Genomic DNA, 262,424 nt, shown 5'->3' on the forward strand with positions numbered 1-262,424 from the left:
CCGGAGGCGATTAGGGAGCTTAAGCTAAAAGAACCCTTAGGAACCAGTGATTCCAATATGATTGTGTTCAACTTGAAATTTGAAAGTGAAGTCTGATATTGCAGTATTTCAGTGGAATAAGGGAAATTACAGTGCGATGAGAAAGGAGTTGGCTAAAGTAAATTGGATGGAGATGCTGGCAGGGATGTCAGCAGAGCAGCAATGGTGTGCATTTCTGGGAAAATGAGGAAGGTGCAGGACATGTGTATTCCAATGAAGAAATACTCTGTTGTGTATGTGACCTGGTTACACAACAATGCTATTAATAAAAACACGCTGGAGACGGCAGCTAAGTTTCATGGTTCTTTACTGGCAGAAACCGAACTCGGCACACACACACAGATCAATACGCACCTAATAGCGCATTCAATGACATGTTACTAAAACATAATCTCTTATACTGTAGGCTATACAGTACATACTCAAATGGTAAAATAGTACAACCATGGCTGACAAGGGAAGTCAGAGCTATTGCAAAAGCAAAAGAAAGGGCATGCAACAAAGCAAAAATTAGTGGGAAGACAGAGGATTGGGAAGTTTTTAAAAACCTACAGAGAGCAACTAAAAAAAATCATTAGAAGAGAAAAGATGAAATATGAAAGCAAGCTAGCAAATAATATCAAAGTGGATAGTAAAAGTTTTTTCAAGTATGTTAATAATAAAAGAGAAATGAGAGTGGACATAGTACCACTAGAAAATGAGGCAGGAAAAATAATAAAAGGGGACATGGAGATGGGTAATGAACTAAATCAGTATTTTGCATCAGTCTTCACTGGGAGGAAGACACCAGCAGTTTGCTTAATGTTGTAGTGTGTGAAGGAAGAGAAGTGGGTACAGTTCCTATTACAAGAGAGAAGGTGCTCAAAAAGCTGGAAGACCTAAAGGTACATGAATCACCCAGACCAGATGAACTGCACCCTAGGATTCTGAAGGAGGTAGTGTTAGATATTGTGGTGGCATTAGAAATAATCTTTCAAAAATCATTGGACTCTGGCATAGTGCCAGAGGACTGGAAAATTGCAAATGTCACTCCACTCTTTAACAAAGGAAATAGAAAAGAAATTATAGACCAGTTGGCCTGCCCTCAGTGGTTGGGAAGATGGTGCAGTCAATTGTTAAGGATGAGGTTATGGAGTACTTGATGACACAGAACAAGATAGTACAAAGTCAGCATGGTTTCCTTCAGGGAAAACCCTGCTTGACAAACCTGTTCCAATTCTTTGAGGAGATTACAAGCAGGATCGATAAAGGGGATGAGGGGATGCAGTGGATGTTGTATATCTGGACTTTCAGAAGGCCTTTGACAAGGTGCCACACATGAGGCTGCTTACCAAGTTAAGAGCCCATGGTATTTTGGAAAGTTACTAACATGCTTAGAGCATTGGCTGATTGGTAGGAGGCAGCGAGTGGGAATAAAAGGATCCTTTTCTGGTTGGCTATTAGCGATTAGTGATGTTCCGCAAGGGTCGGTGTTGGGGCCACTTCTTTTTATGCTGTATATAAATAATTTAGCTGATGGAATAGATGGCTTTGTTGCCAAGTTTGCAGATGATACAAAGATTGGTGGAGGGGCCGGTAGTGTTGAGGAAACAGGTAGGATGCAGAAAGGCTTAGAAAGATTAGGAGAATGGACAAGAAAATGGCAAATTAAATACAATGTTGGAAAATGCATGGTCGTGCACTTTGGTAGTAGAAGCAAATGTGCGGACTGTTTTCTAAATGGGCAGAAAATCCAAAAATTTGAGATGCAAAGGGACTTGGGAGTCATTATGCAGAACACCCTAAAGATTAACTTGCAGGTCGAGTTAATGGCGAAGAAGGCAAATGCCAAGTTAGCATTCATTTCAAGAGAGCTAGAATACAAGAGCAAGGATGTGATGCTGAGGCTTCACCTTGAGTACTGTGAACAGGTTTGGTTCCTCATCTTAGAAAAGATGTGCTGACATTGGAGAGGATCCAGGGGAGGTTCACTAGGTTGGTTCCAGGAATGAAAGGGTTATCATACAAGGAATATTTGATGGCCCTGGGTCTGTACTCGCTGGAATTCAGAAGGATAAGGGGGATCTAATTGAAGCCCTTTGAATGTCGAAAGCCCTAGACAAAGTAGATGTGGAAAGGTATGTTTCCCATGGTGGGGGAGTCTAGAACAAGAGGGCACAGCCTCAGGATAGAGGAGCGCCCTTTCCAAACAGAGATGCAGAGAAATTTCTTTAGCCAAAGGATGGTGAATTTGTGGAATTTATTGTCACGTGCAGCTGTGGAGGCCGGGTTGCTGGGTGTATTTAAAGCAGAGATTGATAGGTTCTTGATTGGACATGGCATCAAAGGTTACGGGGAGAAGGCCAGGAACTGGGGTTGAGGAGGCGGAAGAAAAGGATCACCCATGATTGAATGGTTGAGCAGATTCGATAGCCAGATGGACTAATTCTGTTTTTATGCCTTATGGTCTAAAGTGAACTATGAAATGTCTTTGGTGAATAAGATTAAGGAGAATCCCAAAACATGATACTTGTACAACAGGAGTAAGCAGATAGTGAGGGAAATGGTAGGTTCATTATAAGGACAAATGAGAGAAATTATGCATGGAGTCAGAGGTATCATGTCGGTGAAAACAGGGAGGGTCATAAACACGAGAAAAACTGCAGATGCTGGAAATCCAAATCAACACAAACAAAATGCTGAAGGAGCTCAGCAGGCCGGGCAGCATCTGTGCAGTCCTGATGAAGGGTTTCAGCCCAAAACATCGACTGCTTAATCTTTTCCATAGATGTTGCCTGGTCGGCTGAGTTCCTCCAGCATTTTGTGAGGGGTATGTTGATATTCTGAAGCATGTCAATATTAAGAAAGAGATGATGTAGGTGTCTTGATATGATAAGGTGGATGTCCCAAGAATACTGATGGAATCCATCCTAGAATATCGAGGAAGGTTATTTCTGGACTCTTAAGGGAGATCTTTGCATCTCTTTAACCAAAGGCAAGGTCCTAGAAGATTGGAAGTAGCCAATGTTATAACTTATCTTCTTGGAAAGAAGGGCATCAGGGTATTCCAGGAAATTATAGAACCAGTGAGCTTCATACTCGCGCTGAGGAAATTATTGAAGATTCCAAGGTACAGGATTTACTGACAGTTGGAAAAGCACGGACTTATTAGGGATCATCAGTATGGGTTTGTGCAAGGGAAATCCTGTCTCAAAACTTGATTCTTTTTGAGTTAATGAAGATAATTCACGAGGGTAGGACAGTGCATATTGTCTACATGGACTTTAATAAAGAAGTTAACAATTGACAATATTTATAGTTGGTTATCAACAATTGGGCCCAGTGTTTTAAGGATGTATACTAAAATTTACTGATACATTCTTCGAGTTGTACTGAGACTTGTCTATGATGATTGTGCATGCGAGAGGGAATCCCATTAAGAAGGATATCAACCAAGGGACCCCACACTCTATCTTATCTAATTGCTTGATGGATATTGTATTTTGTATTTTAAAGAAGGAAGAAAGTGGTTTTCATCTCAATCAATATAACATCTGATGCTATACCCTTGCTTTTGATGACAAGGCTGCAGTTAGAGATTCTCATAAAGGCATGGGTAACAACCTCAATACTCTGAAAAGAATTTGTCCAAAGAAAAAAAAACCATCAAACACATTAAGACAACAGCTTTTTTATATATTACTTCAAAATACAAGATCTTTATTTATAGCAATGTTCCAAGATGGTGTATGAGTAAGACAGATGTAGAGATTAGTGATCCTTGCTAACTCAAGTGGTCATCTAGTTTGGGAAAGGCCTGATTGAAACCTCCACAAAAGGTAAAAATTGTTAATATTTGTTTTGATACCTTGATTAAATTATACATAGATCTTGAATAAAATACCTTAATAGTTACCAGTAAGGTCTTCAGGGGATCAGTTAAGATGTTGCTACATTTACCTTCAATGTGAATAACAGTCTCCCGTATACAAGATACACAATCGGTGTTTGAGTTTTCCTATACAAATGACCCAGATCCTCACTTCGATCATGAGGAAGTTGGAGCATTTTAGCAGGGTGAGATATTCTCTTGTTTTTGGGTTATTTGTATTTGTTAGAATTGATCTTAATGCAAAGATTCAAATATATTAAGACCTTACGTTTTTTTTAAATTTTAGTGTTGGAAATACTTTAGTTGGATTTGTATACAACTTTGGTATTGGCAATAGTAACATAGGAACAAGTTAATCCCAGAGATTAAAGCTCATGGGATCCACAGTGAGTTAGTAAAATGGGTCCAAAATTGGCTTAGTCATAGATATGGCATTGGTGGATATGTTTTTCTGACTGCAGGTCTGTGACCGGTGATGTTCTGTAAGGATCCATGCTGAGACCTGTTAGTTCTAATATACGCAGTGTACTGCTGCATTATGGCAGTCGTGCTAAACAGCAACTCCTTTGCTTGCATCTTCGGAAGCAGCTCTATTTCCATCTTTAATATCTCTACTTTTCCCTTTCAGGGGTTCTTTTGAAGACCCTGACCTGGAGCTACACGCTGACTTTGGTTCTTTGCAGGAATGGGACCCATTTTCAGGGTTTCAGGACCGACCAATGTTCGGCAAACCTAGGGGTCGGCCTGAGAGATAGCCTAGTGTTTGGAAGTCTGAGATCTTGGGGCTCTAGAGATGAGCGGATCGAGGATCAGTATCACAGTAGGAGACTTGTGTGTCCTTGGGGAGGCCTGAAAATCTTTCGCTGTGGGCCCGAAGACCCGAGATCTTTACGATTTTCAGGCACTGAGCTCGTAAAAGGCAACAAAACAGACTTTTTAACATCGTAAACAAGTGGGTTGTTGTTATGTCTCCTGCTCGCTGTGAAAATGGGGAACACCTCCTTCTCCCTTATTAGGGAGAGAGAGAACCTGTGGTTTGTCGAATACTGTATAAAATGCGATAGTCTATGGGATAACTGCAAGTCTGTGTCTTTGCTATCGCTTAGCTCACGCTTGTCCCCGGTAGCAAGTGCACTTTTTGTTTTGCAGTGTACGCGCAAGGGAAGCGGGGGGGGGTCTTTGGGGTTCTCACATTTAACTGTCATTCATTCCTTGGGGCACCTCTCTGTTTTTGTGGGTGTTTTGCAAAGAAAAAGCATTTCAGGATGTATATTGTATACATTTAACATAACATTACATTGAATCTTTGAACAGTTGAAATTCATCCTTATGGAATTCACACATCACAACAAAAATTTGTCTAACACACAAACATACAGAGTTGTACTAGTTTACCAAGAACAATGAGGCAAGGCTGTTGATTCACAGTGGGAAGCCACTTATGAGATTTACTCTGTAAACTAATAAAGCAATTTCTTCTATCAATACTTATATAATAATTTATCAAACCATGTAATATACATTTTAGGTAATTAAAACAACAGTCCTCAAAAAAATCAGCAAATCCTGTACGTGTATGCAGCACGCCTACAGGGGTGGATGGGATTACTCAGTGAATGCATCTCTGCATCTTTGCTGAGAAGACAGGATTCAACGGGAGAGACAGAATTATGGAAAACCATGATACAGCCAGTCTTCTAAGAAAACAAACTCTCCAATTGCAGGGGTATGCTGATATGATGAAAGAATAGGAAGTCCAATGAACAAGTTTGCAGATGACATGAAAACGGATCAGAGTTGAGGATAGTGAAGAAGGTTGTTAAAGGATACCACAGATACAGATGAGATGTTGCCCAGCACATATCAGATCAACAGGATTCTCAACACCCTTTCTGAAGGGTACAGTGGGGCTCCAATGTAGCAGACTAATCAGTCTGCCCCGTTAGCTTGTGTTGCCAGCTGGTACAATGGCTCGATACAAGTGCAGGCAATAGCAGCCTGCATCAGGGGAAGCCAACTGTCCTTGTAAGCATGACTCTTTACTTGGTAAGAGAATGAGATGCAACAACTATCTTTGAATTGGCTGGCCTAGGGATGACCTCATGCAATGGTGGATATCAATAACTATTGTTGCATTAAGAAGGAGCCTACCATTTTCACTCTGACATTGTTGGTTGAGGCAGGATGTCCCTCTTGTAACACAGACAATGTCTTCATGCCCATTGGAGAATCCCTCTTTGCAAGCGCATGGTAAGGAGGAGAGCCTGGTTTCTGCAATGTCCTGAAATCTAGATAGCCTGTCAGTAGTTTGGCAATCTACAAGAACGCTTAAAAGTAGCAAATGCTGAATCATGTTGCAGCAGAGGCCAGAGTAATAAACCAGCAACCAAGCAAAGGTCTGGGGTTAGCTGAAGCACTGTCAACTCTGTAGTCAGATCAATGCTGTGTGCTGGGTGAGATCATAATCTACCTGCAGTGTGAACCATTAGCAGATAGTAGTCTCTTTCATCAATAATGTCTATTTTGGAATCCACTCAGCACCTGCGTCTCCCAAATCACACCACAGAACTGAATGAATTTTCACCTTAGTTCTGCACAACCCTAAGATTAGAAATTGTTTGTATCTCAGGAATCACAAGAAACAGAAGGACTTTAATTATTTCCCTTTTAAAAACTAATTAAAGACAGTAAAATTCAATTTATTTTCTAAAAGGCCACATTGACAGAAGTTTTGAAAGCTGTAATATCGGTTTATTTCCTCTCAGGCCATATTACACCAATTATACCTCACACAAGATTGGGTATATCTGAGCAATAAACAAAATGCTGAAGGAACTGGATGTGTCAAGCAGCAGCTGTAGACAGCTGACTGTTCACTTTCCTCCACAGATGGTATCTGATCAGCTGAGTTCCTCCAACATTTCGCTTGTTGCATCTGTCCTCTCGTGTCTCAATTTATACTGACTCCAAATAAACTTGTACCTGGCTCTCAGAATAAGACCTAGATTCAAGAATGGCCTCTCTCAGTCTGCAATTTTCACTTAGCATAAGCTTGGAGACATCTAGGCCACAAGCTATTTACACAGGTTTCATCATTGAACAAGTTTATAATGGAAACTGAGAAACTGAATAAAAGTATATAATTTGTACAGCTTATAAGAGACACAATAGTTGATTACTATACAATTTCTCCTCAGAATTCCCTAACGTTTTGGCTTGTGAAAGCCCCAGACGGAAACCACTGTTACCGGCATTCGTAGTCCTGATCTTTCTTGCAAATGGAGTTTCTTCCCGAGTTTCAGCTCTTCAGATGGCAACGTGAACAACCCAAGTTCAATAACCAGCCAAGCACCTATGGGTGACGGGGGAGCCCATCCAATCCATCTACAGACTTACCACACTGATTCCAAAGATGAAGATTTTCCTCTCTGAACTCAGGAAAGCCAGCTGCAAAATCAATGCTACTCAGTCAGACTTCTGGCCGGGTGATGCAGGCACTTACTAACCACTGCACAAGATAGTTATTGATTGGCAACTCCAGGATTTTGAGGGTAAACGGGGTTAAGAGGGAGGCTTTTGCTGAGCAACAGCATCTTGCTTCTGTGTGTGATCTCCAGAAGCATTGTCATGGAAGAGCCTTGCCTTAGATCGAAACAAGGATAGACCTTGTCCATTCTATTATTTCAAGACTGCCATCTGTACCTTAATTCCATTTACCTGCTCTGGCCCTTTAATTCAACCTCCTCGTCCAAGAAGAGCCTAGGAGTCAGATGATTTGACAATGGTAATGACACTGGTGGGGGGTAGGGTAGGGGTCTTGGCCATAGTGCGAGCGTACTTCTGAAGGGCCTCATACTTGGTGCGCAAGCCATCAAGTTCCACTCTCATGTTGGCGTTCTCCTGGGCCAGCTTGGCCACCTCCTGCTGGAGATCGGTTCTCTGTCGCTGCAGCTCTTCCTTCTGTGTCACGCGCTTGACCCGACAGCTGGCTGCATAACCCCGGTTCTTCAGTGTCCGTCGCCGCTGCTTCAGCTGGACAATCTCCTCCTTACTCAGGCCCCGCAGGTGCTGGTTCAGTTCTCTCACCGTCATGGAGACCAACTCCTGGTCGCTGAGGGTCGGGACATTCTCTCCGGCCTCCTTCTTCACCTATCACCAGAAAACACTTTCAAAGTTCTCATCTTTCTTGGCCTTGATCCCTTTACTTGCTTCCTCACCAGAACCATTCCCCATCCCACTCCCCTCTCACAATAAGCACCAACCTCCCACCATTTACTTCTCAAAGATGTCACTTCATAACCTTTATCATTTTCCACTCCATCCAATAGCACCTCCTGAACACATTACCTCTATCTGAAAGTACATGAGAATAGAATCACTTACATACCATCAACACACACAAAATGCTGGAATGCAGCAGGCCAGGTAGCATCTGTAGGAAGAAGTACAGTCGACGTTTCCGGCCGAGACCCTTCGTTGGGACCATCCACACTTGAATATCTATCATTGGTCCTCCTTTGAAGTTAGGTCTAAATGTTAAGACTGCTCTCCTAGCCACACTGAGGAGTATGCTCACCACACGGACCACAAGGCCACAAGAAGTCACAAGAAACTGCTGATGCTGAGATCTGGAGAAACACACAACGTGCTGGAGGAACTCAGGGGGTCAGGGGACATCTTTAGGAGGAAATGGATAGTCGATGTTTTGTGTCGAACTACTTAGATGATGAAGGACCTTGATGTAAAACTTCAGCTGTCCATTTCACTCCATAGATGCTGTTTGACCTGCAGAGTTCCCCCAGTACTTTGGGTATTTGACTGTAAAGTCAATTTTGGATTAGCCTAGGTGGTGATGCATCACCTTCTTGAAACATTATCATGCATGTGCATGTGAATGCAATAGAGATCTGTCCTAGTCACAGCAAAAGAATGAATATGTTTCCAAGTCAAGGTCTGCATAATTGAAAGTAACTGGTGATGCTTTGCACCTGCAGCTCATCCTTCTAAGTGCCAGAATTTGTGGATTGGTGTAGATGAGAACAAACGAAACAAGGTGAAAGACGCTGTCCTGTGGGGGTGTGGATTACTCTACTTGTCAAAAGTCGCATTGTCATGATTGGTCAGTTTAAACTACAGTTGCTTTTCCCATTGGTTAACCACCTGGTGTCCTGTTTTAAACATCCCGGGTATAATATAGTGCATGGAAGGGGCTTGCTCTCTCTTCTTTTGTTTAAGGCAAATAGCGCACATAACCTTTAGGAGGTATGCTGTGCGCACACTTTTAACCAAATGTTCTTGGTTGAATCTGTCCTGCCGACACGTCGACTGTACTTTTTACCCACGGATGCTGCCTGGCCTGCTGTCGCTCGGATTTCCAGCACCTGCCGATTTTCTCTTGTTTGTGATTAGCTGAATGTGTGCCTGTTGAGTATTCAGCTCTGTAGTTTCTGTCATAGTGAGGGCTTTGCAAGTCTTGCCAACCTGCCGGTGGGTTATGAAGTGCCAGGAGACTGGTCAGACTAATTAGATTTTGCTAGGGTTGAAATGGGACGCCACATTATTTCCATACATAATTCATTGTATCTTCCCAGGAGAAAGGATGGCCGGTGGGATGCTTTCTGGCTCTTTGCAGTGATTGTAAGACATCATTATAAAATGACAATGACTCTTAACATGAATTGGAAAATCTCAGCCAGCGCTGTATTGTTCTGAGAGAATCATTTAGGAAGACCCCGACTCGAGCTGTAAAGCTAGGGGATAAGAATACAGAGACAGCTTGTAAGCACATAGGTGCTGTGTACCAAGCTGGTTGGCAGCCCGACCCTGTTAAGTCAATGGTCCTGCAGTGGGACTGGGAAATGGAGATGTCTGGCTGGATGTTGAAAATGAGGGAGAGGCAGTAGTGCGAACCCCTCACTATATCCCTCAAAATGATTGTCCTCTCCCCTGTGTACCCAAAACAGTATGGGCCAGGCCGGTGATCACACGATCTCACACCCACCATGGGCGCAGCATCAGCCCACGGCTTCTTCCTCTCAGGACGGGATCAGGAATGTATGGGGGTGGTGTAATGGGCCTCTTCGAGATAACAGAGGTCAGAGAGTTCTCTGCTAAGGAATTAGCAAGTTCAGGGGATAGGTACAGACAAAATGCCGAGGTGTCTTTGGACACGTGGTTATTGAGGATATGGGATGAGGGGGCTACCAGAGTAAGCTTATCTAACAGAAAGGTGAGTGCCTTAGGGAGCCTATCATCCCAAACGTGATCAATAATGCCCTGCGGATGCTCCTTGCTTCCCCTGAGCATAATGCATCACCGTGGGTTCAAGTAAAGGCAGCAGTTAAACTTGGGCATCCCACTCTTACTGATGGAATTTAAAACCCCAAGCAGAATGGAGCACAGTAGCAGGGGGCACTAAAGTTCCACACCAGTGGACTCTTATCACAAAATTATACCGTGATAGCGCTAATCCGCCAGAAGTCATTGGATTGACTTCTGGAATGATAGGACATGTTGCTACGGTGGTGGCTTCCAGAACAAATGGGGTGGTGCAGTCTTTAATAGCGCCAGCTGTTGGTCACCCTATAAGTACAGGACGGTAGCGTAGTAATTACCACAACGCTTTACAGTACCAGTGACCTGGGTTCAATTCCCGCTGCTGCTCATAAGGAGTTTGTACATTCTCCCCGTGACCTCGTGGGTTTCCGCCCACATTCCAAAGACATGCTGGTTGGTAGGTTAATTGGTCATTCTAGATTGTCCCGTGATGAGGCTCAGGTTAAACTGGGTGATATTGGGCACTTGTACTTTATTAGTCAAGAATACTGCCCCTACATTCCTGACAGGTTGGGTAGCACCTGCTTGGTCTTATCTGACAGTCAGTGGAGGCACCAGCTCATTTGCAATTACACTCCGGGGTGGGGTTGGTGGTGTTTTGGAGCACAAGGAGGGCAGTGGATTACTGTAGTACACTGGGAGGTGACTATTGGGCTTACAGTACTGGGTACTGTGCTTTGTTTTATATATAACTAAGGGAGTTTGTGGGAGTCATACTAGTTTGAGGTTTGGATCATCAAGTTCGAAGGGTGGAGCGTCCTATGGGGGCAGGGGGTAGTTGTTGGTGGTGGCTTATTCTGCCTGTCGAAAGTTGCTTTGTCATGATTGGTTAGTTTAGGAACTGCAGCTACTTTTCCTATTGGTTAGTCACTTGGTATCCAGTTCCAACTATCCCAGGTATAAAACAGCACATGGAAGGGACTTGCTCTCTTTTCCTTAGTTTAAGGCAAGCAGAGCACGTTACCATTGGGAAGGTATGCTCTGCCAATGCTTTTAATAAGTATGTTTGGTGAATGTATGTCTGTTGAATATTCAGCTTTGTAGTTTCTGTAACTTGAGGAACACAAGACTTGGTTGAATTTTTACTGTTTGTAAATAAGTGATTAATATATTTATTCAAAGTTAGTGTTCACCGTCTAACTTGCCAGACCCGCGAACCTGATTCAGTGTTACATGCTCAGACCTGATCTTCCAGCTAATAAGATCACTTTAACTTCTTCTGTCACTTTGATTTTTTCCTTAGTTTGGGAAAACAGAGCTGGACACATTTAATAAAGCCCTTTTTAATTAGAACAAGGCATTACTACACTTGTAATTAAATCCTCTTGCAATAAAGCCCAGTGTACTACATGCCTTCCTAATTGATTGCTATATCTATATGTTAATTTGCACATACAGTAGATTCTCAAGTCCCTCTGACTAGCAGCAACTTTTAATCTCCCATCGCTTAATCTCTTATTGTTTAAAAAAAAATTCCCTCCTTTTCTATTTCCTCAACTGAAGTGATTCATCTCATATTTTTCCACATTTCATTTGCTGTGTCCTTGTCCATTCACTTAAGCCATCTATTGGTAACTGAAGCCTTTTAGCTACACCACTACCTGGAAGATGGCATGCAATGCAGCCACAATGTGCCTGTGTTGGTGGAGACAAATACTGTTCTGCGCTAAATAATGAAGCACACATTGCTGGATTGAAAAGTTTAAAAGGTGTTTTATACACACACACACACACACACACACACACAAACTTCACTACCATTTACTAGAAGAAACTGAAAACTGGTACTATAAAATAGTGTAAACCAATACACACAAAAATAAAATTTCTGCTTACCTTTAATGCTTTATGTCCTTTAAAGTTAGCCGTCATTACACTGTCAACACCCAAAACAGTTTGAAAATGCACTGTAGGAGTAAAGCAAGCACAAATTTGCAAACTGTTATTCTTATAATTCATCGGTAAAAGAAAAATCTTACATTCACCACAATTTAAGAATTAGAGCAACACTGAGATAGTCTGTGTTGTAGAAATCATGCTGAACCAAGCCCAACGACGGCTCTATTGTTTAGATTGTTTAGAACAACTCACCCAAAATGCTGGAGCAACTCAGCAGGCCAGGCAGCACCCATGGAAAAGAGTAAACAGTGACGTCTCAGGTCAAAACCCTTCGGCATTCCTGATAAAGGGTCTCAGCCCAAAATGTCAACTGTACTTTTCCATAGATGTTGCCTGGCCTGCTGAGTTCCTTCAGCATTTTGAGTTTTGCTCAAATTTCCAGCATCTGCAGATTTTCTCTTGTTTGTCTATTGCTTGGAAACTGTTTTCAGAAACAACCTACTCACAGCATTCTCCATTATGAGGCTGCATCACATGTAGCCACTGTAAGGAGGCTCCAGGTTTGAGGAACTGAACACAGTTGGGTCAGCGGTGTTTTTTATTGGCTTCGGTGGCAACATTATCTCCAGAGAAGCATTCTGTTTAATCAGCACCTTGTCCATTTGAAGGATGATAGGTGAGAAAGTTGAAAGTAGCAAGGATGTATCCCGGCCACTGTGGACACTGCTGTGTGACTAAAGCCCAGCTGAGTCAACTTGAGTAGAAGGGAGTGAAAGGAGAGTGGGAAATGCTAATATATCAAGCATCACCCCCTTGCAATACAGATGGCAAACCACCCCTCAACCCAAACTATTATCAGCATAGCTAAAAGACTCAGTTCTAAATTGCACCTTTCACAGAGTCTAACTGTAAAGCACTTAGAATATCTCAGATTATTTCTGAAGTAGTCAATTGTAAAGTAGGAAACAGGAATTAGTTTGCACACAGAAAGCACCTACCCTGAAAGAGCAACAGACAACCAGACAACCTCTTCTGCTGATTTTCACTCCTAGGTAAATATTAGCTCAGATCACAGGATACAGAGGCCCACAACTGCCTTTTGGAAACTGGCTGTTGAGTTGCACAATAGCAGGGGTTGTGCTCAGCCTTCCAGGCCATTGCCTCGCTGCCTACAACTCTCAACAAGAAAAGATTTGCACTCGATCCACAGAACCCTAATGCGGAGCACTAACCAGCAGATTTTACCCATTAAAAGGAATGACTAAGACTTCGTCAAAGTTACCTATGTGGCTGGGGAGGGGAGGGCTGAAATGGGGATTAGATTTTTCTTTGTTTTCCTGTGACACACCTTCTAAAAGCCAAATTGTGAAATACATACCTAGAACCATAGAACATTACAGCACAGAAACAGGCCTTTTGGCCCTTCTTGGCTGTGCCAAACCATTTTCCTGCCTAGTCCCACTGACCTGCACCTGGGCCATATCCTCCATACACCTCTCATCCATGTGCCGGTCCGAGTTTTTCTTAAATGTTAAAAGTGAGCCCGCATTTACCACTTCATCTGGCAGCTCACTCCACCCTCCCACCACTCTCTGCGTGAAGAAGCCCCCCATAATGTTCCCTTTAAACTTTTCCCCTTTCACCCTTTACCCATGTCCTCTGGTTTTTTTCTCCCCTAGCCTCAGTGGAAAAAGCCTGCTTGCATTCACTCTATCAACGCCCATCATAATTTTATATATCTCTATCAAGTCTCCCCTCATTCTTCTACGCTCCAGGGAATAAAGTCCTAACCTATTCAACCTTTCTCTGTAACTCAGTTTCTCAAGTCCCGGCAACATCCTTGTAAATCTTCTCTGCACTCTTTCAACCTTATTAATATCCTTCCTGTAATTCGGTGACCTGTGGATTAAAGAGTCAAAGCAAGGAAAGACAGAGATTTAAAAACCCTTACCTTCTTGACAAAGAGTAGAAAAGAAGTGACAAAATAATTGAGGAAACCATTTACAATGAAATCGGGGATGAGTAAGAGCAGGCACTGAGTGATGTATGAAATGACACGTGTCACCACTAAGCTCACGCTGCTACTCCTACATGAAAACTTTGCAGTAAATGACCACATCCTATGTGTGCATACACTCTGTCTGTACACCTTTTCATGCAGACTGCTACAGCACATTACTGAACATATAGGACTGTTTCTAGGTCTTCGTGTCTGTTCCTATATCAATCAGGCAGGTTTTTGAGTTCCAGTCACTCACCTCCCTGCACATACTGAACTAACCACATTGAGATGCACAGGAAACGCTGTCCCCCCCCCCCCACCCCCAGCCCCTGTGACCTGGGGTGTTGGAGCAGTATCAGTACTTTCTGTGCTGATGCAAAACTCACCACAGAATCAACTGCTTCCTATCTATTTCGGCCCCATTGGGTCAAGTGTTGTGTTCACAATTTCTGGTATAGTTAAAGAGAAAGTGAAGATAAAGATGAACTTTATTTGTCACGGGCACAGCAAAACATGCAGTGAAGTGCATCGTTTTGCTTCAATGCCCAGCGCACTCTGAAGATGTGCAGGAGGCAGCCAGCAAGTGTGGCCATGCTACCAGCATTAACATAGCCTGCCCACAACTCCCTAACACTAACCATACATCTCTGGAACATAGGAGGAAATGACAGCACCTGGAGGAACCCCATGCAGGGTCACAGGGAGAATGAACAAGCTCCTTACAGACAGCAGCAGCAATTAAACGCTGATCAGTGGTGGCTGGTGTTATAAAGCAATTGTGCTAACTGCTTCTCTACCATGAACAGCAAAACAGTAAGAGAGCAACAGAATAGGAAGAATAAATTAGACAATAGGTGCAGGAGTAGGCCATTCGGCCCTTCGAGCCAGCACCGCCATTCAATGTGATCATGGCTGATCATCCATAATCAGTACCCCGTTCCTGCCCTCTCCCCATATCCCCTGACTCCGCTATCTTTAAGAGCTCTAGCTGACTCTTTCTTGAAAGCATCCAGAGAATTGGCCTCCACTGCCTTCTGGGGCAGAGCATTCCACATATCTACCACTCTCTGGGTGAAAAAGTTTTTCCTCAACTCCGTTCTAAATGGCCTACCCCTTATTCTTAAATTCTGCCATGCTCCAAAACCACCAAAAATCTAGGAAAAAATGTCAATATCCTGCAGGTAACAAAATTAAGAATGTCAATATCCTGCAGTTATGGGCAGTAAAAGATGTCATTATCCTGCAGGTAATGATATGGAAATTCTAGATAGGTGACAAAGAATGGTTAAAGAAACCCTTTTTCTGAGTCTCGCCATGTCCAAATCAAAAAACAACATAATCTTATTTCACTGAGTAGCAAGCTCAGTTCAAAAGTTAGAACATCTACATTTAAGATCTACTCCAGAGATTCTACTGCCAAAATCTAGTACAGTACTGATGATTTAGGAACAGGGCAAAGGAGATCTACCAAATATTGTTGACAATTCTTCTTCCTCAACTATCACTAAAACAGGTCTTCTGGTCATTATAACATTTCCGTTTGTGAAGGAAATCTGGTTCTGTTTTCGACATTGCATGCAACTTCAAATCAGTCGTACCTCATTTGCAATGCAGTGTCAGACACATGCCAAGTTTATGAAAAACACTACATAAATGCAAAATCTGTCTTTCAATAACAAACCTAATTTACCACAGCAATTACCTGCCACACACTACTGTAGGAACTAACTTATTGAACAGCCCTTCACAAAAGACCCACAAGTTTGACTCTAATTAATAAAAAAAATTAAATGCAGCAAATGCTTATCTTTACCAAATCTGAGCTAGCCTTTGGATTGTTTTTTATCCCTCCAAAGGTTAACCAGATCTTGGAGGAGTAAGAGAATGTTATCATTCAGAGGATCTGTCCTGGATCCAGCACATAAACGTCATTACAAAGAAAGCACAGCAGCATCTTTACACTCTTGGAAGGTTCCAAGATTTGGCATGTCATCTAAAATTTTGACAAACTTCTACAGATGTGTGGTGGAGAGTATATTGACTGGTCAAATCACGCCCTTTATGGTAATACCAATGCCCTTAAACAGAAATGCCTACCAAAAGTACTGGCTGCATCCCAGACCATCTCTCCACCATTGAGCACATCTACACGGTGCATTGTCACGGGAAAGCAGCCTCCATCATCAGGGATCCCCACCATCTGGGCTTGTTCTGTTCTTGCTGCTGCCATCAGGAAGAAGGTTCAGCAGTCTCAGTACCCACACCCCAGGTTTAAGAACAGCTATTACCGTTCAACCTTCAAGCTCTTGAACCAGAGGGGATAACATCACTAGCCAATCACTGAACTGTTCCCACAACCTATGGACTCACTTCCAAAGACACTTCATCTCATGTTCTCGATATTTATTGCTTATTTGTTTATTATTATTAATTTACATTCTTTCTTTTTGTATTTGCACAATTTGTTGTCTATTGCACACTGGTTGTTTGTCCATCCTGTTGGATGTGGCCTTTCATTGATTCTATTGTGTTTCTTGTATTTACTGTGAATGCCCACAAGAAAATGAATCTCAGGGTTTTATGTGGTGACAGAAATGTACTTTGAAATTTAAACTTGCTAACCAAGGTTTTCTTTCTCATTAATAAATTTCCAGATATAAATGTCACTGGCAAGGCCACCTTCATTAGCATCCTAGCTGCCTTTCAGAGACAAAAGTTGAGCCAAGTACATGCAGAATTGCTTACTCATGGATGATGGCTCCCACCAATGTGTACAGTATAGAACAGTATAATAAACAGAAGTAGGAACAGATCACTCAGCTTCTCTGCCTGCTCCATCAGTCAGTGATATAGAAGGTAAAAGATAAGCTAACTCCACACCCCTCGATTCCCTTAAATCACAAATATCCATCAGTTTCTATCTTGAAACTCAAGAGACCTGTTGGGTAGAGAATTCCAAAGATTAAAACCCACAGTTAAAGAACTCAGTGGTCCCAAATGGCCTTTATTTTGAGACCATAACCCCTGGCTCTAGATAACCCAGAAAGGGAAACATCAACCGTTTCTACCCTGTCAAGCCCTCAAATATTCTTTTTTTATCTTTCGAATCATCTCTGATTCGAGCACTCAGCGTTCCCACCCTTCACTCCAATCACCTCAGCAATGCGTAGGACAGTCCTCGCTAGAGAGACGGTCAACATAGAAACAGGCAGGGAATTGAATACAACCTGGGCGCGGTCGCCAAGGGAACCGGAGACCTGTTTCTTTGCTGTACAACTCCACACCATCACCACTTCATGTTCTTTGTACATTTGATCTGTCATTCTCATCTTGAATATACTCTTGATATACTTGAATATACAGCACTTGAGCATCTCTGTCGGGCTGACAATTCAAATGAGCCATGACCTTCTGAGAAGAAATTCCTCTCCTAAATATGGTATCCTGATTGGGAGATATTCTCTCCACACCCAACCCGTCAAACGCTCTCTGGTATGCTTCAATAAAATCACCTCTTGTTCTCAAATACTTAAAATAGTAAGGTGCTACCTACCTCCTCAATCTCTCATCGTATATCAACCACTTCACTCTAAAATTCCACCAAGTGAGCATTATCTGCACTACCTCCAGTGCAATTATATATTTTTTAAAATATTGAAACCAAAACTGTATACAATGCTCAAGAGTCACACTGGCATTCTGTAAAGTTGCATCACAATCTATACACTCCATCAATGAAGGTTAACATCGCTTTAGCCTGCCCACATTACTTGCTGTACTTGCAGTTTAACCCTTCGTTTGTGCACTTGGCCTACCATCTACCCCATCCCCGAGGCGTAGTGGTTAGAGTGACGCTATTACAGCTCTATATGTTGGAGTTTCGTGTTCAAACCCAGCATTCTCTGTAAGGAGTTTGTACATCCTCCCCATCAAATGCGTGGGTTTCCTCCGGGTGCTCGCTTCTTCCCACAAAGATGTACCAGTTAGTAGGGAATTGGTCATTATAAATTGTCACAGAATTAAGCTAGGGTTAACTCGGGGACTGCAGGCGGTGCAGCTCCGAGAGCCAGAAGGGCTTATTTCACGCAAATAAAAACAAAAACAAATCCCAGATTTTTTGGTACTAACATTTAACTAATAATAAAAACCAATATTACACAACTAAAAAAGCAATAAGGAGAGAAAAGATTAAATATGAAGGTAATTTAACCAATAATATAAAAGAGGACTTTCAGATATAAAGAGTAAAAGAGAGACAAGAGTGGACATCGGACAGCTGGAAAATGACGCAGGAGGGGTAACAATGGAGAAAGAAGGAAATGGTGGATGTACTTTGCATCAGTCTTCACTCTGGAAGACACCAGCAGCATGCCAGAAATTTCAGAGTATCAGGTGCCAGAAGTGAATATAGTCACTATTAGAAAGGAGAAGATGCTGGGGAAACTGAGAAGTCTGGAGTCACCTGGACTACACCCCAGGGTTCTAAAAGAGGTGGCTGAAGAGATTGTGCAGGCATTGATCGTGATCTTTCAAGAATCACTAGAATCTGGAGTGGCTCCATAAGACTGGAATATTGCATATTCCACTCTTTAGAAAGTGGGGGGCGGGGGGGAGGGAGGCAAATGACAGGAAATTATAGACCTGTCAACCTGACTTCAGTGGTTAGGAAGATGTTACAGTTCATTAACAAGGATAAGGTTTCAGGGAGGCACGCAATAAAATAGGCCAAAGCCAGCAAGGGGAACTCTTTCCTGACAAATCTGTTGGAATTCTTTGAGGAAGTAATAGGTAAGATAGACAAAGGAGAGTCAGTAGATGTTGTTTACTTGGAATTTCAGAAGGCCATTGACAAGGTGCCACACATGAGGCTGTTAACAAGATAAGAGCCCATGGTATTACATGAAAGGTAGCAGCATGGATAGAGGATTGGCTGACTGGCAGAGGCAAAGAGTGAGAATAAAGGGGCTGCTGGTGACTAGTGATGTTTCACAGGATGTGGTGTTAAGTCTGTTACTTTTCACATTATATGTCAATGATTTGGATGATGGAATTGATGGCTTAGTGGACAAGTTTGTGGAAGATAAGAAGATAGGTGGAGGAACAGGTAGTGTAAAGGAAGCAGAGAGTTTGCAGAAGGACTTAGACAGATTAGGAGAATGGGCAAAGAAGTGGCTGATTGAGGACAGTGTAGAGAAGTGTATGGTCATGGTAAAAGGAAAAAAAAGCACAGACTATTTTCTAAACGGGGAGAAAGTTCAGAAATTCAGAAGTGCAAGGTACTTGGGAGTCCTAGTGCAGGATTCCCTAAGGCTAGCTTGTTGGTTGAGTCTGTGGTGAGGAAGGAAAATGCAATGTTAGCATTCATTTCAAGAGGACTTAAATATAAGAGCAAGGGTGTAACATTGAGGCTTTATAACGCACTAGTCAGATATATTTGCAGTATTGACAGCAGTTTTGGGTCCCTTATCTAAAAAGGGATGGGCTGGCATTGGAGAGTGTCTGGAGGAGGTTTATGAGAATGATCCTGTGAAGGAAAGGTTTAACATAAAGAGCATTTGATTGCACTCACTGGAGTTTAGAATAATGAGCAGGGGTCTCATTGAAACTTACAGAATATTGAAAGGCCTACATAGAGCAGACGGGGAGAGGTTGTTTCCAATAGTGGGAGAGCCTAGGACCAGAGGACAGCCTCAGAATAGAAGGATGTCCTTTTAGAACAGAGATGAGGTAGAATTTCTTTAGCCAGAGGGTGGTGAATCTGTGGAATTCATTGCCAAAGATGTCGGTGGAGGCCAAGCCATTGAATATATTCAAAGTAGTGATTGATAGGTTCTTGATTAATAAGGGTGTTAAAGGTTACAGGGAGAATTCAGGATACTGGGGTCGAGGGGGAAATGAATCAGCCATGATGAAACAGCGGAACAGACTTGATGGGCCAAATGGCCTAATTCTGCTCCTATGTCTTATGGTTATGCTACTTACTAACCCATCTATTTTGTGCCATCACCAAATATGGCTACTGTACACTCAGCTCCTTCCTCCGTAATTACATTATTATAAATACTCAAGGGCCCAACACTGACTCCTGCCGCATCCTACTGGTTATCAGTCCAAAAATGACTCATTTATCACAACTGTGTTTTGAATTAGTTAGCCAATCCACAGTACACTTCTCCAAATTCAGGGCTCTTACATGTGTTGTAACCTTGTATGTGGCACTTGTTAGATTGTACCAACAGTTTTTCTGTTGGATTCACAACCTTCATCTCCAACCCATCATAGTTGCTGACAGGTGAAGCCAAGTGGGTGGGAAAGAGGAGACCCAGCGGGAGGAGACAGGCGGTCCTGAAGGGTCTCGGCCTGAAATTAATAAACGTTTTGGGCCAAGGCTCTTCTTCAGGGCTGCCTGTCACCTCCCCCTGCGTCCCCTTCTCCTTCCATTTCTCCTATGGTCCACTCTCCCCTTCTTCTCCAGCCCTTTATCTTTCCTACTCATCTGGCTTCACCTATCATGTTCCAGCTAGTCTCCTTCCCCTCCCCCCACCTTTTTATTCTTGCACCTTCCCCCTTCCATCTCAGTCCTGAAGAGGGGGTTTGGACAGAAATGTCAACTGTTTTTTTGTTTATATAGATACTGCCTGGCCTGCTGAATTTCCCTGGCATTTTGTGTGTGTTGCTCTGGATTTCCAGCATCTGCAGACTTCCTCCTGTTTATCATCAGTTTTCCATAGCATCTAGTGAAACACTGACCCTTGTCCCTAGCTCATTTGCTCAGTCCTCACGAGTAACAATATCCAGCCGCAGCCACTAATACAAATTTCCATTTTTCACATTTTTTACTTTCATGTCTCTTCATACCCACAGTAAAGATTCGTTCTTACTTTCCATCCTACAGCCTCCATATTCAATGCATCATCCTCTCTAACATTACCAGCTTCAACAAGATGCCACAACCCAGCCTATCTTTGACCCTTCTGCTGTTCCAACAGCGCCCAGTGTAGGCTTCAGAAGAACATAGTTTCCATCTACGTGAGGTACAACCCTCAGACTCAACATGAAGTCGAATTTGACAATCCTAGGTAACCAGCTTGTGTCAGAACTTTAGTCCAATATCAGGAGATTGGAGTGCAACTTGTGTGATCTTTGGGGAAAATGTAAGCGGTAAGAGTTAAAGTTAAAGTTAAAACGGGCAGAATAAAATGGCATTAGTGTAGACAATGCGACGGTCGGCAGGCCGAAGGGCCTGCTTCCACATAGTATGTCTCTGTTTCATGATATGTTTGTTTCCTAGGAGTGCCTAGTTCCAATACAGGCTTGATATTTAATTACTTAATTGCCTATTATTGTTAACAATGAAATGTTAGCTGTCTTTCTCCCGTAACAAAAGCTGCCTGGTCTGCTGGAGTAGTTTCAGTGTTGTTTTGATTTCAGATTATCTCTATCACTGGAGCCGTTTCTGGCTCAGCCATCCTCAGATCCAAATGCTTCTCCAAATATGTCCTTAGAAACACAGAAAACCTACAACACAGTACAGGCTCTTCTGCCCACTATATCCTTGTGGATATTTGACCACCTTTGTCTCACATGTGCTTGCTATCCTGAATATGCTCCGTGTGCTTTGTGCTGTGTGTGACTATTGGTATCGTGTTTTGCACCTTGGCCCTGGAGGAACACTTTCACATTTCACTGTATTCATGAGTATTCATGTATGATTGAATAACAGTTAAAATTGAATAGAATTCAATACTTTCAAACTCTGGAATTCTATCTAAATTGTTGGTCATTTGCCCTGAATCCCCAAGTAGAGATAAGGAAGGGAAATTGATCTCTTCAAAGAAATACAAGTGCCCATCCCCATCCACAGAACAATGTTCATGTTGTGTGAAAGATTTACTTTTCAATAAATCTTTTCATACCCTCTTAACACATCTAAGCCCCTAGAATGTGTAGTCTTCATGGCTTGATTTATTTGTCTTTCTGAAATGAAAAAGCAATGAAACTGGAGTTGCTGGAGATCTGAAATGAATGTAAAATGCTGGAGACACTGATCAGGTCAGATGGTATCTGTGGAGGAAGAAACAGAGTTAATATTGCAATGATCTTCAGTCAAAACTGGAAAAGTGAGAACTGTGGTCCAAGCTGTAGAGAAGGAGCAGAGCCCGGAGAAAACAAGTCAGCAACTATGATGGGTCGGAGATGAAGGTTGTCAATATGACAGAAAACCTGTTGGTGCAATCTAACAAGTGCCACAAACAAGGTCACAGCACATGTTGAGAGCCCTGAATTTGGGGAAATGCGTTGTATGTACTGTGGATTGGCTAACTAACTCAAAACACGGTTGAGTATTTATAATAATGTAATTACGGAGGAAGGAGCTGAGTGTACAGTAGCCATATTTGGTGATGGCACAAAATAGATGGGTTAGTAAGTAGCATAACCATAAGACATAGGAGCAGAATTAGGCCATTTGGCCCATCAAGTCTGTTCCGCTGTTTCATCATGGCTGATTCATTTCCCCCTCAACCCCAGTATCCTGAATTCTCCCTGTAACCTTTGACACCCTTATTAATCAAGAACATCAATCACTACTTTGAATAAATCCAATGGCTTGGCCTCCACCGACATCTTTGGCAATGAATTCCACGGATTCACCACCCTCTGGCTAAAGAAATTCTACCTCATCTCTGTTCTAAAAGGACATCCTTCTACTCTGAGGCTGTCCTCTGGTCCTAGGCTCTCCCACTATTGGAAACAACCTCTCCCCATCCACTCTATGTAGGCCTTTCAATACTCTGTAAATTTCAATGAGACCCCTGCTCATTATTCTAAACTCCAGTGAGTACAATCAAACGCTCTTTATGTTAAACCTTTCCTTCTCAGTACCATTCTCACGGCCAGCATCCTTTTTTAGACAAGAGGCCCAAAACTGCTAACAATACTGCAAATGTGATCTAAATAATACCTTGTAAAGCCTCAACTTTACGTCCTTGTTTTTATCATCTACTCCTCTTGAAATGAATGCTAACACTGCATTTTCCTTCCTCACCAGACTCAACCAGTAAGCTAGCCTTAGGGAATCCTGCACTAGGACTCCCGAGTCACCTTGAACTTCTGAATTTCTGAATTGACTCTCCATTTACAAACTAGTTTGTGCTTTTATTCCTTTTACTGAAGTGCATGACCATATACTTCTCTACACTGTACTCAATCAGCCACTTCTTTGCCCGTTCTCCTAAGACCATAAGACATAGGAGCAGAATTAAGCCATTCAGCTCATTGAGTCTGCTCCGCCATTCCATCATGGCTGATCCCAGATCCCACTCAACCCCATAAACCAGCCTTCTCGCCATATCTGTTGATGCCCTGACCGATCAGGAAACAATCAACTTCCACCTTAAATATACCCTTGGACTTAGCCTCCACCTCAGTCTTTGGCAGAGCATTCCACAGATTTACTATTCTCTAGCTAAAAAAATTCCTCCTTACCTCTGTCTAAAAGGTTGCCCTCAATTTTGAAGGTACCCTCTGGTTCTGGATACCCCCACCATAGGAAACACCTTCACCACATCCACCTTATCCAGTACATTCAACATTTGGTAGGTTTCAATGAGATCCCCACACATTCTTCTAAATTCCAATGAGTACAGGCCCAAAGCTGCCAAACGCTCCTCAGATGTTAACCCCTTCATTCCTGAAATCATCCTCATGAACCTTCTCTGGACTCTCTCCAATGACAACACATGGTTTCTGAGATATGGGGCTCAGAACTGATTAGTGTCTTATAAAGGGTCAGCATTATCTCCTAGCTTTTATATTCTATTCCCCTTGAAATAAATGCGAATATCGCGTTTGCCTTCTTTACCACAGACTCAACCTGTAAATTAACTGACTATGAGTTTTGCACGAGAACTCCAAAGACCCTCTGCACTCCTGATGTTTGAACCTTCTCCCCATTTAGATAATAGTCCATATTATTGTTCCTTTTACCAAAATGCATGATCATGCATTTCACTGGAATTTTCCATCTACCACTTTTTTGCCCATTCCTCCAATTTGTCTGAGTCCTGCAGCAATTGCATTGTTTGCTCAGCACTGCCTACTCCTCCACCTACCTTTGTATGATTCGCAAACTTTCCACAAAGTCATCAATTCCATTATCCAAATCATTAACAATATGAAAAGTAACTGTCCCAATACTGACCCCTGAGGAACACCACTAGTCACTGGCAGCCAATCAGAAAAGGCCCCCTTTATTCCCACTCGCTGCCTCCTGTCTGTTATCTTGTTAAGCAGCCTCATGTGTGGCACCTTATCAAGTGCCTTCTGAAAATCCACAGTAAATGACATCCACTACCTCTCCTTTTGCCACCATAGTTGTTACTTCCTCAAAGAACTCTAACAGATGTGACAGGCAAGATTTCCCTTTACAGAAACCATGCTGACTTTGACATATTTTATCATTTGTCTCCAAGTACCTCAAATCCTCATCCTTAATAATAGACTCCAACACTTTCCCAACCACTGAAGTTAGGCAAACTGGCCTGAAACTTCCTTTCTTTTGCCTTCCTGCCTTCTTAAAGAGTGGAGTGACATTTGCAATTTCCTAATCCCCTGGGACCACGCCAGAGTCAAGTGACTTGATTCACCAGGTGACTTGTCCACATTGAGACCTTTGAGCTTCCCTGACACGCTTTCTTTTGTAACAGGAATGGCACTCACTCCTGCTCCCTGACACTCACGAACCTCTGGCACACTGTTAGTGTCTTCCACAATGAAGACTGATGCAAAGTACCCATTAAGTTCATCTGCCATTTCTTTGTCCCCTATTACTACCTCACCAGCAACATTTTCCAGTGGTCCAACATCAACTCTCACCTCCCTTTTACACTTTATATAACTGAAAAAACTTATAGTATCCTGCTTTATATCATGGGCTAGTTTGCCCTCATATTTCAATTTTTCCCTTCTTAAAGCTTTTTTTAAGCTGCTTTTTGTTAAATTTTAAAGGCTTCCCTATCATCAAAATTCCCACACATTTTCCTACCTTAAACTCCATTACATTCAGATGATTAATAAGATCTGGGTTATTACACAACACCCAGTGTAAGGTAGCTTTTCCCTGAGCAGGCTCAAGCACAAGCTGCTCTGAAAGCCATCTTGTAGGCATCCAACAAATTCCCTCTCTTGCGATTCTACACCAACCTGATTTTCCCAATCCCCTTGTTTATTGAAGTTCCCATTACAATTGTCTCATTACCTTTATTCCAGCTCCCTTTGCAATTTCAATTCCACATCTTGGCTACTATTAGGAGGCCTATATATGATGCCCATAATGGGTGTTTATACCCTTGCAATTTCTGAACTCAACCCATGAAGCTTCAACATTCTCTGACCCTATGTCACCTCTTTCTAAAGATGTAATTCCATCTCTTACCAACAGAGCCACACCACCACCTATGCCCTCCTGCCTGTCCTGTCGATACAAGGTATATCCTTTGATGTTAAGCTCCCAACTATGGCCCTCTTTCAGCCACGACTCAGTGACACCCGCAACAACATACCAACCAATCTCTAATTACGCCGCTTTATTCTGAATGCTACATGCATTTATATACAGCAACTTCAGTCCTTTTTTTTCTTTTACAGTATTTTTATTCAGAAGAAAAAACAAGATTTACAGAATGCAACACATAGATACATCTCAACATAAATTGTGTACATTCATATATTGTAATAAAATTGATCAAAATGTTATTGCATATCACATAAAGGTATACCACTCTGTAGTCAAAAATTTAAAGATAGGTCATACATCATAAAAGAAATTTTTTATATAAAACAAGTCAACCCCCAACTACCAATGAAAAAAGCTGATGGATGATAATGGATAATTAGGGAAAAAAACATATTCGCTTAAGAAGAGAAGATAGAAATATACATAAAAGTCTGTGCACTGTTAAACTTTATAAATTGGAAAAGTAATTTAGGAAAGGTCCCCATATATCATAAAAAGATTGTTTCAAATTTAAGACTGAGCAGCAGATCTTTTCTAAATTTAAATAAGACATAATATCACATAGCCATTGAAGATGTGTAGGAGGGGTAGACTCCTTCCATTTAAGCAAGATTGCTCTTCTTGCTAAAAGAGGGGTAAAATCTAAAACCTGTAGGTTAGGAATATTTAAAGTTATATCTTCATTTGCAATAATACCAAACAAGGCAGTAAGGGGATTTGGGTCAAATTGGACCCTAAAAAGTTGTGAGAAGGTATGGAATACTTCCCGCCAAAACTTTTCAATTTTAGGGCAAAACCAAAACATATGAATTAAAGAGGCATCAGCAGAGTTGCATTTATTACAAAGTGGAGAAACATTCGGATAAAAACTGGACAGCTTCTGTTTAGAAATGTAAGCTCTATGAACCACTTTAAATTGTAGAAGAGAATGACGAGCACAGAAAGATGATTTATTAACCTGTTTAAGAATTTTATTCCATCTTTCATCAGAAATCTGACAACTTCAGTCCTACATTCTTTGTCCTTTTGAAATTTGCCACTGTAGTACAACTTAACTCTTTGCTCTCTCTGTATTTGTACCCAATCATTTGCTTGTCCTTCCTTACAATCATGTTACAATCAAGTACTTGTAAACCTGCTGGCTGACCCTGAGCTCCCATCCCCCCACCATATTATTTAAACCGCTCCAACAGCTCTAGTAAACCTTCCTGCGAGAATATTGGTCCGCTCGGATTCAAGTGCAACCTGTCCGTTTTGTACAGGCCTCATCTGCCTCAAAGAGGCCCCTTCTGCTTCCTTTACACTACCTGCCCACTCATCTATCTTCATATTGTCCAGAAACTCAGCCACAAAACCACCAGTTCCATCATCCACATTATTAACATATAACGTGAAAAGTAGCAGACTTAACACCACTAGTCACCAGCAGCCAACCAGAAAAGGTCCCCTTTATTCTCCTCTGCCTCCTCCCAGTCAGACAATCTTCTATCCATGCTGCTATCTTAAATGTCTAACCGTGGGCTCTCATCCTGTTCAGCAGCCCCAGGTGTGGCACCTCGTCAACAGCGTAAATAAGATCCACTGACTCTCCTTCATCTATCCTGCCTGTTATTTCCTCAAGGAATTCCAGCAGATTTGTCAGGCAAGAATTTCCCTTCAGAAAACCATGCTAGCTTAGGCCTATTTTCTCACGTGCCTCCAAGTACACGAACACCTTATGCTGACGTAGAGTAAGGTGATATCACCTGCTGGACTTTGCCTCTCCAAATTCCAATACTCAGATTTGGCATCTGACTTCTATGATTTCCTGGTATCTGTTCCCTTTCTACCCAGCCCAGCATATTGGCAATTCATGTGGGCATGTTGGAGGAACAGTGCGGAACTTCAGACAATTTCTGGTGGTAACAAGCTGGACAAAATAAATTAAGGGTCACTCACAGTTTTGAACTGTTACTGAAGTAATATCTTGTAAAGTACACTGATATCAATAATTTAAATAAACAATTCCACTTGTCTATAAAATGAAAGCACTCAGGTCCAGCAGTAACAGTGGAAAGAAAACCAAAATCAACATTTCAGGTTGATCACTTCTGTCAGAGCTGAAGGAGTGATGAACAGACATTGATCTGAGGTACTATGGTTTCTCATACCACACAGCAACCCAATTTCTCCTGGAATCTACTCTCCCCAGATTCCCACCGATCCAACCATCAACCTTAGCGAGAAGCAGCTCACAGTGGCTAATTAGTCTAACAACCCACACACCTTTCGGATGTAGGAGAAAACTGGACTAACCAATGGAAACCCACGGTGACAGGGACAGTGTACAAACTCTATCCATATAGACAGCATCAAGAGTCAGCATTAAATCCGGGTCACTGAAGTTGCGAGACCACGGTTGCTGCAGATCAGGTGTTACCGCAGGTACCTCTGTGAATTTGTGCTGTCTTCAGCGCAATGTAGAAATTTATTGGGAATCGTGGAACACATAATACACTGCCCAAGTAACTAGTATGTATGTACAACACAGATGATGGAAATGCACACTGGCCCATCAGTGCCAGGAACTGAAAATTCTGTGTATATTTAAGGATTTATTTCTGAAGGATTCCCATTTTCCATAATGCAAAAAGACCCATTTTGTCCCCCAAGCATTTTCTGCTTCTCCATCCCATTCCTAGCATCAACAACGTTTAATTGTCACTTCACCTCTTTCCCATCCCCATGTACACTCTACTCCCGATCCAGTTCAACCCACGCTGCATCCCCCCGCAACGTCCAGCCCATAATCCCATCACCTTCCGCCTCATCCCACCGCACAACCCACTTTCCCTCCACATCCTACGCCCCACCTCTACAGTCCCTCCCACCCACCTTACCCTTCCTCTCAGACCCTCTCCTATCCCTCACCTCCTCCCTGCCATTCCCCTACCTCGCTGTAACACGCATCCAGCGGTGCGCGCTTGACCAGCCGACAGGGTCACCAGTTCCGGGAACCAGCTCTGACGTCAGTCGCTGTTTATCCACGTGATTTCATTCATGAAAATTCCGGTGACGTCACTGTTTTCCTACAAGCGGCGGGAAAGGCAGGATAGTGCAAGCAACGGAATATTATCAGAACTGTGCTAAATGTTATATGCTATATAAATCGTTAATCCTTAATCCGAAGTAGATAGTAGTGTTCAATATGCAAATCCATAATGTGTAACATGCAATACTATAGATGAACTGTGCATAATGTTTTACAATTTAATTATACATAATGCTGAAATTTTACTAAATACTGCAACAGCTGAGAACACTACGAAAGTTGTACATTTATTGCTATTATATATTTATATAATTGTGTTTAATGTAAAATTAAGATAATTACAAGAGGGAATAAAATAGTAGAATTGTCTGCAAGAAGTCATTATACACTGTAGTATAACTTACCTCACCTCAGGATGTGTGCTTTGCCTACTGCTCTACTCTCTCTATACCCAATGACTGCGTCTAGGCACAGCCCAAATACCATCTATAAATTTGCTGATGACACAACTATTGTTGCCAGAATTTCAGATGGTGAGGAGAGGGCATACGGGAACGAGATATATCAGCAAGATGAGTGGTGTCGCAGCAACAACCTTACACTCAGTATCAGTATGACCAAAGAACTGATTGTGGACTTCAGAAAGGCTAAGATTAATAATGATCTTTCAAGAATCACTAGATTCTGGAATGGTTTCTGGAAGACTGGAAGAATCTGGAAGAATGGTTTCTGGTAGATGTCACTTCACTCTTCAAGAAGGAAGAGAAGCAGAAGAAAGGAAACTGTGGGCCAGTTAGTCCGACCTCGGTGGTTGGGAAGACGTTGGAGCCGATTGTTAAGGATGTAGTTTCAGGGGACTTGGAGGCACATGATAAAATAGGAAAGAGTCAGCACAGTTTCCTTAAATGAAAATCTTGCCTGACAAATCTTTGGAATTCTTCGAAGAAATAACAAGCAGGATAGACAAAGGACAAAGTGGATGTTGTGAACTTGGATTTTCCAAAGGTCTTTGACAAGGTGCCGCACATAAGGCAGCTTTACAAGTTAGGAGCCCCTGGCATTAATGGAAAGATACCAGCATGGATAAAGCAGTGGCTGATTTCAGGAGTCTAAGAGTGGGAATAAATGGAGCATTTTCTGGTTGGCTACTGGTGACTAGTGGTGTTTCATAGTGATCTGTGTTGAGACCAATTCTTTTTACTTTATATGTCAATGATTTGAATGATGGAATTGATGGTTTTGTTGCAAAGATTGCAGGCGATATGAAGATAGGTGGAGGGGCAGGTCGTTTTGAGGAAGTAGGGAGGCTACAGAGGGACTTGGATTAAGAGATTTGGCAAAGAAATGGTAGATGGAATGCCGTGTTGGGAAGTGTATGGTCATGCACTTTGGAAAAGAAATAAAAGTGTGGACTATTTTCTAAATGGAGAGAAAATTCAAAACGCTGAGGTGCAAAGGAACTTGGGAGTCCTCGTGTAGGATTCCCTAAAGGTTAATTTGCAGACTGAGTCGATGATGATGAAGGCAAATGTGATGTTAGCATTCATTTCAAGAGGACTAGAAAATAAAGGCAAGGATGTAACGTTGAGGCTTTATAAAGCACTAATGAGGCCTCACATAGACTACTGTGAGAAGTTTTTGCCCCTTATCTTAGAAAGGATGTGTTGACACTGGAGAGGGTTAAAAGGGTTTGAAAATGATCCTAGAATTGAACGGCTTGTCATATGAAGAGCATTTAATGGCTCTGGGCCTGTATTCACTGGAGTTCAGAAGAATGAGGGCTGACCCTTTGAAACCTATCAAATGTTGAAAGGCATTGATAGAGTGGATGTGGAGAGTATGTTTCCTAGGGTGAGAGAGTCTAGGACTACAGAACACTGCCTCAGAATAGAAGGCCATCCTTTTTAGAACAGAGATGAGGAGGAATTTATTTAGCTAGAGAGTGGTGAATCTTTTGAATTTATTGGCACAGGCAGCTTTGGAGGCCAAGTCTTTATGTATACTTAAGGCAATGTTGATCGACTTTTGATTGGTTAGGGTATGAAGGGGTGCGGGAGAAGGCGGGAGATTGGGGCTAAGAGGAAAATTGGATCAGGTATGATAAAATGGGTGGAGCAGACTTAAGACTATAAGACATAGGAGAAGAATTAGGCCATTCACCTCACTGAGTCTGCTCTGCCTTTTCATCATGGCTGGTCCCAGATCCCATTCAACCCCATATACTTGCCCTCTCACCGTATCCCTTGCTGCCCGGCTAATCAGGAATTTATCAGCTTGTGCTTTAAATATACGCACGGACTTGGCCTCCACCACAATCTGTGGCACAGTATTCCACAGATTCACTACTCTCTGGCTAAAAAAATCCTCCTTACTTCTGGTCTAAAAGGTCATCTCTCAATTTTGAGGCTGTGCCCTCTAGTTCTGGGTACCCCACCATAGGAAATATCCTGTCCACATCCACCCTATCTAGTCCTTTCAACATTTGGTAGGTTTCGATGAGATCCCCACGCATTCTTCTAAATTCCAGTGAGTACAGGCCCTAAACTGCCAAATGTTCCTCATATGTTAACCCCTTCATTCCCAGAATCATCCTCCTTAACCTCCTCTGGACTCTCCAATAACAGTGCATCCTTTATGAGATAAGGGGCCCAAAACTGTTTACAATACTCCAAGTGCAGGTTGACCAGTGTCTCATAAAGCCTCAGCATTATCTATTTGCTTTTATATTCTATTCCCCTTAAAATAAATGCCAACATTGCAATTGCCTTCTTTACCACAGACTCAAGCTGTGAATTAACCTTCTGGGAGTCTTGCACAAGAACTTCCAAGTCCCTCTGCACCTCTGATTTTGAATTTCCTCCCCATTTAGATAATAGTCTGCACTATTGTTCCTTTTACCAAAATGCATTATCATACATTTCCCAACACTTTATTCCATCTGCCAATTTTTTGCCCATTCTTCCAATTTGTCTAAGTCTTGCTGCAATCACATTGCTTCCTCAGCACTACCTACCCCTCCACCTATCTTCATATCATCTGCAAACTTTACCACAAAACCATCAATTCCACTGTCTAAATCACTGACAAACAATGTGAAAAATAGTGATCCCAATACAAACCAGTGAGGAACACCATGAGTTACCGGCAGCTAACCAGAAAACGTCCCCATTAATCCCACTTGCTGTCTCATGTCTTTCAGCCATTCCTCTATCCAGTATATATCCCGCAACACCATAGGATTTTATCTTGTTAAGCAGCCTCATGTTAGACGCTTTATCAAATGCCTTCTGAAAATCTAAGTAAATCCACTACCTCTCCTTTGTCCACCCTGCTTGCTACTAGTCGACAAGATTTCCCTTTACAGAAACCATGCTAACTTAGGCTTATTTTATCATTAGTCTCCAAGTACCTCAAACCCTCATCCTTAATGATAGACTCCAACACTTTCCCAACCACTGAGGTTTGGCTAACTGGCCTATAATTTCCTTTCTTGTGCCTTCCTTCCTTCTTAAAGAGTGGAGTGATAATTGCAACCTTCCAGTCTTGAAAGATCATGAGGTTATCTCTTCAGCAACCTCATTCAAGACTCTGGAATATAGTCAGTCTGGTCCAGGTGACTTATCCATCTCAAGACCTTTTAGATTGCCTAGCAATTTTTCCTTTGTAATAGCAATGGCACTCACTCCTGTTCCTTGACTCTTGTGGACCTCCAGCATATAGCTAATGTCTTCCACAGTAAAGACTGAAGAAAAGTACTTATTAAGTTCATTTGCCATTTCTTTGTCCCCCATTACTACCTCACCAGCATCATTTTCCAGTAGTCCAATATCAACTTTCACCTCCCTTTTACTCTTGATATAACTGAAAAGTCTTTTTGTATCCTGCTTCATATTATTGGCTAGTTTGACCTCATATTTCATCTTTTCCCTTCTTATAGCTTATTTATTTGCCTTTTGTTGGATTTTTAAAGCTTCCTAATCATCCAGCTTCCCACTTATTTTTGCTACCTTATCACATTGCTTTCTTTGCTACCTTTCCTTGGCTTTTATGCAGTCCTTAACTTCCCTTGTCAACCACAGTTGCCTAGCCCTGCCATTTGAGAACTTCTTCTGTGGGACATACCTACCCTGCACCTTATGAATTATTGCCAGAAACGTCAGTCACCTCTGTTCTGCCATCATCCCTGCCAGTATCCCCCTCCAATCCACCTGGGCAAGCTCCTCTCTCATGCCTCTGGAATTCCCTTTATTTCAATGTGATTTGTGCTTCTCCCTCTCAAATTGCATTATGAATTCAATCATATTATGATCACTGCCTCCTAAGAGTTCCTTTACATTAAGCTGACTAATAAGATCTGGGTTATTACACAACACCCAATCTAAGATAGACTTTCTACTTGTAGGCTCAAGCACTAGCTGCTCTAAAAAGCCATCTTGTAGGCTTTCAACAAATTCCCTCTCTTGCACTCCAACACCAACTTGATTTTCCCAATCCGCTTGCATATTGAAGTACCCTATTATAATTGTGATGTTACCCTTTTTACATGCCCTTTTCAGCTCCCTTTGCAATCTCAACCCCACACCTTGGCTAATACTTGGAGGCCTATACATGATTCCTATTACAGTTTTTTTTAACCCTTGCAGTTTCTTAACTCCATCCACAAAAATTCAACATCCTTTGACTCTACGTCACCTCTTTGTAAAGATGTAATTCCATCTCTTACCAGAAGGTGTGCCTTCCTGCCTGCCCTGTCGATAGAAAGTATATCATTTGATGTTAAGCTCCCAACTATGACCTTCTTTCAGCCACGACTCAGTGATGATCCCAATGTCATACTGGCCAATCTCTAATTGCACCATGAATTTGTCCCCTTTATTCCAAATGCTACTTGCATTTAAATAAGGCACCTTCAGTCCTGCAGACTTTGACCTTATGAATTTTGCCTCTGTGGTACTCTTTCTTCTGTTTGCAGTTGTACCCAATCATTGGCTGTCCTTCCTTACATTTATATTACATCATCTACTTGTAAACAGGCTGGCTCATCATCAGCTCTGTCATACTGGTTCCCATTCCTCTGTCATATTTGTTTAAACCACTCCCAACGGCTCTACAGTTGATGGGCCAAATGGCCTAATTCTGCTCCTATATGGTGTTAAGACAAGTGAAAACACCCAATCCTGATAGAGGGATCAGAAGTGGAAAGAGAGAGCAATTTCAAGTTTCTGGATGTCAACTGAGGTCTGTCCTGGGCCTATCATATTGATGCAACTACAAAGAAAGAATGACAGCAGCTGTATTTCATTTGGAGTTTGAGGAGATTTGGTATGTCACCAAAGACTCTCACAAATTTCTTCAGATGTATCATGGAGAGCATTCTGGTGTTGTGTGGTGGGGGGGGGGGGGGGGCAGCTACAGCATGTAGAGAGCTGTAAACTGCCTCTGTAATATCCAGAACATCTTCAAGGAGTGATGCTTCAAAAAGACAGCATCCATCATTAACAGCCCTCGTCACCCAGGTACCTCTTCTCAGGTACAGGAGCCTGGCGGCACACACTCAACGATTCAGGAACAGCTTCTTCCCCTCTGCCATCAGGGAGGAGGTACAGGAGCCTGAAGACCCACACTCAACGATTCAGGAACAGCTTCTTCCCCTCTGCCATCAGGGAGGAGGTACAGGAGCCTGAAGACACACACTCAATGATTCAGGAACAGCTTCTTCCCCTCTGCCATCAGGGAGGAGGTACAGGAGCCTGAAGACACACACTCAATGATTCAGGAACAGCTTCTTCCCCTCTGCCATCAGGGAGGAGGTACAGGAGCCTGAAGACACACACTCAATGATTCAGGAACAGCTTCTTCCCCTCTGCCATCAGGGAGGAGGTACAGGAGCCTGGCGGCACACACTCAGCGATTCAGGAACAGCTTCTTCCCCTCCGCCATCAGGGAGGAGGTACAGGAGCCTGAAGACACACACTCAACGATTCAGGAACAGCTTCTTCCCCTCCACCATCAGGGAGGAGGTACAGGAGCCTGAAGACACACACTCAGTGATTCAGGAACAGCTTCTTCCCCTCTGCCATCAGGGAGGAGGTACAGGAGCCTGGCGGCACACACTCAACGATTCAGGAACAGCTTCTTCCCCTCCGCCATCAGGGAGGAGGTACAGGAGCCTGAAGACACACACTCAATGATTCAGGAACAGTTTCTTCCCCTCCACCATCAGGGAGGAGGTACAGGAGCCTGGCGGCACACACTCAACGATTCAGGAACAGCTTCTTCCCCTCCGCCATCAGGGAGGAGGTACAGGAGCCTGAAGACACACACTCAACGATTCAGGAACAGCTTCTTCCCCTCCACCATCAGGGAGGAGGTACAGGAGCCTGAAGACACACACTCAACGATTCAGGAACAGCTTCTTCCCCTCCGCCATCAGGGAGGAGGTACAGGAGCCTGAAGACACACACTCAACGATTCAGGAACAGCTTCTTCCCCTCCACAATCAGGGAGGAGGTACAGGAGCCTGGCGGCACACACTCAACGATTCAGGAACAGCTTCTTCCCCTCCGCCATCAGGGAGGAGGTACAGGAGCCTGAAGACACACACTCAATGATTCAGGAACAGCTTCTTCCCCTCTGCCATCAGGGAGGAGGTACAGGAGCCTGAAGACACACACTCAATGATTCAGGAACAGCTTCTTCCCCTCTGCCATCAGGGAGGAGGTACAGGAGCCTGAAGACACACACTCAATGATTCAGGAACAGCTTCTTCCCCTCTGCCATCAGGGAGGAGGTACAGGAGCCTGGCGGCACACACTCAACGATTCAGGAACAGCTTCTTCCCCTCCGCAATCAGGGAGGAGATACAGGAGCCTGAAGACACACACTCAACGATTCAGGAACAGCTTCTTCCCCTCCGCAATCAGGGAGGAGGTACAGGAGCCTGAAGACACACACTCAGCGATTCAGGAACAGCTTCTACCCCTCCGCCATCAGGGAGGAGGTACAGGAGCCTGGCGGCACACACTCAACGATTCAGGATCAGCTTCTTCCCCTCTGCCATCTGACTTCTGAATGAACATTGAATCCACGAACACTACCTTACTTAGTTTAAATATATATATTTACTGTAATTCACAGTTTTATTTCCATTATTATGTATTGCATAATAGAGAAAATACAACAATTTTGTGACATATGCCACTGATATCAAACCTGATTCTGATTCTGAAAGGAATAAGAAAATAACAAAGAGCAATAATTATTTTGTACGCCTTCAACGGCATTGCAGTTCCTCTGGGGAAGGAAAGGTTACCAACTGACAACTACTGCTTGCTGGGTTGTGCCTATAGCAGTAATTTGGTGATGCATGCCTAATAAAATCTTTTGCCTACTCATCCAAAAACACCCCCCATTCCCCCCCACCAATCCCTAATGAAACTGGTTTCAGAGATTCAGTGGCAAGTTTCAATGTGACTCAATCCCATGTCAACATTTTATAACCTGGCTCCTCAGAAATCCAGCAGAATGAAGTCTGAAGGATTGGAAGAACCAGCTTTAGAGAAATGGTGGAAAGAACATGTTTATAGGATAGTCGCTGTCGTTGAAAAGCCAGCCTACACTGAATAAATAAGGACTGGTATTTATATATTATGGTCCCCAAGACGTTAGCCGGTGAAATATATCTGCAAACTTGTATGCTTGCTTGCTTTACGTCTAATCTGAAAGTTGGCTTCTCTGTCAGCACCATGTTCTCGGTGTCGTTTGATTTGTGTCATCTTGAATTTTGTGCTTAGCTCTCAGGTCTGTGACAGCCCCCTGAGTCCTGAGATGAGAACGGTGCACATTGCCTTCTGCATGCTTTCGGATAACCCTGCCATTTGATTTGGGTAGTCAGTCAGTCACACTTGCCTTTGCTTTCAGCCAGAACTCCACCACGGGCCATCATCAAGCGCTAAGGGAAGACAGCTCACTGTCTTTGGGGGCGGTTACCTCAGTAGCGGTGGGTCCTACGGTGTACTTTACAATATTACTGCAAGGCGGCAGGAGGCTAGGTAAGAAATGAGAAACAGATAGAACACCAGTTCCCAGTGTGAAATAGACAGATATGGACAAGGGAAGGCGGTGGAAATAATAGGACTACAATGGGAACAGGAAGTCAGTCTTAATATTCTTTAAATTGGCTAAATATTATTGGTGTTGAGCTGCAGATCAGCGCAATGCAACTTCCTCTTCGATGTAATTTCCTGTCATGTGTTGCTGTGCCTGTCGCTCCCCGGGTCCAAGTGAGTAAGTACTTGTCCCAGTCAGGCTTTGTGACGGATTAGTTTCTCAGCAGAGAGCCAAACGGAGGAGCTTTGACCGACAGTAGTGAAGTGAGTGTCGCTTTTTAAACCACATTTCGGAAAGAGTTCGAGTTCATCAGCGGGAGGCGGCGTTTCGTTCCTTCGATTAAAATTAAACCAATGCACCTGGCAGTTTGGACAAATGCTGAAACCTATAGGAATGAATTTAGGAACAGGGGGAGACTAGTTCAGAGTTTCATGCCTCCATTCCACCCGTTAGTTTTGGTTCTAGAACCCCAAAGCCTTCACTACTGACTTGCTTTGGAGTTTTGCTAGGTTGTCTGTTGACGCCATCACTACCGTGTTCGAAAATGAGTTCAAAGCCCAATGCAGAGTTGAGTGGTAACACTGGCGATTTTCAGCTGACCCTCCAAGGTGGCGTTATTGTATTAAATTTTTCGTCTTTCTTTATAAAGGGGAATTCTCCCGAGCTGACCTTCGTATCCCTCCTCCATAAAGTGATCTGGTGATATTCACAAAGTATATGCTTTGCCGGCTATAAATTCATTCCCTTATATAAGATTTCTCACTTAGGAGAGTCTCTTCAAAAATAACTACAATTAGATACAATTTATTTTAAACTTAACATTTATTGCAACATTAAAAAAAACCAAAATCTCAAATATATTCAAAAAATTATTTTTACTTTCAAACTCAATCAAGGTAGATTTGAAATTGTAGTTCTTTCAGTGGTGAAGTAAAATGTCGGAGGAATCTGACAGCTTTCTGGCGTCAGTACAAATCTAAAGTATAACATACAAATGCGTTTTAGACATTTGAACTGGAGCAGGTTTATTGAGGATGCAAGGATTGCCTGGGGGCTGATCCTGCTTCCAGGTATTAGGATGGCACACAGGAAACTTGTACGTGACACTGGCCATTATCAGTTAATTAAATCATGTTATTTCCCCCTAAAAATATAAACACGAGCTGACATAATTCCAGTCTCGAAAACTGCAATCAACTCATTGCCAGGGCCGACAAATGCATAGCGTTTTATTTGACGTTACGGAATTAAACGAAGCATATGGTTTTAACATGTGGAAGCACAAAACGAGCTCTGATGCTCCATCATCTGCATTGTTCCTTCACCAGATGTCAGGAGGGTAGTCTGCCTCAGTGAGATTCCAAAACTGACCAGCAGGGAATGAAATAGTCTCACAGGGAGAACATCTATGATTTAGTTAAAGTTCATCTATTAGATCTAGTTTTCCCATAAATAAAATAATATCTACAGAACAAGAAACCGAAGTGGGAGTAAACCACTGAACTCCATTCCATAAGATTGTGGCAGCCTTCCTGATTAACTACTTCATTTCATTACTATCTAAAAATCTATTGCCCTGTCTTGAATAAACGTAGAGGTTTGTAGACTTGGCCAACTCCATCACGAGCACAACCCTCTTCACTATTGAGGACATTTTCAAGAGGCAGAGCCTCAAGGTGTGGCATCCATCACTAAGGAACCTCACCATACAGCATGGATTCTCTAATGAGAGAATCTGCAGATGCTGGAAATCCAAGCAACACACACAAAATGCTGGAGGAACTCAGCAGGCCAGGGTCCTGCTGAAGGGTCTTGGCCTGAAACATCGACGGTACTTTATTCCATAGATGCTGCCTGGCCTGCTGAGTTCCTCCAGCATTTTGAGCTTACATCCTCTTGTCATTTCCGGCAGAAACAGGTTCTTTTCCTCTGTCATCAAATTTCTGAATGGTTCACGCAGAGCACCTTGTTACTTCTTTCTCTTTGCACTATGTATTCTGTAAAATACATCCATTTATATCTTTGCATTGTACTGCTATCACAAAACAAATTTCGCGACTTGCTAAGTCAGTGAAAATAATTCTGATTTTGTATAAAGATTGACAAAGATTCATCATAACTTTCTTCACAGCAGTATTCTGAACCAACCCCTCAATTCGAGACTGTAACCCAGTGGTTCCCAACCTTTTTTTGGCCATGCCCCACCTAATCACCTCTAAAATCCTGATGCCCCCTGTGGTGATATATAATTCTTATTATTCAAAAAGTGAACTCCTATTCACCTGGAGGAAGCCTAAAAGACCATTAACTTGGTTTAAACAAGCTTCCAAAGAACATGGCATTCATGAAAGAGAAAAATAAAAGAACCAGTTAAAGTTCTGAGGAAGAAATTACAAAGAAATTGTAAAAAAAAAACATTAAGTGATATTAAAATAATAATAATAAATAAATAAAACAATGCCGATTCGTTTCTACAGCATACAAAGACAGATACACCGTTTAAAAGAGATGACGCAATGTACACACCTTCACACCACCAAGAACCGAAAGCTACTGCAAAAAGCAGCATTGGCGCGACCTCGTACGAGTTTCTTACGCGTTTGGACTTGTTCATTCATTCCTTCCTACATCAGTCAATTCATTAATTTAATTATGAAAGCCATTTGATGGTTGTAATGATGGTGATACACTATATATACAGTACATACGCAATTACACATGTACATACACACAAGTATTTTTATGTATGCATACTGTATATACACATATGTATTAACTCGCACACACACTCATACTCACACAGACTTACTAGAAAAAATTCACTGTTAATAACTCATTCTCGAATTGCCCCCCTTAAAAATCAAATTACCCCACGTTGGGAACCACTGCTGTAACCCCTCAACCCCAGCAAGCCTGGAGGGAACAGGAACATTATCTCTGCATCTAAAAGACACTTTTCATGTCACCCTTTCCTGATGTTGTAATTATTAGAATTTGAACAGGATTTATCCACAAGATTCCCTGAGCTGGTGGCTGAATTGTTTCCTCATGAGGAATGAGTCTTGATGAAGGGTGTCAGCCTGAAATATTAGCTGCTTGTTCCTTTCCACATATGCTGCCTGACCTGCCAAGTTCCCCCAGTGCTTTGTGTGTGTGTTTCTCACCCATCCCAACTTTCCATATGACCTCAGTTTTAAACATATTCTTGATAGGAGGATTTTCAAAGGATTCACAATCCTCAATGCCATTATGATTTTGTAAATTGTGACATTGACAATTCAAAAGTGTGCAAAGAGCTTGCATTTCTATACACTTTTCAGAACCTCATGATATTCCAAATAAGATTACAGTCATTGAAGTATTGTAGAATGTGTGGCAGCCAATTTGCAGAGTTTGCCAGTCAGAAATGGTTGTTGGATCTGCTCTTCCTTTATAATGGTACAGCATAAAGAAGAAATATCAGGCAAGACACAAGGAACATCTCTGCTTTTCCTGCATATGATGGAGAGATTTTTTTTGTACAGACACAAGGGTTTGAAAGGTGCTAGCTGTGATATTGTGGCCCTTTCACTGGGTCATAGTACACAACCACTGGAGATCGACTTGACAAGGAGCTGAGGCATGAGCAGCATGGTTTTATTGAAGAGTAAAGATTTCTGTGGAGGAAAGGTGCTGGGTCTAGGTGCAACACAAACAAAATGCTGGAGGAACTTTGTGGGTCATGCCTTCATAGTGTCTTGGCCCATAAATACAATTGTTTATTTACCTCCATAGATGCTGCCTGACCTGTTGAGATGCTCCAGCACTTTGTGTGTTTTGCTCAAGATTTCCATCATTTCTGTTGTGTCTATGCTTTAGGTGTTCCATATAGTCACAGAATGCTATATAATCTCAAAGGCTAGGTGTTATGCTTAAATGGGAACTGAGAAGCCATCCTCTATAGAGTGTTGCAGCTCCAACCATCTATGCATTGAAAAATACAATTTCTATTCTAACGTTATAATTCTATTGAATGTATATTGAATCAGACAGTTGGACTTGAGCTGATGATCCACCTTATACCTGACTGTCTGCCTAGACTGCCCTTTCTCTGTAACTTTGGACTCTGTTATTGCTTTTCCCTTGCACTACCTTAATACACTGAAATCATCTGTACAGATGGCATACAAAGTCATACAGTACATATGACAATAATAAACCAATTTAGTTTATACTTAAAAGATAGTTATTATTGCTTAATGTTTTCTTTTGGTTTCAATCCACAGATTGCTCCTTTCTGAAGATACGGGTCTGCAGCTATTGAGGTGCTAACAGCTGCAATCTGCTGAGAGCTTTCTCAGCGGATGCACTTCTGAGTTGAAGGGACAACCTCGGTGTGAGGGCAAGTGGAGGTTACCAGGAAGGCATTCAATTAAAGAAATGGGTGAAGTGTAAAGGGACATTTTATTTCAGGAGGGAAGTGAGGACATTAGCTGGGGGCAGACTGTCAAGTTCAGCACACTTGCCAATATCAGGAAATGTCTGTGGTGAGGAGTGAGCCAGTGGGCTGGCTTGTGGATCATCAGGCTTACATCAACCAGTTGTACAGATGTTGTCACCACTCTCCTCCCGATGGACACTGCCACAGGTACGTCTTCAGGGCAGAATACTTCAAAGTGGAGAAGCCTTACATTGTTAACACCAGGACTGCAGGCCAGGGGTCAGCTGTCAATGACAAAAGTGTGAAAGGCAGCAAGCGCAAGAGGAAGGGTCAGGAACTGAACCAGGGAGAGCTGGAGGCTCTGGAGTACCACGACAAGGTCAGTCTGGCAATCCAGAATGGCACCCAAAAGCTGGTGGAACATCTAGAAGTGGAGGAGACAGGCAGCAGAGAGCAAGGGACAGCTTTGGTCCCTGCAGACTCCATGCTGGTTGAGCTCTGCTTCATGGCCAAGCAGCTACTGGAAGAACCCCAGAGGCAGGTGCAGGTTTTAACCAGTGAGTCAGGGCCAGATCTGGAACCCCTCGGCTGTCTGACAGAGAATAGTTCAAGCTGTGCCCGGCTCGTGAAGCTGATGGGACACCAGTATCTGCTCCCACCGCGATGTACCTTCCTGCTGTCGGACGTCTCCCGCATGGAGCCACTCTTAGGCTATAAGAAGTATGACGTGATCACTTTGGACCCCCCCTGGGAGAACAAGTCCCTCAAGAGATGCAAGGGCTATAGCCACCTTTTTCCCTGGCAGATCCGCCAGCTCCCTGTGCCACTCCTCTCTGCCCCTGGCTGCCTGGTAGTGTGCTGGGTCACTAACCGACAGAAGCACCTCCACTTCGTCAAGGAGGAGCTGTACCCCGGCTGGTCGGTGGAAGTGGTCGCCGAGTGGCACTGGGTGAAGGTGACCCAGAATGGAGAGTTCGTGGTGCCGCTGGACTCTGTTCACAAGAAGCCCTATGAGATCCTAGTCCTTGGACGTTACATGGGAAGCCCAGCACAGCAGGGCGGAGGACCTGGCACCAGGAGCATCACAGTACCTGACCACAAGCTTATTGTCAGTGTGCCTTGCACACTTCATTCTCACAAGCCTCCACTGGGGGAAGTGCTGAAAGGATTTATCCCATCTAATGCTGAGTGCCTGGAACTGTTTGCTCGCAACCTGCAGCCCGGGTGGACCAGCTGGGGGAATGAGGTGCTACGGTTCCAGCACCTCGGCTATTTCCAGGAGCTGGACCCAGAGAAAGGAGGTGAAAACTGCTGCTGCTCACACGCACCTTCACCGCCTGATCCATTGCTTCCTCGGTGACCATTCACGTCATTTCATTGATACCATTTCCTCCTGGAGCTGAAAACTCTGAACTGAGGGCCAAAGACTATTGGTGTTATGATATAGATCACTTTTTAAAAACTGTTGTGTTTCACCTTTGTTTTAAGTTTTATATGGAAGGAGACTGATGATCCAATTTCAGATGTATTGCCAAAAATGACTTTTACAGGAGCTCAGAATGTTCCGCCACCCAAATACTTTTGTAGTTACGGTTACAAACATTGGCATCCTGTGTGTGCAGAGTATGATCCTGCGGTCAGCACCATCAGGAAGGTTAGTGCTGTGAACCAGTGTATGGAGACAACACCCCTGCTCTTCAAAATAATGCCCATGAGATTGTTACAACCATCCTTGATATAATATCTCAATTAGAAGACTGCACCTCTTCATTACCAGTTCAAGTTTCAGGAGCAGGAGTTGGTGTTAATCCACTATGCCTCAATATACTCCAGCAGGTTGTAATATATTTTATAAATGGAGGAGGGCAGCCTATTTGCATTCCTGACTTGAAAAATCCTAAAGCCCCTTCTATTCTTTGCACAAACCAGTGATTAAGCAAAATTTCCTTATACATCTAACATTTGTTCCTGGTAAACTACGATTTTTCAAATAGCTATTCCCTGAAAAACAATTACATGATAAAATCAGTGCATTATCGACTGACATTCATTCTGACTATGTTCTGATTTTGCAGTAAACAAAGCTGTTGCTCTGGAGACATGTTGAACACAACAGCAGCAAGAATCAAGTAGAAGAATCCAGAATCCAACTGCCTCATAACTAATAATGCATTGACTGCCTAACTCATGCAAGGTTCAATATACACTTTGGTCTTCCTCTTTATTCCCTGGAACATTTGCGGTCACCTAAGTTTTAATTACTTATGCTACTTGGAGCTTGGATGTTGTTTCCTCATTCCAAGGAACAAGCTCTAACCCACACCTGCAATATCCACACTTCATCCTGGAAGTAACTGTTGGCACATTCAGCTATTTTAGTGCATGAGAAAGGGTACAGTTCCAGTTTCTGAACTTGATTTATCTTCTATGCTGCTGGAGGGAGCAAATATATAAGCTCCCTCATCCTTCTCTAGCTTTGGTCACTGTTGACACAGGACAATCCACAATGTGCACAAATAAAGCCAATTTGATGCTGTCTCTCCAGATCTACTGTGAAACAAATGTACCTTACCACTGACCCAGTTGGCAATTCCCAAACCTTCACCCCTTAATGCTATTCTGCTTAGAAAGGAATTTATCCTCTTGCCTTTCCATACACCTTTTCATGCAGCAAAAGGAAGGAATCATAGGTGTGGAAGGGCTAAAGAGAGCACCCGTCTGTGGATATACAAAGATGTAAACACCATTCCTGTCTCACCCAACACAGAGGGGAGGGAGTCACAGCTGTAATAATCGACACTGCTGTAACAAAGTTGACAAACATTAAGTAACTCCAACTTCAAACACACAGATCTTTAGTTGTGAGACAGCTCTGGGAAATGGAAATTTCACTCAGTGGAATTTCCAGATGTTGCCCCATTTGCCTCCACATTCAGATCTACTCTCAGAATTAGGAATCTAGTGTCAAAGCTGTGAGAAACTGAAGATCATAGTTAAGTTCACTGCAAAGGAAAATGTGTAATTCCTGATCCCTGAACTGATGCACAAGAGAAGCTGGCCACCATCTCTTGCCATCTCAGTATTTTAAAAAATAATGCAAAACAAAATGGAAACTACATTGTCTACAGCTCATCGTCCGAGTTGATGAGAATGGTCTTCTCGCCTTTCTTTCGTCGGTTCATAAAATGGCTAGATGCTTGAGTCAAGACATGCCCATTGTGCCTGGGCGTCACCTCGTCTTTGGTCGACTGCTGTGTGTACTGCTGGTACGCTGGCGAGAAATTGTGGATGGCGTCCTGCACAATGTCATTGGGATTCATGGTCTCTTTCAGCCCACTGGATATGCTCTGCATGGGAGCCGTGCTACCTGTAGGCACAGAGGTGAGAGGCAGTCAGGATAGGTTTGACAATAAGCAAAGCTTGATACATTAGTGAGAGCCTTGGGCCTTCAGTGTGTTCTTCCATCATCAGGTGGTCAATCCCCACACTTCCCTCACTGACTCGCTCATCACCGGCTAAGTACCAATGTATGATACCAAAGTGACCCAAGGCCCCTGGATAGCAACAAGTTGTATAGAATTGGATGAATTCACGTTGCAGAATTAAGCCATTTGGCTCACGTAGTCCGTGCTCCACACCAGCCTCATTTCATTACTTCAACCCAGCTGCATTGTCTTCTGTCAATATATATGGAAAATAGTGAGAAGAAATACCTTTGAAAAAAACTTGCATTTATTTACTGTCTTTTGCACTGCTAGACAGTTATAACCATTGAAACACCTTTGAACTGTATTCAGTTTATTTTAAAATAAACAAAAATATTTTCTGGTATCTGGGTGTCACTGGCAAGGTCAGCATTTATTGCCTTGTTAGGCCATTTCAGAAAGCGTTTATTTGGTCATCCACATTGTTTGATCTGGAGTTATGGAGACTGGATTGGGTTTGGACAGCAAATAATTTTTATTTAGAGATACAGCATGGAACAGGCCCTTCCAGCCTAACGAACCGCACCGTCCAGCAACCCGCCTGTTTAACACTAGCCAAATCACAGGACAGCTTCCAATGACCAATTAACCTATTAACTAGTGTGTCTTTGGACTGTGGGAAGAAACCAGAGCACCTGGAGGAAAGTCAAGGGAGGAATGTCCAAACTCCTTACAGATAGTGCTGGAATTGAACTCCCTAACACCCTGGGCTGTATTCGTGTCTCAGTGACTGCAATGCTACTATGGGGCCCTCCACCAAAGAAGGTTAAGTCAACAGGATTTTCTGAACGACAGTTTGCTAGTTCTGTGATCATCACTACCGTTGAGTACTCTTTGGTTCTGTATTATTAACTGAAATCTGAGTTATAAATCTCTAACCTATTAATCCATATCAGGATTACCACACCAGTAATTTAAGCCACGTGGTTGAGGTACATAGCTGATTTTAAAGGGAAGCCAGATATGTGGATGAGAGAAGGATATCCTAACACCTGAGGCAGGGTGGGACATGAGAAACAGTACAGAGTCGTCTACTGCTGAAACTCAATGGTGAAAGGCATATGAAGTCCCAAAAGAATACTTCCGCACAGGATTTAGGAAGTGGATAGGCAGGGCACAGAACACATTCCCCTCTTCACATTCACAGCTCACATGCAAGACTGGTTTCCACGTGGTGTATAATACCTCTGGAAGTACAAAGTCTTTCTGGTTTCTGCAGCCTGTCCTACCTTCCTGTGTATAATGGAATGACTGACAGATTAAAGTGATTCAGCCTGAGGTTGTCACAGGCATTCACTCGATGCAAATTCCCCACTCAGCAATGATTTGAGCTGTTTTCCTGGGAACCTCTCTGATTTATAGGATCTTACAGCAAGAGGAACAGGCACTTCAACCCCACCATGGATGTGCCACCAATCAAGTACCTATCAATCCCAGTCCAGTTTTCCTGCCCTTGATCTACCCCATGGCACTTCAGTTCAAGTTTGATGGAGTCAGAACCCTAACTGTTGGCATGCTATTTAACCATAATGGACACAAACCCAAACTCATCACCAATTTCATTTGATATTTTTTCTTTCTTTCTCTCAAGCCAGCAGTCATGAGAGTTGTTCTTTATTCTGGAGGAACATAGCAGGTCAGTCGATGTTGCAGGACCAATGAAGAATCTCGGCCTGAAATGTCAGTCCTGATGAAGGGTCTCGGCCTGAAATAGCAACTTTATTCCTCTCCATAGATGCTGCCTGACCTGCTGAGTTCCTCCAGCATTTTGTGTGTGTTGCTCTGCAGATTTCAGCATCTGCAGAATTGCTTGTGTTTAATTCTGTAAAGAAAGGTGAACATCTGTCTGCCTCTAATTCTCCCTTGAATGAAGTGTTTTGCTTCATTGGCTTTCATTAAAGATGGGTTTGAGCAGAACGGCAATAATGTTTAATGAATGCTCATCTGAAATATTATGTCCAGGACTGGTATTGGAATTGGAATGGGTTCATTATTGTCACATGTACACAGATTGAGTGAAAAGTTTGTCTTGCATGCTGTTCATACAGATCGAATTATTGCATAGTGCACTGACGTAAAACAAGAACAATGCAGAATAAAGTGCAACAGCTACAGAGAAAGTGTAGTGCAGGCAGGCAATAGGTGCAAGCTCATAATGAGGTAGATCATGAGGTCAAGATTCCATCTTATTGTACTAGGGTAACACTTAATGGTCTTATAACAGTGGGGTAGAAGTTGTCCTTGAGACTGGAGCTACTTGCTTTCAGGTTGTACTATCTAGTGATTGTGCATGGTGCAAGTTCATAATGAGGTAGATTGTGAGGTCAAAAGTTGTACTGTATTAGGGAACCATTCAGTAGTCTTGTAGCAGCAGGATAAAACCTGTCGTTGATCCTGGTGGTAACGTGCTTTCAGGCTTTTATATTTTTTCTACCCAGTAGAAGAGAGAATGTCTGGAATGGCCGGGGTCTTTCATTGTGGCTGGCTGTTTTAGTGATGCAGTGAGAAGTATAGACGGAGATCATAGAGGAGAGGCTGGTTTGTTATGTGCTGTGTTTCTATACAGCTTCTTGCAGTCACGTGAAGAGCAGCTACCATTATGTAACCAGATAAGATGCTTTCTGTGGTGCATTGATAAAATTTGAAAAGGGGTTAACAGGGACATGGCAGTTTTCTTTAGCTTCCTGAGGAAGTTAAAGGCATTGGTGAGCTTCCTTGACTACAGCATCTATGTGGTTTGCCCAGGACAGGCTGCTGATGATAGTCACTTCTAGGGACTTGAAGCTCTCAACCCTCTTAACCTCATCATCATCGACCTAGGCAGATGCATGTGCACCGTCTGTCTTTCTGCAGTCTGACTAATCAGCTGTTTTGCTGACATTGAGAGAAATGTTGTCATGACAATGTGCTACTAAGCCCTCTGTCTCCTTCCCGTACAACAATTCATCGGTCTCTAGGTCTCTCTACCTAAAGAAGAACGTACTTGGGACAGAGGGGTTGTAATGAAGGCTCACCAAATTAATTCCTGGGACAACATAAGGAATTTTCATATGGGGACAGTGTTTGTAATCACTAGACTCCAGAAAAAATCATTAGTGGCTTTAGTGAAACATAGAAAATTCTGATAGAGCTTAACAGAGTAAATGAAGGATTAACATTTACCTTAGCGAAGGTGTCTAGAACCAGGAGTCACTATCTCAAAATAAGCAGTCAGTCGTTAAGGACAAACTAACGAATGTTTAGAATTCCATACCCACAAGGGATGTGGTGGCTCAGCTGCTGATTAATAAACTTTAGCATACTACAGGACATGGGAAAGTAGTATTTGTGTAATGACATCAGCTACAATGATAGGGTAGACACAAGAGGCAAAATAGCTTATTCTTGCTTCCATTTCTCATATTCTAAACATCAGGCACACCTGGCAGACACCAGAATTTTAAACACAAAGTACACTGCAGATGCTGTGGTCAAATCAACAAGTACATAAACTGGATGAACTCAGCAGGTCAGGCAGCCGTTGAAACGAGCAGTCAACGTTTCTGGCCGAGACCCTTCGTCAGGACTGAAGAAGGAGGGAACAGGGTGCAAGGTGCTAGGTGAAAAACCAATCAAAGGAAAGATCAAGGGGTGGGGGAGGGGATAGGCAGGAGAGGTGAAGAAGGAACGTAAAGGGAAAACACTGGGTAGTAGAAGAAGGCAGAATCATGAGAGAGGTGATAGGCAGCTAGAAGAGGAGGCAGAGTGGAAGTGAGATGTGGGAAGGGAGAGGGAGGGAATTACTGGAATTTGGAGAATTCAATGTTCATACCAAGGGGCTGGAGACTACCTCCTCCAATCTGAGTTTGGCCTCATCATGGCAGTAGAGGAGGCCATGTATGGACATATCCAAATGGGAATGTGAAGCAGAGTTGAAGTGGGTGGCAACCGGGAGATCCTGTCTGTCGTGGCAGACGGAGTGGAGGTGCTCGACGAAGCGGTCCCCCAATCTGCGTCAGGTCTCACCAATTTAGAGGAGGCCGTACCGGGAGCACCGGATGCAATTGATTACCCCAACAGACTCACAAGTGAAGTGTTGCCTCACCTGGAAGGACTGTTTGGGGCCCTGAATTGTAGTAAGAGAGGAGGTGTAGGGGCAGGTAAGTTACCACCCATAGTGCTTTCCCTTTACATTCCTTCTTCACCTCTCCTGCCTATCCCCTCCCTGCTTCCCCTTCCCCACCCCTTGATCTTTCCTCTGATTGGTTTTTCACCTGGCACCTACTAGCCTTCTCCTTCCCATCCTCCCCCCACTTTCTTTACAGGGCCCCTGCCCCCTCCTTCTTCAGTCCTGACGAAGGGTCTCAGCCCGAAACATTGACTGCTGGTTTCAACGGATGCTGCCCGACCTGCTGAGTTCATCCAGCTTATGTACGTGTTGATGAGACACCAGAATTTGTTCCTCAGAGACATAAATGGACCAAATGGGCTGTTGGAGCAATCCAGAATCACCTTGTTCTAGATCATTTAATTCACTGAACTTAAATATTCCTGTGGCCATAGTAACTCATCTTCCTGTTACTCTAGCTAGTGAGTGACTATCAAATATTAAGTTTAACTCTGGCTCAGAAGAGAAGAAGCCAGTACTTACTTGCTAATTGTGACCTGTTATTACATAAGTTGATTATATCAGATGTTTTGATCCAGCCAAGGTATTTTCCACCTTGCATTCCAACTCCCTAATTTAGTTGCTTTAAGTTTATTTTGTGCCACACATTTGCAGCAGTATTGTGGAGTTGGCAGCAGCAGATGTTCCTACCTTGTGTCGTCCCAGTCTGCTCGGCGTACACTTGGGAAGGATAGGCAAAGCGAAGGGCAATAGCAGCAAACAGCATCTCAATGCAGATGATAAAATTTTGGTAGCCCGCGGCCACTGTTCCTGCCCTGACTTCGTGACCATCAATAATCTGCACTTCTGGGATTATTCCGCATCTCTCCAATATTGCCAGCAACATTCCTGGGGGAGCATTAAAACAATCCACTTTAGCAGATACAACAACTTGCATGTAATGGTAACAGAAAAAAAACATTTCTGAATTTCCAAATTTAGATAAAACATGGTAAAATGAGCTCGAGCCTTCAACATGCTTCCAAACATATAGCCCCTCAAACACAAGTTGCCTTGAAGTCTGCCAATTTTTATACCAACAAAAGCAGTTATTTAATGTACAGGAATCCTCTGCAAAACATTACCTCACTTAGAGAAAAAAGAAATGACTAATGAATCTGTATTTAGCCGAGACAATGTTTGGCTATGACTTGCGAGGAATATCATCTTCTCCAAATAATGGCAATTGATCTTTAATATCCTTTTAATAAAATTTATGTGCAGAATTATATTGTAAATGCAAGATAACAATCCATCCACCATATTAACAACTTGCTCAAATGACTCAACCATTTGAATGACCTGACCCATTGACACTTGCTCAGGTTATCAATTACTATGCCTCAAATAAAAGATTTAAGTGACTTCCCTCCAACTAATATTGAACTCAGTTTTCATGTCTCTTACCCTTACCCGACATGAATATATTTTGAAATTTCTAACCCAAAGAGCACATTTCTCCAATCTTTACAATTCTAGAAAATCATGTCATTTAACTTTTTCCTAACATTTTTTTAAAAGTTATGTCCAGATGTTTATTTTTACATCAATTTTTGAGTAAAAAGTTAAAATTGTCATCTCTCTCCTATTGACTTACTTTAATTTTCATTGTTATCTTTCTTTTCTCAATTAAGTCATTCAGATAAAATCTTTGTGGGTTATATTGATACTTACCCTGCCAAAATGAGAGAAAAATTACTGACTTCACTGTCAGGAATTTCAAGACAGGATCAAATGGGCTGAGCAGCTCACTGGTAGTGAAGTAAAAGAGGAACAGTGCATAAAGTGCCAAGCTGACAGAGACGTTATAAATAATGGTGATATATAGGTATCCACTCCTCACACTGTGGAAATGAAAAGCCACAATTAGCTGGGAAGACAATTCAATCAACCTTTAAGCATTTATTTAAAAATTAATTAGCAGCCTAGTGTAGTTTGTATTCTATATCGCATATTTTAATGTCAATTCTTTGCCACATCTCTTACAAGTGTGTCCACTCTGATAGGTGCACAGGAAGTCCTGAACAGGAACATTTGACACAAAATGTTAATACTAGTCAGAAGGGCAACTGAAATAATGAACTGTAGAGTCTGTTGGGATATTAGAGGCATGAGACTTCAGATGCTGAAACATGCTGCAAAATAAAACAAAAGCAACTGCTGGAAAAACTCTGCAAGTCTAGAATTATCTGTTGGGTTAAAAGGACCGTCAATGTTTTGGATTGAACCCTGCATCAGGACTGAGAGTGTAGAGCAGGGGATTTCCTACTTTTTTATGCCATTGACCCCTAACATTAACCTAGGGGTCTGTGGACCCTAGGTTGGGAACTCCTGGTGTAGAGAAAAGATAGCTAATGGATGAAAGTCAGGTGTGGATGGGGGTGAGGCAGAGGCAGGTAGGTAGGTAGATATTTGGTAATGGGCAGATGGGGAAGGGTAATATGTTCTGGTAACAAAGGGAGGGATGGAGAAAGGTGAACAAAGGGAATAGGAACCTGGTGGAAGTAGGAAAGGAACACGGGAAAAACTCAATGCTCATATCATTGGGCTGTCAGCTATACAAGTGAAATAGAGGTGCCATTCCAGTTTTCATTTGGCCCCACTGTAGCACTACAGAAGACCGAGAACAGATGTGGGAATGGGAAGGGGAGCTGAAATGGCATGTAACAAGCAGCAGCTCATGTTGGGTGCTACGCACATTGTCTACAGACTATCCTCTTCCTTGGTACATCTTTCTTATACCTTTCCCCTCCTGGTTCCACCTGCTTATCACTTCTCTTTCATCTAGTGGTAGTGGAGGATTGCTTCTCTGAGTGTGACAAGTGGTGTGCCACAGGGATCAGTGCTGGTTCCATTGTTATTTGTCATCTATATCAATGATCTGGATGATAATGTGGTAAATTGGATCAGCAAATTTGCTGATGATACAAAGATTGGAGGTGTAGTGGACACTGAGAAAAGTTTTCAAAGCTTGCAGAGGGATCTGGACAAGTTGGAAAAATGGGCTGAAAAATGGCAGATGGAGTTTAATACAGACAAGTGTGAGGTATTGCACTTTGTGAGGAAAAACCAAGGTAGAACATACAAGGTAAATGGTAAGGCACTGAGGAGTGCAGTAGAACAGAGGGATTTGGGAATACAGATACAAAATTCCCTAAAAGTGGCGTCACAGGTAGCTAGGGTTATAAAGAGAGCTTTATAAATCAAAGTATTGAGTATAAGAGTTGGAATGTTATGGTGAGGTTGTATAAAACATTGGTGAGGCCGAATTTGGAGCATTGTGTGCAGTTTTGGTCACCGAATTATAGGAAGGATATTAATAAGGTTGAAAGAGTGCAGAGAAGGTTTACAATGATGTTGCCGGGACTTGAGAAACTGAGTTACTGAGAAAGGTTGAATAGGTTAGGACTTTATTCCCTGGAGTGTAGAAGAATGAGGGGAGACTTGATAGAGGTATATAAAATTATGATGGGTATAGATAGAGTGAATGCAAACAGGCTTTTTCCATTGAGGCTAAGGGAGAAAAAAACCAGAGGACATGGGTTAAGGGTGAAGGGGGAAAAGTTTAAAGGGAACATTATGGGGGGCTTCTTCACACAGAGAGTGGGGAGAGTGTGGAATGAGCTGCCAGATGAAGTGGTAAATCCGGGCACTCTTTTAACATCTTAAGAAAAACTTGGACAGGTAAATGGATGAGAGGTGTATGGAGGGATATGGGCAGGTCAGTGGGACTAGGCAGAAAAATGGTTTGGCACAGCCAAGAAGGGCCAAAAGGCCTGTTTCTGTGCTGTAATGTTCTATGGTTCTATCTAGTTCCACCTATCACCTCCCAGCATTTTTCTCTCTCCACCCTCCCAACACACCCAAGCTGCACCGAATACCCAACATTTTCATTGAGATACAGTGATGCTGGTATTCTTATATCCTCCAGACAGGTCATTCCATACCTAAATCTGTTTCTGCCTGTCCCTATCAGCATCTGTGTCATTACTACCCCCATTTCTACCTCCATCTTCAACTGCTCATCACCCCCTTCACCCTTACCTGGTCCCATCTATTATCTGTCTCACCCTCCCTCTCACTTCAATACATTGGCTATTGTCTCTTGATACCATCGGTCCTTTTGCAGGGACTTGAGCTGAAATGTTGAGGGATAACCCTTTGCTTCCACTAATTTTGCTTGACCCAGAGTTTGTCCAGCAGTTTGTTTTTCTTTTGCAATACTAACAAGCTTGAAAGCTATTTCTCACTGTATGAAGGTTTACTGAGGTGATAGAAATTAAAAGTAAGATTAAAACTTTAGGTAAACCTTGGAAAAGAAATATAAAAATCAGAAGCTGCTGCAAGAACATAAAAACATAAGTTGTCAACTTTTGAGTAGATAGACCAGAGCAGAGGCGAAGGTTGTCACAGGAGTTTTCACTTCATTATCCATTATTCTTGCAATAAAGGCCATCACATTTACTTCCTGATTGCTTGCTGTTCCTCAGCATCCCCTGCTAGATTAACATCCAGATTCTCCCCTACAGCATTGTCTCCCTCTCTGGTTAAACAATAATAGTTTTCTATTCTTGCTAAGGGGGAACCAGAATGAGCCACACATTTCTTCACATTATATTCCATCTTCCATATTTCAGCCACTCACATCACCACCCTCTATTCTTTTGCAGACTCAATGCACCCCATACTCCTCCCTCCTCCACAATTGCTTTTCCACCCAGCTTCAAATTGTCAGCAAGACCCCGAGAACATAGGAAACACAGGAATAAGATTTGAGCCCATGGTATTAGAGCAAGGGTTCCCAAACTTTTTCATGCCATAGACCAATACCATTAAACAAGGGGTCTGTAGACCACAGGTTGGGGACCCCTGTATTAAGAGAGAAAATGCTTGAATAGATTGGCTGACTGGCAGAAATTAGTGGAGTAAAGGAGTACTTTTCAAGATGACTGCTTTTGGCTAGTTAATTCTACAGGGATCAATGTTGGAACGGCAACTTTTCATTTTATACATTAATAATCTGGATTAAGGAACTGATGGTTTTGTGGCCATATTTGCAGACTATACAAAGACAGATGATGGGAAAGATAGTGTTACTGAGACAGCAAGTCTGCAGAAAGACTTGCAGAGGTTAGAAGAGTGGGCAACGAAGTGGCAGGTTGAATACTGCTTAAGGAGTGTGGGTTGTGCAATTTGGTAGAAATAAAGTGCGGACCTTTTTCTAAATATGGAAGTAATGCAGAAATCAGAGGTGCAAAGGGCATTTGGAGTTCCCTTAAGGTTAACCTGCAGGTTGAGTAAGGAAGGTAAATTTAACATTAGCACTTTTTTCAAGTAGACTAGAATATAAAAAACAAGGATGATACTTTATAAAGAATTGGTCGGGCTGCATGTGGAAAATTGTGAGCAACTTTGAGTCCTGTATCTAAGGAAGGATGAAGTGGCCCTGGAGAATGTCCGGAAGATTCACAAAAATGATCGAAAGACTTAACATGAGGAGTGTTTAATGGCTCTGGGCCTGTACTTGATGGAGTTTAAAAAGGATGTGCGGAAGATCTTGTTGAAACCTACCAGATACTGAAAGGCCTGGATAGAATGGACTTGGACTGGATGTTTCTATTAGTAAGTTGAGGATTTGAAGGTACAGCTGCAGAACAAAGGATCATCCCTTTAAAACTGAGACAAGGAAGAATTTCTTGTGGCAGAGGACAGTGAATCTCTTGAATTTATTGTGGCAGAGAGATATAGATGGCAAACCATTGTATGTATTTAAGGCAGAGATTGATACGTGGGTTAAGAATTACAAGGAGAACACGGAAAAATGGGGTTGAAAAAAAATCAGCCATGATTGAATGGCAGATTAGAGGAGAAAGTTGAATGAGACCCTCAATACAAATAACTGTGTCAGGATGTTGTTATTGATTACAGCTCAGCGTTTAGTACAATTGTTCCTAAAGTTCTGGTTGAAAAGCTGCAGAACCTGGGCTCTGTACCTCCCTCTGCAACTGGATCATTGACTTCCTTACCAGAAGACATCAACCTGTGTGAATTGGAAATAACATCTCCACCTCATTGACGATCAACTCTGGCACACTCCAGGAATGTGTGCTTAGCCCACTGCGCTATCTCCACACCTATGACTGTGTGATTGTGTGGCTAGGCATAGATCAAACGCCATCTATAAATTTGCTGCTGATACAACTACTGCTGGCAGAATTTCAGAAGGTGATGAGAAGGCATATAGGAGTGAGATACATCAGCTAGTTAAGTGTGTCACAAGAATAACCTTGCCCTCAATATCAGTAAGACCAAAGAACTGATGTGGACTTCAGAAATGGTAAGACAAGGGAACACACACCAGTCAGTACTCATGAGGAAGTCAGAAGTGGAAAGAGTGAGCAATGTCAAGTTACCAGGTGTCAGTATCTTTGAGCATCTATCCTGGATCCAACATATTGATGCAGTTAAAAATAAGGCACGGCAGTGGCTATATTTAATTAAGAGAACACACACAAAACATTGGGGGATCTCAGCAGGTTGGGCAGTATCTATGGAAAAAAATAAACAGCCGACATTTTGGGCTGAGACTCTTTTCAGGACTGGAAAGGGAGAAGTCAGAGTAAGGTGGAGGGGGGAGAAGAAGAAGTACATGGTGATGGGTGAAACTGCAAAATGGGGGAGGGAGTGAAGTAAAGAGCTGGGAAGTTGATTGGTGAAAGAGATAAAGAACTGGAGGAAGGGAAATCTGATAGGAGAGGATAGAAGACGATGAAAAAAAGGAAGAAGAAAGAGCACCAGAGGGAGGGGATGAACAGGCAAGGAGATAAGTTAAGAGAAGGAAACCAGAATGGGGAATGGTGGGGGGTGGGGTGCAATTACCGGAAGTTTGAGAAATCGGTGTTCAAGCCACCAGTCTGTAGGCTACCCAGTCAGAATACTGGGTGTTGTTCCTCCAACCTGAGTGTGCCCTCATCGCGGCAGTAGAGGAGGCCATGGACTGACATGTTGGAATGGAAATGGGAAGTAGAATTGAAATGGGTAGCTACCAGGAGATCTCACTTTTTCTAGTGGAGAGTAGGTGCTCAGCGAAGCGGTCTCCCAATCTACGTCGGTTCTCACCAATATACAGGAGGCCACCAGATACAGTAGATAACCCCAACAGACTCACAGGAGAAGTGTTGTCTCACCTTGAAGGACTGTTAGGGGCCCTGAATAATAGTGAGGGAGGAGGTGTAGGGCAGGTGTGGCACTTGTTCCACTTGCAAGGATAAGTACCAGAGGTGAGGGATGAGTGGACAAGGGAGTTGAATAGGGAGCTATCCCTGCGGGAAGTGGAAAATGGAGGTGGGGGGGAGGAAGAGGAAAAGATGTACTTGGTGGTGGGATCCCATTGGAGATGGTGGAAATTATGGAAAATTATGTGCCTCACACAGAGGCTAGTGTGGTGGTAGGTGAGGACAAGAGGAACTCTATCTCTGTTGTGGCGGGGAGGATGAGGTGAGGGCAGATGTGCTGAAATAGAAGAGATGCCAGGTCAAGTCAAGTCACTTTTTATTGTCATTTCGACCATAATTGCTGGTACAGTACACAGTAAAAACAAGACAATGTTTTTTAGGACCATGGTGCTACGTGAAACAGTACACAAACTACACTGAACTACGTAAAAACAACACAGAAAAAAAAAACTACACTAGACTACAGACCTACCCAGGACTGCATGAAGTGCACAAAACAGTACAGGCATTACAATAAATAATAAATAAGACAACAGACACAGTAAAGGGCAGAAAGTTGGTGTCAGTCCAGGCTCTGGGTATTGAGGAGTCTGATGGCTTGAGGGAAGAAACTGTTACATAGTCTGGTCGTGAGAGCCCGAATGCTTAGGTGCCTTTTCCCAGATGGCAGGAGGGAGAAGAGATTGTATGAGGGGTGCGTGGGGTCCTTCATAATACTGTTTGCTTTGCGGATGCAGTGTGTAGTGTAAATGTCCGTGATGGCGGGAAGAGAGACCCCAGTGATCTTCTCAGCTGACCTCACTATCTGCTGCAGGGTCTTGCGATGTGAGATGGTGCAATTTTCGAACCAGGCAGTGATGCAGCTGCTCAGGATGCTCTCAATACAACCCCTGTAGAATGTGGTGAGGATGGGGGGGGGGGGGGGGGTGGGAGATGGACTTTACTCAGCCTTCGCAGAAAGTAGAGACGTTGCTGGGCTTTCTTTGCTATGGAGCTGGTGTTGAGGTTCTCCGCCAGGTGAACACCAAGAAATTTGATGCTCTTAACGATCTCTACCGAGGAGCCATCGATGTTCAATGGGGAGTGGTTGCTCCGTGCCCTCCTGAAGTCAACAACCATCTCTTTAGCTTTGTTCACATTCAGAGACAGGTTGTTGGCTCTGCACCAGTCCATTAACTGCTGCACCTCCCCTCTGTAAGCTGACTCGTCGTTCTTGCTGATGAGACCCACCACGGTCATGTCATCGGCAAACTTGATGATGTGGTTCGAGCTGTGTGTTGCAGCACAGTCATGGGTCAGCAGAGTGAACAGCAGTGGACTGAGCACACAGCCAGCATCAATGGTGGAGGGTGAGAAACCCCTTTCTTTGAAGGAGGACAATATCTCATTAGTTCTGGAGTGTAAAGCCTCATCCCAAGAGCAGATACAGCAGAGATGGCGGAACAGAGAAGAGGATGGCATTTTTACAAGTGACAGAGTGGGAAGAGGTATTGTTCAGGTAACTGTGAGAGTCAGTGGGTTTATAAAAGATATGGTAGTTAGACTGTCTTCAAAGATTGAGAGATCGAGAAAGGGGAGGGAGGTGTCAGAAATGGACCAAGTAAATTTGAGGGCAGGGTTGATCTTTTGCCAATCAACTTTCCAGCTCTTTACTTCACTCCTACCCCATTTCTTTACTTCACCCCTACCCCATTCCTTTACTTCACCCCTACCCCATTCCTTTACTTCACCCCTACCCCATTTCTTTACTTCACCCCTACCCCATCACCTACCACCTTGTGCTTTTTTCCTTCCCTCCCACTACCTTCTTACTTCCCTCCTCCCACCTTCTTACTCTGATTTCCCATCTTTCTTTCCAGTCCCGATGAAGGGTCTCAGCCCAAGATGTTGACTGGTTATTCTTTTCCACAAATGCTGCCTGACCAGCATTTTGTGTGTATTGCTCTGGATTTCCAGCATCTGCAGATTTTCTTGTGTTTAGGATTTCATTAAGAGTTTGAGGAGATTTAGTATGTCACTTAAGACATTAGCAAATTTCTCAGCTGTACCATGGAGAGCATTCTAACTGGCTGCATCATCATTTGCTATGAGAAGGTTGCTATGGGGGGGGGGAGATCAAAATAAACCGCAGAGACTTGTAAACTCAGTCAGCTCCATCATGGGCACTAGGCCTCTGTAGTATCCAGGATACCTTCAAGGAGTGATGTCTCAAAACGGCAGCATCCATCATTAAGGACCCCCATCACCCAAGAAATGCCCTCTGCTCATTCCTACCTTCAGGGGGGAGGTACAGAAGCCCAAAGACACACTCAATGATTCAGGAACAGCTTCCCCCCCCTCTGCCATTCAATTTCTGAATGGATATGGAACCCATGAACCTACCTCACTAATAAACTCATTTCGAGCTTTCAGCCAGGTACAGATATTGATTTTAACTGACATTTTGATGACAATCATCAGGGTTGATACTTAGGCATATCTAGTTTGGTAGAATGTTACCCCCATTGTCCATCCCTCCTGATTGGTTAGTCCTCATTCAATCAGGTATCCACTGTTCCACCTTGTATACAATTGAATTCCAGTTCTTACTTAGAGCTTCATCTTTGTTAAAATTCTTTTTCTCTCGTTTTATTTTAATGGCTTCCTTCACCAGGCAGTCCCAAAAGCCATTGGTGCAGCACAGTAGTTTTGTGTTGTCAAAGTCAATCCTATGGCAATTGTGAATGCAATGCTCTGCTACCACTGATTTCTCCAGATGGGGCACACACTGAAAACATGCATCAAGGAGGACAGAAGGTGTATCTGTTTGGGTTACCTGGAGAAATCAACAGAAGCTGAGGAACCCTTTTCCATGGCTTCTATACAATAGAGAACCAAGCCATTTGGTAACTAGACTATGAGACCACAACAGAATATCCAAGCCCATTCCTTTACTGTGCACCAGGGAAATCCAGTTAAAGGAAAGTTGCAACAAAACAATATGAAGGTTCTGAAGTTTATAATGATAAAGGCTGCACCTAAAATTTAGAATGAAAAAAAAAACTGTACCGACTTACTCAAAGTCTCCATCATGATATTTGCCATAGATTTGTAGGATAATGGTGATGGCAGCCATTAGTGGTTTAATCACACAGAACTGCAGAGTGGCCTGTTTGGGAGAGACCAGACCCATGTCATTAGCAGCTCCACGAACATGAGTTATCCACCAACAGCAAAGTGTGAGCTTGATTGGTGAACTAAAGCACCACATTTTCACCCCGATCTGACTGTATGATGTGGTTGTGCATCATGTATTAATTCAGGTGGCTAACTCATCTGAAAGTTTAAGTCAGCTTTTTAGCTCTGCACTATTTATTTGTATACATCTTACTGTAACTTATATTAATCTTTTTATGTATTATACTGTTCTGCTGCCATGAAACAACAAACTTCACAACATATGTCCATGACAATAAACCTGATTCTGAGTCTCACTGCCAACTAGAAGAGGTTACAAAAATCTTCCCAAGCAGAAGTGGTGCTGTACACTGAAATGCATGATGGGCATTGCTAGCATGTTGGAGCCAAACTTTTATCCCAGAATTAAATAATTTAAATTGAGGAAAGATTGCTTCAAAAGGTGTTGCATCAGATCTGGGACATTTTTCACTATTTATATTGAAGACCTGAGTGAAACTATTTTCTTTTTGGGAGGTCCTGTGGGACTAATGACGACGGTTCTGAGGGGGCCCATGAGATCAATGTGGGAATAACAAACCTTGTGATCAGAAGTTGCTGATAGGGTGATGAGCAAGTTGGGAGGTAGTGAACTCCTTCTGTCATTTCCATTGGGATTCTATGAGCTTCACACACACAGACACAAACACTTCCTGATTCATCCGGACTGGAACCTGTTTATTTAATCAAGACACACACTCACTCCAACCCCAGATCTGGTCTTATTACAAGTTTACACCAGACTTTGGTTGGGTTGCAGAGATCGTAGGAGGAACACAATACTCAAGGGTTTCCAGTGGGTCAGACTCCAGTGGCCTCTCAGATACTCACCTGTTTACAAAATCGCAAAAATCCAATGGAGTACGTCATACCCACCAGACAGCATGTTCCATACAAGCAACTAGTCCTAATAATGAGACAGAAATCACATAAGTACAGAAGGTACCACATCCAAAAAAAACTAACAATGCACAGTAGTCAGACAACATCTGAGAGGCAGAAACAGAGTTAATGCTATAGGTCAGTAATTAGAACTTACTCTGCTTATAAATCTATAATTTATTAGGATTACAATAAACTTTTTTATGAGTAAATAACACTACTTCACAGTATTGAAGTATAAACGTGTGGGATTGAATAAAGACTGCATGGAAATAGATCACTGTTTAAGAAAAAGAGGTCACCCGTTTAGTACAGTGATGGGGCAAAATTTTCTCTCTCAAAGTGTTGTGAGTCTTTGTAACTCTTCCTGACGGTGGCGGAAGAAGACTTGGAGGATTTTTAGTGCAGAGGTATACAGATTCTGGATAGCATAGGGGTGGAAGGTTGTCATGTGTAGATAAGTATAATCAAATCAGCCATGATTTTATTAAACAGAAAAACTGAGTGGCTCCTGATTCACAAATTCCTGTCTAAGCCAATCACCAAGTAGTTCTACAGCAGAATCCCCTTGTAATGATCATTCACTATTAAAATGATTGTTTTACTTACGTATGGTATGTGGATATCACCGACAAAGTCATAACCTAATTCCCCAAATAATATTTAGCTACAAAACATGGGTAGCACAGTTAGTGGCACTGACTGTGTGTGGTTTAGACGTTCTCCCTGTGACACTGTGAGTTTCCTCAGTTTCCTTCCACATCGCAAAGACACATGGGTTAGTGGGTTAATTGTTTACGGTTTACTGCTCTTGTGTATGTGGTTGTTGGAATCTGGGGGAGCTGATAAGAATGTGGAGGGGAGGATTTATATAGGATTAGTGCAGATGGGTGGTTGAAGGTCAGCACTGACTTAAAGGGCCTGTTCCTGTGCTGAGACTCACAAAACGTTTATTAATTACTTGTATTTGCCTCCAGTCGTCCTGCAAACCCTATCTTCAGATGTAGTTCTGATCCCATTAACCAGCTGGGTGGATTTCAATGGTAAACCATGTAAAAATCACCCAGTAAATTCCTCTCATCCTGGCTCAGGTGTTTCAGCAAAAAAGTTAAAGCAATTTTGCTTTATCTCTGGATTCATTTTGTTCTGTGTAAAATGCATGATCATTTCCGATCAGATGCAAACACACTCAGCAGTATCTGTGATTCTAATAGCACAATGTAAATGTAGAAGTACATAAAAACTCACTTAACAGGTTTCCCTCTGATTTCTGACATAATAGCACTCTCTCCTCCCAGATATTCATAGCACAGGCTGAGGAAGTTGTAAATCACAAAGGCTGTAGGAAAGAACACACAAATCAGTGCAAGAGCTCAACAACTGTCTCACTTAACCAATTCTACTTGACCAATTCCTTAACTAATTCACTTGACCAATTCTACTTGCTTCCTTTGGTGGGTGCTAGACATGACTGTCACCTGAGGTGGTCTGCCCCCCTACCTCTACAGCCCTCCAGGGGCCATAAACACCCAAATTGTGACTTCAAAGGTTCATTTTATTGTCAAGATATTTATTTACAATACACCTCTGACATCTGTCTTCGCCAGATAGCCATGAAATACGGAAAAGCCATGAGAGTTATTGAAAAAGAGATCAGCCTTCCCCCCCCCCCCAACAGTGCACATAGAAGAAAGAAACAAAACTTGCAAACCCCAAACACCCTCCCTTGCAAAAAAAAGCATCAAAATCATCACCCGCACCCCCCCCCACCCCACCACCACTCTCACAGATCGTCCTTGGCATAGGAAGGAACATTTGGGAGATCGGTGATTGAGTTGCAAACTACTGCAGAATGGCAAGCATTACCTGCCAGATGAGAAGCAGCATTCCCACCCTCTCCTCCCCCAAGTGGCTGAGTCACTCAGTCACTGACCACTCTTCGCATGCCTGCTCGCTCTCCCATCATAGCTGTTTCTATGATCCTCTCCAACACACTACTTTTGTTCATTTTCAACTTACAAATTGTTTGGTTTACAAACAGTTCTCAGGAATGGAGAACAGTTATAACTTGGGTGCAGCCTGTATGTACAGTTTATGAGCATTTAGTGAATTTACATTACAGCAACTGTCCATCATCCCTGTAATAAGGCAGTCACTATAATTCAAACACACGAGGGAACTTCATCATTATGTGCCATCATATAATTGTTCTTGGCAAATATTTCTACAGAAGTGGTTTGCCATTGCCGACTTCTGAGCAATGTATTTACAAGATTATCAATACTCTTCGGAGATTGTCTGCCTGACATCAGTGGTCACATAACCAGGACTCGTGACATGCAGCACTTCTTCTCATGGCTTCATGTGACCCTGATTGGGTGAGGGTTAAGCAGGTGCTACACTTTGTCCAAGGGTGACCTGCAGACTTGCAGATGGAAAGAGCACCTTACACCTTCTTTGGCAGAAATGTATCTCCACTCTGCCATCCAAAGGAAGTCTTTCAATTTCCTCTTTTAACTCAACATATTTCTCGTGTTTTTCACTTACCGATTTCTATAAGTTACGTATGTTTGGAATAGCTATATCTACAAAATAAGTTGTTCTTGCTTGTTTATCCTGTATTATTATATCTAGACCGTTATTATGGATTGTTCGATCTGTAATAAATGAGTGGTCATAATATAATTTGTGGGTTTCTGACTCTAAACCTGGATCAGGCTAGTATTTATAGTAAAGTATGTTTTCTTTTATGAGTCTGTATTTTAAAGCAAGATTTTGATGAATGATGTTTGCCACTTGATTGTGCCTGTGTAAATAATCAGATTGTGTGCAGTGTGTGGCCAAGTGGTTAGGGTGTTGGACTAGCGATCTGAGGGTCGTGAGTTCGAGCCCAGCCAAGGCAGCGTGTTGTGTCCTTGAGCAAGGCACTTAACCACACATTGCTCCAGTCCACCCAGCTGAAAATGGGTACCGGCAAAATGCTGGGGGTTAACCTCGCAATAGACTGGCGTCCTATCCAGGAGTCTCGTACTCTGTTGATTCATGCCACGGAAACCAGCATAAGCACTGGCCTAATGAGCCTATAAGGCTTGGGACAGACTTTAATTTTAAAATAATCAGATTGAGTTTAACTGTACAGGATCCTGTAACGTGTTGGATTGTTTCTGGATTTTTTGGCATTTTCTGCATTTATCATCTTGAATTTATTGGTCTTTTATTATGTATTTTTGTTTTTTTGTGTGTTAAACTCCCGGTCCTGTTTTGCCACAAGGAAACCTTCTATTTCTGGGAAAAGGTTTCCAACTCTGAGCTGGGCGTTTGATGCTTCCTTGTCGGCATCTATTCTGCTCAGATTGTGGGGATGTCTTCCATGGAGGGTCGTGCCCTTCCATTGGTTCACCTTTTCTTCAATAGTGATAATTTCTTCATTTTTCTTCTTCTTCTTCTTATTAGTTCTTTTTGTATTTGCACAGTTTTGACTTTTGCACACTGGTTGTTTGTCTGTCCTGTTGGGTGAGGTCTCTCATTGATTCTATTGTGCTTCTTGTATTTACTGTGAATGCCCACAAGAAAATGAATCTCAGGGTTTTCATACAGTGACGTTTTTGTGTTTTGATAATAATTTTACTTTGACCCTTGAACCAGCCACCATGTGACACATTTGCACCATTCTGATCTTCATCACTTCACCAATTCTTGGACTGCAAGAATTTAAATTCTCCTTCTAAAACTCTCAATTCTCTCTCCTACTTAAAACCTACCTCCTTGAGCAAGCTTTGGTCATCAGCCCTGTTACCCTGATGACAATGCTTCTCTGAAGTGTTTTGATGCTACAGTAATGGACAAATTGTAAAATTTGTTGTTGTTTCATCTACCTAGACTTTATATCACACTCAGCCCCAGCTGTAACCCTGTCCAAATTGACAACAGTACACATTCTGGAGATTTACAGATAGTTTGTGCTCTAGCCTCAATATCATAACGACTGGGCCAAACACAGCCCCCAGTGCTGTGTGCTGAGCTGATCGCTGTACACTCTACTCACACATGATTGCATGGCCAAACACCTACATTCATCGAGGACACAACAGTGGTGGGGCTCAACACCAATGATGATGAGATGGCCTACAGAGAGGAAATGGAACAGCTCAGGAGTTCATATGTCGCATGACCTCTCATGGTCCCAGAACACATTGAGGAAAGCTCAACAACACCTGAGGAGGCTGAAGAGAGCTGGACTATGCACACCTACGCTCATGTCATTCTACAGATGCACAGTAAAGAGCATCCTAACAAGCTGCATCATTGCAAGGTGTGGAAACTGCACTGCTGCAGACAGAGAGACTACAACAGTGAGTCAAAACTGCCCAATGCATCACCAGCATCAGCCGACCCACCATCAAGGACACTTACACAGAAAGGTGCCGGAAATGGGCCAGTAACAGCATGAAGGATCCCACCACCCTGCTCATGGACTGTTTGTCCCACTTTCATCAGGAAGGAGGCTACATAGCTTCCATGCCAGGACCACCAGATTGAACAACAGTTACTCTCCCCAAGCAGCAACACCTCCACACCTATCATTTCCTGTCAGTCATCTTATGTACAGACACTCCTGTGCCTAGAGTCACTTTATGGACATCCAATCAATGTATATAAGCTCTCTTACATATTTATAGTGTTTTTTAAAATTATTGTGTTTTATTTTATGTTGTATTGGATCTGTATCAACACTTATTTTGTTCTCCTTTACACTTGTGTGCTGGAAATGACACTAAACAATCTTGAATCTTAAATGCCATCACCTTCAGTAATAGTGAAGTTGACTGGTTCGCCACAGTTCGAGATTTGGTTTTAGTTTCGGGGAAAAATAAAAGTGCATTTACAATCCCAACACACTTTCTCAAAATTAATAATCGAAAATTGCTGGAAGCACGCAGCAGTTCCACATTTGTGCAAGAACATAAATAATGTTTAGGCCAGGAGCTCTTAAACAGAAATGGGAAAGAGATGACAGGTTGTGGATGGCTGGATGGGTTAAAGGGAATCTCTCTGATAGGGTGAAGTCAGAGTGGATGTGGAAAGAAACAGTAACTGAAGTGAGGAGGATCATGATCATGAGAGAAATAATCTAAACAGAACAATGTAATGGCTATGAAATGTGAGCATTTAGAGAGTAAAACCACAAAGGAATGTGAAGGTTGTGAATGCAGAGCTGGGGACATGCTCAGCAGATCAGGCTGTGTAAATCAGGAGAGTAACAGATGGACTAACCTCATCTAAGATAAACAGAGTGAGTTACCTGAAGTTGTAGAAATCAATATTGAGGTTGAGAAATTACAACATTTCTGAATGGAAGATGAGGTGCTGCTCCTTAAGGCCTCATAATAACAGGATGTACAAAAAAGCTGGATGAACTCAGCAGGTGGGGCAGCATCCATTGAAAGGAGTAGTCAACGTTTCGGGTCGAGACCCTTCATCAGGACTTCCAGTCAGGAGTTCATCCAGCTTTTTTGTATGTCTTGATTTGACCACAGCACCTGCAGTGTACTTTGTGCTCATTATAACAGTGCAGGAAGCCACAGATTGGGGTGGGGTGGGATGGGGAATTAACGTGGCAGGCAAAAGTCAGCCTTATGGACTAAATTCAGGTGCTCCATGAAGCCAGTTAGCCTTAATTTAGTTTCTCTAATGCAGTACAGACCACAATGTGACCATCAAATGAAGTGAAGATAAGAACAGTACATGGATTATTGGTTTGTAGGTTAGTTGTACAACAACCTTGCACTCAACGTCAGTAAGATCAAAGAGCTGACTGTGCACTTCAGGAAGGGTAAGATGAGGGAACACAAACCAATCCTCATAGAGGGATCAGAAGTAGAAAGAGTGAGCAGTTTCAAGTTTCTGGGTGTCAAGATCTCTGAGGATCTAACCTGGTCCCAACATATCGATGCAGCTATAAAGAAGGCAAGACAGTGGCTGTATTACATTAGGAGTTTGAGATTTGGTTTGTCACCTAAAACACTCAAAAACTTCTACAGATATACCATGGAGAGCATTCTGACGGGCTGCATCACCATCTCGTATGGGGGGGCGGGGGGGGGGGGGGGGTTGGAGGTGTACTGACCAGATGGAAGTAAGCTGCAGAGGCTTAAAAAAATTAGTCAGCTCCATCATAGGTACTAGCCTCTATAGTATCCAAGACATCTTCAAGGAGCAGTGCCTCAGAAAGGTGGCTTCCATCATCAGAACCCCACTACCCAGGACCCACAAGCGAATCGCTGCTGCATCTGAAAATACACTTGCATCTCTGGATGGTGGGAAAGGAAGAGGTAGAAGGATTGGTGTTGCACCCACTGTGGTCTTTGATCTGAAACACTGATTCTGTTTCTCGTTCCATGAACATGTTGAATGTTTCCAGAGTTTTCAATTGCATTTCATATGTTTCATATCTGCCGTATGCCGAGTAACATTCTGACAAAGTTGTCTTCCACATAAAGGCCACACCTCAAACACAATTGTTGAGAGGATAAAGCTTCCAATGGTACTAGTCCATAACATCAAAAAAGAAGCACTGCAGAACATTTCCTAATCCTGTAAATCATTAAAGTAAAGCAATTTCTAAACCCACCAAGTGCTGACAGGGTTGTCTATATTAAATGTTCAAACCAGTGTTCTCAAGAGATAAAATGCACGGTAGAGATAGGAAGGTAAAGCTTGTTATTCTACTTGATCTGCATCTGACTATCCTTCCCCCCATCTCCCTCGAGTACTTAAAACGAAATCAAAACATTTGTCGTACAAGCAGGAAGAGTTCAACTTGGAGTTTAAGTAAACAACATTGTGGATTAGCAACCAAGAGTTGGGTTAAGACATTCTGTATTAGTTAATAACTCTCTATTAGCAGACTGGATAGCACAGTACCATAGATAACAGAGTTACCGCCTCGCACTGCAAGAATAAGGGGTCAACTCTGATCCTCTTGCACTGTCTGTATGGGGCTTGAACACCATCCCTACATTTGTCTGGGTTTCCTCTGTCTGATCCAGTTTCCTTCCACATCCAGAAATGAGGGGATTGGTGAATTATTCAGTTCAGGATAATGTGGGGAGAACAAAATAGAATCAGTGTAGGATTTGGAGTTTGAATGGTTGGCACAGGCTCAGAGGGATGAAGGGCTCTGCTATGATTACCTGAATTATTTAAAAATTGATTCTTTACCCAGTTTTACTTTCTATAAACAGGGTAGCAGGAACTCAGAGAGGTAGCAGTACTAAACATCAGGATTCAGTTGTAAACTTCTACATCATCCAGGAATGGTGAATTTATTTGAACAAAGACATGAACGTAGGATGGTTGGTCAATTAGCATGGACTCAATGGGCCTGTATCCATGCTGTATCACTCTGTGACTCGAAAGCTAAACAGGAAAGCCAGTTTGCTTCAAGGACAACTCACAGATTCTCCATTTTGTATTTTCAAATGTACTTCTAATTTTGCAACAAATCATCTCATCTCATCTTATTCTTATAGGAACAGTGGAAGCAAGGGAATTGAAGAGATGGGTACCATGCTTTGATTTTCTATTTATAGATAATATAGTCACTAGTTATCACATCACTTGCAGAGTCCCAGGATGACAGTCACCCTGTACGGGTGATTTTTTTTAAGCATTGAGGGAACAAGGAATCTGGTGCCAGTAACCAACGGTGACAGCTTGCAGACAGCTTACAAAACTGCTGGATACTCAACTAAATATACTTCTTCTTCTTCTGGGTTCAATTGCAGACCACTCGACTGCCTGTGTACTTCCAGCATTTGTTTTTGCACCAAATGGAACATGAAACCGCTTTACCTTTTGAGCTCCTCCAGCACCTCGTTTTTTTATTGCTCCAGAGACCACCATCTTCTTTCTCCATTAGCAAACACTCCCACTTGTGAAAGAACAGTCATTTTTGAGGCAGTTGGAATTAGCTAAGCCTAATTGTCTTGATGATGTGAGGCTGTGGTCATTGCTTGCCAACAACCACACTATCCTTTCTTTGTGACAGGTAGGATTGCATCTAATAAAACAACTTCCTTTAAGGATACCAAAACCACACAAATTCATGAAATAAAATAGGAAATCCAATTGCTTTCCCCTTCACTACCCAAGACAGTAAATAAACAGATCACTTCTCAGTTATCTATAATCTGTTCCTGCTGTGAAATGGAGTCTTCACTTTAATCTCTGCTGTTGATAACCATCTAGACTACCAAACTGGCTGAACTGCATCTGCCCACAACTTCAAATTTAGCCTCATGATATACACAACTAACTTACAAGTCTACCCAAATGTTGTTGGTAAGCAGGAACAAGAGAGGGAGGAAAGATGAAACATTATGAAGATGTTCTGCTACTCTGTACAGAATGCATAACATTGTATAAATGGTACATCACAAACATAAGCATTCTGATGCTAATTATCAAATGTCTATAAACAAGATCTTGAATAATCAAGCCATCTCTACATCATAGGGAGGGAAGGATGGACATGTCCTGCAAAATAATTATTTTAAAATGCAGAAGATATTTTGCATCACCTCAGGATTGATCAAATTAAATAAATCCATTAATTAATGATTGTCAAGTCACTGAGGAAATTGATTAATTGTACCAAGGTGTAGACTGCAGAATGGGGGGTGGGGGTCAGATTACAGGACAGTAATAAGACTTAACATGGAGATAATACATTTACTTTACAATATTCGGGCTGTATCTCAGCCTCTCCATTTCCAACTGTGAGCAATACAATGTACAATGTGTGAATGAACCCTAACAGACTGGAAAATATAACATGTAAGAATTCATGCATAATTCAGAGAAAAACCAAGCTAAAGAAATGTAATATCCTATGAAAGCAAACCCAGTTATATGGGTTCCAGTGATTTCCTTTGGAAACCCATTCAGGTGCTACAATGAGCTTCAATGCCATGTTCTCAATAACAAAGTTCTGGAACATAATCCTAACAAGAGTATCTAGCTCTTCCTCTCTACTGTCGCATAGAAATGAATTTGTAACACCCAATAGCTGTAGAAGAAATGGTACTCCTTTTATCAGAAACTGGTGAACCACGAAAAGTTTTGCAATTATATAACGTTCTGCTTTCCTTCGTGGAGAGTGCCAGCCACTTACAGATAATAAAGTGCTTATGATCTGTAGGCGCCACAGCTACAAAGTTCATGCACAGCAATATACCAACAATGAAATAAAGACCAGAAAATCTGATTCAGGGAGAAAAATTACCTATGACACTGGGGATGGGGTTCATTGAAATAGATTTTGGGAGAGATGGGGCCCTAGTTTAGTTTCTCACCTGAAAGGTGACACCTCTGCTAATGCAGCAAAATCTTACTCTTATCAGCTCAGGAGTAGGAAACTTTGGATGGATCATGGCTCAAACCACATTGTCCAAAATATCAAGATATAAATTGGGTGGTAACACAATGAATTTGAATGGAGAATATCTTTATTATAAAGCCAGTTTAATTTTGGCAAAAGAAAGACTGCAAAACAATAATCTGGGACAAAATTCACAGTCACGTAGAAATATGAGATCAATTTACAGTAGTCAACAAGGGTCTTTAAATGAGAATCACATTTAACTTAAACTGATGGAAAATTGAACGAAAAAGTGTAAACTTGAATTTGCTTTAAAAAAGATAACAAAGGAGGTTTACGGTGGTAATGTGCTTGATGTACTGTATACTGACTTCTGAACAAATTTTGAAGTGCCAATGCCAAATGGACTTTGGCAGCATGTATAAGTAACTGCCCAAGCCAGTTGTTCCCAAGGTGGATGCAGTCTCCCCTGGGAGTTTCTAAAGGGGTAATAAAGATAAAGGGGGTAGTGGGGGGGGGTACTCGGTAACAAGGGACAGCTGAGGGATTACAGGTTTATTTAAGAAATGAATTACTTATTATAAGCATTTGATCCTCATAATTGATCACAATGATCACTTAATCACCTCACCTCTTGCTAACCCATCATTCTCTTACTTTGCTTGGTGTGTTATAGTTGCTGAAAAGCAATATGATATTTCTGTATTTAGCATATCACAAGAAACCTGGATTGAAGAAATTGTGATATTTCTGGGCCAGGTCTGCACATTATTCCCATTCACTACTGTAATACAGTGTTAGCTAGTACGATTCCCATACTCTGATCACACAGTGAAGCAATTCCTCTGAATTGGGGTATGGCATTCAATGCAGTAAAGTTCAGAATCTACCCTTTCAGATTTCTCTAGCCCACAGCTCAACTGAGATATCACTGCCCCACTTAATCAGGCAGTCAGGTTTTGCCTGAGCTATTATAACATCATAACTTTCCCCTTTATTGATCACAGTGCTTGAGGTTGAAATTAAACAATAGGGGATTGACCGTGATCGTTAATCTACAATGAAACTGGCAGAAGCATACAAATGAAAAAAAAGTGTAGATAGTGTCATGTGGAGTAGTGTCTGAAATATGGGTTTATACCAGCACCAGGCAACCAACAGCAGCCAATGTTGTGTGAAATTTTGTTTTAACTGAGGCAATAAAACCAGTCAGGTTCCTAGAACATTTGAAGAGAATACATTCTGATAAAGCAAACTAGAACTTTGTGAAATCTTTCAGAAATGGAAAACACTTTTAAAAATGTTTGCCAGCACTTTACAACAAAACAGTGATGGTTTGTGTGCTTCATTGCTCATTGCTAAATCTGGAAAGCCCCATACAATTGGCGATGAACTGATTCTGCCAGTAGTAAGCGAAGTTCTGAGATTTGCATAACTCACCAGACCAAATAATTGAAGCGATTCTGCTCAGCGACAATTCTGTTCAAAGACGAATAAATGATATGTCTGAGAATGTGGAAGACATATTGTACATCATGCTTAGGACAACAGAATTTGCTCTGTTGTTGGACAAGTCAACTTTGCCAGGCATTGAATGTTTGCTTATTGGTTATGTTCACTTAATAAAAGATGAAAGAGTGGTTCAAGAGTTCTAATTTACAAGGGGGCCAGAAACCAATATGAAGGGGGGAGTCAGTATTTTGGGTTGTTAAGAAATTTTTCAAAGAGAAGGACATTCTGTTCACCAACATTCTTGCCTGTGCAACAGATGGGGCACCATCAGTGACAGGACACCACCATGGGGTTATTCATTTCTTGAAAAAAGTTGTAACATACAGTGTATTTCACAAACAACATCACATCATAAAAAAACCTAAGCGCTCAGCTGCACAAAATATTAAATAGTTATCAGAGCAGTAAATAAAATGAAGTCCCATGCTCTCAGTTCTCGACTATTTTGAGAGCTTTGTATTTAGTATGATGAATAGTTTGATGCTTGCTGTTCGACACTGAAGTCTGATGGCTTTCAAAAGGAAACTGCCTGGCAGTTTTTGTAATTTTTGAAACTGATAAGATTTGTTGACGCCTCAAATGCTTCATTCAGTAATAACTCACAAATATTAGGCATGTCATTGTTTATTTATCAGAATTATTCACAAAATTTAATGAAATCAATCTTCAATTTCAAGGAATTGATGTGAACCTTGTCAATCAGTCTCCTCCAGATTTCTGTCTAAGTTTACCCTAGTTAAGTGTAACATTGGATCACATGACCTTTTCCAATTTCTGAGCCTCTCTGAGTAGGAAGAGAAAGAAAGAATACCAGAGATGATCTTTAAGAATACTGTGCCCCCCTGAGTGAGCTGCATAAAAACATGTCAGAGAGATTTCAGGATCTTCTCTCAATCCAAATTCCAGACTGGGTAATACATCCATTCCTGAACACTTATAATGAGGAATTAACAGAAAGAATGGAGGAGGAACTGATCTCAATACAAAATGACTGAGCTGAAGCTCAAAGAATCATAACAAAACTTTTGGTTGCAGAAAGAAATCTTTGAATGCTATCCTGAACATTGGAAAAAGGTCAAGATGCTCTTTATTTCCTTTCCAACATCATATTTAGTGGAGTGTAGTTTCAGTGCAGTCACCCAACTTCTTTCAAAGCAACAAAATAGACCACAAATTACTGAATGTGGGGACCCGAGAACTCCTCTGAGTGACATTCAGACTGATGTTGAGGTGATATAATTGCACAAAATCCAACCATCTCATTGAAAGGTGAAAAAGCAATGAAGTGGTGAATAGTTGGATTACTAATGTACACTCTAAAATTGTTGATAAAAATCATTTTTATTGTAATTAAATAAATAATTTTATTTGTAGCTTTAAGTAGATTTAATTTTTTTGCAATTATTTGTCACTGTTTTGAATTGGAGTTCCTATTTTCTTTCACTGTGCATCATTAATGAAAAATTCTTATAGTTTTTATGTAATGGCACGAAAGGGAGATGTGGTCTGGTAGCCAAAGGAGCGGTAACCCAGAAACAGTTTGGGGACCACTTGTCTGAGTGATGAACGGCTGATGGATGGTAATCAGTATCATTTCACCTGATGTTTACAAAAGGCCTGCTGTAGTGGGCACAGGAAACAATTACAAAGTCAACGCATGAAAGCACAGAGGGAAAATAAAGAGGGTGCATGTAAGTTGGTGGAACAGGCTGATATTTGGCAGGTTAAACTTAATACAGTAAAGCATACATTATTAAAGTACAAAGACAATATAACTCTTGAATGGTACCTAGCTGGTTGAGAAGGAGGTTAACTACATACGAATACTGGGTTTCATTAACAGAGACAGCAGATGCAGAAGTGGAAACACCGTGAAGAACCTCCATACGAGGTTGATTCAACCAGAAAGATTTGGTTAACAAATTCTGGTCAGAACACTTTCTTCAATAGCTTCATATATTCTGGCACGTGTATTTACTGGAATGGTTTCAGGAATAAGGGAGTGACTTTTCAAGAGCCAAGGACCTGAGAATGGTTTTCTTTCAGTCAGGTCTGCACGAACAGGCAGTCCCAGTCTCCACCCAGCTAACAGGAGTCACCTGCCACTTGTTGCCAACTCATTGGCCAATTTACACCCAGCTTTCATCCAGTTACTGTTCACTCATCGAACCAACCAGTTGCTCCAAACCTTCGGTTTCCTCATTGCCTGTGGTGTTTAGTATCTGTTCTCTCTCTCACATTATGTGACCCTTGTGGCTCGTTATTTTCGCAGTCTATTATTAAAATAATCGTTCATTGCTGAATTGTCTCCATTGCTCTGTTTTTGGGCCAAGCGTCCTCTACAGTTCCTGCAATAATTAACACTGCACAAGATAAAACTTACTAAATATCCCATGAGGAATACCTTCTCCATGGTAACCAAGGCCTTAATTAAAAAAGAATGCTCTAGGGAAGAGACATAGACAACAACCAACAGAAAGGGGATTTAAGGCACTTGATTGTGCAGGGAAGATGATGTCACTGCGACTGATTTTGAGCATTCCTGATTTGGATTGATCATGAAATTATAGCCGAGTGACTCTACAGTGGTGCCGTATCCTTATCTCTAAGGTGTGTAAAATTCTATGCTTTATACAATTGGAGACAGAGCATGGATCATACCAGTAAGGTGAAAGATCAATCAAATAAATATGCATTTGTTCGATCTGTAAAGAGACATTTGTGAGTGGTTCTTGTGAAATACAACATCACAATTTCTTCTTCCCTCTCTTTTTCTTTCCCCAGGTGCCTTCCTTCCTTTCTTTTTTGCTGATGATCACCCAGCTGTTCCCTAATGCAGCACGGTTTGACTGCACAAAATACAGCAAGATTATCTAACGGGCCTTGGGTACAAAGACATTTCAATAAACTTCTGCTGTTTTATTTTGCAGGACCCCATAGTTATGGAGATTTTCAGCTTCCAAGTTGTGTTTGTTTCTCCTTCTCTGAATTGTTTCACCTTCAAGATTCAATATCCAAAACTGTTTAAAGTCATTTTACAGTACACAAGTGTAAAGGAGAACAAAATTACTGTTACTGCAGATGCTGCAACCTCCTGTCCCAGTGTGTCTTACACTTCAAGCTCCAACCATCTCTGTATCCTATGGACAGAGCCAAGATTGCCTTCATCATCTCTATCAACCGGGTGAGCTCTGATCTGGTCTGCTACTAGCTGGGACAATAAAACTACCATTGGCAATAAATATGAGAGATTCACCGCTGAGATGTGCCGGATTTTCGACCATACAGGAAGTAAGGGGCGGCAGTGGATCGGATACTTCACCAGCCCCAAGGGTCAAGTTCAGTGCTGGGTTAGACAGTGGAATTCAGGACCCTCATGCTCTGTATTGGATTACACTGTGGAATTCAGGACCCTCACACTCCATGCTGGATTACACTCTGGGGTTCAGGATCCTCACGCTCCGTGCTGGGTTACCTGGAGTCAGGATCCTCACGCTCCGTGCTGGGTTACCCAGAGTCAGGATCCTCACGCTCCGTGCTGGGTTACCTGGAGTCAGGATCCTCACGCTCCGTGCTGGGTTACCTGGAGTCAGGATCCTCACGCTCCGTGCTGGGTTACCTGGAGTCAGGATCCTCCCAGACCACCCAGATCACCAGTCAGAACCCCAGTTCTGTTTCCAGGACCATTTCATCCTGCAGGACACTCATCATTAACACCTCCCAAGCCCATGCAGTTAGGGAGAGCTCCATTACACCCACCCAACAGTGTGAGTGTCAGTGGGAAAAGCAACTTGTACGCTTACTGAGGAGGCATTAAATGCCCACTGCATCCAGAAAAATGGCATCAATAGGTGGCAACAAGGGGCCTTCTATCTGGTAAGCTCCACCCAGCTACTCGCCTTTAAATGGGCCTTGGAGGAATGGAGATATTGACTGATGGGAAACACCAAACCCCTCCTCATCTGAACTGAACACCAGAACCACAGCAGACCCACCAACTCAACCCACGTCAGGCTTGCTGGGCAATTCATCTTCACCATCCCCTATGAACCTGACTCCAAGAACACCAAGGTGGACGCCCTGTCATGACAATTCAACCCAGTGGAAACAGAGATCAAACCTCTGTCACTTTATTCCTTCCTTCTAGATCCTTGTCCAGATTGTCTGGGATCTTGAGAGCTGAATCTGCCAGGCCCCTCAGCACAACCCTGCTCCAGCCAGATCTCACACTAATGTGCCAGTGGCCATGCACTCTGGCACTCCAGTGAGTCCACTCCTCATCCCTCTCTGGCCATCCAATGGACTCTGTATTTTCTGCGATACCAGAAATCATGATGCAGATGATTGCAGATGTATGTCAGTTCATTGCTGCCTGCTCTCAATGCGCCCCAGTCCAATTACTCCAAAAGATAGTGAAGCTGAGTTGCTCCTGCAGCCCCTACCTGTCTCCCGACTTCCATGGTCCCACATTGCAATGGATTTCATCACAGATCTATCTGCTTCTGATGGGGTCACAGTGATCATGATAGTGGTGGATGGTTCTCTAAGGTGGCCCAATTCATCGCCCTCACCGAATTCCACTGATTAACCACTGAGGTGGCAGACCTGGTTCTCCAACATGCATCCCTCACTGCATCCCTGCATCCTCAGGGCAGGGGTCCCCAACTTTTTTTGCACCATGGACCAGTTTAATATTGACAATATTCTTGTGGACCGGCCAACCGGGGCGGGGGGGGAGGGGGGGTTTGTTAATCACGACCGGAATATAAGTGAAATTATAAGTTACTTATAAGTGGCTAATTAAAATACTCAATTTCATTTCTAAAAGGGTTTATCTAACAAATTTAATATTAAACACACAGCACATATCTTCCTCGCATGAATATAGTGATAAAGTCAATTATAGGTCACTTATAAGTCAACAGCATCTTAACATTTTAAGTAACATTTGGATATTAAACTCACAGCACATATTTTCCTCGTATGAACATATAAAATCATTGCAACACACCAATATCGCTGAATTAGTGGGAGCCCTGGGCTTGTTTCCCTGCAACAAGACGGTCCTGTCGAGGGGTGATGGGAGACAGTGATACTCGAAGAGGGTTCCCTATGTCCAGTCTATTCTGCAATTTAGTTTTCACTGCATTCATTGCAGAAAACCCTGCTTGCAGAGAGATGATGTTGGAAATGGAAGCAACGTTTTCAGTGCTTTCGTGGCTATCTCAGGATATTCAGACTTGACTTTGATCCAGAATGCCAGCAGAGATGTTATGTCAAACAGACTTTTCAGCCCACCGTCATTTACAAGCTCAAGGAGTTGATCTTCTTCCCACGCTGACATGGATGATTCACCGGGGACATTCACAAATGGGTCACGGACCCGTCCCTTTGCACGTCTTGGGTCATTTGTGGTTGGGAAGTAACGCTCGAATTCTGTTGACAGCGAAGATAGGTGATCATGCACCAGCTGTGAGAAGGACGGTGCAGCCTCAGTCTCTCCCAAAATCCCAGCTGATGTTGGGAACATGTCAAATATGCCCCTGTCCACTCGCCGTCCCCACAGTTCCAGTTTGGCCTTGAAAGCAGACACTTTATCAGCCAACTTGAAGACAGTTGTCATTTTCCCCTGAAGTGATAAATTGAGTTCATTGAGCAGGTTGAAGATGTCACACAGATAAGCGAGTTTTGCTATCCACTCCTTGTCACTGAAGTGTGCTGCCAGTGGTGACTTTTTCCCTGAAAGAAATCTCTGTAGCGGCTCTCTTAACTCAAAAACCCTGGCCAGGGCTCTCCCCCTTGATAGCCACCTGACTTCAGTGTGAAAGAGAAGATGTTTGTACTCTGCATCCACTTCCTCGCAAAGCTGCTCAAACAGACATAAGTTAAGAGCTTTTACCTTGATGTGATTGATAACTTCAACAATGTCCCTCAATATGCTGTTAAGATCAGGTGACATTTTTCGGCTAGCCAGCATTTCCCTGTGTAGACTGGCATTCAGGAGCAACCTCTTTGACTTGGGTAATGAAACCAGACAGCCGTCCAGTCATAGCTGCAGCCCCATCTCTTCATATTCCAACACAGAATGACCAGTCCAGTTTGCCTGACATGTAGTCATTCAAAGACTTGAATAGTTCTGCCCCAGTTGTGTTAGTTGGCAGCGGCAGTGCACACAACATATCCTCGTGCACATCGTCTTGAAATATATATCGCACATAAACCAGCAGTATTGCCTTGTTGTCGACATCGGTAGACTTGTCGATCTGGATAGCATACCATGGTGCCTCGTTAAGCTGTTCTAATAGCTGTGCTTCGATGTTCTTTGCTATGTCATTGATTCTCCTTGAAACTGTGGTAGCTGAAAGAGAAACCTGTGCCATCTTGTTAGCTGCAGCTTCTCCCAACAGTTCACGGCACATGTCCTTGGCAGCAGGCAGAATCAATTCTTCACCAACAGTGAAAGGCTTCTTAGCCTTAGCAATACGGCTAGCCACTAAGTACGACGCTCTCAGAGCAGCAGCAATTGTGGAGGTGGTGGCTCTCAGCACTTGCTTCTGTCTCGCTTGCTCATGTTTTCTCCACTCAAAAAACTCAACGGGTTTGTCTTTAAGTGCAGGGTGCTTGGACTCAAGGTGCCAAAGCAATTTTGAGGGCTTCATTGCCTCATTAGACAGCTTGTCTCCACATAGCACACACAGGGGGCTCGGAGCATGCGAGTCACCAGTTGCAATAAAGCCATATTTTATGTACAACTCGTCGTATTTTCTGTTGAAGGAAGTTTTCTTTTTTTCTGCAGTCTTGGCCTCAGCTGTCTCTGTGTTATCATCACCATTAGGCCTTTTATGTCCCCTACCACCTCTTCCAAAGAAACTCTCAAGCGATGTTTGTTTTTTACTCATACTGACTGATGACCTTGCGTGCATTCAAGTTCAACAGTGGGCGTGACAGGGAATGAGGAAAGGTGCAGCTGACTCATATTGTTTTATATTGACAAATCATGTAATTTCTTCGCAGCCCAGTACTGGTCCATGGCCCAGTGTTTAGGGACCACTGCCTCAAGGCATTGTGGCGGAACAAGGCCCAAATTCATCTCCTACTTTTGCAATCCTTTTGTTCCCTCCTCTGCACCTCAGTGAGTTTGTCCTCTAGCACCTGCAGTCCAACAGGCAGTCAGAAAGAGCCAAACAGAAGTTTCTGTGATGCTTTGCCACCTTTAACCCTTCCACATGGAAGTTGTATCTGCCCAGTTCATTGGTCCCTTCAAGATTTCTTATTGCATCAATCTCCAACTGCTACCAACTCACACCTACCTTCCATGTAATCCAAGGACCATCGCTCAAACCATCTCAGCCTGCACCTCCAGAAACTAGGATGGTGGAAGATGGTCCAGTGTACACGGTCCATGGATTCACGTCATCGTGGATGAGGTGTGCAGTACCTAGTCTACTGGGCAGAGTGTGGCCTGGAGGAGATGTCTTGGTGCCACCCAGTTTCATCTTGATCCATCACTCATCAAGCAGTTTCACTGGACACATCCAGATTACCCCAGGTAATTGAGTACTGACCTTGGAGTGATGGGTTCCCGTCTGGCAGGCACCTTTCAGTCTCCTCCCAGCTAACAGGAGTCACCTTTCACCCATTTCCAAATCATCATAAACCCAGTTCTTGTCCACAGTCCTCGTTTACTCATCGAACCAGCCAGCCTCAACCAATTGCTCCTAGCCTTCAGTTATCTTGTTGCCTGTGGTGTTTAGTGGCCCTTGTCATTTGTTATTTTCACAGTCTGTTATTAAAATTATCACTTATCCCTGAATCGCCTCCACTGCTCTGCTTTTGGGTCAAGCCTCCTCTACAACTTCTGACACCTTTAGAGTAAGTGTACAACAAATATCAGATGACATGAAGGTTGGAGGTGTTGCAAACAGTGTAGAAGGAAGTCATAGGTTATAACAGGATGTACTGTGGACCGGATGAAGAGTTGGGCAAAGAAAGGGCTGATTAGAGTTCAATCCTGAAAAGTGCGAAGTGATACTTGAAGGCAGTATACAAGATTAATGGCAGGATTCTTAGGAATGTGGGGGAATGGAAGGATTTTGGGATCCAAGACCCTAGATTGCTCAAAGTTGCTATGCAAATTGATGAAGTAGTTAAGAAAGGGTATTATGTGCCAGCCTTCATTAGCTTTGGGATTGAGTTTAAGAGCCAGGAGTTAATGTTACAGCTCTACTAATCTCTGGTTAGACTACACATGAAGCATTGTCTTCAGTTCTCGTCATTTCATTAAGTGGATTCTGGCTAACTGGGGCATCAGGTTAACCAGGCAGCCACTTATTTGGGATAGTTCTGAAAGAACAGAAATTAAGAAAATAGCCAGGATTCCCTTTGTTTATTTGGGACACGATACTGCTTATTTGGGACAGGTGACCATTATTGAACTGCTTCTGACTAGCGGCTATCGCATGCACTTGTGCAGCCGATTAACACTACACTGCTTAGAGCACATCATTTTTAAAAATCGCGCCAGCTGCATGCGTTTGTGTTCAAAAAGCGATGATTGTTGTCACTGACAGTCGGTGAGAAATAAGCAGTAAGACAATTCAGAACTGATTTTGCTCACTGAGGTTTCAAGCATTCAGGCTTAGCAATCCAGAAAAGGCCATGAGTGAAAATGAACTACTTCAACAAGTTAGTAACGAAGAATTTGAAGGTATCGACAATCACCTTGAATGTTACAATTGAAATGAAGAATTGGAAGATGCAATTGTCAAAAGCATTCTCTGAAAGCAGTCCCTTATCTGGACTAGATGTCTGCACTGGTTTTGTTCATTTGTAGTTAATCAAAAGAACATGGCAGCATACTCTGGATGAATACAAAGTTTCATATTACTCTAATAGCATTGGTAGTGTTTTAATTTGTCCTTTATTTCATTTAAATACATAATTCATTCCTCTTTTAAATGGTAGAATTTTAAATAATTTTGGAACAATTTCCATGAAACTTTAGCTAATTGGACAGCTGTTTAATTGAGCCAAAATGTACTGGTCCCAACGTGTCCCAATTAACGAGAATCCACTGTATATGGAAGCTTTAGAGAGCGTGCAGAGGAGATTTACCAGGATGTTGCCTGGATTGGAGAATATTTCTTATGAGGATAAGTTGTGTGAGCTAGAGCTTTTCCCTTTGGAGAGATGGAGGAAGAGAAGCGACTTAATGGAGATGTGCAAGATTATGAGAGGATAGATGGAGTGGACAGCCAGCACCTTCTTCCCAGGGTGGCAGTAACCAATACCAGAGAAGATCCATTTAAGGTGAGTGGAGTAAGATTTAGAGGGAATGTCAGAGGTAGGTTTTTATTTATATACTCAGAGAGAGAGTGTTGGGTGCCTGAAATGGACTGTCATGGATGGTGGTAGAGGCTGATAAATGAGATATTTAAAAGACTCTTAGGTAGGCATAAGGATGTAAGAAAAGTGGAGAGTTATGTGCTTTGAGGAGGAAGGGATAGTGGAGTAGATTTATATTGGTTAGCACAACATTGTGGGCTGGAGGCCTGCTCTCTGCTGTACTGTGCATGTCCTATTTCAGGTATTCTATGTTCAGAACAGTGCACATTTCTATAGAGAAAAGCTGCTGCCATTTGGTGGAATGTTCAAGAACCACAATACACAGTGTGCAGCAATGATCGGTCTGGATTTCCACAGGGTCTCTCAGTTCCAGATCTTATTACAACCTTGACATGAACGAAGAGCTAAATTCAGTGAAGGACGAGAGTCATCTATAAGGTAAATTGCACTTGGTAATCAAGGCTGACAGCACAACACACTAAATTGTGGAGGAACTCGGCAGGTCAAGCAGCATCAATGGAGGGGTATAGACGGCCGATATTTCTACCTGAGAACAGATTAGTTGCTCTGAATTTCCAGCATTTGCAGAATTTCTTGTGTTTATGACAGCACCATACACCCAAGCAAACTTTACCGCAAAGCAGAACAAGGGCAACAAGCTACTGAAAACATCACCATCTCCACCCTTATTGGGAAATGCAATCATCATTTGTCTGTCACTAGTGGCTTGTGAAAGATACTGTAGACATGAGAATTTGCTAGATATTGACCACTTCCTCCATTTAGGGAAACAGAGATATTGATGAATTCTCCACAACCAACTGATCAAAACCTCAATTGCAGCCAAAGAGAATATTGTCCATCAGGTATCAATGAACACTGCCCTCTAGTATTTTTCAGCAGTATAGATTTCCAATTGCAGGCACTGCAAAGCCTGGAGAGATATCACCAACACTCTCCCCCTCCCTCATCTGTCTATCATCCACCTCACCTGGATCCACCTATTGTCTGCCAGCTCTCGCTCCCACTCTATCCCTTCACCTTTTCACACTGGTCATTTCCCCTCCATCTTTCAGTCCAGATGAAGGGTATCCAACTGAAATGTTTACTCACAAAATGCTGGAGGAACTCAACAAGTCAGGCAGCTCTATAGAGAGGATTAAATGGTTTATGGTCACCCCTCTGTCTTGGAGTATAGGATGGAGTATTGGAGTCAAGGCTGTTTATAGATGCTGCCTGTCCTGCTGATTCCTCCAGCAATTGGTATGAGCGTTTTCTCTGGATTTCCAGCATCTACAGAACCTCTTGTGTTCTGAAATGTCTACTGTCCATTTTCCTTTGCCGGCTTATCTGTTGAGATCCCCCAGTGTTTGTATGCTGCTCCATTGTGTGTCTTACAAACACTGGGGAAACTCAGCAGGTCAGGCAGCAGATAGACATTTTTAGCATCTGCAGTTTCTTCTGTCGGCAATGTCAGTGCCCTCTCCCTGTCCAACATCCCTAGCATCAAGGTGCTAACTACACTTAGCCAACTCCAAGGCCACGCAGCTCACTGGCCAACACCAAACTCCCAAAAATGGGTCCTCTGAGCTCCATCTTGGCAGGAGATTTTCAGGACAAAGGACACATTTCAAAAACATTCTCAAAACCTCCTTAAAGAAAAATGAAACATTTTCACTGACATGTGGAAATCCTCGGATCATGATTGTTCTAAAAGGAGGCGCATCACTTGGGAAGGCAATAGAAACCCTGAGCCCAGAAAATGGGGAAAAGAGGCCCAAGCACCCAGCTCATGCCTGGCTATGACAGAGTCCCTGATCCATTAGCCACCTCCGAGCAAATGGATATGAGGTTTGCAAGTCCTCCTCAGTCCCTAGTATGCTGAATAATTTAAGGCTGAATCACTGCAGAACACACATTTTCTATACTTGTACAGGTTACGCCCAACACAAACCAGCTCTTCCAGCCTAGCATGCCAGTGAAATAACGCCAATAGATGCACAATTGGAGTCTGTGGTTCCTGACTAAGTAACAGCCAGTTCATTCTTTGTTTACCATTCAGCAAACGCTGCCTGTACAAAGATGACGTAAACCAGCAGCATTGCCCATATCTTTGTGTTGATCAAAATTAAAGCCAAAGGACTATTTGCATCAAAAGTAATTTGGAATGCAAATTGTAAATCCTAGACAAGAGAAAATCTGCAGATGCTGGAAATCTGAGCAACACACACAAAATGCTGGAGGAACTCAGCAGGCCAGGCAGCATCTGTGGAAAAAACTACAGTTGACATTTCGGGCCGAGGCCCTTTGGCAGAACTGGAGAAAAAAAGCTGAGGAGTAGATTTAAAAGGTGGGGGGAGGGGAGACAGAAATACCAGGTGATAGGTGAAACTTGGAAGGGGAGGGATGAAGCAAAAAGCGAGCAAGTTGGTGAGATGAGTGAGATAGGGACAAGGGGATGGGTAATGAAGGGGGTTTGGGGGTATTATCGGAAGTTTGAGAAATCGATGTTCATGCCATCAGGTTGGAGGCTGCCCAAAATGGAACACTTAGGTGTTGTTCCTCCAACCTAAGTGTGGCCTCATCATGGCAGTGGAGGAGGCCGTGGATGGACATATCAGAATAGGAACGGGAAGTGGAACTGAAATGGGTGGCCACTGGAAGATCCCATTTGTTCTGGCAAACGGAGTGTAGATGCTCGGCGAAGTGGTCTCCCAATCTACATTGGGCCTCACCAATGTACAGGAGGCCACACCAGCAGCACCGAACACAGTAAATGACCCCAGCGGATTCACAGGTGAAGTCTCACCTGGAAGGACTGTTTAGGGCCCTGGATGGTAGTGAGGGATGAGGTGTAGGGGCAGGAGTAGCACTTGCTCCACCTGGAACTTAGAACTCATAAAAGCAAAGATGTAGAGAGAAAGTTATAAGAACACATCAGGAATGAGTTTCTCACCTGGGGGAGGGGAATAATTGCACATCTCTACCACTTTCTCTGTCACCTTGTTCCACATGCCCACTACCTTCTGCATTAAGAAATTACCCCTCAGGTCCCTTTTAAATCTTGTGCCTCTCAGCTTAAACATGTTTTTTTTTTCAATTCCCCTTTCCCCAGAAAAAGACTGTGTGCATTCACCTCCATGATTTTAGAGAGCTCCACATTGTCACCCCCTTTTGTCTCCTATACTCCAGGAATAAAGACTTAGCTACCCAAACTCTCCCTATAACTCAGGCCCTCGAGACCTGGCAACATTCTAAAGGATGACAGAGTTTGGATTAATTTATCCAAAATGCACTGGAAACACAAATATCAAACACAACGTGTAGCTGCCTATAAGGGAATGATAAACAAGTTTCAAGGATGCAGATCAATAAGGGAAAAGAACACTACAAAGTTGGTATAAGGTATTTTATTAGGGTGTAATAAGTGATAAGGAAAAAGAAACTGAAAGATATTTAAAACATTATGTAAAATAATTGGTAAAGTAACAAGTCCCAAACCCTTCTACTCAAAGATGCAAAGGATTAACAAAACAAGAAGTCTAAAATTTTCCTTCTGACCTGTATTCTGCTAAAGTTATGATTCTAGTCTGAGGACAGAAATCCAATGATTTAGCTGACTGTTCACACTTATATAATCAAGAAAGTCCATGCATTTTTTCTAATCTATGCGTACCAGTCAGCTGCAATTCTAAATTTTTTTTTGTATTTATTGATGTATAGGGAGGATTTTATGTTGCCACTGAACTAGTCTCGCTTGCTTATGAAAATCCTATCAGTTAAGAGATTACTATGCCAGCCAAAATGATTTTTCTCAGCCTTGAGAAAGAAAGCAAGATATCACATTCTCTTAATGACTTACATCTGTGTACATAAGGTCTCATGGACCTCATGAATCAAGTGTTACTTATCTTTCTAACAGGCTTGCTCATAATGAAGACTGTGAATGGACAACTCCAAGTAACAGAAAACACAAAATGCTGGCAGAACTCAGCAGGCCAGACAGCATCTATGGGAGGAGGTAGTGACGACATTTCGGGCCGAAACCCTTCATCAGGAGTGAAGTAACATGGGATGGTCGAGGGGGGAATAAGAAGTGGGGGGTGGGATGAAGTAGAGAGCTGGGAAGTGATAGGCTGGAGGGAAATGGGCTGGGGGGGGAAGGTGGAGAATTATGGGAAATAAAAGAGAAAGAAAGGTAGGGCTGGGGGGAGATTATAGTGAGGGGGGAAAAGAGAGAGAAAGAGAACCAGACTAAAATTATAGATAGGGATGGGGTAAGGGGGGCAGGGGTATCAACGGAGGTCTGTGAGTTGGAAAGTTGGAGAGGAACTTCACTGGGTTAATGCCTCAATAACCAGCATATAGTAGCATTTATACCCAGTGTGATGAAGTGCTTTGACAAGCTGGTGATGAAACATATCAACAGTAGATGCCATTTCATTGGCCTTCACTCAGCCCTGGAACACCTGAACAGTAAAGATTCATGCATTAGGATGCTCTTCATTGACTAAAGCTCTGCATTCAACACCATCATCCCCTCAAAGCTCATCAGTAAGCTCCAAGACTGAGGCTCGAATACCTCCTTGTGCAACGAGATCCACAAATTCCTCACTTGCAGACCCTAGTCAGTTCAGATTGGCAACATCTCAACAATGACCGATGGTGCAGATGCACCACAATTCTGTATGCATGTCATCTCAAACTACTGCTGATGCACAGTGGAATATACTGACTGGTTGCTTCATGACCTGGAATAGAAACATCAAAGCCCTTCAACAGACAATTCTACAAAAGGTGAAGGACACAGCCCAGTACATCACATGCAAAGCCCACCCCACCATCTACAAATACAGGAAAGCAGGATCCATCAAGGACCCTCACCATCCAGGCCATGTTGTCTTCTTGCTGTTGCCATCGGGAAGTACAGGAGCCTTAGGTCCCACACCATCAGGTTCAGGAACAGTTAGTACCCTTCAACCATCAGGCTCTTGAAGCAGAGTGGATAACTTCACTCACCCTGTCACTGACGTCCCAACTGATTCCATAGCCTATGTACTCAATTTCAAGAATTATATGACTCCTCATCATTATTTATTGCTTACTTATATATAACATAGAAACAGAAATGTAGAAAGCCTATTGCACAATACAGACCCTTTGGCCCACAATGCTGTGCCAAACATGTATTTACTTTAGAAATTACCTAGGGTTACTCATAGTCCTCTATTTTACTAGGCTCCATGTACCTATCCATGAGCCTCTTAAAAGACCCTATTGTTATCATTTCCACCTCCACCACCATCGCCAGCAGCCCATTCCATGCACTTACCACTTGCTGTGTAAAAAACTTACCCATATTATTATTATTATTTTGTTTTTCTGTTAATATTTGCACAATTTGCTGTCTGCTGTAGTTTATATTGTAGTTTTTCTATCTAAGTGTATGGTATTTCATTGATTCTATTGTTTCAAAGTATCTATTGTGAATGCCTACAAGAAAATGAATCTCAGGGTAATGTATCAAAGTTGAAAGCAAATTTATTATCAAAGTATATATATGTCACCATATACAACCCTGAGATTCATTTTCCTGTGGGTGTTCACAGTAGATGCAAAGAAACACAATCGAATCAATGAAAAACTGCACACAAGACAAAATCTGTGTGCAAAAGACAAGCTGTGCAAATAAAAATAGAAATTAATTAAATAAATAAATAGATCAATAAAGCAATAAGTATCAAGAACATGAGATGAAGTGTCCTTGAAAGTGATTCCACAGGTTGTGGGAACAGATCAGAGTTGGGTGAGGGAAGTTATTCCTACTGGTTCAAAAGCCTGATGGTTGAGGGGTACTAACTGTTCCTGAACCTGATGGTGTGGGTCCTGAGGCTCCTGTACCTCCTTCCTGATGGCAACAGTGAGAAGAGAGCATGGCCTGGACGGTGGGGGTACTTGATAATGGACACTGCTTTCCTGCAACAATAGTCCTTATAGATGCATTCAATTGTGGGGAGGGCTTTACCTGTGATGGACTGGGCTGTATCCACTACTTTTTGTAGGATTTTCCAATGGTGTTTCCGTACCAGGTTATGATGTAACTAGTCATTATACTTTACCCTGCACATCAATAGAAGTTTGTTAAAGTTTTAAATGTCATAGCGAACTTTGCAAGCTTCTAAGGAATTATAGGCACTGACATGCTTTCTTTGTAATGGCACATACACGGAGACGTATATGTATTTTGAGCTTTGATCATTTTCTAGGCCTTCATCTTACGTGTGCAACCTACACCTCTGAGTACAAGCAAAATTCTGCAGATGCTGGAACTTTGAAATAAAAATAGAAAATGCAATGTCCTGTAAATGATTGTGCAGAGAGAAAATGAGAATAGGCAGATCCTATCTGATCCAGTCTGCCCTAACATGTGGCCCTTGTCCTATCCCCACGGCTGCACCACTCCCAGCAAATAGTGTGACATCATTGTTGGTACCAGAATAGGAATGGAAACCAAGTCTGAAATATCTTACTACCAGTCACATCGTAATCTTACTGACTTGAAATTATATTTAATAATTTCAGATAATTAGTCTTTCCAGGAGTTTAATTTCAGATTTTTAGCATTCAAAGCACTAGGCTTTGGTAATTTCAAATAAAGATTCTGCTTCCCATTTACACCTCCTTCAGCCTGACATCTCGCATTTTTATTTCGCTCAGAACCACTTGGTTTCACCTTAATTATCACGCTATTTGTTGTTTACTCACTCCTGGTCCCTACATTCTCATAGGCATTAACTTTTGTTCCCTCCTCCATCCCCAATTTTCTACATCTTAAACACAAGGAAATCTGCAGATGCTGGAAATTCAAGCAACACACACAAAATGCTGGTGGAACACAGCAGGCCAGGCAGCATCTATAGGAAGAAGCACTGTCGACGTTTTGGGCCGAGACCCTTCAAAATCTGTTTTATATGAGGAGTGATTGATATGTTTGTGGCCTAAGGTAGAAGGAGTCAATTTCAGAAAACCTAGCACATTTATTTTTCCTACATTTACACAGTTAGTCTAGCATACGGATCCCTTCTTTGTAGAACTTGGCGTCTTGGACCTCCAGAAGAGGTCCACAGCATGGGGTGACTGATAAGTTTGTGGCCTAAGGTAGAAGGAGATGAGTTATTAGCTTCAAACTTTCTGCATTTTCACTGAGTTGAACTGCACGTGCATGTAATGAGAGCATCTTGGACATCCAGGTGGTCCACAGCAGGGCTGATTGATAAGCTTGTAGTCTAAGGTTGAAGGAGATGAGTTATACAGCTCTCATTACATGCAAGTGCACTTCAATTCTTTGAGTGAAAATGCAGAAAGTTTGAAGTTAATAACTCATCTCCTTCTACCATAGGCCAAGAACTTATCAATCACCCCTCATATTTAATAACTTTACTTTTATCGTCACCAAACAATTGATACTAGAGCGTACAATCATCACAACGATATTTGATTCTGCGCTTCACGCTCCCTGAAGTACAAATCAAAGTAAATATAATAAAAATTTAAATTATAACTCATAATTAGAAAATAGAAAAGGGAAAGAAAGGTAGTGCAAGTCAGGTCCAGATATTTGGAAGGTACGGCCCAGATCCAGGTCAGGATCCATTCAGCAGTCTTATCACAGTTGGAAAGAAGCTGTTCCCAAATCTGGCCGTACGAATCTTCAAGCTCCTGAACCTTCTCCCGGAGCGAAGAGGGACAAAAAGTGTGTTGGCTGGGTGGGCTGTGTCCTTGATTATCCTGGCAGCACTGCTCCGACAGCGTGCAGTGTAGAGTGAGTCCAAGGATGGAAGATTGGTTTGTAATTTTCCCCATTTCTGATGAAATGGCAGTCAATGTTTCAAGTTGATAGTTCTCTTTCATTGACCCTGAATACTGTCCTGTATTAGATTAGCCAGATTTACTTCATTAACTCCATATCACATACATACAAGAGGAAAACATGAAAAGGCACATGACAGGAAATAGTCTTCACAATTCAGAGCATCCTAAACACTTCACAGTACATCGAAGTACATGTATTTGGTAATGTGATGCAAAGTTTACATACTATTGGTGGAAATATAGGAGGGCCAACAAGAAGTCCATCTAATAGGAGTGTGTTGCATATAAACATTCTTTGATGATATGTTTTCAATTTCAACATACTTCAACAAGAAAAAGTAGCTCACTTGCTTGGCACCCTTGCCATTCCCTAAACATATCCTTCTTTCACTATTAATACACTGTGGTTGTAGTGTATGGCATCCAAAGAAAGCACCATTACAACTTGCAAAGGCTTATCCAACAAACTCATGACCACCATCATCTAAGGTGGGAGAGGGTATAAAAACACCCTATCATGACTTGGATGTGCCCTATACACTTCTATCTCCCATCAGGAAGGCCTTAAAGCTCTACACTTCTTTCTCAACAAAGACTTAACCAGTTCCCTCCACCACCTGGTAGCACTGGTCCTCACCCTCAACAATTCCTCCTTCAGCTCCTCCCACTTTCTCTAAACTCAAGGTGTAGTCATGGGTGCCTGCCAGGACCCTAGCACATCTGTCTGTTTGTTAGCCATGTGGACCAGTCCATATTCTGAGCCTTCCCCAGCTCTCTCTGCACTACATTCAAAGCTGCAGTGGTGCTGCTTCTTGCACCAATGCTGAGCTTGTCAATTTCATCAACTTTGCCTCCAACTTCCATCCTGCCCTTAAGTGTACTTGGTCCATTTATGACACCTCTCTCCACTTACTCGATCTCTGTCTGCATCACCGGAAAGAAACGGGCTACTGACATCTTTTATAAACCCACCAATTCCCATAACTATCTTGATTATACCTCTTCCCACTGGGTCTCCTGTGAAAATGCTATTTCCTTTTCTCAGTTCCTTCATTTCCACTGCACCCATTCCTAAAATGAGGCTTTCCTTTCCAGGACATTGGAGATGTCCTGTTTTTCCAAAGACCAGGGTTTCCTTTCCTTCCTCATTGATGCTGCCCTCACTCACATTTCCTCCATATCCCGGACATCTGCACTCACCCCACCTTCTCGCCAACTAACAGGGAGTTCCTCTTGCCCTGACCTACCATCCCACAAGCCTTCGCATCCAACCATATCTTTGTCTGCAACTTCCACCGTCTTCAATGGGACTCTACCACTAAACACATCTGTACCTCCTTCCACCACTCTCCGTGGTTCCCTTCCAATTCATCCCTCCCCACTAATCTCCCTCCTGGCACTTATCCCCGGAATGGCAAAAGTGCTACACCTGGCTATTCACCATCTTCCTCACCTCCATTCAGGACCCCAAAAAGCCCTTACAGGAGAGGCAACATTTCAGCCATGAATGTGTTAAGAGTCACCCACTATATCCAATGCTCCCGATTATGTGGTCTCCTCTACATTGGTGAGACCTGATGTAGATTGGGGGACTGCTTTGTCGAGCACCTCAGGACCACCCACAAAAAGCAGAATTTCCCAGTGGCCAACAATTTCAATTCCTATCCTCATTCCCGTCTCAACACATCAGTCCATGGTCTCCTCTTCAGCCACAATGAGTCCACTCTCATTGCTTAAGGAGCAACAACTCCTTTCCCATCTATGTAGCCTCCAAGGTGATAGCATAAACACCAGTCATTTTCCCCCTCCCCCACCGTCTTCCTTATTTCCCCATTCTAGCCTCTTATATCTTCTCCTCACCTGCTTATCACTTCCCCCGGTGCCCTTCTCCTTCCCTTTTTCCCCATGGTCCACTCTCCTCTCAATCAGATTTCTTCTTCTCCAGCCCTTTGCTTTTTCCACTTATCACCTCCTAGTTTCTTTCTTCATTTGCCCTCTGGCTTCACCTATACGTGTCTTCACCCCTCCCCCAATCTTCTTATTTTGACTTCTAACCCTCTCCATCTAGCGGGTAGAAATTATATACATGGAATTTTGAAGGATTTCTAATTATCTTAATAAACACACACAAAATGCTGGAGGAATTGAGCAGCTCAGGCACCGCCTATGGAAATGAACAGTCAACATTTCAGGATGTGACCCTTCTTCAGAACTGGAAAGGGGGAAGAAGCTAGAACAATTGTAAATTGTAATAAAAGTTCAAATGGTCAAAGAGATAAGAAACAAAAAGCACAGATTCCTGGAACAATGATATTTGCTCACCTTCATAACAATCTCGTATGGAGTCAAAGTAAACGTAGTATTGATCATTGCTGATTAATAGCAGACTAAGCCAGGAGTCGAAGGAGTAGATAGGAACAATGAAAAGGATTCGGAGAATATATCGCTGCTCATTGGGCCTGTTGTAGTGTCGGAGATGCAGGTAAATCTGTCAAGAGGTAGTAATTAAAGAAGCAATATAAGCCAAAAGATTATACGACACACCTTAAATTAAAATTATTCTACCAAAACAGTGTTGTTAACTCATCAAAGCACTAAAGCTTTATGGTGCTTCTGTCTGCTAATTTTGACGAGCTGAAATATCACATTCTTCAGTCACCAACAGCTTACAACTCCTTTTTGCAGACCACCCAGTGTCTTGGATGGATATTTTCACCGCCAGCTTGGGACAGGGAAATAGACTAACCCTTTACCCGTGATAGACACCCATAGATGATCCTGTGTTCCTGCAAAGATTGAAAGCTAATTTGCATTTAAACTGAAAGGCAAACTCATTGCCAAGCAGTTATTTTGGGAAGTAGTTTTTACATAAGCAATTAAAACAATGTTATTTGAGATGCTAGCTTTGTGTGGATCATTGCAGACGGCGAAGATCAGAAGGCAGGTCAGGAATTTTTATCCAGAGAGTTTATAGGGATCAGTAAACTCATTACCTAAATGTGTGGTAGATGTAAAAACACTCATTCCCATAAAACATACTTGGATGAGGCACAATTAGCCATAACTGCAACTATAAGGGGCCTTGGTATATCTGCACCAGGACCTTTACAGCTTTGGGCTAATTACCTACAAACAGATATATTTACCAGAAAAGGAGTTTAATGACAATACACCAGACATAGAAACATAGAAAATAGGTGCAGGAGTAGGCCATTGGGCCCTTCGAGCCTGCACCGCCATTCAGTATGATCATGGCTGATTATCCAACTCAGAACCCTGTACCTGCTTTCTCTCCATACCCCCTGATCCCTTTAGCCACAAGGGCCATATCTAACTTCCTCTTAAATATAGCCAATGAACCGGCCTCAACTGTTTCCTGTGGCAGAGGATTCCACAAATTCACCACTCTCTGTGTGAAGAAGTTTTTCCTCATCTCGGTCCTAAAAGGCTTCCCCTTTATCCTTAAACTGTGACCCCTCGTTCTGGACTTGCCCAACATCGGAAACAATCTTCCTGCATCTAGCCTGTCCAATCCCTTTAGAATTGTATACATTTCAATAAGATCCCCCCTCAATCTTCTAAATCAGACTATGAATCATCCTTTCTAGGATGATGTGTTGGTTGTATTGATGAGAAATCGTGTTGATTAGGAATGGATTCTCTAGAGTGAGAGGAAATCTCATTGAAACTTACAAATGTCTTAAAGGAAAAGCAAACACAAACTGTTTGAGGAACTCAGTGGAGGCAGAAGGATTGTCAACATTTTGGGTCAAGACTCTGCACCAGGTCTGAGAGCATAGAGGGGAGGCAAGTGATGGTTAGGGGTGAAGCAGGAGATGGCAGGTGATGGGTGGAATCAGGTGAAAATGGGCAGATAGAACCAGGAGAGGTGGAAGACAAGTCATGATCTTGATGAGTGATTGAGCAAGTGTGAAGGTCACATGGCCTAATTCCCAACCTATTTGTTATGAGTACATTGGCACAGGCCAAGAACTGAAATGGGATTATGTTGGACATCTACTTCAAGCAGCTATGGACATGATTGTTCAATGGATAAAATTTATTTATTCTGTTCTCTCATTAATAGTACTTTCTGCACCTCTTCAGAATACAAAACATTAAACACTTAGTGAACCAGAGGGAGGTTTAGGAGTATTTGTTTTATGCAGAGATGTAGAATTAGGTCATCGAAATGTAATGGAATTAGATTCAGTAGAAATTCTAAAAAAGCAACTTGTTAGGAACATGTACTGGTAAATTTTTTAAAAATCATGTGGACAGGTTTGTATATTGTAGGACATGCAAAACAAGGTTTTCCATTGTATTGCAGTATATGTAACAATATTAATTAATTACCAGCTTCTGCATCAGACTGATCATGAAAATTCTTATTAAGCGAAGTGCATGATTGCAACGTGGTTTAAATCAGAGTGGCATAGTTACATTGGAGCTAATGCAGCTATCTTACTATTCTGGGATTATGCGTTCAATCTTAACCTTGGGTGTTGTCTGTTTGGAGAGTACACCTTCTCTTTTTGACCACATAGGATCCCCCTGGGAACTCTTTCAAGATGTGAACTGTTTGATACACCACCACTGCAAGTGTCTACATGATATGCTGTCTCTGGGAAACAGCATCTGTCACAAAGATCCCCACCATGTACAGGATCCTGAAATCCTGTACCATGTTCAAGAACAGCTATTTCCCTTCAACCATTCACATCTTGAACCAACCTGCACAACCCCTAATTACCATTTCAGTAGAGATATATTCTGACTACATTATACTACAACAGACATATTCTATTGTTTTCTTTCTTGCATAATTTACATTAAATTTATGTTTTTCTTGTGAATGTTGCAGTTCTAATGCCATGTTCCTGTGATGTTGTTGCAATTAAGTTTTTCCATTGCACCTGTGCATATGACAATACGTTTGACTTTGAGGTTAATTGGCCAACACGGGTCGTTGGTAGGAACATCATGAGTTCTTGCTGTGGGTATGTGTCAGGGAATAGGTTGCAGGAAAATCGGTGAGAGAATGAAAAATAAAATATTTTGTGACATATACCAGTGATATTAAACATAATTCTGATTCTGTTTCTGAGAGCGATGAGTTGTTTTGATAGCCAGCATTGATTCAGTGGGCTGAATAGCTTCTTTCTATTAACTCATTTTCTTACACATCTAAGTTAATGATGTTATAAAATTATGTGCCACAGAAACATGTTTAGAAGCAGCAGTTCAATTAATAAAGCTGATGTTTCTAATGGTTCCCAAGCTGAAATCAATTTGGTACCCGGGACAAGGAGCAACCACATTCTCCTCACACCAGGCACAGCTGCCTCCAGGTGACAGATGACACAATCTGACCTGAAGTGCAAACCTCATCAGAAGCACGGCAATCGATGCAAAGCACAAATCCCCAGTGAGCACAGTCCCATAAGTTACTGATTTTAAAAAATAAATCAAAGGCAACTATGAAGCCCCAGGAACACCTCATTATCGCCATCTTGAAGATTCAGCTAGAAATTACAACTTCATTAATATAAATAGGTGCACTGTTCTGTTCCAAATGATTACAGAATAAGTACAAAGGAGCAGGTAATTAAGTGAAAATTAGTCAACTTATCTCAGTTTTAAATCCTTCCTATAATCAACCTTTTCAGATGGTGGTGCTGTCCCAAACCTGTTCATTCCCTATCATCAGAGATTGTGCTTTCATTTATCTGTCTCTCCCCTCCTCCCCCCCCCCCCCCCCCCCGCACTTCAGCAGAGAAATAGGCCGCTTGGCCCACCATGATCGTGCTTATCATCAAACACTCATCCTAATCCCATTTCAGGCATACCCACTAATTTGACCAATTTTTGATCGATTACCAAACACTGTTTAATAAATATTCCATGAAATGCCAAAATATAAGTACCATATTTGGAGTGATATGTAAAAAAGAAAATTTTACATAAAACAGTAGAGCACAAGAAGGCCCCTTGTTCTGCAGAAATTAATACTTTTTACTTACATAATGCCCATATCCCTCCATTCTCAAAAATTTATGTTATATCTAAGATCTCAAAAACACTTCTATCATATTTGCTATATCACCACACCAGCAGAGCAGTCCAGACAGTCACCACTGCGTAAAAAACTTCTCCCGTACACTTCCTTTGAAAGTGTCCCTTCTTACCTTAAATGCACAACCTCTAGTACTAGATATTTCAATCCCAGGGACAAAAAATGACTATCTTGCCTCTCATAATCTTATAAACATCTGTCAGATCTCTCCTCAGCCTCTGCTGCTTCAAAAATAAATCCAAATTTGGCTAACCTTTACTCATAGCACATGCCCTTTAGTCCAGACAGCATGCAAGTAAACCAATTCTGTACACTCACCAAAGCCTCCACATCTTACCTATAATGGGGCAACCAGAACTGAATGCAATATTTTAGATGTGGCCTAGCCTGAGTTCTATAAACCTGCAACATAACTTCCCAACTCTTGAACTCGAGCTCTGCCTTCAAACACACCCACCAACCTAACCTCTGGTAATGAATCCCACAAATTCACCACCTCTGGCAAAATAAATTTCTCCACATCTGTTTTAAATGGATGCCCCTCTATCCTGAGGCAGTGCTCCTTTGTCCGAGACTCCCCCACCATGGTAAACATCCTTTCCACATCTACTTTGTACAGGCCTTTCAACATTCGAAAGGTTTCAATAAGATCCCCCCTCATCCATCTAAATTCCAGTGAATACAGACACAGAGCTATCAAACATTCTTCATATGTTAACCCTTTCATTCTCAGAATCTTTGTGAACATCCTCTGAGCCCTCTCCAATGCCAGCTCACCCTCTGTTAGATGAGGAGCTCAAAACTGTTCACAATACTTGAAGTGAGGCCTCACCAGTGCCTTAAAAAGCCTCACCATTGCATTCCTGGACGTGTATTCTAGATCTCTTGGAATGAATGCTAACATTGCATTTGACTTTGTCACCACTGACTCTACCTGCAAGTTAACCTTTAAGGTGTTCTGCACAAGGATTCCCAACTCCCTTTGCAGCTCAGATCTTTGGATTTTTCTGCCTGTTTAGAAAACAGTCTGCACATTTATTTCTACCTCCAAAGTGCATGACCATGCATTTTCCAATATTGTATTTCATTTGCCACTCTCTCGCCCATTCTCTGAATCTGTCTAAGTCCTTCTGCAGCCTGCCTGTTTCCTCAACACCACCTGCCGCTCCACAAATCTTCATATCATCTGCAAACTTGGCAATAAAGCCATCTATTCAATCATCTATATCAATTGATATACAACATAAAAGAAACACCCCAATACCGACCTCTGCGGAATACCACTAATCACTGACAGCCAACCAGAAAAGCATCCTTTTATTCCCACTCGCTGTCTCCTACCAATCAGCCAATGCTCTAACCATGTTAGTAACTTTCCTGTAATACCATGGGCTCTTAACTTGGTTTGCAGCCTCATGTGCGACACCTTGTCAAAGGCCTTCTGAAAATGCAATTATATAACACCTACTGCATCCCCTTTATCTATCCTATATGTAATTTCCTCAAAGAATTCCAATAGATTCGCCAGGCAGGATGTTCCATGAAGGAAGCCATGCTGACTTTGTCCAATCTTGTCCTGTGTCACCAAATACTCCATAACCTCATCCTTTTAACAATTGACTCTAACATCTTCCCAGCTACTGAGATCAGGCTAACTGGTCTATAATTTCCTTTCTGCTGCCTTCCTTCTTTCTCAAAGAGTGGAGTGACATTTGCAATTTTCCAGTCCTCCGGCACCATGCCAGAGTCCAATGATTTTTGAAAGATCATTATTACTGCCTCCACAATCTTTACCTCTACCTCCTTCAGAACCCTAGGGTGCAGTTCATGTGGTCCGAATGACTTGTATGCCCTTGGGGGTCTCAGCTTTTTGAGCACCTTCTCCCTTGTAAGAGTACTGTAACTGCACCCATTTCTCTTCTCTCACACCCTTCAACATCAGACACACTGTTAGTGTCTTCCACAGTGAAGACTGATGCAAAATACTCATTTAGTTCATCTGCCATCTCCTTGGCACCCATTATTATTTTTCTGGCCCCATTTTCTAGTGGTTCTATATCCACCATCATCTCTTTTTTTTTTACGTACTTGTAAAAAGCTTTTAAAATCCACTTTGATATTGTTTGCTAGCTTAATGGTGAGACACTTGGCAGTATGGAGGATCAGAGAGATCTTGGGGTCCATGTCTATAGGATACTCAAAGCTGCTGTGCAGGTTGACAGTGTTGTTAAGAAAGCAAATGGTGTGTTGGCCTTCATCAACCATGAGATTGAGTTCAAGGGCCATGAGGTAATGTTAAAGCTGAACAAGACCTCAATTAAACCCCACTTGGAGTTCTGTGTTCAGTTCTGGTTACCTCACTACAGGAAGAATATGGATACTATAGAGACTACAGAGAAGATTTACAAGGATGTTGACTGCATTGGAGAGCATGCCCTATGAAAACAGGTTGAGTGAACTTGGCCTTTTTTCCTATAAGTGATGGAGGATGAGAGGTGGCCTGATAGAGGCATTAATCGTGTGGATAGCCAGAGGCTTTTTCCCAGGGCTGAAATGGCTAACGTGAGGGGAATAGTTTTAAGGTGCTTGGAAGAAGGTACAAGGGGGATGTCAGAGGTATGTTTTTCACACAGAGAGTGGTGGGTGCATGGAGTGAACTGCCAGTGATGATGGTAGAGGCAGATACAATAAGGTCTTTTAAGAGGCACTTAGATAGGTACATGGAGCTTAGAAAAAATAGAGGGAGATGCAGTAGTGAAATTCTAGGCAGTTTCTAAACTAGATTACAAGGCTGGCACAACATTGTGGGCTGAAGGGCTTGTAATGTGCTGTAAATTTCTGTTCTCTCTTCCCACTAATTTTTGCTTTGTTGGATGTCCTCTCTTTTGCTTTCACATTAGCTTTGACTTCCCTTGTCAACCATGGTTGTACTATTTTGCCATTTGAGTATTTCCAGTACAGCTGATCCCAAGTAGGCTCAACAACAAACTGTTCTAAAAAAACCATCTTGTGGGCATTTGATAAACTTACTCTCTTGAGATCCATTTCCAACCTGATTTTCCCAATCGATCTGCATGTTAAAATCTCCCATGACTATCATAACATTGCCTTTTGACACACCTTTTCTATTTTCTGTTGTAATCTGTGGTCCACATCTCAGTAACTGTTGGGAGGCCTGTATACAACTGCCATAAGGGTCCTTTTACACTTACAGTTTCTTAACTCACCCCACAAGGATCCAACATCTTCTGATCCTATGTCACATCTTTCTACTGATTTGATGCCATTCTTTACCAGCAGAGCCATGCTACCCCCTCTGCCTAGCTTCCTATCCCTCCAACTTTCTGTCTGGAACTGGGAGTTGAGAGATAAATATTGCATAGAAATCCAATGGAAGACTACTCTGCTCATTTTTTAAAATGCCCATGGGCACTAACACCTCCATCCGAGAAGAGAGATGAGCCTTTGGTCAAAAAGGCTCCACAGTAACAGTGGTTAGCACAATGCTGTTACAGCTCAGGGCATTCCAGAGTTGGAGATTCTCCAGATCCTCCGGTTCCCCCCACCAACAGTCCAAAGACATACCGGTTATGTTAAGTAGTGATTGTAAACTGTCTCGTGCTTAGGTGAGGGTTAATCAGGCTTGTCGGGGTCTCTGGAGTGGGTGAGTCAGCTCAAAGAACTGACTCTGTCCTGTATTGCTAAATAAAAATAAATAAACAAACATCATTTTGCAACACTTCCTCAGTATTGCTCAGTAAAGATCAGCTAAGATTTTCCATCCAGATAGCTAGAAGTAACAACCTGCTAACATGGAGGTGACATGCCGACCCCTGCTGACATGGAACATAGTCCCTGGTTGCAACATTCTAGGAAGCAATACAGCTTCCTGTAATTACTCATCCTCCTCACAGACTTCGGCTATTTAAGACTCAAGAACAACATCATTCAGTTCACTCTAAAGCCTCATGGCTCCCCCAAGAACAGCTTCTTCCTCTCTGCCAGATTTCTGAGTAGTTCCAGAACACCACTCATTATTCCCTTTTTTTTTGCGCTACTTATTTGTTTGTGTTTGTGTTGCAGTAATTTTATGCTTTTGCAATGCACCGTTGCTACAAACTTCAATTTTTATGTAATCTAAGTCAATGATAATAAATCCGATTCTGATTCTGTGGGCTTTGAAACTTTATCACAACTGTGTACATTTTAAAACTAATGGGAGGGGAGAATTGCAGGTCAGATTTACAGCAAGAAGTAACAAGCTGCCCTTCTGCTTTAGTTTAGCTTAGCACTTTGCTTCCAAAGGCGAATCTGGTCAGGGTGTGCTAATGGACAGATGGTCGTTGGTGCTGAGCTAATGATTAACATCCCTGCTGGAGATAACCAGGAATTCAAATGCACTTTGGACTCATTCGATTTATTTTTATTGATGTAATAATGAGATTGCTCAATGAAACCTGTAATAATTACAAATATTGGAAATTAGAAAAACAGGAACATACTGGAAACACTCAGATTAAGCAGCATCTGTGAAAAGAAAAATAGAGTTAACAGTTCAATTTGAAGACTTGACGAAGGGTCCTTAACATGAAATGTTAACTCTGTAAACCCTTCCGCAGATGCTGCCTGATTTACTGAATAGCATTCCAATATTTTATGCCCAACAGTAATGCTTAGTTTCTACACCCTTTTGTTAAAAATAAAAATCAGCCCTCCAGCCATTCCCTCTAATGTCTGATTGCTACGGGACCCAGTTCCACTAGCATCACTCACAACCTGCACAGCAGTTTTTGTTTGACTTGAAGTTGCAGGTAACTAAACTGGAGCAGGCTGAAAAGCCAAGTCAATGCTGGCCACATGTCAATGCTGTATTGCCAAAACGCTAAAAGGGTGAGCAATTAATGGCCTTGCAAACACAATCAGGAAATCTAACAGAATCCAAAATTGGTCTCCTTTGGTCAGAAAACTATTACTGCATTGTAAACAGTTAGAGGAAGTTTATTAATCTGATATCTGAAATGGGTGGGTTGTCTTATGAACAAAGGTTGAAAAGGCTTGACTTGTACCCATGTGTCACTAAGAACTGAAGTTCTTTATTATGTACACACACAGTGACAGAGATAAGCCCTACTGCATCCCTGGACAGAGAATTCCACAGATTCACTACTCTCTGGGAAAAGCAGTTTCAGCTCATTTCAGTCCTAACTTTATTCACCGGAATCTTGAGGCCATTTCCCTAGTTCTAGTCTCACTGATCAGTGAAGATCATGTCCTTGCCTCTATCTTATTCGTTCCTTTCATGAAACCATGAACACTATTTTGTTCTTTTTTGAACTATTTATTTTAATATATTTCTCATTGTAACTTATAGAATGGTGGGTGCGGGGAATGCATTTTCACACAGAGGGTGGTGGGTGGGTGGAATGCACTGCCGGTGCCGGTGATGGAAGTGGATACAATAGGGTCTTTTAAGAGACTCTTAGATAGGTACATGGAGCTTAGAAAAATAGAGGGTTATGAACTAGGGAAATTCTAGGCAGTTTCTAGAGTAGGTCAGCACAACATTGTGGGCCGAAAGGCCAGTAATGTGCTGTAGATTTCTATGTTCTATGTTTAGATAATCGAGGAGTGATTTGATGGTAACTGAGGTTCTGCTGAAGATTTCTGACCTAAACCATTGTTTTATTTCACAGATGCTGCCCAATTTGCTTAGTGATTTTCCATCAATTTCTGCTTTTGTTTTAGATCCTGAGAACTCTCGAGTGCATGAACGTTGAATGTCTTGTGGTAAGCCTGGTATTAGATGGGTAACCTTAAAAATAAGAGGCCATGAGTTTAAGAGAGATGAGGGAAACATTTTTCTCTCAGAGGGTCTTGAGTCTTTGGAACTCTCTTCCTTAAAGAAGTACAGTCTTTAAAAAAGTTAAGGAAGAGGAAATAGATTCCAGATGAGCACAGAAAAATTGTTGAAGGAACTCTGCAGCTCAGGCAGCATCGATGGAGGGGAATAAAGAGCTTCAGAACAAGATTCATCATCAGGACTGGAAAAGGAGGGGGAAGAAACTAGAATGGGAAGGTGGGGGTAGGTGAAGGAGGTGATAGGTAATGTCAGGTGAGTGGGAAGGTGGATGGGTGAGGGGAGAATGAACAGAGAAGATGGGAGGTGGTGGGCTGAAGATCAAATCTGATAGGAGTGTAGAGTGGACCATGGGAGAAAGGGAATGAGTGGGGGGGGGGGGGGGGCACCAGGAGGTGGTGCTGGACAGGTGAGGAGAATGGAAGGGTTAAGAAGAGAGCTAGAATGGAGAAATGAAAGAGAGAGAAGGGAGAAAGGGGAGAAATTAGAGAAATCAATGTTCCTGCTGCCAGGTTGAAGGCCACCTAAGTGTATGAGGTGTTGCTCCTCCAACCTCAGAGTGGCCTCATCATGGCAGTAGAGGAGGTCATGGTCCAACATATTGGAATGGGAATGGGAAATCCCACCTGTTGTGGTGGATGGAATGAAGGTGTTCGACAAAGTGGTTCCCCAATCTATGTCAATACAGAGGAGGCTGCTATAGGTGCACGGTTACAATAGATGACCCTGACAGACTTGCAGCTGAAGAGTTACCTCACCTGAAAGGACTGTTTGGGACCATGAATGGTGGTGAGGCAGGTGATGTAGGGGCAAGTGTAGCACTTATTCTGCTTGTGGGGAGGGACAAGTGGACAAGAGAATCACTTGGAGAGTGAAAGGCAAAGAGTGAGGGGTGGGGCAGGGAAAGATGTGATCAATGGTAGGGCCCTGTTGAAGATGGCAGAAAGTGGGGAGAATGATGTGCTGGATGTAGAGGATCATGGGGTTGTAAGGAAGCACAATGGGAACTCTATCCCATTTATGGCAATGAGAAAATGGGATGATGACGGATATTTGGGAAACGGAGGAGATGCGATGAGGGTAGCATCTCGAGGAAGGGAAATGTCATTCTTTAAAGGAGCAGGATATCCCAGATATTTTGGAATGGAAAGCTTCATCCTGAGAACAGATATGACAGAAACTGAGGAAATGAGAAAAGGGAACAGCATTTTTACAAGTGACTGGGTGGGAGAGCTATAGTCAAGATGGCTATGAGAGTCAGTAGGTTTATAATACATGTTAGTAAACAGCCTATCTCCAGAATTGGAGACGGAGATTGAGAAAGAGGAGAGAGGTGTTAAATGTGGACAAAGTAAATTTAAGGACAGGGTAGAAGTTGGAGGCAAAGGTAATGAAACTGATGAGCTCAGTATGGGTGCAGGAAGCAGCACCAGTACAGTCTTCAGTGCAGAGAGAGTCTGGGAGCATTACCGGTGTAGAATCCACATAACTGGTGAAAAGCAGGCAAAGCTAGGCCATGTAGATCCTGGTGCCGCCTGTTCTAGGTAAATAAGGTGAATGGCTTGAGCTGGCAAGCAGGAATGCACAGTTGAGATTACAATCAGATCAGCCGTCATTGTACTGAGTGACTGAGCAAACACAAGGGCTGAGTGGCCTACTCCTGATTTGTATGTTTATAGAAGAATATACTGAATAGATGAAATTAAACAATGCAGAATGGGAGGTCCTCAAGGATACATTCAGCACTAACTTTTGGGAGAATTTCACTGCATAGTGTGTATAATTAATCTTTCCATTCACTCATCCATCCCACATGCTTCAAATCAGCCACCATCATCCCTGTACCCAAGAACTCTACACCTTCAGAACTAAATGACTACTGCCCAATGGCACAGGCACCAACCACCATGAAATCCTTTGAATGGCTCGCAATGACACACATTCATCCCTGCCACAATGGACACTCACCAATGTGTTCACTGACAGACCCATTTTACAAAAGATGCCATAGCATCTGTAATGCAGCTGGCCCCGACACTCATAGAAAACAAGGACACTTATGTCAGAATCCTGTTTCTGGATTTCAGCATTCAGTGAACAAACCTCTACTCCTTGATCCAAATACCCTACTGTGTAACTGGCTGTTAGACTTCCTAACCAACAGAAGTCAGTTAGTCAGAATGCAGAACCTCTCCTCCCTCTCCATGATCCTTGCTGCCCTCCAGGGGTGTGCTGTACACTCTGCTCAAACAAGGCACACTGGGGAACTTCCGGGAGTGATGTGCCCCCCCCCCCCCACCCCTGGGTTATTGATTGTCTAATAGACGCTAGTAACTATATTTTGATTTGAGTCTACTCACTGTCTTGTAAATACCGATTGTTTGTACCTTGTGTATTTGTGATGTAAATAAACATTTATAGTTCTGTGAAAAAACCATGACTATCCTCCAGGCCTGTGTGCTGAGCTGACTGCTGTACACCCTGGTCACACACGACTACCCTCCAGGCCTGTGTGCTGAGCCGACTGTGTACACCCTGGTCACACACGACTACCCTCCAGGGCTGTGTGCTGAGCCGACTGTGTACACCCTGGTCACACACGACTACCCTCCAGGCCTGTGTGCTGAGCCGACTGTGTACACCCTGGTCACACACGACTACCCTCCAGGCCTGTGTGCTGAGCCGACTGTGTACACCCTAGTCACACATGACTACCCTCCAGGCCTGCGTGCTGAGCCGACTGCTATACACTCTGCTCACACACGACTATCCTCCAGGCCTGTGTGCTGAGCCGACTGTGTACACCCTGGTCACACACGACTACCCTCCAGGGCTGTGTGCTGAGCCGACTGTGTACACCCTGGTCACACACGACTACCCTCCAGGGCTGTGTGCTGAGCCGACTGTGTACACCCTGGTCACACACGACTACCCTCCAGGCCTGTGTGCTGAGCCGACTGCTGTACAGCCTGGTCAGAAACAACTGCAAGAACAAACACCTGACTAATCATATTGTCTTCTGGACAAACTTTATCAATCGTCACAAAACAGAGCAACGTTTCTTTGCATAGAAAAGCAGAAAATGCTGGAAATACTCAGCAGGTCAGGAAGCATACATGGGAAGGGAAACAGAGCTAGGATTTCAAGTCAGGACCTTTCATTTCGCCTCTTTTTCCAAGTTGATTAGTCATTTTATTTCTGCAAGGTACATAATTCTTATAGCTTGCACTACCTTGCTATGCACAAATTGAGCAACAAGTTTGTCTACACACTACTGACAGCACTTAAGAGAATTTTAATTGATTCTGAAGTGGCTTGGAATGTCCAGAGAGCATACAAATGAGTTCTTTCTATTTATCACAGTTTGCATAAATAAAATGGCTAAATTTACATTCCCCAGACATTCCATTGTCATGATTGGAAACCAAGTGACCTGGATTGCAAAGAAAGAGAAAGGTATATTAACTTGGTCACTGTGGCTCTTTTCATTCGGAGTGACACTTTCATCCAGTGAATTTAACAGATACTGCAATGGAGGATGACAGTTCAGAAGGGAAATACAGTAGTGGATTTTTGTCAACACTTACAACTGACACCATAAAAATGATGTATCATAAGTCACAAATATGAAACAAGATCTTCAGATAAGAGTTAAGTGTTCAGGTAGCTATATAAAAATAACATAAAGCTCAAAAGAAGCAAGTTTATGCTTGTACCAAAAGCAGTTTATCTTGTGTAAAATGTAGATACAATGGTCCTTTAACAAGTCAAAGGAAAAATGGAAGAAAGCCCAAGTCCTTCTAAGGCAGAGTGTGGTGATATCACGTGTCACGTGTAAGAACGTGATTGGACAGAGTTACGAGCATGCACAGAAATGATAGAATGATCTAGAAACATCAAGAAGCATGGTGCTGTAAGACACATGTGTAGTTGTTGCTGTTGTAAATAAAAGTTCTAGTTCTTACTCTTCCAGAATATGGTTTGTTCTTAGAAGCCCATGGTACGTATAAAGAACACAACACGGTGTTAGAAGTCGGTCTGGAAGAATAATATGGAAACAGGAGAATTGAAGATAATCGGGAAAAAAAAGAGCACGAACGTTTTTAATGTTTGCTGACAGCTTTAAAAATTGAAGTTTTGCAAACCCCCATCGACGCTTCAGCTGACTGGAAACATTGCTAAAAACTGGAAAAAATTTAAACAGCATTTTGAAATTTATTTATTGGTGATCGGAACAGAAAACAAAAATCGGAAAAAACGAGAGCTGCCATTCTGTTCCACGTGATTGGGGATGATGCAATTGAGGTATATAAGCATTTTACTTTTGAAAATGGAGATGATTTGAATCTAAAAGCGATAATCAACAAGTTTAAAGCATTTTGTAAACCCAAGTGCAATGTGACGTATGAGAGATATAAATTCTTCACATGCAAACAGAAAGCTGGTCAAATGATTGATCAATTTGTTACGGAGTTGAGACACCATAGTAAAACTTGCGAGTTTGCAGAGCTGACGGACTCTATCATTAAAGACAGAATTGTTTGCAGCATTCTGGATAATGGTCTGAGAGAAAGACTCTTAAGAGAACCAGACGTAAATTTGGAAAAAGTTTTGATTCTTTGCAAAGCTTCTGAAACTGTGATGTCGCAGGCTAAAGAGCTTTTTATTGAGAGCTATGTAGACGCTGTGGAAAGGCACAAACATGTTATAAACATATTCTGTTTAAACTGGATACTGGAGCACAAGTAAATGTTCTTGTAGAATCTGAGTTTAATGCATTAAAGCCAAGACCAAAGTTACATCAGACAAATATAAAAGTGACTAGGTATTCAGGTGCAGACATTCCAGTTAAAGGAACATGTGTGGCAAAAGTATCACACAAAAATATTGTGTGCATGCTTTCATTTGTGGTCGTGCCAAAAAATGTACAGTCAATACTGGGTTTATCTGCCTGTGACAGACTGAATTTGGTGAAAAGAGACTTAGTCCTGGACAGTGACACAGAGTCAGAATAAAGTGACGATGAAAGAGAGAGAGAGAGAGAGAACAGAATTTGATTCCAATGCAGCAAAAGTAAAAGAAGTCATAAAGAAAGATCCCAGACCCATCCCTTTGTTTTCCAGCATCTGACAAAGCATTGCCACCAAAACCAAACTTGCCGGTACAGTACAATACGGATCTGAAGCCAAAGAGTGACAAGAATCAGGATCCAATTGAAAAAGTGAAAGCACAAGTGAAGGAATTGAGAAGTTTTATTGAAATGATGAAGTCTCAACATAAAAAAGAGATTACAGTTAATGAATGAATGGCGATTTCTTCGCAAAGACCTCAAGAAAGAGCCAACTTCAAAGTTTCCGTTAACTGATGCAGACCAGACAAAACATGAAAATAACAATGGAACAGAAGAACTGTGTGAACCATTTAGAAGGTCTACTCATATTCGTAAACCCCCAGAGAGACGGAAAGAGATTATGCATTTGTTTTGATTAATGTTGCTAATTGTTTTACTTTTTAAGGAAAGGAAGATGTGATGAGATCACTTGTCACGTGTAAGAACATGATTGAACAGAGTTATGAGCATGCGCAGAAATGATAGAATGATCTAGAAACATCGAGAAGCATAGCGCTGTAAGATATACGGGTAGTTGTTGCTGTTGTAAATAAAAGTTCTAGGTCTTATTCTTCCAGAATATGTTTTGTTCTTAGAAACCCACGGTATATATAAAGAACACAACACAGAGTGCAGCACAACACTGGTTTTTTTGTCAAATCTTGCAAGAGGATTGACACCAATTGTCAAAGTTCAAACTGCATGTATTATCAGAGTATATGTCACCATATACTATACAACCCTGAGATTCATTTTCTTGTGGGCATTCTCAATAAATCCAATAACCATAATAGAATCAATGAAAAACTGCACCAACAGGGCAGTAACTAGTGTGCAAAAGACAGCAAACTGTAAGTACAAAAGAAATAAAATAATAACATACATACATAAATAAATAAATAGATAGATAGATAGATAGATAGATAGATAGATAGATAGATAGATAAGCAAGCAAGCAAGAAAGAACCAAATATTGAGACCATGAGATGAAAAGTCCTTGAAAGTGAGTCCAGAAGTTGAGGGAACATATCAATGCTGAGGCAAGTGAAGTTATTCCTTTTGGTTGAGGGGTAATAACTGTTCCTGAACCAAATGTTGTGAGTCCTGAGGCTCTGGTACCTACTTCCTGATGACAGCAGTGAGAAGAGAACATGTCTTGGGTGGTTGAGGCTCCCTGGTGATGGATGCTGCTTTCCTGTGATAGCGCTCTGTGCAGACGTGCTCAATGGTGGGGAGGGCTTTACCCATGATGGATTGAGCCATATCCATGAACTTTTGTAGGATTATCCATTCAAGGGCATTGATGGTTCTACACCACGCTGTGATGCAACCATTCAATATACTCTTCAAACCACATCTATAGAAGTTAGCCAAAGTTTTGGATGTCATGCCGAATCTTCGCAAACTCCTATGGAAATAGAGATGCTGCTGTGCGTTCTTCATAATTGTACTTACCTGCCCAAGACAGGTCCTCTGAAATGATAACACTGAGGAATTTAAAGTTGCTAACTCTCTCCACTGGCTCATAGATATCCAGATTCCTCCTCCTAAAGTCAATAATCAGCTCCTTGGTCTTACTCGTCATCACCTACAATATCACCAACAAACTTAAACTTGGCATTGGAGCTGTGCTTAGCCACACAGTCATAAGTGTAAAACTAAACACCCAGCCTTGTGGTGCACCTGTGCTGATGGAGATCATGGAGGAGATGCTGTTGCTAATCAATTGTCATCAATTACTGAAGAAAAATGAGAAATGCCCAGATAAAGACATGACTGCACAATGAGTAGTCATCAATAGAACAAGATTGTGTTAAACGAGACACATACCATACCAACAGTATTGAGAAGGTAACACTTTAGAGGACTCCGTGAAGACAGCTGACAAATAGATTTCTATGCAGAAGACAAGTTTACTGTTTGTCAAGACTGCTGAGCTAAATCACCAAAGACAGAGTTGGAAATGGGCAACAATGGTACCCATTGATTCTGGTGAGGAGGGCTATAGACTTCTCAGTACTAGTAAATAGTTGGACAGGTGAAATATGTTGAATTCTGTACTACAGCAGAGCGTATTAGCAATGAATTAAGATCAATTTTCTTTTGCCATGATTCAGCAGTATAACTTGACTCAGATACCAGTGCTCAGTTATGTTCATTTCTATCTGAACATTTCACAAAACAAATTGTTTGAAGCATTCACTTGCTTCCCCACGTCTTCCAGCATCAAATGACACGCCGGTGAAGTCAGCGAACACTGAAGAAACAGGTATTGTAATGCTGCTGGAATTAAACAATGATTAGCAAACTGTTGATAAACTATGGGACAATGCCACATTCCACAGGTTATTAAGATGGATTAATAATGGTGCAGAAACTCAGTTCAACCAACTGTTAAAAGAGATTTGAAGAGAGGCAGTCAAAACAACAATGAAAGTAAAATAGTCACAGAGGTAATTTAAGTAACTTTTTGGAGATTGTGTATGAATTTCAAACAAGTATGACTTTTGGAATTGGGATACTAGAGTAGTGCTGTATTTTAAAAATAAGAAACAGTACTAGAAGAAAGTATGTGCAACAGCACATCCAAGTGATGTGTGATTCTATGTTCCAGAAGCTGATCTACTGAAAACTCTGAAAGAAATGGCACACAACTATTGCTTTGGCTCAAGAAATGATACCTTCAAGTCAAAAACAGGATATACCACCAATAACATAGGTTCCTTTGAGAAGATCAAAGAGACTTCAAAGTCTGTTGTAAATAAATCTGTAAACAATGCAAACATGTGAATAATTCTTTTCAAAGCAGTGTAGTGCATGCAAATATATGTACCTGTACAGTGGTGCTGGAGTTTGTGAAAAAAAACAAAATGCCTAATTTTAGCATTTCTGAAGGTCTCTTATTGATTCATTATATTCAAGACTCTGCAGTTAGAATAAAAGCCACAAATATACAAAAACAATGATCTGAAGCATTAAAAGTGCCCATAATTCCCAGCAAAAGAGATCATTTGATGGAAGTGTTCAAAGTAGCTTTGATCAATTAAGTACAAAAGAACTGCTTCCAATTGCCAATGGGCATTATGCAGCGGACAGAGAATTAAACCAAAAGAATATGGGAGGAAACAAATGGGGTCATTTTGTATTTTCGATGAGCTTTCATAATTTGAAAGAAACTTCTTTGAGAGGGTTTAGAAGACTTCACAACAACTTCAAAACTAAAATTAAACACATTTGATGGGCAAATGATTTAGAGTACTCTGGGATGGGGGTGGGGCTTAAATAATGGAAAGGGATTAACAAAATAGAGCTGCCTCTAAGATAATACAGCCATAATTTACTGGACAACCACTTTCTTAACCACATCATTCTATAATTCTTCCACCATTACTCACAAACCATTCAGGTCTCCAGATTATAAAAAAGTTAATGTGTTTCTGGTGAGGATAAAATAGGATTAGGACAAGATAATGGAACTGGCCTGTGAAGAAGGAAGAGTCAAAATTTCTCCAGCTATGGAAAAATACAGAGTGATCTTACGACAATCTCTAAGATCACAGAAGAGTTTAAAAAGGTAGATATGAAGTTTGCATCTGATGGAAGGACCAAGATCATGGCCCACAAATATACTGTATAATGATCACTAATAGATCAGACAAAGAGCCAGAAGAAACCCTTTTCACCTGGAAGTGGAATGTAATAGTTATTCTCATGGGGAGCACTTGAAGCAGATAACAACTGTATTTAAGAGTCAATAAACCCACTAAATAAGGATTAGAAGGACACATAGATTGAGTGAGATAAGGTCGTGAATGATGAAAAAGGGTGAACATTTAAACACCAACATGGACCAGTTGTGCTGATGATGGAAGTGCTGTAATCCAGTGTAATTCTATGCAAAGGCAACCCAAACTCACCTGATGAAATGTTACAATTAATGCTGCCCAAACACAAATCCCAGAAATCGCTTGTGCATTTGGAGTCTGCAGGAAAATTCTTTGCAGGTGTGCAGTGGAATTGCTGGGAGCTACTTTCTGCAATGTGCTTACAGATCCAGATTTGTTTGCATGTGTTGTTGCATTGGGAGCAACAAAGGTGAGTAACTCGGCTGTTGGCACTCCTGTAGGGGATGGGCTTCCACTGCTGTTCATCTGTGCACACAGAAGAAAGCAAAGTCAGCTTTTCACCAAACAAACTAAACATCCTTTTAAACAGATAATACAGATGGTGTATAGATGTACGTTAATGTACTAAAGGTGCTAATTCTCCAGAATTTCTGTGCACGTTTATTTTCAGGTGACTGCTTCTGTAAGCCTTTTAGAAATGTGTCACTCACTCTGTTATTTGTTCTTTCTAAGAAAGTGCATCTCTTCATGCCATTTTCAAACTAAGTTTGACTCTAACTACACAAAAAGACATGAGGGAATTGATCAAGGAGACAGGCAAGGTTTCTCTGAAGTAAGCGAGACTGGTGAGATTATAATTGAGGGAATTGAAGAATTTAAGGCTTGGAGTAGAGCTACTCAAATTGTGAGGTTGCAATACCAACTAAGGAGCTGATGTGGGTAGAGCCAGCCAGTACCTCACTGTACCAGAGATCTGGGTTCAGGCTTCATCTTGCTGCTGTCTCCACGTGGGTTATGTATGAACTTCCCCAGGGCATGAATTTTGCAGAATTTCTGCACACATTTTTCCAGAGTCCTTTCACTCTGCACACTGCGTTATTTATTCTGTCTCAAACAAGAGAAAATCTGCAGGTGCTGGAAATCCAAGCAACACACACAAAATGCTGGAGGAACTCAGCAGGCCAGGCAGCATCTATGGAAAAGAGGACAGTTGATGTTTTGGGCTGTCCTGCTGAAGGGTCTCAGCCCAAAGCTTTGACTGTACTCTTCCATAAATGCTGTCTGGCCTGCTGAGATCCTCCAGCATCTTGTGTGTGTCATTTATTCTGTACCCATTTACCAAAGCCTATCATGTCACTTGGTTCTGCTTTAAATTTCTATAATGATTCATGTCTGTCCTGTCACACTAAACTTTCCCTATAACTTTCCTTACTGCTTACCATATTGTCAAGCTTTGAACATGCAAATTTGAAAACATTACTCTACATCCTCATGATTAAGTCATTACTACCGTATTTATTAAAGTGAGCAGTAACCCTAACATTGCCCCATGAGGAACATCTTCGTATACTGTTCTTTCAAATGAAAAATAACCAGTTACTGGATTCTGGTCTCTGCTTTCTGCCTTTTTATTTTAAATAAATGCTGCTGACCTCTTAATGCCATCGGCTTCATTTTTTACCTAACCAGGCTTTTGCATTCTCTTTTTATCCCCAAACATTTCTGCAAATTCACATAGACAACATCTACTACATTCCTTTATTCAGTCAGGTCTAACTGAATACATCCATGCTGGTGTTCATCTCATTGCTGAAACCTGAACAAGTGCCTACATTATAATTTCTGTAAGTTTCTGTTAAACTAGGATTAAACTGCCTGGCCCACAGCTGTACGTCTAGCCCCAGCATTCCTTGTTCAAAGGAGTTAAATGAACTATTCTACATTTTTTTTGCGCTTTGGAACATTAAGACAAGGCCTTCTGCAAATCCGACTACCAGCTCATTCAGTTACACCCGTCCAGACCTGATGATAAGTAGAACTAGCTAAAGTGGTTTATCAATCTTTATATCAATCTCTATATCAATCTTTACCCTAGCCATTGTTCCAAATAGATCACCCAGAGCTGAAATTCTGGGAGCCTTCTCGTCCTTGGTAAAACACCAGTGCAACACTGACAGTGGCACGAATTTCAAGACACCATCAGTAGGTTATGTCAGTTTTTAATAGCTAATATTCCCATACTAATGTGCATTGTTTTGTTTTTAATCATCTGTTGTCACAGCAACACTACTTGTTTGCTGATTGTTATTCTGCTTACCACATTTTTACTTTGGTTGGATTTTGGATTTGTGTGAATTTTCCAGCAATCAAATTGGCTAGCATTGGTAAATAATCTGGGAAGCCATGGGAGCTAAAGGAGAGATTTAAAAAAATGTTCAAACCAGTTGGGGGAGCACAATTGAAATTGCTTATGAACTCATTTCATTTGTTACTACTGACATACGCTGTGAAATTTGTTGCTTCACACCAACAGTACAATGAAATACAGCCGAATTACTACAAGGTAAAATGAATAAATGAACAGTGCAAAAGAGATCCTGGGTGTTACTACTTTCAAATCTACACAGCCAACGTGTGTTCATTAGTTCAGAGCAATTTTCAATCTAATGAGAGGAAGCAAAATAGAGGGCAAAATCCAAAATGGGAACTGGCATGGACAGATTGAGTAGTTGTTCATGGAAAGTGGCAGGGAAGGTGTTAAAAAGACATTCATGATACAAGGTTGTATAAACAAAGCTGTAGGGGGACAAAGTAAGGGAGTCACGATGAACTTTTATAGAATATTGGCTCAGCCATTGCCGGAGTACTGTATCTGTTTCTGGATGTCACCCTTCAGGAAAGATGTGAAAGCTTCTTTTTGAGGCGCAAAAGTGATTTAAAAATTCATTCCAGAGATGAGAGACTTAAAAGTATGGATAAACTGGATAAGTTAGTATTGGCAAACACGAGGAAATCTGCAGATGCTGAAAATTCAAGCAACACACACAAAATGCTGGTGGAACGCAGTAGACCAGGCAGCATCTATAGGGAGAAGCGTTGTCGACGTTTTGGGCCGAGACCCTTCGTCAGGACTAACTGAAAGGAAAGATAGTAAGAGATTTGAAAGTAGGAGGGGGAGGGGGAAATGCGAAATGATAGGAGAAGACCGGAGGTGGTGGGGTGAAGCTGACAGCCAGAAAGGTGATTGGCAAAAGGGATACAGAGCTAGAGAAGGGAAAGGATCATGGGATGGGAGGCCTAGGGAGATAGAAAGGGGGAGGGGGGAGCACCAGAGAGAGATGGAGAACAGGCAGAGTGATGGGCAGAGAGAGAGAAAAAACACAAACAACTAAATATGTCAGGGATGGGGTAAGAAGGGGAGGAGGGGCATTAACGGAAGTTAGAGAAGTCGATGTTCATGCCATCAGGTTGGAGGCTACCCAGCTGGTATACAAGGTGTTGTTCCTCCAACCTGAGTGTGGCTTCATCTTGACAGTAGAGGAGGCCATGGATAGACATATCAGAATGGGAATGGGACGTGGAATTAAAATATGTGACCACTGGGAGATCCTGCTTTCTCTGGTGGACAGTGCGTAGGTGTTCAGCGAAACAGTCTCCCAGTCTGCGTGGGGTCTCACCAATATATAAAAGGCCACACCAGTAGCACCGGACACAGTATACCACACCAGCCGACTCACAGGTGAAGTGTCGCCTCACCTGGAAGGACTGTCAGGGGCCCGCTTGCAAGGATAAGTGCCAGGAGGGAGATCGGTGGGAAGGGACGGAGGGGATGAATGGACAAGGGAGTCGCGTAGGGAGCGATCCCTGCGGAAAGCAGAAAGAGATGGGGAGGGAAAGATGTGCTTGGTAGTGGGATCCCGTTGGAGGTGGCAGAAGTTACAGGAAATTATACATTGGATCCGGAGGCTGGTGGTAGGTGAGAACAAGGGGAACCCTATCCCGAGTTGGGTAGTGGGCGGATGGGGTGAGGGCAGATGTGCGGGAAATGGGAGAGATATTAGTATTGTCCTTCTAAGGATAAATAACATTGCAAGGAGATCTAATAGATATACTTGAAGTCATAAAGGATAATGGCGAGGATTGGTGGAAAGAAGCTGCTCCCATTAACATAGTAGTCATGAACCAGGGGACACAGAAAGACTTGTAATACACACAAAATGCTGGAAGAACTTAGCAGGCCAGGCAGCATCTATGGAAATGAGTAAACAATCGATGTATTGGGCTGAGACCATTCAGCAGGACAGGAGAAGGTGTTCTGATCTCCAGCGTCTGCAGATCTCCACTTGTTTGCGACAGAACGGCTTGAGTGGATAAAGCACAAAAGTGACACAAGGAAAACCTTTGTCAAAAGGCAAGTGATTAGCACCTAGAAAGCACTGCCAGTGTAGTAGTGGAGGCAGATTCAGTTGTAGCATTCAAAAGGGAGGTGAACGGAAAGGACTATGGGGAGGAGGAGGACCAAGCCAGTACAGACTTAGTTGCCTGAATTCTGTACCCATTCTGTGATTCTATGTGAAATACTTGGTGCTGCCTGCTTCTTATCAATCGACCTACTTGATCTGAAACCAGACATTCACTAAAAACCGAGCAAAGCATGCATAAATTCAAAATTATAAGCTGTTAAAAACATTCCATGAATTAAAAATGAGATTGCAACATACAGTGTGTACTGCTGCTGCTATATTTTCCATTAACCAAGCATGTTTGCCCGGTTCAGCTGACATACAAAAGGCAATTGTGCCGCACGATGAATCATTGATGTAATCACTACATATTAATTGAGCAATCTGGAGCTTCCACAGTTGGAATGTGTGCATAGATGACTGTAGCATACTGGTTCTGTGTTAGAGAGAACCACAAAACATTCACTAATTCTGTGGGGAAACACGCTGAGATATCAAATTCACCCACTCTGGATGGTGGAAGCTCACTTCACGAAGCCAACATTTTCCAGTTGCCTCTCCAGAAGGCGGCCTACCTTTTGCCCTTTAAACTAATTATCTTCTGCCTGTCTCAATCAGTACAAAATCGATAACAAAGTACCCATATTTCTAAACTATGAGATTAGAGCTGCTCTCAAGTCTGATCGTTTTAGAAATGCCCATGACCCTTATTATGGAAAGGAAGCTATCTGTCTGGTGTTTCTTCTAATGGGCAACACTTGGCTCCACTTGTGTGGGTGTTAATGCTTTTTCGTTGGTGGGTACAGATCTGGTTGGAATATGGAGAAATTCCACAGTAAAAGACAAATACCAGAAATCCACAATTCTTTGTGGATTTTATGGGCCATGTTTAAAAACCAAATGGGACCTGTCGGGAAGTGTTTGCTAAGTAGACGATCTCGGAGAGAGTTGAAGACAGTTCTTTGTGGAGTTTACATACTCCATTTAAAAAGTGAGCAGGGACTGTCAGGAATTGTCTGCCAAGCAGGAGATTGCTTGGGTTATTAGTATCTTAGTAAGGGCCAATAAAAACAAGAGAAGTGGTCATTGTGAGAGCGAGCCACTGAGCGGATGGTCAGGCTTCAGAGGCTAAGGGTGTTGAGTTGTTTGGAACAACTCAAGCTTAATAAGTTAGAATCAAAGTTAGAACAAGCATAAGCAGGACAGTAGTTAAGGCAGTGGAATGTTCCTCCTGTAAAATGTGGGATTGCAGGGTACCCTGATGACTACATCTATAAGAAGTGCATCCAACTTTGGCTCCTGACCAGCAAGGTCAAGAAACTGGAGCTGGACATACTCAGGGCCAGCTGGGAGTCTAAAATCCTCTTTGATGAGACTTTTACTCAGGTGGTCACACCCAGATAGTGCATGGGTGACCACCAGGGGAAGCAAGGGGAGTAAGGAGTTAGTGCAGTGTTCCCCGTGGCCATTACCTTCAGCAACAGTTCCCTTTGGATAATATGGGGAGAGGGATGTTACCTATCAGGGCACAGCAGCAGCAGCCAGACCAGTGGCACTGTGGCTGACTCTGAGATTCAACTGGGAAGGGTAAAGTCAGGTAGAGTGATAGTGATAGAAGACTTAATACTTGAGGGGAAGGATAGGAGATGCCAGAATGGTGTGTTGCCTCTCAGGTGAGCAGCCAGAGGTCGTGGTGTGAGTTGGCAGAAGGGAGGAAGAGGCTGAGGAGCAGGGCCTCCAAGGTAGTAATCTCTGGACTACTTAGATGCCAGTCATGGCAGGAAAAGGATAATAGTACATGAGTGAGTGGCTGAGGAACTGGCGCAGGAGGCAAGGTTTCAGATTTCTGGGTCATTGAGATCTTTCCTGGGGAAGGTATGACCTGCAGAAAAAGGATGGGTTACACTGAACCCAAGGGGAGCACATATCCTTGTGGGCAGGTTTGCTAGAGTTATTAGAGAGGATTTAAAATAATTTGGCAGGGTGATGGGAACTGGAGTGATAGGATTTAGGATGGACCAGATGGTATACAATTCCAGAAATCTCTTTGTCCCCCTACCATCAGGCAGGAGGTACCACTGCATCAGGACAAAACTATTATCATGGGAGACAGCTTCTTCCCCCAGGCCTTAAGACTACTGAACTTCCTTCCACCACCCAACTCTCATCATGTAGTGTTACACTGTTTACTTTTGAAACTTGAGTTGTAAATGCACTTTTATTATTTGTTTCTTTATTTGTAGTAAAAAGGTATAGAAGGTAGATGGACTTGTAGCACAGTTAGTGATCGGCAGGTATGACGTTATGGGTATCACTGAGTCGCGGCTGAAAGAAGATCATAGTTCGGAGTTCAACATCCAAGGATACACAAAAGAACAGGCTGGTATGCAGAGGGGGTGGGATGGCTCTGTTGGTAAAAAATTAAATCAAATCCTTAGGAAGAGGTGACAGAAGACAGGAAGGTGTAGAAACCTTGTGGGTTGAGTTAAGGAACTGCAGGGCATAGAGGGCCTGAAAGGAGTTAAATACAATCTTTGAACAGTAGCCAGAATGTGGGATATAAATTACAATGGGAGATAGAAAAGGTATGTCAAAAGGGCAACGCTTCAGTAGTCATGGTGGATTTCAATATGCTGGTAGGTGGGAAAATCAGGTTGGTGCTGGATCCCAAGAGATGGAATTTGTAGAATGCCAATGGGATGGCTTTTTAGAGCAGCCTGTGGTTGAGTCCGCTAAGTAAAAAGGCAATTCTGGACTGAGTGTTGTGTGATGAATCAGATTTGATTAGGGAGCTTAAGATAAATGAACCCTTGGAAGCAGTGATCATAATTTGATAGAATTCACCCTACAGCTTGAAAGTGAGAAGATAAGTGAGGTGTATCAATATTACTGTAAAGTAAAGAGAACTACCGAGATACAAGGGAGGAACTGGATTGGAAGAGACACTAGCAGAGGTGATGGCAGACAGCAATCGCTAGAATTTCTCGGGGAAATTTGGAAGGAGCTGGATAGATACATCCCAAAGAAGTATTTGAAAGGAAGGATGAGGTAAACATGGCTGACAACAATAGTCAAAGACAGCACAAAAGAAAAAGAGAGGACACAAAATATAGCAAAAGATTAGTGGACAGTGGGCAGTTAGAGGATTGGGAAGCTTTTAAAAACCAACAGAAGGCAACTAATATGAAAGTAAACCAGCTAATAATAATAAAAAGAATACCAAAAGATTTTTAGACATATAAAGCAAGCAAACAAGTTTATTTGTATAAAGAATAAAAGAGAGACAAGAGTGGGTATCAGAATGCTGGAAAATGACACTGGAAAGGTAGTAATAGTGGACAAGGAAATGGCAAACGAACTGAATAAATATTTTGTATCAGTCTTCACTGTGGAAAACACTAGCAGTATGCTGGAAGTCTGAGAATGTCAGAGGGCAGAAGAGAGTGTAGTTGCTATTGCTAGGGAGAAGGTGCTTGGGAAACTGAAAGGTCTGAAGATAGGTAAGTCACTGCAAAGAGAATAGGGATAGACTGCAGCAAGATATAAAGAAACTGATAGATTGACCCCCACCCCCAAACACATGACAGATGAAATTTATTGAACAGAAATATGAAATGATGGATTAGAGAACAAGCAATACTGCTATCAAAGGGCTATAGAAAAATGTTGCTGGTGGTATGTGGCAGGCAATCCGTGGGAAGAGTAAATAAGGCATAAACAATTCTGTGATTTATCAGTTGAATCATTGAGCATAAATAAAGGAAAGTTATACAAATTACAAGTCTGGCTCCAACTGGAATAGTGCTTTGTTCTGAGTGCCGTATAAAAGGATATCAGAGGCATTAGAGAATGTCCAAAAAAAATCAGTGACACTGATGAGAAACTGCACATACAAGAATAAATTAGAAAAGGCGAGTACTGTTTACTTTAAAGAGAGAGCAAAAAAAATTAATTAATGAAAATATACAAAATCCTGAGGGGTCTGGGCAGGGTGGACAGTGGGAGGCTCACTCTTCTGATCAGTGGTCATGGATACAAAATAAAGGTGAATGGAATCACAAGTATCATGAGAAAACATTTTTCTTTGCACAAGCTTAGATACAAAGGGACTGGTGGTGTATATGTATAGGGGAGGGGTCCCAGTTCAGAATTCCCCAAAGATTAAGCTGCAGGTTGAGTTAGCTGTCAAGAAAGTAAGTACAAAGTCAGCATTCATTTTGAGGAAACTAGAAAATAAAAGCAAAACAGCACTGCTGATGCTATGTAAAGCATTGGTGAGACTGCGTTTGGAATATTGTGAGCAATTTTAGGTGTAAGGAGGGACTTGCTGGCACTGGAAAGGTTCTAGAGGAGGTCAGAGGAATGGTGCCAGGAATGAAAGGCTTGAGAAGAGTTTGATGTCTCTAGGCTTGTACTTGATGGGGTTCAGAAGGGTGGTGGGGGGGGGGGGGGGATCTCGTTAAAACCTATCGGATACTTTAAGGCCTGGTGAGAGTGTACTTGGACATTAGTCTAAAAGTCTAGAAGCCAAAGGCACAGTCTCAGAATAAAGGGCTAATCTCAGACAAAGAGGAATTCTTTCTGCCAGAGAATGTGGAGGCTAAGTCATTGGCTGTATTTAGGCAGAGTTTGATAAGTTCTTGACGGGCAAAGGAATTAAGAGGTACAGGGAGAAGGCAGGAGAATGGAGTTTTAAATGGACACAATTCTATAGTTAGCATCAGTATCTTTTATTATGCCTGGTCTCAGCTTCAATTCATAACTTTGTGATTCACCAGCAACTGTGGCACCATTGAGCCAAATCAATTACCAAGCTGAAGAGCAATTCTTTTCCCTGCTCAACCAAAAGTGGACTACTTCATTATTGATGTAAAATGTAACTTGCAGGATACATTTACAGTTTTCCCATCAAAATAAGAATACCAATTGTTCAGTGGTATCTAGTCAATCTTTAAAAGGAAATACAACAAAACACAAATTAAAGCAACAGTGTATTCAACAAAATACAATTATATTATTTGTAATGCTCGCATAAGTGAGGCCTCGCTAGATAATTCTGCCATTGTTTCGCTTCCTATCCAGTAAGAATGACCTTACCTAATCAATACCATGTCCCTGAAGGTGCTGCTGATCTTTCACAGTGTCGGAACACCACAAAGCACTCTGTTGTCAAGCACACTGCCTGTTAATGTAACGTGGCAGTGCAAGTACGGTGACAGTCACAGCAACACACTCATAAACAATGATGAATGGATCCATTTTAATTAACTTCATGTCTAATTTTCTGCAGATATTACAGAACTATCTAGATCTCACAGTATTGTCCTAATCGTTATGCTTTGACAGAAGCAGATAAGTGGAAAAGTCGTGGGTTTATATATTGCCGATAAACAAGAGGCACAAGTCACTCAATTTTCCGTCCATTGTATGGAAGAACAATCTTTAATTCATCCAAACATTGAAAATCTTAAAAGGACAGAACTGCATCAGTTCCGTCAGCTCTGATTTTGTGTTATGGTAGCTTTCATTAAAAGGAAACGGTAGGTGTTTATCCCTGCGACAAGCCTGGGGATTGTGTCACATTGAATCTATGTAACAGTGCTTCTTTGTTGGTGTCCTACACCGGGATAAAAGTTACAGGAAATCAACTAAATTCACATAAAGTTATAAATACTTATATCTAAAAAAGCGGGGAGAGTAACAAACCTTTAAATCGGCTCAGTCAGAGGTTCAGTGCAAAGCGCGAAAGGTGCTGCTGTCAACTGCTGCCCGTTTTAAGCCGAGTTTCCGCAACATCGCAGTGACAAACAACGGCAAGCAGTGGCTTCCTGGTCCCCTTTCCCGGTCGGGCGGGTGATCACAGACACACACTAAGTACTTTAATTAAGCGCTTCAGGATTCTTTCACATGTTAAGTGTAATTGTGAGGAAGAGTCGGCCTGCGGGTGGCCCTCTCCAGCGACAGCTCCTCCTCACCTGTGTCGCCAGCGCTCTGCGCATGTGCGTCCGCTGGTTCAGGTGTGGCGTTGCTTGAGGTCATCGAGACTCCGTGCGCATGCGTTTCTCTCAAACCAGGTAGCGGCAATTTTACATCCTTTGGGAAAAGTGGGGTGAAACAAATGCAAGGCATTGAATTCTGGGAGACAAGAGTGGGAACTTGGAGTGTGCATCCACCGATCTATATAAGTAGTGGACAGATCAACATTTTGTTGAAGATGAAACCTGGGATGTTTGAGACATAGAATATAAGAACGGATAAGCCACTCTGAACTCGGGGTCTTTGGTCTCAGCAGAGCCTTAAGTAAGATCAAGGAAAAGCATTTCGTCTGCAACCTGTCACAGCTCCTGCGATGTAATAATCAACAATTCCAAATAATCAACGTTTCCTATTTACATCAGAACTGGCCAGTTCTAATGAAAGGTCACCAACCTGTGACACTAACTAATCATTTTCCTCGCTCCACAAATGCTAACTGTTCTGCAGAATATTTTCACTTTTTCCTGGTTTTTAGATATGGTTATCCTAGAACTGGACAGAAGAAGAGATAAACCACTGTTTGAATGCCATGGGCAGTTTTGGTTATCAGGTCCGATACAGAATCACTGACTATCATCGTATTACAGGAAAGATGTGATTGCATTGGAAAGGGTATTGCATAGATTTACAGAGAAGTTACCGAGACCAGACAGCTGCAGCTGGATTTGTTAGGAATAGAGAAAGATGACCAGAGACATCAATGAGATGCATAAACTTATTAAAGATACAGACAGAATAAATAGGAAGGACCTGCATCCCCTAATGTAGGTTTGGTGTTGAGAAGTGCTTGATAATCATCATGGATTTGGTTAGATCAAATGGACTGTTTCTCTGGTTTGACTCTGTGTTCATATTTGAAGTTAATTGATGGATCAACAATCTGGAGGAATAAAGTTAAAACATCAGGTAGAAGGATTAGATCGATGAAGAAAAGCATTTTCACCCAGACACTGTTGGGCACTGGAACTCATCGATTGAAAGTCTGCTAAAGGCACCACATGTAAACAGTTGCTTGGTGTTCCTGCATGGCTTGGAATTTGAATTTGAATTTATTTAAATCTTTCACCCGTCCCACAATGTGAGGGAGCAAAAATCTTTGTGTAATGACTCCATTGCAATGTACAGACATTTGAATTTAAGTCTAATGGTTTGTAGAAAGCTGCTGTCCTGTAGCCTGTTGGTCCTGGCTTTAATGCTGTGGTACCGTTTGCCAGACAGAAGCAGCTGAAACAGGTTATGTTTGGGGTGACTGGTGTCCCCAGTGATCTTCCAGGACTTCTTTATACATCTGCTGCTGTAAATGTCCTCAAGGGAGGAGAGTTTGCATCCACAGGTGCGCTGGGCTGTCCATACCACTCTCTGCAGTGCTCAGCAATCAACGTTGGTGCAGTTCCTGTACCGGGGCAGTGAGACAGCCAGTCAGGATGCTCTCGGTGGTACCCCTATAGAAGGTCTTGAGGATTTGGGGGCTCATCCCAAACTTCTTCGGTTGCCTGAGGTGGAAGAGTCGTTGCTGTGCTTTTTTTTTTGCCATATAGCTGTTGTAATGATATGGTGTATGGAACTGGTACTGAAAAGTGAAATGAGGGTGGGTAGGTTTGTGATAGGCACAAAGGCAATAGGCCAAATGACCTGCTTTTGTGTTGTTTGTTGATAACACCGCTGTTGTGAGATACAGGTGGTGGTGAGTTATCTTAGCAGAGCAAGAGAGGACACCTATTTGAGTGGTGGTGCAGCAACAATCTCTCACTCAGAGCCATTAAAACTGAAGAGTAGATTGTTGTCCAGGAAGGGGAAGGAGGGCAAGCATGGGGGAAATAGCAGACGAGAGTCAGCAGCTTTAAATTCCTTTGTGTTAACATATCAGGTGACCTTTCCTTGGTCCTGCACACAGATGCTATCACAAGGAAAGATGGCAGGCATCTTTACTCTCTTAGGAAGTTAAAGAGGTTCCATTTGTTGCTGAACACTAACAAACTTCCCCAGATGTATTGTTGAAAGTATCCTGACTGGTTGCATCATGGTCTGATACAGCAATTTGAATATTGCAGGGAGTAATAGACTGGGATCAATGCATCATTTGCACATCCCTCCCCCGTCACTGGCACTTATAGAAGGCTTTGCCTCAAGAAGGCAACATCATCATCAAAGATCTCCACCATCTGGGTTGCACTATCTTTTCGCAACTAGTATCAGGTAGGAGATACAGGAGCCTTAAGTCCTACACCAGCAGATTCAGGAACAGGCACTTCACTTCAACCATTCAGTTCCAAAAGCAACTGGCATGAGGTCACTAGGGTTCAGCAATACTATGACCATTTTAATCACTTTGAGCTAAAATGGACTTTTTTTTTGTGTGTTTTGTATTTAAAATCGTGTTTAATTTATACTTGTTTTATAAGTGCTGCTTATATGATATTTTATGCCTGTGAAGGTCCTGCAGTTAAGATTTTCGTTAAACCTGTGCAGACAATAAACTCAACTTGGACTTTGTAAATTTCCTATCATTCTTGGACTTTGTGATTTGGCAATGGCTATTAGCTTCCCGTCCACCATCCTGAATGTTTATTCCTGTACAAAATGCATTTGAATACTTGAATTATTCAATCAGGATACTCAGAATCAACCTCCCAAATCCACAAACTCTTAACCCAAAAAGGTCAAGGGCATTATGTTGAGGAGAGCATCGTCTGCAGCTTCCCCAAGTTGCATAAAATATGCAACTTACCTCTTACCTCCCCCCCCCCCCAATCTTTAACCCATTACTTCAAACCCATTTCCCTTCTTCCTTCCCTTCCACTGAGATTTTGGGGGCATCCTCTTTCTTGGCAAAGATTGATACAGTTCCAGATTATCACAAATATTGCAGTCACAAAATGGAAACAGAATTAATAAAAATTGACTGCGTCAGCACGACTAATCAGTCTGTAGAATGTAACAAAGCTGCTGGATGAATTTCATGGATCAGGCAGCATCTGTGGAGGGCTTTATTTTTGTGCTTTTCTAAAGGCCCATTGAAGCCTGTACTGTATCTACTTCCATTACCACCCCAGCAGTGTTTTCCAAGCACCCACCACTTACTGTGTAGAAACTTGTCCCACACAACCACTTTATACATTCCTCCCTCACCCTTAAAGCTATGCCCTCTAGCATTCAACATTTCTACTCTGAGAAAAAGATTCTGTCTGTCCATTCTATCTATGCATCTCATAATTGTATAGACCTTTATCAGATTTCACCTCAGCCTCCGCTGTTCCAGAGTGAACAAATTATACTCATCCAATCTCTTCTTATATTAATATTCCCTAATCCAGGTAGAAATCATTCAGGTTTCACTAACTATACTCACTTTCAAGGTATATTGACAGGCTGTGTCATGTCCTGGTATGGAAACACCAATGCCCATGAGTGGAAATTCCTACAAAAAGTAGTGGTTACAGCTCAGTCCATCACAGGTTAAGTTCTCCTCACCATTGAGCACATCTACACAAAGCGTCATCACAGGAAAGCAGCATCCATCATCAGGGACCCCCACCACCAGAACATGCTCTCTTCTTGCTGCTGCCATCAGAAGAGGGTACATAGGCCTCAGGACTCATACCACCGGTTCAGGAACAGTCATTACCCTCCAACCACAGAGGGGATAACTTCACTCAATTTCACTCGTCCCATCACTGAACTGTTCCGTCAACCTTTGAACTCACTTTCGTGGACTCTTCATCTCATATTCTCAATATTTATTTATTCCTTATTTATTTATTTATTATTATTATTTTTTAAAGTTTTTGTCAGCTCATGCTGTTAAAACCTGAGGTATGGGCTTAGACAAGCACAGTCATTTCTCAATTGCTGGCAACTTTTGAACTATTTAGGAGCTGTTTGTATTGCGATTATTTTCTTCTTTTATTTTTGTATTTGCACAGTTTGTTGTCTTCTGCACACTGGTTGAACACCCTGTTGATGTGATCTTTCATTGACTCATGGTTATTGGATTTATTGAGTATGCCTGCAAGAAACTGAATCTCAGGATTATATATGGTACCATATATGTACTTTGATTATAAATTTACCTTGAACTTTGAATTATTTTGTTCCTGAATGGCCTGGACTGAAATAGATGAGCTCTTCATCAGGGGAAATAGGTTTACTCTATAGATTCATCAGTCAAAACACTTCAGGTTGACTGTCCCTTTATCTTTGAAAATTATTGATAGAATATATTTATTATACAGTTATGTACATCTTTAACGTGGTAAAATGTCCCAAAGTGCCAAAAGAAAGTTCAAAGTTCAATGTGCATTTATATCGAAGTACATACTGTATATGTCACCAAATACAAGCCTTAAATTCATTTTCTTGCAGATCTTCACAGTAGAACAAAAGAAAGTGTATTATAACTGACGGAAAACTACACACAAGCAACCAATGTACAAAAGACAAATTGTGTAAATGCAAAACGTAACAAACAATAATAATAATATTCTACCTTACTCACCCTATTACTTGCTTACAAACTATATATAAAATTGTAACATCATGCATCTCACAACTAATCATTACTCACTTAGATAACTGTAATATGCTCACAGAAGAGCAGAAGAAGAATGAAAGGATGTAAAGAACAAACTGATACTAGATTCTGTAATTCTATATCGAGCCTGGTGGTCTATGTTGGGACTGCTTCTTTTTATGTTATACAGTATGTCGATTTGGGTGACAGAATTGATGGCTTTGTTGTAAATTTGTGGAGGATATGAAGGTAGGTGGAGGGGCAGGAAGTTTTCAGGAAGTAGAGAGGCTACAGAAGGACTTAGACAAATTAGGAAAAATGACAAAAACGTGGCAGATAGAATACAGTGTCAGGAAGTGTATGGCCGTGCACTTTGGTAGAAGAAATAAAAGTCGAGACTATTTTCTAAATGGAGATAAAATTCAAAAATCTAAGGTGCAAAGGGACTTGGGAGTCCTCGTGCAGGGTTCCCTAAAGGTTCATTTGCATGTTGAGTCAGTAGTGAGGAAGGTAAATGTGATGTTAGCATTCATTTCAAGAGGACTAGAATATAAAAGCAAGGATGTAATGTTGAGGCTTTATAAAACACTAATGAGGCCTCACGGAGTACTGTGAGCAGTTTTGGGCCCCTTAACTATGAAAGGATGTGCTGACATTGGAGAGGGTTCCAAGGAGGATCATAAAAATGATTCCCGGATTGAAAGACTTGTCATATGAAGAGTGTTTGATGGCTCTAGGCCTGTACTCACTGATATTTAGAAGAATGAGGGGTGACCTCATTGAAACCTATTGAATGTTGAAAGGTCTCAGTAGAGTGGATGTGGAGAGGATGTTTCCACTGTGGAGAGTCTTAAGACCAGAGGATATAGCTTCAGAATAGAAGGGCATCCTTTTAGAATGTTGAGGAGGAATTGCTTGAGCCAGAGAGTGGAGATTCTGTGGAACTCATTGCCACAGGCAGCTGTAAGTTGCTTCAAACCATGGTGATAGAAGTTTTGAGGTAGTTACCAAGAATGTTGATGAAGGCAAGGCAGTGGATGTTTTCTACATGGACCTTAGCAATGCCTTTCACTAGGTCCCGCATGGGAGGTTGGTTAAGGAGGTTCAGTCGCTTGGCATTCAAGATGATGTAGACATTGGCTTATGGAAGAAGCCAGGGAGTGGTATAAATGGTTGCCTCTCTAACTGCAAGCCTGTGACGAGTGGTGTGCCACAGGGATCAGTGCTGGGTCAATTGTTTTTTGTCACCTGTATCAATAACCTGGATGATAATGTGCTAAACTGGATCAGAAAATTTGCGGATTACACCAAAATTGTTTTATTGATATTTATTAACAGTTGCATTTGCACAGTTTGTTGACTTCTGCACTCTACTTGATCTTTCTTTGACCCTATTGCAGTTACTATTCCATAGATTTGCTGAGTATGCCTGCAGGAAAATGAATCTCAGGGTTGTGTGTGGTGACATATATGTAATTTGATAAAAAGTTTTACTTGAAATTTGAACCTTGAATTTTAGAGGTGTAGTGGAAAGCAATGAAGACTAGCATCTGGAGCTGCTGGAAGCAATAGACTGAGAAATGGCAGGTGGAATTTGATGTAGACAAGTGTGAGATGTTGCACTTTGGGTGGACCAACCAGGGTAGGTCTTACACAGTGAGCAGTGTGGCACTGAGAAATGCAGTGGAACAGAGGGATCAGGAAATACAGGTCCACAATTCCTTCAAAGTGGTGTCACAGGCTGATAGGTTCATAAAGAAAGCTTGTGGTACATTGGCCTTCATAAATCAATGTATTGAGTACAGGAGTTGGGATGTGATGTTGACATTGTATACGACAGTGGTGAGGCCTAATTCAGAGTATTATGTGCAGTCTTGGTCATCTACATGCAGGAAAGATGTAAATAACATTGAAGAGTGCAGAGAAAATTTACAAGGCTGTGTGGGACTTGAGGACCTGAATTCTAACGAAAGGTTGAATAGGTTACGACTTTATTCCTTGTAACATGGAAATTTGATAGAGGTATACAAAATTATCAGGGGTATTAAGAGGGTAAAGCAGTCTTTCTCCACTGAGGTCTGGTGAGATAACTGGAGGTCATGGGTTAAGTGTGAGAGGTGAAATTTTAAAGGAGAACATGAGGTGGAGCTTGTTTATTCAGATTGTGGTGAAATTGTAGAATGAGCTGCCAATGAAAGTAATAGATGTTGGTTTAATTGAATAGATAGTTGGCTGAGAGGCATTTGGAATGATATTGTCCAGCTGCAGGTAGATGAGATTTTGGAGAAGTTCAGGTGAGCATGGACTAGATTGGCTGATGGGCCTATTGTTGTGCTGTGGTGCTCTATGACTCACAGAGTGTTCTTGGGTACACCTGATCAGGCCTGGAAATGTCTTTTCCTTTATACCTTAAGGACATCCAGCACCTCTTCTACTGTAACGTAGACATTCCCCAAGACATCTTCATGAACTCTCCCTACTTCTATGGTCTTCATGCCTTTCTCCACCTAAACACAGTTGTGAAATATTTTTTAAGGATATGGCCCATTTCCTGCTGCTCCACACAAAGATGTCCCTTTGGTGTTTGAGAAGCCTATTCTGTCTCTAGTTACAATATTTTCCTCTGAACATATATAATATCTCTTTGGGTTTTTCTCTGCCTAAGACATCCCATGCCCCTTTGAGCCTTCGTTATTCCCATCTTGAGTACACTTCCTCATCTCTCAGTGATTTATCCCAGGGATTCACTTGGCCCTAGCTGCCTGTAGCTGACCCATACCTCCTCCTTTTCCCTGACCAGAGCCACATGACTACCTATGCTAACCTCACTTACTCATGCAGGATTCCCTAAAGGTTAACTTGCAGGTTCAGAAAGGCAAATGGGCCATGCTAGCATTCATTTTGAGAGGACAAGAATATGAAAGCAAGGATGTGATGCTGAGGCTTTATAAAGCACTGGTCAGACTGCACTTGGAGTATTGTGAGCAGTGTTGGGGCCCTTACCAAAGAAAAAATATGTTGGTAATGGAAAGTGTCTACTGGAATCATTCTGGGAATGAAGGGATTAACATTTGATGGTTCTGGTGCTGTATTCACTGGAATTTAGTATAATGGGGAAGAGAGAGATCTCCATGAAACATACGGAATATTGAAAGGCCGAGACAGAGTGTAGGTGGAGATGATGTTTCCTATCATGGGAGAGTGTAGAACCAAAGGGCACAGCTTAAGAATAAAGGGATGTTCCTTTAGAATAGAGATGAGGAAAAATTTTTTTGCTAAAAGGTGGTGAATCTGTGGAATTTATCACTACAGACGGCTGTAGTGGTCAAGTCATTGGGTATATTTAAAATGGAGGTTGATAGGTTCTTGATTAGTCAGGGCATCAAAGATTACAGGGAGAAGGCAGGAGAATGGGGATGAGAGGGAATAATATGTTACTCATGATGCAATGCTGAAGCAGACTTGATGGTCTGAATGGCCTAATTCTGCTCCTATGGCTTATGGTCATATTTGATTGTATGCGTCTTAGATGCCTCAGACAGTCCCCATTCAGTGGCCTTTGTGCGATTAGGCACCAGTGCAGATGCCTCAGATGAAGTCTGTCAAAGGTTTGTTGAGGTAGATTAGTTCCATTGCTCAAAGTTCACTGATAGACACCAAGAGATTTCCTTCGTGTCAGCTCACGATAAGATGTCAGAAACCAGGTAAATGTTGCTCTGAATCTTTGTTCAGTAATATTGCAGGAATATTCTCCTTGACATGACCATGAAGTGTGAGTGAAACAGAGAGCTTAGTGCAGAGTTTAACCACATATCCACAGCCCACGGATTAATAAAGGAGAGACAGACGGTGAGTGATCCAGGCACTCTCAGCTCTGACATCATCTCCAGATCCATTGCCTGTGGTTTATTGACTAGACCAAGTGGACTGGGAGATCATCTCCCACCATCTGAGTGAAAATGGGTCACAGAACCTGCTCCTCTTCATTAACTTCCATTTCAGAAAGACTGTGGAGAAATGAAGATATTTTTGAGCAATATCCAGAACCAGCGTGCGGATGGTATGAGGTACCATGGGCAGCGTGGAGCTCAGCACTCCGTAGTGAGAGCACCAGACGGTGTCTCACCAGCCCTTGGTCCAAATGCCTTCCCCGGGAGTACATGGAGCCCAGCCCCCATTCCTGTTTCACACCCGCCTACCCTATAGCACCACAGCTAGTTGCCAGCCCAACAGTGGGAGGGGTGCTTGATGCAAAACCCCAGGCTGGGGTGTGATCCCATCCCTAGGCATGGAATGTTTTATCGGAGAGGGGTGGCGTCCAATCCCTCTCCCACGGCCTTTACAAATACACAGCCTCAGCCTGGCTAGCTCCCGTGTTGGGCAAGTCTCTTTAGTGTGAAAACACTGGGAATTCCCGGGTGCTCAGGACAAATGCAACAACCAGGATGTCCTCCAACTGTCCGGTGGTCTCTCCAAAATATAGTTACACAATGGCAAGGCTAAAGAACATTACCCCTCCCTCACTGCTGGAGATGGTGGGGGGGGGGGTGAGCTGCCTCCATGGTCGATTGCAGTCCTTGGGGTGAAGATGTTTTGGTTGAGCTGTTGTGTAGGATGTTCCAGCATGCAGACCCAGTGACGAGGAATGATGATATAGTCCCAGTTCGAGGTGGACTGTGAGTGTCTCCATCAGTGCCAGCAAAGCTAGGTGACTGATCCTGGGTATCAGGCAGGGTGGGGAGCATAGGAGCCCGTGTGCATGGATGAAGCTGAGCTGGAGAAGGTGGGAAAGGGAGAAGAAGGGAGGGGGGAAAGGGGTGGCAGAGGTGAGGAAGGAGGAAAGGAGAAGGTGAAAAGGACCAACAGACCCAAAAACAAATACTTTCCCCAAACAGTAAATCTGATCAACTACTCCAACCATTAACCCAGCACCTCCACATTCCCAACCACAACAAATTCATCATTTCCTGTCAATCACCCTATCTACAGACTCTCCTGTGCCTAGCATCACTTTATGGACATACAATCAATCTAGGTATAGAAGCTATTAATTTCTTGCATTTTTTATTTTGTGTTATTTATCTTATTGTGTAACATTTTGCGCTGCATCAGATCCAGAGTAACAATTATGATGTTTGCAAATCTTGATGTTTGCACAGATCTGTGTGGGCGGCAGGCAAACCAAACTTTCTCAATGTATCCTGGAACACAATAATTAACCAATCACAAGCTCCCAGCATCTTACAGCTGGAGGAATGGACTCAAACCCACAGCACTAATGGGATCTCAATAATAGTTTCAGCAACTCTGTTCAGGAAGTAAAGCCATACCCTCCCCTCCACTGGGCAGCTTGTCTTCTGGGGAACCAGGTTACCCAGGTTTCAGTTTCAGCTCGCCTCATTATAGGTTGGATGTGGAAGCTTTAGAGAGGCTGCAGAGGAGATTCACCAGGATCTCCCTGGATAACAGAGCATGTCTTATAAGGAAAGCCTGACTGAGCTAGGGCTTTTCTCTCTGGAGTGAAGGAGGATCCAGAGGCACAGATTGTGTGGACAGACAGAGACTTTTCTACTCTCAGATTAGCTAAAACAAGCAGGTATAATTTTTCTGGTACGGGGGAATGATTCACTCTGAGACTGGTGGGTACAGGAAGTGTTTTGCCAGGTGTGGTGGGAGAGTCAGATACATCAGGGACATTTTAGAGACTCTTACTTAGGCACATGGATGATAGAAAAATGGAGGGTTATGTGGGAAGGATGAGTTATATTGATTTTAGAGTACGTCAGTCAAAGAGTCGGCACTGCAACTTGTGTCTAACAGCCTGTACTGTGCTGTACTCCTCTGTCCCTCGTAGTGAGTGATCGAGCTGAGCGCTGAGGTTGTTGAGGCTGTGGCGCGAGGAGGTTAACTGCCAAGTGTCCTCACTGAGTAAGAGTTCCTCACAGTCAGGACAGCAACCCGATCCTCCCCATCCCAACTCCTCATAAGTTGCTGGATCAGCAAATTTGCTGATGATACAAAGATTGGAGGTGCAGTGGACAGTGAGGAAAGTTTTCAAAGCTTGCAGAGGGATCTAGACCAGCTGGAAAAATGGGCTGAAAAATGGCAGATGGAGTTTAATACAGACAAGTGTGAGGTAGTGCACTTTGGAAGGACAAACCAAGGTAGAACATACAAGGTAAATGGTAGGACACTGAGGAGTGCAGTAGAACAGAGGGATCTAGGAATACAGATACAAAATTCCCTAAAAGTGGCGTCACAGGTAGATAGGGTCGTAAAGAGAGCTTTTGGTACATTGGCCTTTATAAATCAAAGTATTGAGTATAAGAGTTGCAATGTTATGGTGAGGTTGTATAAGGCCGAGACCGAATTTGGAGTATTGTGTGCAGTTTTGGTCACCAAATTACAGGAAGGATATTAATAAGGTTGAAAGAGTGTAGAGAAGGTTTACAAGGATGTTGCCGGGACTTGAGAAACTGAGTTACAGAGAAAGGTTGAATAGGTGAGGACTTTATTCCCTGGAGCATAGAAGAATGAGGGGTGATTTGATAGAGGTGTATAAAATTATGATGGGTATAGATAGAGTGAATGCAAGCAGGCTTTTTCCATTGAGGCTAGAGGAGAAAAAAACCAGAGGACATGGGTTAAGGGTGAAGGGGGAAAAGTTTAAAGGGAACATTATGGGGGGCTTCTTCACACAGAGAGTGGTGGGAGTGTGGAATGAGCTGCCAGATGAAGTGGTAAATCCAGGCTCTCTTTTAATATTTAAGAAAAACTCGGACAGGTACATGGATGAGAGGTGTATGGAGGATATGGTCCAGGTGCAGATCAGTGGGACTAGGCAGAAAAATGGTTTGGCACAGCCAAAAAGGGCCAAAAGGCCTGTTTCTGTGCTGTAATGTTCTATGGTTCTATGGTTCCTATTCCTCCCCCTCACCCCAACATCATCTTTCCTCCACCACCCCATTCCAATCCTCCACCCCTCGGCCAACAAAAAACCACCCTGTGGCTCTCCATTCTTTGTCTATCATCCACCCCCACTCCTCTTAGTCTGCTCCCCCTCGCACACCTCTTTCCCTCTCCTTCTCCTGGACACGCCGAGTGACTTCAGGAATCCTCTGCCAGCAATGCGTGACCGAATCTTCCTGATGTCACTGGCGAAGAACCCATCGACATGCAGGTAGAACAGGGAACATGGAACACCCTTAGTGTGCCAACGCACAGTGTGACCCACCCTCAGTACCCCCTCCCAGGATGAACCACAGAAATTTTTGTCTCCAAATCCCGCCAGTTGACCAGACAGACATCCAGAGTGGAACTCAGGTAGGCCCCCAGGTTGAGGAGGTGTGTGGTGCTCCATGCAAAGGGTCTCAACCCCTCCGGCAGCAAGTCCATCGGCCACGAACCCACCAAAAGGCCAGCACACTTTTCCCAGTTGAGGACACAGCTGAGAGGATCTGCTGGCAGTCTCACATCCTCTGCAAGGCAACAGGGTCTGTAACCATGGGGAGAAGTAGTCGGCACAGACTGAAGTGTTCATTCATTTCCTGTAAAACCAACACTGTCAATGGACAAGGCACAGGAAAGGCTCCACTCAAACAGAGTATAACTACCCCCACATGGGGCATTCCTGACGCACCTCCCTCCTAAAGCACAAGGGCTCTGTCAAGGATGCTGTGACTTTAACAAGGCATTCCGCAGCAGTGGACAACAAACAGCCTTCAGGCGGACTACAAAACTGTTCCTTTAGTATCCTGCCGCAAAATTGTCAACTTTAGGAGAGGGAGCTCAACCAGTGTGAACCTTTCTTAGTACAACTTGTGTTTTTTTACAAAACTACAGAAGTTTATTTACTCTAAAATACACAAAATATGAACATCAAACAGTGAATAAATTGAAATTAAAATATGATTATTACTGTCTATAAAGCAATCAATTCCCAGGGAGCCCCACCATTCCCCAAAATCCCTCACTATACCCATTGTGCCTGCGTGTTCCCTCTCCAGGTATAGCCAGGCACGAACATATCCTTGCAAGAAGGGCAAGCAGTTGGCCCTGGCAAGGCCCTCGACTGTGCACACCCTAAAGCTATGAGTGGCTCTCTTGGCCAGGCCCAGCAGTGAGCCAACAGGAAGTTTCCCGAGCCAACAGCCCCATTCTGTACTGGGTGCCCTAAATAAGGAGTGTGGTGTGGAAATGTCATCAAAACCTGGGTTACAGCCGTTTAACTATTGAAACAGGGGCTCCAGCTCTCATATTCTGTATAAATGTGGGACACAGGCTCTTTCCAGCCACAGAATGCACAAGAGGTCGTGTTAGAAACATAGAAAACCTACGGCACAATACAGGCCCTTCGGCCCACAATGCTGTGCCATACATGTTCTTCCCTTTGAAATTACCTAGGGTTACCCATAGTCCTCTATTTTTCTGAGCTCCATGTACCTGTCCTGGAGTCTCTTAAAAGACCCAATCGTTTCCACCACCACCACCGTCACCGGCAGCCTGTTCCACGCACTCACCACTCTCTGTATAAAAAACTTACCCCAAACAACTCCTCTGTACTTACTTCCAAGCATCTTAAAACTGTACCCTCTCGTGCTAGTCATTTCAGCCCTGGGAAAAAGCCTCTGTTATCCACACGATCAATGCCTCTCATCATCTTGTACGCCCCTATTAGGTCACCTCTCATCCTCCATCGCTCCAAGGAGAAAAGGCCAAGTTCACTCAATCTATTCTCATAAGGCATTCTCCCCAATCCAGGCAACATCCCAGAGATCCCAATGACTCACAAATCTGAACCCCTGTACCCTGAAGCAATTCCTCAGCCACATGGTCATCTGCCAAATCATTCTGCTCTTACCCTCGAAAGCACCTGGTACAGGCAGCAATCCACAGTTTACTATCCTTGAGGTCCTGCTTTTCAGCTTCCTACCTGGCTCCCTATATTTGCTCTTCAGGACCTCATCCCTTTTTCTACCTATGTTGTATGAATATGTGCCATAATTTCTGGTTGATCACCCTCCCCCTCAGAATGCTGTGGACCTGACCTGGGTACCTGAGAGGCAGCGTACCATCCAGGAGTATCTCCTGTCTATTCCCCTAGCTACTGAATCTCCTATGCACCCCTCTTCTATCCTGCTCCCTTCTAAGCCATAGAACCAGACTCACTCCAAGAGATCTGGTCTCTACAGCTTCTCTCTGCTAGGTTGTTCCCACCCACTCCTCCACCTCCCTACAGTATCCAAAGTGGTATACTTTTTATTCAGGGGAACAACCACAGTGCTACTTACTCTTCCTATCCTGACAGTCACCCAGCTACCTCCCTCCTAGAAGAGGGGACCACAACCCCATAGCTCTTATCTACAGCCTCCTCAATCTCCCTTATGAGCCGCTGATCGTCCATCTGCAGCTCCAGATCCCTAACACAGTCTGTAAGGAACTGTGGCTGGATGGACTGGAGGTCTCCCAGACCTCCAGCATCAAACATGAAGAACACACCACTGAACCTAGACCCATTGCCACTACTCCAAGTAGGCACTAATAGGCAAAGGAAGTTAGAAACTTATCAGAAACTTAGCTTAGCTTGGCTCCTCCCGAGCACCAGTATGACTGATGCCCTTTTGAAGTAGCTGGGAGCCTCCAACTGCAGCAGTGAGAGACTGAAGATGTCCTTGAACAGTCTAGCCAGTTGATTGGCACAGGTTTTCAGTCCCCTACCACGTACACCATGGGTCCTGATACTCTGCCAAGGTTTGTTCTCTCAAAATACATTCTGACATTGGACTCTGCAGCAGATATCACAGGGTCACCAAATGCTGGAGGGATTTGCACATGTATAGTTTTATTCTCCCTTTCAAAGTGTGCGTAATAGGCATTCGGCTCATCACGGAGTGAAGCATCACAACCGTTTATGATGCTAGATCTTGGTTTGTAGGAAGTAACGGTCTGTAAACTGCCATGTATCCAATTTCAGCTCCAACTTCACTCAATTGATTTTTCACTCGGAGGATATCCTTATGTCGTTGTTCCTAGACCTATTGTAGAGTTCTTGATCACTGGGCCTATATGCCACAGATCTAGCCCTCATCACTTTGTGAATTTCCTGGTTCATCCATAGCTTCTGGTTGGGGTATGTCCAGTATGTTCTCAGAGGCACACATTCATCCACACAGGTTTTGATGAAGTCAGTGACAACTGTGGCATATTCATTCAGGTCTGAAGATGACATGGTCCAGTCTACCAAATCAGGCAGTCTTGTGAACACTCATCCACCTCCACTGACCATACCTTTGTGGTCCTCATCACTAGCACTGTGGTCCTCAGTCATTGCCTATATGGTGGGAATAGAAGTACAGCTAGCTGGACAGACTTGCCAAAGTGCAGGCATAGGATTGGGTAAAAGTGGACAATGTGTTGGCTCCTCTAGTTGTTGATGGTGGTTGGTCAGTGACTTACTCAAGCTGACGTGAAGTTTCCTGCAGTGACTGGGAAGACATCAGGTTGCCATGGCTTGTGACTGTTAATCACAATGCTCATCTCCTCCAATACCAGCCTGACATTGGCCAGAGGTGCAATGTACACTACAATCAGGATGAGGGCCACGTTGGGTTATGAAAACAGGTTGACAAAATGAGGCATGTATTCTCTGGAATTTGGATGACTGAGAGGTGGCAAGAATGGATGTAGAGTGAAGGAGGGTGAGATGTGTCTTGATAGAGGTGTACAAGATGATACGAGGCATTGATTGAGTGGATAGCCAGAGACTTTTTCCTGGGGCAGAATGGATAATAAAAGGGAGCATCATTTTAAGGTGATTGGAGGAAAGTATGAGGGGAGGGGATGCCAGAGGTAGGTTTTCTATAGAGAGTAATGAGTGTGTGGAATGTCCTGTGAGTGGCAGGCACATGAAGGAGAATTAGGAAACTCTTAGATGTGCACCTGGATGACATAAAAATGGAGGGCTATATAAGAGGGATGGGCTGCCAGTGGTGTGGTGGCATCAGCACTGGACTTCGCGGTAGATGGTCCTGAGTTCGAATCCAGCCGGGTCCCAACCTGGGTAGCCACAGTATCCATGCGGAAGAAAGGCCTGGCAATCTACTTCTGTATCTTGCCACGAACATCCTATGGACAACTACTCTATCCATAGGGTCGCCATGAGTCAACAACATATAAGAGAGAAGTGTTAGATTGATCTTACGGCAGGTTAAGAGGTCAGCTCAACATTGAGGGCCAAAAGGGCTGTACTGTGCTGTAATGTTCTTTTTCAATCTTTTTATTAAGTTTCAAATTTACAAACATAACAATAATGATAATGATACAAAGAGATCGGGATTACATTAAGAACAGTTAACATATACAAACACAGATTCCAAGTAACAAACATGAGGAAATCTGCAGATGCTGGAAATTCAAGCAACACACACAAAATGCTGACGAAGGGTCTCGGCCTGAAACGTCGACAGTGCTTCTCCCTATAGATGCTGCCTGGCCTGCTGTGTTCCACCAGCATTTTGTGTGTGTTGTTCCAAGTAACAAATGTAGTTTAGCCTCCCAGTTACTTAGTAACTAACCGTGAAAAAGATATTTTATAAAAAAGAGAAAAAAAAGAACCCCTAAACTAAAAAAGAACCAAACTAAAAAAAAACAAAGATTGGGCTGCCATATTTCATCGGCTAAGATTATAATTTGTCGTTAACTCTGCTCCTCTATACTTGAGCAAAAAATTGCTAAAAACAGGATTCAGAAAGGATCAACTTACATCATATGAAAATATTGAATAAATGGCCTCCAAGTTTCTTTAAATTTAACCAAAGGGTCCATAGTACTGCTCCTAATGTTTTCCAAGTTTAAACATGCTGTCGTCTGGGAAAACCATTGAAATGTGGTAGGGGGATTGGAATCTTTTCATTGAAGTAAAATGGATCTTCTGGCTATTAATGTAACAAATGCAATTAAACAACAAGCTGATGAGGATAAATGACTGGAGTCTATCACTGGTAGTCCAAAAATTGCAGTAATAGGATGAGGTTGTCCAAAACATTAAATATTACATATTAATTAAGGTTTACAAGGATGTTGCCGGGACTTGAGAAACTGAGTTACCGAGAAAGGTTGTCTAGGTTAGGACTTTACTCCCTGAAGCGTAGAAGATTAGGGGAGACTTGATAGAGGTATATACAATTATGGTGGGTATAGATAGAGTGAATGTAAGCAGGCTTTTTCCACTGAGGCTAGGGGAGAAAAAAAACCAGAGGACATGGGTTAAGGGTGAAGGGGGAAAAGTTGAAAGGGAACATGGGGGGGGGGGCTTCTTCACACAGAGAGTGGTGGGAGTGTGGAATGAGCTGCCAGATGAAGTGGTAAATGACGGCTCACTTTTAACATTTAAGAAGAACTTGGACAGGTAAATGGATGAGAGGTGTATGGAGGGATATGGTCCAGGTACAGGTCAGTGGGACTAGGCAGGAAAATGATTCGGCACAGCCAAGAAGGGCCAAAAGGCCTGTTTCTGTGCTGTAATGTTCTATGGTTCTAATTACCCAATAATAAAATTTAAGGTTCAGCAAAGCCAAACCACCTTCCTTTGTTGATTTCTGTAGATATATCTTACTTAACCTAGGATTTCTATTCTGCCATATATATACGAAGAAATTTTAGAATCAATAATATCAAAAGAAGATTTAGGTATGAAAATTGATACCGCCTGAAATAGATACAGAAATTTAGGTAAAATAATCATCTTAATAGCATTAATTCGACCAATCAAAGATAAGGACATTGGGGACCATTTAGTAAACAGTTGTTTAACATGATCAATTAAGGGTAAAAAAATAATTTTAAATAGATCCTTATGCTTATTAGTAATTTTAACCCCCAAATAAATAAAGTAATCAGTAACCAATCTAAATGGTGATTGTCTATAAATTGGAACTTGCATATTTAACAGGAAAAGCACCCTCTTATTAAGATTCAATTTATAACCAGAAAAACTACTAATCTGAGCAAGTAGTGTTATTACTGTAGAAATGGATTTCTCTGGGTTAGAAATATATAGTAACAGGTCATCTGCATATAGTGATACTTTATGAGTCCCATCCCCATGAGTATGCCAAATGTATTGGGTGAATCACAAAGAGTGACTGTCAAAGGCTCCAGGGCAATATCAAATAGTAAAGGGCTTTAAGGACAGCCCTGTCTAGTACCTCGAAAAGAGGTATATGATATTGTGGCGACCCACTTCCCAGCGCACTCGAACCGGCTCACAAAGTGGCGTGTGCAGGCAGAGAGGCCGGTTCCAAAGAGGGCACCAAGTCTGCTTCACCAGCAAGGGGAAAAGCCCGCGCGCGGGACGGGACTGTGAATATGCAATACTGTATACTACAGTATTCCCGCCCGGGGAGGGTGGGATCAGGAAGGCTTTAAAACGAGGCCGCGAAGTTCGAATAAATCTTTTTTGCAACTGCAGCTCATCGACTACGTGTCGTTATTTCAGCGCTGTGTGTAGCACACCGCCACAATTGGTGACCCCGACAGCCCAAACGATATTTGGGCCAAAGATGAACGATGCCGCATCTGTTCGTGCAGTTTCGTTAAAACTGCCAAGCTTCTGGACGCTGCGACCTCACCTATGGTTCCAGCAAGCAGAAGCCCAATTCCACATTCGGCAGATAACCTTGGAGGACACACATTACTACTACATGGTGAGCTCCCTCGACCAGGAAACAGCGGCCCAGGTTGAGGAGTTCATACAATCTCCCCCAGCGGACGGCAAATACACGGAATTCAAAGCCCTGCTCATAAGGACTTTCGGACTCTCACGGCACGAGCGAGCTGCCCGTTTACTGCACCTGGATGGTTTGGGAGACAGACCGCCGTCGGCATTGATGAACGAGATGCTGTCCCTGGCCAAAGGACACAAGCCCTGCCTCATGTTTGAGCAGGCATTCCTAGAGCAGCTGCCCGAGGACATACGCCTGCTGCTGTCCGACGCGGATTTCAGCGACCCCCGGAAGGTGGCGGCCCGGGCGGACGTGCTGTGGAAAGCCAAGAAGGAGAGTGGGGCGTCCGTCGCACAGATCACCAGGCCACGCTCCCAGCAGCAAACTAGACCGGGCTTGGCAGCAGAGCCCACTAACCCCAGAGGGAGGGGTGAGGAGACCAACGAACAATGGTGCTTCTACCACCAGCGGTGGGGCGCAGAAGCCCGCCGTTGTCGCCCGCCCTGCAAGTTCCCGGGAAACGCCAGGGCCAGCCGCCGCTGATGGCTACGGCAGCTGGCCATCGGGATAGCCTCCTGTATGGGACAAGCGGTCGGGACGCCGCTTTTTGGTCAACACCAGAGCTGAAATCAACGTCTTACCTCCGACGAGTTACAACACCCACAACAGTGCACAGGGTCCCATCCTGAGGGCCGCGAACAGCAGCACAGTAAGGACCTACGGCACCCGCACGATGCGGCTACAGTTCACGTGGGACTTCACACTGGCCGCCGTAGCCCAACCGCTCCTGGGCGCAGATTTTTTGCGGGCTCACAGCCTACTGGTCGACCTGCAAGGGAAGAGACTGGTCCACGTCGAGACCTTTCAAACGTTCTCCCTGGGTGAAGCCCAGTTGCCGGCCTCACACTTAGACTCCATCACGCTGTCTGACAAAGACTTCACCAGAGTCCTGGCGGATTTCCCATCGGTTCTGGCACCGCAATTCACGGCAGCCATGCCCAGACATGGTGTACAGCACCACATCCCGACACAGGGACCACCCCTCCACACCCGTGCTCGAAGTCTTCCCCCGGACAAGCTCCGACTGGCGAAGGAGGAGTTCAAGAGGATGGAGGAATTGGGGATCATACGGCGGTCCGACAGCCCATGGGCCTCCCCCCTGCAAATGGTGCCCAAAGCAACAGGGGGCTGGAGACCATGCGGCGACTGCCGCAGGCTGAACGAGGCGACAACACTGGACCACTACCCCGTGCCGCACATATAGGACTTTGCAGCAAACCTGCACGGCGCACGGATCTTCTCCAAGTTGGACCTCGTCTAGGGATACCATCAGATCCCGATGCATCTGGACAACGTCCCCAAAATGGCACTCATCACCCCTTTTGGCCTTTTCGAGTTCCTCCGCATGCCGTTCGGCCTAAAGAATGCCGCACAGACGTTTCAGCGGTTAATGGACGCGGAGGGACGCGACCTGGACTTCGCTTTCATCTATTTGGACGACATCCTCATAGCCAGCAGCAGTCGTCATGAGCATCTGTCCCACCTCCGTCAACTCTACGCCCGACTGAGTGAATATGGCCTGACAATCAACCCGGCCAAATGCCAGTTCGGGCTCGACACCATCGACTTCCTGGGCCACAGGATTACTAGAGACGGGGCAACCCCTCTGCCTGCCAAGGTAGACACGGTCCGCCATTTCCCCGAACCCAACACAATCAAAGGCCTTCAGGAATTCGTGGGTATGGTGAATTCCTACCACCCACAGTCGAACAGACTGGTGGAGCGTTTCCACCGTCACCTGAAGTCGGCTCTCATGGCCCGCCTGAGAGAACCTAACTGGGTGGACGAGCTTCCCTGGGTCCTGCTCGGAATCCGCACGGCGCCCAAAGAAGATCTGCACACCTCGTCGGCCGAGTTGGTGTACGGCGCACCCCTGGTCGTCCCAGGGGAGTTCATACCAGCCCCAAGGGGGCAAGAGGAAGAACTTGCAGCAGTCCTGGGCAGTACGCGAGAGGCTCGGTAACCTGGCCCCCATACCCACTTCGCAGCATGGGCAGAACCCGACCTCCGTACCCAAAGACCTGCGAAACTGTAAGTTTGTTTTTGTACGACGGGGCGGACATCGGGCACCGCTACAGCGGCCCTACGAGGGGCTGTTTACGGTGATCAGAAACAACGGGTCCACATTCGTGCTGGACTTTGGGGGGAAGAGGAGGTTTTCACGGTGGACCGACTCAAACCAGACAATGTGGACGTGGCGCAGCCGGTCGAGATTCCGGCACCGCGGCGCAGAGGCAGACCTCCCAAACAGAGTCCGACCCAGACTGTGGACATTGGGGGGTGTATCGCCGGTTCTGGCGGGGGGGGGGGGTTATGTGGCGACCCACTTCCCAGCGCACTCGAACCGGCTCACAAAGTGGCGCGCGCTAGCATAGAGGCCGGTTCCAAAGAGGGCGCCAAATCTGCTTCACCAGCAAGGAGAAAAGCCCGCGCACGGGACGGGACTGTGAATATGCGCCCCCTACAGTATTCCCGCCTGGGGAGGGCGGGATCAGGAAGGCTTTAAAGCGAGGCCACGAAGTTTGAATAAACTGCTTTTGCAACCGCAGCTCACCGACTACGTGTCGTTATTTCAGCGCTGCGTGTAGCACACTGCCACAATATATCAATTGAATCCAAGATATAAATTTTGGGCGAAAATTAAATTTCTCAAGTATATGAAATAAATATTCCCATTCAAGTCTGTCAAACGCCTTCTTGGCATCAAGCGAAGTAACACATTCTGGAGTATTAGAAGAAGTAGTATATACAAGTAGTATTAACCTCCTAATATTAAAACGTGAATAATGATTTTTAATAAATTCTGTCTGATCCTCGGAGACAACTTGTGGCAATACCTTCTCTAATCTAATTGCTAACATTTTGGAAAAGATCTTACAATCCACATTCAACAAATATATAGGTCTGTATGATACACATTCAGTGGGATCTTTGTCTGTTTTAGGAATTAAAGAAATAGATGCTTCATAAAAGGATTGTGGTAATTTATCTACAAATAAAACATTTTTAAAAATTCTACATAACCAGGGAGAATGTAAATCTGAAAAAGATGTAAAAAATTCAGCTGTATACCCATCTGGGCCAGGGGCTTTACCAGACTTCATCGAAAAAATTGCTTTCTTTATTTCCTCTTCAGTAATGGGTGCATCTAATGCTAAACGCTCATCAGCTGGTAATTGTGGTATATTCAGTTTCCTTAAAAATTCATGCATCAGGAAATTCTGATTGATATAAATTGATGTATCAATTTAGGATCATCAGGAAATTCTGATTGATATAAATTGATGTATCAATTTAGGATCATCAGGAAATTCTGATTGATATAAATTGATGTATCAATTTAGGATCATCAGGAAATTCCGATTGATATAAATTGATATAAAATTTTTGAAAAGATTTCTTAATTTCATCACGGTCAACTATCAAAATACCATCCGATCTACGAACTTTATTAATCTGACATTTCGCCAGAACAGTTTTCAATTGGTTAGCCAATAATTTACCTGATTTATCAACATGTATATAAAGTTGATTCTTAGTTTTAAGTAATTGATTTTCAATCGGGGATGTTAATAACAAACTATGTTGAAGTATAACTCTCTATTTACAAAGCTCCAAATTGGGAGCAATAAAATATTTTTAAATCAATTTCTTTAATCTTATCAACCAATGTATGTATTTCACTGTTAATTCATTTTTTCAATCCAGCAGAGTATGAAATAATTTGCCCATGGATATATCCTTTAAAGGTATCCCATAATATCCCACTGGAAATTTCTTCTGTTGAGTTAGATGAAAAGAAAAATGCAATATGTTCTTTAATGAAATGGGCTGAGTGCAGGTCAGTGGGACTAGGTGAGAGTAAGCGTTCGGTATGGACTAGAAAGGCCAAGATGGCCTGTTTCCATGCTGTAAATGTTATATGGTATTATGGAAATGAACAAAATTTAAATCCTGAAGCAAAATAGGATTGAACCGCCATTGTCTAGTACTAAAAGTTACATCACTTAATTTAATTGATAATTTCAAAGGCACATGATCAGAAATGGCAATTGCATCATACTCACAGGCAGTGACAGACAAAACTAGTCGAGAAACAATAAAGGAGCAATCGATTCTAGAGTAATTATGATATACATGAAAAAAGAAAGAGAACTCTTTATCATTAGGATGTAAAAACTTCCAAATTTCTAAAATTCCTGAGTCAAATAAAAAGGAATTAATAAAAGTAGCAGATTTGTTTGGAAGCGCCTGATTGGGTGCAGACCTATCCACCATAGGATTCAAACACCAATTAAAATCTCTGCCCATTATTAACATATCTTCATTTAAATTGGAAAGAGATACAAATAAATGCTTAAAGAATTCAGGATAGTCAGTATTTGGTGCATAAACATTAACCAAAACTAATGTTCTTAATATTATCTCTTGTAAGAGCCTAGAACTAAGGAATTGACCATTGCAGACATTTTTTTTTTCATTCAGAATATCATGGAAGTAGTTTTTGGGTATTTTAAAGGCAAGGGAGTGAAACATTATCAAGTGTAGACAGGAATGCAGGGTTAAAGTTACACTGAGAGCAGCTACAATTTTATTGAATGACAGAGCAGGATTGAGGGAGACACAGATACCGAGGATGCAAGAATTGGGACAACACACAAGATGCTGGAGAAACTTAGCTGATCAGGCAGCATCTATGGTGGGAAGTGGACAGTTGACATTTTGCCTTGTGACTCTTCATTTGGACTGAAAGACAGAGGGCTGAAAGCCAGTATAGGCAGATGGAGGAGGACAGAGTGGGAATAGCACCAGAGGCTGGGAGGTGATATGTGGGGATGACAAAGAGCTGAAGATGATGCAATCTGATTGGAGAAAAAGATGGGGCAAGGAGTGAGCTAAGAGAGGTGAGAAGGGCAGATGGGAGTAGAGGGGATGGCTACCAGAGCAAGGAGTACATTCAGCGGCCACTTTATTAGGCCTGGCTCATCATTAATACAAATATCTAATCAGCCAATCATGCAGTAGCAACTAAACGCCGGCATGGTCAAGAGGTTTAGTTGCTGTTTCTTAGATTTACTGAGAATGCATGCAAGCAAACGAATCTTGAGGTTCTATATGGTAACAGATATGGGCTTTGGTAATATACATACTTTGAACTTAGAATGGTTGTTGGTGCCGGACAGGGTGGTTTGATTGTTTTATGAAACTGCTGATCTCACGCACAACAGTCTCTAGAGTTTACAGAGAATGGTCAAAAAAACAACAATAAAAACCACCTTTCGTGTGTTCTGTGGGTTGTACGCCTTGTTAATGAGAGAGGTCAGAGAAGAATGACCAGACTGGTTCAAGTAGACAGGAAGGTGGCAGTAACCCTAATAAATGTGTGTTACAACAGTGGTGTGCAGAAGAGCATCTCTGAACACACAACACTTCGAACCTTGAAGGGGATGGGAAACAGCAGCAGAAGATCACAAACATACCCTCAGTGGACTATTTGGAACAGGAGGCACCTACTAGAGAGGCCAATGAGTATGTGGTGATGAGTAGATGGAGGAAAGAATGAGGGTGACGGGGGTGGGGTAAGTGTAGGAAAAACTAAATATGTAGGTCAGGAAGAGACAAGAAGGATGGGGGGAAGCAGGCGTTGGAGAATTCATTGTTCAGACTTCAGGGACTGGGGTGACCTATCCCAGCTCCTAATTCATGTGTTTCTACTGACTATTCCAAGGACACCATGTTTGAAATTTTGCTTCTGTACTTCCCAAGATGTAGTGCAAATGTTCTGCTTTTAAAAGTTTTGAAGCTTCCACCCACCTAAATTAATGTCATACTAGGATTAGAATGTTACAGGCAGAATTTCTTTTGAAGTTCCAGATGCATGTGTTTCCAGGGCAGTTTTTCCTTGCACACATTACAGAATATAAAACAGAACGGTACAGCAAAGGACAGGCTCTTCAGCCCACAATCTCAGAATCAGGTTTATTATCACCGGCGTGTGATGTGAAATTTGTTAACAGCAGCAGCAGTTCAATGCAATACATGATCTAGCAGAGAGAGAGAAAAAAATAGTAAATAAAATAGAACATAATAATAAATAAACAAGTAAATCAATTATGTATATTGAATAGATTTTTAAAATGTGCAAAAACAGAAATACTGTATATTAAAAAGGTGAGTTTGTGTCCAATGTTGTGCCGAACCATTTAAATCAGTAATCAAATGGCCAACCAAACCAGTCTCCTCTGCTGACACAATGTCCATATCCTTCCATTTTTCTCAAATTCATGTACCTATCTAAACTTCTCTTAAAAATGTCTTGTGGCGACCCACTTTCTGCGCAGGCGAACCGGCTCACAAATAGCCAGCGCGCGGGGGGAGACTTTGGTAATGCACCTCTGACGTCATTTCCGCCCGGAGAGGGCGGGCGCTAGGGATTAAATGCCAGCGCCGCGAAGTTTGAATAAACTAGTCTCGAAACGACTTACCGACTGCGTGTCGTTATTTCAGTGCTGTGTGTAGCACATCGCTACATTGGTGACCCCGACGGTCCAAACGGGATTTGGACCAAAGATGACCAACTCTTCATCTGTTCATGCAGTTTCACTAAAACTGCCAACTTTCTGGACGCTGCGACCACGCGTGTGGTTTAGCCAAGCAGAAGCCCAGTTCCAGATTCGGCAGATATCCTCTGATTCCACGCGTTACTACCACGTGGTGAGCACCCTTGACCAGGAGACGGCCGCCCAGGTTGCGGATTTCATACAGTCGCCCCCGGAAGAAGGCAAATATGAAGCATTCAAAGCGCTGCTCATTGGGACCTTTGGCCTCTCACGGCATGAGTGGGGTGCCCGCCTGCTTCACCTGGACGGTTTGGGAGACAGACTGCCGTCAGCATTGATGAACGAGATGCTGGCCCTGGCTGACGGACACAAGCCCTGCCTCATGTTCAAGCAAGCGTTCCTAGAGCAACTGCCCGAGGACATACATCTGCTGCTGGCCGACGCAGATTTCAGCGACCCCCGGAAGGTGGCAGCCCGGGCTGTGGAAAGCCAAGAGGGAGAGCGTGGCATCCGTCGGTCAGATTACCAGACCAGGCCCGGCAGGGGGGCATACACAACACAGAGGCAGGAGTGAGGAGGACAGTGAACAGTGGTGTTTCTATCACCAGCCGTGGGGCACAAAAGCCTGCCGTTGTCTCCCGCCCTGCATGGGCCAGGTCCAGGGCCAGCAGCCACTAATGACTATGGCAGCTGGCCACCAGGACAGCCTCTTGTACGTCTGGGACAAACAGTTGGGACACCGCTTCTTGGTCGAGACCGGAGCGGAAATCAGCGTCTTGCCCCCGACGGGGTACGACACCCGCAACAGGACGCCAGGACCCACCCTGAGGGCCGCAAACGGCAGCACGATGCGGACCTATGGCACCCGCACAGTGCAGCTGCAGTTCGGTGCCAGCCGGTTCACGTGGGACTTCACACTGGCCGTGGTGGCCCAACCACTCCTAGGGGCGGACTTCTTGCGAGCTCACAGCCTGCTGGTCGACTTGCAAGGGAAAAGACTGGTACATGCCAAGACTTTCCAGACATTCTCCCTGGGTGAAGCCAAGTTGCCGGCCCCACATCTGGACTCCATCACACTGTCGGACAACAAATTCACCAGAATCCTGGTGGACTTTCCATCGATTCTGGCACCGCAGTTCACGGCACCCATGCCCAGACACGGGGTTCAACACCACATCCCGACCAAGGGACCACCCCTCCACGCCCGCGCATGAAGGCTCCCCCCGGAAAAGCTCCGCCTGGCGAAGGAGGAGTTCAAGAGGATGGAGGAATTGGGGATCGTACAGAGGTCCGACAGCCCATGGGCCTTCTCCCTGCACATGGTGCCCAAAGCAGCTGGGGGTTGGAGACCATGCGGCGACTACCGCAGACTGAACGAGGCTACAACTCCAGACCGCTACCCCGTGCCGCACATACAGGACTTTGCAGCAAACCTGCACGGGGCAAGAATATTTTCCAAAGTAGACCTCGTCCGGCGATACCATCAAATCCTGGTGCATCCTGAAGACATCCCCAAAACAGCACTTATCACCCTGTTCGGCCTGTTCGAGTTCCTCCGAATACCGTTCGGCCTGAAGAATGCTGCACAGACGTTCCAGTGGCTAATGGATGCGGTGGGACGCGACCTGGACTTTGCGTTCATCTATTTGGACGACATCTTTATAGCCAGCAGTAGTCGCCAGGAGCATCTGTCCCACCTCCGCCAGTTCTACTCCCGCCTGAGTGATTTCGGCCTCACGATCAACCCGGCCAAATGCCAGTTCAGTCTCGATACCATCGACTTCCTGGGCCACAGGATTACCAAAGATGGGGCAACACCTCTGCCCGCCAAGGTAGACGCGATCTGCCACTTTGCACGGCCCAACACGGTCAAAGGCCTGCAGGAGTTCGTTGGTATGGTGAACTTCTACCACCGTTTCCTCCCCGCAGCAGCCCGTATCATGCGCCCTTTGTACACCCTGATGTCGGGTAAAGGCAAGGACATTACTTGGGATGAGGAGGCCGCGGCCGCTTTCATTAAAACCAAGGAAGCCTTGGCAGATGTCGCGATGCTGGTGCACCCCAGAACGGACGTTCCAACTGCACTCACGGTGGACGCATCCGACACAGCAGTCGGTGGGGTGCTGGAGCAGCTCATCGAGGGGCGCTGGCAACCCCTGGCATTCTTCAGCAAACACCTATGACCACCCGAACTCAAGTACAGTGCTTTCGATCGGGAGCTGTTGGCACTGTATCTGGCAATCCAGCATTTCAGGTACTTCTTAGAAGGCAGGCCCTTCACCGCGTTCACGGACCACAAACCGTTGACCTTCGCGTTCACGAAGGTGTCTGATCCTTGGTCGGCTCGCCAGCAGCGACATCTGTCCTACATCTCCGAGTACACGACGGACATCCAGCATGTCTCAGGAAAGGACAACGTCGTGGCGGACGCACTCTCCAGACCAGCTGTCCAGGCCCTGTCCCTGGGGGTGGACTATGCAGCACTGGCGGAGGCGCAGCAGGCAGACGACGAGATGCCCAGCTCCAGGACCGCAGTCTCGGGTTTGCAGCTGCAGGACTTTCTCGTAGGCCCAGGTGAGAGGACTCTCCTGTGCGACGTGGCTACCGGCCAACCTCGCCCCATCGTCCCGGCAGCCTGGAGGCAGCGAGTTTTCAACTCCATACATGGTTTGGTGCACCCATCTATCAGGACAACCGTCTGGCTGGTCTCCAGCAAGTTCGCATGGCTCGGACTTCGCAAGCAGGTCAGTGAATGGGCCAGAACGTGCGCGCAGTGCCAAACAGCCAAGGTGCAGCGGCACACTAAACCCCCGCCACAGCAGTTCAAACCCACCCACCAGAGGTTCGACCACATTCATGTGGATATCGTGGGCCCCCTACCAGTGTCCCGAGGAGCGCGGTACCTCCTAACTATGGTAGACCAGTTCACGAGGTAGCCAGAGGCGGTCCCGCTCACCGACACATCTGCCGATTCCTGCGCCCGAGCACTGATCGCAACCTGGGTAGCACGCTTCGGGGTACCGGCCCACATTACCTCCAACAGAGGCACCCAGTTCACCTCCAGCCTGTGGTCGGCTGTGGCCAGCCTGTTGGGAACACAGCTACGCCACACAACTGCCTACCACCCACAATCAAACGGACTAGTGGAACGCTTCCACCATCACTTGTAGTCGGCTCTCATGGCCCGCCTGAGAGGACCTAACTGGGTGGACGAGCTTCCCTGGGTCCTGCTTGGAATTCGCACAGCGCCCAAAGAGGATCTGCACGCCTCGTCGGCCGAGTTGGTGTACGGCGCACCCCTGGCCGTCCCAGGAGAGTTCATACCAGCCCCAAGGGGGCAAGAGGAAGAACCCGCAGCAGTCCTGGACAGACTACACGAGAGGCTCGGCAACCTGGCCCCCATACCGACTTCACAGCATGGACGGACCCCGACCCATGTACCCAAAGACCTGCAGAACTGTAAGTTTGTGTTTGTATGAAGGGGCGGACACCGGGCACCGCTACAGCGGCTGTATGAGGGGCCGTTCAAGGTGATCAACAACAATGGGTCCACGTATGTTCTGGACATAGGGGGGAGAGAGGAGGTTTTCACGGTGGACCGACTCAAACCAGCCCATGTGGACTTGGTGCAGCCGGTCGAGGTTCAGGCACCACGGCGCAGAGGCAGTCCTCCCAAACAGAGGCTGATCCAGACTGAGGACATCGGGGGGTGTATCGCCGGTTCTGGGGGGGGGGGGGGGGGGGGGATTATGTGGCGACCCACTTTCTGCGCAGGCGAACCGGCTCACAAATAGCCAGTGTGCGGGGGAAGACTTTGGTAATGCACCTCTGACGTCATTTCCGCCCGGAGAGGGCGGGCGCTAGGGATTAAATGCCAGCGCCGCGAAGTTTGAATAAACTCGTCTCGAAACGACTTACCGACTGCGTGTCGTTATTTCAGCGCTGTGTGTAGCAGATCGCTACAGTATAATGTTTTTGCCTATAGGCCACCTCAGGCAGTGTATTCTAGGCATCCACCACTCTCGGTGTAAAACAAACTTGCCCCTCACATCTCCTTTGAAATTACCCACTCTCACCTTAAATGCATGCCCTCCAATATTAGATATTTCAATCCTGGAAAACATATTCCTTGTCTACTCTTATCTATGTCTCTCATAAACTTGTATCTGATATCCTCTCAACCTCTACTGCTTCAGAGAAAACAAAACGTTTAAATTTATCTAACCTCTCATTGTCGCACCTGCCCTCTAATCCAGGCAACATTCTCGTAAACTTCTTCAGCACTCTCTCCAAAGCCTCAACATTCTTCCTATAATGGGGTGACCAGAAATGGATGCAATACTCCAGATGTGGCTTAACTCGAGTTTTATAAAGCTGCAACATAATTTCCTGACATTTGAACATCAACGCCTCAATTAATAAAGGCAACCATGCCATTTCCTTCTTAATCATCCTATCAGCCTGTAACCAGTGTAACCACTTTCACTGAACTTAGACCCAAGATCTCTCTGCTCATCAACACTGTTAAGGCTCTAGCCTCTTTACATTTGACCTACCAATATACAGCACATCATATCTGTTATTTCTCCGCCCATATCAGCAACTAATCTATATCTCATTATCCTTTTCCAGAATCTGCACTATCATCAGCACACCAATCTTAATATTATCTGCAAATTTACTAATCCACCCATCTACATTTCCATCCAGGTTACTTATATACATCACCTGGAGTATTTTGTGCAGTTTTGGTCCCCTAATCTGAGGAAAGATATTCTTGCCATAGAGGGAGTACAGAGAAGGTTCACCAGATTGAGTCCTGGGATGGCAGGTCTTTCATATGAAGAAAGACTGGATCGACTAGGCTTATACTCACTGGAATTTAGAAGATTGACGGGGGATCTTATTGAAACGTATAAAATTCTAAAGGGATTGGACAGGCTAGATGCAGGAAGATTGTTTCTGATGTTGGGAAGTCCAGAACGAGGGGTCACAGTTTAAGGATAAAGGGGAAGCCTTTTAGGACCGAGATGAGGAAAAACTTCTTCACACAGAGATTGGTGAATCTGTGGAATTCTCTGCCACAGGAAACAGTTGAGGCCAGTTCATTGGCTATATTTAAGAGGGAGTTAGATACTGCCCTTGTGGCTAAAGGGATCGGGGGGGGGGGATGGAGAGAAAGCAGGTACAGGGTTCTGAGTTAGATGATCAGCCATGATCATACTGAATGGCGGTGCAGGCTCGAAGGGATGAATGGCCTACTCCTGCACCTATTTTCTATGTTTCTATCACAAATAGCAGAAGACCCAGTACAGATCCTTGTGGAACTCCGCTAACCCCAGACCTCCAGCTCCAGTAAGCCCCTTCATCCACCAGCCTCTGTCTTCTATGGGCACACCAGTTCTGAATCCAAACAGCCAATTCACCATGGATCCCGTGCATCTTAATCTTCTGTATGAGCCTTCTATGAGGGATATTGTCAAACACCTTATTAAAATCCATGTAGACAACATCCACAGGTCCACCTTCATCAGTCACCTTGTCACCTTGACAGAGAAGCAGTTTCAGCGACAGGTTACTGTCGATGCAATGCTCCTCAGACAGGATGAAGAGGTCAATACTCCCCAATGCCATTAGGCTTTACAATTCAACTGCCAGGACTTAAGAACTTTTTTTTAAAGCTATTATTAATGCTTTTTGAGTTAGTGATTTAGATGCATATCATATTATTACTGAGTTAAGTATTGTATGTAATGAGTTTTTGCTACAACAAGTGTATGGGACATTGGAAAAAATGTTGAATTTCCCCATGGGGATGAATAAAGTATCTATCTATCTATCTAAAAAACTTATTCAAGTTAGTAAGACATGACTTGACATGCACAAAGCCATGCTGGCTTTCCCTAATTGGGTCATGGTTCTCCAGATATTCATAAATACTATCCCTATGAATTTTCTTCAATAACCTCCCTACCACTGGCTTGAGACTCACAAGTTGATAGCTTCCAGGAATATCCCTGGTTCCTTTCTTGAATAATGGAACAACAGCAGCTACTTGCCAGTCCTCTAGATCCTTACCTGTGGCTAGAGAGGACATGAAGATATTGGTCAAGGCCCCGGCAATCTCTTATCTTGCCTCAATCAATAACCTGGGATATCTTCCATCAGGATCTGGGGTCTTATCCACCTTAATGACCTTTAAAATTTGTTTGATATAGAGAGAGAGAGAAAGAGAAGCAATATCTTGCACGGTGGGAGTTATTTGAAAACTGCAAGCCTCATCGGGAGAAAGTCAGTCTTTGAAGTAGTGAATGAGACAGCAACATCTTGCAGGGCAGGAGTCATTTGAAAACTGCAAGGCTCATTGGCTGTGAGTTTTACTTGGGCCAATAAAAAGAAGTTTGGTGTAAGCAGAGTGGCGATTGTTGGAGTGAGCCAGGCTTTGGCTCAACAGGCTTGGGCGAGACTAGGTTTGGGCAAGCACAGGCAGAGGTACTAAGTAAATTTCTAGTAAGTTTTTTCTTCTTTTTCTTTGTCTAATAATACATATAGTAGCTAGTAGTTAGAGAATGGATCCAGAGTTAGTGGTATGTTTTTGGTGTGAGAGATGGGAACTCCAGTCTGCATGATAACTATAACTGCACAAAGTACATTGAGCTGCAGCTCCTTGAAGACCATATTAAGGAACTGGAGCTGGAGCTCAATGACCTTCAGGTCATACAGGAGAATGAGCAGGTGATAGAGTGAGGTAGTCACCCCTAAGTTGCAAGAGGCAGGTACTTGGGTGACTGTCAGGAGAGGGAAAGGGAATAGGCAGCCTGTGTAGGATACCCCTGTGGCTGTTCTCCTCAATAATAAGTATACCCCTTGGACACTGTTGGGGGGATGACATCAGAGGATCAGAGGTGGAGAGGGTAGGCAACTTTAAATACTTTGGTGTTACTATTTTGGAGGACTTGTCCTGGGCCCAGCACATAAGTGCAATTGCTAAGAAAGCATGGCAGCACCTCTACTTAGAAGTTTGCGAAAATTTGGCCTGACATCTAAAACTTTGACAAACTTCTATGTGTGGTGGAGAGTATATTGACTGACTGCATCACAGCCTGGTATGGAAACACCAATGCCCTTGAACAGAAAATTCTTCAAAAGGTGGTGGATATGGCCCAGTCAATCAAGATAAAATCCTCCTCACCTTTGAGCACATCTACACAGAGCGCTGTTGCAGGAAAGCAGCATCCATCATCAGGGAACTCCCAGGCCATGCACTTTTCTCATGACTGCCATCAGGAGGAAGTTACAGGAGCCTCAGGAATCACATCACCAGGCTCAGGAATAGTTATTATTCCTCAACTAGCAGCCTCTTGAACCAAAGGGAATAACTTACTAACTCATTTTCACTTGCCACAACATTGAAATGATCCCACAGCCTATGGATTCACTTTGAAGGACTCTTTATCTCATGTACTCGATATTTATTGCTTATTTATTTTTTATTATTTCTTTTTACTTCATTTGTATTAACACAGTTTGTTGTCTTGCACGCTGGTTGAACACCCAAATTGGTGCTGTGTTTCATTGATTCTGTTATGGTTATTATTCTATTATGTATTATTGAGTACACCCACAAGAAAAATAATCTCAGGGATGTATATGGTGACATATATGTTCTTTGATAATAAATTTACTTTGAACTTTGATTGAGAATTCCATAGTTAGAGGAGCAGCCAGGGGATTCTGTGGATGTGAAAGAGATACCAGGATAGTATTTCATCTTCCAGGTTTCAGGGTCAGGGATGTCTTGGATCAGGTCCATGCAATCTAAAGAAGGAAGGGAAGCAGCCAGAAGATGTAGTACCAATGACATAGGTAGGAAATGGGAGGAGGTCCTGAAGACAGACAGACAGACAGACTTTGTTGATCCCAAGGGAAATTGGGTTTCGTTGCAGTTGCACCAACCAAGAAGAGAATTGAGTAGAAATATAGCAAAATAAAACCAGAAATAATTAAATAATGATAAGTAAATTATGCCAAGTGGAAATAAGTCTGGGACCAGCCTATTGGCTCAGGGTGTCAGACACTCCGAGGGAGGAGTTGTAAAGTTTGATGGCCACAGGTAGGAATGACTTCCTATGATGCTCAGTGTTGCATCTCAGTGGAATGAGTCTCTGGCTGAATGTACTCCTGTGCTTAACCAGTACATTATGGAGTGGATGGGAGACATTGTCCAAGATGGCATGCAACTTGGACAGCATCCTCTTTTCAGACACCACCGTCAGAGAGTCCAGTTCCACCCCCACAACATCACTGGCCTTGCAAATGAGTTTGTTAATTCCGTTGGGTCTGCTACCCTCAACCTGCTGCCCCAGCACACAACAGCAAACATGACAGCAATGGCCACCACAGCCTCGTAGAACATCCTCAGCATCGTCCGGCAGATGTTAAAGGACCTCAGTCTCCTCAGGAAATAGACACAGCTCTGACCCTTCTTGTAGACAGCCTCAGTGTTCTTTGACCAGTCCAGTTTATTGTCAATTCATATCCCCAGGTATTTGTAATCCTCCACCATGTCCACACTAACCCTTTGGATGGAAACAGGGGTCACCGGTGCCTTAGCTCTCCTCAGGTCCACCACCAGCTCCTTAGTCTTTTTCACATTAAGCTGCAGATGATTCTGCTCACATCATGTGAAAATAGGGAGTAAGATAGAAAGCAGAAAAGAAGGACCACTAGTGTAGTAATCTCTGGATTGCTGTCTGTGCCATGCACCAGTGAGGGTGAGAATAGAGTGATTTGGCAGATGAATGTGTGGCTGAGGAATTGGTGCAGGAGGCAGGGTTTCAGAATTCTAGATCATTGGGATCTTTTCTGGGGAAGATATGATCTGTACAAAAAGGATGGATTACACCTGAACTCTAAGGGAACCAATATCCTTGCAGGCAGGTTTGATAGAACTGTTGGGGAGGGTTTAATCTAATTTGGCATGGGGATGGGAACTACAATAATGGATCTGAGGACATGGCAGTTGATATCCAAGTAGAGTCCGTGTATAGGGAGACTGTGAGGAAGGACAGGAAGATGATAGGGAGAAATTGCAGTCAGTAGGATGAATTGAAGTGTAACAGAGGGCAAAATTGAAAAGTGTGATGAATACAGGACTGAAGGTATTATATTTGAATACATGCAGTATACAGAATAAGCCCAGTTAGAGATTGGCAGGTATGACATTGTGGATATCACAGAGTTGTGGCTGCAAGATGATCATAGTTGGGAGCTTAATATCCAAGGATGCAACTTGTATCGAAAAGACAGGCAGGCAGAGGGGGTGGCATACCTCTGTTAGTGAAAAATTAAATCAAATCCTTAGAAAGAGGATCATATGATTGGAAGATGTAGAATAATTGTGCAAGAAACTGCAAGGGTTAAAAAAAGGCCCTGATGAAGGTTAAATACAGTCATGAGGGACTTCAGCATACATGTACCATAGAACCATAGAACACCATAGTACAGTACAGGCCCTTCAGCCCTCCATGTTGTGCCGACCCATATAATCCTTACAAAAAAGTACTAAACCCACACTACCCCATAACCCTCCATTTTTCTTTCATCCATGTGCCTGTCCAAGAGGCTCTTAAATACCCCTAATGTTTTAGCCTCCACCACCATCCCTGGCAAGTCATTCCAGGCACTCACAACCCTCTGTGTAAAAAACTTACCCCTGATGTCTCCCCTAAACTTCCCTCCCTTAATTTTGTACATATGCCCTCTGGTGTTTGCTATTGGTGCCCTGGGAAACAGGTACTGACTATCCACCCTCTCATGATCTTGTAGACCTCTATCAAGTCCCCTCTCATTCTTCTAGGCTCCAAAGGGAAAAGTCCCAGCTCTGCTAATTTTGCTTCATGTGACTTGTTCTCCAAACCAGGCAACATCCTGGTAAATCTCCTCTGTACCCTCTCCATAGCTTCCACATCCTTCCTATAATGAGGTGACCAGAATTGAACACAATAGAAGATTGGGAAAATCAGGTTGGTGCTGGATCCCTGGAGACAAAATTTGTAGAATGCCTACAAGATGGCTTTTTAGAGCAGCTTGCGGTTGAGCTGACTAGGGAAAAGGGAATTCTGATTGGGTGTTATGTAATGAACCTGTTTTGATGAAGGAGCTTAAGGTAAAGGGACCCTTAGGAGGCAGTGATCATAATATGATAGAATTCACCCTGCAGCTTGAGAGGGAAAAGATAAAGTCAGATTTACCAGTATTATGGAGTGAATAGAACTCCAGAGACATGTGATACGAGCTGGTCAAAGTTGATTGGAAGAGGACATTAGCAGGGATGATGGCAGAACAGCAATGGCTGGAGTTTCTGGGGGCAGTTCGGAAGGCACAGGATAGATACATCCCAAACATGAAAAAGTATTCTAAATGGAGATGAGGCAATTATGGATGTCAAGGAAAGTTAAAGATAGTAAAATGGAAAAGAAAGAGCATATAATATAGCAAAAATTAGTGGCAAGTTGGAGGATTTGGAAACTTTTATAAATCAACAGAAGACAACTATAAAGTCGTAAGGAGAGAAAAGATGAAATATGAAGGTAAGCTAGCAAATATATTGTATAAGAGTAAGGTTTTTAAAAAAATACGTAAAAGAATAAAAGAAAGGTGAGAGTGCATATCAGACCACTGGAAAATGATGCAGGAGAGGTTATAATGGAGACAAAGAAATGGCAGACAAACTTAATAAATATTTTGTGTCAGTCTTCATTATGGTGTTGGGGCTGCCTCTTTTCACATTATATGTCAATGATTTTGGTGATGAAATTGATGGATTTGTAGCCAAGTGCGCAGGCAATACAGATATAAGTGGAGAAGGAGGTAGTGTTGAGGAAGCAGGGAGTCTGCAGAAGGGCTTTGTCAGATTGAGAGAATGGGCAAATAAATGGCAGATGAAATATAGTATAGGGAAGTGTATAGTCATACCCTTTAAAGGCATAGACTATTTTCTAAATGGAGAAAATTCAAAAATCAGAGGTGCAACAGGATTTTGGAGTCCTTGCACAGGATATCCTAAAGATTAACTTGCAGGTTGAGCCAGTGGTAATGAAGGAAAATGCAATTTTAGCATTCATTTTGAGAGTGTCTGTAAGGAATTTGTATGTTCTCCCTGTGATCACATGGGTTTCCTCTGAGTTTTCCAGTTTCCTCTCACATTCTAAAGAGGATGTTAACCTAGAGTATAAGAACAAGAACACACACAAAATGCTGGAGACCCTTTGGGTCTCGGCCCGAAACGTCGACAGCGCTTCTCCCTATAGATGCTGCCTAGCCTGCTGTGTTCTACCAACATTTTGTGTGTGTTGTTTGAATTTCCAGCATCTGCAGATTTCCTCGTGTTTGCTCATATAAGAACAAGGATAGATTACTGAGGCTTTATAAGGCATTTGGCAGACCACATGGAAATTCTGAGTAGTTTTGTGTCCCTTATTTAAATAAAGATGTGCTGGCATTGGAGAGGTTCATTGGAATGATTCCAGAATGAAAGGGTTAACACATGAAAAAGCATGTACTTGCTGGAATTTAGAAAGATGGGTTGGGGGTGGGGGATCTCACTGAAATCTATCATAAAGTTTAGATTGAGTGGATGTGGGGAGAATGTTTCCTATAGTGGCTGAGTCTAGGACTAGAGCGCAAACCTCAGAATAGAGAAACATTCGCAGAGAACAGAGATGAGAAGGATTTTTTTTATCCAGAGGGTGGTGAATCTGTGCAATTCATTGCCATTGGTGGATGTGAAGGCCAAGTCATTGAGTATATTTGAAACTGAGGTTGATATGATCTTGCAATACACACAAAATGCTGGAAGAACTCAGCAGGCCAGGCTGCATCTATGGAAAAAAAAGTACGTCAACGTTTTGGCCCAAGACTCTTCAGCAGGTTCTTGATTAATCAGGGCATCAAAGGTTATGGGGAGAAGGTAGGAGACTGGGGTTGAGAGGAATAATAAATCAGCCGTGATTGGAATGGAGAAGGAGACTCAATAGGCTGAATGGTCTAATTCTGCTCCTATGTCTTATGGTATTAAGAGATGCAAAACTACTTCCTCTTTACCTCAAAATGCCCTAGCACATCAATACGCTTAGCCCTGATCTCCCTACCCTCTACGTCCTTGTCCTTGGTAAATACTGATGTAAATTATTCATTTTGGACCTCACCCACATTCTCTGCATCCAAGCAAATGTTTCCCAATTTGTCCTTGAATGGTCCTAACTTCTCTCAGTAAACCTCCCACTCTTGATGTATGTATCATATGCCTTCGAATTCTATTTAATCCTACTTGCTAAGGATTTTTCTTGTACTCTGTGCAGTTGGTCTTTAAACACCATTACATGTTGGAAGTGGACTTGCCAAAAAACACTGTCCCCAATTAACTCTCCCTAGTTCCTACTTAATCCTCTCATAACTTGTCCTGCTCTAATTAAAACTCACCCACAAGGTCCATACATATCCTTATCTATAACCATCTTAAAATGTAAGGAGTTGTAATTACTGGTCTCTAACTGCTCACTCACTGAAAGTTAGTCATTTGGCCAGGCTCGTTATCCAACACCAGGTCCAGTACAGTCACTCCTCTTATTTGGATTATCCAGCTATTGTTTTCAGAAGCCCTCCTGGATGCACCAAATAAATTCTGCCCCATCTAAACCTGTTGTACTAAGAATATTACAGTTTATGTTAGGGAAGTTGAAGATCCCCACGACAACAAGCCTATTGTTTATTTTACACCTTTCCTTAATCTGCTTGCATATCTGTTCTTTAATGTCCTCATGACTATCGGGAGATCTGTAGTACTATCCCATCCGAGTAATTGCACCCATCCTATTTTTGAGTTCTACCATATAAAGTCAATTGGTGAGCCATCTATTATGTTCCCTCTGAGGGCAGCTGTGATATTGTCTCCATCTGGTAGAGCATCTTCACACTCCCTGGCCACTTTTACCTCCTTTGCTATCTTTTGTAAAACATCGAAACCCTGGGACATTAACACCCATTCCCATCCCTCTCTCAACCAAGTGTTTGTAATGGCCACCACATCATAGTTCCACGTACTGATTCATGCTCTAAGTTTATCACCTTCACCCATAATACTCCTGGTTGTTCATCCATCGTCGTCGGTGAAGACCTCAACACCATTATGATGATGATGATGGTGTCAAGACTAGCGCTTGATTTGGATTTAAGTGCGGGGGAATTACTCCTCGCATTAAAAACAAACACTTCAAACTATCTGTTCAGTGAACTTGGCCTTTTCTCCTTGGAACGACGGAGAATGAGAGGTGACCTGATTGAGGTGTACAAGATGATGAGAGGCATTGATCGTGTGGATAGTTAGAGGCTTTTTCCCAGGGCTGAAATGGCTAGCACGAGAGGGTATAGTTTTAAGGTGCTAGGAAGTAGGTACAGAGGAGTTGTCAGGGGTAAGTTTTTTATGCAGAGAGTGGTGAGAGTGTGGAATGGACTGCCGGCGACATTGGTGGAGGCAAAAACAATAGGAACTTTTAAGAGACTCCTGGATAGGTTCATGGAGCTTAGAAAAAAAGAGGGCTATGGGTAAGCCTAGGTAATTTCTAAGGTAATAACGTGTTCGGCACAGCTTTGTGGGCTGAGGGGCCCATATTGTGCTGTAGGTTTTCTATGTTTCTATCTGTCTCATCATATTTATTACTTTGCACATGCCTGTTTTTACTGACCTTGATATCTACGTTCCTCTCCATCCCTCCACTTTCTGACCTAGTGCTCTGGTTCCAATCCCCATGCCAAACTAATTTAAACCTTGCTGAGTCACATAGCCAAACGTCCCAGCTAGGATATTGGTTCCCCTCCAGTGTAGTTGCAACCAGTCTCTTTTGTACAGGTCATCCCTGCCCCAAATTCCAATGATCCAGGAACATGAAACTCTGTTTCCTGCATCAGTTCCTCAGCCACGCATTCATCTGTACTATCATCCTATTCCTGCCTCGACTAACATGTGATTTTGGGAGGAATCCAGAAATTATTCCTTGGAGTTCCTGCTCTTCAATTTCATTCCTAACTCCCCATACTTACTGTGCAGGACCTCCTCCTTTCTACCCATGTCGTTAGTGCCAATGTGCATCACAACCTCTAGCTGCACATCTTCCCTCTTGAGAAAATTTTGCAGCTGCTCTAAAACATCCTGGACTGTAGCACCTAGCATCTCTTTTGCAACCACATAACCTCCTGTCCATTGCTCTAACTACTGGGTCTCCTATCACTATCAGTCTGTCTGACTTTGCCCTTCCCTGCTCAGCCTTAGAACTGGTGCAGTGACACTGCTGCCGTGCCCTGACAAGTCACCCCGAGCAGGATGCAAAAGGGTATACTTGTTGCTGAGGGGAATGGCCACAGGGCAACCCTGTACTAACAGCTTACTCCTATGACTTCTGGTGGTCATTCATCTAGTATCTGAAGCCTGCACTTTGGATGTGACCACCTCAGTAGAATTTTCATCTATGAGGTCTTCAGTCTCCCGGACTGTCCTGAGTGCATCCAGCTCCTGTTCCTTGACCTTCTCAGTCAGGAGCTGAAGTTGGGTGCCCTTCTCACAGTTGTAGTCATCAGGGAGACTGTTAGATACCGTGAAATCCCATATCCTACATTCAACCGCTTTAACCATCATTAAATGAACAATATTTTCTCTGGAAATGAGTCGCAGTCTGAGCATTAAATGTCTATGATTTAGAAAAAAATATTACATCTCCATTTTTTAAAGTATCATGCTTTCTTTGCCAGCACATTTTCACATTTCTAATTCCATTTCCAAACAAGAGAAAATCTGCAGATGCTGGAAATCCCAGGCAGCATCTATGGAAAAGAGTACAGTCAGCATTTCAGGCTGAGATCATTTTGTGTGTGTTGTGTTACGTACCTGTGACACGTGACAGTGGTACCCTTGTCATGTGACTGGGGTTGAAGCTATACTGGACTTGAGGTAATGGTCTTGTGATGGTGGAGTGACGTCATTTTCTCGCCAGTAGAGATCATGTGACAGTTTTTTTTTACAGGGTATAAAAGGAGGACCCCTCCCTGTGAGGAGGGGCAGTTCGTGGCTGGATTTGCCATGTTGACTTCATGCCACTGCGTGATTTAATGTGATGACGCAGTTTAGTTGAAGGATGAAGTTTTAGCTAATGCCTAAAGTTTAAAAGGTCATTGCCAGCAGTTTCTTTACAATACTGCTAGTTGAGAATCAGCGGAGAGTGAAGATCAGAGTTCGGGAGTTAAAGATCGAGGAGAATCGAGTTCGACGGTGAAACGGGTTCGACCTTATTTGATCCTTATTCGGAAGGAATTCGTTGACTGTTCTCGTATTAATCTCTGGGAAATACCAGAAAAGATTGAGGACAGTGTGATAAAGGAAAGGTCAGTGCCTTTAAGCCGTTTCGTTTCGTAAAATTCTTCATGGGAAGAGTTCGACTTCGGGGACCGAAGCAAAATGACGTGAAAGAGAATTTAAATCATCTTAAAAAGTCTCTCCCTTAAATGGACTGTGAGCATTTTGAACTTTTGGCAATACTACTTTAAAGAACTGTTCTTGCAACATCGCTTTAAGGACTGTAAGCTCCATTGCTTTAAGAACTGTTCAAGCTGCCGCACAGCAGCTGATTTCCGGTTACGTTAGTGATTTGTTTACTTTTGGGGGGGTTTGTTTTCAGTGTTTAATAAACGTGTTATTTGTTATAAAAACCCTTGCCTAACTCATATTCATTGTTGCCTGAATCCGTAACAGTTGCTTTAATTCCATTTCACTCAGCACCCTCAGAGCTGAAAGAACTTTAATTGTCAAACACAAGGAAATCTGCAGATGCTTGAAATTCAAGCAACACACACAAAATGCTGGTGGAACATTAATTGTACTGTAATAGACTGAAATGTAATTTTGACTCCATTGACATAAGAATATTGTATGAAGTAACCATACTATCAAAAATGTATGTTTTTTTTAATTGACTACTGTGAGAATTAATTAACTAAAGTGATGCCTGAGAGAGGAAGAGTGAATGGGATCCAGTTAGATTTTAATTACTGTATATCAACTGTCTGATGAAAAATCTGTCAGCTGTTGTTTATATAGTTGTGAAAAATGCAAATTTTCAATAGAAATACTTAACTTTAATCAGTTAACTGTCAACAGAGCAGATTATTCTAAATCAGGCACTATGTAGAAGCGATCCCTGGTGTATCCATCATCCTAATCAGAGATGCCAGGTGCATTAGCACAAGCAAGCTGCGAGCTTTCTCAAATTAGTTGTGATCAGGTTTATTTATAAGGTAGCTGTTTCAGACTTTCACATTTACCCTTTAAGTATAATTTTTGAGCTGGAGGAGTTACTGGCAAATGTGTCATTTATTGAACAATTAAGGGTTTGAACAAATTGCACTGAAGAACACAAAATAAGAACAGCAGTAGGCCCCTCAAACCTATCATGCTATTCAGTACTGTTCTTGGCTGATCTATGCTGGCCTCATTTCTATGTCAGTTCCCCAGAACCCTCAATTTCTTGCTCTTTCGGATACTCATCTACTTCCATCTTAATACTACCTCAGGGCCGAGAATTCCAGAGATTCACTATCCTCTGAAAGAAGACTATGCACTTCAATTTTAAACCACAAACCCTTAAATAGGTAGTTATGTCTCCTCGTTCATAACTCTCCTAAATAATGAAATCATCCCAACATCTACCCTGTCAATTTCACTGAGGATTTTGTATTTTTCAATGAGGTCATCCTTCATTCTTCAAGGAATCCAGTTCTAAACTATCTAGCTTCTCTTGACTGGACAGCCCTTTATCCTGGGAATTAGTTCAGTGAATCTCCTTTGGATTAACTCTAAAACTACAGTATCCTATTTTGGGTAAGGGAATCTAAATTGTGACAGTATTCCAGATGTGATTAAATTCCATATACAATTGTTAACAAAATATTCCCACTATAAATTCCAATCCCTTTGCAACTGAGACCAACATATGCCTACTAAATTTTGTGACTCCTGCAGTAGAATTCCTAGATCCTGCTAAACTTCTGATAGTAGTGTTGATTTGTTCAAATGACTCCCTCAAACTTTCAGAAGGCAATTAAAAGTCAATTACTTACTTTGTAGTATGGGAGTGGAGTCACATATAGAAAGAGTAGGTAAGTTTGGCAGGTTTCCTTCTTTAAAGGTTTGGTAATGAAACATATTGTTTTTATGATGATTTTACAACTTCCTGTTCACATTTAAATACTGAATTAAAATTTTACAATATCAGCTTTTCCAGAATTTCATGCAAATGTTCCCTGGATTATTAATAGAAACTCAGAATGTTTATGAAGCCCTGAGCACTAAAAGGTAACCATGAATCCATGCACAAACACACATAAAGTGCTGGTGAAACTCAGCAGGACAAGCAACATTTAGGGAGGGGAACAAACTATCGCTGTTTCGGGCTGAGACTCCTCATCAGAACCAGTAAGGCAGGTGGGATGAAGTGAAAAGCTGGCAGGTGATAGGTGGAAGAAGTAAAGGGCTGAAGTGGAATCTGACAGGAGAGGAGAGAGTATCATGGGAGAAAGAGAAGGAGATGGGGCATCAAAGGAGGTGATAGGCAGGTGAGGAGAAGAGAAGAGGTAAGAGGGGAGCCAGAATGGGAAATGGTAAAAGAGAGAAAGGGGAGAGGGAGAGATTACTGGAAATTTGAGAAATCCATCAGAATTCTTTGAAGAAATAGCAAGCAGGATAGTCAAAAGAGAGTGAATGGATATTGTTTACCTGGACTTGCAGAAGGCCTTTGAAAAGATACTGCACATGAGGCTACTATACAAGATAAGAGCCCATTGTATTACAGGAAATATATTAGTATTATATGAGATTGGCTGACTGGCAGGTGGCAAAGAGCTGGAATAAAGGAGTCTTTTGTTGGTGGTGACGAGTCATGTTCATGCATTTTGGTAGAAGGAATAAAGATGTAGCCATTTTCTAAATGGGGAGCAAATTCAGAAATCAGAGGTGCAGAGGGACTTGGGAGTGAGTCCTCCTGGATAGAGCTCCTATTGTTCTCACTTACCACCTCATGAGTGCCTCATCCAACATATAATTGTCCATCATCTTCAACAGGATCTTGCTACCAGTTCTTTAACCCCCCCCCCCTGCTTTCTGCAGATTGTTCCCTCCATGGTTCCCTTGTCCACTTGTCCCTCCGCAGTAATATCCCCCCCTAACATATCTCCGAAAGTTGAGAGAAAAGCTCTATCTGCCTACTCACTTCCATTGAGGATCCTAAACAGTCCTAAGTGAAGCAAGACAGATCTGTTGGCGTTGTCTATTGTATCTGGTATTCTCCATGCAGCCTTCTCTACGTAAGCAGAATTTGCCAGTGCCCAACCATTTTAATTCCCATTCAGAATGCCAGACAATGTTCTCCTCTTCTGTGATGATAAAGCCACTCTCAGGATGGAGGACTAGCACCTCCTATTCCGTCTAGGTAGCCTCCCACCATGAACATTGATTTCTCTTTACAGTGATTTTTTTTCCTCTTTTTTTCTTTTCCCCTCCCCACTCCCTCTTCTTCTGTTCCCCATTCTGGCCTGTTACCACTCCTCACCAGCCCATCACCTTTCACTGTTGCCCTTCCTTATTCCCCTTCTCTCTTGGTTCATTCTCCTCTCCTGTCAGATTCCTTCTTCTCCAGCTCTTTACCTTTCCCTCCCACCTGGCTTCATCTATCACCTTCTAGCTTGTCCTCCTTCCCCTCTCCCCACCTTTTTATTCTGCCATGTTCCCCTTTTCTTTCCAGTCCTGATGAAGGGTCTCGGCCTGAAACTTCAATTATTTATTCATTTTCATAGATGCTATCTGACCTCCTGAGTTCCTCCAGCATTTTGTCTGTGTTGCTTTGGACTTCCAGCATCTGCAGAATCTCTTGTGTTTAAGATATTGTTAATTATCCCTGTCATTTGGGCTCCATTTTTAGTTTGATATTCCTGTGAAATGCCTTGGGAGAATGATTCTATGTTAAAAATGATAAGTTATACAAGCAGCAATGTCATTAGCTCAGAAAATTGCTCTGGGTTATCAGGCTGGAGCTCAGGTGGAAAAAAATCACTCACATGATCATGGAGTGAGCATTATGTTCTTTCACGATATCCCAATATTCTAAATTATTGCTCACCATCAAGATTCACCATGAAAATCCCTAATAGTGTAAAATATCAGGTAACACTTGGAACCAAATCAAGCTGTCAATATTTTACAATACAGAGAGGAATACGTAGTAATTTGTCAGTTTTATTGTTGACATCTAAGCCCATTTTCCTGATTGACCACCACTCTTCTGTGATGCTTTTTTTGCTGGTCAGGATTGCACTTATGTAATTCCATTCAAATTTAGCAAGTTATTCAGACAGACAGACAGACAGACATACTTTATTGATCCCGAGGGAAATTGGGTTTCATTACTTTTATTCACGGTGTAAATGGATGAGTACTGAAGACCTGTGCAATTGGCTGGGGCATTTACATCTTTAACCTCTCACATCCACAATTTGAGGTACCCAGCTGCCTCAAGCATGCTTCACACACAGGTACCCAAGAACGTGGTAACCTGCCTCAATGACTATCATCCAGTAGCATTTACATACACTTGATGCCATTTTATTGGCTTCTAACTCAGCTCTGGAACATCTGGACAGGGAAGGTGCAAACATCAGGATGCTCTCCATTGACTGTAGCTCAACATTCAACACTTTCACACCCTCAAAACTAATCAATAAGTTCCAAAAGTTGAGCCTCAACACCTCCATGTGCAACTGTGTCCTGCATTTCCCCACTTGCAGACCACAGTCAATCCGGATTGGCAACATCAGCACAGGGGTACCACAAGGCTCTGTGCTTAGGCCACTTCTCCACTAGCTTTATACTTACGATTGTGAGGTTAAGTACATTGTTGCAGCATGGGAACCATTGGAAAAGAGCAAGTCTCGTTGCAAGTGAATTTTATTTGACGCAATATAAAGAATGTAAGTGGAACAGCCATTGTTGGAGAGGATTGGTATTAAGAGTGGGAGGCTTGGGCAAGCACTGGCAGAGGTTCTAAGTATGTTCTATTGAGTATTTTTTCTCTTTCTTTGTACAAACATACATAGTTAATATGCTGAGAATGGGTCCAGAGGTAGTGGTATGTTCTCCATGTGAGATGTGGGAACCCTGGGAGATCTCCAGTCTTCCTAATAACTGCGTCTGCACGAAGTGCATCAAGCTGCATCTTCTTAGACACCGTGCTAAGGAACTGAAGCTACTGCTTGATTACCTTCAGGTGACATGAGGGAATGAGGAGCCAAAGGGAGGTACTCACCCCTAAGTTTCAGCAGGCAGGTATGTGGGTGACTGTCAGGATAGGAAAAGAATGGGTGACCAGTGCAGAGTACTCCTATGGCCGTTCCCATCAAAAAATAAGTATGCAAACAAGAGAAAATCTGCAGATGCTGGAAATTCAAACAACACACACAAAATGCTGGTGGAACACAGCAGGCCAGGCAGCATCCATAGGAAGAAGTACAGTCGACGTTTCGGGCTGGGACCCTTCGTCAGGACTAACCGAAAGAAGAAATAGAGATTTGAAAGTGGGGGGAGGGGGAAATCCGAAATGATAGAAGACTGGGGGGGGGGGTGCCATATACTGCTTTGTATATTGTTGGGGGAGGATGATGATCTACTGGGGGAAATGGCAGTGACTGCCTTTAGCACTGAGTCTGGCTCTGTGGCTCAGAAGGAAAGCGGGGAGGGAATAAGAGGAGTGCATATGTGATAGTGGATTCCATAATTAGAGAATCAGTCAGGAGATTCTGTGGATGTGATAGAAAAACCCAGATGGTATTTTGCATTCCAGGTGCAAGGGTCGGGGTTGTCTTGGATTGAGTCCACAACATTCTGAAGGGGGATGGTGAGCAGTCAGAAGTCTTGGGACATATTGTACCAATGGCACAGATAGGAAAAGGAGGAGGTCCTGAAGACAGAATATAGGGAGTTAGGCAGAAAGCTGAAAAACAGGACCTCCAGGGTAGTATTCTCTGGATTGTTGCCTGTATTCTTACACCAGTGAGTAAGAATAGGATGATTTGGCAGATGAATGTGTGGCTGAGGAATTGGTGCAGTGGGTAGGGTTTCAGATTTTGGATCATTGGGATCTCTTCTGAGGAAGGTATGACCTATAGAAAAAAGATGGGTTACCTCCTGAAAATGAGGGAGATCAATATCTTTATGAGTAGGTTTGCTAGAGCTGTTGGAAAGGTTTAGACTAGTTTGTCAGGGGAATGGGAATTGGATAGGGCTGAGGATGGGGTACTTAGTATACAAGTAGATGCACTGCACATCACTGAGTCAGGACTGAAAGAAGATCAAAGTTGGGAGTTTAACATCCAAGGATACATTTGCATCAAAGGACAGGCAAGTAGGAAGACGGGGTGGGGTGTCACTGTTGGCTAAAAATGAAATCAAATCCTTAGAAAGAGGTGACATGGGATCAGAAGATGTAGAATCCTTGTGGTAAGAATTAAGAAACCTCAAGGGTGAAAAGATCCTGTTGGGAGTTACTGTGTATACCAGCCTCCAAGTAGTAGATAGGATGTGGGATATAAATTACAACAGGTGATAGGAAAGGCATGTAAAAAGGGCAATGTTATGATAAGGGGATTTCAATAAACAGGTAGATTGGGCAAATCAGATTGGTACTTCATCAAGAGAGGAATCTGCAGAACACCCACGAGATGACAGTTTAGAACAAGTTGTGGTTGAGTCCTCTAGGGGAATTCTGGATTATGTGTTGTCAAATGAATCAGATTTGATGAAGGAATTCAAAGGAAAGGAACTCTTAGGAGGCAAAGATCATGAGATGATAGAATTTACCCTGCAGTTTGAGAGGGAAAAAGTAAAGTCAGGTGTATCAGTATTCCCAATGACGTAGTATTCTAAAGGGAGGGTAAGGTACCATGGCTGACAATGAAAGTCAAAGACAGCATAAAAGGAAAAGAGAGAGTATATAACTAATATTAGTGATATGTTGGAGGATTGGGAAGCTTTTAAACACTAACAGAAGGCAACTAAAAAAGCCATAAGGGGGTAAAAGATGAAATTGAAGGTAAGCTAGCCAATAATATAAAAAAGGATACCAAAAGTTTTTTCCAGATATATAAAGAGTAAAAGAGAGGTGACAGTGGATATCGGACCATTTGAAAGGTCATAATGGGGGAAAAAGAAATGACTGGCAAGCAAACTTGTTAAGTATTTTGTGTCCACTAACAGTACGCCAGAAATTCGAGGCTGCTGGAAAATGACTCTGGAGATGTGGTAATGAGGGGCAAAGAAATGGTGGATGAACTTAATATGTATTTGCCATCAGTCTTCACTGAGGAAGACACCAACATCACAAAAATTCGAGACTGTCAGCGGGAAGAAGTGAGTGGAGTTGCTATTATTAAGGAGAAGGTGCTTTGGAAGCTGATAGGTCTGAAGGTAGATAAGTTACCTGGACCACATGGACTGTATCCCAATGTTCTGAAAGATGTAGCTGAAGAGATTGTGAAGGCATTAGTAATAATCTTTCAAGAATCACTAGGTTCTGGAGGACTGGAATATTGCAAACAAAACTCCAGTCTTTAAGAACAAAGGGATGCAGGAACAAGGAAATTATAGATCAGTTAGCCAGACTTCAGTGGTTGGGAAGATGCTGTAATTCTTTGAGGAAATAACTGTCAGGATAGATAAAAGAGAATCAGTGCAAATTGTTTGTTTGGATTTTCAGAAGGCCTTTGACAAAGTGCTACGCATGAGGCTGCTTAACAAGATGGCATTATAGGAAAGATACAAGCATGGATAGAAGATAGATAGTCTGACAGCAGGCAAGTAGTGGGAATAAAGGGGGCCATTTCTGGTTGGCTGCCGGTGTTCCGCAGGTGTTGGAGTTGCGAACAATTCTTTTCACGTTATATGTCAATGATTTGGATTATGGAATTGATGGCTTTGTGGCCAAATTTGCTGATGATATGAAGGTAAGTAGAATAGCAGCTAGTGTTGAGGAAGCAGGGAGTCTGCAAGAGGACTTAAAACAGATTAGAAGAATGGGTAAAGTGGCAGATGAAATATAGCTTAGGGAAAGGTATGGCCATGTACTTTCCTAGAAGAAATAAAGGCATAATTTATAAACAGGGAGAGAATTCAAAAATCAGAAGTGCAAAGGGACTTGGGAGTTCTCATGCAGGATTCCCTAAAGGTTAACTTGCAAGTTGAGTCTATTGGTATGGAAAGTAAATTCAATGTTAACATTCATTTCGAGAGAACTAGGATATAAAAAACAAAAATCTAATGCTGAGGCTTTATAAGGGATTGGGCAGCCCTCATTTGGAAGCATTTTGAACAGTTTTGTGCCCCTTTATCTAAGATGTGCTGGCATTGGAGAAGACCAGAGGAAGTTCACGAAAATTATTCCAGAAATGAAAGGGTTAATGCATGCAGGGCGTTTGATGGCTCTGGGCATGTTATCGCTTGAGTTTAGAACAGGGGGGAAACTCATTGAAACCTTTTGAATATTCAAAGCCCTAGAGAGAGTTGATGCAGAGAGGATGTTTCCCAGTCGCTGAGTCCACAGCCCAGAATAGAGGGACGTCCACAAATTACAGCTTGAGTTAAATTTCACTGTCCTTTTTAAAGAGCTTATATGCCCCCCCACCCCCCGTGGAATGTGTGGGTTTTCCTCAAATGCTCCAGTTTCCACCCACATACTGGGCAGGTTAATTATCATTGTAAATTGTCCCATGATTAGGCTGGGGTTAGATTGGGGTTGTTGGGAGATGCTGGGGTAGTATGCCTCGAAGGGCCGGTAGGGCCTATCTATGTTGTATCGCAAAATAAAAATAAGTGAACAAATAGAAGTGAGGAGCAATTTCTTTAGCCAGAAGGTGGTGAATCTGTGGAAACCAAGTCACTGAGTATAAAGTGGAGATTGATCGGTTCTTAATTAGCCGGGGCATCAAGTTACAGGTGGAAAGCTTGAGAATGGGGTTGAAAGGTATAATAAATCAGACATGGTGGAATTGCACAGTAGACTTGATGTGACAAATGGCTTAATTCTACTCCTACTGTAAGTGTCATGGTCTTACAGCTTCAATGCCGCTGTGTACATACATCTACTGATGCCTCTGGACACAACTTCAGTGATGCTCCTGGAATCATCGGGTGTTTCGGGTCTTTCATCATCATACACCCTCCTCCAGGTAACCCAGCCGGGGCTGATCAGACCCCAGCTTGTGTCCAGATGTCTAGCTACTTATGACTCTTTAGAGCCACAGCCATCTTGAGGCCCTCTCTGCTGCATCGGTGGTACTGCGGATGGCTCTCCTCTTCCTCTCTCCCTCGAGAAGACTCTGGCTAAGGAATGGGCTGTGAATCCCCTAAAACCAACTTCCACTGGGAGACACCTCGCTCTCCACCCAGCCTGCTGGCCGTTGCTGACCAGTTCTGCGTACTTCGAGAGCTTCCTTTCAAAAGCCTCTTCCAAGCAATCTTCCCATGGGACCGTCAGCTCCAGCATCACCACCTGCTTGGTGGACTCAGACAATGTTTGCTGATGACACCAATATTGTTAGCCAAATAAAAGGTGTGATGAATGAGCAGATAGGAAGGAGATTGAAAATCTGGCCTAATGAATGGTGTCACAACAATGACCTCTCACTCAAATACAGCAAAACCAATGATCTAACTATTGACTATAGGAGGAAGAAATTGAGGGTCCATAAGCCAGTCTTCATTAGAGGATCAGGAATGGGAGCGTTAGTAATGTTAAATTCCTTGGCTTTATCATATCATGTCCTGGTACAAGCACATGAGTGCCATTACAAAGAAGGCATGGCATGTCTCAGCTTATAAGTTTGCTTATATTCAGCATGTCATGTTATAGATGTAGAGTCTGATAGCGTCATGGCCTGATAAGGAAACAACAATGCCCAAGAAAAGCCTACAAAAAGTGGTAATACAGCTCAATCCATCACAACAAAAGCCCTCTCCATGACTGAACATATCTAAAAGGAGTGCTGCCACAAGAAAGCAGCATCCATCATCAAGGGCTCCCAGCAACCAGGCTATGTTCTCTTTTCAATGCTGCCATCAGGAAGGAAATACAGGAGCCTCAGGTCCCACACCACCAGGCTCAGGGAACAGCTATTGCCCTCCTGAACCAGTGTAGATAACTACACTCACGATACTGAACTGATTCCACAATCAATGGACCGACTTCCAAGGATTCTACAGCATACTGTATATTCTCAGTATGAATTATCTAGGTATTGATTTATTTATTGTTTCTTCATTTTGTACTTGTGCAATTTGTCTTCTTTTGTACACTGCTTGATGTGTGTAGTTTTTCACTGATTCCATCGTATTTCTTTGTTATATTGTGAATGGCAGCAAGAAAATGAATCAAGAAGTTTCAAAGTGTGGTCACGCTGATAGGCAACGAGTGAGAGCAACACACTGAGTCGAGCAGAGTCTGGTTGAACTGTTTACTGTTTCAATCTGCGTGCGCTTAAGTGCCCGCTCCCAGCATATCCTGTTCTTTGCGGGGCGGAAGTGACGTCGGCTTCCAGGCCGAAGTCTGCCCCGCACTCAGAACCCTCTTGGTTGCCGCTGGCTGCGGACTCGCCCGCGACTGCTGGAGCTGGTTCGCTTGCCACGTGGGCAAGCCGCCACAAAAGCTTCATTTTATTATCATAGTATGCATGTATATAGAACTCTGAGGTCTTCTCAAGATGGCCATAAAAGACAGAAAACCATAATAGTTGAAAAAAGACATCAACCCCCCCACGCTAAAAGAAAAAGGAATAGTAACTCACAAACCCCTAACCCCCCCCGCACAAAAACAGATCACCCAAACCCCCAGCCTGTCAATTGGCAACAAGAATGGACATGAACATGAAAAAAACTGAAATTGGAACACACACATCTGCTGATTTGCAGATTTTCCTTTGTTCGTGATTGAACTGAAAGAAGCCAAAATTAACTATAGTCCAATCCATAAACCTCAGAATTTCGATGACTTCACCAAGAGCATCTGAGGGAATAACTCCAACCAAGTAACTCCAAGGTCAGTGACATGAACCAGTTGCCTCTCTGGGGGCAGTATGTGGTAACATATATGTACTTTAATAATAAATGTACTTTGATCTTGGAACTTCACTATTCATTCACTTGCTACTATGGATCTTGGCGAGGAATACTTTACAAGGTGCACCCTGTTTCAAATCTCTCTTTGGGCATTTCTCTACCCATCACTGAAATCTCTTTTGGCCCTCCAAGATGATTATGCCTCTCCCAAATCCAGCTACTTGAATGTTTGAACTAAATCTTTTTACCATCAAGTCATGTTTCAGATTCCGAGGTGTAGATTTTTTCCCCTAAATTGATCTACCTGTTTCTTAAAGAAGCTCCTTAAAATCTAATTTTTTTGTTGAAGCTTTGTCATCTGTCTTAGTTTCCCTTTATGGCACAATCCTCCAAGAAGACCACAACCTTGTCATGGTTTGTGTGCCTCAAGGACCTGGAGAGCTACATGGGCTGGAGCCCGGGCTTTATGCTTTGGCCCTTGGTAGGGTCCCCCTGCCGAACAGGTCAAAAGGGTAGAGGCCAACGTTAAGAGTGGTCCACCGGTCCTCCAGATTCGGGGGTACAGGTAAGGGCAAACAACTCCTTCTGCTAAACAACATTGTTACGAGAACAACAATGAAGAATCCTTTCTCATCTGAGTGCGATGGTATTGCTGAGTCTCCAGCTGGGACTTGCATGACTGACAGCACTGAAAACTGAGATGAAGCTACTGACATAATGAGAGAAGCTTTGAATACCACCAGAGATGGAGGATCTTCATTGCTGCCCTAAATGAGAAGAACACTTGAGAAGAAGCTACTGACATGATGAAGGAAGCTCTGAACACCACCAGAGATGGATGACATTCATTGCTGCCATAAAAACTGTTAAAAATAAACCAAAGGATATTGAAGGATACATTATGACAATTTCCCTTACAGAAATATATTGGTCTGAAAATGTTTTCCAGTATTTTCAATTTGAAACAAACTTCTCCATAATAAGCAAAAGAGCATAGATACGATACTTTTGTTCTGCAAAAATAATTAAACAGAATCAGTATATTATTATAATCACATAAATGTCACCTGGTAGAAGACATAGGGTGTACGTGAACACTGTACACCTTATACTGCAGTTTATACAATACACTTACATTGAATAATTATTTCCACTTATGCAAAATTTTCATACTTTTAGCCTTTGGCTTAGTCCTGATGAGTGATGGTATTCATTGTTGGGAAATATGCAATATGCAACCGCATCCAGTAATCTATCAGGGAATTTAACAGGTTTGTGTTAGCTAAAACATGAAATCAGGCTGTACTCAATACACCAGAGAAAGTAAGCATGACTGGTAGCTCATAACTTGAGATATGAAATCCTAATGGGCAAATTCTTGCTATAAAACAAAATTAAAATTGCAGACCAGAGAAGTGTATAAATATTAAATAATTCAATTTTAGTTTACAATTAATATAAAGAAACATTTTCTTCTGCCTTTGGAAAAAGAATCTTCCTTGAAATCAGTTTTATTATCAGCAGCAACCATAGATACAACTGCATCAAACTGTGTGCTTACATCACAGCAAATTGTACGTGCATTTTAGTTAACGTGGAGGGACTAACAAACAGCATTAACAAGGTAACACAAAATTTTGCGATTCTGTCATTCTCAATATCTGACAGTTGTGTAAAAGGTGAAGGACTGAGGATGGAGCCATGAGATCAAAGGTTCGAAGAAGGTTCAAAGGTGCATTTATCATGAAACCATGTATCCATATACAACTCTGAAATCTGTCTCCGCCAGACAGCCACGAAACAATGGAAGAACATGAAAGTCATTCAGAGAGAAACATCATACCCACCCTCCATGCCCAAAAGAATGGCATCCCAATCATCAATCCACCTCCTCCCGCACAAAAAGGAACAGTAACACTGACCGCCCCAACAAACAACCCCTACCTGCCTAAAAAACAGAACACAACATCAAACCACCTCCTCCTGCACAAAAAGGAACAGTAATGTCGACCTCCCCACCAACAAACAGCCCCTACCTGCCTAAAAAACAGAACATCATCCCACAAGCACCCTCCCCTCACACAACAAAACGGAAAAGGCCAGGTGACAAAAATCATAGAATATAAAACCCAAAAGTCCGGGAAAGTCTATAGTCCAATCCATAAATGCAGCCATGATACCGTCCACTGATATCATCGACATTCACTGAGAGAGAGGGATGCCCCACAAGGCAGAAATGCCTACCCACCTGCCACAGTGATAAACCACTTACAGACTCCTTCTCTGGCAGGAATCAAAAGGCAGCCAGTCAGCGCTGAACTCTTTGCTCTCCTTCCACGTTCATCTCGATGTCTCAATGCTTTAATCACCAATTACTGGATGCTTTCACCAGTGAAATAGAGTGAAACATCAGCTTGCACCCCATCTCGAAATCTCTTTGCATCAAGATCGTCTGAGTACGCGTATGTTTTCCAGAATCTTCTCGGAGACAGCAAAGTGCTGGACACTCGCATGATCTCCAACTGTAAAATTGCAGGCTTTAACAGTCCCAGAGGTGAAAAACAGATGTAAAAGAGGTAAAAAAGATACTTTTGTGAGCTACCTGGAAGATGTCAACTGAGGGAGCATTGTACTGTGCCACCATCTTGACCAAAGATACTATAATTCCAAACAAACTCCAATACTGGGAGTCAACATCTCTTTCTGCAACGGGAAATCTCAACACCTCTGTCACAACACTAGTGCCCCACAAGGCCGTGTCCCCAGTCGCCTACTCTACTTCCTACACGCTTGAGTACGTGGCCAGATTCCACTCTAACTCCATTTACAAGTATCTCAAAGAGTGATAAGTCGGAGTACAGGAAGGAGATAGTAGGTTTAGCAACATGTTTTCACGACAACACTCTTTCCCTCAACGTCAGCAAAATAAAACTGGTTATTGACTTCAGGAAGGTGTGTGGGGGAGGGGGCAGTGTGCTATGTGTTGCATGCAGCAAGAATTACAGCAGTAATATAATTAAACATTCTTTTGAGTCATGCTATTAATAGTACAGGCTGGATAACTTACAATACGGGAGCAATGAACTGTGCCCCTAAGACAAAAAGACGTACTTACTCAAAAGCCCACACCCAAAAGACAGTCAACACAAGGAAATCTGCAGATGCTGGAAATTCAAACAACACACACAAAATGCTGGTGGAACACAGCAGGCCAGGCAGCATCTATAGGAAGAAGCACTTCCGACATTTCGGGCCGAGACCCTTCGTCAGGACTAACGCAAAAGACAGTGCTTCCCGTGCAGAGGCTCAATTGATTCACCATGTGACAGTTCAGCAGCACGCACATTCACTGCATTCTCACAAATGATTTCATTAGGCACATCTCTTCCCTCTGTAGATAGGAACTGCAGAGCAAGGGAATAAATGAGGTAAACTGAGAAAAATGAAATGACTACCCCACTTAAGTGGCAGTCAACTGTCTGGCACACCCTTATCGACTAACACAGTGGGCAGCCTCCCTTTCTCTGCCTTCCAGTTTATCTGTTATCAAGGGCAATGGACTGTGAATCTCCTCTTCTCTCGATGAAGCTTACATTGATTCATCTGCTGGGACGCTGGCCTCATCAGCTGAGCACCACCTCTGTAGCTTCCCTGGGTCCCTGTCAGTTCACTGATGTATATGATCCAAAAGTCTCCAAACAATTTGTCCATCTGTCAGCTCAAATTCTGCTACTTGAGTTTGACTATGCCAGACGACAGCTGGTAGCCAGTTTTCATCCTGCGACTAGTGCGTGTAAACTTTGTGTCTTGTACCAAACATTCACAGCCTGGTGTGCAGATCGTATTTTTGCTTCATGGTCTCTTGCTTGCCACAAATTCATTCCTGTTCAGCTGGCTGTAGATCTGCTCTCTGTAGATGGTCAAATTCTTTCTACCTTTGGGTCCACTGCACAATGGAACTGGGCAGGCTTTGTAAGACATCAGCTGGCAGTTCTCCTTACACTTGAACTTAGTCGCCAGACCATGGTATTGACCTGAAGCATCAGCTTAGAAAACCCAATGGTGCTTTTGCAATAGAGAATTCAATACAGGAATCCCCCCCAGTATGGTTGATGAAGGTAAATGAAACCGGTCCCCTGGTGAACCGCTTCTGCCATAAAGAAACCGTGTACCATCCTGCTATCTCCAGTGTAGATGCAGAAAACCAAGTTCAGCTGTTGTAATTCTGGAATCGGGCATAAGGATAATTTACTGTATCTAACACAAATTTCTCGGGCTTGTTGTCCAGTGTGAATGTAGCCAAGTAGAGAGGCTAGTTTCGGTGGCCCTGTCATGGGTTTGGAAAACACTTCTTTACTCTGGATGACTCCTCGCAAGGAGCTGAAGGTTGAATTCTGTCATTTTCTCACCGTGCATTGCTTAATGAAGCACACTTTTTCAAGCTGGCCCATCTCCTGACAAAACTGGCAGACTGTCTTCTGAAGCTTTCAATTGAACCATTCCCCACAATGGTGGCATCTCTGTGGAGGCTTACATGACGTTAATTGTGGGCTGCAGGTCAGCAGCTGCTGGCAAACACTGAAATTTTCGGGAGTTTCCTCTTTCACTGAGGAAAGAGTGGGAGTTTCGGGAGTTTCCTCTTTCACTTTCACTGTTTCCTCCAGCTTCACTCTGGTGTTAAAACTGGTAGGAGTTTGATGTAGTCCAGGAAGGTTGTCTTCCATTGCAGCCAGGAATTGGTTTTACAGCCCAAAATGGATTTGGTGATTGGAGTAGAGTGGCCATTCTTGTTTTGATACTTGCTGCTAAAACACTATGTATTTGGCTGATCAAGAAATAAAAGGGAGCAGTGTTACACATTTTTACTGAGTTATGTTAAAAATAGTACACACTGGGCAACTTACAGTATGAGAGCAATCACCCATGATCCTGAGATGAAAAGACATTTGTGCTTCAAAGCTTGTGCCCAAAAGAGAGTGCCTCCTGTACATAGGAGGCTCAATCGATTCACTGCACAATTGATTGCCTGAATGTGCATGCACCACATTCCTTCAATCAAACTGATACATAAAATGATGCACAGGCTTCTGTCTACATCAATGGTACTGAGGTCAAAAGAGTTGAGACCTTCAACTTCCCAGGACTGAAAATCATCAAGAGCCTGCCATGGTCCAATTGCACAGCCAAGAAAGCTCATCTATACATCTACTTTCTCAGGAGGCTAAAGAAATCTGGCATGTCCCCATTGTCCTTTACCAATTTTTATTGATGTACTGTAAAATAAATCCTATCTGTACTCATTGTGGCTTGGTATGGCAACTGCTCTGCCTGTGACTGCAATAAACTGTAGATCACGGAAATCAGCCTCCCTCCATATACTCTCTCTATACTTGTTGCTATCTCAGTAAAGCAGTGAGCATAAGCAAAGACAATGCCCAACCTGAACACTCGCTTCTTCCCTCTCCCACTGGCAGAAGATAACAAAAATCTGAAAGCATATAACACGAGGCTAAAGGACAGCTTCTATTCCACTGCCATACCATTTAATGATTCTCTATGATTAGATGCACTCTTAAGTTCACAATCTATCTTGCACCTTATTGTCTATCTGCACTGCACTTTCTCTGTACCTCTTACACTTCATTACGCATTCTCTTATTGTTTCTTTGCACTGTGAAATTAATTGATCTGTATGAAGAGTATGCAAGACAATCTTTTCACTGTAAGTCAGTACACGTAATATTGATTTAAAAATGTGCCTCATTAAAACACAGTGCCACCCTAGACTGTGCGTTCAACGCCTTTTGTACAAAAGGAACGGGTTGCACCTTAATAGGCAGGGGACCAGCATTCTGGCAGACAGGTTTGTCACTGCAACACGGATGTGTTTAAACTAAATAGTGGGGGGGGAGGGGATGAACTGGAAATATAAGGATGGAGTTAAAGAGAAAGTGAAAATAAGAAAAGTTAAAAAGGACAACAGAATCAATGGAGTAGAAAGCTCAAGAAGAGATCATACAGTATGGCCAAGTGAAATAGGAATTGATATGAAAGAAGAGGGGAGTACCGAATTAAAAGTATTATATATGAATGCACGAAGTATAAGGAATAAAGTAGATGGACTTGAGGCTCAGTTGGAAATTGGCAAGTACGATGTTGTGGGAATAACTGAGACATGGCTTCAAGCGGACAGGGCCTGGGAAATGAATATTCAAGGATATACATCTTATCAAAAGGACAGACTGACTGGCAGAGGGGGTGGGGTGGCTCTGTTTTTGAGGAATGATATTCAGTCCCTTGCGAGGGGGGGACATAGAATCTGGGGATGTAGAGTCAGTATGGATAGAACTGAGAAATTCTAAGGGTAGAAAGACCCTAATGGGAGTTATCTACAGGCCCCCAAACAGCAGTCTGGATGTAGGGTGTAAGTTGAATGAAGAGTTAAAATTGGCATGTCGCAAAGGTAATGATACAGTTGTCATGGGGGATTTCAACATGCAGGTAAACTGGGAGAATCAGAATGGTACTGGACCCCAAGAAAGGGAGTTTGTGGAGTGCCTCCGAGATGGATTCTTAGAACAGCTGGTACTGGAGCCTACCAGGGAGAAGGCAATTCTAGATTTAGTGTTGTGCAATGAACCGGATTTGATCAGGGACCTCGAGGTAAAGGAACCATTAGGAGGTAATTACCATAATATGATTATGTTTTAACCTACAATTTGAGAAGGAGAAGGGAAAATCGGATGTGTCAGTATTACAGTTGAACAAAGGGAACTATGGAGCTATGAGGGAGCAGCTGGCCAAAGTTCAATGACACAGTACCCTAGCAGGGAAGACAGTGGAACAAAAATGGCAGGTATTTCTGGGAATAATGCAGAAGGTGCAGGATCGGTTCATTCCAAAGAGGAAGAAAGATCCTAAGGGGAGTAAGGGGCGGCCATGGCTGACGAGGGAAGTAAAGGGCAGTATGAAAATAAAAGAGAAGTATAACATAGCAAAGATGAGCGGGAAACCGGAGGACTGGGAAGCTTTTAAAGAGCAACAGAAGATAACAAAAAAGGCAATACACCAAGAAAAAATGAGGTATGAAGGTAAACTAGCCAAGAATATAAGGGAGGATAGTAAAAGCTTCTTTCTGTATGTGAATAGCAAAAAAATAGTTAAGACCAAAATTGGGCCATTGAAGACAGAAACGGGTGAATTTATTATGGGGAACAAGGAAATGGCAGATGAGTTGAACAGGTACTTTGGATCTGTCTTCACTAGGGAAGACACAAATAATCTCCCAGATGTAATAGTGGCCAAAGGAACTAGGGTAAAGGATGAACTGAAGGAAATTTATATTAGGCAAGAAACGGTGTTGGATAGACTGTTGAGTCTGAAGGCTGATAAGTCCCAGGGACCTGATGGTCTGCATCCCAGGGTACTTAAAGAGGTGACTCTAGAAATCGTGGATGCATTGGTAATCATTTTCCAATGTTCTATAGATTCAGGAACAGTTCCTGCTGATTGGAGGGTGGCTAATGTTGTCCCATTTTTCAAGAAAGGAGGGAGAGAGAAAACAGGGAATTATAGACCGGTTAGCCTGTCGTCAGTGGTGGGAAGGATGCTGGAGTCAATTATAAAAGAGGAAATTACGACACATTTGGATAGCAGTAAAAGGATCAGTCCGAGTTAGCATGGATTTATGAAGGGAAAATCATGCTTGACTAATCTTCTGGAGTTTTTTGAGGATGTAACTATGAAAATGGACAAGGGAGAGCCAGTGGATGTAGTGTACCTGGACTTCCAGAAAGCTTTTGATAAAGTCCCACATAGGAGATTAGTGGGCAAAATTAGGGCACATGGTATTGGGGGCAGAGTACTGACATGGATTGAAAATTGGCTGGCTGACAGGAAACAAAGAGTAGTGATTAACGGGTCCCTTTCGGAATGGCAGGCTGTGACCAGTGGGGTACCGCAAGGTTCGGTGCTGGGACCGCAGCTGTTTACATTAATGATTTAGATGAAGGGATTAAAAGTAACATTAGCAAATTTGCTGATGACACAAAGCTGGGTGGCAGTGTGAAATGTCAGGAGGATGTTATGAGAATGCAGGGTGACTTGGACAGGTTGGGTGAGTGGGCAAATATATGGCAGATGCAGTTTAATGTGGATAAATGTGAGGTTATCCACTTTGGTGGCAAGAACAGGAAGGCAGATTACTATCTAAATGGAGTCAAGTTAGGAAAAGGGGAAGTACAACGAGATCTAGGTGTTCTTGTACATCAGTTAATGAAAGCAAGCATGCAGATACAGCAGGCAGTGAAGAAAGCTAATGGCATGCTGGCTTTTATAACAAGAGGAATTGAGTATAGGAGTAAAGAGGTCCTTCTGCAGCTGTACAGGGCCCTGGTGAGACCCCACCTGGAGTATTGTGTGCAGTTTTGGTCTCCAAATTTGAGGAATGACATTCTTGCTATTGAGGGAGTGCAGCGTAGGTTCACAAGGTTAATTCCTGGAATAGCGGGACTGTCATATGTTGAAAGATTGTAGCGACTGGGCTTGTATACACTGGAATTTAGAAGGATGAGAGGGGATCTGATTGAAACATATAAGATTATTAAGGGATTGGGCACACTGGAGGCAGGAAGCATGTTCCCACTGATGGGTGAATCCAGAACTAGAGGCCACAGTTTAAGAATAAGGAGTAGGCCATTTAGAACAGAGATGCGGAAAAACTTTTTCACCCAGAGAGTGGTGGATATGTGGAATGCTCTACCCCAGAAGGCAGTGGAGGCCAAGTCTCTGGATGCATTCAAGAGAGAGTTAGATAGAGCTCTTATAGATAGCGGGGTCAAGGGATATGGGGAGAGGGCAGGAACGGGTACTGATTGTGTATGATCAGCCATGATCACAGTGAATGGCGGTGCTGGCTAGAAGGGCCGAATGGCCTACTCCTGCACCTACTGTCTATTGCCTGCTGAAGAGCTTGAATCAATACCATTTGAAGTCGTAGAACACCACAGCTGAGTAAGGTGAAAAGAGTTAATAAGTCTTGTGATTTTTTCCTTAAATCACAATATAAAATCAGGAGCACCCAAACATGGCCTTGAGATGGGCATCTACTAAGTCAATACAGAACATAAGAAATGAAATGCAGCAGAAAGCACTAGTTCATCAGCTGATAAAAGTAGAGATTGCAAATGTCAGACAACTGGCAATAACTGAGTCAACAGTGGACATTACACCCATCATTTTATTCCAATATATTTGAGATTTACATTTCATCAATTTCTCTTCTTTTCATCTTGAACACCGGAGCGTGGAATGAAAAGTCAGTGGTCTGGCCGATATGAATGTTCCATCTGGACCTTCCACTCCCAGGTACAGCAAAGAATTAATTATTTTTAATTAACGTCAGGAGAATGTTGATATCTCTGAAAAGTGGTGTTCCAGTTAATCTGTTGTTGAACTCCAAACTATCAGAAATAAGAATTCAAGACTGTTCCTCTTTTCCAATTAGGAACATATGTCCTCTGCTTTAAAAAAAATCTTATTTGAATTGTGAAACACGTTTTGTTTTGATGTCCTTACCAAGGTGGAATAAAGTCAGTGCTCTTTTACTAATATTTTATCTGTTTCAGCCATGACATTTCGCAAATATTTTCACCAAAGTCGGCAACTCTGAATCAATTGTTTGATGGATTTAATATTCTCTAGGTTTGGGTCTTTCAGAGCCAGCGCAAGTAGCACTGGTTTGTTGCCAGACTCTTCACACACGAATGTTACAAGGTGCTTTGCATACACATGGGTCAAAGGCTGTAAAGAAAACAGATTTCTAATTACTCCAGCAGAATGATTGACAATAAAGATATACACAGCATTCCACAAGGGGACCAGGGAAGACTGAAGTGAGAAAGTGGCTAAATGCACTGATCATATGATACAAACTATACATAATGTTCTCATTTGCAAGGTCAGAGCATGAGCAACACTCTTAAATGGAGTGAATCAGAACCGGAAGACAAGTAAGCTGTACTTAGATATTAGAACAGAATAAAAGAAGGACATGTGATTGGAAGGGAAAGAAAAGCATGATAACTAATTGAAAAATCATGAAGCATTTTTAGAAATCTGGGAGGTAGGAAGATCACCCAGAACAAATGTCTGCAGTATTTCTCCACAAAAGATTAGGACTCCAAGTGAATCCTCAAGTTTTAAATAGCTGTCAGCTACTTCCCAGATATGAACCCCATTGATCTGGAATCTGTACAGAATCCAATGGCAGATCAGGAGCTTGCTGAGACTCTCCAGCACCTAATCTGAAGAATCTGCTCTCAGACTCAGTGCCAGGTTAGACCTGGGCAAGAAGTAGAGAGCCCATGTACTTGAATGGAGATTTAAGATCTGCACAGAGGAAAGATACAAATAGGGTATTCATTCTTTATTAACCAATTATGTTTTATTTAGGTTTAATACTTTTAACAATTCCTATCCCGTTGATTTTCATTCCTTAAATTTAATTTATTTCATTTTAATAAGTGTTGCCTTCTGATATCATAACATTCAGAAACACTTCAAAACCTGGACAGCTTTGAAGGATAGAAGACATAGAGGTGGAGATTCTCTGCCTGTTGAAGACATTCAGAGGTGTTTTGTGGGCAGGACGACCTCCCCACTTACAGGACTTGCTTATGAGTACTGTTGGGGGGGAGGGGCAGGGTGGGGGAAGCAACAGTGGCCGTGCCTCTAGAACTGAGTCTGGCCCTGTGGCTCAGAAGGGTAGGGAACTGAAGAGGATAGCAGCAGTAATAATGGACTCTATTAGTTAGGGGGACAGATAGACGACTCTGTGGACGCAAAAATGAAACACAGATGGTAGTTTGCCACCCAGGTGCCAGAGTCTGCAAAGTTTCTGACCATGTCCACAATATCCTGAAAAGGGAGGGTGAGCAGCCAGAAGTCATGGTACATATTGGTTCCAACGACACAGGTACATAAAGGGAGGAGGTCCTGAAAACAGAATACAGGGAGTTAGGAAGGAAGCTGAGAAGCAGACCTTAAGGGTAGTAATCTCTGGATTGCCGCCTGTGCCACTGCACAGTGACAATAGGAATAGAAAGAGGTGGCAGATAAATGTGTGGCTGAAAAACTGGAGCAGGGGGTGGGTATTCAGATTTCTGGATTAATGGACCTCTTCTAGGGCACTTGAATCCAAGGGGGACCAGTATTCTGTGTAGATTTACTAGAGCGGTTGGGAGTGGTTTGTAATATAGCAGGAGGATGGGAACCAGTATGATAGAGCTGAGGATGAGCCTGCAGGTTTACAAGTAGATGATGGGTGTAACATGAACGTAAGGAAGGATAAGCCAATGATGCATAAACAGCAAAGGATGTAGGACCGAAGGTGCTATATTTAAATGCACAAAGCATTCGGAATAAGGCGGACAAACTCATGGCTCAATTAGAAATTGGTCAGTTTGATGTTGTGGGCATCACTGAGTCGTGGCTGAAAGGAGGCCATAGTTGGGTGATAACATCAAAGGATGTACTTTGTATCGAAAGGACAGGCAGGAAGGCATAAGCAGTGGTGTGGCTCTGTTGGTAAGAGATGGAATTACATCTTTAGAAAGAGGTGACATAGGGTCAGAGAATGTTGAATGTTTGTGTGCGGAGTTAAGAAACTGCAAAGGTAAAAAAACCATTATGGGAATCGTATGAAGTCCTCCAAATAGTAGCCAAGATGTGGGGTAGAGATTGCAAAGGGAGCTGGAAAGGCCATGTAATAAGTCACAACTGTAATGGGGGAATTCAATTTGCAAGGAGATTTGAACAATCAGGTTGGTGTCAGATTGCAAGAGAGGTATTTGTTGAATGCCAACAAGATGGCTTTTTAGAGGAGCCTATCCTTGAGCCTACTTGGGGCAAGATTATCTTAGATTGGATTTGCGTAATAACCCAGATCTTATTAGGAAGCTTAATGTAAAGGAATCCTGAGGAGAATGTGATCATAATATGATAAATTTATACTGCAATTTGAGAGGGAGAAGCATAAGTCACACGTATCAATATCGCAATGGAATAAAGGGAGTTACAGAGGCAGCAGAGAGGAACTTGCCCAGGTGGATTGAAGGAGAACACTGGCAGGGATGATGGGAGAGCAGTGGTGGCAGAAGCTTCTGAGAATAGTTTACATGGCGCAGAATAGATAAGACCCACAGAAGAGGCTGTTCTAAAATGGCAGGGGTAGACAACGGTGGTTGATGAGGGAAGTTAAAGACTGCATAAAAGCCAAGGAAAGGGCATAAAAGGTAGCAAAAGTGAGTGAAAAGTTGGATTGAGAAGTTTTAAAAACCAACAAAAACAACTAAAAAAAGCAACAAGAGGGAAAAGATTTAATATAAGGGCAAACTAGCCAATAATATAAAGCAGGATACTAAAGGTTTTACAGTAATATGAAGAGTAAAAGGGAGATGAGAGTTGTTATTGGACCACTGGAAAATGATGCTGGTGAGGTAGTAATAGGGGACAAAGAAATGACAGATGAACTTAATGAGTACTTTGCATCTGTCTTCACTGTGGAAGATGCTAGCAGTGTGCCAGAGGTCTATAGTATCAGGGAGCAGGAGTGAGTGCCATTGCTATTACAGAGAAAATGTGCAAGGCAAATTCAAAGGTCTTAAGGTGGATAAGTCGCCTGGACCAGATGGACTACATACCAGAGTTCTGAGAGAGGTTGCTGAAGAGATAACTGACGCATTGGTCATAATCTTTCAAAACTCAATTGATTCTGGCATAGTCCCAGAAGAATGGAACATTACAAATGTCACTCCATTCTTTAAGAAGGGAGGAAGGCAAAACAAAGTAAATTATAGGCTAGTTAGCCTGACCTCATTGGTTGGGAAGGTTTTGGAGTCCATTATTAAGGATTAGGTTTTGGGGTACTTGGAGACTAATGATAAAATAAGTCAAAGTCAGCATGGTTTCTGTAAAGAGAAATCTTGCCTGACAAATCTGCTAGAGTTCTTTGAGGAAGTAACAAATATGGTGCAGAAAGAAGTGGCAGTGGATGACAGTTACTTGGATTTTCAGAAGGCATTTGATAAGGTGCCACACATGAGGCTGCTTAACAAGATAAAATCCTATGGCGACACAGGAAAGATGCTGGCATGGATAGGGGAATGGCTGACAGGCAGGAGGCAGTGAGTGGGAACAGAAGGGGCCTTTTCTGGTTGGCTACCTGTGACTAGTGGTGTTCCTCAGGGGTCAGTATTAGGATGGCTACTTTTCATTGTCATTGATTTGGATAATGGAATTGATGGCCTTGTGGCAAAGTTTGTGGATGATACGAAGACAGGTGGAAGGGTAGGAAGCGCTGAAGAAGCAATGCAATTGCAGCAGGACTTAGACAAATTGGAAGAATAGGCAAAAAAGTGGCAGATGGAATACAGTGTTGGGAAATGTATGATAATGCATTTTGGTAAAAGGAACAATAGTGCGGACTATTATCTAAATGGGGAGAAAGCTCAAGCATCAGAGGTGCAGAGGGATTTAGGAATACTCATGCACAACTCCCAGAAAGTTAACTTACAGGGTGAGTCTGTGGTAAAGAAGGCAAATGCAATGTTAGTATTTATTCCAAGGTGAATAGAATATAAAAGCAGATAGATAACGCTGAGCCTTTATAAGACACTAGTCAGGCTATTGTCAAGAGTTTTGGGCCCCATATCTCTGAAAGGATGTATTTGCCTTTGGAACAAGTTCAGAGGAGGATCATGAGGATAATTCCAGGAATGAAGGGGTTAACATATGAGGGGCGTTTGGCAGCTTTGGGCCTGTACTCAATGGAATTTAGAGGAATGCAAAGGGATCTCATTGAAACCTTGAAATGTTGAAAGGACTAGATAGGTTGGATATGGAGAAGATATTTTGTATGGTGGGGGTATTCTCAACTTGAGGACACAGCCTCAAAATGAAAGGATCACCTTTCAGAACAGAGGTAAAGAGGATTTTATTTTTACCTGGAGAGTACTGAATCTATGGAATGCTCTGCCACAGACTGTGGTGGAGGCCAAGTAGTATATTTAAAGCTTAAGTTGATAGTTTCCTGATTGGTCAGTGCATCAAAAGATATGGCAAGAAGGCAAGTGTATGGAGTTGAGAGGGATCTGGGATCAGCCATGATAGAATGGCCAAGAAGACTTGATGGGCTGAATGGCCAAATTCTGCTCCTATGTGTTATGGTCTGTATCCAAATGAAGGTCTTGTAACAATACTACCTACTGTAGAAATTTCTGTTCTTGTCTTATCTGATGTTTTTGCAAAAAAAATTTTTCCTCTTGCAAAATTTTAACAGTTCTGTACAATTCTCTTGACGACACTTCATTCCTAGTACTTTCCTTACTGTACAGATTTTTTCAAAGTTCAAAGCAAATTTAATATCAAAGTATGTCACCATATACAACTCAGAGTTTCACTTTCTTGCAGACATTCTAATAAATCACATAGCCCTCAGAATGTCGCCATGATTCACCAGCACCATTTTAATAGTTGGGTTTTAGCCAACTATTTTCATAAATTACATCTTTAAAATTCCATGAGTTGTTCTCTAGCCACAATAACCTTTGCTCTTCAATAATATTCTCACTATTTGCTACTGAAAAAATATACCCCAATTCATATATAGTTACAAGAATAAGTTTGTGGACCCTTTGCAATTACCTGGTATTCTGTTTAATCACCTATAAAAAGTGGTCTGATCTTCATCTGAGTCAGTCATGGACAAACACAATTTGCCTAAATTTAATAACACAAACAACTGTATTTCTTCTCATCAATACTGAGTATATCATGTCTACCATTCACAGTCTAGGAGCAAAGAAGTATGTGAACCCCTGGGGTAATGCCTTCTACAAAAGTTATATGGAGTCAGGTGTTCCAATCAGTGAGATGAGTTTGGAGGTGTAGAGGTGCCTTGTCCTATAAACAAGACACAAAGTCAGGTTGCTGACAGAGAAAGATCTGCTTATGGCCATCTCATAGACATTCAGCAAACTCACTCTCGGGATCCATAATCAACCTGATTTTCCCAATCAACCTGCGTGTTGAAACCTCCTATGACTGTCATAACATTGTCTTTTGAAACGCCTTTTCTATTTCCCATTGTAATCTGTGGTCCACATCCCTGTTACTGTTGGGTGGCTTGTATATAACTGCCATCAGGATCCTTTTACCCTTGCAGTTTCTTCACTCAACCCACAAGGATTCAACACCTTCTGATCCTATGTCATATCTTTCTACTGATTTGATGCCATTCTTTACCAGTAGAGCCATGCCACCCCCTCTGCCTACCTTCCTATCACTCTGAAACAGTGTATAACCCAACCTTGGTCAAGTTTTACTTAGTTTCATTATATCACTCTGTTGTCTTCCAGTATTTAGTTCTAACAACATTTTAGAACACCAATGCTCTCAGCAATTTTTCTTACAGGCTCAGCTTATGCATTGAATTAATGCAATCTTATTTCAAAGATCCTGATTCTGATCTATCTGAGACTGACCATGTGACACAGGAATACACACATCCGAGACCTCAAATCTCTTCTAAGTTCAAACAGTTGATACATTCAATCCCTACCTACATTCTAATAAGACTGACATTCTTTTATCAGATATCCTGCTATCTGAAGACTGATGAAGAGACAATTAATGTGATTACATTGCTTGGTTAAATAAGCTCACAACTGGAACAGAACTACTAAAGCATCAGACAAAGTTCTACATGTACAGTGTATCTGGGAGTTGTTAAGAAGGTGAATAATGTGTTGGCTTTCATTTGTCGGGAGAATTGAGATCAAGAGCTGCAGAATAAAGTTGCAGCTCTATAAAACCCTGATTAGACTACATTTAGAATATTGAATTCAGTTCCGGTCATCTCATTACAGGAAGGATGTGGAAGCTTTCGAGAGGGTGCAGGGATTTACCAGGAAGCTGCCTGGATTGGACAGCATGTCTTATGAGGACAGATTGTGAGAGCTAGGGCTTTGGAGCAAAGGAAGATGAGAGGTGACTTGACAGACGTACAAGCTGATAAGAGGCATAGATTGAGTGGATAGCCAAATATTGTTTCCAGGGTGGAAATTGCTAATACCAGGGCGCATAATTTTAAAATGAGTGGAAGAAACTATGGGGGGGGGGGGGATGTCAGAGGTAATTTTTTATAGAGAGTGTGGATGGGTGAGTGGAATATCCTACTGGGTGTAAAACCTCTTAGATAGGCAAATGGATGATAGAAATATGGAGGGCTAGGTATGAGGGAAGGGTTAGATTGATCTTACGACTAGGTTAAAAGATCAGCCAAAAGAAACCTTTCAGAAGTTAGTTCAGTATCATTCTTCTAAGTGGTATCTGAGTTTCTCCAGTATTTCAGTATTTGTTTATTCTAAGTCAGAAATGGACACTGTACGTCATGATAGTTGTAGGAATATATGAATAGCTCCAGGAACTTGAGGGTAAAATACATTCTAGCTATTAAAATGAAAGGCTGGTATTCACCTGGATTTCTTTTAGGGTCACTTTTACTACATTGAAGATGCCATAAAAAAGGAGAAACTTTTAGAACTCATCTTATAGCTTCTATCTCTTAAAAATCTTCTTACCTCATCTTTCCCCATTAAGATCTTTGTACTAAAAGTGGGTTTGCCGATTTCATTTGCAACAACATGTGGTGTCACAGAAATCAAAGTCCCCACTTTGCCATACTGTGTGACCAAAAGAAAGACATGATCACTGAATATTGTACATACGACCTCTGTCAGGATTCCACCAATGGCTTCTGCAGCCTGCTTAGACTGGATGATACTTTTTGCTGCCATAAAACTTCTGAGATTGACACGCAGGCCGTTTCTAATCCAATGCACAGAGCCACAGTATTCAAAAGATCATTATCTAAATTAAGAAGAGATTCATATCAATGTATTTTGAAGATATCAGATAATTCCTTTTCCGGGTGCATTTCACCCATAATATAAGTAAAATATACAGATTCTTAGACAAAACATATGATTTCATTTGCCTTAAGTCTCAGGCTGTACATTTGGTGGGTGGCAGGAAAATAATTTCACACAATTGTGCAACAAGTTCACATTGAGTTTAGCAGTCCAAGTTTTTGGTGTCAGACATGTAAGTAATCCAGTCTTTCGATTCCCTGAAGCCCAGACGTTATGGCTTTAAGACACTCCCCAGAGACTCGAAAGATAACTCTAGACTGGCAGCTCAGTGTCAGTGAGAAGTGCTGCCTCAGAAGTACATCCATCTGAGGAAAATCTAAACACAAGCCACACTGGTTCTCGCAGGTAGACACAAAGAATTTCCCAGGATCATTTCAAAAAGCAAAGGAGACAGTTCCTTATGGACTTTACCAATCAGTTTTAAAAGGTGAGCGGGGCCTGTTGGAACTTGTCTGCAGAGCAAGGCATTGCTTAGGTTATTAGTAACTTAACAAGGGTCAATAAGAAGTGAGGTGTAAGCGGAATGGCCATTGTGCGAGTGGACCAGGGTTAGAGTGGTCAGACTTTGGATCAACAGGCAAAGGCCAAGGCTGTTGGGTCACTTGCAATCCCTTAGCTGATTGTATGGTACCACAGGGTCTCCCTGATGCACCAAACCTCAGCTCCTGACGAACAAGCTCAAGGAAGTTGGATTTACGCAGGACCATCTGGGGGGCTAAAACCTCACAAATGAAACTTTGATCACACACTGAGTACAGGCTTCAGATGGTAGATGGGTAACCATCAGGAGAGTTAAAGGGGGGTGGTAAGCAGTCAGTGCAGAGTTCCCCTCTGTAATAAGTATACTCCTTTGGATCCTGCTGGGGGCGATGACACATCAGGGCACAACAGCAGCAGCAGCTGGGCCAGTGCCACTGTAACCGGCCCGGAGGCTCATGGGGAAGAGTAAAGTCAGGCAGAGTGATAGCGATAGGAGACGCAATAGTTAGGGGGATAGACAGAAGATTCTGTGGCCACAAAAGAGATGCCTAGATGCTGTGTTACCTCCCTGATGCTAGAATCCAGACTATTTTGAAGAGGGATAGTGAGTAGCCCTAGTGAGGATGTGGTGCACATTGGCAACAATGACATAGAGAGAAAAGGAGTAAGAGGTCCTGCACAGTGAATATAAGGAGTTAGGAGAGAGGTTGAAGAGCAGGTCCTTCAAGGTATTCCTCTCTGGATGACTCCCAGTGCCACATACTAGTCAGGGCAATAATAAGATTATAGTAAAGATGAATAAGTGGCTGAGGAACTGGTGAAGGGGGCAGGATTTCAGGTTTTTGGGTTATTGGAATATCTTCTGGGTCAGGGTAACATGCACAAGAGGGATGGGCTGCACCTGACTTGGAAGGAAACCAATATCCTGGCCAGAAGGCTTACTCGTGCTACTCGGGTAGGTTTAAACTAGTTTGGCAGGTGGATGGAAGCCACAGAACCTGGTCATAAAGTGGAGGCATGGAGAGAAAGATAGATGATAGAGCCAGTAAAAACAGGTAGAACCAAAGTAATAGACATGACATGGTGAGTAGTTTGAAATATGTGTACGTTAACGCTAGGAGCATTATGGGTAAAGGTGATGAACTTAGAGCATGAATCAGTACATGGAACTATGATGTTGTGGACATTACAAAGACTTGGTTGAGAGAGGGACAGGAATGGATGCTTAATGTCTCGGGGTTTTGATGGTTTAGAAAAGATAGAGAGGGAGGTAAATGAGGAGAGGCAGTTGCACGACGAATTAGGGACAATATCACAGCTACAGTCAGACGAGAGATCATGTAAACATAGTGGACAAGGCTAGTGGCTGAAGTGACTACTTGCAGCTGGAGATCTGTGATGAGTGGTTTTCCGCAGGAATGTTTACTGGGTCCTCTGCTGTTTTGGATGTATATAAATTATGAAAATATAGATGGGTATGTTCATAAGTTTGCAGATGATATGAAGATTAGTGTGGTGTTGTGGATAGTGTAGAAAACTGGCAAAGAATACAAGAGGATATAGATCAGTTGCAGATAGCAGTGGAGTTTAACCCGGCCAAATGCGAAGTGTTACACCTTGGTAGGTGAAAGGTAAAGAGACATTACACTGCTAAGTGCATGAACCTTAACAGTGTTGATGAGCAGAAGGATCTTCTCAAGTTCATAAAAGTGGCTAAATGGGTTGATAGAGTGGTTATGAAGATACAGTGCTTTGAAAAAGTATTCAGCCCCCACAACTATTTTCACGTTTTACTGTCTCATTTCTAAATAGGATTTTCGAGTTAATCTACAAAACATTGCGTATTAGGTCAAATCAGAAGTAAAATTCCAAAACCTGTCAACTATTTACTAAAAACTAAAAATGTGAGGCTGGAGAAGTACTCACCCCTTTGTAATTACTACGCTAACTTTCCTCAGGTATAATACTGAACTACCTTACCACCTCACCCAATTTGCTGATGTAGAAAATTGCAGGGTTACCTGACTGAATACCCTCTCTGTGTAAGGTCCAACAGTAAGGTAGATTTTCAATAGACCAAACCAAAATGAAAACAAAAATGCATTCAAGGCAAGTCAAGGAAATGATAACAGAGAAACACAGATCTGGGGAAGGTGCCAGACCATCTCAAAGGCACTGAACAGACCTCAGTGCAGTTCATTGTGAAAAAGTGAAAAAAATATAAAACCACAGCCTGCCTCTCTAAACTTAGACGCTGGAGAAGAATGGTATTTGTAGGAGCAGCTACTGTGATACTAAGAGCCACTCTGAATGAGCTGCAGAACTCAGTGGCTGCAACTGGAGATGAAGGTCATGGCTCCATAATCTCTAAGGCCTTGCACAAAAAGGGTATTTATGGAAGGGTGGAAAGGAAGAAGCCCTGGCTAAAAAGAAAGCATGTTCTTGCCTGTCAAGACTTTGCAAAGTGTCACTTAGACGATACTATAAAGATGTCCCAAGGTCAGATGAGACTTAAGTGAACTTTAAGTGCCACTCCCTAACTAACCTGGCATGCTTGAGCAGTTTTGCAAGGAGAAATGGGGAAATCCATCATGTTGTGCAAAACTAGTAGAGACTTATCCAAGAAGACTACAGGCTGTAATAACTATGAGAGGTGCTACAACCAAGTACTGAGCAAAGGAGGAGGATTATTTTAGAATCACTGACATTTCAGTTTTTCAATTTTTAGTTTATCATGTTTTACAATTTTCCACATTTTTTCGGCTCTACCAGGAAAAAAAGGAGCATGTGATTCAAAAATAAAAATTCTCAGTTAAATTGATCAAAATCCCTGGTTGTAATATGCACTTAGGTGAACAAAGGGTTGAGGGCTGAATAGTCTTACAAGGCACTGAATATGCTTGCATTTATTAATCGAAGCATTAATATTCAAAAGTCAGGAAGTTATGTTGCAGCTTTATTAAACTCTAGTTGGGCCCCATCTGGAGTATTGTACACAGTTCTGGTTGCCCCATTGGAAGGATGTCGAGGGTGCAGAAGTGGTTTACCTGGATTAGAGGGCATGTGCTTTAAAGACAGGTTCAACAAACTTGGGTTTTCTCTGGAACAGCGGAGGCTGAGAGGAGATCTGATAGAAGTCTATCTGATTATAAAAGGCACAGATAGAGTAGACAGACAATATCTTTTACTCAGATATTGGAAATGACTAAATCCTGAGGGCATGCATTTAAGGTGAGGGGGGTAATTTCAAAGGAGATTTTGAGAGACAAGTTTTTTTTCCACAAAGAATGGTGGGTGCCTGAAATGCATTGGCTGGGGTGGTGGCAGAGACAGAAACATTAGATGTTTTTAAGAGACTGGTTTGGTTGGCCATTTGATTACTGATTTAAATTGTTTGGCACAACCTTGTGGGCTAAAGGACTTGTTCTTTCCTGTGCTCAACTCTTCTATGTTCTACCCCGAGGTTGTGGTATCATTACAACCTTTCTCTTTGTAAGATCTTCCTCAGCGTAGACACCTTAACATCAGGAATCTATGAAGGTCCGCTGGCCTGTGGTGGGTACAAATATCCTGACTGAGCTGCTCACTGGCAGAGATGCCATTGCTTGCTGCCAGTAATACACACCCCAAAGTCCTTTTCCAACTCAACCCATGGACCAATCATATGCTTGTGGTTTGATGCTGCACATCTCTCCACTTCCATCACGTTTCTGTCAACCCTTTGTGCATCATATATTCTTCTTCCAATTCCCCTACAATTTTTGTTGTAGCGTTTATTTTTCCAGTCAATCTAATCCTTCCAGGGCATATACAAACCCACATCCTTCCAAAGACCCCAGTCCCCTGAATCCTCCTGACACCCTCATTACTTCCACCGTCCCTTAATATCCTTCGATTACCTTCCCTTCCCCAATATGCTTTTCTCATCCGCTTCACCATCCCTACCCCAATGAGAAAGAGATGGGAGTCTATTGGCATGGCAATGTCAGCAAAATGAAAAAGCTGCCATCCTCTCCCACCAACTGCTCATTTCTACCTAATACCCAAAATACACAAACCAGACTGTCCCTGTGGGCCTACTCCAACACACTGAACTCATGTCCTCATACCTCGACTCCATTTTATCCCCCTTCAGTCCCTCCTCACCTACATCTGTGACACTTCACACGCTTTCAATCTCTTCAACAATTTTCACTTCGATCGCCTTGTTTTCACTGTGGATGTCCAGTCCCAGTACACTTCCATCCACCATCAAGAAGGCCCTAAAGCTCTCTGCTTCTTTCTAGATAACAGACCTAACCAGTTTCCCTCCACCATCACCCTATCCCCTGTGGCAGAACTAGTAGTCACACTCAACAATTTCCCTTTTGGCTCCTCCTACTTTTTCCAAACCCAAAGTGAAGGTATGGGGACCAGCATGGGCTCCAGTTACTGTATATTTGCCTTTTCATAGGCTACATGGAACAAGTTCTAAGCATTCATTCGTAACGCTCCCCAATTCTTTCTATGCTACATTATTGACTGCATTGGTGCTGCTTCATGCACTCATGCTGAATTTGTCAATTTCATCAACATTGAGTCCAACTTCCAACCTGCCCTCAAATTCACTTGGTCCATTTCTGGCACCTCTCTCAATCTCTGGTTTCCTCCTACAGTACAAAGGCATACCCATTAGTAGGTTAATTGGTCATTGTAAATTGCCCCATGTTTAGGCTAGGTGACATGGCTTGAAGGGCCTATTAAGGATTTTATCTCATTACATTTCTCTAACCTCCAGTAATTTCTCCCCCTCCTCCTTCACCCGTATTCCATTTCCCATTCTGGCTCCCCTTACCTCTTTCTCTTCTCATCTGCCCATTACCTCCTGGTCCTCCTCCTCTTCTATCAACTGCCTTCTTCTTCAGTCTTTTACCACCTATCACCTCTCAGCTTCTCACGTCACCCCCTCCCCACCCACCTATCTTAACACAGGAACATATAAAACCACCTATCACCTTCCAGCTTCTCACATCACCCCCTCCCCACCCACCTATCACCTTCCAGCTTCTCACGTCACCCCCTCCCCACCCACCTATCTTAACACAGGAACATATAAAACCACCTATCACCTTCCAGCTTCTCACATCACCCCCTCCCCACCCACCTATCACCTTCCAGCTTCTCACATCACCCCCTCCCCACCCACCTATCACCTTCCAGCTTCTCACGTCACCCCCTCCCCACCCACCTATCTTAACACAGGAACACAAAAAACCTACAGCACAATACAGGCCCTTCCACCCACAATGCTGAAATTACCTCGGGTTACCCATAGCCCTCTATTTTTCTAAACTCCATGTACCTTTTCAGGAGTCTCTGAAAAGATCCTATCGTATCCGCCTCCACCACTATCACCGGCAGCCCATTCACGCACTCACCACTCTCTGCGTAAAAAAGCTCTTCTGCCTCAACTGGCTTCACTGATCACCTTCTAGCTTGTCCTCATTCCTCTCCCCTACCTTATTTATTCTGGCTTCTTCCCCATTCCTTTCTAGTTCTGATGAAACATCACCTCTTTATTACTTTCCATAGTTACTGCCTGACTTACTGAGGCCCTCCAGCATTTTGTGTCAGTTACACTGGATTTCCAGTATCTGCTGAATCTCTTATGTTGAAGAAGGTTGCCTCTGACTTCAGTCTGTCCCAAAGGTGCTGAGGTGCAGAAGGTCGAGAGCTCCAAATTCCTAGGTATAAGTAGCACCAATAATTTGCCCTTGTCCAACCACATGGATGCTATGGCCTTAAAAATCACATCAATGCCTCTACTTTTTCAGTAAGCTAAGGATATTCTGCATTTCCCTGGTGACTCTTAACCGATTTTTATATACGCACCACAGAAAGCATCTATTCAGATGCATCACAGCTTGATACTGGCAACTACTCTGACCTCCTTCAAGAGGGCCACAACCTTGTCATAGTGTTTGGAGGCTTGCACACCTCAATGACCCAGAGCTATGTTGGCTGGAGTCAGGGCCTTGTGCACTTGGTAGGGTCAACCATGCCAAACAGGTCAAAGGGTAGAGGCCACCAGGCTCAGGGGTTCAGCTCAGGCCTAACGACCCTGACTGGTCAAACAAAATTGTTAAGTAAACAGCAATGAGGGATTATTCTTTATCTCTGTGTGACAGTACAGACAGATAGTGACAGAGGACCCTGAACACCAGCTGCATTAACAGGCAGTAAGACCAACCTGGTGCATTATGTACTCTGTTGCTCTCTAACTATAGTTGGATGTTAATGTGTTGTATATTAAACTAACATCTGTAGTGGGCCCATTGCTTATAAGGAAAGACTGTACAGACTACATTTGGTTTTGTGTTGGTTTAGGAAACTGTTTAAGAATGTGTTTGAAATGTACATGTTTCAGACATTCTTAACAGAGTGGATTTGGAGAAGGTACTTCAGATATATCCTCATGAGAGAATCCAGAACTATGGGGGAGGGGTAAGGGAGGGAGGGCAACAGCATATTTTAATAAAAAAGATGGAAGGAACGATAGCCGAGACTTTGAATCTTTTCAAGGCAATGGTAAATGTAGATAAGCAAGAGGTTAAAGATTATGGTGTAAATACAAAATGATGTTACTATCAGTTTAGCCATGGATAATTTCCATCTGCTCGTTGTTGGACTTTTAAATGGACCTCTTGTATGTTAATAATGAACACTTGACCTCGAAATCTACCTGTCATGCCCCTTGTTTGCCTACCCTGTTCTCTTTGTAAACGTTTACGTAACACTATACTCTGCATTGTTATTGCGTTTCCGCAATGAACATCTTTTGAAATGATCTGTGTGGATAGTTTGCAAAATTAAGTTTTGCCCTGTATCTCGGTACATGTGACGATAAACCAATGAACTGGTGCAGTATGGCGGAAGGGACAAGTGCCCCTGCCCTGCCCTGCCCAAACCCCATCCATCGTTTCCTCTCTCCTCCTCTACCCCATCCCGTCTACCCACGCTCACCTACTCGCAGCCCCCGGGCCCGACCGCGAACCTTCACTCACTTCCCGCAAACAACGGAGGCCACGAACCTGCACCACGACCCGACACGACACGACACGGCACGTCACGGCACGTCATGCCGTACACGCGCCCGCTCGGTACGTACGGCCACGCGTACACGCGGGCTGGCGTAACGGAAATGCGCATGCTCAAAGACACCGGTTCCCTCCTGGATGGTAGTAGTCCTGGGAAGTATTCGCCTCGCTGGAGTTCGGAGTAGCAAACACAAATTGCTCATGGAATTTGGCATCCATGGAGGGGTTTCAAGCCAAGACCGTTCATCAGGACCGGAAAGGAAAGGGTCTAGCAACTCAGCAGGTCAAGCAGTTGCTGTGGTGGGTGTGTGGGGAGGAATTGTCAATGTCTCCGGTTGAAACCCTGCATCGGGACACCTAGAGTGTTATACAGCATGTATGGCCCCCTCAACCCAACTGGTGTATGCTGCCGAGCCGAGTTAGTTGCACTTGCTTATTATTGACCTGTTCCCCCCCCCTCCCCAAACCTTTCCTGTCCATGTACCTGTCTAAATGGGATAATTTTACCCTATTCTACTACGTCCTCTTGGGAAGTTTACACCACCCTCAGTGTGAAGCAGTTGCCCCATGTTCAAAGAACATAGAACAGTACACTGGAACAGTCCCTTGTCAAAGTTGTGCCCAGTTAATTATATTAGTAATCAAATGTCCAGACAAGCTAATTCCTCTGCATACACAATGTCCATATCCTTCCATTTCCTGCACCTTCATTGCCTATCTAAGAGCTTCTTGAGCTTCCTCCAATGTAGTCGCCGGCCTCTACCCCCTGCAGTGCTATGCAGGCACCCCCCCCACCCCACCTCTCTCTGTAAAACAAAACCTTGTCCTGCACATCTCCTTTGATCTTGCCCCACTCACCTTAAATATGTGCCCTCTGATATTAGACATTTCAACTCTGGAGAAAATATGCTGGCTGTCGATTCTATCTTTATCACTTTAAAAACAGCGATGTCCCCCAGCGTCTGCTGCTCGAGAGAAAACAAGCCATATTTGTCCAATTTCTCCCTATGCCTTCCAAACCAGGCAGCATCCTGGTGAACCTCTTCTGCACCCTATGTAAAGCCTCAGCATCCATCCTATAATGGGGCTATCAGAATTGAATGCAATACTCCAGTTGCAACCTAACTGGAGTTTTATAAAACTGCAACATATCTAAGAGCTTAAGGGTTTTGTCATTAACGGCCACAATATTACTGGTAATTAATACACCTTACTAAGATGCCCAAGTAGCAACATATATCACCTTCATCACCTCCTTGATTCCTCTTGCATAGATTCCCTACCACTACCGCAAGATTTGCTGCTCTGTAGCTTCCAACATTATCCCTATTTCCTTCTTGAATAATGGAACAATATTAACTAACTGCCAGTCCTCCAGGACTTTGTGTGTGGCTGGAGAGCACACGAAGGTAGTGGCCAAGGCTCCAGAAATCTCATCTTTTGCTTCTGTTCATAATCTGTTGTATATCCCATTATGACCTGGGGATTTAACCACCTTTCAAGAGACTCAACCTACCTCCTCCTTTATATCGATGAGCACATTCCACACTGATCACCCAATCCTCCACATCCTCTTTGGCAAATACTAATGCAAGTTACTAATCTAGGACCTCACCCACATCTTCTGCTTCCAAGCACATATTCTCTCCTTTATCCTTGAGTGGTCCCACCTGCTTCCTAGTTATCCTTTAGCTTTTGATGCTTAGAATGCCTTGGGATTCTCTTTAATCCTACTTGCCAAGAACTTTTCATGGCTGTTCCTGACACTCCTAGTTCCCTTCTCTAATTTTGTTTCCTCACTCCTTTATAATCCTGGGAGTTCTTTGATTTTATTGTCCTAAACCTTACATATGCTGCCTTTCTCCTTGACTGAATTTACTACCTCTTTCAACATCCAATATTCCCTTACCTTGCCATCCTTGTACTTCCTTCTGCTTATCTGTTCCTCTATAGTCCCATCACACTGATTGCATCTTTCTTATTTTTTATTGTGTTGGTTGTTAACACAAACAATGCATTTCACTGTATGTTTCAATGTACATGCGATAAATAAATCTGAATTTGCATCTGAATATAGATTCAGTGGATATGCCCTCTATTTTTACCCTTTAAATTATTCCTTTTTCCCATCAACTCTCTGCCCTGTAGTAGAGGTACTTTGACAATTCCCCTCCCTCAATCCCCTCCACAGATGCCATTCACCCCACTGATAGTTTGGTTCTTCATGACTTCCATACTTCAGTTCTCGGCCTTCGTTTATAAAGCTTAGCAGAACACATACGATGATCATTGCATATGTCTTATCTTCTGTCCCTCTCAAAATAGAATCACACATTCTACCTTGAATTACCTGCTGTTATTCTTCTTGCCAAAATGAAAGTACGGTCATTTCTTAGCAGAAGGATTTCAGCAGTTCAACAAAGTGACTTGCTCCACCTTCTCAAGGGCAGTGGGATGAGAAATGAACACAAGCCTTGTGAATGACACACACCATCTCAAAAGCAATGTCAGTGGGTGAGATCAATTTTTATCAATGCCATTTATAATTTAAAACTTCTATCAGTTCCCCTTACCAAGTCCCCTGTTCCCAAACAATCTCAACCTCTCCAGTGTGACTACTAAAGTCCTCCATTATTGGAATTAATGCTGATACATTTGTAAACCTACCAAAGCCTTTACATCTTTTCTAAAGTGTTGACCTTAGAACTTGGCACAATATTCCACTTGTGGTTAACACCTTTTTACAAGTCCAGAACATGTGTCCTTTTATCTATCTTCAACAAACTCTGTGCATATATGAACATAAAAAGGAGAAGTAGGCAATTAGGCTCCTTGTGCCTCTTCTGCCCTTAGACAAAATCACGGTTAACTTTTTTTGTACCTCAGGGCCATATTTCTGCACCAGACCCCATCTCCTGATTACCTTCATATCTAAAAATCCATCTTCTTTGTAACCTACTCAGCAAATGAATCTTCAGATCACTTGTGTTGAAAGTTCCAAAGATTCATGTTCTCTAGGTGACGAATCGTCTTATGTCTGTCAGGAATGGCTGATCACATATTCAGAGATTTTGACTGCTGGTTCTAGACACCACAGCTGTGGGAAACATCTGCAACCCTCTCACTGGGCTCGTAAATAAATATTCTAAATTTTCAACTTTAACAAACAATTACAGAAAAGGAAAATAAAATTATAGGGACCCATTACAGTTAAACCAATCTAAATGTGCACATAAACATTGGAGCTCATTTCTGGAGTAGTCGGGTATATCACTTTACTCATGCACTGAAGCCACATGAAAGCACTTGCCACAGTCCAAATTTCCCTCAAAGACCATCTCAAACAAACTGGGTCTCTCAGGAGTATTGGCATTTCCTCCTTGGAGACATTCATCTGCACAAAGCACTTCTTACAACGGGGACTCTCCTTTGAACGGCATTCTGTGGCATCTTCCCTTGTGACTCACTCCGTCACTCCCAGCAAAAGAAAACCCCAAACTAGACTACTGTCCTTCAGAAATCTGCTCTGACCTAGCACTCCCAGATGTTTCACTGGGCAGAAAATTACAACACATACCAAGCCAATCCCGAGTGGCTGACACCACAATTCTAAGTTGGACAACATGGCTCCTTATCTTTAGCCAAAGCAACAACTACAGGACACACTGCTTTTACAGAAAATTGCTAAAATAAAAATACTTCGCAAGATAGCAATAGAACTCTTACCCAGGATATTACATTCTCCACCCAACAAAAATAGTCATGTCCTCATGACTTTGGACCATTAAACCATTATTAATAACACAGTATTCAAATGAATGTTGTGATTTCAGGACCCCCAGTCCATTTGTAAGTGAAGTAATATACTGTATCTCACTGTGGGATTGATGCAGCACTCTCTTTCCCCGGTGCATCATATGCCAGCCTATCTGGGAGTCTCCAGACACTCTGAAACCTTCTGCAGCTTAAGGTACTCCTTGTGACCATTCCTGCTTATTAGGGGATGCCTCCCCTGTCTATCAGCCATATCTTCTGGTGGCTCAGGTCCCCCTGCTACCGGACTGAACTCAGCTTCATCCCCTCACTGTCTACCATCATGTCTGACTTGTCCACTGGTAGTCTTCCCAGCTATATCTGAGTCAGGGCTAGGAGATTCAGACATCTCTTCATCAATTCTTGGGGAGTTTGGATAAGGTAAACCATACCATCTCCCATTTCCTCATCCTCTGACACTCCACTGTACTCAGTGGTTGATTCCTCTTCAGGTCTTTACATTGAAATCATTCTTTTGTCAGCTTGTTGCCTTTCTGTTCTCCTTCTATGACAGACAGACAGATATACTTTGTTGATCCCGAGAGAAATTGGGTTTCGTTACAGTCGCACCAACCAAGAATAGTGTAGAAATATAGCAATATAAAGCCATAAATAATTAAATAATAATAAGTAAATTATGCCAAGTGGTAATTAGTCCAGGACCAGCCTATTGGCTCAGGGTGTCTGACACTCCGAGGGAGGAGTTGTAAAGTTTGATGGCCACAGGTAGGAATGACTTCCTATGACGCTCAGTGTTACATCTCGGTGGAATGAGCCTCTGGCTGAATGTACTCATGTGCCTAACCAGTACATTATGGAGTGGATGGGAGACATTGTCCAAGATGGCATGCAACTTGGACAGCATCCTCTTTTCAGACACCACCGTCAGAGAGTCCAGTTCCACCCCCACAACATCACTGGCCTGACAAATGAGTTTGTTGATTCTGTTGGTGTCTGCTACCCTCAGCCTGCTGCCCCAGCACACAACAGCAAACATGATAGCACTGGCCACCACAGACTCGTAGAACATCCTCAGCATCATCCGGCAGATGTTAAAGGACCTCAGTCTCCTCAGGAAATAGACACAGCTCTGACCCTTCTTGTAGACAGCCTCAGTGTTCTTTGACCAGTCCAGTTTATTGTCAATTCGTATCCCCAGGTATTTGTACTCCTCCACCATGTCCACACTGACCCCTTGGTGACCGAGGACCCCTATGCAGAGTTTTCCTACTAGGCTTAGGTTCCCTATCCACATGTACTTCCTTGCCTATGGTCATTCCAATGGAGAATTTGACAGGATAATTTTAACCTGGAAACTGATGAATTCGGCATCTGGCTCTCCACTATGTACAGTGTAGAAACCCAGCAGTTGCCCAAATAAGCTTCCCTTATAGCCTCAATTTTTTTATTGAAGCTCTATCTCCAGGCATCAGTTGAGAGAACCTAATATTTTGATCCTGTCTCCTCTTGTTTCCTTGGTTTTGCTTGGTAGCAGAAACAGCTGCTAGCTCATAAGCTTCTTGCAGTTCTTTCCTCATGTCAGACATGAACTTCAGATATGTCTTCTGTGGCAAGTCTCCACTGCCAGATCCAAAACAGAGATCTACAGGCAATCTCGCTTCATGTCCAAACGTCAGATAGAAAGGAGAATAGCCAGATACTTCATTCTGAGTACAGTTGTAGCAGTGTACCAAATCAGAATCAGGTTTATTAAATATGTTAACTTAGCAGCAGCACTTCAATGCAATACATAACCTAGCAGAGAGAAATAATAATAACAAATAAAATAAAACAATAATAATAAATTAATAAGTAAATCAATTACATATGTTGAATAGATTTAAAACATGCAAAAACAGAAATACTTCATATGTTAAAAAAAAGTGAGGTAGTGTCCAAAGCTTCAATGTCCATTTAGGAATCGGATGGCAGAGAGGAAGAAGCTGTTCCTGAATCGCTGGGTGTGTGCCTTCAGGCTTCTGTATCTCCTACCTGATAGTAACAGTGAGAAAAGGACATGCCCTGGGTGCTGGAGGCCCTTAATAATGGAAGCTGCCTTTCTGAGACACTGCTCCCTAAAGATGTTTTTGGGTACTTTGTAGGTGAGTGCCCAAGATGGAGCTGACTAGATGTACAACCTTCTGCAGCTTCTTTCAGTCCTGTGCAATAACCCCTCCATTTTAGACAGTGATGCAACCTGTCAGAATGCTCTCCACGGTACAACTATAGAAGTTTTTGAGTGTATTTGTCGACATGCCAGATCTCTTCAAACTCCTATTAAAGTATAGCCACTGTCTTGTCTTCTTTATAACTACATTGACATGTTGGGACCAGGTTAGGTCCTCAGAGATCTTGACAACCAGGATCTTGAAGCTGCTCACTCTCTCCACTTCTAACCCCTCTATGAAGGTTAGTATGTGCTCCTTTGTCTTACCCTTTCTGAAGTCCACAATCAGCTCTTTTGTCTTACTGATGTTGAATGTCAGGTTGTTGCTGCAGCACCACTCCACTAGTTGGCATAAACACTCCTGTATGCCCTCTCATCACCACCTGAAATTCTACCAACAATGGTTGTATCGTCAGCAAATTTATAGATGGCATTTGAAAATATCCAATATGCTGGTGCCACTTGCTGTTTTTGTTGGCATCCAGGGTTCCAAGCATATCTAGCAATGTCTGGTTGAACTTTTTAGGCTGAGGATCACCCTGAGGGTGATATGGCATGGTCCTTGACTTCTCAACACCAGGCATGCCCATGTATGAGCTAACTCTCAAAATCCCTTCCCTGATCACTATGTAACCTTCTTGGGAGGTCATAATAAACAAAGTATTTCTTAGGCAACTGTGGATGCTCTCTGATCCTTTGTGGGGAAGGCTAGTGCATATCTGGTGTAGTGATCAGTGATGACCAAGACATTCACAAAGTTATTGGAATCAGGCTTTATGGAGAGGTAATATATACACCCAAAATCAAGTGGTCCCATACTTTGCAAGTGAGATAATGGAGCAACTCTCATGGCAACATCTTGCTCTGAATGCATAGGATGCACAACCTACAGTACTTTTCAACCTCAGGCTTCATTCAGCGTCAAAAGAACCAATCACAAACCAATCCATAGGTCTTGTCAAACCCCAAATGACCTGAGTTATCATGAAGTGCCTTCTGTAGAAAAATGTGCCAAGAACAATCATGGTCATGAGACCATGATTGCCTACATCACGCGACACGGCACATGATGATGATAATGATGTCATCATCACTGTCTGGGGGCATGTAGATGACCCCACCAATGTTTTTTGCCCTGTAGTGTATCTGCTCCGCCCATACAGATTCCACACGTTACTGAGCCAATGCCCACCCTTACCATTGCATTGATTTGCTCCTTTACTAAAAACACTACCATAGCTTCTTTCCTTTTTTGCCCTGTCTGTCTTAGTTATTGCAAACCTCTGGATATTCAGTCCTTTGTTTTACTGCAGCCTCGTCTCCATATGGAGCACCACAGTAATGCAGCAGTTTCCAGGACACTATTACAGCTGGGGGCATCAGAATTTGGAGTTCAATTCCAGTGTCCTCTGTTAGCAAGTCTGTATGTTCCTTCCTGTGTGCGCATGGGTTTGCTCTGGGTGCCTAGTTTCCTCCAACAACCCAAAGACGTAACCATTGTAGGTTAATGAGTCTTTGTAAGTTATCCATAATTAGCCTGAGGTTAAATTGATGGGTTGCTGGGTGGTGTGACTTGAAGGGTCGGAAGGGCCTTTCCATGCTGTATCTCTAAACAAAATAATATATTTTGGCAACTATATCATAACCTATTAGATCTATCTGTACTTCTTATTCATCTATCTCATTGTGAAGCTGTGCATTAAGGCACAATGGCTTCAGACTTTGTTCTTAACTCTCACAGCATTATGTTGCACTATGGCACTTTTTGCTTCTATCTTCATGTTATCATGTGCTTCTTTCGGATAAATTTAAGTTATTTTCTCCAGAGAGTGTAAGAGGCTGAGGTGAAACCTGTCAGAAGTTTATAAAACTGTAAGAGGCATTGATAGGGTAGGGAGTCGGAATATTTTTTTTCCAGGTTAGAATAAATGAACGTTCATTTAGATCAGAGATCAGGAAGAATTTCTTTAGCGAGAGGGTAGTGAATCTGTGGAATTCATTGCCACAGACGGCTGTGGAGGCCAGATCACTGAGTAGATTTAAAGTGGAGGTTGATAGGCGCTAGACTCTCAAGGGCATTAAAGGTCATGGGAGAAGACAGGATAATGGGGCTGAGAGGATTAATGAATCAGCCATGATGGAATGGTGGAGTAGATTTGATTGGCTGAATGGCTTAATTCTTCTTCTATGTCTTATGGTCTTACTAGATAACAAATGGATTTTAAAATTTAAGTGTGAGGTGATGCATTTTAGACATTTAAACCAGCTTAGGACCTTTACAGGGCACTGGCAAGTGTCATGGAGCAGAGAGACTGGGATTACTAACATGCACAGTTCACCTAAAGCAGCTGTACAACTAGACAGGGTGATGAAGAAGGTGTTAAGCAAGCTGACCTTTGTTGGCCAGAAAGAACTACAGCCTACAAATCAGTGAGTTCGAATGAATCAAGGACAGTGGAAGCAGACAGACCAATTGCCTTTGTTCTTGCCGTAAGGGAGAAGATGAAGCCACTCTGTTCTCCATCTTGAGTTACATTTGTTTTAAAGTTGACACAATGATGCCTCAGGTAATCTACTGAGCAAGGGATCATTTCCAAATGAGGAGTTATTTGTGAAGTGTTCTTTGGTTGGATGCAAGTTTTTGACTGTTGAACTCTGTATCTGTTCTGTGTGATTCAAGCTGGTTGCTGATTGAGAACAAGGAGCCATAAGTTACAGATTGTTACTTGCTGGGAAAAGAGCAATAAATGGATGCTGACTGGAGCAGAGCCAATAAAAAGGTGTTAAAGGTCAGGCATATGACCTACAGCCAATGACACTGGAATACAATATTTGAATTGATAAGAGATTAACATAAAAGTAGATGATTCAAGTGTGCTGGCGGTGTTAACTCTGTAGGAGACTAACTATCATGGATGTGAGGTGTCCTATGGACACTTGTAGATTTGAAATAGAACTACGAGGAACATGTCGCCAGCAGTAGAAACTCCTTTTTAACTGGTATAATATTTTCTTTTCTTTGACTGTTCATGGAAGGTCAGGCAAACTTAGTTGGTGTGTTTCGGCTGTGTAAATTCACATCTTCTTCCATTGAGACAATAAAGGTACTTGTCAGTAATTACAGATTCTCTCTGTGCCTCCCTGATTATTTTTACAAGCGATGTTGTAGTTACGTAAGTTGTGAAATGGGAGAACACCTCTTTTTCCCTTATTAGGGAGAGAGAGAGAGCCTGTAGTTACGTCGAATTTCTGGGTGAACGAGTAGTCTTTGGAGTACTGGAGTACAAAGTTTATGGCTTTGCTGATGCTTTGCTGCACGCTTGAGTGCTCAGTGGGGGAGTGCCAATGCTTTTTTGCTGGTGGGGGGTGGGGATCATTGCTTTGCTGCTACTTATACGTGGGAAGGGGTAGGTAGGAGGGCTTTGGGATTCTAACATTTAACTGTCATTCATTCTACGGGGCACTCCTGTTTTCATGGATATTTGCAAAGATAAAGAATTTCAGGATGTATATTGTATACATTTCTCAGACATTAAATGTACCTGTTGAGTCAGTGGTGAGGCTGCATTTGGAGTATTGTGTAGAGTTTTGGAGACCCTGTTATGGGAAAGATGTCAAGCTGGAGAGGGTACAGAAGAGATTTACAATTATGGTTGGATCTTAGTTCATTCACATCAATTCTTGGGACTTGAATGGATAAGGATAGCAGATTTCCTTTTCTTAAATGTACCAGATTATTTACTATAATCCAGTAGTTTCATGACTCATGTCATTGAGACTAGCTTTTTTAAAATCTAAATTCCTTATTTAGTTAGTTGCTTAAATTTGAATTTAAATTATCTAAGCTCCATGATGGGACTTAAACACGACTCTGAATTAGTGACTCTAATCAATCTAATATACTGCTACACTGGTATTATCTTAGCTGAGGGTGCAGAACATAAAAGGTGCAATTAGAACCTACACACTTGAGTAAATGTTGCAACACCTTGACCTTCTGGACTAAAAATTCCTCTTAAATATTTGTGTTAAAATAATGTGGGGAAGTGATGCCTGTTCTTTCCAGTGCCTCTGGAACATGAATTTCAGCTTTCAATTTTGTTGTAGGCAATTATAGGAAAAATAAAGAATAAATTAGAATGTATGAAAAACTATATATGAACAAGGACAGACAAACAACCAATGTGCAAATCATAGTAAACTGTAAATTTAAAAAAAAATTGAGAACAGAAGTGCACCTCAGGGTGTGTGCTTAGCCCACTGCCTTACTCTCTCTATACCAATGACTGTGTGGCTAGGCATAGCTCAAATGCCATCTATAAATTTGCTGATGACACAACCATTATTGGCAGAATCTTAGATGGTGATGAGAGGGCACACAAGAGCAAGATATGCCAACTAGTTGAGTGGTGTCGCAATAACAACCTTACACTCAACATCAGTAAGATCAAAGAGCTGATTGTAGAATTCAGAAAGGGTAAGATGAAGGAGCACAAACCATAGAGGGATCAGAAGTGGAGAGCGTGAGCAATTTCAAGTTTCTGGCAAGCTTCACTGGATGACGTGGATCATAATGTGTGAGTACAGTGTCTGATGTCACCATTTCCTTTGCTTTTTGGAGAACCACCTCACACTGCTCTATCCATTGCCATTTCTTCCTGATCTGTGGTATTGAGATCAAGGGGTGGAGCACAGTAGCCAGGTTTGGCAGGAACCTGTTATAATAATTGACAAACCCTAAAATGACCTCAACTGTGGTACTTCCTTTGGCCTTGGGGCATCCACCACAGCTTGAATTTTCTCAGCACACTTGTAAATCTTTTGTGTCCGTGGTGTGACTATGGTAAGTGATGCTTGGTTGAAAGAATTCACACTTGTTGCATTGTGCTCTGAGCCCATAACCTTCTAACCTTTTTTAATGCTGTCTTGAGATTTTGGAGATGTTCCTTGTCTTCCTCAGCAGTAACAATGATGTCATCCACGTAATACTGAGTGCCTGGGCAGCCTTGCAGCACCTTTCTGTCAGAGTGCAGGTGCAGATGCTACTCCAAAAATAAGCCTATCATACTGATATGGCCTTTTGTGATTGTTTATGGTGAGAAGCATTTTGGACTCTTTGTCCATCTCCACATAGGCAGGCCTCAGTTAAGTCCATTTTGCTGAAATATTTCCTTCCAGAAAAGTTTGCAAAAATATCCTCTATCATGGGTAGAGAGTATTGATCTAGTTTTAGTACTGGGCTGATTTTAACCATACAATCACCACACGTCCTGGCAGACCCATTTTTCTTGGCTACTGGAACCTCTGGCATTGCCTATAGTGTCCACTCAAACTTGGAAATTATTCTTCCAGCCTCCATGCAGTCTAGCTCAGCGGTTACTTTAACACGGATTGTATAACAAACCAGATGGACTTTATAAAACTTAAGTGTGGAATTTTCATTTAACACTTTTACCTTGATGTGTTTGAGTTTTCTCGTGCCTTCCTTGATCTTCTAATACCTTTCTTAATTCGATTTCAGTTGACTATTGCAAGGGGTGTGGCATGGATCTTCAATCAAATTGTAATTGCCTCAGCCAATCACACCCCCACAAAGCTTACCTTCTGTTTTTACCACATACAAGCTCAATGTGGCTCATTCGTTGTTGTATTCACTGTTATAAATGTCATTCTCACAGGAGTTTCTCCAGTGTAGGTCCTTAGATATCTGCAGGCTTCAGGGCAGTTATTTTGAAATGCTGTTCAAACTCATTTTGTGTAATGACTAAAACAGCCAGGGAGGTGTCCAATTCCATTTGAATTAATATGCCATTCACTTCTGGTGTAAGCTACGTTGCTTGTCTGTTGTTAGTTTTCACATTGTAAATCCCAAGGCTACTCAGTCCTGCATAACTTTCATTATTATCAGGTTTTCCATCAACAGCATGCAGATTAGTGCACTTTTTGAAACCACAAGTTTATTTTTTATTTTTTTCTCTTCCCTGTGCAGTTCATTTGTTTTTGTCTGTCTGACATGTTTTCTGTATGTGTCCTACTTTTCGCATTTTCTGAAAGTTTCACCTTTAAACCTGCATTGGTCTGGTGCATGTGAGCCTCTGACATAACAGTAACACAAATTGTTTGGCCAGGCAGATTACTGTTTAAGACATTGCAATTTTGTTCACACTCATTTTCATTCATGACTACAACTCAATTGTGTCTCTGTCTGTGGTTTCCATTGATGCAATGATTTCAACTACTCTTTTAAATGTGATTTGTGCTTCAGTTGAGAGTCATTTTTTAGTAAACAATCTCTCAGTGCATCATTGAGCCCGTCTCTGAAATGATAATGCTCGGAGAATCTCTTCAATTCAGCCATTTAAGTTGAAATGGACTCTCCTAGTGAAAAGTGGAATAGCAAGTTCATGGGTTCATGGACCGTTCAAAAACCTGATGGCAGAGAGGAAGAAGTTATTCCTAAAACATTGAGTGTAGATCTTCTTGCTTCTGTACCTCCTCTTAAATGGATGTAATGAGAAGAGGGCGCATTCCACATGGTGAGGGTCCTTAATGATGTTTACCGCTTTCTTGAGGCATTGCCTTTAGAAGATGTCCTTGCTGGTGGCGAGTCTTGTTCAGGTGATGGAGCTGGCTGAATTCACAACCCTTCATAGCCTTCTGATCCTGTGCATTGACACCTCCTCACCAAGCAGTGATGTAACCAGTCAGAATGCTCTTCACAGTACATTTGTAGAAGCTTGCCGGAGTTTTCAGTGATGTGCTAAATCTCATCGAACTTACAAATAACTATATCTGCTGGTATTTCTTCTTCATGGCTGCATCAATATGTTGGCCCAGGATAAATCTTCTCAGATGCTGACACCCAAGAACCTGAAGCTGCTCCCTCTTTTCACTGCTGACCACTCAACAGTTTATGAACTATGTAAGAACCAATGACAGTTTAATATTTCTATATTTTTCCACATGAGTCATATATATATTAGTGCCAGAGGAAGAGGCCATGAAGCTTATTAGAGTCATAGAGAAATACGGCATGTAAATAGGCCCTTTGGCACCTACCATCAACCATCTGTTTACACTTAACTGTATTAATCTCATTTTATTCTCCTCACATTAACATCAATTTTCCCCAGATTCTCCCACTCACCTACTCACTAAAGGAAATTAATAGCAGCCAATTATCCTACCAACTTCCAAGTCTTTGGGATGTGGGAGAAAATGGAGCATCCCAGGGATACCCTTATGATCATGGGAAAAACATGCAAGTTCCCCACAGACAACACCTGAGGTTAGGATTAAATCTGGGTTTTTTGGCACTGTGAGGCCACCCCTTTTAGATACCAAGACTAACCAAAAATAACCCTCCCTCCATGCTAACCAAAACCATCCCTCCTGATTACACTATCCAACTGTAGGTCCATGGCCCTGCAGATTACAAAACTTTGTGCTCATTCATATTTTAAATACAGTGGTGGTTGATAACATTACCATCTTTTCATGCTGCAACCTTTTGATCTACACAACCCTCTGAGCAAAAATACTTTCTCAAACTCCTAATCCTTCACTACACTATTTTACTACTCTTCCCTCTGGTTATTAATCTCTATGCAGAGATTGTAAATCCAATCTTGACATGACTCCACACTTCTATTCCAGATCTGAATGTTGTGAGTTCAGTTAAAAATAAATATGTGGCTTGCTGGCAATAAAGTTATACTGCCAGAAGATGGCAGCTTTACACAGTATTTTCAAAGAATCCTTCCATTCTTGAGATTTATTTTTAAACTATACACTTCAATTCACACTTCAAACAAACTGCCAAGTATAGTCAAATCCTAGTTTGATCCCTAAGAAAGCTAATATTTTGTTTGCTTGTTTTGTTTTTGCAAGGACCTTTAATACCTAGATTTGTTTTGGAAGGTTGAATAGTTTAAATTAATTGCCCTTCAAATTTGATATTTGAGAAAAGTCCTGTAAATACATATTGCTTGCTTACCAAATGTCAGGACTAGAGAAGTGTGATGTTTATAGCCTTAATGCAGACTCCAACAATGTTAAAAGCTTAATGAATGAGTTGGCCATCAATGAGAAGTAAGCTGCAGAGAGTTGGAAAATTAGTTAGCTCCATCATGGTTTCAATAGTATCCAAGACATCTTCAAGGGGAGGTGCCTCAAAAAGGCAGCATCCAACATTAAGGACTTGCACCACCTAGGACATGCCTTCTTCTCACTGTTCCTATCAGGAAGGAGGTATAGAAGCCTGAAGGCACACACTCAGCAAGTCAGGAACAGCTTCTTTCCCTCTGCCATCCGATTTCTGAATGGACATTGAAACCATGAACACTACCTCACTACTCTTCTATTTCTGTTCTGGCACTACTCACTTAATTTAACTATTTGACGTACATAGATATTTATTGTAATTTACAGTTTTTCCCTATATCATGTATTGTGCTGCTACCTCAAAGTTAACAAATTTTACGACATATGCCAGTAATATTAAACCTGATTCTGATTCTGGTCCTAAACTTCGAGAACAGTTTTCCAAATAGACATGAATACCAGAAGCTAAAAACAATACTGATGTAACAAGGTACCGAGTTTTAGGCCACTGGGTCCAGTAGTTATAAAATGCTTTCCAATTTGCCTTTGCAAAATTAAAATTTTAGCATGAATGGTTTCATATTCCAGTAAGCTCTGAAAAAAATGGAGTACTGTGGTTAAAAGGTACTTATTTAACCCTACCTTAGTTCAGTTTGTGAGTAAATATCTGGAAATTAATCCCTCACACCTGTGAAGGAGAACAATTTGAGTTTCATTTGTGGTCCCTCTGCCATCAGGTTTCTGAATGGACATTGAATGCTTGAACACTTTCTAATTACTTTTTTTGCACTACTTATTTAGTTTAACTATTATATGCATAAGCTTACTGTAATACACTGTTTTTATTATTATGTAATATACTATTGCTGCAAAAACAACAAATTTCAGGATGTATGCCAGTGATATCAAACCTGATTTTGATTCTAATATTTGTCACCTTACTTTGGGCAGGATTTTATTCTGCCCAGTATGCCTTTTTCAGTGTAAAACCGACTCAGTTGTATGCAATACTAGTGTAATATGAAAATTTTGTCTGAGTAAAATGCCCACCTTGACTAAAAAATATTGGTTCTTATTGCTGGGAAGCTAAAACAAAAACAGAAATTGCTTGAAGTACTCTGCAGATCAGACACTCAATGTCACATTCTCAACACAAAAGATTCTGCGGAAGCTGGAAATCCAGAGCGACACACACAAAATGCTGGAGGAAAAATGCTAAGGAATGGAGTTGACATTTTGGGCCAAGACCCTTCATTAGGACTTTTCCTTTCCATTGATGCTGCTTGACCTGCTGAGTTCCTCCAGTATTTTGTGTGTGTCGCAATGTCAAATTCTCCAACTTTGATTGACTCACTATTCATTTCTGTTTGTATCAGAAATGGCCTTTTCCACCTGTGATGTGGGATCAGTTTTTCTCTTTCTATTAGTGTAGTCTCGTTCCTAGGTAGTAGTAGGGATAAGCTCCAACTACCTATTAAAATGCTCCCTATGACATGTGTCAACTACAGCCAGGTCCAGCTCCTGGCCTTCATGTGTGGCCTAGTTACTAAGCTTTGCAGAACCATTTCGACTGACAGGAGAAGGGGCAAAGGTGGGTTACTGGCACCTTAAATCCGGCCATTTCAAGCTGAGGGGCTAGTCAGCCATGGTTGGCAGCTCATCTAGGAGAAGAAAATCTCTGATCTCAAACTGCTTTACCCACTCATTAGGAAGGTTTTGGGAGTAAACAATAAGGAAAATTCTGGAGCTGGAGTCCCTCAGGCTGCCCTACTTTGATTTCAACCCTGACAGGCAGCCCCCGCGATGTAGCAGGCGCCTGCGTTCCTTTGGATCCATCAGTTGTGTGGAGAGGAGGAACCTGCAGCTGGGCAACAGCTGGCTTTCCATATAGTTCTGCCCTGGCTTGGGTACTGACTCGATGCCGTTAGGTTGCAACATCCAAGACCAACCTCGACCAACAGAGGGCTTTACCTATTGTAGTCTGACCTGCTGATGATGTCCAACAGTCCTGTTATTAGCAACATGTCGAAAAAAGGAAGTTTAATCTGATTTCAGTTGCTGCATTAACTCATTTGGTCTCACCCCACAATTGAAATTGGAAGAATGGGCAAAAAAGTGGCAGATGGAATACAGTGTTGGGAAATGTATGATAATGCATTTTGGTAAAAAGAATAATAGTGCAGAATATTATTTTCTCCTGAATGAGGAGAAAATTCAAACATCAGAGGTACAAAGGGATCGAGGAGTGCTCGAGGAAGACTCCCAGAAGATTAATTTACATGTTGAGTCCATGGTAAAGAAGACAAATGCAATGTTAGCATTTATTTCAGGAGAAATAGAATATAAAAGCAAGGAGCCTTTATAAAAAGCCTATATAAAATGCTGAGCCTTTATAAGACTCTAGTCAGGCCACACTTGGAGTATTGTTAACAGTTTTGGGCCCCGTATCTGAGAAAGGATGTGTTGTCATTGGAGAGAGTGCAGAGGAGGTTCACAAGGATGATTCTGGTAATGAAGGGTTAACATATGAGGAGCGTTTGGCAGCTTTGGGCCTGTACTCACTAGAATTTAGAAGAATGCGTGGGGATCCCATTGAAACCTATTGAATGTTGAAAGGACTAGATAATGTGGATGTGGAGAGGATGTTTCCTCTGGTGGGGTTATTCAGAACTAAAGGGCACAGCCTCAAATTGAGGGGCGACCTTTTAGAATGGAAGTAAGGAGGACTTTTTTAGCCAGAGAGTAGTGAATCTGTGGAATGCTCTACCACAGACTACGGTGGAGACCAAGTCCGTGGGTATGTTTAAAGCAGAAGTTGATAGCTTTCTGATCAGTCAGGACATCAAAGGATAGGACGAGAAGGCAGGTGTATGGGGTTGAGTGGGATCTGGGATCAGCCATGATGGAATGGCAGAGCAGGCTCGATGGGCTGAATAGCCTAATTCTACTCCTATCTCTTATGGTCTTACCTGGAGCAAAGCCTCATTAGATCTGCTGTAATTGAGGACCCAGCCCAGGTGGTGCCTTATGCCTGTGGCTACAGTGGATTATTTTGACATTTTAATAGCCTGATCATCATGGCTAAGAAGGACAATATTCCAACTATCACCTGTGAAAAATTATATTTGCTGAACATTAACTGAGCAATGCAGTTGTGTATTTCCTGATATTGTAGAACGATGACTGCTTAGTAGTATAATAACCATCAAAGGTAGTCGAAGAACCACAGTAATTTCAAGACTGTTCAGCTCCATTGTGCTCAAAATCATTTTAGGTTTGCAATGCACAAACTATTTTAATGCTGCCTTGCTGAAGAAAGTATTGTTACAGCTTTTGGCTCTTTAACAAAATTCTCCCTTCAAGGCTTTCCGCCAAGTTTTCTGTTGCTTTGTTTTCTATTCCCTGCTGAGTAATTTGATTCCTTGCCTTTTACCTTCATACCTTACGTGGCTATTTGAAGAAATCTTTGTAAGGTGAATGCCACTCAATATTACTTCCCAACTTTTTTGAGTTTGCATAATTTGCAGAAATATTAATGTTGTGCAAGTGTTGCTGTTAGACAGAATGTGCTAAACTCTGAGGACAGGGTGGAGGATTAATCTTAAATCCACCGAGTACAAAGATTGAGAGTTGGTCTAATTGATGTGTTTCATGTAACAAGAGGGATTAAGGGTGATGATAGACAGGAACAACTTTCTCTGGCAAGGAAAGGGCAAAATAAGGAAGGATGATTTTAAATTTAACAAGATTTTTCATGGGCTGTAGGGATTGTTTTATGCTCTGCAGAGTTTAGAACAGTAAGTGGTAATTCCATTGAAACATGCAAAAGACTTTCCAGGCTTGGAGGAATAGATAAACAGATTCTTTTTTCTTCCTGGGTGGGTGTGTAGAATCATGGGTATAATCTCAAATAAAGGGGTCAACCATTCAGGACAGAGATGAGTAGGTTTCTTTACCCAGAGGGTGGTGCATGTTTGGAAGCCTTCATCCAAGGAAGTTATGGAGGCTCAGGCTCTGAGTGTATTAAATTAGATAAACAATAGCTTTTTTTATATTAAAGAATCAAGGGGTTTAGGTTTAGTGCAGGAAAGTGGCATTGAAGTAAATGATCTTGTAGAGACTGAGCAGATAGAAGGAGCGCAGTGGCCTTCCCTGGCTTCCAGTTCTTAAGCTTTTATATTTTTCTGCCAGTCCATTAGGAGTGATGTCAGGCAGCAATTCTCTACACAAAGTGGAATGGAAATCTGGAACTCTCTCTGAGTGCTCAGGGCTGAATTGAAAATTTCAAAGCCAAGATTGATAGACTTTTATTTCCTCAGGGATACTGATGATTAAAATACAGAGTTGAATTTATTTAGTTACAATCAAGTTAAAGTTCAAGTTTATTGTTGTTTTTGGTATACATACATAGGGTATACAGTAAATGCCATGAAAGATAGCTTTTCGCAGTAGTAGCACAGTTCATTTATGAACATGACAAACATAAGTTAACACCAACTAAAGTTAAAATAATATATAAATAATATTTAATATGTATAAAAATCAATAAACCTAGTGACATTAATGTAAGATAAAGAGGGAGATAAAGAAATATAGTAAACACAAAGTACACTGCAGATGCTGTGGTCAAATCAACACATACAAACAGGCTGAATGAACTCAGCAGGTCAGGCAGCATCCGTTGACTGCTCATTTCAATGGATGCTGCTGAGTTCATCCAGCTTGTTTGTATGTGTTAAAGAAATATAGCGCTCTGGTTAGGCCACATCTGGAGTATTGTGTATAGTTTTGGTTGCCCCACTATAGGAAGGATGTTAAGGATTTGGAGAGGGTGCTGAAGAGGTTTACCAGGATGCTGCCTGGTTTAGAGGGCATGTGCTATCGCAAGAGGCTGGATAAATTTGGGTTGTTTTAGCTAGAGTGCTGGAGGCTGAGGGGAGATCTGATAGCAATTATGAGAGGCATAAATAGAGTGGACAGAGAATATCTGTTTCCCAGGGTTGAAATGTCTAATACCAGAGGGCATTCATTGAAGGTGAGAGGGGGTAGGCTCCAGGCAGATGTGAGGGGTAAGGTCTTTACTCAGAGAGCTTTGGATGCCTGATATGGTGGCTGAGGCAAACACACTAGAGGCTTTTAAGAAACCTTTAGAGAGGCACATGAATGTAAGGAAAATGGAGGGATATGGACATGGTGTAGGTAGGAGTGATTAGTGTTTGGGTGTTTTTGATTTGCTTTTGAGTTGGTTCAGCACAACAATGTGGGCCGAATGGCCTGTTCCTGTGCTGTGTTCTTCTGTGTTCTATCAGGTGCTTGTTATGTTTTGTAACTCAAAAACATTAAATATTCATAAGGGAAGACACAGGAGTCCAAAATGTGGGTCTAACTTCATGTTTACTTTAAGCGAGGCACATGTGTATCATGTGGTAGGGTGATGACATATGCAATTCACATATTTATGCATATAACCCATAATTAATTATTTAAACTAACAAGGAAGCTTAATATAACAATGTACTGTGTATACAAGATTACCCAAATATTACTGAAATATTAAATCTCAACACTCCTCCCTCCCTAGCTATAAACTCCAACTCAATAGAGAATCCACCTCAACTATCTACACAGTATACTATATAACACAACTAGTGTATGCAGATATCCACAGCATAGTAAACTTTAAATTGTCCTATTCAAGCCTAAAGATGTAATCACTGTGGATGGTTTCTTACTCTTATGCGATAACATCTTTCCTGACAAGGGGGTCACTCTCCTTGACAGGTGAGACGAGGCTGTGAAAGAATCTCAGATTCTGGGCCCTCCTCCATGGTGGTTGTAGGAGTTGACTCTGAGACTGCAGGAAGTGATTCTGACAGCGGTAGCCACCTTTCTTCTTCTTCCTTTGGCTTCTCAGCGATTCAGGAACAACTTCTTCCCTTCTGCCACCCAATTCCTAAATGGACGTTGAACCCTTAGACACTACATCACTTTTTTAATATATAATATTTCTGGGGTTTGTACAATATTTAATCTATTCAATATACATACAATTGATTGATTGGTCTATTTATTTATTTATTCTATATTATGTATTGCACTGAACTGCTGTTGCTAAGTTAACAAATTTCACATCACATGCTGGTGATAATAAATCTGATTCTGATTCTTCTAATTAGATAGATAGATAGATACTTTATTCATCCCCATGGGGAAATTCAACTTTTTTTTCCCAATGTCCCATACACTTGTTGTAGCAAAACTAATTACATACAATACTTAACTCAGTAAAAAAATATGATATGCATCTAAATCACTATCTCAAAAAGCATTAATAATAGCTTTTAAAAAGTTCTTAAGTCCTGGCGGTTGAATTGTAAAGCCTAATGGCATTGGGGAGTATTGATCTCTTCATCCTGTCTGAGGAGCATTGCATCGATAGTAACCTGTCGCTGAAACTGCTTCTCTGTCTCTGGATGGTGCTATGTAGAGGATGTTCAGAGTTTTCCATAATTGACCGTAGCCTACTCAGCGCCCTTCGCTCAGCTACCGATGTTAAACTCTCCAGCACTTTGCCCACGACAGAGTCCGCCTTCCTTACCAGCTTATTAAGACGTGAGGCGTCCCTCTTCTTAATGCTTCCTCCCCAACACGCCACCACAAAGAAGAGGGCGCTCTCCACAACTGACCTATAGAACATCTTCAGCATCTCACTACAGACATTGAATGACGCCTACCTTCTTGTGCATCTTGATCTTTGGATGATGCATATAGTTCGCTGGAGTATTCAATTATTAATTCTATTCCTTCCTTTATGATTTGATCTCTCCTCTTGGTTTCCTTATTCATAACATGGTCTGATGAGCCCTCTGTTTTTGTGTCTCCATTGACTCTTTTGTTTTTGAACTTCCATTCATCCAGCTGGGCTTTGGTCTTTGCCTATATTTTTACAAGCAGCCTTTTGTCTCCCTGTTGAAGTTCATGCAATAACCTTACTGTAGATTCTGATGCTTTATACTCACAAAAGCTGAATACTGCAACTTTTCTGAAGCTCCTTGAACATTCTTCCATTTTAAAACCAAACCACATTTCGTAAGTAACCGCCCGGTTAACATATCAGAGCCTTTTTCTGGTAGGTTGCCTACAAAAACTGTTGTAGTCAGAAAACTAATTTTGTCACTTCGACAATTCCTCTGAGCAGCATGGCCCTTCCTTGGTCCAAAATACTTTCCAAATAGAGGTACAGAGATTTGTCCTCTGTTGGGCAATGGTTTATCGTGTTCAGTAAGTAGACTGTCGTGGCCTTTGACAAGGTGCTGCACATGAGGCTGCTAAACAAGATAAAAGCCCATGGAATTACGGGAAAGTTACATACATGGATAGTGTTGGCTGATTGGCAGGAAACAGAGAGTGGGAATAAAGGGATTCCATTCTGGTTGGCTGCCGGTTACCAGTGGTGTTCCACAGGGGTCTATTGTTCGGCACGGACTAGAAGGGCTGAGATGGCCTGTTTCCGTGCTGTAATTGTTATATGGTTATATGGTTATATCAATGATTTGGATTATGGAATAGGTGGCTTTGTTTCAGTTTCAGCGACAGGTTACTATTGATGCAATGCTCCTCAGACAGGATGAAGAGGTCAATACTCCCCAATGCCATTAGGCTTTACAATTCTACCGCCAGGACTTAAGAACTTTTTAAAAGCTATTATTAATGCTTTTTGAGATAGTGATTTAGATGTATATCATATTTTTTACTGAGTTAAGTATTGTATGTAATTAGTTTTGCTACAACAAGTGTATGGGACATTGGAAAAAAGTTGAATTTCCCCATGGGGATGAATAAAGTATCTATCTATCTATCTATCTATCTATCTTTGTGGCTAAGTTTGCTGATGATACAAAGATAGGTGGTGCTGAGGAAACAAAGTCTGCAGAGAGACTTGGATAGATTGGGAGAATGGGCAAACAAGTGGCAAATGAAATACAATGTTGGAAAGTGTATGGTCATGCACTTTGGTAGAAGAAATAAACGGGCAGACTATTATTTAAATGGGGAGAGAATTCAAAGTTCTGAGATGCAATGGAACTTGGAAGTCCTCGTGCAGGACACCCTTAAGGTTAACCTCCAGGTTGAGTCGGTGGTGAAGAAGGCAAATGTAATGTTGGCATTCATTTCTAGAGGAATAGAGTATAGGAGCAGGGATGTGATGCTGAGGCTCTATAAGGCACTGGTAAGACCTCACTTGGAATACTGTGTGCAGTTTTGGGCTCCTTATTTAAGAAAGGATGGGCTGACATTGGAGAGGATTCAGAGAAGATTCACTAGAATGATTCCGGGAATGAGAGGGTTAACATATGAGGAACGTTTGACCGCTCTTGGACTGTACTCCTTGGAGTTTAGAAGGATGATGGGGGACTTCATAGAAACATTTCCAATGTTGAAAGGCATGGACAGAGTGGACGTGGCAAAGTTGTTTCCCATGGTGGGGGAGTCTAGTACGAGAGGGCATGACTTAAGGATTGAAGAGCGCCCATTCAGAACAGAGATGCAAAGAAATTTTTTTAGCCATAGGGTGGTGAATCTGTGGAATTTGTTGCCACGGGTGGCAATGGAGGCCAAGTCATTGGGTGTATTTAAGGCAGAGATTGATAGGTATCTGAGTAGCCAGGGCATCAAAGGTTATGGTGAGAAGGCAGGGGAGTGGGACTAAATGGGAGAATGGATCAGCTGATGATTAAATGGCAGAGCAGACTCGATGGGCCAAATGGCCGAATTCTGCTCCTTTGTCTTATGGCATCATCCAGTAACTTTCTTAATTCACTTTCAGTTGGTTTCATTGCAGGGATGTGGCATGAAAATGGTGTGTGGATCTCCAATCAAGTTGTAGTTGTTTCAGCCAATCACGCCCCCACAATGCTGGCTCTTCTGTTTTTACAAGCTCAGTATGGCTTATTGTTTGTTTATTTCACAGTTATTCTCACACCAGTTATCTTTTCTCCACTATAAGGTCTTAGTTGAATATCTGCAGTTTTCAGTTTGGTATCTTTGAAATGCCATTCAAATTCATTTTGTGGAATGACTGAAACAGCTGAGCCAGTGTCCAATTCCATTTTAATTAATTTGCTGTTCACTTCTGGTGTAAGCCATATTGTTTGTCTATTGTTAATATTCACTTTGTAAGTTTTAAGGCTACACAGTCCTGTGCCGCTCTGTAACGTGGAAGCAGGTTCACAGGTTTGCTGAGTGAGTCAAAAAATACTGACTATGAAGAAGCATTTATTTACAGACAGTAAAAATTTCAACCAAACATTTAAGTTCCACCAAGTAACACAAACTACAAAACTAAATATTCCACAAACAGATACTTAGCTAAAAGTGCGCATGGAGCATACCTTCCCAATGGTTACTCTTATACCTGTGGTGTTTGAAACGAGATACTAACTGCCATGGCACATAAGGCAACCAATAGGAAGAGTGGCTGCAGTTTTTAAACTAACCAATCAACAATCAGCATAGCGGAAGTGTCTTTCGAATGACAAATACGTAAGCCATATCCCCACACTACGCACTCATCAGATTTTTCTTCAACAAGATGCAGATGAGTGCTCATTTTGAAACTGCAACTAGACTTTTTATCTTTTTTCTTTTCTGCGCAGTTCACTTATATTTGTCTGCCCGACTTGACCTTTGTATGTGTTCTGCTTTGTTGCATTTTCTGCAAGTTTTGCCTTTAAGCCTGCACTTTTCTGGTGTATGTGAGCCCCTGCCGCAACTGTAACACAATTTGTTCAGCCAAACTGATTTATGTTTAGACACTACAATTTTGTTCATGTTCACTTTCGTTCATGACTGCAACTCAATTGTGTCTCTGTCTGTGGTTTCCATTGAAACAGATTTCAACTGTTCTTTTAAATGTAAGTCGCGCTTTAGTTAGGAGCCATTTTTGAATGCTTTCTTGTAAGATTCCACAAACTAAACAATCTCTCAGTGCATCATTAAGCCCATTATTGAACTGGCAATGCTCAGACAATCTCTTCAATTCAGCCACATATGCTGAAATAGACTCCCCTTCCTTTTGATGAAACCTAAAGCATTCTGCAATCAACAATGGTTTCAGTTCTAAGTGTTCCTTCATTACTTTTACAATAGCAGCAAAGTTCATTTCTGCTGGTTTGGTTAGAGCAGTTAAGCTTCAAAACAAACTGTATGCCTTTCAACCCAATGAACGCAGAAAAATTGGTACTCATTTCTCATTGGTTATTTCATTTACTTCAAAATATTATTAAATTAGCTCTGTATACATATTCCAGTTACCCTTTATCAAATAAGATGTATCAATTTTTCTGACATAGCCATTTCTTCTCTTTTTTAATTATTATTATCACCTGGTACTCTCTGTTTATAAACCCTGAATTTTTTCATTTCTGACCTTCCTAAGAAAATGTGTTGCACTGCTTTCAACTCGATTGTTCCTCGCTCCATTTTCTTTTAGTTTAAAAGGCTCGCTATGTTTCAACAGGTTGCTAGCTATCTTGGGTTGGTTTTAAGAATATCTCATCACCACTGTTATGTTTTGGAACTTCAAAACATTAAACTAATTCTAAGGAAGACACTTCAGTCTGAAATGCGGGTCTAGCTTTGTGTTTACGTTAAGCAAGGCGCACACGTATCATGTGGTAGCATGATGTTGTGTGCAATTCACAAATATTAAATACACAGTGGTACTGATAGGGTTTTACAGATCAGTTCAAGAACCTTCTGGGAAAGGGAAAGAAGCTGTTGTAGAACCCTGAGGTGAGAAGCTTCAGGTTCCTGTACCTCCTGCCTGATTGCAGCTTCGAGAAGTGGGTACAGTGCAGATGGGGTTGCCTGGTGATGGAAGTGGCCTTTCTGAGACATTGCTTCCAGTAGATGCCCTCAAAGGTGAGGAGACAGAATACACTACAGTACACATTGGCACAGCTAGAAGAGTCAGTATTATATTGACCCAGGTTTAGACCATAAGATATAGAAGCAGAATTAAGCCATTTGGCCCATCACGTCTGCTCTGCCATTTCATCATGGCTGATCAAATTTTCCTCTCAGCCCCAATCTCTTGCCTGCTCCCCGTATCTCTTCATGTCCTGACCAATCAAGTTTATGTCAACCTCTGTCTTAATTACACATAAAGGCTTGGCCTCCACAGCTGCCTGTGGCAAAGAATTCCACAGATTCACCACTCCCTGGCTAAAGAAATTCCTCCTCATCTCTGTTCTAAAAGGATGCCCCTCTATTCTGAGGCTGTGTCCTCTGGTCTTAGACTGTCCCACCATAGGAAACATCCACTCCACATCCACTCTATCAAGACCTTTCACTATTTGATAGATTCGAATGGAGTCACCCTTCATTCTTCTGAATTCTAGTAAATATAGGCCCAGAGTCATCCAACACTCTTCATATAATAATATGAATCATTTTCATGAGCTTCCTTTGAACGCTCTCCAGTTTCAGCACATTCTTTCTAGGATAAAGGGCCCAAAACTGCTCACAATACTCCCAGTGTGGGTTCACCAGTGCTTTATAAAGTCTCAGCATTACATCCGTGTTTTTATATTCTAGACCTCTTGAAATGAAAGCTAACATCACATTTGCCTTCCTCACCACAGACTCACCCTGCAAATTAATCTTTAGGGAATGCTGCATAAGAACTCCCAGGTCCCTTGGCACCTCATTTTTATTGTATTTTCTCTCCATTTAGAAAATAATTAATTCTTTTATTTCTTCTACCAAAATGCATATCCATACACTTCCCAACACTATTCCATCTACCATTTCTTTGCCCATTCTCCTAATGTATCTAAGTTTTTCTGTAGCCTCTCTACTTCCTCAAAACTACCTGCCCCCAACCTATCTTCATATCTTCTGCTAACTTTGCAACAAAACTATCAATTCCATCATCCAAATCATTGACATATAATGTAAAAAGAGTCAGTCCCAACACAAACCTCTGTGGAACACCGCTAGTCACCGGCAACCAGAAAAGGCTCCCTTTATTCCCACTCTTTGCCTCCTGCCAATCAGCCACTATTTTATCCATGCTAGAATCTTTCCTGTAATACCATGGGCTCATAGCTTATTAATTAGCCTCATGTGTGGCACCTTGTCAAATGCCTTCTGAAAATCCAAGTACACAACATTAACCGATTCTCCTTTGTCTATCCTGCTTGTTATTTTTCAAAGAATTCCAACAGATTTGTCAGGCAAGATTTTCCCTTGACTACAGCCTGTTTTATCACGTGCTTCCAAGTACCCTGAGACCTCATATTTAATAATCGATTTCAACATCTTCCCAACCACTGAGGTCAGACTAACTGGCCTATATTTTCCTTTCTTCTGCCTCTCTCCCTTCTTGAAGAGTGGAATGACATTTGCAATTTTCCATCTTCTGGAACCATTACAGAATCTAGTGATTCTTGAAAGATCAATACTAATGTCCCCATAATCTCTTCATCCACCTCTTTCAGAACCCAGGGGTGTACACAATCTGGTCCAGGTGATTTATTTACCTTCAGACCTTTCAGTTTCCCAAAAACCTTCTCTCTAGTGATGGTAACTTCACACAATTCATGACCCCTGACACCTGGAACACCACCATACTGCTAGTGTCTTCCACAGTGAAGGATGATGCAAAATACTTAGACATTTCGTCCACCATTTCCTTGTCTCCCATTTATACCTCTCCAGCATTGTTTTCCTGTGGTCTGATATCAACTCTCGCCTCTCATTTACACTTTGTGTATCTGAAGAAACTTTGGTATCCTCTTTAATATAGCTTTAATGGCTTGCTTTTGTATTCAGTCTTTACTTCCTTATTGATATTTTTAGTTGCCTTCTGTTGGTTTTTAAAAGCTTTCCAATCCTCTAAATTCCTGTGCTTCATTAGCTTTTATGCTGGCTTAGACTTCTCTTGTTAACATGATTGTGTCATCTTTCCTTTAGAATACTTCTTCCTCTTTGGGATGTACCGGTATATATCCTGTGCCTACAAGTATCTGGGAGTACAGTTAGACGAGAAGCTAGACTGGACTGCCAACACAGATGCCTTGTGCAGGAAGGCACAGAGTCGACTGTACTTCCTAAGAAGGTTGGCGTCATTCAATGTCTGTAGTGAGATGCTGAAGATGTTCTATAGGTCAGTTGTGGAGAGCGCCCTCTTCTTTGTGGTGGCGTGTTGGGGAGGAAGCATTAAGAAGAGGGACGCCTCACGTCTTAATAAGCTGGTAAGGAAGGCGGGCTCTGTCGTGGGCAAAGTACTCGAGAGTTTAACATCGGTAGCTGAGTGAAGGGCGCTGAGTAGGCTACGGTCAATTATGGATAACTCTGAACATCCTCTACATAGCACCATCCAGAGACAGAGAAGCAGTTTCAGCGACAGGTTACTATCGATGCAATGCTCCTCAGACAGGATGAAGAGGTCAATACTCCCCAATGCCATTAGGCTTTACAATTCTACTGCCAGGACTTAAGAACTTTTTAAAAGCTATTATTAATGCTTTTTGAGATAGTGATTTAGATGCATATCATATTTTTTACTGAGTTAAGTATTGTATGTAATTAGTTTTGCTACAACAAGTGTATGGGACATTGGAAAAAAGTTGAATTTCCCCATGGGGATGAATAAAGTATCTATCTATCTATCTTCTGAATTGCTTCCAGAATTTCCAGCCATCATCCCTGCCAGTGTTCTTTTCCAATCAATTCTGATCAACTCCATGCTCATGCCTCTCTAATTCCCATTACTCTACTGTAGCACTGATACATCTGACTTCAATTTCTTCTCAAATAACAGGGTGAATTCTATCATATTATGATCACTTTACCCTTAGGGTTCTTATACCTTAAGCTCTCTAAGGTCACTGAGACTACACCGATCATCAACCATCCAATTTACCCTCCACCAGCTTTTCTCTTTTCTCTTTTCTATTTTAGGCATAGAACATAATGCAAATTGGTTATGCTATTACTGCATACAATACTGGTTGACTATAGTTCAAATACTGCATGCTGTTTTGGTCACCTCATTATGAGAAAGGGTGCACAGAGGACCTATGATGATGTTCTAATGTCAGGAAACTTGCAGGTTTGAAGAAAGACTAACTGGCGATTGTTTTTCTTTAAACGGGAGGCTGAGGAGAGACTTTGTGATGAGAATAAGATTATCAGGGACTAAACAGAGCAAATAGAAAGGGCCTGCTTTCATTAGAGGAATTATTAAAAACACGGTGAGGCTACATTTAAAGCAATTGGTGGAAAGCTTAACAGAGAAAATGAGAATGATAGCTGGATCTCAAATATGCAGAGACTCTCACCAAATTTATCAAGGGTTGAATATGGGTTTGAAAAAATATGACCTGCAGGGGTATAGATCAAGATAGGATCAGGTAGTTTATTTTATATTGGCATTGGCATAATGTATGAAATAGCCTGAGTTTTACATTTTCTATAAGTCTTTGTTGACCTGCTCATTATCAGAGTTTTCTACTCTGGAGACTTTGTTGTCAGCACATTAGCTGCTGTCTTTATCTAAATAGTGATAATGCTTTAAAAGATGCTCATTGGCTGTGAAAACCTTTGTAACATCCACAGGTCCTGAATAATTGCAAGTCATTTGTGACCTAAGTGTGCTCACGTGCCATTCAGCATGATTCACATTGACAAAATAGCATTTGTTTGGTGAGTTGATAACTAGCACAAGAGAAACAAATAGATGTAAAAGCAGTAAGATCTTTTAAAGTAGATTAATTAGGGAGTGGAAAGCCTGAGAGGAAATACTAGGAATATCAGGATCCTGAATAGCTTTATAACCAGATGTCTTTCAATGTATTTCAAAGACAGGAAGGCAAAAGCAGAGGAATGAATGCAGTTGCAAAATGCTACTGCAGGCATGAGGGGTTGTGCTCTGAAATTCTATGAAATCCCCAGTGTTTATGTTGAAGACTTTACGCAGACGAGGGGTAGATGTAGCTGGTGATGAACAGGTTGAAGCAGGAATTTTTTTAAAATGCCGAAAGATATTACATTTCTGTCCAAAGCTGCAGTATTATCCTGCAATGCTTCTTTAGATGACAGTTAGACGGAATTGTATTTTAAATTGCTTTTAGTTACTTAGATTTCTAATTTTCAGTATTCCTGACAGTTTATCTTCTAGATCTTGAACAACGTTTTCTTCTACCCACAGAATTCTTGTCACATCTCGTATATAATTTGTGGGTAAAGGTATTCATTGTTGACATTGCCATTCTGTGTCCAAGAACAAGGAGGCAACTATTGTCGACAGAATCTCAGACAGTGACAAGGAGGCGTACAGGAGTGAGATAGATCGGCTGGTTGAGTAGTATCATAACAACAACCTTACATTCAGCATCAGTAAGTTCCAAGGAAGGGATTGTGGACTTCAGGAAGGGGAGGTCGAGGGAACACACGCTAGTCTTCATTGAGTGGTAAGTAACGGAAAGGGAAAGCAGTTTCAAGTTCCTGAGAGTCAACATAGAGGACATCTTCAAAAGGAAATGCCTCAAGAAGGCACATCCATCATTAAAAACTTCCACCACTCAGGAGATGCCTTCTTCTCATTAGTACCTTCAGAAAAGAGGTACAGGAGCCTGAAGACATTCACTCAATGCTTTAGGAACAGTTTTTTTCCTTTTGTCATCAGATTTCTGTACAGACAATCAACCCATAAACACTACCTCATTATTTTTGCTTTCTTTTTGTGCTACTTATTTTTTGGTTATATATACATATTTTTCTTAATATATAATTTATAGTATATTTTATGTATTGCATTGTACTGCTGCCACAAAGCAACAAATTTCACGACATATATTAATGATAAGCAACCTGATTCTGAGTCTGATGAGAAAATGCTAGAGACCAGGCATTCAGTCCTGATCTCTGATGCTGTTGCTGTAGAGTTTTCATGTTTTCCCTGATCCATGCGGGTTTCCTCCCATTTCTCAAAGATGCGAGGTTGCTCAGTTAGTTCACCGCTGTAAATTGCCTCTAATATGCAAATAAATGGTAGAGTCTAGGGAAGATGTGCAGAAGAAAATTGGTATAAATGTAGCATTAGTGTAAATGAGTCAGTGCAGACCATGGTGGACTAAAGGGCCTGATTCAGTGTTGTACCTTTCCATGACTCTAAAAACTGGATGTGTTGGGGTTCTTTAGTTTCATTTGAGAAGTTGTCAAAACCAGAAGCATCTGGTGTAAGTCTGGGAGCATGTTGCACATAAAAACATTTTCTTGTCCAGCAGTATTGCCTTTTATAGAAACATCTATGCCCTTTCATGACTCTCAATGAGCCAAACTATCCAAGCAGATTTCCCTTGTTGGACACATATCAAGGTTATTTGATTTTTCTTGCTGTTCCTTTCTCCTCTGACTGAAGGAGCTTTGAATAACCTTGAGAGAAAACACAGAAAATAACCTAATTAAATCTGCAGCGTAAAACTTTGTGTCACATGCAGCAAATCAAGACTGGGAGTTGTTGACATTGATCACCTTATCTTAAAAATATACAGGCTTGCATGTAGCACCTTTTGTAAACTGGATGTCCAAAAGTGCTTTTAGTTTTATAAGGAAACAAGGCAAGGTTTCACAATTGGCAATGTGACAATGACCAGATGAATTCACTCATGAGCATTAGTTGGGCCACTGCTGGGACACTGTGTAGAGTGCTGGTCACTGCAGAAAGGTCATGATAACACTCAGAAGGATAATGAGGATTCTTACAAGGATGTCATCCACTTTCTCTGTCCTATTGCGCCTGCTCTCAAAATGGGACCTACTATTGCAGGACATCTAAAATGTCCTCCTTCTTCAGAAAACATGCCTTCCCTTCTACTGCGGTTGATGGAGCCCCCTCTTCCATTTCTTCTATTTCACAGCTTTCTGCTCTCACCCCATCTCCCTCCAAACGGAACAGAGATAAATTTCTGACTTTTTCATAATTTTGCTGGCTGGAGAAAGATGTTACAAGAAGTGTCATGGTTGGTATTTCTTTCTTAGGGATAAATGAGTGAGAGAAGATTTAAATGAGGTTTATAAAATTACGGGATGTCTAAAAGGGCAAACAGTAAAAACATTTTTGGCTGAGCAATGAGTTTAGTAACCAGGTCAGGGATTTAAGTTAACTGGTGGAAGAACTAAAAGGGGAGGAAATGTTATTTCACACAGTGAGTTGTGAGGGCCTGGAAATCACAACCTGAAATTGTCGTGGACAGAGGAACAGCACGTTTGAAAAGTATCAGGATTAACACTTGAAGAGCTTTAACCTCCGAGGATAGGGGCTGATATCTAGTATGGGGAATTAACTTAAACCTTCTCACTCCAACTTGTCTGTGTGCATCTAAACCATCACAAGTTTAAGGACACTGAGTGACCTCATTCTGCACTGTAAATTCCTATATTTCTATGATATTGGATTTAATGGAATGTTGGACTTTTTGGACAAGAAAACAATGACAACTTCCATGCACTTTCCATACGATACAATGGGATCTTTTGCATGATAAGGGCATGGGTTTAATACTTCATCCTAAAAAAGATACCTTTGACAGTGCAGAGCTCTGCTCAATACTACATGTGGAATGCCAACATAGATTTTCTACTCAGGTATCTGGAGTAGGACGAGGCCCCATTGTTTCCTAATTTAGATGTATAAGTGCTGTCCATTAAACCCCAATTAGAATCACATATATTAAACTATAGAAAGATGTAGGAGATACTTTTTTTTTGTACAGAGCAAAATGGACCAAACTAGAAAAGATTTTTAGGAGTGCAGGTCGGCTCTGAGCTTTCATAGAGGGAGCCTGACAGTTGAGATCAATTTGGAGTGAGTCACTGATTGTGAAAGCATATGGTTAGACATGAGCAAAGGACACACAGGAAATCCAATCAAAATATCTGTAAGCACTGAGGGCAAGTTACTGAATCTGAAAGTGAGGACAAGTGGGAACAGACTGACGAAAAGAATGCCTGAGGTGCAGCAGACATTGTGTTTCGAAGAAGTTTGTCTGCACTGTTTGAGGACTGACCCTGAAGCTAACTTTAGGTCCTTTTGAACCATCAGGCTCTCTGCCCCCCACCCCTGTGATTCTGTATATTAAGTATACCTGCATGCACATCTCCTAAAATAAGCACAGAAAATGCTGAAAATATTCAACAGGTCTGATAGCATCTGTAAAGAATAAAACAGAGTTAGTACATTAGGTCTGTTGGTTTTGTCAAAGACAATTATTGTACTTATTAAAATTTATGAATGGATTATCACAGACGAGGAGGGTTTGCAATATTCCCTGATGTATGCTGCCAATAAGATTGTACTGCTGCAATGTATGCTGACAAAACAAAGTAATATTTGTAGACATGTAGCTGAGCCCAGATGTTAAAATTTTTAATGTACAGATTTAAAAGAAACTGTTGCAACATATCAATATTTGACAAGCAATTATGTTTATTTGCTCTGGGAAGTCAGCAAAATGGCATTTTAATCTCAGTCAGGTGCAATTGCATCGCATTTTGATATGATAAATCTGACTAGAGCATGTGCTATCTCCATAAATAAGAAGTGAGCTTAACTGAAATAGTTTTTCAATGAATGTTAAGCATTTTATAGTTGAAAAAAATATTTTAATTATTGAAGGGAAGAGAGTTATGAAAAAAATGTTTCTCTTTGGTTAAGGAATTGATTTACTTGTCTATGTGGTTCAGCAGCAATATATAATTAAAATAAAACACCCTGATATATTTTTTGCAATTTCATGCGTCATCAGCTTGTCTCCACATGACCTGCTGGTGGAGATGGTTATCTTATTCTGCCTCCAGCATTTTGAAATTGACAAGATTCTGCTTTCCGATTCTCTTTAATTATTCTTATATTTTCACCCACCACTGCTACTACTCTGCAAAAGACATTTAAATGTGTTACTGGGAAAGCTCTCATAAATTCATTGTGTGGGTGACTTTTAACAATATGATGGGCATCATAAAAGCTTTAACAACACTCCGCTGTCTTTGTGTGCAGGCAGAGAATAGAATGCTCCTACACTTTTTCACTTGGCAATGTACCACCGTGGCATTTTTCTTTCTTTCCTTTGTGCATTATCTCTTGTTTTTGTCACAGATTATAGGTCACCAGCTTATGAAGAGAATAGAGAGGCACTAGAGTAGTTGAAACAAAGATATACAAGGATGATACCAGGCTATAATTATCAGCTAAGGCTCAGCAGATAAGGACTCATTCCCCTAGGCAAAGTTACATCTTTCATGGTAGTGACTATAGTGCCCCTTCCCTCCTCAACGTCATCCAAAAGGAAGTTATTAAGTTCATCAAACCTTCTCCAACACATACGGATCATGAGTGATGCACACCATTCCACAATTTACCTATCTTTTCTCCATACTATTTATCCCTCTTTCCAGTCAAAATTCTATTGACCTTACTCTTGGAAGTTTCAATTGATCTGGTTTCCAATTTATAAAATATATAAAGTTGTCAGTAATACTTCAAAGCATAATTAGAAAGACCAGTTTCCATTGGACAGAAGGACTGAATAGGTTCAACAATTTCCCTTAAAAAATAGAGCAAGAGATGATCTGGAAAAAAAAACTAAAAGGAAATACACAACAGGTCAAGCAGCATCAGTGGGGAGAAATTGTTGACATATCAGGTCAATAAGTTTTCATCAGAAAGCTGTAAGAGTAACTTACTTTTTGGCTCTCTGGCTTATTATTTCTAGCATTTTCTGTTCATGTTTTAGATTTCCACCACTTTTCTAAATTATATGGATTTTGCCTTTTGGTTTTCAAAATTATAGTGAGTTTAATACAATAGGTGCAGAGAAAATGTTTTTGCTTCAGAGAGAATCTGATCCCAGCTATCATAAATATACTGAAGGTATTAATAAGGGTCTCAGCCAAATCTTTGTTACCCACATTTTTGAGTATGACATGCACTTCCACATAAGAAGCAAGAAAATCAAATGTGTAAGCAAGGAATAGAAGGTTATTTGATAGAGTTAGAAGAAATAACGCAAGAGGAGCATTTTGTGGATCATAAATAGCTGCATATAAAATTCATCTTTGTGATCTGCTTCCGTGGTGTAACTTGAACTTTAAAAACCGTGCCAGCATTCCACCCCCCACCCCCAGCCACCTGCCCATGCCTAGCTGGAAAAAGTACCTTGTAATGCATCCTCAGTATAAGATGCTGGAAATCCACTGATTTCTGGAAGCATGCTTTTGGGAGATATATTCTTAGAATATGGGCCCCACTGGCTGACAGTTATTTACCATTCTTAGCTGCTCTGAGGAGATGGTTTTGGGTCCTGGTGTATACATTTTGATGACTTAGTCTCAATGGAAAGTTGTTAGGCCATTTCAAAAGGGTGGCCAGTTGATGTGGGCCTACTTTCACTCGCAACATGATAGGGCTAGCATTTGTTCAAGGAAAGACACTACAAAGCACAAGGCATAAAATATTCCTGATTGCTGTTGATTAGTATAGAAGGTTAGAGGGACTATTACAATGAACAGACAAATGAGGCAGAGTGGAAGGAACCTTGTTCTGCACCAAACCAATATTAACCACAAACTGTATTTATGGGAGTGATATATGGGTAAGATAGAAAGTGCTTTAGTCTTTACTGATCTTATTGTGTACTTGGTTTGTGATTGGTCAGAAGGAAGTATGCGATGGACCTGATGCAGCAATTTATTAATCCTGGGAGAATAAGGTTCTGACATTGGATGTTAGACATGAAAAATTAGTTTGTTTTGTTTAGTGACATTGTGGTACTCAATTAGAACAAGCAGTTCACTCACAGTTAGCACAAAATATTTAAGTATCCAAACAAAAGTTGGGCTGGATCATTGGGGAGGTTGTTTGGACTGTGTGATGTATTGCTTTAATAAATTATATTAGAATAACTTTATAATTTGTTAATGTTTAATGGGATGCAGACCTGAGAATAATTTGCTGTTTGAAGTTGCCAGAGATTAGTATTAATACCTCGGACTAATGAAGGATAGTGTACCATTAGGTTGAAACAATGCAATGACTTAATGTAGAGATAGCTCCACTCATCATACTCATATCTGGAAATATTTAAAAAGGAGCATTGGGACTAACTAGAGATTAATTTTAAAGAGCTAGGACAAGCACAATGAACTAAATGACCTCATCCACAGTCTATGGTTCCATGCTGTTGTTTCTCCCTTTCCTCAGAATCATATCTCTGCACTGTGGACATGAAACCATCAATTTAAGACATACTCTGGCTGTAAAATTAGCTTGAGTTGTAAGCCATTCATCAGGGAAACATGCTGCCTGATGCAAGAGCTACAAAGAATAACAATCACATTAACTCATTCTTTTCATCTTTCTTGTCTATAACTTTTCACAAGAGAAAATTTGCAAATGCTGGAAATTCAAACACACATGAAATGCTGGATGTTCTGCTGAAGGGTTTCGGCCCAAAATGTCGATTGTACTCTTTTCCATAGATTGTGCCTGGCCTGCAAATTTCCTCCAATGTTTTGTGTGTGTTGCTTGTCTGTAACTTTTGTTTATTTTCCTGTGTAATTTACATATGAATTGAGAACAGGAACAGGCCATTCAGCCCCTCAAGCCTGAACTGCCATCTAATAAATTCATGGCTGGTTTAGCATCACCTATTTAAGGTATAGAACATATCTACCGATCCCTGCATTAAAATTTCCACTGTCATTGATTTGCAGATTTTGTGTTGCTGAAGAGGGAAGAATTTACATTTCTATGGCAGCTTTCACAATCTCAGAATGTCTGAAAGCACTTTACTGCCAATGAATTAGTTTTGAAATGTCATTTGGGAAACATAGCTCCCTGCCACATTCCATAACACCTATGTGATAATCACTGCATAAACTCTTCTTAGTGATGTTTCCTGAGGGACAAATATTGGCTGCAATATTGAGAAGGTGGAGTTTCCCAACTCTTTGAATAGTGCCATGGGAATCTTTACTTCTACTCACTACAGCAAATAAGATCTTTGTTAAGTAGCTCTTCCAGATACCCATTCTTGACTCCCTCACTTTTTTTTCAATTTTGTGGCAATGTTGTGCCTTACCTTCAACAAACCTCCTGTGAAGGTGGAGCTAATCATCAGAACTAAAGAGAAGCTTTAACCTATGGCAACTACACTCCAGTGCCAGTCCTCAGTTATTGTATGCAAATGATACTTCCTTTTCACAAAGGCATGGAAATTAAGCTCCAAGACGTTATTGACTCATTCACTGAACCATATTAGAGACTCAATACTCGGAAGGCCAAGTCTTCTACCAACTTGTCCGCATTGCTCTTCACTGCATTCTAGCAATAATTTTTTATGACAGAAACTTGGAAGAAAAAATGTACCACTTTCCATATCTCAGGAACCACTATTGACAAGACAGCCATTAATGATGAATTCAGCATCACATTCAAGATGCTAGCATACCCCTTGGTTAATTTAGTAAAAAGATATTTAAGATCAAGGCCTCAGACGTGGCATGAACTTGATCACTCCTTTTTAGACCTGAATTGGTCTTAGACAACAGCTATCTCAAAGCACTAGAGTGTTGCCATGAATTCTGTCTCCACGTAATCCCCCAAATGCACCAGAGGGATAATTTAACATTGTCTCCAGGGATAACATCTTCGTCAGTGCCGAGTTCCTTGTTGCACTTTGTTGGCTACCTGGGCAACAGACATCCTTGTTTACAGACTCCTGAAGCAGACACTTGCTCTGAGCTCTGTTCCGATAGGAAAATAAGTCAACAGCAGACGCAATCTCAATGGCTCTCCACATGGCTTTAGACCACCTGGATAACACAAACACTTATGTCGGGTTGCTTTTCATCGACTAAAGCTCAGCATTTAATACCATCATTCCCACAGTCCTGATTGAGAAGTTGCAAAACCTGGGCCTCTGTACCTCCCTCTGCAATTGGATCCTTGACTTGTGAACCGGAAGACCACAATCTGTGCCGATTAGTGATAACATATTCTCCTCACTGACAGTCAACACTGGTGCACGTCAGGGGTGTGTGCTTAGCCCACTGCTCTACTCTCTATATACACATGATTGTGTGGCTAGGCATAGCTCAAACACCATCTATAAATTTGCTGATGATGCAACCATTGTTGGTAGAATCTCTGGTGGTGATGAGAGGGCGAACAGGACTGAGATATGCCAACTAGTGGAGTGGTGCCGCAGCAACAACCTGGCACTCAATTGGTAAGACGAAAGAGCTGATTGTGGACTTCTGGAAGGGTAAAATGAAGGAACATATGCCAATCCTCATAGAGGGATCAGAAGTGGAGAGAATGAGCAGCTTCCAGTTCCTGGGTGTCAAGATCTCTGAGGATCTAACCTGGTCCTAACATAATCAATGTAGTTATAAAGAAGGCAAGACAGTGGCTATACTTTATTAGGAGTTGGAAGAGATTTGGCATGTCAACAAATACACTCAAAAACTTCTATAGTTGTACCAGGGAGAGCATTCTGACAGGCTGCATCACTGTCTGATATGGAGGGGCTACCGCACAGACCAAAAGAAGCTGCAGAAGATTGTAAATCTAGTCAGCTCCATCTTGGGCACTAGCCTACAAAGTACCAGGACATCTTCAGGGATCAGTGTCTCAGAAAGGCAGCATCCATTATTAAGGACCTCCAGCACCCAGGGCATGCCCTTTTCTCACTGTTACCATCAGGTAGGAGATACAGAATCCTGAAGACACACACTCAGCGATTCAGGAACAGCTTTTTCCCTTCTGCCATCCGATTCCTAAATGGACAATGAACCCTTGGACACTACTTCACTTTTATTTAATATACAGTATTTCTGTTCCTAGCACGTTTTTAAAATCTATTCAATATGTGTAATTGATTTACTTGTTTATTATTATTATTATTATTTTTATTTCATTTATCTTTTTTTCTATATTATGTATTGCATTGAACTGCTGTTGGTAAATTAACAAATTTCACATCACATGCAAGTAATAATAAACCTGATTCTGATTCTGATTCTAGTACTAGGTGGACAGAGGAAAAAGATGTGTTCAAAACCTCCTTGAAGAATTGAAACATCTCCCCTGACTGTTGGGACTTTCTAGCGCCAATACTGGAAAGGGTATTGGAGACAGTATGTGTGGTAAACTATGTATACCTGTCTGGACATGCCCCTCTGCTGACTGCTCCTGTGGCTCCTCCCACAGACCCCTGTATGAAGGCGATTGGGGCACTGCTCCTTCCTCAGTCTCCGAGATGTCATACTCCCTTTTTGCTGCTAATAAAAGCCTATCATTCACTTTCAGTCTCCGAGAGTTATTGATGGTGTATCAGTATGGCAAACACTGAGGCCAGGCATAACATGCATACAGCAAAGTGCATAAGTGATGAAAGAAGTGTACCCCCGTCCACCCTGTGGAAGAGACCATGGTCCCACATAACTTCGTAGGCCATTTCAAAAACCAACCAAACCAGAAAGGAAGACAGCTATCCTGGAATCCAAGGACAAATGATGAAACTGCTGGAAGCACACAGCACACCAAGCCATATCTTTGGTAAGGAAAAAAAGAGTCAAAACTTCAGATTGGAGATCCTTCATCAAAACTGAAACGGAGGCAAAAGAAGAAGAGGAGCTGGAAAGGTGTATCTTGTCGTGGAATCTCTTTAAAGCTGGTGGTTATTGTGGAAAATGACCTGCTGAATGTGAGGTGGAGGATGAGAATCAGTGGAATTCAATCCTTGGCCAATCCAGGGAGCAGAGGATCAAGAAGTGGTTGAGATGCAGTCAAATGCTCTCTTAACAATGGCAGGGGGAAGCTATGGTTCAGAAAGTAGGAAGGCATTTCAGAGGCACCTGTAAGGAAAGTCTCATCTTTAGAGTAAATACAACAGAGACAGGGATACTGGAAGGACAGATTAGAGTCGTTATAGAAGGCAAGGTAGGTATATTCGCTGTGGGAGTCAGAATTAGTGCATGTTAAGTATTGTTGGATTTGATGAAATTGATTCAGAAGTTCTTTGGAGATCAAGAATGAGGCATAAAATTTGGTGGTTAACCCTGTTTTATAAGTATTACAAGAATAAAGCATGAACAAAGAGAAGATAAAGAAAAAGAAGTTATGATCGGCTTATACTCAAACAGATAACACCATTCCAGTGATAACTGTTAAATAGCCAGGTTGAAGTGCTGCAGAAAAACTGCTAGAGAATACAGAAGCAGCAATATTCCAACTACTCAAACTTCACTGAACAATCTCATGCATAGGTGACTATATAAAAATTATAAGCAAGCATTAGAAAGATGAACAACAAGGAATATAGTAGAAAAATAACAATTCTACACTCTAATCCAACAATAGCTAGCATATCTCCTGAGATCCAAAAACTGAAGGGAATAATTAGAGATTGTCTATGTGAAGCTGAGGCAGCAAAGTAATGAAACTATTAAGTTCTGCGTGTGTGCAGTCAGCAGCACCAATGCGGTATTGAGGTAATAGAAATAGACTTGAAGGAATGGCCCCATGTTCTGATTAAAACCAAATGCAGAGCACCTGTGTACAATCCACAGCGATGACCCTGAGCTTGTCAATTTAGTTCCCCATCCCACACTCACCCTGACCTCTGGGTCACAGTCACAGTGGAGGAACAGCACCTCATCTTTAGTCTAGCCACATGGCAGCTTTCTGGACTCAATTCTGAATTTTACAGCTTAAGGTAACTCTCAGTCTCTATCAGTCATCCTCGGTATTATTCCCTCAGCTTGTACTTTTTCCTTTTCCTTCTTTATGTCAGTTTGACTCTCTTGGAACGGAGGTCATGCCCATCATGACCTGTTGCTTTTGTCCTCCTGCTCTGCTTTTCACAACTCCCACATTGTTTTGTCAACATTCCCACTCTTTCACTGCCCCATTTCAGTCATTGACCAGATAACTGTGTTTACAGCTTATCCCTAGAGACATCCACCCTCCTGCATCCTCTCTGCAGCTTCACAAGCTTCTTCTATCTGCTTTTCGAGGCTGATCAAGGGTCTCCAACCTGAAATGTTGACTCTGTTCTTGACCCGCAGCCTCACCTGCAGAGTACTCCCAGCATTTTCTGTTTTTGTTTTAGATTTCTCACATCTGCAGCTTTTACAAAAAGTAGTGGATATGGCCCAATCAATCAAAGGTAAAGCCCTCCCCACCACTGAGCATATCTACATGGTGCACTGTCACAGGAAAGCAGCATCCATCATCAAGGACCCTCACCTTCTCGTCCATGCTCTTTTCTTGCAGGTGCCATCAGGAAAAATTACAGGAATATCAGGACCTACACCACTACGTTCAGGAAAATTTATTACCCCTCAACCATCAGACTCTTGAACCAGAAGGGATAACTTCACTCACCCATTGCTGAACTGTTCCCAGAACGTATGGACTCACTTTCATCTCATGTTCTCGATACTTAATGCTTATTTATTATTATTAATATTGTTTCTATTTTTCTTTCTTTTTGTATCTGCACAGTCTGTTGTCTTGCACACTGGCTGTTTGTCCATCCTGTTGGGTGTGGTCTCTCATTGATCCTGTTGTGTTTCTTATGTACAGTACACTGATTGCCTGCAAGAAAATGAATCTCAGATCAGGGTTGTATCTGGTGACATATATGTATTTTGATAATAAATTTACTTTGAACTTTGAGCTTATCTGATTTTCACTGAATTCTGAGAGACTACCCAAGAGGAAGAAAAAAATGCACTGTACGCTCTGTATTGCACTGGGAGTCTTAGTCTAGATATTGTGTTCAAGCTTAAGGAAAGAGACAACAGCAATTTACAGGCCCTATGCTTTTAATAGAATTTTTATCAGAGGGGATGCAGGGAAGGTTAATTGCAAGATGCAGTGATAATGGCATCTGAGATGGTCTCCAACAAATGCAGATGCAGATACCCCGGCTCTGGTAATAAGTAATCCAGTAATTTTTCAAATTGCTATTTAAGGGAGCTTGCTGTGCACAAATGCTGCCGCTTTCCCTCTGTGACTACAAAGGCTACTGTTCTTCATAAACAGTGAAGTATTTTTTGATGTCTCATGATTGAAAATGGTGCTATATAAGTGCAAACCTTTCTTAACGTCAAAGCATTATTGCCTGAGAAGATGGTGGCAAAATAGTTGCTGACGGCATTTAAGAGGCATTAAGAAGCATCAAGTGATTCAAGCATTTGAATCACTTAGTCACAGAAGACCATGAAAGATGGGATTAATATGGTCAGCATAGATGTGGTGGGCCAAATGTTTCCATGCCGATAAGTCTATCATTTTATGACATATAGTATTTCCCAGAATATTATTTCTTATTCCCTTAACTGCTGTTCTTTGGACTCACAATGAGATTGCTAATGTACTCTCAATTAAGGGGCATTTGTTGACATTATCACAACAAGAAGATATTGCAATTTAACCTCCAGGATTTGGCTGATTTTGAACCCAAGTGCCAGAACTAAATAGCGAATCTATAATTACTGTAACATCCTGTTCCCTTCTGCATTTGGTTTTTAACAAAGCTAGAAAGTCACCACATGAATTATTCATCACTACCAATTTTGCCCTAGGCAAGCTACTGCTTAGAAACATTTGTGGGCTAGCAAAAAGGCAGTTTTAATCTGAATCTAGCTTGTGCTGTATGTCAGTTGGAAGAATTTGATAGATGCATGAAATTATTTAATGACATTCCTGATGAGTATAAACATTTTAAATAAAATGTCTGATAGATGGCATTTGAGCCCACTCCTGTATATTTAGGAAAAATAATCTTGACAAAAGCAGAGCAAATTATCATACATTAGCTGTAATTAGGAAACCAATTTGGAGGCATACTATAGGAGCATTAGAATGGTACAACAGTTTATGTCATTCAGGCATGCATGGTTATCTTTGGTATCAAAACCAAATTAACACCAGATATTAATAAAAACAGAAAACAGCTGGGGATATTTGGCAGATCAGGCGGCATCTGTGAAGAGAGAAACAGAGTTAATGTTTCAGGTCAAACTTTCATCAGAAATGGAAATTAAGAAACATTTGAAGTTGACAAGGGGAGAGAGATTTAGAGATTGAAGGAATGTCTGCAATAGGGTGAAGACCAGGCAACCTAGCGACACATGCTTTTGGGGGCATTTAAGTGAGGAAAATCAATGCTACTTACTTACAGCAAAACTGTCTGGGGGATTGCAATTTAGAGAAAGATGACAGAGCAGTAGAAAGAAAAATAATGTCATAACTGTGCAACATAGAAAATGTGTCAGAAATGGTTAATTCAAGAGATAGTAGTGCTCAGCAGTTCAGGCATTGGCAGTGGAGGGAAAAATCAAAACTAGTTTAATACTAATGAATGACTTTATGTCAGATCTGGCCAGTTCTGATACAAACTGGAAAGACAGTTTATCTGAAATGATTGAACTTGATAATACAAGTCCTAACTGTGTGTAAGAGATGCTGTTCCTCGAGATTACAATGAACAGTGTGCAAAGCAATGAAAGGACTGACAGCTCGGATTGTGGTTATGTGGCTGCTCCAGCTTGAGTTTCTGGACTATTGTAACTCCCAGTTGTTGATGCAGGGAGACTTGGTAAGGGTGATACTGTTGAACATCATGGTCAGTTTCTGTCTTGTTGGATGGAGATGGTCAGTGCTTGTCAGTAGGTCGTTGACTCAAGAGCTGCTCCAAAGAACTGCACAAAATCTGGGATGCCATTCCTGATATTGTATTGAATAACAGGTGCTCTGGCAGAGATGCTATCTTTCAGAGGAGATGTCAAATTAATTCCACTCTGGTGAATGCAAAGTTGTCAAGTTAATGTTTTGTTCCATATATCCTTCTTTATATGAAAAGAAGGGAAATTACCCTGGATATCTGTTAAATATTAATTTTCAGCAAACATCAATAAAATATAATGACATAGACAGTTATCATGTACCAGGAAAAACCCTTGTTCAAGTGGGGCTGAGGGAGGGAAGAGGTGGTCATCTGGGTAGAAAAGATTTTGTAAATGTTCATGTGACACCTCGAGATTATCCACAACACTCCTTACCACTGTGTCACCAGCAAATTTACTAACCCAGCTTTCTACTTCTTCATCCAGGTCATTCATAAAAATCACAAAGAGGAGGGTCCCAGTAGGACTCACTGATCTATAATTTCCTGGGTTATGTCTACTTCCTTTCTTGAACTAGGGAACAACATTTGCAACCCTCCAATCCTCCGATACTTCTCCCATCCCTATTGATGATGCAAAGATCATTGTCTGAGGCTCAGCAATCTCCTCCTTTTCTTCCCAGAGCAGCCTGGGGTATATCTCGTCTGGTCCTGGTGACTCATCTAACTTAATGCTTTTCAAAAGCTCCAGCACATCCACCTTCTTAATGTCTATATATTCAAGCATTTCAGTCCACTGTAAGTCATCCCCACAATTCTTAAGGTCCTTTTACCTGTAGATGTAGGCCAGACCGTGAATGGGGGGGGGGGGTTGTTTGATATTATTATGGTATTTTGATAATTAGAAAAAAATCAGATTGACTTTATTAACAGAAAGAACATTAAAACGTGTAAATTAACCAGGTTAAAGTTCTACAGCTCACTTTGAATAGAGTCCTTGTGATGGAGACTCAGCTTGTAAATGGAGTGAGGCCACATGGTGCTCCATTGTGCCAGGTGGAACCATCTTCAACTCACTTGTATGGTGGCATGAAATGGCTGATAATGTCACAGCTGTACATTGGTGCAAGGCCAGAGGTCTGCTGGGGAAAATGGGAAACAGTTTACAGATCATCAAAAAAATATTTCCAGTAGTAGGTTATAGAAATTTTTAAGATACGGAAAAGCACCATAAACATAACAAATTGCAGAAACAAAACAAGAAACCAATAGCAATAAATATGTAAGTGGTGGATAATGGCTTTAAGTAGCACTGGTAGTGTTCTTTGCTGTTAGTCAGCATAGATGCAAATATGGCTGGTTAAGAGAAGCTGTAAGGTGGCCAATGGATCTCCAAAATTACAGTGCTGATAATAAATCATGGAATAATGTCAATATCTGTTGGTTCTACATGCCTCCAGTTCATAATAAATGCATTTGCTGCACACTTTTTACCAATTTGGCATCTGATGCATTTCATAATAGAGCTTGTGTAAGCTATTTTTAATCTTTAAGGACCTTCATAACACCCTGAAATTCGAGAGCAGCTTAATCCATGATGCAGGATGATGATTTGAAAACTGTTTTCCAATTTCCCCAGCTGACCACTGGTCTTGTACCAACACTCAGTTATGTGACATTATCCCCCATTTCAACAACATTTCCATTATTGTTGAAATCTGTCCCAGGCTCCCTTTGCTTTGGAATGTTGATTCCAAGATGTCAGATGTTAAATAGTCACTTTCTGAATCTGAAGGTCAAATGAAAAAGTAAATGAATCTTCAGCATTTCTAGTCTAATGCTAAGGTCATCCCAACCTTCAACTCTGATTTACACTACGCAGATGATGTTGTGGGTGTTATAAATGCTGTCTTCCACTCTACCCTGGCAGATGCAGATCAGGTTCAACATGTTCCATAAATCCAATTTGGTGAATACCTAGGCTACATGGAATGCTTTATGTGCTATCCATCAAAGGGAAAGGGGAGCAGTTCTTTATATTGATTCTGTTAAGTCCACACAGTCAATGCAGTGACGAAGACCCCATCTTTCTTGTTGACAAAGAAGAATCCTGCACCAACTGAGGACTTGGATGGTCAAATGAAGTTGTGAGGATTGTGAGTGGAGAGCCAGGGGTAACCCAAGATGAACGAATTGTGAGATGAGTTGATAAGGAGGAATTGGATGGATTGGCGGTGCTCTATGATGCTCATGTGCACAGGCTGTATATGTGTTCTGACCATCCTAGACCCCAAGGGATGTTCATCCATGATGCTAAAGGAGTGTGAGATAAGCTCAGTAGGGAGCTCAAGCTGCACACACAGAGCCTGGTCCAGAAAGTTGCCAGTTGCACCGGAATCCACCCGAGCCTTCTGTATGTATGCACCCAACAGGGTGTGGAGTTGGACAGAGAGAGTGACTCTGGCTAGAGTGCTGGAATGAGAGGCTTGGGAGGATCTTACCAGATAGAAGGTCCTTCATCTCTACTTGTTTCCTAGACGCAGTGGGCATATGATGTGTGGGTGATCGGCGGCTCTACAGCAAGTACACAAGTTGTTTCTCCACCAATGCTCAAGCTCTTGGCAGGGGTGGACGAGTGATTACAGGGTGCTCTCTCTAACTGCTTGTATTCTGGAGGTGTTGATGATGAGGGTTCTACAGCCCGAAATTATTCCGGGAACTGAAATGGGTTCTGGCTGGTGAACTGGAGGATCTTTCCATAAGATGTTTGTCAATTCAGAGGGCCAGAGTGCTAGGGCTTTCAAGGTCAGTGGACAGCTCATCTTTCGAGCACTTCAAGAGGTTGTGATGGTATGGGCCAGCTGTTCTACCACATTCTAGCCACTCTTCACTGCGAGGTTCCTGAATTCCACGGTGTGATCCAGTACCAGGTGTGAGCCTTGATACAGACTTGAATCTGATCAACTGCCCCCTTTCACTTCCGAGATTGTCAAAAACCTGGCACATCTCAGTAGTGAATTCTTCATACTTATTGCAAATGGTGTTTTTTTTTGCCCTAGATAGCAGTGAACCAGGTCAGAGCTTGCCCAGTCAGGAGAGAGATGCCTGAGGCAATCTTGGTTCGGTCCTTAGAATACAGAGATGACTGGAGCTCGAAGTGTAAAATGCACTGGGACAGCAAGTTGCAGAGTCGGGTTGGGGATCTGTCAAAGTGCTCAGGCACTGGAATCTGGGGCTCTGAGGTAGGAGGTTGAATGATGAAGAGTTTCTGTATAGACAGGGAGAATTAGCTGAGAGTGGCGAGTAGATGTCAAAGCTTTCCTACTGCTTCGGGATCATGTATTCCTGTCAATGGATGACTTCCTTTAGGCAAGTGTTCTCTGCTGGGTCAGTTGTGGCTTCACCTTCTTGTCAGGAAATGTAGAGGAGGCTTGATTCAAAAGCAGAACAGTGGAGACAATTTAGCAGTAAGTGATATTTTACTAATAATCTGCAAAATAACAAGCCACAAGGGACCACAAAACCAGAGAGAACAGATACTTAACAGAACAAGGCAACAAGTTAACTGAAGGTTGGGAGCAACTGGTTGAGGCTGGCTGGTTTGATATGTGAACAAATTTCAAAGTTCAAAGTGAATTTATTATAAAGTACAGTACATATATGTCACTATTCGCAACCCTAAGATTCATTTTCTTGCAGGCATACTTAATAAATCCATCACAGAATAATAACCATAATAAAATCAATGAAGGATCACACCAGCTTGGGCATTCTACCAGTGTGCAAAAGACAATAAACTGTGCAAATACAAAAGAAAGAAAGAATAATTTAAAAAATAAGTAATGAATATCAAGAACATGAGGATCATGTCAAGTGCTGTGGTTGAGAGCTGGCTTTAAATAGGTGGCAGGCGATGAGTCGGAAACAAGGGGCAGGGAACTCCTGTTAGCTGGGAGGAAACTTGGAGGTGCCTCCCTGTGCAAGCATGGCACTCAGACCGGGTATCAGTATCAGACCGATATTCGTCCCCAGCATTGACACTCTGATGACGTCTGACAAGCACCAGTGGACAGGGCAAGCTTGGCCCCAGACTCCTGAGATTTTCTGCTCTGAGCTTCATCATGGTAAGAAGTTTTGAGGAGGGCAGGAGAAATGTTTCAAAGGTGTTCTCCTTGAAAAATCATATCCTCCACCCCAAAACTTGTTAAAATGGAGAAGGAGTATCTGGGAAAGTACTGAGCACCCCTTTGATAGAAGCATGTTGAGGCCTTGTATAAAATGTTCCAATCCACTCACACGTCACACCGCTGCCTATCATTACGTGCTTTACATTTGGCAGTCTGTGGATCCCACAAGGACTCTTCAGCCATCTTGGAGTGCCTTAATTTGGGATGGAAAAAGCCATCCTTGACTCCAAGAGTCCACCAGAAAGGAAGGGTCAGTGGTGTTCACCTATAATTCTAATGCTGAATAGATTGTATTGGAATCCCCATGTATATCATTAGAGGGCAGTATGGCACAGTGGATGGAAACAGCGAACGGTTGATGGATGTTTCCAACAGACCAACACAAATTACTGGGTCATAACACTAATAAAAAAGATTTCTAATTTTAAAAATCCTCATTTGTAACTGCACTTTAACATAGAGAAGTACCTAAGATTCCAGTACCTAAGATATTGGATATGAAAACTACAATTTCAAACTGACACATCAGCAAAATATGTGTTTAAATATGCTTGTGGGATTTTTGAGGCAGGATTGGGTAATTGAAGGTTGGAGTTAGAAAATGGAAAAGATTGGTGGTTAAGTCAGCTGATGAGAGAATCAGAGTTGAGGCTGAGTGAAAGTATTACATGGTAGGAGTGAGTTAAAAAAGTATTAGATCAAGGCCAAATTACAAGAAATTAGAAGTTGGTGCCGGGTGAAGAAGGATTGGAGTTGGGACTGAGTGTGGGGTGTGGGGTCAAGAGGGATTAGATGATGAAAGATTTAAGAGGAAAATCAGATGAAGAGGTATTGAGCTGAGATGAATGGAGGAATAAAGATTTATGTAGGTCAGGTGAGAAGGTTTGGAAGTCAAGTCAAGAAATAGAAGTTAGGGTTGGCTGAATGGGATTGGAGTTAAGGTCTATTTAAGAAGAGATCAGAAATCAGGTTGGGTGATGAGTGATTAGTAGTCAGGAAGAAGGTGGAGTTTGGTGAAGATGGGTTGGAGAATAAGGTCAAGTGAAGGGAGCATGAGGGATTTTATTAGATAAAAGAGGAACTTACTGTTTGGGCTATGACTCTGAGCAGGCAGTTGGTGTTTGGGATCAGATGAAAAGGCAATCAGAGCCCATTTCCGGAGGGGGTATATTTTAGGTAATCAATTGGGAATAGTTGGGTAGGGGGGCACTCAACTATAGAGGCAAATTGACAACTAAGACCCAGAAGAGAGGCAAGCAGGAGTAGACACCTTAAGAAATACACTGGACATTTTGAATCTCCATGTAGTAAATCAGGTAAGGCTAGGAGCCCTTTAGCTAATTTCAAAGCAGGCATCAACTCTGTGACTTAGGCCTGCTTCTGTGTGCAGTGCCAGTCCTTAAGTGGATCTGATCTGGACAGAAGAACTTTGTGGAAGTGTCATCGTAGTGTGGATTCACAATCAAGACACAAGCGGCTGCAGATACTGGAATCTGGAGCAACGCCACAACCACGGGAGGAAACCAGAAGGTGAGGCAGCATCTGCAGAGAAAAATGGATAGCTGATGTTTTGGGTCGAGACCCTTCATCTGAATAGGATATAATTCAGATGATGAGTCTTGACTGAAACTTCAACTTTCCATTTCCCTCCATAGCTGCTCCCTGAACTGCTAGGTTCCTCCAGCATTTTGAGTATTGCTCATAGTATGAGTTGCCTTCTGTTTGACCACCAGCTGCTCTTGGGCATGTGCACATCACGGACATGGAGAATTTTGTCTATATTTCCAGAGGTACTTGTGATTTGGCTTTTAATAAACCCAATCATACAATACACAAGATGATGCACTGGATGACAAAATATCCAGAGCAATCTTCTATAACATGAGATGAGTTCATTTATAATTTCAGTTTAAGGGATCTTGCAGGGTATATGATATTGAGCTGAGAGTATATATCATGACTCAAGGGGTTTACAGAGCTTTGGAATTTTTCATCTCAGAGGACTATCCCAGAGCAAGATCAGGACTCATACTTTCAGCTTTTAGCTCCAAGAGAAAATCAAGGAATGTGGGAATTGAATTGTACAGTGGATGAAGCACAGTATCATCATGATCTATTTCACTGGTAAAGCAGGATGGGAGAGCCTTTTGATAAAGTCCAGGCTCTCTTTCTTTCAGTTTTATATTCTATATAGGCATAGACTGGGTGAATACATACAGTCTTTTTCTACGGTTGGAAAATCAGGAACTAGAGACCATTAGGTGAGAAGAAAGAGATATAAAAAGAACCTTAGAGGGAAGTTCTTCACCCAGAGGGTGGTCAGCACATGAAATGAGCTACTAGAGGAGGTGGTAGAGGTGGGAATGCTAACGTTAAAAAGGCACTTGGACAGATCCCATGGATAAGAAGGCTTGGAGGGATATGGGCCAAATACAGACAAATGGGACTGGCTTAGATGGGAATCTTGTTCAGCATGCAAAATTTCGGCATGCACATAAAGCCCATTTCTGTGCTCTATTAAGTCTATATGTTTTGGACTCATATTAATGATAGCATTTTCTGCTAATAAAGACCATCAGTTGTTCATTTCCACTAATGAGGCTCCCTGCATTAATACATACAAGGCCAATTATTACTGAATAATACGATTGTTGCTCTATGTGTCATGTGACATGACTTTGGGCTTTAGCAACTTTTTAAAACTTTCCCTTACATAATGTGTAATTCTGGAAACCCATTTAAAGGAAGGCATGGGATTCTCTCTAAAAGAGCACTATCTGGTGGAGCCTACATTCCACATGACAGTTCTGAAGAATTGAAATTCTTCAGTGTCTTTTCATGATCTCAGAATATCCTATACTGCTTTATAGCCAACTAAGTACTTTTTTTGAAGTGTAGTTATTGTATTGGACAGAAATACGGCAGTCAATTTGCACAAGGCAAGGTTTCACAAACTTCAGTGAGATCGCAATTGAGTAATACTTTTATCTGGCCACAAAGAATTGAATGGAATTGCCAAACACTGAGTGGAAAATGTCAGTGCAGGTTTAATTCTTTATTCCATTTTATCAATATTTTGAGTACTGTAAATTAAAGAACATCATTTGTTTTAACTACATTTATTATTTATTTTAATAGTTCAATTGTTAAATGAGTCTGTCATTAACATTCAAAATTGTTTCAGAGCTTTTTGACATCAGCTTTCTGAAGGTCCTCAGGGAATTCTTGGGACAGGGCTTTAGGAACCACCTCTTGATGCCTAGTCTTCATTTGTGGACTGCTCCAGTCTCTGGGACCAAGGCTGTTTGGTCAGCCCTCTGTGCACGGTTAGTGGCAGAATACCGTCTGGGGATGATTGCAGTGTGGCGTGTACAGGCCGAATAGAGGTGGCAGGGCCCGGGCTCTAGAGTGTAGCAAAGCAGCACGGCCCCTATAAATCTCAGGTCCTAACAGAATGTCACTACCTCACAGCTACCATTGGGCAGGAAATACAAAACACACCACCAGGTTCAAGAACAACTACTTCCCTTCAACCATTCAGTTCTTGTACCAACCAGTGCAACGCTGATCACTACAGTTAACAACACTATGATCACTTTGCAATAAAATGGACTGTTTAAGAATTCTAATTGTGTTCTCTGATGTTAAAATTGTTTAATTTAAGTCTAGTTTATGTTTTTTCTTGTGAATTCTGCCCATACGAAGCTATGTGACCATGGTGCTGCTGCAAGTTTTTCACACGAGTTTGACTTTGACTTTAAATCTACTACCTCCTGTGCAATGATCCTCATGATCATCACTCATCTGCATTTGGGCCAGGGTAAGGTTGGCGACAGGGCAATGTAAACTTACTCACAAATCTTTAGCAAGCCCATACCTGCAGTTTTACCACCAATATGCTCTGTTTTGCAACTCCAGATATTCACACAATAATGTCATTTTTAGCCTAAACACTTGCTATTCAGTATAAGATATGAATCCCACACAGCGTGTTGCAACCTTTCCAACATCACAGGAAGCAGCATTGGGCTGGACGTAACATTGATAGTAGAAAGGGTGAACCACATTGACTAACTACAAGAAGTGGCAGAATACCGTCTGGGGATGATTGCAGCGTGGCGTGTACAGGCCGAATAGAGGTGGCAGGGCCCGGGCTCTAGAGTGTAGCAAAGCAGCACGGCCCCGAGTCTGAGAGTAAGGGACGACCCGAGGCTTAGAAGATTTAAGCGCCGGTCCAGATGGTAAAGATAGAGTGTTGGGGCTGGAGATGAGGGACAGGCTGCTCTGAAAGATTTCCTCATCTCTGCACTGAGCTGTTGCTGTGGCCTGCAACTAACGAGCCACTGGATCAGCTGTGGACTCACTTTCTTGAACTTCAGTTGTTTGCGTGCTTTTGTTATTTGCATGATTTCATTTTTTCCTGCATGATAGATGTTTGACGGTCTTTATTAAAGGAGTTCTGTTGGGCTTCTTTGTTTTGTGGTTGTCTGTAAGGAGAAAATTCTCAAGCTTGTATAAAGTATATATACTTTGATAATAAATGTTGAACTTTGAAGTATATGGTCATGTACTTTGGCAGGAGAAATAAAAGTGTAAACCATTTGCTAAAAGGGAGAAAATTTAGAAATCAAATTTGCAAAGTGACTTGGCTGTCATAGAAACATAGAAACGTAGAAACCCTACAGCACAATGCAGGCCCTTCGGCCCACAATGCTGTGCCGAACATGTATTTGTTTTAGAAATTACCTCAGGTTACCCATAGTCCTCTATTTTTCTAAGCTCCATGTACCTATCCAGAAGTCTCTTAAAAGACCCTATCGTATCCGTCTCCAACCGCAGTCACCGGCAGCCCATTCCACACACTCACCACTCTCTGTGTAAAAAACTTACTCCTACTTCCAAGCACCTTAAAACTCTGCTCTCTCATGTTAACCATTTCAGCTCTGAGAAAAAGCCTCTGACTATCCTCATGATCAATGTGTCTCATCATCCTGTAAACCTCTATCAGGTCACATCTCATCCTCCGTCGCTTCAAGGAGAAAAGGCCAAGTTCACTCAAACTATTCTTGTAAGGTATGCGCCCCATGCAGGCAACATCCTTGTAAATCTCCTCTGCACTCTCTCTATAGTATCCACATCCTTCCTGTAGTGGGGCAACCAGAACTGAGCACAGTACTGCAAGGGGTGGGGGGGGGGGGGGGGAGTCTGACCAGCATCCTATATAGCTGTAACATTTCCTCTCGGATCTTGAACTCAATTCCATGGTTAATGAAGGCTAATACTGTACACCGTGTGCCTTCTTAACCACACAGTCAACCTGTGCAGTAGCTTTGACTGTCCTATGGACACGGACCCCAAGAACTCCACACTGCCAAGAGTCTTACCATTAATACTATATTCTGCCATCATATTTGACCTACCAAAATGACCCCACCCTGATCTACACCCCCCACTCTGATCTACACCCCCACTGTGATCTACACCCCCACTCTGACCTACACCCCACTCTTATCTACACCTTCATTGATCTACACCCCCACTCTTATCTACACCACACCCTGATCTACAACCCCACTCTGATCTACACCTTCACTCTGATCTACACCCCCACTCTTATCTACACCCCACCCTGATCTACACCTTCACCCTGATCTACACCCCCACTCTTATCTACACCTTCACCCTGACCTACACCCCACTCTGATCTAAACCTTCACCCTGATCTACAACCCCACTCTTATCTACACCCCACTCTGATCTACACCTCACTCTGATCTACACCTCCATGCTGATTTATACCTTCACCCTGATCTACACCCCCACCCTGATCTACACCCCCACACTGATCTACACCTTCACCCTGATCTACACCCCCACTCTTATCTACACCCCACCCTGATCTACACCCCCACTCTTATCTACACCTTCACCCTGATCTACACCTCCCTCTGATCTACACCCCCACCCTGATCTACACCCCACCCTGATCTACACCTTCACCCTGATTTACACCCCCACCCTGATCTACACCCCCACCCTGATCTACACCCCCACTCTTATCTACACCCCACCCTGATCTACACCTTCACCCTGACCTACACCCCACTCTGATCTACACTTTCACCCTGATCTACACCCCCACTTTTATCTACACCCCACCCTGATCTACACCTTCACCCTGATCTACATCCCCACTCTTATCTACACCCCACCCTGATCTGCACCCCCACCCTGATCTACACCCCCACTCTGATCTACACCTTCACACTGATCTACACCCCCACTATTATCTACACCCCACTCTTATCTACACCCCACCCTGATCTACACCTTCACCCTGATCTACACCCCTACTCTTATCTACAACCCACCCTGATCTACACCCCCACTCTTATCTACACCCCACCCTGATCTACACCTTCACCCTGACCTACACCCCCACTCTTATCTACAACCCACCCTGATCTACACCTTCACCCTGATCTACACCCCCACTCTTATCTACAACCCACCCTGATCTACACCCCCACTCTGATCTACACTTTCACCCTGATCTACACCCCACTCTTATCTACACCCCACCCTGATCTACACCCCCACTCTGATCTACACCCCCACTCTTATCTACACCTTCACCCTGATCTACACCCCACCCTGATTTACACCCCCACCCTGATCTACACCCCCACTCTTATCTACACCTTCACCCTGACCTACAACCCACTCTGATCTACATCCCCACCATGATCTACACCCCCACTCTTATCTACACCCCACCCTGATCTACACCTTCACCCTGATCTACACCCCCACTCTTATCTACACCTTCACCCTGACCTACACCCCACTCTGATCTACAAACCACCCTGATCTACACCCCCACTCTTATCTACACCCCACCCTGATCTACACCTTCACCCTGATCTACACCTCCACTCTTATCTACACCTTCACCCTGACCTACACCCCACTCTGATCTACACCTTCACCCTGATCTACAACCCCACTCTTATCTACACCCCACTCTGATCTACACCTCACTCTGATCTACACCTCCATGCTGATTTATACCTTCACCCTGATCTACACCCCCACCCTGATCTACACCCCCACACTGATCTACACCTTCACCCTGATCTACACCCCCACTCTTATCTACACCCCACCCTGATCTACACCCCCACTCTTATCTACACCTTCACCCTGATCTACACCTCACTCTGATCTACACCCCCACCCTGATCTACACCCCACCCTGATCTACACTTTCACCCTGATTTACACCCCCACCCTGATCTACACCCCCACTCTTATCTACACCCCACCCTGATCTACACCTTCACCCTGACCTACACCCCACTCTGATCTACACTTTCACCCTGATCTACACCCCCACTTTTATCTACACCCCACCCTGATCTACACCTTCACCCTGATCTACATTCCCACTCTTATCTACACCCCACACTGATCTGCACCCCCACCCTGATCTACACCCCCACTCTGATCTACACCTTCACACTGATCTACACCTCCACTATTATCTACACCCCACTCTTATCTACACCCCACCCTGATCTACACCTTCACCCTGATCTACACCCCTACTCTTATCTACAACCCACCCTGATCTACACCCCCACTCTTATCTACACCCCACCCTGATCTACACCTTCACCATGACCTACACCCCCACTCTTATCTACACCCCACTCTGATCTACACCTTCAACCTGATCTACACCCCCACTCTTATCTACAACCCACCCTGATCTACACCCCCACTCTGATCTACACTTACACTCTGATCTACACCCCACTCTTATCTACACCCCACCCTGATCTACACCCCCACTCTGATCTACACCCCCACTCTTATCTACACCTTCACCCTGACCTACACCCCACTCTGATCTACACCCCCACCCTGATCTACACCCCCACTCTTATCTACACCCCACCCTGATCTACACCTTCACCCTGATCTACACCCCCACTCTTATCTACACCCCACCCTGATCTACACCTTCTCCCTGATCTACACCCCCACCCTGATCTACACCCCACCCTGATCTACACCTTCACCCTGATCTACACCCCCACTCTTATCTACACCCCACCCTGATCTACACCCCCACTCTGATCTACACCTTCACCCTGATCTACACCCCCACTCTTATCTACACCCCACCCTGATCTACACCCACACTCTTATCTACACCCCACCCTGATCTACACCTTCACCCTGATCTACACCCCCACTCTTATCTACACCCCACCCTGATCTACACCTTCACCCTGATCTACACCTCCACTCTTATCTACACCCCACCCTGATCTACACCTTCACCCTGACCTACATCCTCACTCTTATCTACACCCCACCCTGATCTACACCTTCACCCTGATCTACACCCCCACTCTTATCTACACCCCACCCTGATCTACACCCCACCCTGATTTACATCGTCACCCTGATTTAGACCCCCACCCTGATCTACACCCCCACTCTTATCCACACCTTCACCCTGACCTACACCCCACTCTGATCTACACCCCCACCCTGATCTACACCCCCATTCTTATCTACACCCCACCCTGATCTACACCTTCACCCTGATCTACACCCCCACCCTGATCTACACCCCCACTCTTATCTACACCTTCACCCTGACCTACACCCCACTCTGATCTACACCCCACTCTGATCTACACCCCACCCTGATCTACACCCCCACTCTGATCTACACCTTCACCCTGACCTACACCCCACTCTGATATACACCTTCACCCTGATCTACACCCCCACTCTGATCTACACCCCCACTCTTATCTACACCCCACCCTGATCTACACCTTCACCCTGATCTACACCCCTACTCTTATCTACAACCCACCCTGATCTACACCTCACTCTGATCTACACCCCCACCCTGATCTACACTCCCACTTTGACCTACACCCCACCCTGATTTACACCTTCACCCTGATTTACACCCCCACCCTGAATTACAACTTTCCCGACCTGCTCCCACACTACCCGATTTCCAACCCTCCTCTGATTTATTCTCTCCTATCTGATTCACATCCCCTTCTCCTGATTTCCTACATTACCTGATTTACTCTCCTCTCATCTGGTTTACACATTATGCTGGATTTACAACCTTTCCCCTGATTTACACCCATTTACTTGCTTTACTCCCACTTCCCTGATTTAGCCACTCTCATCTGCATTGCTCCTCTTTGCTTTATTTATACCCATCTTTCTATTTACAATCATTTATCTGCCCTCCTGTGATTTACACAGTATCTCCTCAATTAGCTTTCTCCTTGATTTACATTTCTTTTATTCAATTTCATGGTCTGCCTAGCTCCTGCTCCCTCTCCTGATTCACACATCCTTGCCTGACTTGGCAACATCATTAAATTCACTGCTTCAATCTGATCCTGATTGAATACACCTACTGATTTACATCTCCGCCTACTGATACCTGATCTGATTTACATCTCCGCCTATTGATACCTGATCTGATTTACACCTCAGCCTATTGATACCTGATCTGATTTACACCTCAGCCTATTGATACCTGATCTGATTTACATCTCCGCCTACCGATACCTGTTCTGATTTACATCTCTGCCTATTGATACCCGATCTGATTTACATCTCCGCCTACTGATACCTGATCTGATTTACACCTTAGCCTACCGATACCTGATCTGATATACACCTCAGCCTATTGATACCCGATCTGATTTACATCTCCGCCTACCGATACCTGATCTGATTTACATTTCCGGTATTGATACCTGATCTGATTTACATCTCCGCCTACTGATACCTGATCTGATTTAAATTTCCGCCTACTGATACCTGATCTGATTTACATTTCCGCCTATTGATACCTGATCTGATTTACACCTCAGCCTATTGATACCTGATCTGATTTACATCTCAGCCTATTGATACCTGATCTGATTTACATTTCCGCCTATTGATACCTGATCTGATTTACACCTCAGCCTATTGATACCTGATCTGATTTACATCTCCGCCTACTGATACCTGATCTGATTTACACCTCAGCCTACCGTTACCCGATCTGATTTACACCACAGCCTACGGATACCTGATCTGATTTACATCTCCGCCTACCGATACCTGATCTGATTTACATCTCCGCCTACCGATACCTGATCTGATTTACACCTCAGCCTATTGATACCTGATCTGATTTACACCTCAGCCTATTGATACCTGATCTGATTTACACCTCAGCCTATTGATACCTGATCTGATTTACATCTCCGCCTATTGATACCTGATCTGATTTACACCTCAGCCTATTGATACCTGATCTGATTTACATCTCCGCCTATTGATACCTGATCTGATTTACACCTCAGCCTATTGATACCTGATCTGATTTACATCTCCGCCTATTGATACCTGATCTGATTTACACCTCAGCCTATTGATACCTGATCTGATTTACACCTCAGCCTATTGATACCTGATCTGATTTACATCTCAGCCTACTGATACCTGATCTGATTTACACCTCAGCCTACCGATACCCGATCTGATTTACACCTCAGCCTACTGATACCTGATCTGATTTACATCTCCGCCTACTGATACCTGATCTGATATACATCTCAGCCTATTGATACCTGATCTGATTTACATCTCCGCCTACCGATACCTGATCTGATTTACACCTCAGCCTATTGATACCCGATCTGATTTACATCTCCGCCTACCGATACCTGATCTGATTTACACCTCAGCCTATTGATACCCGATCTGATTTACATCTCCGCCTACCGATACCCGATCTGATTTACACCTCAGCCTATTGATACCCGATCTGATTTACATCTCAGCCTATTGATACCTGATCTGATTTACATCTCCGCCTACCGATACCTGTTCTGATTTACATCTCCGCCTACCGATACCTGTTCTGATTTACATCTCCGCCTATTGATACCTGATCTGATTTACACCTCAGCCTATTGATACCTGATCTGATTTACACCTCAACCTATTGATACCTGATCTGATTTACATCTCCGCCTACTGATACCTGATCTGATTTACATCTCCGCCTATTGATATCTGATCTGATTTACATCTCCGCCTACTGATACCTGATCTGATTTAAATTTCCGCCAACTGACACCTGATCTGATTTACATTTCCGCCTATTGATACCTGATCTGATTTACACCTCAGCCTATTGATACCTGATCTGATTTACATCTCAGCCTATTGATACCTGATCTGATTTACATCTCCGCCTATTGATATCTGATCTGATTTACATCTCCGCCTACTGATACCTGATCTGATTTATATTTCCGCCTATTGATACCTGATCTGATTTACACCTCAGCCTATTGATACCTGATCTGATTTACACCTCAGCCTATTGATACCTGATCTGATTTACATCTCCGCCTACTGATACCTGATCTGATTTAAATTTCCGCCTATTGATACCTGATCTGATTTACACCTCAGCCTATTGATACCTGATCTGATTTACATCTCAGCCTACCGATACCTGATCTGATTTACACCTCAGCCTATTGATACCTGATCTGATTTACATCTCTGCCTACCGATACCCGATCTGATTTACACCTCAGCCTATTGATACCTGATCTGATTTACACCTCAGCCTATTGATACCTGATCTGATTTACATCTCCGCCTACTGATACCTGATCTGATTTACACCTCAGCCTATTGATACCCGATCTGATTTACACCTCAGCCTATTGATACCCGATCTGATTTACACCTCAGCCTATTGATACCTGATCTGATTTACACCTCAGCCTATTGATACCTGATCTGATTTACATCTCAGCCTACCGATACCTGATCTGATTTACGCCTCAGCCTATTGATACCTGATCTGATTTACACCTCAACCTACTGATACCTGATCTGATTTACATCTCCGCCTATTGATACCTGATCTGATTTACATCTCCGCCTATTGATACCTGATCTGATTTACACCTCAGCCTATTGATACCTGATCTGATTTACATCTCCGCCTATTGATACCTGATCTGATTTACACCTCAGCCTATTGATACCTGATCTGATTTACACCTCAGCCTATTGATACCTGATCTGATTTACATCTCCGCCTACTGATACCTGATCTGATTTACATCTCCGCCTATTGATACCTGATCTGATTTAAATTTCCGCCTACTGATACCTGATCTGATTTACATTTCCGCCTACTGATACCTGATCTGATTTACACCTCAGCCTATTGATACCTGATCTGATTTACATTTCCGCCTATTGATACCTGATCTGATTTACACCTCAGCCTATTGATACCTGATCTGATTTACATCTCAGCCTATTGATACCTGATCTGATTTACACCTCAGCCTATTGATACCCGATCTGATTTACACCTCAGCCTATTGATACCCGATCTGATTTACACCTCAGCCTATTGATACCTGATCTGATTTACACCTCAGCCTATTGATACCTGATCTGATTTACATCTCAGCCTACCGATACCTGATCTGATTTACGCCTCAGCCTATTGATACCTGATCTGATTTACACCTCAACCTACTGATACCTGATCTGATTTACATCTCCGCCTACTGATACCTGATCTGATTTACATCTCAGCCTATTGATACCTGATCTGATTTACATCTCCACCTATTGATACCTGATCTGATTTACATCTCCGCCTATTGATACCTGATCTGATTTACACCTCAGCCTATTGATACCTGATCTGATTTACATCTCCGCCTATTGATACCTGATCTGATTTACACCTCAGCCTATTGATACCTGATCTGATTTACACCTCAGCCTATTGATACCTGATCTGATTTACATCTCCGCCTACTGATACCTGATCTGATTTACACCTCAGCCTATTGATACCTGATCTGATTTACATCTCCGCCTACTGATACCTGATCTGATTTACAGCTCAGCCTATTGATACCTGATCTGATTTACATCTCAGCCTATTGATACCTGATCTGATTTACACCTCAGCCTATTGATACCTGATCTGATTTACATCTCCGCCTATTGATACCTGATCTGATTTACACCTCAGCCTATTGATACCTGATCTGATTTACACCTCAGCCTATTGATACCTGATCTGATTTTCATCTCCGCCTACTGATACCTGATCTGATTTACAGCTCATGCCAATTTTTCAACCAGCAGTTCATGAGGGGTAAATACCAGCCCTGCCGATTGCTTGTTTTTAATCCTCTCCTATTTGTCCACATTGTGATTTGTCCTTCACCCAAATTTGAAACCTCCCAAATGAAGCAGATACCTGCAACCCCAAAGCAGATGGTAACTGTATCTTGTCGGTCTCCCACTCAATTGTATGAATGAATTCTCCAGAAGTCAGGTGTTTGTAACCTGGGCTGGTCCTATATTTGTCATGAGTTACCACTTACCAGAAAAGGTTATTTCTGAAATATTGTCTTCTTTTGCAACTATTCTGTACAGTTTCTGAATAGCTCCTGAATTTACTTTCAAATACTTTAGCTTTTAAAAATAGAAGTATTTTTCCTGCAATTTCTCCAAGTATCAGTGATAAAGTTATGATTTTAAGAGTGGCTCTGGATCCAACTTAAACTTTGTAGTGTCTCACATCTCCTTCATTAGTGATTCTCACTGGTATTTCCCTTTGGACTTGTGTCAGTATTTCCCCAGGACTTCAGTTTCTAAACAACATTGTAATATCTCTGCAGCTGTGGCAAGTTAGGTCAATGCCATCCAGGAGCCAGTGAATTTTATGAACCTGTTTAGCAAGGGGTAAAGGTTCAGCAATTTTGCAGACTAACTGCTGCTTTGCGGCTTCTTGGACTTTGTGCCTTCATGGTTAGAGTTGAATGCACTATACAATTAATAACTGTATAGCTGCTGAATATAATCTAATCCTGACACATTATTAGGATCAATAATTCTTCCTGATCATGCCCTGTCATTGATTATGATTCTTTAAAGGATAATACATGTCTCTTGAATTGTCAGTCTATGAAATACCAATCATTCTATAGTCTGTATATTAATGTGTCATTTCCATTCTTAGTCCAACTCCCATGCATGATCAAAATGACTAATTTGGATAAACTATTAGCCCTCTCTTACTCCCTGTATTTCTATTGAGGTTGGACCTTCTCTATCACACAGCTGATCTATATTTTATTGCCGTCAGTTGACTTCCTAGTGCCGTGTGCTTCATTTGCTTCTTCAAATAATGTCGCCCTCACTCCCTGCTAATGTACGGACTTCACAATCTTGTAGAAATGAAGCACATATGCCTTCCAAGCTCAGATAACCTAAAGAAGCTCATGTCGTAAATGGATTGGAGGGATGAGAAACTAAAGGGCTTGCCACCACCAGAAGACTGGCTCCCAAACACGAATCAACATCAACAGCAGAAGGTCAGAGGCAGAGATAAAATCCCCAGTTCTTAGTCATCCCTCATATAGTCAAAGCATCCCATCAAGAAGCAAATTATTTGTAAGGATTTGACAGAAAATCAACAACAGGTCTGCCATAAATATTGATTTATGATAGGTCTCGAAGGTACCAACATATCAAGAGATATGCGCAGTAATGTCACTATTGAAAGCTTTAAAAACTAGTTTACAATTAATTAACTCATTTCAATCGATCCAACCTCACTTCAATATAGTAAATCTTGTTTTGAGTTGGATAAAATATGTTCAGGCGCATTCTTTGGTTTCAGATTTATTAACAGGATTTAATTAAATTGTGTTAAGATTTATTAAATGTCATGTTATGCCATTTTGATCTTAGAGCAGACAGCTGCATCTTCCAGATACATTTTTCAATATCATTCTCAGATTGATTAAACACCGATATTCACAACTTGTAGTCAAGTTATATCAAAGACAAACTTTTTTTTAAAGATTTTTTCCTGGTTAATCAAATTTTCAGAAGATGGTACATCAGGTTCCAGGAAATGATTAACTTGGAATAAAAGAAACAAAGGAATATTTTCTTTTAATCTTAACTGCCCTCTGGCTGGATTTTTTTTGGATCTGATTAATGTTTCAGTTCAGGGCAGAGAAAAAAGAAACTTCAGCAAACATGGGAATCTGTAACAGAAGGAATAAATTTTCTCTAGAGCTTCTGCAGATTAAAACAGAAACTGATGTCACTAATAACTCCAGAGGGAAGTTCAGAAAAAGATACGAGAATGGTTAGAAGGCAAGTTTTGCTTGAGTGGAACCCTTTCAGCTCCTTGCAAGATCCTTCAGTCTAAAATCATGCCTGACACACTGGGTAATAAAGAAAGGTGCAAGCTACATTTATTATGAAAGTATGTATGCAGTGTACAACTCTGAGATTCATCTTCTCCAGATAGCCACGAGACAAGGAAAACATGGATGCCGTTCAAAAAAAAACATCAAACTCCTCCACCGCACAAGAAAACAAATTGCACAAATGGCAACAAGAAAGAATAGGTGAAAACATAGAATATTTAAAATATAAAAGTTGAAGAGTCCAAGTGAACCACAGTGCAGTCCATAAATCGCAGACCCAGAACTTTGGTAATATCCTCCAACAGTACTGGGAGGGGGAGGGGAGGGGGAGTGAGAGAGAGAGAGAGAGAGAAAATTAATATGAACAAAATCTCCTCAAACTCCTAATGAAGTATAGCCACTGGTGTGTCTTCTTCGTAATTGGATCAATATGTTGGGCCCAGGATAAATCTTCAGGGGTGTTGACATGCAAAAACTTCAGACTTCGCACCATTTCCACTGCTGACTTCTCGTTAAGGACTGCTGTGTGTTCCTTCAACTTCCCCTTCCTGAAGTCCACTATCAATGCCTTGGTCTTATCAACAATGAGTTCAAGGATGTTTTTGTGATGCCACTCAACCAGACTATCAATCACATTCTGGTATGCCTCCTCGTCACCACCTGAGATTCTGCCAACAACAGTTGTGTCATTGGCAGTTTTAAAGATGGCATTTACTTTGTGCCTAGGCTCAAAGTGATGAGCATAGAGAGAGTAGAGCAGTAGGCTAAGCATGTATCCCATTAATCTGTGTTTAGATATGCTTATCCATAGACATACTTAGGGCATATAATCTGGTTATTTGTCACACTGATATTTAGGGAACTTGTATCTCTTTCATCACAGAAGTGATAAGTGTTTCATAGAATCATAGGGACTGCACACCAGAGAAGCTCACTTGTTACAGAAGGCTGAAGTTGCACACTACCAGGTTCAGCAACAGCTGCTTCCCTTAAACAATCTTGAACTAACCTACACCACCCGAACTATTATCTCAGTACTGCAACACTATGAGAACTTTGTACTACAATGGACTTTGGTTTTTGTTCTAATTGTGTTCTTTCTTGTAAAATTTGTGTTTAGTTTATATTTAGTTTTGACCTTTCTTGTCAATATTGTGTATCTCATGCTAGATGCTTGTGATGCTGTTGTAAGTTTTTAATTGTACCTATAAATACTTGTACCCATGAACTTGACTTTAACACAGGGAAAAACAGTGTTGACACCTCCCTCCCTGATGCTGTAAACAAATTTTATGCAAGCTTCAAGCATGCAACGTAACACCAGCCTCAAAAGCTAACCCTCTCCCAGGTGAACAGCCGCTGTCTGTAACAGCAGCCAGCATGAAGACACGCTGCAGAGAACCAACCACCAGATGGCAGCTGGGCCAGACATCATCCCAAGTCGAGTACTCAGGGAGTGTGCACAATAGCTCACTGACGTCTTCACAGACATCTTCAACACTTCACTCATCCAGGCTGCTGTCTCCACGTGCTTCAAGTCAGCTGCCATCATCCCTGTACCAAAGAACTCTACAGATCAGACTAAGGAGGCCGCCTGGTGGCACTGAGACCGATCATCATGAAGTGCTTTGAACAGCTAGCTCATAAAGACACACATCAAAAACTCCGTTCCCGTCACAGTAGACGCTCACCAATCTGTTTACTGACAGAAACGCTCTACGACAGATGCTAAAGCACCTGTCATGCACCTGGCCCTGACACACTGACAAAACAAGGACACTTATACTGCTTCTGGATTTCAGTTTGGTGTTCAACACTATTGTCCCACAGACCTTGGTGAATAAACTCCTGCTGCTCGGTCTAAATACTCTACTGTGTAACTGGGTGTTGGAGTTCTTAATGAACAGAACTCAGATAGTCAGGATGCACAACCACTCCACCCCCACCCCATCATTCTCAACATGAGCTGAGCCCGTTGCAGTATGCTCTGCTCACACATGACTGCACAGCTAAACACCCGAGTAATCACATTGTCAAGTTCGCTGATGACACAATGGCGGGGTTCATCACCAACAACGATGAGACAGCCTACAGAGAGAGGGTGGAAGAGCTCGAGACCTGGCACCAAGCAAATAATGTCTTCCTCAACATCACAAGACAAAGGAGATGGTTATCGACTTCGGGAGAACACACCACTCACACCCCTCTTTACTTTGGTGGTACAGCAGTGGAAACTGGGAGCAGTTTCAAACTCCTGGGAGTGCACATCTCACACAACCTCTCATGGTCCCAGAACACATCCTAGGTCAGCACCACCTCTACTTTCTGAGGAGGCTGAAGTGAGCTGGGCTATGCACATCACTTCTCACAGTAAAGAGCACCCCAGCATGCTGCAGTGTACAGAAACAGCACTGCAGCACACAGGGGGGTCCTACAACAGGTAGGCAAAACTCCCTCATGCATCACTAGCAACAGCCAATCACCATTCAAAGGTTTCAAAAGTACGTTTAATGTCAGAGAAATGTATACAATATACATCCTGAAATCCTTTTTCTTCACAACCATCCACAAAAACAGAATGCCCCAATGAATGAATGACAGTCAAATGTTAAAACCCCAAAGCCCCACCAGCTCCCCCCTCCCACGTGTAAGCAGCAGCAAAGCAACAACCCCCCTCTCCCACCAGAAAAATAAGCATTAGCACGCCCCATTGAGCACTCAAGACTTGCAGTACCCCAAAGACTACTCATTCACCCAGTCATTCAACATACCACAGGCTCTGTCTCTCACCTAGTAAGCGAAAAAGAGGTGTCTCCAGTTCACAGTGAGAGGGGAGACATAACAAACAACTCACTGATTTACGATGTTAAAAGTTTGTTGCGTCACTTTTTCTGAGCTCTGTGCCCAAAGAACTCATGTCTCTGGGCACACAGCCAGCAGCCAGCTTGCTGCTTTCGATCTTCCGTCTCCAACGACACACTGATTTCCTGCAGAGGCACTGACCTCGAGTCTGCCTGCCTCCAGAGCCACGAGATCCCATAACCCTGAAAGTGTGCTAGTCTTCTAGGCTGCATCCTTGGTACGTTGAATAGCGGCCAGTAGTGAGACCCTGCAAAGACTCCAGGTCCGGTCTTCAAAAGAACCCTGAAAGGGAAAAATAGAGAAATTAAAGATAGAAATAGAAACGTTTCTGAAGATGCAAGCAAAGGAGTCGCTGTTAGGTGTCATCGTTTCCTAAGCTCCACCATTAAAAACATATGTACAGAAACGTCTTGAAAAAGGCCAGTAATATCATGAAGGATCCCTCCTTCTCTGCTTATGGACTGTTAGTCCCTGTCCCATCAGGTAGGGAGCTATGAAGCATCCACACCAGAACCACCAGACTCAAAAACAGTTACTTTCCCTAAGCAGTAAGGTAGTTCAACACCTCTTCCTACTAATCCACCCTCCCACCACTACCTTATCATTTCTGTCAGAGTCACCTTATATTCAGAGACCCTAGTGCCTAGCATCATCTTTTGGACGCAATCAATCTATATATATTAGCTACGTATTTATATTTATTCTGTTTTTTTCTTATTATAGTCTTTATTGGGTTTTTTTTGTTCTGCATTGGATCAAAGTAACAATGGTTTCATTCTCCTTCATGCTGGGAACAACAGACTTAAATCTTGAGTTGTATCGGTGGTGGGAGCCAGGGTAAATTTCTTCACCATTAATTGACCAGATCACCTCTGTGTACACCAGAAGGTAGGTTGTGGGCTGACGGAGCTTCAGTGTGCCAACTAATACAAAGGTGTGCCCCTGTATCCTCAAACTGCCTTCCTCTCATCTTGAAGTCTGATTCAGTAACATGGAGACAAAACCTGTGGAGATTGGAGAGAGGGAAGTTAGAAGCTAGGAGAAGGTGTGTTGAGGTAGAAAGAACAAAAGTGAAGATCTGTCACACCGTACTAGACAGGAGAGATCAAGTAACAGAAGAAGTGTTAATGAAAGATAACAAAATCTAGAGAAGCTGAAAAATTGTAGTTGGCAGGTCCTCAACTACATCTGTTCCAGTTCCTGAATTCTGTTCCATCTCACTCTCAAGGATAGGATTCTGCTCGTCTGTTTTTATCCTCAGCAGCAATGAGTTATCCAGAGTAATTTCTGACTCCTCAACCCAAATGTCGTTTTCAGAAGTACCTTTCATCCTTACTTCCAGCATTCTGTCTGGAATGCCCTGCTTCATTCTTCCACTTGATCAGCATTTGATTAAAGATAGGGTGGGAATGCAGAGCTAAGGTTGCAGTCTGTATAGCCATGGTTTTATCAAATGGTTTCCATACTCTGCTTTTAACTCTGTATTATCTGTTCCAGCACCCACTCCCCACCAAGATACAGCAGAGAAAGCATCTTATCCAGCTGCATCACTGCTTGGTATGCAAATTCTCAGCCCAAAGTCACAAGAAATTGCCAGGAGTTGTGAAAGGAGCCTAATCCATCGCACAACTGAGCCTTCCCTCCATTGGCTCTCTCTGCACTTTCTGCTAACTTGGTAAAGCAGCCAATATAACAGAATCCCCTCTCACCCTGGTCTCTTGTCCCCACCTTCCCTCACTGGGCAGAGGATATAAAAGCTTGAAGACACATACCACCAGATTTGAGCACCGCTTCTTTTCCACTGATATTAGACTCTTGAATAGACCTCTTATATGATAAAAGATGTACTATTAATCTAAACTTGAAGACATATACCACCAGGCTCAATAGTAGCTTCTATTCCACTGTCATTAGACTCTTGAATAGACTTCTTTCAAGATAGAAGATGAGCTATTGATCTCTCAATCTATCCAGTCTTTGCTCTTGCACCTTAATTGTCTACCTGCACAGCACTTTCTCTAGTTGTAGCATTATATTCTGCTTATTTTTTACTGATTCAATATAATTATGAATGAAATGAGCTGTCTTGATGACACTCAAAGCAATAGCTTTTCACTGTATCTTGGTACATGTGACAATAATAAACTAATTACCAATTTGTTAATTATCAGTTATCACTGTGCAAATGCAGGAGATGCAAAGCCTCCCTGTAATGTCCTCCCTTTCCATTGTACAAACCCCCAAGCACTTTTTCTA

At 42.5% G+C, this 262,424-nt stretch overlaps 4 protein-coding genes across 9 annotated transcripts; 1 reads left to right on the top strand and 3 right to left on the bottom strand.

Moving 5' to 3' along the window:
• Window positions 1-329: 329 nt before the first annotated feature.
• Window positions 330-36,709, bottom strand: mafk (v-maf avian musculoaponeurotic fibrosarcoma oncogene homolog K). 3 transcript variants are annotated; one of them, XM_073060984.1, is made up of 4 exons: window positions 36,542-36,709; window positions 28,535-28,670; window positions 12,083-12,153; window positions 330-8,059 (listed from the first exon to the last, which is right to left on the bottom strand). In XM_073060984.1, exons 3-4 carry the CDS (start codon window positions 12,116-12,118, stop codon window positions 7,670-7,672), a joined length of 426 nt encoding a protein of 141 aa, XP_072917085.1. In that variant the 5' UTR covers window positions 12,119-12,153; window positions 28,535-28,670; window positions 36,542-36,709; the 3' UTR covers window positions 330-7,669. The 3 variants fall into 3 exon arrangements, with proteins under 3 accessions (XP_072917085.1, XP_072917086.1, XP_072917087.1); XM_073060985.1 differs by lacking the exons at window positions 28,535-28,670; window positions 36,542-36,709 and adding an exon at window positions 14,037-14,083; XM_073060986.1 differs by lacking the exons at window positions 28,535-28,670; window positions 36,542-36,709 and adding an exon at window positions 13,084-13,099.
• Window positions 36,710-37,545: 836 nt separating this feature from the next.
• Window positions 37,546-119,342, bottom strand: tmem184a (transmembrane protein 184a). The gene is made up of 9 exons (XM_073060981.1): window positions 119,077-119,342; window positions 109,199-109,432; window positions 90,561-90,726; window positions 61,376-61,466; window positions 60,077-60,152; window positions 59,086-59,177; window positions 50,469-50,638; window positions 49,446-49,643; window positions 37,546-44,529 (listed from the first exon to the last, which is right to left on the bottom strand). The coding sequence occupies exons 2-9, from the start codon at window positions 109,430-109,432 to the stop codon at window positions 44,285-44,287; spliced, it is 1,272 nt and encodes a 423-aa protein (XP_072917082.1). The 5' UTR covers window positions 119,077-119,342; the 3' UTR covers window positions 37,546-44,284.
• Window positions 41,260-44,993, top strand: mettl4 (methyltransferase 4, N6-adenosine). Its single transcript, XM_073060982.1, has one exon. It carries the CDS (start codon window positions 41,260-41,262, stop codon window positions 42,520-42,522), a length of 1,263 nt encoding a protein of 420 aa, XP_072917083.1. The 3' UTR covers window positions 42,523-44,993.
• Window positions 119,343-179,677: 60,335 nt separating the features above from the next.
• On the bottom strand, window positions 179,678-195,104 carry psmg3 (proteasome (prosome, macropain) assembly chaperone 3). 4 transcript variants are annotated; one of them, XM_073060988.1, is made up of 3 exons: window positions 194,999-195,104; window positions 187,098-187,386; window positions 179,678-180,258 (listed from the first exon to the last, which is right to left on the bottom strand). In XM_073060988.1, exons 2-3 carry the CDS (start codon window positions 187,311-187,313, stop codon window positions 180,106-180,108), a joined length of 369 nt encoding a protein of 122 aa, XP_072917089.1. In that variant the 5' UTR covers window positions 187,314-187,386; window positions 194,999-195,104; the 3' UTR covers window positions 179,678-180,105. The 4 variants fall into 4 exon arrangements, with proteins under 4 accessions (XP_072917089.1, XP_072917090.1, XP_072917088.1 ...); XM_073060989.1 differs by having other exon boundaries at window positions 194,972-195,061; XM_073060987.1 differs by having other exon boundaries at window positions 194,931-195,039.
• Between the last annotated feature and the right edge of the window lie 67,320 nt (window positions 195,105-262,424).

The sequence above is a fragment of the Hemitrygon akajei genome, chromosome 11, assembly GCF_048418815.1.
Source record: "Hemitrygon akajei chromosome 11, sHemAka1.3, whole genome shotgun sequence".
NCBI lineage: Eukaryota > Metazoa > Chordata > Chondrichthyes > Myliobatiformes > Dasyatidae > Hemitrygon > Hemitrygon akajei.

Coding starts and splice junctions, on each gene's coding strand:
- mafk (XM_073060984.1), bottom strand. CDS start 12,118: ATGACGGCTAACTTTAAAGGACATAAAGCATTAAAG. Junction 8,060..12,082: donor AAGGACATAAAGCATTAAAG/GTAAGCAGAAAT, acceptor TTCTGGTGATAG/GTGAAGAAGGAGGCCGGAGA.
- mettl4 (XM_073060982.1), top strand. CDS start 41,260: ATGTCTGTGGTGAGGAGTGAGCCAGTGGGCTGGCTTGTGGATCATCAG.
- tmem184a (XM_073060981.1), bottom strand. CDS start 109,432: ATGAACAGCAGTGGAAGCCCATCCCCTACAGGAGTGCCAACAGCCGAG. Junction 90,727..109,198: donor TAATTGTAACATTTCATCAG/GTGAGTTTGGGT, acceptor ACCTCTTGACAG/ATTTACCTGCATCTCCGACA. Junction 61,467..90,560: donor CATACGAGATTGTTATGAAG/GTGAGCAAATAT, acceptor TCTTTCCTACAG/CCTTTGTGATTTACAACTTC.
- psmg3 (XM_073060988.1), bottom strand. CDS start 187,313: ATGGCAGCAAAAAGTATCATCCAGTCTAAGCAGGCTGCAGAAGCCATT. Junction 180,259..187,097: donor TCTTAATGGGGAAAGATGAG/GTAAGAAGATTT, acceptor TTTTCTTTACAG/CCTTTGACCCATGTGTATGC.